Source organism: Apostichopus japonicus, chromosome 9, assembly GCF_037975245.1.
Source record: "Apostichopus japonicus isolate 1M-3 chromosome 9, ASM3797524v1, whole genome shotgun sequence".
Lineage (NCBI taxonomy): Eukaryota > Metazoa > Echinodermata > Holothuroidea > Aspidochirotida > Stichopodidae > Apostichopus > Apostichopus japonicus.
In genome coordinates, this window is record NC_092569.1 from 24,676,283 (window position 1) to 24,964,640 (window position 288,358).

The window sequence follows — 288,358 nt, forward strand, 5'->3', positions numbered from 1 at the left end:
AATATTAATGCTCATGGGATATTTATATAGCGGGTCTTGTAAAATTAGGCTGAAATTCCTGTATATTACTGTTATTTTGTATTTTTCCTTGAACATATCATATACTAGTTGTGTCTCAGGAGGGGTCAAGTCGTAATAGTTTTTTCTGTTAGCGATCTTGTGTTTTTTTTTTAAATCAATATCCGGCAGGTAATTTCTTTTTTTTTATCCTTTTTCTCAAAGGACAGACCGATGTTTCCATCAGTCAAGCGATTAAGAACTGCTTGGAACGGCACCGATACCTCCAGGGGTCATTTTCATCACCTTTTATCGAGGAGAGCAACTGGAAACAAAATTATGTGGATCAATGTAGCATGTTAGAACTCTTGAGTATTGTTGAATTTCGCAGAACTAGTCCATTTTCAACGACTACACATGCATTGCACGACCATTAGTAGCATTCTAACGTCAAATTGACTTGCAATCTGAATCTTGTTCTCGGGCTGTCAAAACCAAACATGAAAACAAAAAAACTCTCTTGATTTTCGCTTTACTGTATTATTATCATTATCCAGCATTAAGATAATGCTTTGTCTACAAAATTAGAATAGGTGTATTATTTTGTGAAACCGACGGGCCAGAAGCTTTTCAACTTGATATGTATTAATCAAATAGTTCATTATACGTGTATAATGCCCTCAGTATAATGGGATATATACGTAACGTGCTTTAATAAATATAGCATTAGCTTTGGAATGACCAACTGTCAACGTAAATTATTGGAAGTATTCGGCCTATGCTCTGTAGCACTCCCTTGAGAAGACATCATCAACTAAATGCATCATGTGTTCACCATCTTATATTTCGCTCATTATTGTTACCCTCGTCAATTGGTCCATCTTCCAAGTTCAAATTTCTTATTACAGTGGAAAAGTTTCATCCCAAGCGATTAACTATTTTATTAGCTCAAATTTAATTTGACTTTTAGTGTTCTCTGTTCATATCTCAGTCTTCGAATAAAAGCTCATTGACCTGTTTGTATAAGGACCAGAGTGTAACCATCCTGCGCTAGATTAGAAGAGGCAGCGAGATAAAGATTAATAGGTTTAAAGACAGTAACATATATATCATTCAAATAGGATGACGACTTGGTCAAGTCTAAACAAGACATCGCATCCTTCCCTGGAATCGGTAGGTGCAGTCGTGTCCTGCAAAAAATAATTAATCCATTGACTTGTTATATGCAGAGCTTCTCAACCGGGGGTCCATGTAGACCCCCAGGGAACGTCTTGTGGGTGAATCGAGAAGAAGGGGGGAGGATTGGGGGATGGCTTAAGAATAGGATAATCCTCTCTGAGGAGCAGACTCTTCAATAGTACTAGCAAGACCTGTACATTATGTACCGCCGGGCCGTGCTCCTATACACACTATGTTAGACAACAGCCTATATTATTTAGAGTACAGCCAACAACGTAAATAAATCTAGAGAACAATGTTGCCGAATTAGAATAGTAGACTACCCATTCGTTCCCTTTTGGCGTTCCATATGTATGAGCCACGAGAGTTGACGGAGTTACAGTAAAAGAAATCCGAACTGTCGAACAAATATATATTTGACAAATTCGCAAGACATTCGTCCCTATTCTTTCAACTGTTCAATCTCAATACAGCTTAGAAGACGGTCATTGACTAAGAAGTGACCAAAGTAATGTCTAGATCTGTAGAGTGAATCGTAACAGATAAATAACATGACCATTGATCGAATCGTAATGTTCGTCGTTACAGTATAAGAGAGAAAGTGATTGGAAAATATATGGTACGTTTTATTTTTATGCAGAAATATTTATGGAGGGGGAATGAGGAAACAATTTTGTTTTCACCCAGGTGGGGAATCTGAGAATAATGGTTAATAAGCTAGGATACTCAATTTGTAATCTTTCCAAGGTCACAATTGCATAGATAGACATTTTCAATCTCATCTACCTGCAGCTCTTGTTGCATGCGGAAACTTTCTGTTTCAACCGGGAATTAAATCACCTTCAATCTTCCCGAATTATAGTTTATTTCATCCTTTTCAACATTCAAACAAAATGATGGCTGAGAAGATGCCAAAGTAGACTGAATCACTTTAGCAGGTCTGGTTTAGGCCTGTTTTCGACAATGTGTCGGCGGATCACAAAAAGCCACTCTCACTTTATAAAGACACACCAAATTTATTGTCCCATATCACCATTCCACCTCCCCCCTCCCCCATGCCTCGACTCCCCGCTACCACAGCTGACAAACGTCAGCACGTAGCATGCCACCTGCGGCCGGACAATATATACTGACGTTCTTCTCCTCTGAAATTCCCTTTAAGGGGACACAGATAATTTGTTACAAGATCAGACATTCACTGCCACCAACTTAGAAATAAACTTGGAAAAGCTTTAGGGCACCCCCACCCCATGTGTCATCCCACGGGACATTAGGGTAGCAATGATGTCAATAATAGGGTGAATGGATGTCACACAGGGTGACACGTTTGTAAGAGAGGTAATAACATGTTGCAATTTATCTTTTCATCGTGTTTCTCGAACACGTTCTCTCTCAATGTTTTAGTTTCAGGCTGTTTTCTGAAACATTCAATATTACAGAACGTCTTAAATGACAAGATAAAACTTGATTTATTCCAATTTTGAAGGAATTCAAATGATCTGATTTCAAGTTTTGAACCAGTCTTTTTTTTTCTCTTTTTTTGTGTGGTATGCTCATCAATATCAGTCTCCTGTTGTCATTCGTTCCACGAAGAAAAGATTACATAGAACAGGCATCAAATCCGTGCATCGATGGAAAACTATGTCACGAAAAATCGGCTCTTCGATTAAACGGTTCCCCCCTCCCACTGACGCGTGCCCTGTGCCTAGAACAGTCAGCAATCTTAATAACTGACATATGGTGATTAATGTATTAAGGTTTTCGGTTGAGAGGAAGAAAGTGACCAAAGTCATTTCGGGACAACAATGTCTAGTTCAAAATAAATATTTACAGAATGGTGCCATAAGTGAGGTGAAGCATCTGATCCTGTTATGTCATTAGGTAATTAGGTAACAGCCAAATTGGAACTAAGTATACCCAAGAAGCTGATACGTTTGTGTTACCACGAATGTTGTAAGGCATCACACATATGGGGCCCTGGGTACATCCAGGGAGCTGATGCAACATGGGATCTTAGTACACACATGTATATGATACGTTTGAGGGAACCACGCATGCTACCTTCCGGTAACAGCCGAATAGAATATTGGTACACATAAGTAAGTGATACATTTGGGGTACCACGCATGTTACCTTCCGGTGAGAGCCAAATGGGGTCTTAGTACACACGGGTAGCTGATACGTTGGGGTACCACGCATACTACCTTCCGGTAACGGTCTAATGGGATCTTGGTACACACAGGTAGCTGATATGTTTGGGGTAACACGCATGCTAAATGGGATCTTGGTTCACTTAGAGAACTGATACGTTTGGGGTACCACGCATGCTATGTTGATATTTTTACGACTTCCTTAACTGATTTTTACCCCAAAAGGACACATTCAGGTGCCACTTTGAGGTTTATCAAAAACCTTGGGGGAGGGGGGTGCACGTGCCTCCCGCATCTTCCGTCAGCCCGACTCTATCCTCTCTAAGTTAGCGGGCCCACAATGCTTCAGCACCATGTTGGCCTACCCGTCATCCAGGCACGTAGCCCCGGGGGAGGATACGTGACCTACCCCCCCCAAAAAAAAAAAAATTCTAGGTCAATAAAAAATGTAAGGTTGTATACAAATAGAAAATGGAATACATATGTAGGAAAAAAGATGGACAAGTTTTTGGCATCTAAGCCCCCTGAGATAAGTTAAATTTCTCAAATGGTTCAGGGATACCCTCTCCCACCAGCCAGACCCCTCCGCAAGACCGGGATCCTCCTGCGTTGACCCCCCCCCCCCCCACCTGTTACTATGGCTACGGGCCTGCCGTTACTCCCTCTCCAATCAATGTTCTCTTTGAACCAAGCTTGCCGACAAATTAACTGAATGTGAGCTACTCTCAAGCAGCGATAGTTGTCCGTATACCTCTCGTGTTATCATCCAGAATAGCCTAAAATTGTTCTTTAAAAATTGAGGCCTTCGGTTTACGTTCCAGGATGATAAATGAAATATAAGCAAGTTTAATATGTTTTCATCCGATCCTCATTGAATAATAAACTGTTCTAGAAATAGTTCATCACAAATAATTGATTCCTTTAAGTTTTACAAGGCGATGAAGATGATTAATCTTTGACGATTGTACTTAAAACTATAAAGCATATTCATCCAGGAGAGATTTACAACATTATTTATAACGTCTCGATAACTTCTGCCAAAGATAAGAAACGATGTAATCAATAAGAAATACACCACATACCCAAACACTTGGTAAGCAGTACTGTCTGGTTATGGGGGGGGGGGGGTTCATGTATTAAACTTACCAAAGTCCCAGTCGTTCGTATAATCAAAGAACATAAACACACAATTTTACTTAAAGGGGTTACAAAGTACAGACAGGCAGTTTGTAGAACGCCATATAAAATTTAAACCAACATTTACATCTGATTAAAATTTACTGTATTGCATTGATGAGTTTGGGAATAGATATTGGAGTGATAGACATATGTTCCTTAATTTGGTGCCAATTTTTTTTATTGACCAGTTGCCGTGGTGACAGAAACTGACCAATGACAATGCTGACGTTTTTATACCATTATGTGATGTATTTACTAGCCTTTATCTGTTAATCTCTTCATTTAGGGGTGGGGGAGGGGTGTTTGGGGGGTGTTTGGGGTGTATGAAGTTGTAGAAGGGATCGTCACGGATTTATCGTCTATGGGTGACTAATAATAATGATTGGTGTGATACAACCCAAACAAAGGTTGCGCATGTGAAAGGCAATTAGAATATGGCCAAACTGCTAAGACTCCATTGTATAGGCAAACAAACTTGGATTGAAACTCAACAATCTAATGTCTTGAATTGCTTGCAGAGTCATACAATAAATCCGTTATGTACACGATGCGGCTATAATAAAAACAACCAAGTGGCTCAGGCTTATTTCACTGGCGTATAACTCCCGCGTAGTAGAACTTACAACTACCGACACACACATATACTTATATGGGTATGTGGTAAGTGCCACTTGACACCATGCCAGTTTTCAATATGGGTATAGGTCTGACATATGAACCATTGTCTGTAACTGTTACAATATGACGTCTAAATTACCGATTATTCTTACCATGCCTTTCTAACACATTGCTTATAAATCCGCCACGTTCCCCTCTTCTACCTCCCCATTCCTACTGGTTCTCCAGCTTCCATTTGCGACAGAGATTGGAATCATTTTGGGACGGAAGGACGGATAGGAAAGAGACATAAGCCGCAACCCCACCCTCAACCCCACCCCCACCCCTCATAAATAGATCACAGAAAAGTAGGATTTTACAAGGCCCCCACGCACTTCGAGGGAGGGGGCCTTATCCAATAATGATCTCCCCGCAGGTGTAGTGCCTCCACAAGAGTCAATTTAAACGCCTGACTCTGCCCCCCCCCCCCAACGCCCCCATCCTCATACTAAACCTGTCTCGGGTTGGCTGATTGGTTGAGTAAACGTCACGCACGGTTCTGACAGGAAGGTAGCTATAAGCATATCTGGATTGTGCATTACACTACTGTTGAAAGAGCAGAATTCTGCTTGAATTGTATTATTAGCGTAACTTTATACGTCATTCTTGAAAATGCACGCGCGTAAATAGCAAACATGTTGAGTTATGTCATATACAAACACCGATGCATAACATATCTTTAACTAAGCGAGTCTCTGCTATTTAGACTCGTTAAGAAATATCCATCATGTTTGCACTATTGCATGTAAAACAATTTTATAATTATAGGTTACCCACAAGTTTAACATCAATGCCATTTCTCATTATTTTTACAGGTTTACGATCGAACCTATCACAAACGACTAAACGTAATTGCATTCCTTTCACAGGGAAGCATGATATATATTCGTGACGTCAAAATGAATACACCAATCAAAAACTCATTGACCTTAGCAAAACTTTTAGATGGGCACCCTTTAGTCGGCAATGTAACTATTATAGCCGGAAATCGGCTATACTTATAGCAGATGTTCTAGTCTAAACGCGGTCATTGAGTTTATCTGGATTAAACTGACATATGCTTGGAAATTTCCAAAGAGGAGAGATTTTCTGACAGTGGAAGAAGTATCGGAAAATGTTGTAAGCTGTAATCGAAATGGTTAACGCAGTTTACACGATCGCAACACCGTTTGCCCTATAACACTAGGATTCTGCGCTGTATTGTAATTCAATTTAATTATGGTCAACAAGATCGTTTTATACGCAATTCGTTATGCAAATTTACCAGTAAACATATGAATATTTATATCTGCACAGTGGATATCTATGTCGTTTCTCTGCCGTTCGGCTAAGTTCATGTGATCACATGTAATCCATAGGACTGATAATTTGGCATAACATCTTCATGAGCATACGGTTACATTCTCGGTGTATAAAGGGACCAAGGTTGAGAGTGGGTCAAGTTGTTTACTCTTTGTGTAAATGTTCTATCTAATCGGCTGACTTTTCAACAACAACAACAAGAAAGTAACTTTGTCGCATACCCTGCAAACGAACGGACAAATTAACGTTACTAACCACATAGAGCTATGAGTATGAAAATATACGACTGTCATGGACGTCAATCCCAATTGAAAAAAGTGGGGTGGGGGGGGGGGTGGGAGGACATAAATGACTAAACATGGAGAAATCTGAAGGGGTGTGCGCGGAGCGAACACCGCAAGCGCCACGGCGCAAAACCTTTATCGGGTGGGTCCAGGGGCCGCCTTAGGGCCCCTGATAGGGTCCAGTGAACTCACATCTAGAAATCATTTCTTCTGTATATGGTCCTTGAATTGATATGTCAGTCATAATTATATTTTAACAATTGTCATATCTGACAAGTGATTAGATATATCTATTTAACATCCGGTTGTAACTTTTTCATTCAAACTTGAAACTTAAGCAAATACGGAAACATTCTTAAACTTTGCACACATAAATGATTGACGCCTCTGACATCTGTGCATTATATACGTCACTTGTTTATCACATATGTCAATAATGCCAGTACAACGTACATGTTGTCCTGCAGTCAATAAGGGCCATATTTTAATTAAGTCATCACGTTGAAGTGGAATGAAATACAGTTTTTTTTTTCGTTGGTGATTTTCTTTTTACCATTCGTTACTTGTTTTCCATGCATAAGTGAACACATAAAAGGTCCTATGTGCTGGGCCTATCGTGATTAAGGACATGGAAAGTTTCCGTGCAGGCTATATGTGACTAAAAGTAATATCATTAATTTCTAACTTTTCAAAACAAAAAGATACACAAAAAGAACACATAGATATTATATATTACTGAGCAACTAGCTTACATTTGGAGGGGAGACAGTTATAATAGTGTGTCTTATAGTCACGCAAGGTTATCTTATTTTGAGGAGAATCTAATGAGATTTGGTGAATTTGAAGAAATTGACAAATAGGTTAGTCAAACTAAATGGAGGTTTCTATAAGCGAGAGGGGAAGGAGAACAATTCGAGAAGAAAGTCTTACCTATACCCCCGACCCTCTCCCAACCCCCAGTAGCCTTCGTCAATCTTCTAGGACAAGTTTACAACTGTGGAGCTTGTAAGGAAGACTTTCTCTGCCGAATAGCACTTCTAGTAAAGTGGTCTATAGACCACTCTACTAGAAGTTATTGGTGTCATCATCTCATCCAAGTGTTTGTTGATCCTCATGAAGAATATGCAAATATGCGATGAACTTTATTAACATCAAACACAGTAAGTAAGTAGCCTATACCCTTTTAAGATTTAGATAAACTTCTGTTGGACAGTAGAAATGGTCGGTTTGATCAAATAGCTTTTGTTTGTATCGTCGTCGTATTTGCCTTAGCCTAATAAACACAAAGCATGTAACGGATAGACCTTACTGTATTATTTCTCTCAAGCAAAGAGAGAGAGAGAGGTGGAGGAAGATAAATGGACGGAGTAGAGGAGTAGCGTAAAGGACACCTCTTGTAAGGTACTACAGAGGACTGGCTAAAATAGGTAATTAAGAAACTAGACGTGTTACGTAATAAGTGTGTGTGTGTGGGGGGGGGGGTAGTAGGGGAGTAGAGGACCGAAATATTCTTTATGATTGTGATGGACGGGGGGGGGGGGGCAGTGGATTTCTACCATTCATCTAGATTTTAGTTAATATTCCCTGGATCCACGTCGAATGTGGTTCCATTATGCCTGGGAGCACTTCCATTTGCTTGTTTGTTTGTTTTATTCGCACTCAGATTGTTCAAAATACAAAAATATTACAAAGACATAATAGACAAAGGACGGAAATGAAAAGAACAAAAAGAGTAACAGGAGCTAAACCCATTAGGCTGACAGAGCGTCGGCCCATTTACATTATGGTATAAGAGGACTTATTAGTGTCTATATAGCCTTGGTTGCCACTTTACACGCCGCCACCATGAGCTTTATAGTGTAAAATAGCTTACCACCCCCCCCCCCCACCCTCTCTCTCTCCCTCTCTCTTTAAAAGAACCTCTGTACTTTTAATATCATTTGACAAGCTGATCGCGCTCTTTCAAGAGCTTAGCATATCGATAGTAATCGGTTCTGGTCAGGTTATATTCTTCGTTCTGGTGTGTGTTTTGAGGCCACTATAACCTATTCTTCATTCTATAGTACGATCGCAGCTAGTATTATTGAAAGCTCGCAAAGGGATTGAATAAAATATTTGTATACCAAATAGGATCTACGTATGAGACTATTGTTTGGAACTAACTTTTCAAACTTTGGACATAAACTCACTCAAGTCAGGCGATTGCGAAGGTAAGTGTTTCCTGTTTAACGTTTAGCGAATAGTTTTTACGTTGCACCTACAACCGGTCTCGTATAACCGAGGTACGTACTTTCCTAACACCATGACGTATGGAAACGTAGCTACGTCGTTAGTGTCAACGTCATGACAACGTATAGTGATAACGCTTAGACATATATAGGGTGCAATTTCTAACACGTAAATTGTTTCAACGCATTTGTTTTTCTATAGTACGTACCATGAGCAAGAAGTGTTAAATTGAAGGATTTTCTACCCAAACCGTCATAAATGTTAGCTGTAAATGCCAACACGTAGGCCTACTGTACGTGACAGAAATATGCATTATTCGTTGCACATTTTACAGCCCCCCTGTATATGTATAGGGCTCAAGTAACCTAGTGTCTACACCTTATATGTAATATATAAGGCATTTATATAATGTCATAACTAAAACGATATTCTATGGCGCTTTACAATGAAAAAATAAAACATACAAAAGAACAAAAAACAGCAACAAGACAGAAAAGAGAAAAAGAGGATTACTTAAAGGCCTCATTAAAGAGAACTGTCTTCAGAGCTTTTTTGAAAGAGAGAAATGTGGATTGATTAGCAACCGAAGACGGAGTCATTCCGCAGCCTGGCCCCAGTTACAGAAAATACACGGTTGCCAAACTGTTTTGTGCGGGTGGTGGGAACGTTTAAAGTAGTAGCAGATATACTTCTTATACGGTATGACGTAACACGCTTAGTAAACATCTTACACAAATTATCGGGGACCTGTTTATTAATACATTTATAAATCAGCTTAGCCAGTTTGATCCACCCTAAACTCTTCTAGTACTAAGGGTATTTTCTGGTTTGGATAATCTCACATCGTCCTCCAAAGAAACACACAAATAAATAAAAACAAGCACATACAAACAACGGAGATTAATACCTTAGTAGTTGGGACCTGCAAATGTCTGTCAGGGGCGCATTTATTTCCGAGAACACAACTTTGTCGTTAAAAACAAAAACTAACACAAACAAAACAAAACAAAAAACAAAACAAGGAAAAACATTGCCTGCTATAGTTTGAGGCACTTGGCACATAATTAAACCGACTTCATGAAACGGTATTTACTGTCAATCGGGAAATGGATAATTCGATTTCCGTCAATCTTTGAAAATTCCAGAGGTCTTGATAGATCGTTGACGGTTATGGTTAGTTAGAGCTTCCGTTATGATTTATACTTTACAAGTAACTTCCACGGTAACTTGTACTTGGTCCGTTTTTCCCAAAGTACTGATATTTACTACTGTGGATTATTGAACAGGGGAACAGAAGTACAAAGAAGTGCCAAACGATTACATTGTGAGGTGGAATGGGTGTGACGTCAGATATAGTTCGAAAACTAGTCCCCAAGTAGGGGTAGGTATGGGGTGCGAGGTAGATGGACAATTAACTAAATTTGGGAGACGAAAGTGAGGGAAATGTTGGCGAAGGGGCTTTAGCTTTTGATAAGGGAGGTTAAATTAAGGAATAATAAAATATTCAAGTGAAAGGAAACTAATCATATTAATCACATTAACTAACCATATATCCAGTAAAATACTTGTATAAGTTTAGATATGAGTGATCATTACGTGGCTGTATATCTAATATATTTTCCGAGCAACAGATCTACTGATAATCTTTATAAATAATCAATATCGTGTATAACTAAACTATACAGCCAAGCACAAATCAGACATTTACTGGATCCGGACCGATGTATATACGGTCCTTTATGTTGTTTTGTACATTATATAAAGTGTGTAGGCCTAACGTCTGCTTTAAACGTCTGCTATAGTTTATCAGTTTTTTGTGTGTTTTTTGCCTTAGCAACCAACATATACCGCGCACTATAATTCTCTACGTATTTTGCATCTAAAACTCTATTATATAAACAGCCACGAACACATCAACTTAACGTTAGACAGCACAGTGTTCTAATCGACATGCTGCATAAATACTTGATCACTGATGATCACTAAGCCGGACGACAACATGTGCAAAAGTTTTTCCCTGTCAGGAAATTGCTAGATAATTTGTGGCAAAAATCGTATACGACTTTAATAAGAGCGCCAAACTTTTGACCCCTTCTGCAGACGATCACTTCCAATAGTTTGATTGTCTTTTTAGACTTTTTTGCGCAGCAGGGCACGACGCAATTAGATCAAGCGGCAGCTCTTCAAAAAAAAAGGTTGTCTGGTTTTGATGGGTCAAATATCAATCTTATCAGAATGACTGAAATGATGAGTCTATACGACAGATGTACTATAGGGCCCATGCATATAGGGGCTGGTGTACTAACGGTACATAGCAATTTAAACCAACACGTCATCAATATTTCGACACCAATTACTGTTTTAGCTTGCTAGCACTCTGTTTTCAACAGGTTCTTTTCCGATAGGTTCTAATTCTCATAATCTTATCCAGACGGTTGGGGGAGTGTTTAAATGAGACCGCGAATGAGACTTATTCATGAGGAACAATTCAGCACATGAGCCAATAGCAGTAAAATACTTTTTTGGAGTTTCAAAATGAGTAACCATAACCTGATCATACTAGCATATTTGAGTTTAATACCAGTGACCTTTAAAGATTCTGAGGTAACATTTACCCACTATATAACCTCCATGTGCAGAAAAAACGGTAGATAACTCTCTTTTTGTTTTCTACGAATATACTGCCCGCCCTACGAACATTTATGTGATAATGTAGGCAAATACTGTATGCAGGCTTGTAGGCCCTATAGTTAGTATCTACGTTGCCCCTACTATGTGCAGGCTTTTATAGTTTGTACATACGGTACCCCTATTCTAGCATATAGTTTCCTGTTGTTTGTATACTCATGCATGGGCCTCATGAATTTCTATACTTGTTCGTATCCGTATTCACGATTTTCGCTTTTTGACACATTATATATATCCTCGTACTCCCATATACATACTACGGGTCTGTTCCTATGTATGAGTTCAAACATTTACCATATATCTGGACCATTTCCAGGAAACACAAGAACGGATCAGACAATTGAATCATGGGGGGGGGGGGGGTTAATTATCCTTTTGGCAACCTGAGGACCAGACGTCTCCCTATGACATCCATATCGTTGTTATATCTCTCCTTACATGTGTCAAAAGAGAAATAATATCATCAGTGAGTGAAAGCAGTCGAGATGAAACAAACTCCCAAATGTAATTGGCTTTGGAATTTATTACAACATTATACTAGATATTGTCTTCAGTTATTGATTGCTTTTTCTATTTTCTTATTTGCTACCAGCACACGATTTGACAAACGTCTGAACCCCTAGTGTACTCACTGAGATCGAGTTGGGAAATGGGGGGGGGGGTGGCAGGGACGTGTGTGGCAAGGTTAGTTTTCTTACTGAATTTGGAGTGTATACCTGTCACATTGAATCTTTACAGAGTTACTTTTAAACTCAGTAAACGTAAAGAACAGGATTGTAATGTCGCAGACTTGTAATAGGGCCGCGAGTATACTAGAATACGTATAGTGTCGTGTGATCAATACAAACCCGCGATACAAGCGAGTACACAAGTATAACTATACTAGAACAAGAGTATACCGCGGAGACACGTCTGTAATCTTGTCACGGTAATACCCTCCAGCAGATCATTGCGGAGAGTTCAACTTAAGGTAGGCCTACCCGTTTTACTAAGTACACGAATTATGGTTGTGCTGTTTACGAAATCTACAGAAACAATACGACCACATGGGCAACGTTATATGTTTACGGTTAAGGGGACGCTTTGTTACTCTTTAGCCGTGAAAGCAAGGAAGGGAGGGAAAGGGGGACGGTCGGTCTAATTTCCTTCCAGTTTCAAGCCAGCCTGCCCCCTCCCTCTCCTCCTATGAACTTCACAACAATGTTGTCAGTGAGAAAAAAATAAAACTCACAAACTCGCCCTTTAAGCGCTTTCACTCCACCCCACTCCGGGAAATAATTATATTATTTAACTCACATGAAATCAGTCTACTCGGTAACTATGTCATACGTTATTCATGCCGTGAATACAACCCCCCCCCCCCCGCCACCTCGCGCCCGACAACTGGGGGAGTCACTGCCTGGAGCACAGCGTAAATGATATGTGTGGTTGACTTGTTAGCACTGCTGAGTCTGTTCGGACCAAATCGTGTTGGACTTTCCCTTATGGACGTGGCATTATTCTACACCGCCCTCCTCCCTCACATTCTCTCGACTGTACAAATCCACCCCCCCCCCCCACTTACACTCTCTAACACATAGCGACGCATTGGGTATGTTTATACTTCTCTTCTTGCATGTACGCATGTAGATGCAACATAATTAACAAACTTGGACATTTCAGTCTATAGTAATACAGTTATATCAATTCCCGAAAAGCATGTACGTTCCGCGTTCCATAAAAATATCCGTTCACAATTAGCACGCAAACTAAACTGAACTGAACTGCCTGTATCATATATTAATAGCCCTCGATCTTACTTCTGTTCTATTTCACTTCTTGTGTATATTTTTTACGCTTCGATGAAACTTGTGCTTAAGTAGCCAAATATAATAGTTGTTTGTATCATTTGGATTATAGCTGCATGTCTGTCTCAGAAATTATAATAGACAAACCATTTGCCTGAACCCTTCCCTATTGTGAACTTCGACATGCGGTGCAACGCAATCGTATCGTCGTCAACATAAACAGGTTTGCAACAAGCACTTTAGTTATTATACGAATACAAAATAGTCATAATATTTAGCACCTCCTTGAAAAAAGCAATATACCTCAGTGTAGTTATCAGGTGTGTGTGCTTTATGGTTATGCAGACAGTCGATATATGGGGTACGTCGCTCTGGTTCATGGTATAATACAAAATCATATAAAAGATAATATTATTTGAAACTTATACAAACGGTTGTGGAAATTTAATGTCTCTTCCTGTGCTCGGTGGTTTTGTTGATAGATATGCCATGGCGGAAAGGGACGGGTGGTGGGGTATGGGGTGGGGCAGGGGGTGGTGGATGGGGAGGTAGTTTCAAGGGTCGAAATTCCGTAACATTATAGCATAGGTCAGATCGACTGTACATGCTGATAGGTAAAACTGCCCAACATTTCATTTCACCACTATTACCATACACATGCAGCAAAGACGTTATATCTAGCCGTAGGTCTACTTTACATATACATATTTGAGCAGTGGTAATTATGGTCAATAACTGGTGTGATTTAAATATACCACCTGATCACACTCGTTGTTCGGTTGATGTCAGAAGTAAACGGTACTCTTTAGCATGATTGTACCAGCTTACGATGTCAATCGCATGAGTACGGAGTATAACGAGGACTCGTTGAGAATTCCATATAGTGTGAGTACTATAACATACGTATACAATGTTCTGTATATAACCACGCGTCTAAGTACTTGGTCTTGTATAATATAGCTTCCATATACTTGATGTACAATATTTACCCGAGTACATATACAAACTCGTACAAGCGCCGGGTACGAGTACATGCTGCTATATATGCTAGAATAGGAACATAAGAAGAGATCCACGGGAGGACCACTCTCATAGAGTAAGTATACGTACTGGTCACTTGAATGAACTCAATGGAATTGTAGTTTGGTTATCGTATGTATGCCATTTTATAGAAATATGAAATGCAGTAATGCTGAGGACTAGATTTGTTGAACCAGGTAAATATTGTATGAATTATGGGTATGGGAAGAATCTGTAAATGTAATCATTCTGTACTGCTCTACGTGCAGATGTACAGCTTCAACACGGAACTACAGCTTCAATTCATTCACACACGCTCGTCAGCAGTATCGCAAATGTGGATCGATCGAGCGGGAGGGGGAGGGGTGTTTGGGGAACGGGAAAGGGTAAGGAATGACGTTATGAAAAGATACTAACTTACAGGAATATTTGACTTCAAATACGGCAAAGTTAACTTGGGCGTCGAGCCGGTATTAAACGTGTGCCTGGGGTGCTTACGTATATGCACCGTTGCAAAGCTTTCGATTATTGTAAGAAAAGAACTAAATATTAGATAGGAACGATAGCAAAGTTCTGGTGAATGCTTGATAATTGTAATAGGATTAAACATATAGAGCCTACAGTATTTATTCACTGTTTATAATCATTTCAAATAAAGAGGCTTATACTGCACCCACTCGTTGAAACTGAAACAGACTAACCCTTATGTTTTTTTCTTATTCATCTTGAGTTTTTAAAGTCACTCAACTTAACAAAGAGAAAAGTTCGTTTTGTGCTTTACTACTAAATTTATTTAACTATAGAACTCCCCCCACACCCACCATTCTACCCCCAGGCCCCAGCAGCAATCAGCAAAACTGACACTTGAACATTTAAATGTGAGTCGACCATGGTTTTATATTTCTAGTTTTTCTCTAGGCATAAGCTATAATATCATGAATAGTTTCAAATAACAGTCGTTTCTTTTCTTTATAACATGAAAACCGTTATTTATCCATTGCGATGGCGGAATTATATAAACATTGTCGCATTTGTTAGAATTTGTTAGATTCTTGAGTACAGGTGAATAGAAACACTGAAAAAAATTGGTTGGGTGCGGGCGGGCGGGGGTGGGGTAGGGGTCAGAGTAGGGGTTGAGATGGGTGGGCCGATGTTTAACGATTTTCTAAGGGTATGATCATTATTCGTACCAGTCAGAGAGTATTATTACTTGCTTACGAGTACTCGCGGGTTCGGGTATAACTCTACAACATTATTGTGAGTCTGGTTATTCTGGTAAATTCTAAAATGTAAGTCAGTACTTGTTATGGATATACTACAGCATATACAACTGGTGATTAACTGCATGTCGATTCCATTTAGATAAGCTTACGTGTCACCCACATAATCCACCCAAATAAATCCGATAGATTGGAACTTATATGCTTTAAGTATATACAAGTCTTTGGACCCCACCCCATTTTTTTCTCTGGAATCATGGTCTCGTCACCAAATGGCGTCCCAAACTTCACTGCTCAGAACCATAGAGAAACTTAAAATCGGGTCACACACGATCCAATTCGTGTGTAGGCATTCCTCTCTGAGATCAGTTAAATAGTTATCTCAATATAGACTGAATTTACGATGGAACCAAAAATAGTTATATGAATGGTAGAGAAATATAAGGGTTCAAAGTTCAACAGTCTAGTGTATATAATAGTGAACATGGTTGAGTGTTTTCGTTGTTAGACTTTAACCCCTCATTTCAGTTAACCAAAAAAAAAAAGATAGAAAAGAAAAAAGAAAAATATGGAACCTATGATATTCATCTTACTTTGCAAGCTGGTCTACTTAAAGGTTATCCATTGTTTGTTCCACCTTATTAACTTTTTTTTTTGTATCTGTTGTCTGTTAATGGACATCAATCATTATTGTACGAGTCGCTTAGGAACGGTCGATTACAGAATGCAAGTTGGTTATCACATTTCAGTTTGAATGCCAAAGATAGTAAGGCTATCTCTACCGAGCTTTATTGTATATATTTGGATATACATATCGTAAATAATCAATTCACCGGTGCTGTGGCCGAGTGGATGAAGGCGGTGGCATTTGATGCAACGAGGCTTAGCAATCGGGAGATTCCGGTTTCGATAACCGGCCGGGTCATAGTAAGGTGGGTTTTTCATGCACGAGCAATATACGGTTCTCCCATCTGAAATGACTTTCTAAATTGAAAACATTCCAAATTTGAGTCAAAAAATAGTGAATTGGAAGCCACCCGACGTGCAAGTTGTAATCCATAAGCCCTTGCGGGTTTCTCTCACACTTGTGGACAAGTAAGCATCGTAAAAATAACTGCTGATTATTAGTATTAGTAGTATTAAGTGCAGGCATTGTTTCTTACAACAACGTACTGTTTCGGATTGCTGTTTTGCGCTAGCTTGGAGCCTTCAAGTAATTTGAATGCGGTTTAGACGTAACATGTGACGGATGTCTATAGCTAAATCAAGTTATTCCTGCTTGGTATGTATATATCTGTTTCTAACAACTTACTTGAAAGCGCTAATTGAAATAACCTCAACCTTTAATTAGCATGTTCCAGTCTATCTGCTCCATGCACACACAAAAAAACTTGTTTAAGATGTCCCGGCGGCCAAATGTGAATTTTAAACGGTCAACTGTATATTTCGCTTACTCAAATATGCTAGGAAGACAGAAAAGTGGACACCATTAATCGAACCACTTTTTATTGGGGGTGGGGGCGTCTTTTATAACTACCATTCAAACAACACTTTTCACTAAAACTTTGACGTTTAATCATCAAGTATATATGTTGACCACTCACTCTCAGATTATGGGAATGAATGAGAGTTATAAGTACTTGCATAAACTTCTGTAGCAATTTATTGCATGATAAAACGTTTGACCGCCGGGACAAGACATGTGACCTTTACATGGGAATATTTCTGTATAATTTACAAGGCATATGCTATACAAAGATATCATGCACAACAGATGCGGTGATGTTCTTAGTATATATGCAATATGGTGAATTCAAATTTCAATTAAGTAACTGTTCTCAGAGTTAAAATGCTTATATATGTCTTCAGACAAGACCGCCCTATCATCCCCCCCCCCTACCCCCTTCCTCTGCCCGGTTCGCTTAAAATGCTAGTTCTTGACAGGAACAGATATGTATGTATTTATTTATTTATTTATTTATTTATTTATTTATTTATTTATTTATTTATTTATTTATTTATTTATTTATTTATTTATTTATTTATTTATTTATTTATTTATTTATTTATTTATTTATTTATTTATTTATTTATTTATTTATTTATTTATTTATTTATTTATTTATTTATTTATTTATTTATTTATTTATTTATTTATTTATTTATTTATTTATTTATTTATTTATTTATTTATTTATTTATTTATTTATTTATTTATTTATTTATTTATTTATTTATTTATTTATTTATTTATTTATTTATTTATGTATTTATTTATTTATTTATTTATTTATTTATTTATTTATGTATTTATTTATTTATTTATTTATTTATTTATGTATGCATGTATGCATGTATGTATTTATTTATTTATTTATTTATTTATTTATTTATTTATTTATTTATTTATTTATTTATTTATTTATTTATTTATTTATTTATTTATTTATTTATTTATTTATTTATTTATTTATTTATTTATTTATTTATTTATTTATTTATTTATTTATTTATTTATTTATTTATTTATTTATTTATTTATTTATTTATTTATTTATTTATTTATTTATTTATTTATTTATTTATTTATTTATTTATGTATGTATTTATTTATTTATTTATTTATTTATTTATTTATTTATTTATTTATTTATTTATTTATTTATTTATTTATTTATTTATTTATTTATTTATTTATTTATTTATTTATTTATTTATTTATTTATTTATTTATTTATTTATTTATTTATTTATTTATGTATTTATTTATTTATTTATTTATTTATTTATTTATTTATTTATTTATTTATTTATTTATTTATTTATTTATTTATTTATTTATTTATTTATTTATTTATTTATTTATTTATTTATTTATTTATGTATGTATTTATTTATTTATTTATTTATTTATTTATTTATTTATTTATTTATTTATTTATTTATTTATTTATTTATTTATTTATTTATTTATTTATTTATTTATTTATTTATTTATTTATTTATTTATTTATTTATTTATTTATTTATTTATTTATTTATTTATTTATTTATTTATTTATTTATTTATTTATTTATTTATTTATTTATTTATTTATTTATTTATTTATTTATTTATTTATTTATTTATTTATTTTTTCCTCCATTTATTGATAACTTCAGTCAAATTAACAGACTTCATATTTTCATACTTTACATGCTTCAGATTAAATAAACGTCATAACAAAATAACAGTTGTTCTAATAAACAGCACAATTGATCGAACGAGATTAATGGAAAAGAGAATCACATGTCCTAAAGGCTTGTTTAAGCTGCAAAAAGTTAACCTTACTTTTACTACGATATCGATGTTGTGTGTACTTTTTTACACTTATTGTAAACTTAAATTTATAGAAGAAATCCTCTACAACAGGAGTACATTTATTCAATTTACATTGAAAGATGAAATGCTTCATATATAAAATAAGAAAATTGTATGGGTGAGCTACATCAACACCGAAACCAAGAAGGATATCCTTCTTGGAGAAGAAGAATTGCTTATTTAGTAACATAGCCTCAACCCCTAAAATAAAGGTGGATGTCACACTACACTCCCAGAACAGATGTTCTATACTTTCAATATGCGTATCGCAAAAGGTACAGTTTGGAGAGTCGGATTTCCGATGGTATGAAGAAGTATATTGGTCCCAATTATTCTATGTAGAACTCTAAACTGAAAATATTGGATTTTTGATTCGGAAACTGTTGCCCAAGGAATACTGTAGAATCTATTCCAATCTTCAGTCGTCAAGTTGTTGAACACATTAGCCCATTTACGGCTGGCGGTAGGTATCTGAGCGACTTTATCTAAATATCGGGAATAAACACACTGGGAAGTAGAGTTGGAATGTAAGACCTTATCCAGCCAAATCTCATTACAATTGGGGAAATTACAATTCTGAACATAAACTCGACGCCACTCCAAAGGAATCGCATTAATTAAACCGGTATAGATAGTGAAAGGAAACATTGGAAGGTTAAATTTAGTACGAAAGAAGTGAAAGGTTAAGGGTCTCCCGTTTTCGCCGTAAAGATCTCTCACATACTTTGACATTAGCTTCATATAAAAACTTATAGAACACAATTTGGTTGTTGATACGAATGTAAGAATTATTCCACAAAAATTGATTACCGTAGTTATCAGTTGGATTATTAAAAGATATTTCACACCAAGCCTTAATTATCTGACTTACGAAATTATTTGGAATGCTTATATCTCCTTTGTTGCAGTTACACTGAAACAGAAACTGCTTGCTAGTTTGTAGAGCTCCAAATCAAAGAAAATTTTCCAGGGACCATGAATATCGTTACAGTAACGTTTGATCCATGTGCACTTAAGGCTATTGATGAAACTATTAATATGAATGACCTTTAGCCCCCCATCTGCTAAACGATTTATCAAAACGATCTCTTTACTTTATCAGAACTACCTCCCCAAATGAAATCGAAAATAATGCTCTCGAGCTCTTTAATAAATCCAATTGGAGGGTTTGGCAAAACTAAGAAAAGGAAAACCAGTTGAGAAAGAGCAAACGTTTTGACAATAATATTTCGACCAATCGGGGTCAGGTCTCTACCAGACCATACCCGGAGGCACTTTTTCAATCTAGACAATTTAGGTTGGTAGTTCAAACGAAAGAGATCGTCTCTATTTTGAGTAAAAGAAACACCCAACATAGTAACAGGACCAGTTGTGACATTCAAAGCTAGATCATTAATACAAGTAGGGAGATTATTAATAAACGAACCCAAAGGCATTATATTACACTTAGAAATTGTTTTTGTTCCTCAAATTAGTATACGTTACTTGATACTAGGTTAATAACATCAACCGAAAGGCCATTGACACTCGACTCGAGAATTTAAAAATTTCTCCCGTTTCAACTTGATCAAATGAATTAACAATTTGATACACGGTCTATAGCATTCCGTAACATGTGTAACGTACATTGATGTATGTTGTTTACGCTACATATATATGGAGGTCATATTCGTCAGCTCTTTGTTGGACTCGGGCTTTCATATCGGACCCGGATCGGACCCGAATACTATCGTTCATTTTCCAGGTTTTTTTTCTTAATAGCGATATGTCACTTTAAAGATCTCGAGATCTTTGGGGAGTAAAGTCTCAATCACCTTCACGGATGAGCAGTACCGGAGGACATTCTCTGAGGTCATCATTCGATGTAAATTACAAACCGTCTATTGATTACGGATGTCATGTATAACGTGTTTAAAAGCATCTGGTTAAATACATAAAAAGCATGCCATGAACAAATATGTTGGAACATAAGACCAGATTTACATGAAGGAAAAATGCCGGCTTCTCTAGGCTAAAATTGTCGGATGAGATGGATATTTGTGGCTTCTATCAGTGGTTTGCACTATATTCAAATGTTGAAGGGGGAGAGGGGAGGGGGGGGGGGGGGTTCTTACATTTCTTCGACCAATTTATGTAGGGGTATGGACCTCAATGGAAGGGCTACAGGTTGATCTAGGGGGATTGATAAAGGAGGTGATGGCCCTAATGGTAGGTAAGGGGGGGGGGGCCGTGCCATCCAGTCTGGACGATAAAAAATACAATTGATTTAATGTTTGGCAACTTCCAAAGCCGATTAAATGAGAATTCTCACAGCATAGAGAAGTTGTGCAATGGTTGTACCAATTAACTCCTACCAGTTCCCACAGGTTTTATAGTGGTTGTAGAAACCTTCAGGACCAATAATTCTGATTCTACACACCTAGTTAACAGTGATCGATTGCGGGTATTTCCCAAACGCGTACGTATGGCAAGCCATTTTGATATTTATTCTCTAAGATATCTGTAATTATTTAAACAGATCTTCATTAAGGTATGGATTAATTTCATTTTTTTTATTGTTATTAAAGATGTCTGCAATTCATGTTAAAGGACACTTAAACTTCAAAGCTATTTATCTTTAAGTAACATATGATAACTTTAAGATAATCTCAGAAAATCTTTACAAAAGAATGGACGGGCGGGGCGGGGGAGGGGAGTCTCGTTAGGTTGTAAGTAAGATATTCCAAGTGGTTTGTTATACTGGGCTATTCGTTTTGGTTTCTTCATAGCAACCACGCAACAGTCGCTTCACTGGTCTTAGACCACATAACAAACAAAATGGTCATAAATATTTATACTTCTAATGACAGTTGATCGCTTTTTGTCATGAGAAATGACATAGGGTTTGACGAAGGAATAACATGATGAAATGAGAAGCGTCAGTAAAAAGCATAAATTATTTTAGAAATCGAGATCAAGGGAGGTCCAACAAAACCAGGTGTCAACATTGTAACAATAAATGAGGGTTAAGGAATTTAAAGGCGGCTGGAACTAGGAAGTATGTTTTTTTTTTTTTTTTTTTTTTTGGGGGGGGGGGAGGTTCTAAGTCTGAGCTATTTCAATGTATAAGGTTTAGGCTGTGTTATTACGTACGCCCCCGGTTCAGTCGTAATGTTAACTTTTATTAAAGGGCTATACTGCCTCGAGTGTATATACACTGTTAGAAAACATGTATTTTTTTTTACGGTGGAATAGGGCCAGCCAGGACGCCTGCGCTAAGACGTAATTTAACTGTGTGTGCGTTTGTTTGGTTTTAACGATGCGACGTTTTAACGGGTTTACATTGAAGCCGCGAATTTACGTCGCTATTTTCGGTTAAATGAAACTCCTTTAATGCAAAGTTTCTTCTTTTATCAGGTTTTTTTCCCCCTATTGTTAAGACTTATTTTGCTTTAATCGGTTCCTCCACCATAGCCTTCACAGGTTAATGGATACATTTTGAGAAAAGTCTCTCATGAAAGAACCTGGGCACGAAAAGCCAATCAATGATCTGACAGGTTAAATGGATAGTTGTCGATCTGCAGGGAAAGGAAAATGATAACGTAGTCTATTCTGGTCCAACCATCGATCATTTTAATAATGGTCCATCCGAAAGGGATAGATACAAGTCCAACCAGATAAGAAGACACTCCAACAAATTATAGTCGGTACCTGATAAAGTTCAGATGTGCTTGGGTTCCTTATTTTAAATGAGAGAATACCAGTAAAGGTTTGCCCAACTTCCGACAATATATAGATAGCTTGTTCTGGTGGTGAGATATATTATGCTAACAAATACATTTCTTTGTTATTCTGACAAAGGTATCGTGTATAAGGCAACAATCTGTGTTGTCGTTATAATCGAGACTGAACTTTAGATTATATATAATGTCTGTTTCCAGTATGCAATGTATTCTGTTTAATTAATATTGTTAATTGATCATGAGATGTAATATCCGGAGTACATAAAGCAAACAATTAGGACAGTAATAATTGTACATGAAATGTAAAAATTCCATTTGATTTTAAGAATGGAAAGTGTTTTTTTTTTCCCTCAAGTATCCGACATTATACATTATTGTAAAATGCATTTTCCTTTCTATGTAAAGAATTGGACTTCAATTTCTTGTATCTTAAAAACATCAAAGAAAGGAGGAGAAGGTATGAAACTTGGATTTGAACCAATAAATAGTTCTGTGTTCTCCCTAAATTAAAAAAAAAAGATATCCATAACCACATTCTATATTCCATATGAGTTTCTTATTTATCTTTTCTCTATATGAGATTCTTATATGTAAAAGTTGGCCCATAGCAACAACTGATATATTAGCGAGGAGTAGGCCTAGGCTATGTTTTATGTTCTTTTGTTGTATGCTGGTTGCTGTTTTTTTCTTTAATCAATCAAACTTGTTTACGTTGCAAAATATCAATTGTAATTTGCTGTGCAAACAAGATATTTGAAACTGATCATGCGCATTTCAAGTAACTCCATGCAGCGTTAGTAGTGGTTAACTGTTAACTTTCACCAAAAACAGCCCTTTAACTCAATCTTTTTAGTACACAATTTATTCATTTTCTCACGGCTCCTGTACCAAACAGAGGAAGTTCTTTCAATGACACTTACAATAAATGCAGTTTACTGTCAAAATCTACTGATGTGCAAAAGGAGAGAACTTTGATGTCTGTCGGGATTGAATTAAACAATCAAACCAACCCTATATCGAGCCATTATAGCTCCAAATTGTGGAAATGTCAAGTGCAAGGTGGGAGGTTTGTTAGAGAGGGGGGGGGGGGGGTGGAGGAGGTGCAGGGCCGGACTAAGCGTGTGGGGGGGGTGGGCACGCAATTATGTGGGGGCCCTACAGTCTGTACTTTTTCCCGCAATTTCATGCTTGCAAATTCAGAGAGTATTTCATCGTGTTACAATGAATTTAAAATGTCACTTTCGATAGCGAGAATACTGAGTTTTACCAGTCTCTGTTGGCTCATCATCGTGGTTTTCATGTGATTTTTAATCAACTTAAGTTTTGACTGCCTTGATTCGAGTAGCATTCAGCGAAACAGGATGGGAAACGCATGACTTCAACGTTACATGCTAAGAATTTTGTGGATCACAATTACTACAGTTTTGTACATGATATATGAAACTCTAAATGTGGGGGCCCCAAAATATGGGGACCCGGAGCACGTGGCCCTGTTGTCCCGCCCTTGATCTGCTACGGAGGAGGTGGGCTTGAAGGGGTGAGGGAAGGGCCGGGGAGGATGAAATGAGGACGACTCCACTACAACTTAGTAGTATCAGACAGTCTTGGTATCTGACAATGCTTATAATATAGACCAAGAAAAGAGCAAATTAAAGCAAGAACAAAGTGATATATATTATTGAAGTTAAAGCAACATGTAGGAACCAGCATACATAGCTCTAAATATGTAACCTAACAGTTCACTTTTCTTTCCATTCCTGTATTCCTCCTTATTTTGATATCGTAATGACACAATCATATCTAAATCAAATTAACTTAAAACTTAAAACAAAGGACTATATGTGTTAGCCTATATAACCAATATTGTATTACAATTTGTCACATATATTGTACTGACCTATATAGCACTATGTGTACTTCTGGAAAGCCAGATGAATGTAGATAATGCTTCGTTTTCATAATAAACATAAAAAAGAAGACTGAATTAATCTTTGACTTCCATATCCACAGAATACCGAGTTTTGAATCCTAGAAGGTTGGAATATTTATCATAATGGGTAGGATACGTCATTACCTGGCCGCCATTTTGTTGGTGGGACTTACGTCATCCGTGGTAGGCCAGTGGTGTTCAAGGAGAGGATGCTGTCCTGGGCGAGATGACGATTGCAATTTGCCTTTCTATGATACTCTCTGTTACTGTGATGAGTTCTGTAAGCGAACAGATACGGATTGCTGTCCTGATTATTACAGCAATCTTTGCCATTTCCCATCAACAGCAATACCAAAACCAACTCCTACCGCTAGTGGAGGTAAGTTCGTGCACTTTGAGTGTCATATTTTGTTTGCAAATATGTCAACACCAACCCACAAGCCCAACACCAATTCATGTCCCACGGAGGAGGTTTATCACACTATAGCACGCATGCATAATTTGCATTATGTTAATTTACTACAACTTTACCAATGCCAACACAAATACCTAACAGGCTACTACTATACCGCCCGTAAATATATGCAGTCATCTGTCCCGGACACCAACATCTGCCCCTTTACCAGATTCATAGCCATGAATATATGCATATATATGCATAAATATGCATAAATATGCATAAATATGCATATATATGCATATATATGCATATATATGCAAATATATATGCATATATGAATATTCACCAAAACCAATAGCAATACGTACTCCGTACTCTGGAGGAGGCTCATCGTTCATGTACTCTGTGCATGATACATTGCTAACTCACCGGCAACAATACACCAACAGCATCACTAATATCTATATGCAGTTATACGTTCATCACCCACCAATGGAACATATGGTCACTCTGACAGATGTTGTTTACCTACTCATAACACTGATGTAGGTCCATCACCCACTCATAACACTAATATAGGTCCTTCACCCACTCATAACACTAATGTAGGTCCATCACCGACTCACAACACTAATGTTGGTCCATCACCGACTCATAACACTAATGTAGGTCCATCACCGACTCATAACACTAATGTTGGTCCATCACCGACTCATAACACTAATGTTGGTCCATCACCGACTCATAACACTAATGTAGGTCCATCACCGACTCATAACACTAATGTTGGTCCATCACCGACTCATAACACTAATGTAGGTCCATCACCGACTCATAACACTAATGTTGGTCCATCACCGACTCATAACACTAATGTAGGTCCATCACCGACTCATAACACTAATGTTGGTCCATCACCGGCTCATAACACTAATGTAGGTCCATCGTCGACTCATAACACTAATGTAGGTCCATCACCTGAGACCATCATAATGATATATCCGGTAGCATTTTGATACATAACTGTGCTAAACGAATACGCATATTTCTTTCAGGAGACACTGCACAAATTACAATATTGTTCGATGCATAATTGTAAGATGTAAAAGTGTTATACTATAAAAACCCACTATTCACAACACTTGTAAGAGTACGTTATCAGGATATTGAAAATATGAAATAATTAATCGAAAGCGATAAGCTTCACATATGATCAAAATGATTTCCATGAATGATACGTGATTAGGTAAGTGACGCCCTTGAAGTGACCTTGACTTACAATACGTAGAATGGAACGTACAACGAACACGTACAGTGACGTCATGAAAACCGTTGAGTGATACGATTTCCAGTGTAAATATATTATCGTTCCACTTGAAACAAGGAAAAATCAATATTTGACAGTCACTGTATTTCCTTCAGATGAAATTACTGACTTTAACATTTGTGGACGAGGTGAACAGTTGGATACCAAACTTCGTTTACTCCTGAAGTTGTATAAATTTATACTTTAAAGTTGGTTTGTCCCTTTGAATCGTTTCACGACTAAATGTAATGTGATGTGATATTTTATACAAAGTCGGATTCCTTAAATTCAACAATAGAGATCTTCGTGGCTATATAAACTTCTGGTTGGTGACTTCAGCAAGTTGTTAACCAAGGTCGGGCTGTCCAGTCGGCCAGTTAGGCAGCGCCTGGGAGCCCAGAGCCCTAATGGGCCCAGTAGCCTCCATATTAGTCTAATCAAATAAGATATTTAGCACGATTCGGTGTATAAGTGTTGTTCCAATTTAGCTTAACTACGTGTGTTGTTTGCATAGGCGTAGGAGGCGGGGAGGTGGTGCTGGTGGGCTGCATCCCCCCCCCCAACCAAATGTTTTTTTTTGAAAATTCGGTCAATATGCTGAAAATTTGTCGGGCACCTACTGAAGGAAAAATAAATTGCAATGTGTTTTCAATGGTTAAACTTATATTATTGTTATCATTATTATTATAACGCCTTCCCGAAAGATTATAACAAATATGGAAGGGTAACAACACGGCAAATGGTTGTATGTAGTTGGCACGCGATGTTATAACCGATACATGCCTATATGATATGTACATTAACAGTTTAAAATTTGGTTATGTTTTTCGGGCAAGACGTTACAGCCCCCCCCCCACCCCAAATCAAATTGAGCTCCTACGCCTATGGTTGTTTGTTAAGAGACCTACGTAAACAAATAAATAAAACTCTATACACATGAAAACATAACATACCCATGCTCAGTTACTTTCAAGCACGTACAGTATCGTAACCCACTTTAGTTACTAATTAATAAAGGGTAGGGGTTGAGGACTCCCTATTTTGTATGATTGGCTATGTTGGGCGTGGGGGGAGGGAAGGAGGGCAAGGCCTCATCCATCATTTGAAAAAGGAGTGGGTGTAGCCTAGAGCTCGTTTAAACCGACTCCCATTTAGAGTAATCTGAAAACATTTAGCTCTTGTATTCCGAGCGCCACATTTATCCTATAAATTAGGTTTATAGTTAGCTCTGCACGTATGTTTCTGCTACTAGCCACGTTTCGTGGGGGTTGGGTTGGAAAAGGGGGCCGATGTACAGCCACCCACTGGTTCCGCTTGACTGTTTTTTGCCCAGATCACCATCAGTCCGTCCCTGTCCTCTTCATAATGTTTACGTACCCCATTAGTATGCAATGATCAAGCCCGATGGTGATAAGGGTGCGGTGGTTGCAATGCCATGGACCGTTGTCAATATGGGATTAACGGCTGATAATTTATGTTCCTATTAATTACGTACAGGTCAACGTTGTCAAATTCAATGTAAAATGCTGGCTTTCGGCTTGTTTGGCTTGACATTATAGGATCGCGTCCTTTCTGGCATTAATTCATAATAAAGCATATTATTTATGTGTTATCAAACTGAAATGGCTATTGCGTTATAAACTGTTTATACTATAAAAAATACAACAACAAAAACAATTTCAAAGATAAGGTTTAGTTTTTTTATGACAAAAAATGAAGAGGTTTAAATATGCTTTCACATAGTTTGACGATGGATTGTACAAAACATGATAGATATTTCTATAAACAAACGATCGTCACTCCCCCCCCCCCCCATCATGACGTCATAATGATGGTTACCGCCCCATCCAGTTGGGATTCAAACCACTGTTAAGTGGTGTTTGACATTGCGACATGTGCCGGGTATCACACCCACGTGAAAATCACTGCTCTTCGTATTTGTATATTTTGTATATTTATTTGTTTCATCACAATTTACAGTGTGACGGGAAGTCTCCTATAAAGCCTGTAAGGCTTAACAAAGTAGGAGACTCCCCAAAAAGAAAAAGAAAGAAAAACTTAAGAATAGAAAAAGAAAAGTTAATAGTAGCATCTACAATGATGAAATAATCGAATTGACTCTACTTGAAATTAATAATGTTAATAAGCAATCCTAACAATCTTTATAATGATCTTAATCGCAAACACACACAAGAATAAATCCATCAATAGTGAGAAATAATTACAGTTTGGAGATTCCTTTTGAATACAGAGTAAGAAGGCTTATTCTTAACATTATCCTGGAGATTATTCCACGTTTTTATAGCACGAATACGAGGGTTAAAAGAACTTAAAGTACTTCGTTGGGATAAAACATGTGCGTTATTACAATGGCGTGTTTGATGGTTGTGGATTAGTCTATTACTATATATAAAATCTTTAAAAGCCTCGGGTAGCAATCCATTCCATGCTTTATATGCAAATGTTGCAAGGCTGGACTCTTATGATATCATTTAGTTTTAATAAATTTAATCTTTTGTATAATGGGGTAGTATGATCACGTGGTGCAGCATGTGATATATGGCGGATAGCTCTCTTCTGGAGGGCACATAGGTGATTAAGATTTGTAGAATAGGTTCCTGACCAAATAGTCGTGCAATAAGTTAATTGGGGTAAAATCAGAGTTATATAGAGTGTTCTGAGTATATTTGGAGGTAAATAATGTTTTAATTTGCATATAATACCAGTGTTTCTAGCCACTCTGTTACAGACTGCTGATATGTGATCACGCCACGAAAGTTTATTGTCTATGTGTACACCCAAGAACTTAGTAGTGTTAACCCGATTAATAATTTTATCATTCATGGTAATATTGTGATCCCATCTGAATGAGTGACTAGCATTAAACACCATATAATTAGTATATCTCTGCAGGATTAATACCACCCAAATGTCTGGGAAATACCATGAATTCCAAACAATAATTTTAATATATAGATATATATATATATATATGAGTGATTTTATCTACAGTTCTTGTTAGAGCCCCCTAAGGTTTCCCTTAATGTACTATTTATCTGTGTTGATATATTTATTTTCTATCTTATTTCCTATCTATGCACACCTGTTGCTGGACATTCCGGAATATTCGCATCATATTACAGATATCAGTTAAATTTATAGCTTTTGATTCACGATTTCTGTTTCTCATCCAAGTATACCGTTCCACTTTTACCAGTTTTAGAGGGCTACCTATATATGAACAATCATAGAATAAACTTGACCAGGGACGGGTTTACCTTTGGGTTAGGGGAGGGGTGGTAGTAGTGGAGGACACGGTGCCCGACATAAACGTGGTTGTCCCAACTGAATGTGACACAACCAAGACAGGTATTTGTGTTGATACTTTATAATCTAGGTAAGCAGTTATAATGCAGTTTTATGCTCAATGGGGTATAAAAATCTCATTAATGATTTCGATCGATGTTTAAAATTTGCTATCGTACCTCACAAATAATAACCTAAAATGAAAACGTAACAAAACTAGTCTATTTACAGAGAGTGTTTTTTTTTCTTCACGAAAAGGTCAGTTTTTCATTTTGTCGTTGTATCTTATTGATGTTGTCTATACCCTTATATTGTGGCCACGTAAATCGGGGCCCTGTGCCCTGGTCCATTTGGTCTAATGGTTAATCTGACTTTCACTTGACAAAAGAGAAGAACTGACTGATATACCTTTGAACCACTGTCTGGTTATCTCATAAACACATGTTATGTCCATATATTAATATACCATTCTTGAAGTATCTATCGTCGTGTACAGTGTGTTACCAATTATTATCGAAAGAAGACCAACTGTATTCCACAACACATTCCCAAGAGTGCTTTAAACAACCAACCTTGTAGGACCATGGAACTCAAACACGTACACGTATAATCGAGTACTCTTAGTACGGTACTTATTCCCGTATACTCGTGGTATTGTACTCACACCACAAGTATACCGAATCTCTCAAAAAATGTGTTAAGATTATTAATTCTACCACTAAAAGTGGTTTTAATAACCATGAGCGAAAACATCATGAATTACGGAAACGAGGCATAGAAATGATAAAAATCGGAAATAATAGGTGGCCATATTTGGGATTTACTAGCATATCATTAAAGGAGAACGTTTTGAACCATTTTAAGAAAAGCCAGGTAAGATATAGAGCCCGGGCACAAATACAAGCAAACTTTTACATGGTCTCTATCAGCCCCCGTTCCTTTACATCGACACGCTGACCGTTTGTCTGAGAGGAACACTGCTTGCAGTAATAGTCGTCGCTCCATGAATCAAGTGGATGGGAGATTCAACCCATGTAGTGACATTTACGCTTAAAATCCTTTATAATTACACTCCGACCAGAACAAAGCCAGGATGGTATATGCGAATACTCCACGGAATACATTAACATGTATGCATACATTGCAAATGCCGAGTGACGGAAATTCTAATGGGTTATACTACTGGGCATTTTCATTTTCTTACCATCCCGAAATCTCTGTATCATCAATTCTGACATTTTATCAAATCAATTTAAATATTTTTTTTTTGGTCATCACGAGATGTGTTTATCATTTACACAATATTGTCATGGTGTACGCTGAAATAATATTCAAATATTATTAATCAGGTATACAAAAGAGACATTATTGTAATTTCAAGCAAATCACAAATTCTGAAAAATATCCATAAATTGCTACGTCAGCGAAGACATGCTATTAGCGTTTTGTTGAGATACGTAAGGTATATAAGTAACGATAAATCTTGTGTAGTTTTGGCTGACATTTCATATGGATATTTTGAGTGTTTTAACTTGACCTTATAGAGAGTACAGCCTTCTTTCGTCGGTTCTTTCATATATATATATCTTCCTGATAATATCCCGGTGCTACATTGTGCAGGGGCCCAATATAAATTGGTATATGTATATTACTACAAGGTTTTGAGAAATATTCACCGCCAATGTGGAAACGTTTAAAGTCCCAATTGTCTCCTATCGTTGGGTCATCTTTTGAACTTTGTTTTACAAAATAGGACAGTCAGTTAAACCCACGAGGGTATCAAACCTTTATAGAAACGACAAAACAGTAAAGTACAGGCAAAGCAACCATTGATTAATGTCCATGTTTCATATCTTAAAGGGATATTTTGTTGTCTGACAAGAGAAACGTACTGTTGAACACCTGATACCTCAATATCCTGTTCCTAACTCTAAATATAGTTCAAAATAAAATAAAACTGTTAGCAAACTGCTTATACCCCCCCCCCCCCCCATCTTCTTGTCTTCAAAGGCTAACTGACAAGTGGCACTTGTCATTTAGCCTTTGAAGAAGATCCTGCTAGGATCGAAACGTCAGGCCAACTTACTTTAACACTTTCTAAATATAGTTGTTTGAATGTAAATCTATTTGGTGTAAGCCGAGCCCAGCCTGTTTCTACAAAAAGTGAATCGGAGCATAGGTGATCCGTCATTATAGCTGATCTTCAAATGCATTTTTTTCTTGTTGTAATTTTTCATGTTGATTTATCCTTTTTTAGAATCATGATGCAATTTGGACTATTTGTGTAGCTGCCAATGGTATATCACATGTATTAACTTCTTTGTATCAATTTCAGTTTCTTTACTGTGATTCAGAAGGAATTTAAACATGATCAAGAAAAACTAAAATTGTTTTCAGTACGTACTATATTCATGATGGAGCCATTTACTCCCCTGTGACCGCTATACATGCGGATTAATGACGAATTTGATTTTTGAAATTTGATTAAAAAGTATCACATATTCCCACATAAGATGCTACGAGGACGAGGCGTTTGCCTAAAGATGCAGAATATTTTCCGCTATTCTTTAACCACCGCAATATCCCTTTAAAGATCATGTGTTTTAACATGTTAGTCAAGGTGTAGCCTACACCTATAGAGAGCATATGTAGGAGATAATTTCTTCGTGCAACGGACAAGTGGGACTTCGTAGGTATTTGACCTTGACTGTTCTGGGAGATGGATGCTTCAGTTCAACTTTTAATCTCTTCTTGAATTTAACTTGAAATAATTACAACTCAGCTTGGGGTGACCAGGTGCGATGGAGAAAAATAACTTTCAAGTATTTGAACACTAACAAATCGAAATATATAACGCATTAGGGTCATTGGAAGTGGTAATACTAATATTGGCATTGTGACCACCAGTATATATCTGGTCTATACTATACATCCAAGTGCCATATGGACACACGCCCAGGATGTGGGTATAAGTTACTCAATAACAGTGTTGAAGGGTAACATTTCTCAGCATGTTTTACAATGATCATATATATATATATATATATGAGCACTTAAAATAATAAAAGAAGTCGAATCAAATTAACAGCAATTATCTTTATGCTATTTTGTCAAAATTGTAACGAACAGCTTCCCTAAAGAACAAACAATAAACGGTTCCTTTTGAGATAAATCAGATGTGACTAAACACATTATGGTTATATATGCCGTAAAGCCAAAAAAGCACTGTATAGGCCCCTACAGTGGAAGGAACCTTGTTTATAACTATATCTCTAATGTGTGCTGTTGCATTGTTTGGGTTTTGAAAATACAGAAATATATGTGTTTTAGATTGTGTTGAAGTTTATTCAAGCTACAATGAATTGAGGCTACCATGTTTGACCCCCCCCCCCTCACCCTCTTCATGGTTCCATGTGACTGTTATTTGCGGCGAGACTGCATGGTCCAATGAGTGTGTTACAATATAGTGACACTCAATGACGTAGTTAAACTCTTGAGTTCTGTTGCAGGCAGATTGGTAGAAGAGGTCAACGGTCAGATCTTCAAAAACTTGTTGATTGACATTCCTAAACGATATGAAACATATAACAACAGAGCGATTAGAGAGGATAGTTTATTGATGTTTTGGGTATATGCCCTACCATATGTTAAACATAAGATGGCGATTACCGTGGAACCCATGTGGTGGTCACTTGTCTCACGTCAACAGAAGGGTGCATGTTGATAGCGTGAGAGGAACACGCATACAGAATCAGCAAAATAAATACAAATATCTCAAGATGACCCTCAAATTGTTTCGTAACTGGAAAACTCTAAATTAAAGGCATTGAGGACTCGCCCCAAACCATGTGCAGGACTCTGCAAAAAGTTAAACTTCCGTTGCTTGCAAATGACGTTTTCTTCTTGTCGCTACAAAATGCAGACAGTAATGAAACGTGATACCTTGTTATCTTTTATCTAGACCTGAGATGTCCATCGCTGCTATGTACACTGTGTTGTGGGTATTGACCGTAGCTGTATATATCAGCTGTACACTAGTGTCTAATTACCGATGGTAACAAGCTGTGTGTGTATTTTCTGGGATCGATGGTGGTGTCTAACACTTCTGTTACATCTCATTCGAAACTAGGTCAGATTACCGGCATGAGACGTTTCTTTGTGCGCGAGTCTTCACACCCTTTAAGGAAAGAAATCTTGACTTCACTTTTGCCACCACCCCCCTTTGATAGAAAAATAAATAAATAAGAGAAATCGTGTCACTATTGTTGCACACATTATTGTTTGATATGACCTGGATATGCTTTGTAATTCCATATAATGGGCATGTTACTTTACACAACTGCATAGGCGTAGGAGGCGGACGGGGGGGGGGGGGCTGCAGCCCCCAATCAAATATTATTGTGAAAGTTCTGGCAATTTGCTGAGAATTTTTCGGGCACCTACTGAAAGAAAAATAAATTGCAATGTGTTTTTCAATGGTTAAACTGATATTATTATTATCGTTATTATTGTAACGACTTCCCCAAAAATGGTAATTAGACGGCAAATGATTGTATGTAATTGGCATGCGATGTAATAACCGATGCATGCCTATATGATATGTACATTAGGATGTTGAAAGCGCCCGGAGCGCGCGAAAATTTGTGGTTATATTTTTCGGGCAAGTCGTTACAGCCCCCCCCCCCCAAAAAAAATCAAGTTGTGCTCCTACGCCTATGCACAACTGTGCAATGTAAACGATCATCTCACGTAGTTATATGTCGTAACCGAAAACGCCGAAACTTACAACATAGTAAAATGGAATAATATGGAATGCATGTTGCCAATATACTTTCAATGTCAAAACGTTTGGTAAAATTGTAGACGTTTTAATTATTTCCGCTGACTTAAAGAAAAGGAAACAATTTAAGACGATTTGATTACTTCGCTGTCTGGTCCAACAATTGATTAATGAATACCCCTCCCACATGATGTCCTGTGTAATATCTGTGTGAGTAACCTTTGAAGCATTACCCTGCCATACTATCCATAGGTGTGCATTTAACGCCGGGGTCCCTGATTGAACCCGACACAGAAAAAGAACAATATATCACCGTTTAGGTTATGGAAATTATTGGTTTACTCTTTGTAGTGCAATAGAACAATGCCATTCGGCAAGGTGTAGTTATAAGTACATATATAGTTATGTGAATCTGCAGTACGAAACAGCCAATACAAGCTAAAACAGTTCGGCTTAAAAAGGATCGCGACACTAGTTTGAAATAAGATGAAATATGATGAGAGGTGAGATGGGGGGGGGGGGGGGGAGTAGTGCAGGAGCCACAATAACGTCCAATTGGTGATTGAATTTTCACCTGTGCAAATTGTTGCAGTAAATATTATAAGCCATGCCCTACCTGTGCACCCCCCCCCCCCCGACCCATCCCCGGATTGCCGGCACCCACCCTTCTCTCAGATGTCAGGGATCATAGCTTATTTTGTCTCCCTTGTATCAACCAAATATGAAATAAAGTAAACGGACATGTGACAAACTGAGACATGAGAAAGAGAGACACATTTTATTTCATCAAATCTAAACATCTTGATCGTTCTGATCGTGACACGATTAAATTTACTAGCGTACAATCAATGATCATTTCGATTATGAATATATATATATATATATATATATATATATATATATATATACAATCAGCGTCCATAGCCTAGTGGTTAGGGTGTCCGCGTACAGAGCGGGAGGCCCGTGGTTCGAATCCCGGTGGAGGCTGAAAGTTTTTTCACTGTTCTTGATTTTCCAACTCATTACGATTTTCATTTATATATATTGCCTTTGTCGTTTACCTCCATTGCATTAACATAAAGTCTGTTCAAAGTATCTCTTTCGAGATCCGGCTTTAGGAATCACAAATGATTTTCGAGTTGGTTAGCATCATGTTTGATCTCTAGAGTAAGGCAAAATATGTCACCAAAAACAGAACTAGTATTGTTCGATACAGGTGACAAACGCCTACAGTGGAATTACGACCTTCCTTACCGGTTTCGAACCTCTGGACATACAATCAGCGTCCATAGCCTAGTGGTTAGGGTGTCCGCGTACAGAGCGGGAGGCCCGTGGTTCGAATCCCGGTGGAGGCTGAAAGTTTTTTTCACTGTTCTTGATTTTCCAACTCATTACGATTTTCATATATATATATATATATATATATACATACAAATACAAACACACATAAATATATATATATATATATAAATATATTCGCATAGATATATATATATATATACATATATATTTATGTGTGTTTGTATTTTTATTTGTATGTATATATATAGAGTAGACATTTACGTTTCTCTTATTCTGCTGCCATTTCAGATGCTTGTATATTCGAAGGAAATTCTTACGGGCTTGGCGATACGGTCCAAGATAACTGCAACACGTGGTAAGTATTTTCGCCATTATTTGCCTTAATGTGGAGGAATTCTGAGGTTTTGTTCAGGTTCTAATAAACATTTTAATTCACTCTGTTAAGATGATTATTGAACGTTAGAACGTTAAGAAGACACGGGTCCGAGAAATGAGCATCACCAGCAACGAATTTGGCAAGATATCCGATCAAATTTACTCTTTTTGATTTGGGCATTTTATCAGATGAAACTATTCTAAAACCCGGGAAAATTTAGTATTTTCTACAAATAGGCCTATTTTTCATCAAACAATGATGATGTCATCATTCGACGCAGGGTGTAGTTCCATGTATCGTTTGTAATTGTCTGTCTGTGTGAATGGGACTGTGTGTGCGTTAATGGCATTTAGATTGACAGTTTTCTTAAATCAGCCAAATTTTGTTCTGATTCCCTTTTTTATATAATTTAGCCATCGATTTATTTACAAAATTTCCCTTCAAAACGGGCTGCCACACAAACAAAAATTTGGGAGGAAAGTGACTAGTCACCCCTCCTCCACCTTCTTCAAATCGATCATATGATGATGCTGTGCAAATAAGGGAATACTCTGTATACAGACTCCGTGGTTATACTAACGCATGCCTGAATGTGAGGCCAACAGAATCACGTCACTACACTATATAGGCAAATATAAATAATACCTACACTATTTAATGTCGTAGTCAAATTTGAAGGGAAAAAAACACTCTCCATAAACGATTGTACGTAAAGAAATTTCGATCACGGAACCGATCGAAGTGAATATTAATATAGACTTTCATCACGTTATGGAATGCAACGGAGGAACCATGTTTTTAAAAAAGGGAGGGGGGTTAAAGCCGACTTCCGTGTAGGAGGAGGGGGTCGGTGCCCCCCCCCCACACTCCCATGCAAAAAATAGATGTAAAATGATGCATTATTAGGCTATAAATTAAGTCTATAATTACGTGCAAGGTTGTGCTAAATAACTACCTTAAGCTTTCGTAGGTTTTTAAACCGGTGGGGATACAACCCACACACCCTGGAATTGGTGGGGGAGGGGGGGGGGGGTATATGGTATACACATATATAGTTTGCGTATGATCCGGAAGTTACATAACGTAGTCTAGTTAGTGATATGAAATATAAACTGTCGTTTTGCTACCCAAACTCTCACCCAGTTGAAACAATGTTTTCTTTACTGTGGTGTTATTTCCCGCATCCAGAGCACTCGTGTTGTCAGTACGAGCAGTATGAATATCTTGTTTCTATCAGATCAAGGTATGGAACTGATTGTACTGACAATACCAGTGCTTTGAGAGCATGGTACTGGTGTACAGTTTAGAGAGGTATTAGCATTAGGAAATTGTCCCAATTGGCTGGAACTCTTCCAACTGTTTTAAATATTCATTTACAGTATAGTCTTTCTAACTTAAAGTAATTTTATATATAATGCAATTGTATATTGAATGCATTGACGGGATTAAAACCTTATCATGCTATGATTGTATCAATTAATTTGTATGTTTTGCCAATTTACGGGGTGCCCATGCAGCAGTCCAGTCGCTGTTGGTTCAAACCACGTTTAACAAAGTAGTTACATCAGAGTGCAAACATACCAATCTTGCACAGTTGACTTGTCAGGGCTGAGACTCTCGGGGGTCTTCAGGTCAACTTTATAAGGGAGGTCATATTTGATAAAAAAGTGCATACCCCTTGGAACGCAGGATAAGAGGGTCTAAATTACGTTACCACAAACATGCGTCTTGCGAAATGTTGAATGAAGAATATATGCGCGAAGTTTCAATTTCAAGTTGAGTACAAAGGCATAATGTCACGTGCGCTTAGATTGGAAGCGCAAAAAAAAGAGAGTATTTTTGTTGTAACATTCAACCTCCATTTATACAAACAAAATGTTTATTTTTAGTCTCATGTGGTGAAATAATTTTACAACAACGCATCTTTGATCACTGTCATTGTCATAAAATTGAAAAATGTTTAAGGTTTTGGAATGAACTTATCGTGACGCCAGTCACATGAAACAATGTACTTTCAACGAGTTATTATCTTAGTTATTATCTTGAGTTATTTCAATAAATTGTTAATAATTGGAACAATACCGTTCGAGGGAAGTGACCCGAAAGCTTATCATATGAAATTATACGTCGATGCACTTTTTCTCTCATGGTCACAGAAAATGTTTTCTTTACAACCAAAATAAAACATACATTCCTGTAGCTTTTATTTGTGGCCTGACTCCTAACTCCACGGTTTGTTCTAACGGTGTTAGAATGTTTCGTGCAATGTGAGAAATAACAGAGCAATGATTTTGATTTATCGGCGATGCTCTTGCATCTAAACAAGTGCTCTTACATCTTACAAGTGCTCTTACAAGTGCATCTTACAAGTGCATCTTACAAGTGCATCTTACAATTGCTCTTACACGGCAACAGTGCTCTTACATCTTACAAGTGCTCTTACAAGTGCATCTTACAAGTGCATCTTACAAGTGCATCTTACAAGTGCTCTTACACGGCAACAGTGCTCTTACATCTTACAAGTGCTCTTACAAGTGCATCTTACAAGTGCATCTTACAAGTGCTCTTACACGGCAACAGTGCTCTTACATCTTACAAGTGTATACGTGACGGTGCTAGATGTTGGAGACTTGGTTTGGATAGTACAGTTTTATTTAATGGTCACACATTTAGCTATACCTGCCTGCGTATATAAGGATCCTATATAATATATTTCAAGTTATAGATTTTCAGTATGGGACTTGGTTTCTGTTAGAAAAGTTTAGTCTCTCAACGCTAAATTTCCATGCTCGGATACATAGGAGGGGTAGGTGTAGGGGGGATTGGTAGAGGTTGTAGAGGTGTCTAGCATGCTCCTTCACCCCCCCCCCCCCACCCACCTTAACCTCAAACAAAATTTAAAAGTAGAGTTCCAATGTGCATTCTACAACGCTTCCTTTATGATCTAAACTAAATATGCCCTATAATACCCCAGTTTACGTTCCACCCCCCCCCCCCATTAACCGCCCCACTCCTTTTTGAATCCATTGATTCACCTGTGATCAGCAGCCCAATCAATATGATAATACAGCAATATTGGTAGCATGAGTATCTTTGTTCCTTGGTATTTACGAACGCATCAGCAGAAATTTACTCAAGAAACCGCAGCCATCTTTATGTAATGAGGCCAATAATCTGTCTCTGTTTGAAGCTGACCTTAATGTCAAATTGTGAATTCACAAGGACTCTACAGTTACTTAGCAAGGTGATGGACAACGCGCCGTGCTTCCCACTTTTACAAAATGTTACCTCTCTGTTCAACTTAATTTAATATATAAGACCCTACCTACCTACCTATAAATTTGAAATGAGCAGAGAAATATTTGGCTAAAACGAGGTTCGAACCATTGGCTGCAGCTTTGCGAGATCTGTGCCCTATCAAACATTGAGTTATCCAACTCTGATAGCTAATGACGACTTTTAAACAGCCATTTACCTGTTAGAGATGGGTTTCGGGGAGAGACGGGGAGGGGGGGGGAGAGTGGGTTGCATATAGAATCCACATTACCTTGTTTACCGTGCTCCAGGTACCTCGCCCCATATTTCATACACCACACAATCTCGCAGTTGCATAACATTTAGCAACAGTAATCAGTATTTCCTCAATTATTTTACCATGCTCAAATTGCAAAGTTTGACAAAACTTATCTCTCTCTTATTATTATTCAAAGACGATGTTACAGGGTTGCGCGTGCGTGTGAGTGGGAGGGGGCATAATGAAAAATTGATAACCCTTAATTGTTAATGACAGCACATGACTCTATTACATGCCGAGCTGAAAGTACCGATAGCATTCACCACTGCATCAAAATACTCATCTCCAATGCAGCTTTAACACATGATGACAGAAGCAGCGAGTTACCCGGTTGCAGCCTAACCAAGGAGTTTGGCACAGGTTAACCAACGGTAGTATTTACCCTGGTTTAACCCTTCCACGGACACGTCTAGGACAAACTGAGAAGGTGCCGAGAATGTCGCGATCGAAAGATCACTAAACAGTGGCACAGAATGGTGCCACTTAAAGATGGAACAATTTCAAGCAAACAATCAACGTGGATCATGCTGGCGTGTGAGGTCAAAACTAATACCCCATATGAGCCACTATATAGACGCTACCGCGATGATAATTTACGGCTGCGGTGTCTTGGATTCGCCAACGACTGTCGAGTTCATTGTTTCACGGTAGTGAACTTGACAGCAAGCGCCAGAAAATTAATATGTTCTTATCGGTCTATTATTGCGATACAGGGTTACATTTGTGCGTATATCCGTATGCCGTTTTCTAATATTAGCATATAATAGGATATAATACCTATCATTCTCACCTACGAAGGTATCTATACATTACCATTTATAGAAGTCGGTGAAACATTCAACAACGTGCTCTGTTGAAGTATATTCTGTATTTCATGTTGTTCATGACCGGCCAGCCTGTTGAATTGTGGAATAACAGAAGTCATTTTGGAGACATTAATGAGCTCCATACAGCCTACTATGTACAATCTCAATTCGCTAACCAGGCGGATAACACACAATAACATATGTGTAACCAGCCATGCTATGAAATTACCATATCCTGAATGACTTCGCACGTATCCCTCTGTACAATCAATGAAGAACGTAATTACAATACACGATGCATAGTCAACATGTGTGTTGTACCTGACACAATTCTCTGATGGTTGTAGTATACTCTATACCTGATATGTTACCTCACTGGCGTTCCATAGACACATTATTGCAATGGATATTATGCACGTACATTATGTCGGTCCGACTTGTACCAGTGGAAGATAGTATCGACGTTAATGAGTGGACCGCTAGGATACCGCCGCTTTGCCCGGGAAGCGTGTAATGGAGTGTTTGTGTCAAGGAGTATTTGTATGTGATTGCCCGTCAGACTTAAGTTATGGACAAGAGTATACAAGGCCAGCTCAGCGGCCAACTCGTCGGCTTAACGAGGTTTACCTAAACATGCAGGACCCCTTCCTGCTTAATTTAGAGGGATAGATAGTAGATATGATGGGGTTGGAAGGGGCTATAGATATTAAATATGAAAAGGTTGGGAAATTGATAGATATTAATTTGAGGGGTAGAGAAGGCGATAGATTATACATATGAGAGGGTACTGAAGGGGATAGATAATAAATATGAGGGGATGAGAATGGGCTAGATATTAAATATGAGGGGGTAGAGAAGGGCTAGATGTTAAATATGAGGGGGTAGAGAAGGGGATAGATATTAAATATAAGAGGGTAGTGAAGGGGATAGATACTAAATATGAGGGGGTAGTGAAGGGGATAGATACTAAATATGAGGGGGTTGATAGGGGCTAGATATTAAATATGAGAGAGTAGTGAAGGGGATAGATACTAAATATATGAGGGGGTTGGGAAATGGAATATATATTAAATATGAGTGGGTTGGGAAAGGGATAGATAATAATATGAGGGGGTATGGAAGGTGATGCTGAGGTATGATGCATTACTGTGACGTAATAACTAACCACTGGTCATATAAACAAAGTAGCAAGCAAAGGCCCAGGTGGCTGGTAAATTGGTAAAGTAGGGGTGTAGTAAGTGGGACGAGTGAAGGGTGAAGTAGCTCGAAAGCAGGGAAATATCATGCCTTGGGACCATGGCGGAGCATGTGGATGTTTACCATCAGTAAGAAAAAATGATAACGAAAAAGGAACATAGGCACTTGTGGCTCAGTAAACTATATATTATGAACGTTATAACGTCTGTTATGTCATTTTCATACAATTTATAGCTGTATCCTCTTTTTCTCTTTTTCTTTTTCAGTGTTTGTGAAGTCGACGAATTGTTTGGTGGTTTAGAGTTCCGTTGTACCACAGATATATGCGCAATTCAAAACCCCGAAGAAACTAACAACCAAGGAAAAGGGTAATGTTAAACTTGACCAAGTCTACTAACAGAAGTTTAATTTTGCATTGAGTTCGTAACTTTTGGTCATTACTGTTTCAAGCTATGAAATATTCTTCATTGGTTCAAATAGTTTTGATAACCCCCGATCTTAACAATCAAGGGATCTTAGTCTGAGGTTACAACCATACTTCTAAATTTGAGAGAGTTACCAGCCGCCTAATTCCATCTAGAAAATATTATTATACAAAAATATTATTTGACACTGCATTTTTTTTTTTTTAATTTTACATAATTGGGACATCTTGGAAACTTGTGGTTAGTCAACTTGAGGATTTCTGACACGAATTTTTTTTCAATGGACTTTATAATGTTAAAGATGGTTTTTTTCTGGTAGGTCATCACATTACCTAGCATAATTCGTGTGGGTTACAATCATGACAACGGTTATGGAAAATGTAACTTTAAAAATCCTCGTTTTCGTGGGAGGCGGTTTGGGGTGGAGGGGGGTTAGAACATCAGTTTAAATTGACAAGAGCGCCCCATATCGGTGACTTCTCGCTGGCTTTTCGCTTCCCCTCTTTCTCATATATCCACCATGATAGACGAGGGGGGATCAAAATGCTTGAGAACAGATCGAGGTAGTTCGCGCAAAATAACAACATGACGCCAAGCAGGCTTTTTACCGTAGTCCGAGTTGGCATCTGTCGACGGCGCCTAACGAAAGGCTCTCTGAATAGAGGGCGCGCGAACAAAAATGCTTTACGGTAGAACCCGCAAGGCGCTCACGCCCTCTTTCCGGCGAACAGTTTGTGAATAGTCTGACTGAAGAAGAAAGCGCCCTAGCTCTTCTGTTTCAAAAAATATATCAGAAAATGAAGTTTATATTTCTGTTCCTGTTACCGTGTTTTATGAATTATAGTATTCCATTATGAACCAATCTAGTTTTATCTATCTTCATTCAATTTAGAAACAAGTTATTTACTAAACCATACGGTATGTTGACATATTTTGGATTCACAAAAGTTTTCCAATAATATAAGCTATCCAATGTTATCTATAGTTAAACGGAACTATTACGTCCACCATTAGTCATAAAATGTGTATTTTGTTATTAAATATAGGGAAAGTGATATAGCTATTCAGTGTCAATTATGACATTAATTTTGACGTTATCAAACAAAATACTTTGATGCGTAAGAAGCTTGTTCCACTTGAGGTTTAATAATCATAAACGCTATTTGCATACAAATAATTCGGAACGTAAATAAAACAAGCAAGGGAAGTGGATGGGTGTGTCGGACCGAACGAGGAACAAGCATGAGGGGGGAGGGGGGGACGAACCCAGCATTTTTTATCGAAAAGGGGGGTCAAATATCCTATTCTTCTCTAGCTCTTTTTACTACTTCTGTTTTTTTAGTAAAGTGATAAATTATTTCATTGATTGTTTAACTCGTTTGGTGTAAATTAGTTTGAACCTTTGTTTGTTCTTTTGTTAATGGTTAATTACTCGCTGTGTAAACCACGACAGGGGTGGGGTGGGGTGGGGATGGGGCATAGCGTGCAACGAGACGAGTCGGGGAAGGGGTGGGTATATGCTGTAGTGAACCTAGCCACAATTTGGGATCTTTCAATTACCCTACCTAGTGACCATGTAATATAGTGTGAACAAATATGATAGCAATATTTCGTCTGTCAAGGCCACACTGACGTTGAACCTTTTTGTTTGTACAAGGCTGAGCCTGATTATCGAAGGATTTTGACATATTTTCTGTATTCAACTAGATGGAAGGCTGGTAACTATACTAAATTCTGGGGTAAAACCATAAAGGAGGCACGGTTGTACCGAACCGGTACCTTACAGCCACCAGGCGGTGTCGCACAACAGAACGAAGTCGATATCGACAAAGCCGAGGACCTTCTTCCAATGTTTGACGTCAGAGATAAATGGGGAGATCTGATTGGTGGAATACAGGACCAGGGTGATTGTGGTAGCTCATGGGCCGCATCAACAATAGGTAGGATATTTCACCCTCTTGGTTAGGTATATTGAAGTTTCAATCTTACTCCGCAGTAGATCATTAATTGCAATTTTAGTGAACGATATTACAAATGAAGAAATAAAGGAAAGTTGAAAGTTAAAATTTCGAATATGACCATCGAGCTTTCCCAGTTCTATATTAACCTTCTTGTCGGAATTTGGGACGTATTCCAGGTAGCATTGATTTGTTACATATACTAATGGGTAACGTCTATGGCAGTTCCGAGCGTTCGACAAACTTTAAAGCCAAGTTCCCACTGGGTTGCAATTAAGTTGCACGAGAATGGGATTGCACATTTAAACGTCAACGAACGAGATAAGCCAAACACTCTCTCACGTCTTAGTAATATCATCGTAGAGTATATATGCTTATTTCACGAAGATATTTGATCTCCCATCTCTAGTGTTTTATTTAGTACTCGTTAAATTCCGTGCATTGAAAAAAAGTAACAGATAATATCTGCAAATCACTGCGTACAAATAAATTCATGATCATTTTTTTTTTGGCACTTATATGTAGCATTCACTATTGACTTCACCAAATCAGTTATAACATATACAGTATATGCGTTACGTCGATTTATCAATAAAAGTATTTTGCAACTTTTGTGCATGTCGTGTTATACACGTAATATATTTCTTATTATAAACGCACGCGAGCGCCTGCGCAGTAGCGTGACAACTTAAGTTTTTTTTTTCTCCATTCATGACGGTTCCACATACATTCACGTATTAAAGCAATTTGTGTTCGTGTAATATAAGACGACAACAGGCTTTATCTGAGTATAAAAACTGTATTTCGATATGATAAACGTGTTCTTTCGTCTCCTTAAGACCATTCCCCAATCTTATGGCTGTTGATAGAATGTTTATAGGAAACTGTCGAATGAGTGAAAGGTCTTTGCGAATGTGGGTCGATTTGAAAATGTCCAACCAGACAAAGAAACAGCCTAAAAACCGCCTTAAATATCCAGGGGGGGGGGTGGACAGGTGTGTGACGTAATAAAATAATATAGATTCAGCAACAACCAAAAAGGGGGCGGCACAAAATTGTGAAATCTGACAATATCCTTAGAATGTTCCTGTCATGTTTAGAAATGGAAAAGCTATAAGTTTAATGTTATGGGATAATCATACTATAGGACAACGCTTTCGGTGTCACGTGGTCGTGGCGGATAACAAGGTCAGCTTGGCAAGACCTCGAAAGTTTCCGTTTTGTTATAATCTGATTTGTATTTGTGTGACTCAAAGGAAAATCTTCTTTGAATATCAAGGACACAAAGGAAAATCTTCTTTGAATATCAAGGACACAAAGTCATCTTCACTTCTGAAAGTTATAACAAAGTACTATACATCAGATGTTATTGCTTGTTTTTCTTTCCATTTTCAAATCTTTTCAAATATCTCTCATAAATACATAAGCAGAACTACAACATTCAATAGCTTATAATGTTCGTTTATGTATACGTGACCTTGACTGTCACTTTAAGAAACTTACTAACGTTTGGTATAACAACTGTATCGAACAATCATGATTTTTGTGGTCTGAAAGAGAAAAGAATAACAATTTTTGTTTCTGTTAAAGTTTTAAAAAAATCTTTTATTTTGTTTACGTTTTGTCAATCCTTCTTTTCATTGAGTTTCGTAGTATTCTATAAACTGTTCAAGGTTACAATAATGGATTTAATAACCATGGTGACAGCAACTTCCAAAACTGTCAAATTCATATTTTAATCTGATTATTATTATTGCTTTTTCTGTTTCTTATTATGAGATGCGGAATTAAAGTCTCAGTACGTGTTAGCCAAAACATTAAACTTCGACCTTTCCAGCTTACTGCAATAAAAGTTCAGTGAAAGTGACACCGTTCTATGCCATTTTCATATCAATATTCATTATTTTTATTGAGTTTTCTGTCGTTAAAAAGTTTGAGCTGAATAAAATTCGCCAGATTTATTAACGAGTCTGTAGATTCTACAAACTTTAATCAAATTTTGCAAGCCCCGCCCAACAGATCATGCGCCAATCAAATCTCTCTTTCTTGCTAACAACCGTTAGGCCTAGACTTACTTTTACTTTCGTGGCTAGCCTGTCTTTAGGTGCCTGCTCTTGTATCATTATATCGGTCTTACCGATGTAACTTGGAAAATTGTGTCATTTCCTTCCATTGCAATGAATAAATAGGTGTTTTCAGACGTTTCCTCCGTGGAATTGTAATAAGTGGATGATGCGAGTCTACGACTGCGTTGCAATCTTGATCGGGCCGCATGTGTAGACTATTTGTTTACATTTGTGTAATGAACATGCTGACATGGGTGGTCGTAGTGATTTTACGGTAAATCGTTCGCGCCATAAGGGCAACAGAAAATAAATGATGGTGACGCATATGAAGGAAGGGGAAATGGGCACAGAAGTCTGCAAGGTGGAGGAGGAGGTGGAGGAGGAGGTGGAGGAGGATGTGGAGGAGGAGGTGGAGAAGGAGAAGGTGGAGGAGGAGGTGGAGGAGGTGGAGAAGGAGGTGGGTGAGATGGAGGAGGAGGAGGAGGAGGTGAAGGAGGTGGAGAAGGAGGTGGATGAGGTGGAGAAGGAGGAGGTGGATGAGGTGGAGGAGGAGAAGGTGAAGGAGGAGGTGCAGGAGGTGGCGAAGGAGGTGGAGGAGATGGTTGAGGAGGTGGTGTAGGAGGTGGAGAAGGAGGTGGAGGAGGAGGTGGAAGAGGTGGAAGAGGTTGATGAGAGACACGTTCGGCCTGGCTATGGGCCTGTCGAACTTCCTGAAATTATCTGCGTTCAAAGGTCATATGAATAAACCTATAGAATGAGATCCATAGATGGATATCCCACCGTGAAAAACCTATATACTTGTTTAACATCTAGAGTGACTACTAGTCAATTGTCTTCTTTCTACAGCTCTTGCTTCAGATAGGTTAGCAATTCAATCAAGAGGAACCATAACCCAACGGCTTTCCATGCAACATTTACTTTCTTGCAATAGTCGAAACCAACGAGGGTGCGATGGCGGCTATACGGACAGGGCGTACTGGTTTCTACGAAAGAGAGGGTAAGTCAACGATAGAGAATAAAGGGTCTCATTATGGTTAGAAAAGAGAACAGAGAAATAAAAACATTCTGGTTGATAACAAACACTGCCTCGTTTTCCACTAATATTGTCAAAAAAATGGACACGTTTGTTCTCTTAAATCTTAAAACAATTAAACCAAAGAATAAAAAAAGGCAAATATACAATTCAGTTTTGATTCGTACATATTTTTTTTCTTTTTGGTTGTGTGCGTTAATAGTGTCGTCTCAGATGAATGCTATCCACTGAAAAGTGGCCAATCAGAAGACACTTCTATGGATAAATTAACATGCGAACTAGGTTACTTACAGTCTTATCCGTGTCCCAACGGTGACGTCACATCCGAACTTCAGAGGTCATCTCCGCCTTACAGGATTGGTATGAATGTGAGTATAACGTTCATAATGTACGAGACAATACAATCTTATGTATCGTTATTATGGTCATATAATATACATGCACATTGACACCTGTAAATTCCATATCATAACGTCATATACATACATGCACATTGACACATGTTAATACCATATCATAATGGCATATACATACATGCACATTGACACCTGATAATACCATATCATAACGTCATATATATATACATGCACATTGACACCTGATAATACCATATCATAACGTCATAAACATACATGCACATTGACACATGTTAATACCATATCATAAAGTCATATACATACATGCACATTGACACCTGATAATACCATATCATAACGTCATAAACATACATGCACATTGACACATGTTAATACCATATCATAACGTCATAAACATACATGCACATTGACACATGTTAATACCATATCATAAAGTCATATACATACATGCACATTGACACCTGTTAATACCATATCATAAAGTAATATGCATACATGCACATTGACACATGTTAATGCCATATAAACATATAGAGTACGGTAAGAATGTTATCTAGGAGAGCTGAAAGAAAGGTTATGGCGTTTTCAGGCTATGTTCTCCCTATATCGATACGACAAAATGTACGCTAGTATCTTCAGTACATAACTTACTACTGCGCGCTCCCTCTCCCCTGTTGCTGTCCGATACTACATTAAAGGAGGGGTGGGTTGTGGTGGTGGGGTGGGTGGGGTGTGGAGAGGGGTCATTCTAATGACAGTGGCATGTGCTAGATGCATAGGAAGCCTTATACCCATTATCATTTTAAGAAACTGATGGATATAAATATCATGGAAACAAAATATTTCAACAATACAGTACTTTGTCTGTCGGTATGTTTGTCTGTCTGTTAATCTCTTTGTGCACACGGGACCGAGGTAATGTTTGGAGTTGCTATTAGCTACATTATCATTGTTGTAATATTACATTACGTGCATTTGGGAAGTCAAGTATAGTTATAGAAGCCAAATATTAGTATAGCTGAACAGATGTCTAGCCAATATATAATATTTTTTCTTTTTTTAATCCTTTTCTTTCCCTTTAGCAAGAAGAAATTATGCTTGAAATTATGCGAAATGGCCCGGTGCAAGGTAAGCTGCTACTTTGCTACATTTAAGAATTATTTGTATAACATGTATCGATCTTCTATAGTTGTTTTAATCTAGGAACGTCAAATATGTGAATATACGTCTAGTATCATTTAAAGACGGGTTCGCGTAGAAGAAATCGGCGGCGCTATCACATTTCTAAAAGTTCAAAGACATAACAGATTCTTGAGAAACCTTTTTATGTGCTTTCCATCTGATGAGACTGTTGACAATAATGGAAATGGGGAGGGGAGGGGATAGGGTAGTCTGGAGGGATGGGTTATAGAGGACGAGGACAGTGGACAGAGGGGAAGGGGAGAGGAGGTGAACGAACAATGCTCCGATGAGGCGGCAAGAAGCCTTTTTTATTCGTCACTTCATGCTGTAATCTTTACATCGTTTATCCCTTATGCTTATGGTCAAATGATACCAAGTGTAAACTCTGCGTTGCTTGCCAATGGTGAGTTTTCCTCTGCTTGTGCCGTCATTAAACTTTCAAGCGAGGGTTGAGGAGGGGTTGATGAGGGCTAGAAAGGCAAATTATCATATGTAGAAAGCTCCTCTCTGAATGCTACGGTATACCGTACTGAAAAAAAGACTAACTTCGTTTTGCTATACTCGGCCATTTATTGGGAAACATGGTTACTGTTTCACTAAAACTCTCTTTTGTTGAAATTAACAGCTACTTTCCAAGTTAAGGATGACTTCTTCTCTTACGTCACCGGAGTCTACCAATACTCTGGATCTGATGGGTCAGAGATCGAGGGATTTCATTCTGTCAGAATCTTGGGATGGGGAAAAGAAATCTCCGAGGATGGAACAGAACTTCCTTATTGGGTAAGCTTACTTTTTCTTAAGGAAAAGTCGCCCAGGAAAGAACCTGGGCACGAAAACCAAACTACCAAAACGACTGATCCGCTCTCAGCCCCAGTCCCCTTGCATCGGGACTGTGACTGTGTGATCATCGTCAGGTGTGCATCACCATTCCCCTCGAAAGGGAACAGATAACACACATGATCTTAGCCAAAAGGCCGAGAAGCGGGTAAGCTTACTGTATAGGAGATATATCCTCTCTCAATTCACCCGGTACACATAGAGAACACAGCTACTGCTGTAAATCTTACAGGTAGCATGTGCTATTAGGATTACAGTAAGAACTGAGGATATGTGTCATTCCAACAAATCCATGTTGTTTGGGAATTGTTGGCATTACAAATATCCTCAGTTCTTACTGTAGACTTGATAGCACATGCTACCGATTTATCGGATTTGTCAGCACGATCCAGTATTTACTGTGGTACAAAACGTTAAGATTTATAGTAGTTACTGTAATCTCTGTGTGAATCGCCTGCTCAAATGTATCGATTGACAACCCAGTCTGACTAACCAATCGGTAATCACTGTATAACCAGTTTGATTATCAAATCATCTAAGTTATACGAAAAAGACTATACGTCCAACGCAGTGTGGACTTTCCAATAGCTCTATGGACGAATGGCGTGCTATAGGGCCTATATACCTGAAGGAGATCACAATACAGTGTGCTAATACGATGTGTGTATATTCCTCACCAATGACTGTCTACCACTACGTCCCTCCTCTCACTACCCTATACTCAATAACCCTACTCACTATTCTTCTCCTTCCTGTCTCTTTCCTCCACCCCCCTCACCCCACCCACCCCACACACCCCTCACACCCTGCCTCTTGTTTCATCTAAATTATTACCCTAAATCGAAAACACTCATTAGATCGCGTGTCACACGACATATGTACAGAAGATGTTACAGTGCGCTAATAACAGACGTGTAGATTTTGATTTGTATTATATATATATATTTGTTGGTTGCAATCAATATTTTTACGTTGTCATGACAATGGTATGTATCATGCAATCGAAATATATAATGAAAAGTAGTCTTTATGTAACGGTTGCCCTTAGTTACTGTGCAAAAGCGAAAACGAGGAAAAGTATACACAACTGGAAGGAAACTAATATTCGAACTTGTGACGTTACAAGCTAATCAACAATGTTTGGAGACGAAAAAGAACTAACAATACCCTACCATTGTAATCGTGTTCGTTTTAATCTCAACAGAATAATGGTAGCACAGAAAGATTATAGGAATAAATGTACTTGGGGTGAATTATAGTCGATAGTTCGACTAATTTCTATATATTGGTTCAACCTTTGTTTTTGTTATCACGAAAAATTAGACTCACTTATTATATTATTTGTAATGTCCATGTTGCGTCACTGTCCGAGATAGATGTCTTACCACTAAACCTTTGAGTTACAAATAGTATTTTTAATGTTCCTCTTGCACCACTGTCCGAGACTGATGCCGCAAATTTCAGTTTCTTTCTTTCTTATAGTACACGACAAAATGTGGCATAATTCTGCCATTAAAGTGGCTCTTGTGGTGTTTCATTTAAGTTAAATTATACTTATCACATTAGACTCTTGCGCAGCCATCTGAGCAGAAAATCTCTTGAACAGGTGATACATTCCTTGGTTTTATCCCAACTGGACTGTACTGTTGTACTTTATTGTATGATTAACCTACAGGCGCGTAGCGAGGAATTTGCCAAGGGAGGGGCGAAACTGTAGGCAAACTATCAGAGCCGTAGATACGCCACTGCAAGCTATATAAGCGTAGCGCCACCATATGTTAGCGCGTACAGGGAAATTTTGGCTGGAAATGCCTCCCAGATCGCTGGAAGTGGCACTTCCCAGGCCTTGTAAGTTGCATCTTAGCATTTTCTCTTTTGAAATTACTAAGCGATATCATAAAAACATACAAAAAATATATGCTCAAGGGGGGGGGGGATCTGCTGCCCCCTTCGCCCCTCCCGCCTTGGCTACGCGCCTGTCAACCTAAATTCATCCCTCTGCAACTTTTCAGACTCTTATGCATGTCATATAAATGTGTCAATTGCCAAGCTTCCAAGTATTTGGCTAATTATATTATTAAAAAGGAAAGTGGGTACGGTATTCTCTTAGGTCTGGAACTGATTTCGTTGTTCCGAGAACTAGGATGAAGACCTTCGGTGATCCGGCTTTATCTGTGGCAGGTCCAAGGGAGTGGAACAGCTTACCCACTGAATTACAGTCGTGTTTTTCTTTCACGAGTTTCAGGAGCAAACTTAAAACACATTTGTTCCGGGTTGCATTTCACTAGTACTGCTTTATAGTGTGTGTGTGTTTTTTTTTCGTTAAGCGCCACTGCATATAGTTTTTTTTTTCATAGAAGTGAGCGCTATAGAAATGCCATTATTATTATTATTATTATTATTATTATTATTATTATTATTATTATTATTATTATTATTATTATTTAGATTCGAAAAGAATGGGTTTCGTTTATCCCCATTAACCATAGCGTCTTGATAATTTATCATATATCTTTCTTCGGTACAAAATGTAAGCTGAAAAGGAAATATGTTGGTAATAAGAAAATCCAATTACTTAAAAAAATAACTTTACTCTTTTGTTTCTCTTCCCATCAGCTTTGCGCCAATTCTTGGGGCACAGATTGGGGTGAGGATGGATACTTCCGTATTCTCAGAGGGAAGAACGAGTGTGACATTGAATCCTTCGTTGTGGGTGTTTGGGGACAAGTAGATGCTGGTATGCATGAACCATGAATAACACAGGAAATGTCAATAATATAAGTTAAAGCGTCGGACATTCAATGAGCTTTGGTGGAAATAAATGAACGCATATACGGGGTGGTGGAACGGTGAAAGGGGCTGCGAAGGGGGTGGGGGGTGGGCATGGGGCATGTAACCTCCCCCATCTGTTTTATTAAAAAAAACTCAAAATTTCCCTACAATCTTACGTCCAGATTTTTGTTTCCGACAAATACCCTTTTTCCATTTTTGGGAATGGAAATGTGTACTTTTGTCGTCTAAAAAGTGCCATTGTGTTATAACTGGTTTCTTGAAAATCATTCAAAGAATAGAATTTGTGGTACAGAATGTCCTGTAACGTCCCCCCCCCCCCCACAACTACCCACCCCATTCTCCCTCTGCCTTGGAATGAACTCTCTTCCACTTCGTGTGTGAATAATGAGGGCTAGGATCGATGCGTGACAGTTACAATGATTGAAGCCATGGAACTCACTCCAGAAATGAAACTCAAATATCAAACGTGATGGTGCTACGAAGAGAAAACATTTCACGCTAATGTTACAGAGACATAATTTACTTTTCTAATTAAATACAACGTTACCTACTTTCCCTTCTATATTGCGTACACTTCCTTTGCCAGATTCACACTGTTGCTTGTTGTGGATTTTTTTCTTGTTTTTTTCAGCATTCTATATTTTATATTCTTCTAAATGTCTACGTTAAGTTATATTAAACAAAATTACCTAAGGTTTCACCTTCCAATTTTTTCAAAACTACAGTAAGAAAACAAAAAGTCTTCCGCCCCAAATTCGGGAAACTTTACGGAAAGCGTCAACATATTGATGAATTAACAAGACTTGATATAAAAACTTTGCTCAGTGACGTCGCCCATATTAATGCTTTGGATCAGGAATATAATTTGAAAAATCATGTTTATAATTTCGCCCGATTTCACTGTCGTGGATGTTGTTTGGTGGATCAACAAACGTAATCTAAATTTTGATGGATTATGTCTTATGCAATGGATTATCAGTATTACTAAGTGGCTTACGAGTAGTTGTAGCAAGATTACATACATGTTTGTGCACGTTGATGCAAGTAAAGGTCGTTTCGAGTCCACTTTGAAAGATAAAGATGTTTTTTAAGGTAAAGTCGCCCAGGAAAGAACCTGGGCACGAAAACCAAACTACCGAACGACTGATCCGCTCTCAACCCCAGTCCCCCCTTGCATCGGGACTATGACTGTGTGATCATCGTCAGGTGTGCATCACCATTCCCCTAGAAAGGGAACAGGAACAGATAATACACATGCTCTTAGCCAAAAGGCCGAAAAGATAAAGATAAAGATGTAAACATGTTCTGCATTAGTCCCTAACCTCATAGCTAATTGTATTCGTAGTTTCATCATCTTTGCCCTTGGTACATAACGCGACAATCAGATAGAATATTCAAAAGTGAAATGTCTCCCTCTCTTTTGAAAAGTTTCTCCTTATCGTTGTACTGTGTGTTAAACTGTATAGTGAGGACTTGTAGCGATATAACTTGACCTTAAAATGAACTACATTGTACGCATGCGTAGTAGGAACCACGAACGCATTCGTTCGTATAGCAGACGTATAGGATGGAGTACAAGTAGAATTCTCCTTGGTTAGAGTACGAGTGTGTAAGGCTTTTAGTGAGACAGTATACGTGTACTCTATTATTATCATACACTATATATATACTAGAATGACCAAACTACACCGAGTACTCGCTAGTACGAGTACAAACCAACCGATACGATTACGAATACGGGCTCAATAGGAGTATGTTGGTTGTAATAAGCTTTATATGGGCTATAGACAGCTTACATAATAATCCAAGTACCTATAAATATTTACCGATATTCATGCAGTTTTCTGGTAAGTTTCCAACGGTTTCTATCATGTATATTGCTTACTATTTGGGTTTGATTTGTTTTATCGGAATATAACTAATTATTTATTTTAACTGTTATGCTGCATTTCGTTACAATTTTTATTTTATTTTATTTTATTACATTATTATTATTAAGGCCCGGTCACACTATACCGATATTTTATCGGAATACTATCCGATTTTCCCAGAGGAATCGAAACAGACAGTTTTTCGTTCGGGTCTTCTAGCCACAGTGATAAAGGACCTGATTGGCTATCTGTTGAGCCATTCCGATGTGGAATAGCCCTCTCCTAACTTTTGATATTGACTCCGTTTCCTTTTATCGGTTAGCTATCCGATTTCTCTTCCGATTTTTATCGTTTTTCGATGTGACGTCACTTCAGAATGTAGTCAGTTCTAGAACCCCTCAGATTTGAAGTAGGTATTCGAATATTCTACTGCATTCATTACATTCACTACCACAAACCTCACTCTTCGGCCTAAAATCGGAAAAATCGGACCGTATTTCGATAAAATATCGCTGTAGTGTGACCGGGCCTTTAGACTATATAGCCTATGAAGTGCTTGAATGAAATTTTTAACTCTTTTACACCCGCAAAACATGTAGCCTTATACTTCATACCTCACAATCACCCTTTTCCTTCAGTAAGTGAAATTATACAGGTGAGAAGAATGCTTAATTAATTAATTAAGTTAATTGGAAAATGAAACACTCATTACAAATTGAGGGCACATCGACTGTACCGATCCCTTCCAGCAAGGAGGGGAGAGGGTAAACCAATGAAATATCAGTTGAATAATAGCCCTATCAGATTTAATTAGTAATTTAATTGGAAAATAAAACACTCATTACCAACTGAGGGCCCATTGACTGTACCGATCCCTTCCAGCAAGGAGGGGAGAGGGTATACCAATGAAATATCAGTTGAATAATAGCTCTATCAGATTTAATTAGTAATTTGATTGGAACATGAAACACTCATTACCAACCGAGGGCCCATCGAAGGTACAGATCCCTTCCAGCAAGGAGGGGGAGAGGTTATACCAATGAAATATCAGTTGAATAATAGCCCTATCAGATTTAATTAGTAATTTAATTGGAAAATGAAACACTCATTACCAACCGAGGGCCCATCGACTGTACCGATCCCTTCCAGCAAGGAGGGCAGATTGTATACCAATGAAATATCAGTTGAATAATAGCTCTATCAGATTTAATTAGTAATTTAATTGGAAAAGGAAACACTCATTACCAACCGAGGGCCCATCGACTGTACCGATCCCTTCCAGCAAGGAGGGGAGAGTGTATACCAATGAAATATCAGTTGAATAATAGCTCTATCAGATTTAATTAGTAATTTGATTGGAAAATGAAACACTCATTACCAACCGAGGGCCCATCGACTGTACCGATCCCTTCCAGCAAGGAGGGGAGAGGGTATACCAATGAAATATCAGTTGATTAATAGCTCTATCAGATTTAATTAGTAATTTAATTGGAAAATGAAACACTTATGACCAACCGAGGGCTCACCGACTCTACCGATCCCTTCCAGGAAGGAGGGGGAACGTATACAAATGAAATATCAGTTGAATACTATCCCTATCAGATTTAATTAAGAATTTAATTGATTAATGCAGCAATCATTAACAACTGAGGGCACATTGACTGTACCGGTCCCTTCCAGCAAGGAGGGGAGAGTGTATACCAATGTAATATCAGTTGAATAATAGCCCTATCAAATATTCTGTGTGATGTCATCTGGTTTATTCCGATAACATTTTCTTTGCATGGTGTAGCCTTTTTTCCTTTTCCTTTTTCATTTTGGAAATTGTTGTTTGTTAAATAAAAATGGAAGAAATTATTACTTTAGTATTATTGCGAGTCCTATGTAAGATATGGGGCCTATGCCGGTCCTTGCATTGTATGTTTGAACGTATGCAACAAACAGCAAACCTGAAAATGCCGTAAAATACAAATGATGTCATGTCATAACTGATAATACAGTAAAATGTACCCTATGCCTTCTCCTATCATAGAGACGACAAGGTACTCTTCCTCTGAAGCTGTGTTCACAATATATTTGGAAGCAGTATGGGTTAGGGTGGGGGGGGGGTGAGGATCAGGGCAAGGGTAGGTGTGGGTTCGGTGGGGGTAGGTGGAAGTGAAGATGTATTGGGTGAAGTGTACATCAGCTATTCCTTAGGCTGCACCAATTAGACAAACGTTACGAAAGGTTTTTCCTAGTAGGATCTCTTCTGAGCCTCTCACCCAGCGCAATTTAAAGGACTGTTCTGTCTCGAACGATCTATTTTGTTTCGAACACGAAACGAAATATTCAACGTTGTAAATAGTAGCAGAGAGTTGCTGTACGCCAAAAAAAAACCCAGAGCTGCCCGCGTTACTTCGCTCAGATTACAAGTAGCGACATCAACATCACTTACAAGAAAGTGACCAGCACACGCTAAAAGTTATAACGACGGCAGTTTGTAAGACGCGTCATTAGCCTCATTTAAGACTGTTTTGATTTGCCTATTCAATGTGAGGTCAGGTAGAATCGATCTTTTTTTTTAAAACTATTTCCCCAGAAAAACGAGCATATTCTTTAAAGGAAGTATCACAACCCCTGAGAACTGAGGCGTCACAATGAACTTTTGTGACTCTTGAACTAAACAAACGAGGTCCCAAATTTTCATTCACAAGTCGTGAGCCCTTTTTGGCTGCAGTTCAGACAAACGTCTTTTTAACAATATACTTCGGCGATTGTACATGAACAGAGTATTAAATGGATCAAATCAAGAATGGCATCCTGTAACTGATAAGAGCAGTGTATACCATTCTCTAAACAATAAGAGTCAACGCAACAATAGAAAAGCTTTATTTTGTAGCTGTCACGCTAGAATTGTTGTTTATAAACTGTCTTCGAGGGTGGTTACTTGGCGGTGATATAGACTAAAGATAAAAAACGTTTTGTTATTGCTAGATATACAATTCAAACTATACTGTATAAAGAGACCAACCCTGGTGATGCGTTGGATAGGAATGTTTTTAAGTCTAATTAAAACATTGCTGATCCTCCCATCCACCTGACAAGCAGTGTGAAGGCGAGGTTTGAGGTTATAACTGAAGCAAAATATGTGTACTTGAAAAATATAACGAAATTAAAAACAAAAACTGTCAAAAAGTTGAGGGTTTGACTATTTAATAGATACCACATTTAGCCAATCAATAGACTTTCCCGATATAGAATAGCATCGATCTACCTTAAATTTTGTAACCCCATCTCCCTCCCTCCCCATCCCCCAACCCCCCCCCCACCCCCTGAGAAAAACGACCAAAAAAGCTGGACTATTGCGAATATATACTGACGAGGTTAACCGTGGTACCAAATTTAACCAATTAATTTTGAAAATTGTCAGCAGCCGCACCCTCCCCACTGCCACACCCCCTTCCCCTTCACCCTGCAAAACTACATATAATCTCCACCCAATAACTTGATCATATCTTCCCTGTATCAAAGATGTCAGCAAGTACAAATCATCTCAACAAAAGTCCAACGAGCAACACTGCTGCCCTCTATTTATTTTTCATCCCAAAATATCAACAGTTGTTCGCCGCGTTTTACGTTTATAGAATAAAATGCTTGTGCTAGTTTGGAAAATATCCATTGTATCACAGTATTTTCAAATGATATTTTCTTGGCATGGCCCCCGGTTAGAGCCAAAGAAGCTGGACCAAACTGAAAATTCTAAGTTAATTGACTCAATTCGTACAGTTTTCATTTTAGAGGAAAACGCCCTTTTTCTTCCCACGACCTTGTATTTTCTGGCTCGAAGAATGATTGCAATGCTGACCAAACAGAGGAGAAACTTCTTAAGAGGTTTATTTATTCGGGTCTCGACGACTACTACTTCCACAAATAAAAAATAAATAAAAAAAGAGTTATTTTTGGCCATCTTATTCATCTTGGAATTTGGATATATTTATCCTGCCGACCAATAAACACATCTTTGTTGAGGCAATTGAGTCCGAACTACTTCACCCCGAATTGAGCCATTTATCATAGTACCCATCTCTCCAGTAAACACGGGTTAAGTGGCTTTATCCTGCGAGCAAACCGTGTATACGGAATGATCGGTAACAAACAAAATGGATTGCATTAAACACCGTATTGTGATTCAAGATAGTCCTTATGCAAGAAATTCATGGCATAGCTTGCTGTCAATTCGAGATAAGAATCGCAACACTCGCAACACTCGCAATTTGATCCTGTTAAGATGGTCCATGTTTTTACAACGTTACGTTTTCTACTATTTTGCACATCAAGACTTGGATAACAAATAACAAAAGACATCTTGACCTGGGCCGATGTGACGATGTGGAATATCACCCCCCAGACCCCTATCCCCCTCTTATCCCAGTTTTGTATTTTATTATGCATATCCCAGTGTTTTATTTTTTATACAGATGTTCTTTAACTATTGTGGAAGTCTCCGAATGGAATTTCTACATCTAGTATAGCAAATCCCCTGTTTGGTTTGAGCGACTCAAATGCGAAGTCGTCCAGGGAACTGGTCTAAGAACGAAGAGAAATTTCGGTAAAATGGAAGGTGGTCTGATGTAATATGATACCATAGTTTGCAAGTTTGGAAGCGAAATTGAAGAATTTTCGACTCTTTAGGCTGTACGGCACATACATGATATATATCTATGTTCTGCACACTAGAAAGCTGATTTAATATTCTGTCTGCCAGAAGGGCGCAGTGCGGGGGGGGGGGGGGGGTGATCCCTTGACTTTTCTGAGTGGGGAGTTTTAAGCAAACGTGGATCAACCCATGTATATAGCTGTCTCATAACACATATCTACTTACAATAGTACCTATGCAATTGGATGTACCGACTGTTCCCCTACAACGCTATATTGCCCTTGTACAGTGTGTATTACGAAAAGCGGAGATGATGTGTGAACTTTGGTAGAGAGAATTTAAGTTTTTTTTTTCTTCAAAAATGATAACAATGGCATCTCCTCTGGTTAGACCTTGAAGCGTTTTTCAACGAGAAGGACATTTTAATCATGCACTTATGTGATACCAGAACCTCAAGTTCATATATATTAAAATCGATCAGACCACACTACGGATTTTAGTAAACTCGATAAACACATTACATCTCAGAATCGAGACCATAAAAACACAGCAGATTTGTTTCATTGAACGGTCTCTTGTCACGCACGCTAAATAAGCGGCCGACCTCAAGTTAATTTTTTGCTTTCGTTATAAAACAGGGTTTCCAACTGATCGCCACGCACAGCAAACATCAATTATAATTAATTTAGATATGATATTAAAATGTAACCGCTCTCTTGACGATTCTTTCTCGTACCGCGATAATATTAACCTACTAAGGACACGGTAATCGCTGACTCCATGTTCATCACAGGGCGCATGCTCATAACAGTGCGCATGCTCATCACAGGGCGCATGCTCATCACGGGGCGCTCCAGACCATTTACTCTATATGTCGACAACGTTGTTACGGTCAATAGGCATTTTGATTTGGCATTCCAAGTCATATATAAACTTGGCAGTTGTCCAGTTGACCAGAGAAGATGCCAAATTGGCCAAACACTTAGCCATTGACGAATTGAAGAAATATTTGGGTTACGGCATCGTCGAAGGTCGTAGCCTGAGAGACGTGCAAATCATTCCGTAATTTATTCACCAAAACATCCTTATTTACTTTTGACGTAAATGTTTTCGTTATTTCGGACTAGTATGGCATTGGTGTGTCATATTAGACGAGTAATTGCATTTTACCAAATCTTCCACAGTATTCTATATACTACAATATTATAAACATAACTGGGGGGAGCTAGGTATCAATATGTAAACCCTATAACCCTTACCAAAGATAATCCAACTTTCTTCATTAGTTTCACACTTCATCTACAAAACAGAAATTTGCACAGTTTAGTTTACGAAAACAATAAATTAAAAACACGCGCTGGTCATGATATAGCTAGTTAGGTCATTTGATCAGAAGCTGTCTTAGTAAGAATGTGTGAGGTGAAGAAGACAGTTATTTTGAGTGATTCCCAAAAGAAAAGAGAATTGAGGTTTGATTATACTACGGACCACCTTTGATATGAGCTTCTTTCGTTTGTTTAAAATCCGATTTGCCATGCATCCCTCTTCATTGATAAGTTTCTCTTCAATAAGTTTGTTTACAGAGTCCAAACTTTGTGGCAACCACAACACTATAGATAGAAAAATACCTGGTTGTTTGTACTTAACGTTACAGATGAACGATTTTACTGCTACTGGTTGTACGCTCTTGTTCCTCTGAATTAACTGTGCCCGTAGTCTGGTATCTTCACATGCATAAAAGCTACAACGCAGCGGTCAACTTTAAAGATTTATTTTGGGTTGAATTCTAGAGGGTCCCGCTTACAATTTTTTTTATTTTATTTTTTTATATTTAGGTTTACAGTCTTGTTCAGGGCCAAGGCCCTCTCACGCGACTTTACAACTTCACTCTGGTCATTGACCACAACGCCCTCACAATTCGAGAACGAGCATGGTGTTGTGGCCAGTGCTCGGGGTCCGATTTATAGAAATGAGGATTAGACAATGCGCCGTTCATTTGGACTTTGCGATAGATTATAGGTATGACGGATGATCGGATAAATTTGTGATGTAAAAACAGGTCGGAGTTCAACCGGATCTAGTTTCATTTTGAATATAAATATCTATACTGTATAACATCCTTATCAGTAAAATGATTGGCTGATGCCCACTACGGAGTGCTACAAATTATAGCTGGAAATATCTAATCTTTTCATGGTTAAAATTGAATTATTGGACAAATTTAACTCACTTGCTTTATACATTAGTCAGATAATTATGTAGAATTTTGTAATACAATTGTATGACAAGGAATCACAAAGCCTACTGACTTTTTTGTTTATTTGTGGCTCGCGTGATTCGATACAATTCGTTTCACATACAATTACCATTAAAAAAGTTTTAAAAGATTGTTCCCAACATTAGTAATTTTCGGGGTGGAAGAAAGGGGACTATAAAAGTTGTATTGAAGTAAATGCAAAGGCATTAATTTATGGATTAACTGAATAATGTTACCGTTCAGTCTTATTTCGTGTATTTTTGTTCGTGTCTGTTGTCTTAGCAAGAGGTTGGCTCTTATCAAGCCATCCAGAGATTTTTAGTTAACTGCCTTCTCAATGTGGTTTAGATCCTATTATGGATCGTTGATCCTATACCTCCTTGTTTAGATTTCAGCATATATACGCGTAAATATGTGCGAATGTGTTGTTCAAAAAAGAAGAAAAAAACGGAAGATTGTATACATCTAGACGAATATCTTAAAGCACTATACCAGTAATTGTTTATTTAATGGAAGGGTGAATTTTTCACCTTGATTTCTGAACACTGCATCTGAAGACATGAACCTTATTTTAGGTCAACATGTTCATACTTATGTTTTGTTAAGTGTAACAATCGCCTTATATGTCAAAATTAAACACGGTAGCAATTTTGGCGTATTATGAGTTTGGGACGTTATCACGCCCTTATAAGATGATACAAATACAGACCTTTTTTGCTTTATATATGTGTGTTCTAAATAAAAGCAACATATTTAGGGCTGTACTAAAACAATTCAGTGATTAGGAAGTACAATCGAAGGGTCTCGCTGTCTCAGAACTGAACTCTAATTTATGAAATACTATAGGTCAAATGTCATTGTAACTTGACTATGTTCTTAAAGGGTCGATATATATATATATATAACATCAAAACAAATGACACGATCAATCTAGGTAGGAATTATAGCACACTTGCGTGATACAGGACTGGAATTTCACGCGAGAATGCATGTGACGTAATGAGGTCACCGGATATCCCGGGTCACTGAAGTTGATGCGGGAGTGTTTACATTGCAAAATTGATCTCGACGTCCGGATCAGATCCTGGTCTCAGCCAGCGTCATAATAGGAGGATCAGATCGGGATCTGAACTGCATTTACACAACAGCCGTGATCTCAACGTCAGTATCAGATTCTGACGTCGACATATGATCCGGATCTAGTGTAAAAGCGGTGACATCCCTATGTTCCGACGTCTCTACGTTCCGACGTCTCTATGTTCCGATCGACGTCTCTATGTTCCGACAATTTTTTGGGACTCTTATGTTTTTTGACCAACATTTTTTTCGGACCCAATTTGTTGGGACCCAATTTTTTTGGGGGACTCAGTTGTTTTGGACCAAAAATGTTTTGGGACCCCATATTTCTTTTGGGGGGGACTCAATTTTTTTGGTCCCAAAAATTTTTGGTCCGAACATATTTGGTCCGAAATCATGTTGGTGCAAAATATTTTGGTCAAAAAAAAGTTTGTCCGAAAAATTTTGGTCATAAAAATATTTTGGTCCAAAAAAATTTTGGTCCGAAAAAATTTTGGTCCGAAAACATGTTGGTCAAAAAGATGTTGAGTCCAAAAAAATTGTCGGAACACAGAGACGTCGGAACATAGAGACGTCGGAACATAGAGATGTAACCGTAAAAGCACCCGATGTAACACGAATTATATCGTAGAAAAGAATGCGGTTTCCGTTTCTCGGTTTTGATATCAGTATTATCGAGACCATATCACCGTCATTCTAGGACTATGCACCGACCTGTTCGGCTGTATCATAACAGTATAGGCCCCTCTATATATATTGCATATTCATGATTCCCATTCTTACTCACTTCCCACGAAGTTCGCAACTCTCCCCTTTGATCATTGTATAATGTTGTAATTAACAGCTTAAATATATCATTGTGGCTAAAACACTTTCAATAAAATTTACGAGCCTAAAACTTTGAACCTATTATACGACGCACGATGTATTTTAATATCTTTAGTATAGAGATCTTTACATTCCTGCGGTGGTCTCCTTGCCATTTAAGGTTGTAAAATATCAACCACAAAGAACATTAAAACATACGAATTCATACCATCACGTAACTAATATAGGGGATCGTGTAAACCATATTGCCACTAAACTGTTTGTCGGAAGATATTACTTAACATTTTTATACCAAGAGGATGGAACATTAAAAAACAATGTATATAGATAAAAAACAATGATTGAATGTAAACAATAATCTTCACCTATGATTTCATGTTTCTAAACATTTATGACATGATGATAACTATACCGTAGCTTGGTTATCAAAGAATGTTCATATAGCCCATCGTGATTGACGGAAAGCAAAATAATCGTTGGCTTTATACATGTATAGGTTGAACTAGAAATCGACTTTCTGTACATATTTGATATGTTTTAAATGATAGCATATATGGTTAGGCTTATAGTCGTTCCTCCTTGTGTGTGTGTGTGTGTAAGTTGATGGGGGACGGGGTGGGGTGGGGGGGGGGGCTTTGGAGGGCGAGATGGAACTGACCAGCAAGAAAGTCGTACTCAAATTGTGTATGGTTAGCAGGTAGAGTTTTGGGGGGCTTTTTTGTGAGGGGAGGGGTGGAGGGGGTAGAGAGAGGTTGGGGAATATGTGAACATGCATGCTAGTACTGATATTACTGGAATTACTGGATGAATGTTTGTATAAAATTAATGTTGATATGTTGTAAAGGCTTTTAATGACACACTGCTACCACTCCAAGTTGCATGTTATAAGACTTAAACAGCCGAGGTTCATTGATGAAAGTGACTGGATTGTACAGTCTAATAGACATGCAATTAGATCAGTTCCTCAGGTGCAACACAAAACATCAATAGGAAAACGTAAGACTTTTTTGGCCTCAAATGAAATGTTAATAATGCATGTGTTACAAATCTGGCAAGGACATATTGTGTTGAATGTTATCCTAGGATGCCCTGTTGTTAATAGAAAGAAAAAAAGACCCTTTAAAAAATTATTAGCCTATTATTATTATTTTTTTTTTTTTTTGGGGGGGGTGGTTAGTTATTTGGATTAAAACAAATAAAACAATGGATTAACATAGTACTACAAGGCGACGTCATCAATAACTTAGCCTTAAAGGAGCACTCCAGAGATTAGCATGTTCGAATGTGAATATCTTGAAAACCGAAATAGGCTAAAGAAACATTATACTAGTACTCAAAGTGTCCATTGTCTTGGAATATGACGTATACAAGATGAACAGTTGTCTCCCTTTAAAAGGGGGGGGGGTATTTCTCAAAAATTAAAATTGGTATGCATATGCAACCTGAACTGATATCAGTGTGTTTTAACGGTCATTAGCATACCAAACTTAATTTCGTGTCGATCAAGTCATTAAATGTACTTTCAAGATTCTGTATCGACCAAACAGGTGCAATGTAAACACGTTACATCATTTGACAAGTGATGTTATACATATAGCCCGTAGCACTATATAAACGTTCTGTAATTATAGATTTGAATAATACACTGCTGTTCATATAATAATCTCTAGTTCTTTTCTACGAAAAGTCAATGCACTTGTTCCCAATTAAATGATTTGCTTTTTGTTTACTGTACTAAATTTGCACATTTGAAATTCTCCGTCAATTAATAAATTGATTACAGCCCGTATAGGTATTCCATTTGTTGTTCGGTATCATTCACGATTACGTAATAGTGACATTGAGGTATTCATGCCATTGCTCAAGCGATCAATACACAGTCTACAGAATACACAACCACTTACAGGTAAATTGCTGCCACCTTCTATTTGAAATTAGCGAGCAACATGTATACCTCCGCTTACTCTTTAAGTATATATATTGTAACCACGTACGTAAGTAATAACAGTAGGCATGTATAGGCTGCACACATGGTGAGCTTCACATGTTCATTTCAATTAACCATGTGTATATACATCGTTTATCTATCGACTATACAGCTTAGAGGTTGTAATTTGAGAACAGAATTATATTTAATCATTCAAAACTTCGTTTATGTTCAAGAGCATTCTGCATGGATAATTATTCAATCGGAACTGTTAATTGAGGAGGAATTTCGAATTAATTCATAAAGGACTGCTAGACTGGACCATGTTTATCAGAGCCTTTGAAGAAAGCGCGCATTACATAGGTGAGTACTAAGTACGCTATCAAACTTAAGCCGTTTTTTCATTTTATTTTATTTTTTATTTCACGTCAACTAACAAGTTTACATTAACATTCGGCCAATAGTTCAAGTCCAAATTATTGGAAAGCTTATAGATGCCCGTTGAAAATGATAATGCACTTGTAATTTGTATGGCACAGCATCACGTGACAGGATACAGCATGGGCGAAGTGGATAAAAGCACAGATAATTAGTTAAACTCGGCATAAAAGAGTTGATACCTGTTGTCCAATTCATCAATATCTTGGATACTGTATTTTAGTATAGTAGGCTATAGTACGGGGATCTGTAGGATACTATATACTATATACAGATATAACACTGTCATGATAGCCTGGTCCCCGTTCCAACAAATGTAGAGAAAGGGTGGTATAGTGACTGGATGACAATGGTGTTGCGACAAAATTTAACAGGAAATGTTAAGTTACCTTGTATTCAAAATGAATGTCAACATGTTTCGGGGAGCACAAGGAACTTTTGCTTTAAGTCTACTGCGTTTCTGAATAATGAAATACCGTGGGTTTTAGTATAAGCCAATACCTATACGAAACATATGGATGGACAAAAAAGAAGTGAAAATGGTATTCTGGTATACGTTCCTCGTAGAAGGATGCGTATAGCTATGAACGTAGGCGTAAGAGGCGGGGCTGGGGGACTGCAGCCCCCAACCAAATATTCTTGTGAAAATTCGGGTTAATATGCTGAGAATTTTTCGGGCACCTACTGAAAGAAAACTAAATTGCAATGTGTTTTTCAATGGTTAAACTTATGTTATTATTATTATTATCATTATTATTGTAACGACTACCCCCAAAATTATAACCAATATGGAAGGGTAATAACACGGCAAATGATTATATGTACACTAAGTTATTGAACGTGCGCGGAAACGCGCGAAAAAGTTTGGTTATAGTTTTCGGGCAAGTCTTTACGCCCCCCCCCTCCCCCTAATCAAATAAGGCTCCTACGCCTATGGCTATGAACATGTTATTTTGATAGGTATTTCAATTTGCAAAGTACAGGGGGAAAAAACCTTGATCTATATGTTTGTATTTCACATTCATGTCTCACTGGAGTATTCTCCCATACTGCTTTATTAGAAAGTTGATAACTCTTTTTGAATAAACACTGGTAAGTGAATATCACCAGTGCACGACACATGAAATGTCAATAGTGTAACCTTGTAAACGACTTTCACCGGTTCATCCAAATATCGCAATGATGGAATACAGCTGGATCTCCTTGTAAGACACTGGAGCATAAAATGTGATACGGTACAAACAGTAACTGTACCGCATGAGTTGTGACATGACCTATCGAAACTAAAGCGCACATTAAAGTGTTTTGAACTCATGGAGAATTAAAGTACACATGTAATTCCTTGACCTTCTTGTTAAATGAACCCTGAAAAAAAGTTACATTCATTTGGTATGTACGTCAATAGCGTGAGTCGATTTATACTCTCAGTCAAGATTGCAACATAGGCCTACTCTGCACATATTTTTCTATTGATATATACTATATGAAGTCTCGTTGATCTAGTAGTCACTAAAAGACAATTTGAAGCAAAGAATTCCGTTCATATTCTGTCTATTTCAGTTGAACCACGTTGTAGTATGATGTGACGCCAGCTAGCCCTACTTTTGATGCTTGAAGAAGGTACGGAATTAAAAATACAAAAAAATATTAAAAAATCGTACACTCAATTTTTGGTTCAGGTCTGCCAGTCCAAAGCCAGGTGCTTCATCGTCTAAAACTAAACTAAAAATATACTGTAATGCATACCTGTGGTCATAGGACCGGCGCAAAAGATTTCGAATGCACAATCAACACATAGCCTACTTCAAAATGACCATCACCCAGTCCATTACTTTCCGTATAGACAATCGGAGGTGTACCTTTACGCAGGCAGTAAATATTATTGTGGCGCACGATTCGTTAAAAATGACGGAACCGTCATAAATCTTTTGTTTGAGATTGACGGACATCGACAACGATTTACGAATTGACCAATTGACCGTCACTGATCACATCCGTTTCAAATAAATCATCGTTTATGAAGTACCAAGTCTGGGAGGGGTGCGATCGTATTTTTACACCTCTATGACGTATGTCACTCTTCACCATTACCGAGATATCATATAACGAAACATTCTGGTCGACACCTCGTTAAAGTCCATGTCAATCAACGTACTGTTTTAAGTAGGATAGTTCTGACCGAATCCGTGAATAATCGGTGCAAACTGCAGTATTGCAGGTTCGCGTTTTCTTCCAGACAACTGACATGGGTAAACGTTGCCTGCTGATGCGATTGTGAAAGCGGAGGTGAGGTGGGTGGGGTGGGGGTAAATGTTTAAGTGTTGTTAGAGTAATAATATAGTAGCTATGGAAATAACTGGGGACATGGTGAAAGCACTACTTGGTAGAGTATGATATTTCTCAATTCAAACACATTTCCGTCTTTGCCTTAATTTGATCAAATTTCCATCTTGTTTTGAGTGATTACTCTGTACAGAGTTTGGAAATAAATTTGCAGACCAAAGTTTTTTGTTGAAAAAAAAAACTGCTTTAAGCTGTCAAGTATGGTATCAAGAGATTGTAGCTACTTCTATGTACACAAAATGCAGCTTAAAAGTTCCGAAGGACATAACTCACTTCGATAACATAACACTTCGAGATAAACTTATCCGATTTGTCCACACATACATACAGACAGATTCGTCACGTAAACATTGCACTATAGCCTAAATAGTTACGGCAGTATTTATCTGCTAGTATACCTACTGTATATAGCTATCAATGTGTTATGACTTGTAAAAGCGTAACGACCAAACCTGATAACTCTTCTACTTTGATTCATAAGGAAAATTCATATCAACGCTTATTAAAGTTGATGTACACAGTATCGAATGGTGTGTAACAATCTTGCAGTGAATCCGTATTAATGGGCTTAGAAACCTTTTCTGATGTGGGGGGGGGGGCACATGGGAAGCAGAATGACGTCATAATATATATAGAGAGGCCTGACAAAAGTGTTTTTTTTGGGGGGCGGGGGCGGGGGTATTTTGTGTTGTTTCCCACAGCTCAAAAAGTAGGGGACAGGTCCCCCACAGGTTCTACGCCCATGCCGTACGTGTACTCGGTAGTATAGGCGCAAATACAAAATGTGGTACTCTTGCTTTAAGCCTTGTACTCCTCCTCATATACCAAGGGAAACTCTACTTTCTCGGGTGTACTTGTGTTGGTTTCTTCGTACTACAAGTCTCGAATGTTGTATCTTACCAGCTAGCATTTGTAACTTTCTGTTCTAAGCATAGACAGTTTCAAGTTCTTCATTGGACATTACGAAATCCTCTAATGGGGGGGGGGGGTGGAAAACCCGAGATCTGAACACATCTGTGTGACGAATTTTCAGGGTGAATCAAAGGTTATCATTCCTTTCAATAGTAATTATAAACAACCTTGTTTGATTTCTTGGCATGACTTGCCTCCATGACCTTACTTATCGAGAAAACAAAAAACAAAAAACCAACCGATGGACAAATAAGAATTATTTCGGGGGAAGAAACATCAGTGGTAAATAAAATAGAAGAAGGAAAAAGAAGTTGATTAGTCAGAACATTTTACGAGGGAGCAGATTTATTGCGTGGGGTGCATTGGGGGTGGGTGTACTGCTAGTCCGTGCCCAATTCCTTTCAGCAAGTTCACCAAAAACTTTTTTTTTCAATTTTGATTAGGTATATAGGCCTATCTAAATGAAATGACTTGCCGGGGTCTCTTAGGACAAGTAAGTTCAAATATTTGTTTACAATCTTCCTGGAATTTGTTTTTCCTGGTTTTTATCAACTATGGGATCAAAGTACTTTAAACTTTGACAATTCTGTTGACAGATGTCAATGCTCTCTCAAAGGCCCTCGAGGAATATCGAGGTTGGTATTTAAACGTTTCAACAATTATGTTGATTCCTTCCATACGTATAGCCTATATACAAAATCGAACCAGATTTGAGATCTGTCAGCGGTGAATGTATATATTTGCCGCCCTCACTTCGACTGACGTTCATTGACACTAGATTGAGTAATGTTTTGATTATTTTCGAAGACCTCCTCCCCCCCCCCCTCAACGCCCCCCTCAGTACTGACCTACATAACATAGTCATCTGGAAGACTGTACAAAGGAAAACAACGAAAAAAAAACACATTTTTGTGTTTGAATCTGAAGATATATTGTGTCGTTGGATTATCTTATTACCAAAATATTTCCTTTTCAACTGAGTCGCTTACATATTGTATAGACGAAAGATATATATGATATATATTATCAAGACGCTATGGTTAATGGGGATAAACGAAACCCATTATTTTCGAATCTAAAACAAAAACAAAATTATACAAATTTTAAATAATGTCCTCGCTTATCTGTCAATAGGTCCAAAAATAGACTCTAATAGCTCACAATGTTGCAATATACTGTACATGATTCTAACACACCTTTTTTAAGCGCTTTAAAGCAAATTGGTTCGAATATGTACAGTACCGCAAACTTTACTCGACGGCTTTTCCATCATTGTTACTGGTTCCATGAAATATAGGCCCATTAAATGAAGTAATGTAAGGTTGCAGCCACTATACAGGCCTATACTCCCGCCCGTAATGCAAACTTGCAATTATTTACTTAACGATAACATTACTATAGTTTAATTGTTACATGGTGTTATCCTATCCGTATTGTTATTCGTGCTTATTTCTTTGTTTTTTATCAGGTTCTTTAAACCTTTATGCTTCTTTTTTTAGAAAGGTGTATAGCGTTGTTTCTTTCAGCCCTTCTACACCTCCTTGGATGTATGAATATGTTTGTAATCTTGTAATATTTAGCAGTTTATAGTGTGGAGATTATTCAGCTTAAAGGACATCAATATATTGGCCGAAATGCTATAGAAAGTTAAGTAATGGCCATCCACGCTACAAAGTTGACAAACATTTTACCTACCACCAACGAATTATATCTTACTCATTAAGACCTTCAATTGCCTATATACATATTTAACTATTCCGCAATATCTTGAAGTAAAATTGGAAATTCAAGACCCAACAGGAAAAGTAATATTCAAAACTTTTAAAAAATTGTTTTTGAAAATTTGGGCGCCAATACTAACTCATGACATTAAAAGTCAGCTAAATAAGTTCAACAACACAGCTCTTCCTGATAAGGATTTTATCATATAGTTTAGTACAACTCCATACATACTGTATGGATACTCTATGTGGTAGGTTTTACACTGTGTCACCGATATGAAGTTCATTTCAAATAATAGACTGCAAAAAAATTCAAGTTGTTTGTCATTAGAACGATGTTTCTTCGACCTTGGTATAAGTGTATTAGCTACACTAATGGTATGGGTAACCATAACAACCAGACGACAGAAACCTCTGTGACAATCTCATTACATCGTTAATGATTCGTTAATTAGTTATCTTCGAATGCAAACAAACTTGGAGGAGACCTTATAAAACATGTATGCATATTTTGAAGCGAATAAACAGAATTCGCTGAAGTTGTAGTATAAAATACTTGCAAATTGGCGATCACAAGCGAAAAGAAAGCTGTTTCAACCACCCTAACGTTAACATGAGCAGTCATTCAGATATAAATATGACCAGGGCTTGTTTTTGTATACTTTTCTTTTCACCATTTACATTCAGTTCATTGTTGTGTAAGAAAAGACAATGGTCGATTCTCCACATGCATCGACTGATGGGTTCAAGGCTGTCCCGATTCACTGCACTTAGCAGCAATGATTATTATATGCCAATCTCTGCAGGGACACCTGGGATGAGTGTGGCAGTGCTGAATCTCCCCCTGAGTATTTTGTCAAAGGACTCTCATATATAGTCTATATAGCCTATATAAAGCCTAAATAGCCTATATATAGCCTATAAATAGCATATATATAGGCTATATATATAGGCTATATATAAAGGCTATATATATATATATATATCAATTGAGTATATTGCACAAATCACTGTCTGAGTTACATGCGCCAAATGACTGGGGGCGGGGCGGGGGTGGGTGCAGCGCCCAATTCCCGTATGGCAGTCGGCTTCGACGACCCCATGACCACACTCATCATTTTTAAATCCATGAATCCACTTTTGTTCCTTCTTCACAAACCGCTGGAACCACTTGGAACTGGGTCTTCCATTTAGAGTCATCCCCTTCACTAAATCGATCATGGAGATATAGATCCCTTCCTCGCCCCACCCCTCCACTTCTACCTTTTAAATCCTGTGCACACATATTCTTAGGGCTGATATACGTGTTGAACTCATCAGTCACTTTACGGAGTATGAGATAGTCAAATCCAAGTATTGCGACACTAGTGAATTTGCTCTACAATATAATGTAACTTCAGGGAGATATTCCACACTGATTTGTAATATGTAGTACGGTAGTATCTAGAAGGGTTTTAATAATAGCTTAGAATATCCCTAGACACAATAATCAGGAGACATCTTACACTGTTGCACCGATACCAAATGCAGTATATGATTAGTGAAATACAATTGAGAATGACAGCTTCCTGATGACGTAACTAAAAGCTAGGAGACCATGGCAGGGTTCACCATTTCGTTCATGTGAAAACATCTGTTTATTAATCATCAATATCACCCACTTAATCTGCTAGAAAATCAAATAATGGTCACCCATGCATGTTCAACTGCCACCTTCAAAGGTTTTTCTTGACTGGGACATTAAGTGGTATGTTTGAACTTTTCATCGCAACCACTGATTTAAAATATTAGGTCTAGGCCAAACAGGAAAGTAATTTGAAAAACTCATATACCACCCACAGTAGATTATTTTCGTTGAAAGGAGAGGGGCGATGGAAGTGAGGAGAGTGGGAAAGGAGGCGAGGGAAGAGGAAAGGAGGTGAGGAGGAGTGTTAGAGATTGGGAGCCGGAGGGGACGTGGACGCGACATGATCATTCTTGACCGACATTTTGTCGACAATCAACTCATGTACAAGATTGTCGTTATTTTCTTTGGTTTGAATGATGCTTTAGAGAGAGAGCAAATTTTGTAAGTCTATGTTGACTTTATGCTATACTGTACTCCTATTGTGACATCACGGTCTACATTACAGAGAGCATCCCTCGTGGGATTATCCGTTATCAACTTGAACAAGACGTCCATAATCCGTAGTCTCATGATTAGGGTAAGATGATTTGACATAAATTGCGGGCTTTCGAAATTTCTCCTTGAAGTAGATTCTCCTAATCTCATGCATTTCACGTAATACCCCCTCTCTCCCCCCAAAGAAAATGTATCAATTTAAGATAATTACTTTCGTTCAAGTCGAAAAGTTCAATTCTGTGACAGACTTGTTGGACCGTGTCTCCTGTTTCCGTTTTGTTCACCATTCTATACAAAGTTTGTGCACTCACTACAGTTTCACCGCATATAGTTCAGCATATATATATATATATAGTTCAGCAGTCCACGATACAGCGACGGCGCTAACAAAAACACAGCTGCAGATTCAGTAATTTTATCTGATGATATTCTGATCTTGTCAAAAAATGAGTTTTGAATTTCTCGTGATAGATTTTAATGTCAGTGGGAGTACCCCCGCTGATAGGTCATGGGGGGTTCGTTGTTGTATTAGCCTTCCAACATCAGTCCAGTTACCCTGGTGAAAAATCAACATCTTGTTATAATTAGGAAATAAATTCCAAGTAGGTTATTGTCATATGTCTTAACGAAAAAGTTACACCTGCATATATAAGCCTTATAAATGGGTAAAGTTAAATACACGTCCGCAAAGAGATATACTGAGAGCCACGGCGCATGCGTGAATTCGTAAAGCAAACGGGACGCATGCATGCATTATAACGCTTACAAAAGTTAGATATCCAATCCCATTCCTAGAAGAAGACAATCCCCCATGTTAGACTAACCGAAGATGAATGTTAGGGACAACGTATAAAGGTTTTCGAATCCTCTTTTCCATCTTACCGTTTTTAGATAACGTATTCTCCACCCTGCACTCGCTTCTGAGCAGCAGCGTATAGCGTCAGTCAGTCCTGGGCTAGTGAACAAATATGTCACGGGTCTCTTTTGAAAGTATTCGTTTTTTTCCTTCATCAGTATATCATGAAAGGAGAAAAGGAGAAAAGGAGACATACTCTTCATCTCATATATCTACGTGCCCCCCTAATTGACGTTGACCGTGGGGATGTATCCCCCCACTCTCACTCAGACGACCATGTCTCTGGAAAGTGCGCCTGCGCGAAGCCAACCGAGTTTACGGCAAGAGAATATATCATAGCTTAAATAATCTAGATGCGTATGCATGCATCGAGTGTGGGTAATATTGATATACGTACTTGTACACCAGAACATGACCAGAAGAATAAAAAGGTTTGATCTTACAACTCCAAAACATTCATTACTTTCAGACGCGGATTCAGGGGATGGGGGGGGGTGTTCATGGAAGTCGACACCCCTCCCATACTTTCAACCACACAAATATTAAAAGTATTTATTAACACAACCTTGTTTCTAGACCTAATCCTAGACCTAACTTCAGACCTAAATATACCTTAGAATGCACAAATATCACGTATAATATTTTTTCCTTATGGGGGCACGCCCTCCTACTTAAAATCCGCTCCTGAGATTAAAAAACTTCGTATTTGACGGTTTATTTGCATGCTTTGGCACTTCAACGTACGATCCATTCCAATAATTCAAACGATTCTGTTGACATCTGCTTACTGTATGTAATGAGGAAATGTAGTGCATGGTAACTGAATCAAAACTCAAACGTTGTATGATTAGTGCGTAGTTTATTTCACTGACATAACAAAATATTATAAATCTAAGAAACATAAATATAAAAAAAAAATTAGATGCATTTCTCTTCTTCGTTTGGCTTAAGTATAATATGGATGCTTTTAAGAGATTTATAGACGAAATATATCTAAAGATATAGAACTAAGATTTCGACCCTGAGATGTAACCAGCCTAACGGAAAGGACAAGTATAGGTATATAAGTATATAGGGATAGTATATTCTCATCGCAACAATTTATTCTCTAAAGTGTATAGTTACGTTTGTGAACTCTACAGAAAGGAAAAAAGGAGAGCAATGAACCTGTTTCCATACCGTATATTAGTTTGATAAATTACGCTGGTTGGCTCCGCTTCGCCTTTAGCGGTTTACTATATCAGAAATATCATATGACGATATATACTTCTGCTGCATCATGCCATGAACTTCTTGCCTCGCCGTGCACTGCTATCACCTACTACCTAAGAGGACTCTCACTGTGCGCTAATTCAAACACACTGATTTTAACCGAATGAAAATGTGGTGAAAGGGTTTCGGTTTTGTTACCTCCTTTGAGGGGTAATTGTAATAGTAATTTTTCGCATCCTCAATGAACTTGAAGCTTAAATGGAGGACGGGTATGGGTCGATGAATATTGTAAGCAGTTCAATATTTCAGTTTTAAGGTTATGTAAGTACATTACTCACGCCAGCTGTTATTTTGGTTTTGTTTTTAGAGAAACTCACTTGTTATTCCGATTCGCCGGGATGAATTTGAGCAAACGTCGTCGTCATAGTCTATTTTCATATTCTTTTCCCTAGTACCCCCCCCCCCCCCTATAGCCCCATCCATCCACATACATATACACCATCACTCTATGCCTTCGATAGAACTCCCAAAAGAGCTATAGTAAATAAATGTGATGAAGCGTGTCTGTATTCTACATCGATACATGTTCTGTTGAGGCGATATTAAACTTTTAAGTTTTGTTTTTTAACAAACTATTCAAAGTACTATGAATTTTACTCTTATTGGTACTCGATTCGTGTTTATATATATATAATATGTGCTATAGTACATGACTGAGTACTCATGCACCTTCGTGTTCTAGTCTGGTTCTCGTATGTATATATATACTCGTACTCAAAATACTTGTGCGTGTACTCATGCATGGTTTTAAACTACTGCTATAAAGACTAATGAAATTAATGTTCCTAATGACTAGGACATTTGAGGTATACATTATATTGATATTATAAGCTCTGAGTCGATATGGATGACTTTTCACTAGTTAAGTCCATCTGCACTATTAATTTAGTACTAGGCGCGGATCAAAACCTCACCCCAACCCCACAAAATAAAATTAAATCATTATTAATACAACCTTGCGTGTTGACCAAACTATAAAACAAATTTAAACCTAAACGTGCCTCAGAATCCAATATTTCACGTCGAAATTTGTATTTTATTTTTCTGCCCCCACCCTGCATGGCCGACCCCAGGTCCGCACGCTCCTTAGTTTTGTTTTTTAAATCCCCGACCAGCTCCTGGGTACATCTACTGTATATAAGCCACACATATATAAGAAAATTTCGAGAAATCATTTATATGATGTATACACATTAACGTGGACACAGACTTGCTTCACACAGAAATATGAATCCTTTTGAACCCCTCCAAAACAAGACATTTTTAAATCTGGAAACTTCTCTCGATAGTCTGGAAACTGAAACTCACAGTCTCGCGTTGCGATAATTTTGTTCAAGATTATAACTTTGCAAATCATTTATCTCAAGTTAGGATCCGAACAGCAAGAAATGATGCAATAGCAGCTAAGTCACACCCAACCCACCCACTCACTCACCGACCCACCCACTCAATTACGTAGTACTCAAATTTTGACCAAAAAAGGTAATAAACAAGATTTAAGTTTCTCAGCCAAATCTTTGCAACCTGTTCAAGAAAATGGTAGCCCTTGGGTGATCATATACCTACATATAGTGGTATATGGTGACCTGTATAGACCTTTCACAGTAGGACGCCATCTTTACCCGATAAAGTCTTACATGCTGGCCAATTTGATTCTCCCCTGAATCGGTTTCGAACTCATTTGTAAAATCAAGATCATGGAGTCAGATTTCCACCAAGTTTTGTATGTCATCTCTCGAAATTGAAGATTTTTTGCATCTTGCAGACTGCCTCTAGAAATGGACTTGACGTCATGGAAAATTTCCCTTCTTAATCTACAATGTTATGCTTTTGTTTGCGGTAACATAACATGATTGTCATGCTGTCATGATATTATATTTTGTTTATGAGTTCTTTACTTCTTACGCAATCCTTATGAATCCTTATTAATGCTATATTTTGAAGGATCCAAACAAAACAGGGTAATAGACAAGTACAACAAAGGGTCATGCACATGCTAATCACACATGGAACATTAATTATTCAGTCAACAGCAAATGAAATCGAAACTCATTAAAGGGTCCCTGTTATAAGAGAGAATTGACACTGTACGAACCCTCGCTATTTGACGATGAACTCGTCCATGCATCCTAAACAAAAGCCGTGTATGTCACCCACCCTCCTCCTCCTCCACCAACCGACCAATTTACCCCTCCCCTTTCACGCCTCCAACCATTTATTAGTTAGAGAATAGTTTTACAGTTCGCCCAACCTAATGAACCCGCATGGAAAATCCAGTAAATTTTGAACCTGCTAATTAAATATTCCCCAAACTAATGTTTCCCCAAAAGAAACAGGAACCCACTGGTCCAAGATTGGATATGACATAGCTCAAGAAGTCTTTTCATCTTTTTTTTTTCTGCGGGGCCCCTGGCACAGGTCTGAGATTACATGGGTGTGGGAGGGGGGGGGCAGGAGTCATCCACGAGTTCACCGGTGTGATTATGTCATTATGCCAGGTGAAAAGCACTGCTGTGAAAATGATTTTGGGCATTCCCCCATCCCCTCCCACCAACCCTGGTGTAAGGGTCCTGCTCTGCTGTTTTAGCCAATACCACGGCACGCTACCTAACTCCCATGGTCACAGCGTATATTTGGTCACCCAAACTCCAACTGGCTATACGAAAATATCTATTCCCTCAAGAAACATATTCTCGACGTTTTTCTTCCAAATATGTGAGACTTGTTGGACTTATAGTGAATGGTAGTGTGCGTATCCTGTCCTGTGCTCTCTGGACTTGTCTTGTCTCATGTCGCCTTTCTCTCGCACCTTTGATTTGGACTGCGAACAAGACTGAAGACAAGTCGAGGTCTAATTGCATCAATTGTCAATTTCAATCCTCCACTGAGTATATGGCCATAGAACTATTACCCTGGGCACGACTGTTAGCTACGATAATTGTGTTGGCGACGGAATGGTATAGCTTACAGTACACTTGAATGTGAGACATTAAACTCTTCCTGCTTCAAAACAAAGCAAGGGATAAAAGATGGTGTTATTTTTTACCTCTCATATCATATTGCCACAAATCTCATTATCGCCATGACATCATAAGGTTATCTGTAACTGTATGGAATTCTAAGGGTCGCCTTTCTAACTTGCAAGGTTCGAGAGGCTTCCACTAACAAGCAGCACGCCGTCATCAACTACTGGGATGATATTTTCAATGATTGAGAATCGGATGCCAAGGGTCTTAGTCACAAATATCCCATGGTTTGCTCTCTGCTTGGCGCCTTCAGATAAACGTACTTTCCTCATACGGCATGGAAAATACAGAGTTTAACGAAAAGAACTTCAGTGTACTGCAAAAGGGGTTATGATGTTACAATTGGAAACTTCACTCATACACCCCCACCCCACCAATAACCACCACCAAGCAAGTTGTGATAAAATAATCCCTTCCCACAGGTTGTTCGCAACTTGTCTTCTCTATACAACCATATGAACTCGCTACTATTTGCTTGGCCTAGTCGAGGTTGGCATTTTCAAACTCATCGCAAGACGTTGATAATCATTATTTCAAGGACATGCACTTGAAGCAAAGAAACTGCTAAGACTATATTCGTTCCACACTTCAAGGCTATCCATCTGATCGCAACGACTGAACTGTAACGCCATCACATATCGGGAAGTAACAATACTGCCATGGTCGTAGACAGGCATCGTGGAATTGCTACTACTAGTAATAATGTATTGGTTCATTTCACCTTGCCTACCGTAAAAATACCTGCTAGGTTCTTATCTCGCAATCTCTTACCATAAGTGAGATACGATGGCGCGAGACATGCCTGGCCGCAGGCGTTAGGGCACATTCCTCCGCGAAACCCGAAACCCAATGGAGAGAGGGGAGATGTACGACCTGATGGGGACAATGCCCAAGGTTTTGACCAGTGAGCCGCTATACGACCCAAGTAGCCTAGGTCAAGACATCTCTCCTGGCTCTAGATTCCCTGTCCTTCTGTCTTTGGCAAAGGTATCGGGTGTTTGTTCTTCCTTTGAGGGCTGTAACATGATGGCCGAGTTGAAGGCTGTGATATAACGCCACCAACATTTGCATGTAATCTAGATTAAATGCGAATGGATACTAAAAAGATAGGACAAATACAATTAATTTTTGACTGAAGAAAGAGCAACATATTCTAAGCTTCCTAATGAAATTTGCATTCAATTTCTCATTCCCATTTCGAGATAACCACATTTAAACTTGACTCGTTTTTCTACCAAAAGTGAACATAAATCATACAGGTGTCAAAACAGAAATTTGGTGTTAGTGTGCAGCTATGACATCATATATCTCTTCTCTTGAAGTTTACTCTTTAGTACAAACTATATGACAATTTCAGTTTTCGATATCTCGAAAATACTTCCTCTTTTTCTTGGGAGAGGGGGGGGGGGGGTGTATCATCCATACTGTTTTTACCTTAGAATATGGTACTATTTCGTCAGTTAAAAGTAAATTTCAGCTGGATTATCGTGCATCTCCACTGTGTGATACACAATATACCAATATCACGTGATATCTAGTTGCAATTGCAATGTGGGGAGAGCCATTACTTAACATCATCCACGTACCCAAAATGATTAGCCGATGGCAACACAGTCTACAGACATGTACTCCGAGAGTCTGTAATATGTAGCTGTAATATAAATTGTATACTCAGACAGAGAAGTCTGCAGGCTTCAAAAATGATCTAGATTTCGGCAAATTGGTAGAAAATTCTAAGTGGAGTATACATATTTGGGATCCAGGCTGTCTTATAGGTATAGGTCAAGGTGCTCCGTTTGAAGCGTATCAAATAAGATATCAAGTTGAGTCAAGCTATTCGAATGAGACTGGACAGACCTTGCGGGGTTAAAGTGAAATAAATCTTCCTTAACACTATAGTGTAACACTAAACAGTGTATTTAAATATAGCTAAATGTTCAAATGCTCGGCGCCTTCTCAATGTCAGTGTAATAATGAACAGCGAAGGACGCTGAAAGACTATACGGTTTGACGTGAATTTAATTAATGCTGTTCTAGTTCGGTATATGTTAATTTGATATTAACTTAATATTCATTCAGATTGTCATCTCAGTTACGTCGAAGAGTACTTACAATATTATTCAGAGAGAGAAAGAGAGCAAAACAGTTATAGTGATTAACCAACTGAACCTAATATTCAGGTGCGTATCCAGGGGGGGGGGGGGCGTTGGGGGCGCGCGCCCCCCGGGTAAGAAAAAGAGGAGAGAAAAAAAAGAGAAGAAAAAAGGAAAAAAGAGGGGAAAAAGAGGAGAAGGAGAGGAAGGAAGGGAAAAGAAAAAGAAGAAAGAGAGAAGAAGGAGAAAAAGAGGGAGTAAAAGAAAAACGCGAAGACACCGGGAAGAGAAAGAGGAACAGTGACATCATTACAGCGCTGAAGGGTAGCCAGTGACGGATCAATGATTTCGTAAAAGTGTGCCTCACCCTACCCCTTACACCGACAACTCCATTTTTTGACGTTTCCATTTTCCTCTCTCACTAATGATCTATATATATACTATATATGGTCTATCATAACGCGTGTGTAGAATTGTGCTATGAAACCAACTGTGGCTGATCTCGAACTCTACCGTGTCGTCGGGGAACATGACGCATTTTGGGATGGGGGCGACCGCCCCCCCCCCCATTCCGCTTTTTTTTAAATGATATCGCTAAGTAATTTCAAAATAGAAAGTGCTTGGATGCAACTTACAAGGCCTGGGAAGTGTCATTTCCAGCGATCTGGGAGACATTTTCGGCCAAAATTTGCTTGTACGCTTCGCGCTAACAAATGGTCCTGGGTAGTGTCATTTCCAGCGATCTGGGAGGCATTTTCGGCCAAAATTTTCTTGTACGCTTCGCGCCAACCTATGGTCGCGCTACGCTTAGATAATTTGCCTACAGGCTTCGCCCCTCCCTTGGCAAATTCCTCGCTACGCGCCTGTTCGAATTTGTAACGCAAACAGCAGATATCACATCATATCAGTGAGCATGAAAATGGCGTTCCAGGATGAAAATCCTCAAAACTGTCCGACTTGCCTGAAAAAATAACCAAAAATTTTCGCCCGCGAAGCGCGCGTTCAACGTCTCAATGTCAATATCATATAAGCAAGCATCGGTTATTACATCGCATGCCATCATGTACCGTACGGTCCGTTCAAATTGCGCAGTATACCGCGGGATGCTAATGTAAACAACGACATGTCTCATGTAGATGTATAAAAAGCATGGAGGTCCAATTATGTCAAAACTCTCTTTTACATTAGTAATGGCAATTAGGGCTGCAGGGATGCACCCCGTCGCGCAGTGCTGGAGCGTCCATACGGTCAGGGGGCGGATGCCCTCCCCCCCCCCCCTGACGGACTCAAATGGACTGCTGGCGCCTTTTTCAGCTCTTTACCACTTTTTACTTATTCTAGATTATTGACTTTTTTATTGCGCTCTCATCTACTTATTGACATTTGTCACATTTTGTTGGTGTAATTTGGCGATGACACCCTATTCTTCGTTTATCTGCAAATTAGCCAGGCCCTGAAAGGGTCATTTCCGGCGATCTAGGGAGTATCTTTACTCAAAAATTTTCTGTGCGCTACGCGCCAACCAGTGGTGGCGCTCCGCTTAGATAGTGTCGAAAGCGCCCCTACAGACCATTCTCGCCCCTCCTGACCAATACCCCTAGCTCCGCCACTGCCGCCGCGCCTCCTACGCCTATGTGTGTAGTGTTCGCTTTCGGAAATATCTGCTATTTTTTCATTTCCTTCAACCAAGTTTTATAATAGCCGTTATAACAGGTTTAATATTTCTACACCAATAAATTAACTGTGTCCGAATTTTCGAAAATTTCTGACCAACATTCTGCATCACACTTCCCTCTACTCGTGCAATTTTGACCTGTCTGTTAGGGGTTGAAGGAAGTTTTTCTATATTGGTTGTCCATAGATGAAATTTTGTACGACATTATGGGTATGTTTTGAAGTGAGTTTATTCACGAGAAATGTGAATTTTCAAATTCTGAACAAATTTGGGGCTTAAAACCTTGAAAAGTGGGGCTGACGGGTATTGTGGGCCGCGACGTAGAATCACCTACAAAAGCTAAGACCCACAGGAGATGCGATCAGGTCGAACATGACGTGTGCTGGGTTGACAATCTTCAAAAAGGTTATGGATGGGAAAAAAAACTATTAGGAAATACTTGGTTCTCAGGCCAAAAGTGTACATCTGGTTGGTCATTTCAAGCCCGAGAAGTGCCGTTTCCGGTGATCTGGGGGGTATCAAAACCAAAAATTTTCTTGTACGCTGCGCGCCAACCGATGGTGGCGCTCCGCTTAGATAGTAATTCGCGCCCCCCGGGTTAGAAAATCCTGGATACGCGCCTGATATTAGTAATCAACTTTTGGTTTTGATCAAAAAGTATGATAGGATTGGTTCATTTGTCATATACATGTTTATGTTATATGAAAGAGGACAATAAAGGAAACACAATGGTGAATAAAACTGTTCAAATATCTTTTTCGGTTAAAGAGATATTCAAGTGTAAAGTTTTATCAGATTGTGTAGAAACTGCTGAAATCTGACTAGCTGTGATGTCACATCCTCACATTCCTGAAAAGTCTTTGTTTTTTTTCTCTAAATAATTTGTGAGACTTTCAACCAAAAGATATGTCAGGGGATCTCATATTTGTCAAAGGAAGTATTTGAGATAAAACATCTGAAGAATTTTTGATTATATTATTTTCAAATGTGTTCAAAAATGTAAATAATTTTTAAAGAAATATATTCACAAATGTTAAGGAAGTGAGGATGTGACGTCACACCCTCACAGTAAATCTTTCTACACCAGTCGTTTTCAAAAAAAAGTTTGATATCTTCAAAGTGTCATATCTCCTTAACAGAGCATGCTATCATGATAGTTTCTTCACTGTTCTTTTTGTCTTTTTGTGCTCTTTCATACAAAATAGACATGTCAAACACATGAACCAATCCTTTAAGCCAAATTAATTTGGCTGGCGTATCATATCCTGATTGCGTTCAGTCTGTATTCAAACTCATACCAGGGAGCATGCGCATTAAGTATCGCCCACGTTTAATTCATTCAAGCTAAATAGTGCTAAGGAAACAATGTACAAATATCGATGAGTGATGGCATATAACCAGCACCAAAGAGCGCAACCTGCAGTATTTTTGTACTGACGGGAGCTTGCAATGTACTATTCTAAGATGTAACATTGTCCAGGGAAAGGGACGTAAGCGGACGGGGACCTGGGAGAAATGTTGGTAAAATGGGGGGCAGTGCCTAGATGCAAGCTGGTGCTATATTTTAGAACTTTTGAAAGGAATTTGAAGAATTTTCAACAGTTAAGGTTGCACCGCAAATCCATATCATGTATATTCAATGTGTTATACACTAGGAATGTTTTGTAAGTACTGTATGCCGAGGGGAGATGTGTGGGGGGGGGACCTTTATATTATGATGATATGCGTGGTTGCGCCCTGAACCCGACTGGGGTTGAAAATGATGTTCTTTTACCCCGAGATCATTCGATCATTCGTGAAACAAGTTACATTTGTAATATTTGTTGCCTGCATATTACCCCCATCCCCCCTCAAACTCACCCCCAAAAATACGTTTTACTGTCAAATGACGTCATCATAATAAAACCATAATTTCAGTTGTTGGGGTGGGGTTGGAATGGGGAAGGGGGGGGGGGTAACTGCATAAGTACAAAGCAATGTAATTCAAAATATAAATACAACGTGCGGATTTGCACAGAGGCTTACTGACCCGGGTACGACAGGTTAATGTGTCGTAAGCTCTGGTTTCCTTTTGGTTGCGAAAGGTGCTATATATATATAGTATCGTCCGAGACACCAAATGCGCTGCCTACACCGGTTGGAACACAGTGCATTGTGTGACGTCACAATTTGTTGCAATTTACTTATTCAACTATGAACTTGACATATTTTAATATCGTGTATTTCAGCAATGGACTCAGTCTACGACAGCAGTTGTACCGATTATCTTTCTTTGAACTGATCTGCATTACATATTTTCTTTAAATCTTAGATTTCGTTTTTACCCTTTACGATAAAGTGTTTGTTAATGCATACACCAGTAACTAAACACCTAGCATTTGTAGCGAGTAATTGGGTCTATGTTCTGGTTGCTATGTGTGTCACGGCAAGAGAGGTATGCTACACTAATCTAGTCTCAGTGTATGCTTCAAACAGTATGCATATAACATGATTGGAACTTCTATACAGAAATGTATGACGGTGCTTTTATAACCCAACAATAATAATTGGTAAAATACCTCGACGTGAAAAGATTTAACGAAGCATGGTAATGTAACCTTGTATCAATTTCAGTAACGTATTATTATACTCCCAATCAATATTTCATAGTGAGGAGATGTGTGGGTAGGCTCTTGAAGTAACTGTGGCCAGTTGGCCGAACATTCAGACAATGTTCATGAATGCTCGAAGGTAACATTCAATATAGCAATAATTTCTGCTTAATTAGCCCGAAAGGAGATAAATTACTAAAAATTAACAGAGAAATACGTGACAGTTAAGACTATGTGTCTATATACTGTACTTGAGAGAAAACAAAAAACTCGACGTTATTCTTGTGGGAAAATCATGTAGGCCTATATGCAAATACATCGAAGAAGAAATACACAGGTTCAAAGTTGCTATATACAGTTGAAGAGGCTAAAAAACACATCATGTTAGGTGTCAAATGGTTCACTCCGAGACATACTTTGACTATAAATTAAGTCTATAATATCGATCTAACACGGATAGGGTCTCAAATAAGCTACTGTTTCCGACCATTGGGTCTCTAAACTAAACAAAACTAAACTATATAACTTCTAAACATAAAGTTGTGCTAATAAGTAAATGAATACTTTTTTAATTTTGGACAAAATCCCCTGACAGAACCCCCCCCCCCCGACTGACGATGGAGGTTGGGGTGGCCCCAACCCCTTCCCTTTTCGCATGCCACTGGTACTGTACACAGGTTTTCAATATGTCCGAGAGTCCGTCTTAGTCCGTCTTCGCTAACGGACTAAGCTCGTTACGACAAACCCACACCCACCCTAATTTAACGGTCACCTGCATGTGTTCAGCTTGTGTCTCATTTAATAATCCCTCTTTGGGTCCACAAATCTTTGTTATCTTACAAATCCAATTCCTGATTTGGAGCTTCCTTGCAAGGTCGTTGTGCCTTGTTATGGATACATTGGTAGTACTTACAGGGGGGTTTAACGCCGCCTTATATTACTGACATACCAAACACAGCTGTGTCAATTATCCGAGAACCAATCGGGCCATCAGCGCATGAATTGTGAACTTAGATAATTTAGGAATTTTAAGCTTTAGACGTGAAACGTTTAACAACTTGACATAACCCTTATCACCAAACTGAACCATTTGTCAGGTGTCACTCATTGGCGTAGTTACGTCGGTCATTTTGATCAGTTTCGAACGGTAGCCAACTGTTTACGGGGGCCTAAAGTTACATTTCTTTGGGGGTGGGGAGGGGTGGGGTGGGGATAGGGGTAAGGAAAGGGATCCAGGATCTATCACTAACGAATTGCTGTGGTCGTTAGTCGTTTGTTTGGGGTGGGTTTGCCCGACCAGTACTAATTAATTAAATAAATTAATAAATAAATAAACAGCTAGTCCTAAAAAAAAATCCCAGAGAACATATTTCGTCATTCTACGTTTTTTCGTAACGTATACTCACCACACACAGTGAATGGCATGGATAATGTGTCAGTCACCGATGCAACCTAAAACTAGATGCAAATAGAACAGCGGCACTTGACGGACTACCTAGAAAACATACCCTGGGCTACCCTGGGCTACCCTGGTCAACGACTTGGTATTACCCCCTAACTTATGACATAATCAGGTCACTGTCTGACTGCTGCACTATATTTTTTTCTTCTCTTTCTTCACTCCAAGCGAAATTTAGCAGAAGAATGATATTATTTGTCTATATTATTTAAAAAGAAAATAACAAATGCTGCATATACAGAGTTTATCACCTACAGGTGCAGATAGTTTCATTTATTGTGTAACAAGGGCAGTTCTTGTTATGTGAGGTATCTGTGCCCCTGAGCAGTGTATTTATCAGTAAATAGGCTGCACTAGATAAATTACAGAGTCATAAGGCAACTAAGTAGTTGTTACAATAACGATGATTCTCTGTGGTCTTTTTGAGAAACATGGTGGAACGTGGAACTAGGCGGAGTGTATAGCCTAGTGGTTAACGCCGGCCAGTCCCAGTCCCCGGTTCGATTCCCCGCCGACAGCAATATGTGTCGTCTGGCAAGGGTGTTGTTCAATAACAACTTCCCGACATGGACGTTAAATGGATGTGTGCCGAGAGATTGGCTTCGGTCAGCTTGCGAGTCTACAAGCCTCCATGGCTTCTTTCGCGAGTTCCTGCTTGCGGGAAGATCACATATACATACGTTGGAACAAGACTGAATGTTAACCACCAAACATGGCTACTTGTATATGCGATGTAAAACATTTCCGAAAACCATTAATGTGAATTGATATCTCGCATTTCTGGGAATTTGCTGGTGCGTTTCTCCCATCTTGAGATAAAATAACCAATTCCACAGAGCCATTCTGCGTCTCGGAAATATAATGTGTTTCTCAAATTTGCATGGTGATCACATCTGGCAACAACAGAGGGCATTAAAGTCAGCATACCAATTTAGCGACAAAATACTTAGGTCTTTTTATATATTAAAATCCGTATAAAATTCCGTAGGTTACATTCTATCAACCAAATATATATCGATTTAGGGATAACATAATGAGATGACATTTTCATATAACAAAATATGTGAGATATTTTCACTGCATATGCGCTGGTGTTGGATTGTCTGCTATCGGAATATCCCTTTAAAGGCATTGAAGACTCGCCCCAATTCGAGTGCCGCCCTCTGAAAAGTTAACTCTCCGTTGCTTGCAAGTGAAGTTTTTTTTCTTGTCGCTACAAAATACAGAAAGTAATGAAACGTGATACCTTAATTGTTCTTTCATCTGGACCCTAGATGTCCATCGCTGCTATGCACACTGTGTTGTGGGTATTGACCGTAGCTGCATGTACTGACTGTGCACTAGTGTCTAATTACCGACGGTAGCAAGCTGTGTATTTTCTGGGATCGATGGTGGTGTACAACGCTTCTGCTACACCTCATTCGAAACTAGGTCAGATTACCGGTATCAGACGTTTCTTTGTGCGCGAGTCTTCACTCCCTTTAATCTTTCAAGTTGGAGGCAAACAAACTCCGCGCCAGTTGCTGCATTCATGCAACCTAAGACCTGAATATTACTGGACTTAATTGTGGAAGTATAGGGACAGAACAGATTTTGCTGCTTCCCCCCCCCCCCCCCCCCTCAGTTATCGGAAAATTATCGAAGTTTTTCCACTGTGTCTACAATCATAATAAACATTCAATTAAGCAAATAACGAACCGCTTATAGACTTGAATCAGATTGCCTTCCTTCTGAAAGAAATTTAAAAACAAGGATCAAACTTACATTCTACTTATCCCATCGATTTTGAATGAGACATGACTGTATATATAACAACTATTTTCTTTTGAAATCGTTTACCATTCTGTAGAAATTAATGAGGCTACTTTCAGTCGCCAGAGAGATTGTATTTCAGTTATACAAATTACTATACTCTCCATCTCAATTTACAGCGGGATCTTCATCAACTTGCAATTGGACTATTCATAGGGCTCCTACAAAACACTCTTATTATTGAGTCCACTCCTTCGTAGGGGTAACTTCCACCCTCCATTGTGTTGAGTAACAATAGGGAAGTCAATTAACCCGAGGAGTATAAATAACCTCTCCATAAAGACCCGAAAATATCGATACTCGAACATCAATAGCACAGTAATCCATCAAGTGACAGTTATGGACTTTAGCATACAGGTGTAAATCGGATTTTGTTGCAACCTCCAACGGCAAGTGAGAAAGAGGGTTGGGGGGGGGGGGGGAGGGCCAAGGAGGATTTTGGAGTTTATTTTCCCCTTTTCTTTTCTTTCTTTAACCCATTAACTGTCTTCATTAGTTTAAGAGTAGCTTGTAGCGCTTTACCCGGTTATAACAAGCAAAAGTAAATTGGGACAGTTTAGTTTCGCTTCGTTTGTGAAAGAGATTAAGTTTCAACTCACTGTACACAAAACTTCAAGGGAAAAATCAACCTAAAAGGAGGTTTGTTTGCAAGGTTGCTCGCAGGTCACGCTTCATCACGGTTTCTTCTTGGGGAAAACACTGTACTACTTGGTAATATATAAAGAAAAAGGCAAAAGAGATTTTGTGTATCTCCCAGGTCCTTCGCTTTGCGTTATTTTTTCCTCTTTCGCTCTTCATAGGCTAAATATATGAATATTCTTTTAATTTGTATTATATCCATCCAAGCTGAAAAACATTCACCGTTAGCTTGAGATGCCGAAGGCGATGGTGTTCTCCAGGGTACGAAAACTGAAGCTATATGATCTACATTAGCCAAATTCACCGCTATTTCAAGGTCCGAGAGCCCCCAGCGTCCCCATCGCCACTGGTTGGACCCATGCGCCTGAGTACGACTTATTGCCCAAATCGTATGGCCCTAAGATATACATAGGTCAAAATGAAGAAAAGAAAAGACAATTAGAAACAAGAAGGAAGGATTAGAAAATATGAAGAAAAATAGGGTCGTGATAACTTCTGTTTTTTTTTTGTCGCAATCGTATAGCGACATCTTTACATGTACACTAATGTTTAATAACCCTTATGCAATACCTGTCATGAACAATAATAAGAGGTCTTTTGCACAAACTAAATTTGCTTTTATTTCATTGCATATTATGAAATAAATATGGATATTATGAAGAAGGAAATAATATGTATCTGATCTACAAACAGAGCATTAAAACATAGTGATACACCTTAAATTAAAAAATAATTTAATAAAATTAAAAATCATAACAAATGAACAAACAACTTAATGTGTGGAAACAACTAATCTAAACACGGCTATGTATCTCGTAAAGGTATATGCCCTATATGCCTACGTATACATATGCCGTTCAACAAGGCAGATCAATAGATGACAAAGTCGACAAATATTCGACTATTTGTGTTTAAAAAGTTTCCTTAATTTCAAAATATATAGGCTAAGGATTTGGGCGTTTCAAATTCGACGCACTTTGTTGACAATGTAGGTTATACTGTTTACGCCCATTCGTGATCAAGACAAACAAAAACAATGGACATTTCTAACATTTATCATATAAAACTGGTCAGATTAAACACCTGTTGCATGGTTCGATTCTTTGATCCCGGCAATCATACCCCTTGGCTCATGTATTGCGCAATAGGTCAAATGTCACCGAGCAAAATCCCCCACTTGCATGACGTCCAAAGGGGTGTGTATTTGTGACATTCCTTAGAATGTCAGCCAACGATGATAACAAAAGTCGTTTATAGTTTATTAGATGCATGATAGCTCAAGTGGGATTAAACAGTTTTAGAGGAAGATCTTGACCAAATCGGCTTGACTTTCTGTTTGCCGTTTTTTTTTCTGTCCATAACTTTAATATATTTTGTTTTTATTGGACATTTGCAACCGATTGCTCCTTTGAGGTCGCTGGAATTTGAAGAATGTCTGATGTTTTAGTCGAGACAAATTTCGGAACGAATTTAAAACAAACACATCTTAACCCGATCGAATTTTAAACGTCATAAATATTACTTGTAAATAGTTTATTAGAAGATTGCCTTGATATCATCGCAAGTTATTTCTTCAATGGAAAATTTTAAATGCAATTTTTATTTGTTTTTGTACCAAACTAATTCCCTTTTGACGTTAAACTCCGGCGCAAAGTTGAAAGAGAAAACGTGATTACAAACACATTAGATATTGTGAAGCGCTCCCGGAGGTGTAACTGCGCGGTCAAGGTTTAATTGATATGCAATGGCCATTGCGAATTAAGTCTAGTTAGCTCTCTGATGAGGTATAAAGTTCAAAGCTCGTTTACTGTAACAAAGGTCACTTTTGAGAATTAAAGGTAGATGGGGAGTGCCTTGCAAAGTATTTTGCTTGTCAATTAGGTGGTGACCAGTTGTCACAAGCATATCAGTGACTGAAGATATACAGTTTAACATAATTATTATTTAAAAAAAACTTGCTATGAATGTTTATAAAGTTGCTGTAAAAGAAGCTGCAACTAAACTGAAAGTATTCTGAAAAGAAACCATCAAATTATTTCCACCAAAGCTTAATGTTTATTAAGTCAATAAACATTCATGTTTCCATACCAGGGTATTGCACGGTAACTGGTAGCTTAATCTATACGTCACATCCATTGTTTCAAGTGGCACCAGGCTGTATTTCAGAACAGGTTTGAAATACTCTCCCCCCCCCTCACAATCAACACAAGGTTTGAAATACTTTTCCCTACACAATCAATACAACATTTACGTTTTCGTACAGTGTAGCATCTCACTTACTGGGATGTATAATGTATTTGACGTGTTGGGTACAATGTTTAGTCGAGGAATGCATTTGGAGACGCGTTCCGTCTTTGATTATTAACAAAATGTCGACTCTTACTCCCTACACAACCCATTGGTGAAGCAGTTCCTGTCACGTGATCCACGTTACTTTTTACGAGCTATATATAACTGCGGCACGCATTCCGTTCGTGTGCTGGCCCAGCCAATGCTGATATTACCATTATATCTTTTTTATTTGGACCGACGACAGCAAGCAGTCTATTATAACATAGCCTGGACTACTTTTGTTAAGAAATGTCGCCCAGGGAAGAACCTGGGCACGAAAACCAACATACCGAACGACTGATCCGCTCTCAACCCCAGTCTCCTTGCATCGGGACTGTGACTGTGTGATCATCATCGGGTGTGCATCACCACCCCCCCCCCCCGAAAGGGAACAGATGATACACACATGATCTTAGCCAAAAGGCCGTAGCTTATGGGTATTGCATGGGAACATGGTTCTCACATTGTGCTGGTTGGTACAACTCTTGATTAATTATATGTACAAACAAACACCCACGATGAACACTACAAGACAAAACTACCATAGTTTTAATGGAATAATTCCGACCAGGGAAAGGTTACGGCATGTTGACCCTATTATAGGCATAAAATCTCAAAATATTGACATATCTGTCTATAAACATTGATGTTCGTATTATTACTAGGTAAAGGTTATTAGTTAAGTATCGTGAGAACAACTGGAATTGAGGAAAGCAAACATTCACTTTTCCCAAGCGTTTCATGTCAGATCAACACATGAGAGTTTGTAACAAGGCTATGTGGTATGTTGAACATAACTGTTGAGTCAGATACACACACACATGTGTGCGGGTGTACATGTAAATGAATTCTGCGTTTCACTCCTGAACAAGGAAAGCAAGACGAAAGAGGAAATAGATAGGTGGTCTCATGCGTTCCAAAAGTAGTACTTAGTTAAAGTTATGGAAGTCATAGGTAATCAGTGTTGCGCCCTAATATGTTAGAAATATTTAGTTGTTAGGTTCTGAACTTCCAGCGGATTATATTTCTACAAACCTATATATGTCAATTTGAGCTAAATTTGTGGGCTTTAAGATGCTCTCTGTTTAAAAAAGAAACAGCTCTTTGAGTCGGTTTTGATAAATCTTCAGTGCTATGCTGACATATCTATATAACTATTCAAAGAGGCTAGCCTTTATTGGTTACCACTATATGGCGTCATATAGTCACGTCCTTAAACGTGTTTTTGTTTTCTTGTAACAATAGTTTTCCTTATTTCTTTACAGACATTCAAATAGGTTCAATTAAACAACTGTAAATGTCTCTTTTAGGGGAAAACAGCTCTATTAAGAAAATGAGCGTGGTTGTTGTGGGGTAGATTTGGGGTGGGGGGGGGGGTGTTATGCTTGTTGAATTATGATCAGGAGCGACCATAATTTGACAGTTAGACATATGCGGAGCCGATAATAACAGCCTTTAAGGAATATTTCAAGAAGTTCTTAATATACTGCTGACCAGTTCCCGATATAGACTATATTCCTTTTTTTCTGGAAACTTTAAACTGTAATGTAATGATTTGCATATTTGGCAATTACATTTTACAGTCTCTATGATCATCCACAATGTAAATGGTTTAAAAATAAATAGGACGAATTCAGGCTAAAACTTTTGGCCAAGTCCTCCACGTACGTATAAGGCTTGTGACAAAAACGGGACATTATGACGCTTTGCAAAGAAAATAATAGGTTGAGGTCATGACCTATTCATCCTATTCAGTGGACGCTTCCGCCGAAGGGAGGAGAAGATAAAGAAAAAAGGAAATATAATAAAAACAATTTAAGGACAAAAGGAATGCCTATGAAACGGATACTTAATGAAGGTGATCTTTTAGACCCAGGGCGACTATCTCTCTTTTAGTTTTTGGTATAATTATATTTCGCCCTTGATTATATTTCGTCTTATACCGTCCTATTTGGGGTCATTTCTCGATGTACGGCATGCAAGGCTCTAGTGGGGTATTATTTTTCACTAATTTTAACCTCGTTGCCTCATACCTGTCAGGCTTGAATATAAAAATAACAACCAAAGAATCGGAGGTCAGTCCAAAATTACGTTCGATAAGAGTCCATATATATTGTCGATTGTTTATAGTGAAGGAGTTGCTCTGTGTAGGCCTGTATACTCTACTACTCCAAATATCTGTAGGTGTAAATGAGTAATAACCACTGTATACTCTGCTTGTACGAGTACAACAATATGAGTACCAACTGAGTAATAGTGTAAGTATAGGGAAACTTAATCCTGTATAAGTATTTCTTTACTAGACCACCAAGATGCCCCGATTATGACTATGCTATACACGTGACGAGTACATCTTCTATATATGATTGTGTATTTGAATACATTTAACTGAATGCTATATGAGTACGAGTATACGGACCCACTATCAGTGGCGGAGCTTGGGGTATTGGTCAGGGGGGAGGGGGGCGAGAATGGTCTGTAGGGGCGCTTTCGACACTATCTAAGCGGAGCGCCACCACAGGTTGGTGCGGAGCGTACATAATTATTTTGAGTAAAGATACTCCCTAGATCGCCGGAAATGACCCTTCCCGGGCCTTGCTAATTTGTGACAAATGTCAATGGGTAGATGAGAGCGCGATTAAAAAGTCAATAATCGCGAATAAGTCAAAAGTGGTAAAAAGCTGAAAAGGGCGCCAGCTGACTGTATGGACGCTCCACCACTGCCCACTACGATCGAGTTCGCATTGTGTAGCGTCATCGTGTTGATGAAAAAATAAACGAACCGTGTTACAGTTAGCCGAATGACGTTTGACGTCACTCAAGAGTTTCTTTCACGAATATATGGCGTCATTACGTCACCATTCATAAAGTAGGAATCACTATGAACAAATCAGTAACACCCACCCCCCACCCCCTCAAGCCACTCCACTCTATCTGTATGGCTCCTACGGTTAAAGGCGGGTAAGCCGGGAGTTGATCAGAGTACAGCATGTAAAAGCTTGTATCTGCGATCACGGATATGATAAATGCTAATGTAGCACTTAGCTTTTGGACTAAATATGTGCTGGTTACGCAACCACAAGATACATAAGATCAAGGGAAGCGGGGTTCAAATCTGTGATGAGTCGCCTGCCTTTGAGAAGATATAATGACACAGTATATTAAAATGAGGACAAACGCAATAATCTATCGTAATCCGCAGGGTAAATATGTATTCACCATACGATAAAAGAGAAATTACGATATGCAAAATGAAAATATATAAAATACAAAATAAAGTTAAAACATGATTAAAACATGACATTCAACATGGCCTAACACTCTAATGGCCTACTAAACTAATAACTCGGGAGTCGCTCATCTCGTCTAGTATGTATTACTGCATAATGGTTGGCCCCTCAATCTTGTCTAGTATATTATAGTCTAATGGTTGGTCCCTCAGTCCACGAATAACGTCTATTAGTGGGGGTGCATCATGCGTCCTTGGTTACCCGGACCAGGAGTGGGGGTTCCGGCGTCTAAAATAGTCGTCTACAAGGACATCTATAAGTACGTACGGTCCCTCGATATAGGTGCAAACTACACATCAAAAATATCTCAGTATATATTCTGTGTAGAAATTAATGAAATTAATTTCTAATGAAACTGGAACAGTTTGGTACAGCCAGGTGCATAGCAGCTTGGAGTGTCTTGGTGAATGGTCACCATGCATTGCCAACACAATAAAAATAAACTAAACAAAGGGCAAGGGGATTAACGGTCTCCCACAGTAAACAAACAATTACTAAGCAATTAAAATAAGTATGAAAATATGCGATAATATACAACAAAGATAATCAGTAAGGGTGACACAACAATAATGAAATAGTATAAGCAAATGTCAACCTGATCACCTAATAAAGAGTGAAATATATGATGCACTCATCATGCCTGGTCGGCATGACAACAAGTAAACTGTAAAGTATTAAAATAAAGTGAACCTTCCGAGACCTAGACACTAATACACAACTGGTTGCTAAGCATACAACTACTTGTCTATGTTACTCATACAGCAATAACACAGTGCTCCATAAATAAGTGAAACTGTCTATCCCTATATGGCATAGCAGTAAAAACTAGGAATGTCGTAGGTTAACAAATATATATAACTAGAAGCTGGTTGCTCTAATTCCACTACGAACAATATCCAAGTAGAGGCGAGTGATTAACTCTAAAATCATTACAACCTCTATGACTTACGTGAAGTCTGCAAGTATAAATAATGTACTACTGGGGAAATCCCTCAGCTAGTAATAATAGCAACAACAGTAGCATACTAACTATGTACTTCAACCCATGCACCTCTTACTAACTTAGACCACAGGTTGCCATGGCAACTGACACCTTTGTTAGGCTGCAGGTACCTAAGCGTCCCCTGGGACTAAGAGCAGGCTATAAAACGGAGACTATGTCACCTAGCTTATCTGCTGTAAATATCTGGTCAGATGGAGTCTGTACCAGTGAAGGGTGACTCACAGGGCTAAATACATGCTAATACTCTAATATTCTAATAAACAACAACAAAACTACAATAGTGTCTCGGTTCACAAAATAGTCAATATGCCTACTAACATATTGATACAACGATTGATTCAATATAACGGTTAACAGAAGTTCAACTATTCCTATCACCATGGCAACTAGTAAAAGTGTAACATTGCATCATGGGATCCAAACATAGCTCGAATAGCGGAAACTAAGTACAACTAGATACGAATATGAGTACATTACAGTAACGGGTAATGCTAGACGTATCGCAAGAGTACATAATAAACTAAATAAATATCCAAATGTGGGTTCTCGCTAGACCAAATAACCTAAGTACTTTCAATACTCTTACATTAACTAAATGTAGGTTAGATCATAACAATACACAAGATGGCAAAGGTTGAGGGCATTATAAGTGCCATAAACAACCTTATAAACATACTATAAAGCAACGGATAACAATAATAATGATCTCACCTGTAGACTCTCTACAGCCATTACAGGTACAAACGTTTAATTATTAACTTAAGTCTGTGTGCATGTAGCCATCACAGGAACAACATAATAAATACAGTCTGTGTGCATGTAGCCATCACAGGATAAATGTAGTAAATAGTAAATACAACACAATTACACTTAATGAGGGCTGCTACTATATTCTGTGTGCACATTGCCAGCACAGAACTAACATGAATACATTTGCAAGTAAAATACACTATGTATGCACAATGAAAATGAACAAGCTACTGAGGGGTCTAGGGCAAAGTCAAAAGATGAACTCTTACCTGTGTAGAAATTAATGAAATTAATTTCTAATGAAACTGGAACAGTTTGGTACAGCCAGGTGCATAGCAGCTTGGAGTGTCTTGGTGAATGGTAGAGTTGCTTGCAAACTTAGCTGTTTTAAGCCATTTTTTGAACAAAGGGAAGGTTGTTATCCCACCCTACCAGACAAGATTTTACTTAGACTGGCTACCAATACTCCAGGAAGTAGACAAACTGTCTTCCCACATCTTTAACTTACTCCACCAGAGATTCCAGAGAGTGTGAACATACTTACTACACTTAAGGGAGAAATAAGGCAAGGCCTGGTCTTTTAATGTAGGGAATGACAGATAAGTGGTCACTAGCCTTAGCGTAACCTCGGAGTAACCTTAATGTGGAACCAGACCACACAGAGACTTAATGGTCCTTCTGGCAGGAATGAGTGTTACCAGAAAATACCACAAATAGATAAAAGGAAATTGGAAAAATAAAAGTGAAGGGGAAGGGTATATTATACAGGGGGACAAAACTATAGACACTACTATTGGGAAATATTAGGGGTGCTACACTAAGTTGTGGTTGATGATTCGTTTTAAATGATGTTGACATTTCTTGGAAGTGATAGGTAATGGCACATTGGTGTTTATATATGGGTAACTTGGCATGTTTACAACATGTAGCCTATCATGGATGAAATTTGCTTATTTAACAGTCCGAGATTTAATATTCGATTGGAACTTTATGACCTTGTTGTCAAGCAAAAAAATGATAGTATATATCAAACGAAATTTATCGCAAATATTGATCTTGTAGATGTGAGGGATTCGTGTTCCATTATAAATGTCAAGGCCATGTCGAAATACTGGCTAGGACGAAGGGAATAGCCTTACTGACAAACTATAGTTAAAAAACACTTACTGGGCCATCTTTTGTGTTCGTCTGTATAACGCTCGACAAATGTTGAAAATGTCTGTATAGCCATGCAAGTAAAGGAAAGGAACAAAGCTAGGCATGTTCCCGACTTCCGAACCAAAGGCCATGTGACAGGGGATGGCATTGCAAATTACATACATCGTGTGCACATCCGTGGCATGACTCCGGTAGGGGGAAGGTGTGGGAAGGGGCTCAGAAGTGAGACATGTTCATCGGTGCGGCAATTGCCACATGGAGTGGCTCGAGGGCCCGTGAGAGAATTCACTGGGTGAAAATAATTGGTCTTGTTATGTACTGCAATAATTTTCGAATCCCAGCCAGTTCAACTTTATTATATAAGCTTCACATTTTATGATTGAAATATCCGAATTCGACCAGCATCAAGTATACTCTTTACACAAATAATGTATTTGATTTGTGTTTTCCTTGATACCCGGAGTTGCGGGTTCGAAGCTGAACAACTGGGAAAATTATATGCTACCAAAATTTAAATCGAAAGCAACAAGAAAATAGAAAAGCCTGGATCTTCTAATTCTGATGCATTATATTGTAATAATTATTGTTGGGACTTAAATTGCTTTTAGCTCCTTGCGATCGCACTGCACTGCAAGAAAGCTTGGCATAAGGCAAAGACAAACTCATACGGTACTTAACCGCTCATCATCCGAATGATACCGTGGAGATTATGTGCCATTTTAAGGTCGAAGAAACCGTATGTACGCAAAATGTCCATTTGCATTGAAATTGATTGGTTGGTCTGGTTTTGTTCGGAATCGGATAGTTGTTGTAGCAGAAAGTGTCTTCAAGAAGATGTTGCTGTATAGGGTAAAGGGATAGGAGGGAGATGTTATTATTTTTTATTTTTGGGGGGAGGGGGGGGGGGGCGTCAGCGACATTGCCCTGTCCTCGCGTTCTGATATGTCGGGTATATAGGCCTTATCCTATATTTGATTTATACATCCTAGTGAATCAAAAGAAAATCTGTTTTCATATAAAATTGGTGTTCATATCATTCATTTCTGGACCAATGAGCTTTAAAACTGTATGAAATTAGTTTCCCTTTTCGCTTACCGGTACAGGAATGTACATATACAGGTACGATAAGCTTAATACCGGTAATGATCGAAAATGGACCGCTAATACCTCCGTACGGCTAAGGACCCTTGTATTCATGCAGTGACGAGTATAAAAGCTTTGTCAATATTGAATGACTTACCTATTCTGGAACATTCATCCAAGTTAAACGCAAATAGTCTAGGGAAGAACTAACAGTTGAAACCAAGGTTCTGAGAAAAGAACGAAACTTTTATCGAGGGAAATGTTATTCTAATGGAATTGTTGATATATCTTAATTGCTTACCTTGGCTACGTGTTTAAATAACTTGTCAAGTTTTAGTTTATTTGTAGTAGTGAACGAAGTGCTGTTGTTGTTGTTTTGGATATTATGTGGATAGCCGAAGACGCGCTTTCTCACTCTGCGGAAGGAATAGCAGCAGCAGTAGTAATTAAACAATAAAAGTTGTCTTAATAAAGACATGTTGACCTACAGAAGATAAGGGTCATAGCTGACACGCCTTTTCTATACTATATATATACATGTGTTATCCTGTATTTCACAAAAAGGTGACGGTAAGTTTTCTTATTTCTTGCTCTCTGTAGAACATATTCAAGGTCAAAAGTTATAGGAAGGAATATATAGGTTTTATCTGCTTTCATTGTCAGCGTAGCGAGTTATTGCATATATAGGGTGGTGGTATATATATATAGAGGTGATAAATTCGTAAATAAGTGATCCCTTTCATGTTATTTTACTACTCGCTGATATTACATGACGCAATATCTACTGGTAGACTGATATTTTCTGTTCTGAATCTGTGTGCAAGCGCATTAACCAAATGTGTCCATATATATTTCGAAATACTGACGTAGGATATTATAGCAGGGAATTGTTATGGAACTCCCTGGTGATATCCCAGTTTCAACTAGGTCATATATCTCTAAAGGGAAACGAACCGTATTTTTATTTGGAGTTGGTTGGTTGAGTGGCTGGGTATGCTGGATGGCTGGTTGTCTGCGTCGGGATGGGGTGGGAGATTAGGGGTGGGGGGAGATTAGGGGTGGAGGGGACAAGGTGATCGAGGTTCGTGCAATTTATATCACACTGTAAATTTTAATTAGTCATATACACATGCCAAAATGGTCAAATGACTAATTTTGCATTAGTCAGAATTTTTGACTAATTTCATCAGTCATATGACTAATTAAAATGGCTAAAGACCAATGAAAGTTAGTCATTGTCCAAAATAGTGACGAAGCATAATTAGTCAATGGGAATCACGAAATTTGATTTCAAAGCTTTATTTGTTATTTTTGGTCTTCAAGGTTTTTTGTTATTTACTTACAAACAACTTCCGCGCCACAATATGGATGAATATTAAAAAATTGTTTATAAAATCACCAATAATTAAAAACCCAAGGAATAATGGATATGCTATATAACAATTTTCGGTTAAGTGTAAACTCTAAGACGTCATAGGAAAAATTTCCACAAATTTTTTGGTGAAATTGATAATTACTTATAGCAAAAACTTAATTAGGTTAAGGCGATATTCCAGCACCGGTAATAAAACGTCTTCGTCATTTGACTAATTTAGAATTCACAAATGACGTCAGATATACGTAGCCGCGCGTGCGCACTCTGCAGGCGCCAGGCCTCTAGCTCTCGATGATTCCGACGCCATATTTGATACTGCAGTAAGAAATTCTGGAGCCGAGAAAACGTCTGCAGTCGCAAGGTGGGTGTATCTTATAACTTTACTAAATTGTGATTTAATTGGAAGTTATTCTTTATTTAGTATTTTTAGAATAGATAGTTAAATTGATGACAAGTAAATTACCAGTTTTAGTTCTGCTTAGCAACAACGAACGTTCGTCGTTCTAGCCTAACGTTATGCCATATGCATGATACGTGCAGGATACCTCATACTCATAGGCCTAACGTGATTCAATAGGCTATGATGTGCACACAAAGTTATCTTTGTTTATTTTTAAATGTTAACCTGAGTAGGGCTAAGCTTATTTACTGTTCAAATCGATGAAATTGTCAGACTGAAAGTAACGGTGAACAGCATTATAACTACGGTGGTCGGCACTGGGCGGGCCCGACTAGCACGGAGGATTTTCGCCCACCACTCCGGATGAAAAACACTGCTTCCGACCGGCACTAATTTCACATAAAAAACTGCTTAAAACGTAACTATTTGTGAATAAAAGTGTTACTTGCATTAATATTTCCGTCCTTAATCGTGTTTTATTTGCAATTGTACAAGAATCATGTTTTGCAAGGACAATTTTCCTGAATGTTTGAGATTTAAAAATCTAAAAAAACTGAAACCAAATCACAATCTAACTTCTTGTACACGTGCACATTAGCGTGAACCAGAGCCTAAACATACAGGAAGGCTATAATCCTACTTATGGAGAACAGGACCTAAACTTCCTAGCTAGGTGGAAAAAAATCGGTTTGCTGTAGGGCAATTTTCGCACTCCAGCGGATCTGTACTTTTTTTTAGCCAGCTAGATGGTGAACATCCCTTTTCATATCATGTATCACTGGATTGGGGGTTTACAGCATTTGGTCAAGTTTTCTCGAAAGGGTGTATTACAATAACGTTTCTGGAAAAGTTTGTCCAGTACACGTGTCATGATCATACCGGGGCTGAGCTATACAGCAGCTTGAAGGTCGTCTGCCTCATACACTGCAATACGATGTGGTGAATTGAACTGAAACTGATTCGCAAATAAGCTTACATAAAATTTTCACCGAATAGTCACTTAAATCTCTAACCCTATGGCAGCCTAACAACACACTAAGTCAATGGGGGAAATCAAGCCTAACCATATGTTTATTCGCTGAACCTGTGACGCAGTAGGCTGGCACTAAAATTATCCATAGTTTAGAGGGCTGTACTACTATTATGCAGATATTAACGTTACGGTCAATGGTCTTTGTAGTTAGCATATATGTGTGGCGTAGCTTAATTGTTTTGTTTGACTTTTGGAATGTCAACATGGGTTTTCTGTAGTTCTTGGGGGCATATTTTTAATGCAAATGGCTAATTCCCATTTTCAATTGTAGTTGCGTACCACTCGTTGAACAAGGCTAACAATGTACAAGGCGCAGGTAAAGGCTATACTTATGTGCTGTTTTTATCAGACTTTCGAGTAGCCCATTGTCACAATCATTGATAAGTGACTAAGAAATTTTATTTATTTCCAACAGGTATGCAAAGAAGAGGGCATCCATGATTTGTTTATAGCTCCATGGTTGTAGGAAGGTCTCATGAAGTATAGCAAATCTGTACTACTTAAGGTGCGCCAGTTGATGAAGAGAAAGGATGAGGTCTTTTCCTGGGCAGTTGATGAGATGCAAGGGCAACGAGATGAGCAGAGTAAGAAGGGTACATTCTATTATTTGGTTATTTATTAATATTCAGTGAGGAAGTGTTGAATGACTTATCTGTTTGATTTAATAGAGCCCAAGTCGGGAATGGTTTAAAGATTCAGGTAACATGGAATTAGAGGAGGGACTTAACCTTAGATGTAATGTTGCACAGTAAACCAGTATTTGAAAAAAATATTTGTAATTACCAGTTCAAGCAAGGTATGATACCACAAAAATGAAAGGACCGAAGTACCATCAGTGGCTATACTTATGAAATAGTGTAACTGGTGATAGCATGTATTACACATACCCTATATCACATAGTTCTGAAGACAAAGTAAAGTATGTTGCTTATTTATCTTTTTTTGGGAACCCAAGTATTTCTGTGAAAACACTGTATTATCGGGTGCCATTTTTGTCAGTACAACTAGTACTTGTTTTCAACAGTACCATGCAATTTCACTCAGATGGGTTCATCAGCACGAAAGCAAGCATCAAATAGTGGATCCTAAATAATTGAAGCAAACATTTTGCCTGTCATGTTTATGACACACATGTGTATGATTGCTTGTGTGGTGCTTCCCGGGTCAGTACTAAAAAGGAATCCTGATCAATGAAGGGAGACTATTTTGCTGTCATTTTGTACAGGTTATATCAGCAGAGCTCTGACAAGGTTTATAATAGTTACATTGTTATGAATTGCAATAAAGTCCTGGTGAGAAGGAGCCATGTTATGAATTCGTATGAAGTCCACGAAGCAGCTATCCTGAGGTTTGTCCGATTTAACAAGAACACAAGGTGCTGCAGAACAATAAAGACGAAGCGTTATTCAGAAACATTAAAATTTCAATGTATAAGAGAAGTAACCGACTTTATATGGGTATCATTGTCATTGTACACATCTAATTATAATTCTTATTTATTTTGTCAACAGATGCCACTGCTGTTGCTGCTGTGCTTGGTATTCCATTGTTGTTGAAGGAGAAAATAAAAAGCTTCCTGATATTTGCTGATGAAAGTGTAAGGACATATTAACCCTTCAAGTCTCATGGGATCTTGTCATAATTGATTTGCAAGTGCACTTTTCAAAAAATTAAAACTAGACGTTACCATTTCGCTACGTTACAGGACTGTTGGTGTCATTCGAAAGAGCTAATCTTTTTTCAGAAAATGACACTTTTTTATTGGGGGGGGGGGGATATTGAATACTGCCCTCCACCACACAAGGGCAGTCCGGACAAAGGGGAAAAAGTTCCCCTTTACAGTGTTGGATATATATATATATATATATATATATATATATATATATATATATATATATATATATATATATATATATATATATATATATATATATATTTCACTTGGGAACAATGGCAGTTTTTTGACAAAATATGAATGAAAATTAGACAAAATTGGCATAAACTCCAACTCGAAATTTTGAAAAACAAGTCTCTAGGATCAAGGGCATGTAGTGTGGGGGAAACTTCTGCCAGCCATGTTAAGTCCGCCATTCAGTGGGGTGGGGTGCTGGGGAACTGTATGAGGTTCTTGTTGTATTCGCCATTGTGTGCCCTTTTTCAACACAAAGTGCCCCTTTTGTGGGGATTTGTCCCCTGCCCTATTCCCATGTAGGCGTCCCTGTTTGTACAATCTTTTACCAAAATAATATATGTGGATGCCTTTATGATCTGTAGTTAGCTCCTAATGTTTTTATTAGTGATATATATGGTCAATTCCATTTAAACTTAGCATGGTGGTGTTGGTATAACATTTGCCATTTTAATTTGTTCAGATTAATTTTCATGAGTGGACAGGGACAGCAATGAATTTCCTACAAAACGCTTGTAAATCTCATGAGAAATAATGTGATGGGTGTTAAACCAAAATTAATAGCCAGTTTGAATTTCATCTTGAAAGCAAATGTTTTTTCATGGTATTTGGAAACAACAGTTGGCACTCACTGAAGGTGAAGAGTTGGTCTCTGAAAATGTAGGCCATGTGACCATACCTTTGACGCATAAGGAACAGCTGTGCAAAAATATGACCTGTAAAACTGTTCATAATCTAAGCACATTAGTATTATAAATTTCTTATCAATATATGTGTGGAGTGAATGGTTTTGGCAGATTGTTTTGTGATTTTATTGTTACTTTTGAATTGTCCAGGGTTAGTGTTAGAACTAATTTTTAACAGAGAAAACAAATTTTCCAAACTTAAATGCAGCTTGATTGGTTGGGATTTATTTTACTTGTCGTGAAACTGCATGCAGCTAGACAACAGCCATTTTGCTTAAAATCACACTTGAATGGGAATTTAAAAAAGTGGTGTAGAAAGCCAAATTATTTCAGGTTCAAGTAGGGTGACTAAAAGCCACATTGATACCAATCATCACCTGTACCATACCATGTAAAATTTTATGGTGTATTTTCTTGCTTATAGAATGAAGACCCCCAAGCCTCTACATCAGGGGAAATGGTGCCACTTATGGAGAATCAACCTGCTTTACAATATTTGTTGATGGGGAAGAAGTTGGATCTTGCAGTCTGCTGATTTCGGATTTGTCTTCATACATTGCATCGTTTTACGTTTTCGACTTAGCTTACCCCACTATTTGAAAGAAGACCATGGTATTCATTCAGAAAATCATCTTAAGCATTAATGACAATTTTAAGTTAGACCTTTCCATTTTAAGTGTGTTGGAGAGGGTTAATCAAAACCTCTAGGTGTAAAAACAAGAATAGACCTCTGACCGTTGTCGTTTGTCTGCTGTTAAAACGAAATTATCATACTTTTAAACTAGTTGATACTTAAAATGTAATTCATAATAAGATTTAAATATTTATCCCTCTACATCAAGGGAAATGGTCCCACTTGTGCAGAATAAACCCACTTTACAATATTTGATGGGGAAGAAGTTGGCTCTAGCAGTTGGTTGATTTCAGCTCTGTCAGCATACATAGCATACATAGCATCATACTATGTTTTCAACTTGGCTTATCCCACTGTTTGTAAGAAGACCATGGTCTTCATCCAGAAAATCATTCAGTATTTTCTGGTCAACTTCACACTTGTTGTGTAGCAGTACACTTTAAAGCAAGGATTTGAGTCATGACATGACATGTTTTTAATAGAACTTTGACTTTTCAGTTCTTATTAAACTGTATTTGTCCATTATGTATGAGTGGACATACTGCTGTGTAATTTTTATATCAATATATTGTATTTTCAATCCTCTCACACAATTTGGTGATTGGGACAGCCATTTGGGACCAACTTGTTTATAATATTTGCATCCCTTGAAACAGTTCTCTGAAAATATTGGCTTAATCTGACAAAGTTTTTTTTAATGATTGAAGCATGGGAGAAATATCACCCCATTCTAGCTGTAACACTCCTATTGAGGCTTTTCATGTATGCTTTTCAAGATATCTTATAGCAATAAATGAGTCTGGTAAAATAAAGCCATGATTTCTGTATTTTTTATTCAAACATACCTTTTCAACCTTGCAATAGGATTTCCTTCATTTACCCCACAAGATTGCCCAATTTGTTTTTTTTTCTGGGAGGGGGGGGGGGGGTCGGATTGTATTAGCAAGAGCCAGCAGGAACCCTGAGTGAAACTCACAGATTTTATGCACACGAAGATCTCCACACAAACTGGAGGCCCAAAACATCCGCTAAAGTGAAATCAAAATCGTGATGGATGGCGCATTAGTCTGATGACTATTGAATAACAGGTCAAGTGCTGTGCAGGACTAATTTTGGAAGTCACCAGACTAAATGAATGGTCATATGACTATGATATATTAGTCACTTGACTAGTTTAGCTAATTAGTCATACGACTAATCTTTGCTGGTTAGTCATTTGACTAATTTTAATTAGGCGTACGAAGCACTGTGCAGGACTAATTTTAATTAGTCAATTTGACTAACTTAGATTAACAGTGCACGAACGATTGTTAATATACTTAATTTAATTCTGAAAGTGACGACAAACCAAACTCTAGAGCAGGCATTTCTCGTCCTCCATCACTTTGGTTATATGCCACTGCCTTTCTCATCTTGCTAATATAATGAGTGTTCTAATGATCTCTTGACACCAGTGTACATAAACACATAGGTACGCAGGTCTGCCTATGTATAACTATCCATTCACTATAAAAGGGGGCGTGGCGATGGGTTTGTTACTACTAGCAAACTAACCAATAGGCGTGATTATTGATGTTAGGCCTTGCTATACTTCTTCGCTTATAACACATTAGTATATGTATCATCATTATAGGTGCTTTAGGATTATATGTTATATATATATATATGTATATGCCTATATATGTTATATATATATGCCTATATATATAGGCCTATATGCCTATATATAGGCCTATATATAGGCCTATATATATATATATAGCTTCGGCTTTAGGAATCACAAATGACTTCGAGTTAGTTAGAATCATGTTTGATCTCTAGAGTAAGGCAAATATGTCACCAAACAGAACTAGTATTGTTCGATACAGGTGACAAACGCCTACAGTGGAATTACGACCTTCCTTACCGGTTTCGAACCTCCGGAAATACAATCAGCGTCCATAGCCTAGTGGTTAGGGTGTCCGCATATAAAGCGGGAGGCCCGGGTTCGGGCGTGGGTATAGTGGAGGGCATGGGATGAAGGAGGAGGAATGACGGTGTGGCTAATGATGGGGTGGGGACTGGAGGAGATTGTTGTGGAATTTGAAGAGTTTGGGTAAAGAAGAGGTCGGGTGGTGAAGGGGTCGGGACTGATGGGACGGGGAGTGAGGGGGCGGGGAGTGAGGGGGATAGGAGTGAGGAAGCGAGGAGTGAAAGGGCGGGGAGGAGAGTAGATCGCATCCGCAAAACAGACGTTGCGTTTAGAGTGGAACTTTAAGCCACACAAATAAATGAAACCGTCAGAAAATATGAAAGCCTAATTCGTGTCGAAATCTGGGTAGAAGTTGTTCTTGCCATCGCAAAAATATTACACGTTTAAATTGATTGTGCAATTTTTGGACTCGCGTTCGATAAAGTTCTTGTTTTCAACTAATTTGACTGACACATGTACTTTGTAGAGATGAAAGCTGATGTCAAAAGGTGATAATTTTGTTGATCATTCCTTTCAGAATGATCCAACTCGAGCAAGTGCTTTTACGATCGATTAAAATATCAAGCAAGACGTAATGTTTTGATCTTAATTCGATAAAACGGCGGTTGCCGACAGATTGTTTCGTCAAGAAAACTGTCTAATCAGGACGAAAGTACCACGCAGTAACGATGGCTAGGCCCTATAGCCCAAGGCAGTATTTTCAAGCCGTAGGTGAGAGCCTATAGTCAAGTCTTCAGAATCTGTCAAAGATGGAATAATCCTGACACCAATATCTTGTTTATCGATAGATAATATGAGGGGAAGAGTTGCTTGTGTTCATCGCTCTCCTCAAGCAGGGAGCTGTTTATAAAACATTCTCGCTGCTTTCAACCTTGTCCCCTTGTGAGGTCGCGCTACAGCTTGGTTTGGTCTTCTTCAATTACACATTGTTATCGTTATATGAGCCAGGTCTATTGTTATTGTTTTGGTGGTTGATCTAAAATGCGGATAGCATAGTCACCCTCCGCGCCACTTTTAAGATGTGGCATTTATTACATCATTATACGAGGTGTGCAATGTTAGGCAACACACGGAGTAATTCTTTCATGTGAAAGTTTTTTTTCACCAGCATGCATGCTCATGTCAATTCTTTAGCAGCAATGGGCCCACAGCAATTTGAATGTACATTAACGTAAGCAATGTAATTTTATTGGTGACTATGTTATACAAAAGTATAGCAATGTATATTATTATGTACATTATTCAACTAACATAATTTATCAGGAAGGTATAGGGCACTGCAGAATATATCTTGCATTCATTATAAGTCACATGTACCTGCCGCCAGCTGGCGGCGGAGCAGGGGGTGGGGGGGGGCAGCCCACCGTCCCTCAGTGTTGTGGAAAGCCGTTAAAAAGAGTCCCTTTTCATAAATTAGAGGTGCCACATTTTTTTAAATACGTTTCTTTGGCAAGTTAAAATGTGCCCTTGCGTTATGAAACATCGATCCATTTTGCTTAAACATAAAAAATAAATTATAATTGAAAGAATTGCCCTCTTGTTGAAAAACAAAATAGAACTTTGTTCTTACGAAATGCACCAACAGTGGATCCATTTTGGCTTAAAAACATTTGGTTTTGATCTTAAAAATGAAATTCAAATATCTATTTGGCTTGGCTCCGAATTTGTGATGTTACTCCTCCCACCACTCCCCCTCCCCCTTCCCAGGTTGAACCCACTCTATCACCCTGCTTGTTGCTTCAGTAATGGACCATCCTTCATCATTCGTGCCTGTGTTAGCCTATCTGTAAGATATTGAATGTTCTAGCCATGTATAAATTGGCCAACGTGGGGTAACTATTCAAATGCAACTAAACATACCTGGGCAACATTTTCTGAATCTCCGCAAAACAGTCCCCTGCAGATCATGCAAAAAAAAAAGCCATTAGTTTGTAAATGAAATTCATGTTTTATTCTGTCGTACAAGTTGATTTTACTTTATGCAATAACATTTTCCCTCCTACACGTAATATTTGATTCTGCCATGGTAACGTGGTTTTTTAAACGCTTAAGGCATGCTTGCATATTTTCTTTTTGTCATCTTTTAATGTACGGCTCGAGGCGGTCTTAACCTTTCTTTAAAATCAAACAATACCAACCCATCAATCAGAGGTTTAGTGGGAAACGAATTATTGTTATGATTCTCATATTTCTGGGCATATTTGTTTCTATCTAAAAAAAATAACAACGGATTCATTTTCCAAAAATGGAGAAGAAAATGACGTGTTAATTGATTAGCGAGGAATGGAGAGAAAGAAGAGTAGAGAAATAGGTGGAAATAGAGAGAGAGAAGGTGGAGAAAGAGAGAGGGAGGTGGGCGGAGAGAGGGAGGGAGGGAGGGAGGGGTGGCAGTGGCGCAACGATGAGCCTGGGGCCCCGGCTCATGGCCCAAAGGGGCCCCTATCAGGAGGTCCAAGCAAGCGCGTCCGCAGAAATGTTGACAAGTGGGGGGGGGGGGGGATCATTGGGTCATGTAGGTGTATCACACTATACTTGATACTATCTAAGCGGAGCGCCACAATCGGTTGGCACAGAGCGTAGCACGACTTTTATTGCCAAAAAATACTCCAAGATCGTCGGAAAAGACACTTCCCGGGCATTTCAAGTTGCATTTACACACATCGGTTATTTGAGATCTCATGTCTTAAGATTTTGACTTCAATAATTTCAGTAATGCATCAGAATAGCGGAGGGGGGGGGGGGGCCTTTTGGTCGGGATCCCCTGCTCAGCACGGTTCAAGCCAATAGGAGTTACGCTACTGGGGGTGGGTGGCGAGAGAGGGAGGGGGGGGTGTTAGGAGAGATTTCCTCCTACTACTTTCTAGAGCAGTTGTAAAGATGCTCGTTTGAGTCTTAAATGGGCCTTGTTCGTAAATCAGTAAGTCGTACATTACCTGATACCAATAGAGACATATTCTAGAATGTTGTTGCTATGCAAGTTTAGATGTCTGAAGGTTTTCTGAAAGTCAAAATCTTCACTCAGCGTCCTGAGGGCGAACACTTTACTGTTTTTTTGGTGTGGAAAATTGCATAGTCTGTATGTTTATGTTGCCAAGTCATTGTAAAAGTTGAAGATCAAGACGACTGATTTGGTTAGTCGAGATGTGAAAAAGAGGGGTGTTTTGGACCATACAAATGTACTTTTCTTTTCATCAAGTGCATAAAGAGACAATAATAAAAACGTGAACTTTTTCTGATAAGGTCTACTGGAGTTCATTGCAGGTTGTATCCTGTGAAAAGCTGTGATATATAAAGTTGACTTTTGACACACGTAGGCCTACGTGTCGTCTATATATGCTGAGTGCACCTTCAACTGAATAGACTGCACGGCACGATTCTCCTGAGCAGGATTTCAAAAGTTAACAAAGTTAACACTCTTGATGATCTCAACCCCCCAGAAGCCCCTGGCACCCCCCCTTTGAGAATATGACTTAATTTATTGGTTCTGGAATTTTAAATGAAACAAAATTTATTTTTACCTCTCAGTGTTGAAGGTCCTCTAAGTTAATACACATAAGATTGTTCGCTGTTAACACTGAATTGTTATAAAATCTCGCTAAACTAAACTAAATGCATATCACGTGATAATTGTCTGTGAGCTAACGCATGTCAGCTCACGTGTTATGTTTGATAAGAACAACAACTGGGAGTACTTCAAATATTAATGTCCCTCAAAGGATTGGCAAAACTTGGAATGCAGTTTCAAAAATAGAAGTTTTAATTCTAATTTGGAGAAAAAATATTTAATCTTTATACAAGGCCGTCGAGAAGGCCGTCGAGAACTCGGGAACAGGTCAGTTGTCACTCTAATTATGCCTCTTTTATAAACTTTTAAACCAACAAGATTCCAATGGATGTAAATCACACACTAGAAAACAGTTGTAAGCCTTGAGAATGGTAGATTTGGAAGGCAGATGTAGTAGGTGTTATGTGGGGGCGCAGTGCTTAAATGTTACCAACTGTTGTAGACTAGGTAGAATTAGTGCAGAAGTAGAATGGAGGCAGGTAATCTATCGTCGTTCGTAAACCCCCAAACCAGTAAGTTTTGTGGATTATGCCTCTTTCATAGATTCATAGTACATTTTTTAGGCGTATAGGAAGAAATTTTCCTGAAAATGAGAATGTAGAATTTACGGCCTGTTCCCTCACCTCTTCGCCATTGCCCCACCCCACCCCCTCCCTCCCATAACCTCTCGCCAGACCTGCCTCTGTGGCTTACTGGAATGCTGATCAGTTCACCAAATTATGTGGGAATTTCCCATTTCTGAGAGGTTTAATTACTGCATAGTAGTTTGTTATGGTTTGTCTATACAATAAGCAACATTAAAGAAAACCATTAAACTTGAACGGTCACTGCAATCCAAATTGTCTGTTTAGATTTTAAATTCGCTTTCATTACACTTGATGAGTTTATATATTGAATCCAAACGGTGAAAGGAACTATGCATAATCGACGAAGGTGGGTTTTGGAATAGATAAACGAAAGTAAAAATAATTTATCCGGTAATAAAAGGAGAAAAACTTATTAAAAAAATAAAGTGACAGGCAATAAACGTCATCTTTCCGGTTTCATCGATTTAATCTATACTCTTTTATTTTGAACATGAAGACTATCAAAAGAACGAGTTTATAAGAAAACAAATATATATGCTATTCACGGAAGAAATAGAAGGAACATCGCAGTGTGATGACTAAAAACACATTGCACCCAACATAACCTTTCTGAGGAGATGTCAAAAAAAAAAAGGTGCAAGACAGTGTAAACTGGAAAATTACCTGTGGTAGATTAACTAAACGACTGCATTTAGTCTATACGTCATCCGTTCATATTATTCATCGATATATTTATGTAATTTGATAAGATATATAACCTATACTGTACTCCTAGGTTACCCATACATATCAGAGTTATTTCAAATATTGAATACAACGGGCCTTTACTCTCTTACTCACGCGTTTTGAATGTGTAATTTATCTGGTCTCCTCCCTCCTGTACTGAAACAGGAATACGACATTACCATTTTCCACACTTAGTATTAAATAGTAGTAAGTTTGGAAAATTGAACATTTTCACGATAAGTTTTACACGGTTATAAGCCTAGTGCATATTGTCAAAACGTGCATTTACAATGATTGTTTTACGATGATTTCGCAATTTGTTCATTGTATAATCAATGTGATGTCTCTCTTACGCTTCCGTAGTTGTATGGCATGTACGTATTGCGTCAACTCGCATGAGAACATTTTCAACTTTGATTTTGGTTCGATTTGTTTGATTTTTGTGATTTCTTGCCAAACGTAACATGGATGTATGCAAAATTCTTGTGTGACAACTTGGCTGATAAACAATTTAACTCGAGAAACAATGTGGTTGCACTTGATAGTTCGCATGTATATCCACATTAATATAATGAGTACAAGCAAGGTATGAGACGTCAAAGTCAGAAAATCTTGTAAACATGATAACTTGACAAATACAATAGCGTGGATAAACTTCGGAATTGTCATATAAATTCACCTTAGTAAGGACATGAACAATTTTGTTAGTCTTAGAGGTACAAAAGTCACTTGAAATCAAACAGGAGGGCAAAGTCTTTTAAACAGGACAACACCACAGTAAATAATGGATGAACTGCACACATGTAATGTATACCTTTGTTGGGTGAGGTAATTGTTGTATGGAGCTAACAATGGGTCAAAATGTCTCACAGACATCGCTCTAGCTATACGTCCCTCGATTATCCCAAACCTCTGGTCTTACCTTGCTTCGGGCTTTCCTCAAGTTCTTGTACTATTCAGTTCCCTGTGGACACTTTGATTTCCTCACTTCTGCTCCAGATATCTTTTCTCACCAACTTTACTGCTTTATTATTTGAAAACAGGAAGGCGTTTCTCAGTGTGACGAATCTTTACACAACTTGAGTTATTTTTACACTCTTTTTAACAAAGTTGACCATAGATTAAACTATACATGCACTCGGAAATCATTTACTTGAGTTGAGGAAGTTAAATCCCCACATTATACACAAACCATAACAATGACAAGCCTTTTATCATTTTATTTTTATTAGGGACTTCTACTTGACCTACGAGAAAAGGACTTTACTTCCCCTGCATGAGCCTGCAGGAAAGATTTTTTTGCCCCCCCCCCCTCGTTCTTCAGCAATACTTGGCAGTGGATATAAAATTAAGCATTTTCAAAGCGGGTCGATAGAATAGAAAAGAAACCTTTCACATACAGGGGCTAGAGAAGAAACAATGAACTTGCAAGACAATGTGCATTTATTAAGATGTAGATAAATCTTCCGCCATGTAACATGACGTCACCTTCCTAAACCAATAGGAAGCTTGGTATTGTCTTTCAGTGATTGTATTGGGCAATTGTCAATTATCATAATTTATGTTTCTTGCATGTGTTTTAAAGAGCACTCAGATATGGTTTGCTTGAATGTAAAGGGTCCGGCTTCAGTATGTAGGTATGCGGTTGGTAAGAGAGATATAGAGATGGGAGGGTGGGGGGGGGGGGGGTAAAATAACAACACCTGGACCATTGAAAATTTATAAATTGATAAATCTGAAGAATATTAAGAGCGATCGTGAGTCTCAAGTCGTTACATTTTGAGTTAAGTTTGAGACTAGAATCATGATAAACCTGAAATATTGTGTATTTATTAACGCTTTATTTATTTTAGGTCGTGGTAGTTAATATTATGATCAGGTTACCCTTGCCTTCACATGCTTATTCCTTTCCAAGTTTATGCACACTTCGTTCAAAGACCACATGGTCGCTTATCAACCGTGATATTAGTTTCGGAAATTAAAAAATATGACGGTGTGTACCGACAATGTTAAACTTGATGAACTCTACCCCTAATTTTCCTTCAAGCCCCGCAGCGCCATCTTGGTCCAGTAATTGGAATGCGGTTTGACCCTGTGACTTTACCCCTGGGGGAGATGGGATCCACATGATGAATTTTAATTCTATATTTTTTATTTTGGACTGGTGTTGCAAAAAAAAAATGTGTTGTGGGAGTTTTTTGGGACCGACAGACTGTAACGTTACTATGTGTGTATTATAAGGATACTACCTGTAGATTGTATTTGGGTATAACGTCATCAATGTTACCTTATGATACAGCATGCACGTATATTGAGAAACCTGGGTTCACCGGACATATTCGGGACCGGGCGTTGTACGGAAAAACAAATAAAACACCAGGATAATACAGAGTCTATTTATGGCATTCTGTAAACCGTGTGTATATGTATGTATGTGTGTTTGTGTGTGCATCAGTGTTACACCCTATATCCTCGGAATATGTTATCAGGGGAAGGGTATGTTGACAAATGTCAAACTTGGTATACGTGGCTTACACGTAATAAGTGTAATGGTAACCTGGGTGACATTTGTGTATGACTTGTAACAAGACGACATGTTTTGGTTAAGGTCAAAGGTCATGTAAGGTCAATGTAGGTCATAATCAGATGACCTTGGAAACCAAGAAGACGATCCTTCATAAATGATATAGGCCTACTTGGAAAACTTGGCATTAATGGACACAAAGTCGCTCATGTTTTGGTTTGGGGTGGGGGGTGGGGTTGGGGAGAGGGGTTTTTAAAAAGTGAAAACCTTAAAAGCATTGTCTCGGAAACCATACATTGAAGCAGGGACCTTTTCTCCCAATGATTGGAGAAACGGATCTTAAATGTTCTAGCCTATGGGTTGGCCTTATGAAGAGGTGAAAGGTCATTTGAGGTCAATACGGGACGAACCTGAAATCCATGTAAACTCGTTATCCAAAAGGGGAGCACTGGCAAAGATAATGCCATGGCGTGCGATTTTCATTTAAAGTATCAATGTGTGTTTGCCATATTTTAACTTCGACCTTTCCAGCTTACTGCCCTTAAAAGCTCAGTGACAATAACACTGTTCTATGCAATTTTCATATTAATAATCATTATCATTATTGACCGTTCTATGCAATTTTCATATTAATAATCATAATTATTATTGAGTTATTTGTCTTTAAACATATTGAGCTGAATAAAATTCGCCAGATCTGTTAACGAGTCCGTAGGATTTACGAACTTCACTCAAAATTTGCGAAACCCGTCCAACAGATCATGCGCCAATCAAATCTATCTGTTTTTTACGACCGTTAAGCAAAGGACTTACGAGTGGACAATACGAGTATAAATAGGTTACATTTTGTGTAATGAACATGCTGATATGGGCGGGTGCAGTGGTTTTACGGTAAATCGTTCGCACCATAAGGGCAACAGAAAATCAATTTCTTTCTTTCGATTGCGACAGCTTTTCTCCGTTAAACCCACCTGGTCAGAGTGCATTTAGAGAATAAGAAACATTGAATCTTCTTCGGAATTTTGTTTCCGAAATTCATCAGCAAACACGTATTGAGACTCTAACAACTATCAGATCGCAAATTGTTATTAGCCTAGTGAGTCGCATTTCATCTGACGTCAGCAGAGGTCAAATTGTGAAACCTTATAGCGCTACTTGTCGGAATATTGTCGTGGACAAAGTTTCCATTTGCAAGGTGAAGTGCATTTAACTGGTTTTTAACGTTTCCACACTTAGCTACAAGTATACCAAATGTTTATAAATGGTGTTAAGGTATTAAGCTGTTCTAGTACGGCGAAAACCAATGGGAGGGTAGTCCGTTAAGTGTTACGGAGGGTAAGGGGTGGGGTAGGGGAGAAGGAGGTGGGAGGGCAATACCCAGATACCTCCCAGCAAAGTAGGTTCTCAGCTAAGCAAGGTTTCCAAAGACTCAAAATTCGCAGAATAGACTAAAATGTTTTCAAAGGAATTTTTGGAGTTATTATTTGACAACCCTGATTGTCTGTTTAATATCGATATAGTCTGGAAACGGATAACGGTCCAAGGATTGGAGAAAAATGTCACGTTTTCTGGACATTTGGAAAATTGAAACAAACATAAGTTCTCCATGACTAGGTATGTATATACCCAAGGGCGTTGACCCATAGTCGTGCAAACCGCCCGACTGAAATTCAATTACATTCTAATCGTCAGTAGATCAGTTCGAAAAACGAAAAGATGTACACGGTGGCGTGAACAAAATGACGGAATGTCATAGAATACCATCATAAACTCAACTCTCAATTCTTGAATTTCTTGTTGAAGTTCTTACAAAAGTTGTGATTTCAAATAAATTTGATCGCTAGGTTCAAATAATTGGAGAAACTTTACGCTCTTTTACAGGACATATAAGGCCATGTTTGATATGAATATTGTCCTAAAGAGTAATCCAAAGAGGTTCTGACGTCATCATCTAGGGGAGAAGTGATTCCATAAACGTACGATACTCAGTGATGTGAACAGGATTTCTACTAATTAGGAGATGGGGAGGGGGGGGGGGGAGGGGGAGGGCGTCTTGGTAGTAGGTAATGGCTAGTGAACATATACAGTAATTGAGTATCTTCAATCAACGTACACAAATATTAATTGTCTAAGCTACAATGGAGGAATAGACAGATACATATACATTGCGATGTCGGTGTCTGTATCATTTGCCTAGTTATACATTGATAATGTCCATTAGCCTATACGTTATACATGTACTGTATTACGTTAACATGCATGTATCACTTGCAATGTGTGTTCGTGATTACGTTGCTTCAAACTTCAGTCTGAATGATATTGACGGAATTATGAAACGATTATGGTAATGAAATAAATAAACATTTGCAATCTCTGTGCAAATAAATTAATATGTTGTAAAAATAATAATGAGGTCTAAACTTCAAATATTTATAGCCTATATATATTTATATATATGTGTGTGTATTATTAAGTCTACATATATAGTCATATAATGACAAAGAGCAGAACATAAAATTCTAGTTTTCCTATGTCTGGAAAACTCCAACGACCCACCGAAAATGTTTCACGACCGACCTTTTGGGATTGGGCCCCATAGTTCTTGGACCATAATTCTAAGCGATACGTCCATGTTGATGAGAATATTGTTAACTGATATGCGGCTTATGTAAGCATATTAGTTACTGTTGTAACATGGCACAAAATTCATTCAAGTTCATTAAAATGTATCAGTGTACACAATTTGATACATTTTGATAATAGCATCATTGTATTTGGTGAGCCCTTGACGTGCCGTATACAGGACATATTAAATTTCATCAAACAATGATGAATGTTCCGTCAGATATATATACATGTTGAACATGAATATGTTAAAACCGATGATCGTATTACTATAGCATCAGCAACATATATGGTTACAGTATACAGGTTGATATCCGTTTATATTATGGACATATCCTTTAGGACAAAATCATGGACATATCCTTCACGACATAATTGGAATGAGTCTTTGTGTGTTTCATAATGTATGTATTTGTACGTATTTCAGATCCTCCTGCAAGCAGGAGCTCGCGAAAAAGCCTCATTGGCTTATCAAAGCCGCAAGCTGACCGAAGTCAGTCTCTTAGATTCATATTTAACGTCCGTGATTATGAATTGTCAATTGTCAACAACTCTGTAACTGGACGACATACATTAATCTTGGAGTGACTCGAACCGGGGACCTTATGATTGGAAGGCACCGGCGTTAACCACTGAAGTAACACTCCACTAAATGAGATGGTATAATAACACTCTACTATAATAGAGATGGGATTGTCAAATTTTTCTGCAGTAATTTGGACTACTGTGCAAGTCTTGACTTTCTCGACTTGGCAGCCGCCATGACTCATAAGTACCCAAGTTACAAGCCATAACATGTGTCGTCTACATATACACACAGAGCCATGCTTATACATTCGCCGTGTTTATAAAGCAAACTTGGGTATATTGTGGTGTCAACCCTGCTTTATCGAACATTATCACATAACCATATTCTTGTTTGCATTTGCTCAAAGATTAACGTTCTTATCACATCGATGTCAACAAATCTGACAGTGTATAGTGTGTTGTTTAAATTTTCTCGTGCAGGTTTCATCATTCATTTACAAAAAAATCCTTGACTTTCTGAAGTTCAGGTTGACAGAGACAAACTTCAAGATCGTTTTTATGCACACACAACAAAACAAAGAGATTAAAGAGAGAGATGAACGACCTCTATATAAACACTTGTTATCCTACAATATAATATTCTTAAATAAACTTGTGTTTGAACGACTGTTCAAGAAGGTTATAAACTGTCAGCGCTTAACAGTTTATTGATTAATAACATACATAGTTAGAGGGGTTATTACCATTCACGTGAAGTATGAAATATCAACAAAGAATGCATGAGAAGTTGAAAGGAACATTCGTAGTTTCATTTTAGTTTCAAGAACAAGAGTGTGAGGTATTTATAATAGATATTATCTGTAGTGAAGAGAAGAATCCCCCCCCCCCCACCAATCCCTTCCACACACTCTCTAGTCACTATCAATGTTGTGCATGCACATTAATAATATGAAACGGTTACCGAAAAGAAAAGATATTCTAAAACAGTAAAACCCTTTTAAAGCAACGTTCAGTGCTTCATTTGAATTCAGTAATAACACTATATGACAGAGACTATAATCAAACTATAACTTAGTGTAAGCTCATTTAAAATTGTTTATAATTAGCTGCGCATCTATATACACTAGTACACATTCGGGAATGGTTGTAAATCAACTAAACTCAGGCCTGACAAGAGGAGAGGGGGGGGGGGGTGTAAACAGGGTGATACAGCACCTGGGACAGGAAGTTACGTATTTGAAACAATATAAACTGTAACGGTATATACACACTTGAAGTAATGGAACGTTACCAAAATGTCTCTTTGTAAACACAGCTTATTTCCAACGACCTAGATATTTTCTATAAGTTAGTATAATAGCGATGCTGGTTTATTAAATTTAAAAAAAAATCATGTTTTTGTTAATATTTTGGTAGGGTTTCATGTATATAAGTAAGATACGTTCGCTTGCGATGAATTTCCTCAGCTTGTTTTATTTCAAAATTAATATTGTTATTTTAATTTCATTTTTAAGTTTTAAGTTTATTTATTGTGAATAACCACAGAATTCGTTAGTCATTGATTCTACGCATATATCAATTGGTTTCTTTCTTTCTTTTTGCAGGTTTGAGAAAGTAAAGACGAAAGAGACCAGAGTGTTTAAAAGACATCAGTTTTGTTACCTTGGCAACGTGGAAAAACCAATTTCTCCACAAGATGTACAGCTGATGCATGTTGTTGCTTCTGTGATTTATTAAAGAGAGCTCACTATATTGGAAAACCCCGATGAAACGTCTAAGAAAGAGAAAAAGAAAATAGAGAAATACTTCCATGGCAATTTAGTCTGGATCAGATTATTGAAATTAACTTCAACCTCTCCTACGGGCCTCCACTCAGCCGAGAGTTAAATTACTGAAACTCCAACAAAAAACAACAGACCAGAGAAAGATAAAACATCTTTCGTCAACATGGAAAAATTAACCATAAATATAATCAAAGTTTTGCTTGGAACTTTAACATTTTGTGTCCTCTTCGTGTTGCCTCCTGTTTATGGAAAGTACTGTGCGAGCAAAGGCTGCTGTCTAGGCAGAGACGATGACTGTAGCTCCATATTTCCAATCCAAGGACCAGAAACTCTTTGCTACTGTGATTCATTTTGTAATCGAACCAACACGGACTGTTGTCCGGATTTCTTCGAGTTTTGTCTTGGAATTAAACCACCTCCGTTACCTCATAGGCATGATGGTAAGTATACATTCATTGCTATTCTTGATCAAATGTATTATTCTTGTTCTCTCCACCCGTCAGCCCCAAACTCTACCTCCCCGAGCCCTAACTAACATTGCTATCAGGCTTGACAAACTTGGAGAGGCTGGTCAGGTGCGGTCAATAATCAACCCAGGGGGACGTGGAGGGGTCCGGGAACATATGGGATGAAGAATAACGTAGTATATTGTCAGTTTCTTAAACATGGACAGTTCAAAATACTATAACGGCATTCTTGTAGTGAACTATTGTTAGATCACAGAAAGCGGTTTCTGACCGAAAATTGAAAATCTACAGATGTATACTCTTCCTCCCTCCTTCACTCCCTCATCCCTCCCTTCCTCACCCCCCCCCCCCCCCTCATCCCTCCCTCATCCCTCAGTCATCACTCCCTCATCCCTCTGAGGAAAATCACCACTAACGCTCTCACCACAATAACCATATGGACCATGAATTGGTCATGGTACAAATGGCTATATATACACGCCGCAAGAGTTACTCTGTGATGTTTCTATATATTTATATAGCGTTGTGCGGATGCACGACATTCCTGCCCTGTCGAATCTATTCGGGATGAATTAAAGTTGAGGCTCGCAGCGGAGTGATACCCTTTAGGTGGTCAGTTGAGAACGTACACGCATATCACAGCATACAGTCATTATCAGAAATGCCAGTTTCAAGTATACAACTGTCAAAATGTATTTTAGGCAAATACTTGATTTAATTGCAGATAAAATTCCAAGCGTATTTTCGTCAATATGAAATACTCTTTGGAACGTGACTGGTCATCTTTGATGACGTCAGCGAATGATGTAGTATTGGGTCTTTTCCAATGGCTCAGCATATCTCTGGAAATGAGAAACGACATCGTGCAAAAAGGCATTACACAAAAACCAATTTGATAAATTATCAAAAAAAAAAATTGTATTACAATTGTATAGCGACTAATATTTCTATCGGCGGCATATTTCTAGGCGTCTATGAAATTATATTTGATACGGCACAAAGTTGTATAGTGCTTTATTTTGTTTAGTACTAATCACAGATCTTCTATTGATATTGGGACACAGTTATGCATGTAGTCATCGCATGATGAAGTAAAATATGTCATCTGACTTTTTCAATGAACTTCATATAGGCCTTCATGTGCTTACAGATGACAATAAAAATACCTATAAGTCATAACGGTTTTGCATGCAAGATTCATATCTGCCCGCAATGCTTATTATAAACGTGTTCCGATAAAACAAGTTTTTCATTAGTTTGTCGCAGACAAAAGGAATCCATGTGGTCGCGATTGTTTGTATATATGTGTATGTGTGCGTTTGTGTAGATTTGCAGGGGTGTCGAGAGCCAGCTTGAGCCCATTTACAACTAAATCACCGGGCCACTTCTTTAAAGTCAGCATAACTAAATCGTACATTCATGAGTGTAAGAAGACAGCATTCTGAAGGACCCGTGATCTGATCCATCGCTACACATACCCCGGGCCACAAAATGGACCCTGGGATCCATAATTGACTCGAAACGAAACAGTCAAAACGTTGTAATATCGAAATGTCTCTCTACAGCAACGGTAGTAATCGGTATTGTACGAAGCGCTCCGGATCCCGGCCCAGCGCGCGAGTTGTTAAAGGCGCTGTGTGTAAACCTCGAAATCTCGAACCGAAGAAGTCGAAAACTCGAAACGAAAAATTCGAAATCTCGAGACCTATAAGTCGAAACATAGAAATCTCGAAAACAAAAAAGTAGATATCTCGAACCAAAAAAGTAGATATCTCGAACCAAAAAGTCGAAACATCGAAACGAAAAAGTCAAAATCTCAAAACGAAAAAGTCGCTATAAACACATTATATTAGGGAATATTGTTCAGCTTGGTTTAAGTTTATACTTACTCTAAAAAGTCTAAAGGAACCCCTTCGAAGAACAGATATAAAAACATTAGTTTAGGGATCATTGTTCAGCTTGGTTAAATTTTATACTTACTGCAAAGGAACTCCTCCGAAGTATTGATCTTAACACATAGTTAAGGGATCATTGTTCGTCCAATTCATCATACAAATTGTTTTTCTATATTATTTCACTGACTCCATATACCACAATAGTGTTAATTGCACGTTAGACTCGGTACGAACTGTCACCCCCCATCGATAGAAGACATAAAGGAATTCATAAAAAAAAAAAATTCCATTAAATATTTTTTCTTCTCCCTTTTCTGGTTCATCATAACAAATTCCTAGAGTTCAATATTAATGTTTACCATATGGGTCATGGAAAATTCTCAAAACACCATAATAATATCATACATAATATATACATACGTTCCAAAGGTCAAAATCATTTGGTCTAATATCAATTTGATTTCCCTGAGGTTTCCATCAAGCCTTGGGCGATATCTTGAAGTTCGAAGATTTCCATCTCATTGATAATTAAACTAACCTTCGAAATCAAATAACGAGCACGCCGAAGTTCATCCATAAACCACCACATCACCGCGCCAAGTTAGAATGGGAATAACATCCAGGCTGCCTGGTTTGAAGTCCAACCTCGTATTCTAGCATAGCTGTCTTAAAGCAAAATGGAGGTTATAAGAGCCTTAACGTTGTCGGAAGTAATTTCCGAGCTATAGGTCTACCTGCAGGCGTAAGAAATCACAGATCTTTGCTATAACCAAGACACATCAATGAACTCTCTCATATCCTCAAACTTAAGAAATAATTCTTGTTTTTAATGAAATGTCATTATGGGAAGCCATTTCAAAAGTTCTCTCCCTCAATACATACAAACTTCCTACTATATACCGCACCCGGCAGGTTCAAAACAGTATTTTGCTTCTATCTGCCAAGTGATTTGATTGGCAGGTTCACGACAATTGAGGAGTGAGTGATTAGCACGATAATTTATCTTTCATCACACGGGGTTCGACGTACTTTTTAAAGGGACAAGACAAATTCAATACGTAATGTCGAAACGAGACTTGAAAAAAAAAAATCATATCGAAATGCTTTTTAAAGTGAAAATATATTTCATAATGGAACCGGATACCTTTCAAAACACCACCATATGGTGGTCTGCCTATTGCTGCATTGTAAATTTACACAGTATTTGTAATGTTATCTACCTAACGTGAAAAATACCATTCAGGATGTCTTTTTTTTTTAGATTTATATTCATGTTATCATTTTGATCAAAGGTGACCTTTAACCTTTGACCCTCAATACTACACCATCACTCTTGTTTCCATTAAAGATGGCTGCTATACTATCAACACTGTCGTCGCAGTGTTTACATGCGATGTGTAATCATGCTAAACATTGGGATGGATGTTGCCAAATAATAGAAAGAATCATTTATAATATAAATAGACTATATTTCAGGAATATTATATTATCATTATTATGGATTGTCCCATGGAAGCACCCAACCTTGTATTTAATGGATACGTACGTTTATTGACCTTTTGACCTTCCCTCGTAAATCGACAACAAACATTGTACATGTGGCTGCTGTGATGAGCTGGGTCACGGTTGATTTCAACTACTACCATACAAGAATCCATGAGGGTGAATTCGTGTACAACATCACGAACACTTGCTAAACAAAACAAACAACAATAATAACAACAACATAATCGCTAAATATAGATCTATAACAGGTGGAACCTACGTGCTCTATGAAATGATACACGCAAACGCCAGGGGATTTGTGCACATGTACATGTGTGTGGGTGTCTGTGTGGGTGTGAATGGGGGTGAATGGGGTAGAGGTGAATAGTGTAAGGGTTGGTGTGTGCAATCGTGTGTACGAGGAGAAGTGGGATGGTCATATTCGGATAAACTGACGATCGGGTACCGCCACAGAAAATTATCCAGAAATGAAATTCGAACTGACATATCGTTATGGCGAACACCTGTCTTGAGGGATGGAACCGGGGGTGTACAGTAGGGGACAAAAAGAAGTGGAAATATGGGGAACCACATGACGTATATGATGCCAGTTCTAAAAACAGGCGTAAATCTTCTGTGTTATTAAGACAACTCATTCCAGGATTTCGTAGTCAAATAAATCATGGTATATGAAGGATAAGATAAAATAACATTGGCCCGAACTTGAGTCGATTCCCGAATAGCATGTCTACGATTGAACAAGAAGTGTGTTAAGTAAAACATATTTCTTGGCCCCCCAAAATATATCAATTCATATTTGTTTGAGTTACCTGAACAAAAAGTGTAACCTGTAGGAAGGATTATAATGATATAGGCCTAGCGGGACAGGGACAGGTGGGGTGGGGAGGGGGGATGGTATGTTGATATACCTTCTGCAAGAGAACTACCACGTTAGTCTGCATATATATATATTTATATAAAGCTGTAATCACTTTGGTAAATTTCAGATGAAACCAACTTCCTGTAGACCTGTATATCTTTCCACCGTGCATCCCTAGCTAGGCCAACGAGGAATTACTCATACCTCCCTGGCACACAGCCAGTAATAACATCATACACACATACAAACAGATTTGATATGTTTTCCCTTGAATCCAATGTTTGTAATGAAAATCTGATTTAATTTATTGATATCACAAAATATTTTATCATAGCAAGACTATCGCGGAAGTGATTTTTCCCTCTCACTGGTTACTTCCATGTGTGAAGTACATTAAACTATATATATTGATTCACGTTTTCCAAACTCATTGTTATCGACACCCACGCACTATGATTCATACTTCGAGTAACCGGTGGGCGGTACTTGCACGTTTGACCTTAGCTGTACGATTATCGGCATCGTCACTCTGAGTTTGATTCAGTTTCGGTTTTATTATTTTTATATCTTCATAGAGATGTTATGAGACTAGTGACTCTGACAACTGATACAAAAAAAAAACAGAATTGATGATGGTATTGTTATACAACTTAGTAATGAAAAATAAGAACAAAAGAGGAGAAAATTAATTAAACTAGCAAAATAGAGAAGGGCGTCGTCGATATACCCCTCCCTCAAAGCAATAATTAACAGTCAATTACGAAAGTTTTCCTTTTATATTTACAGTAAAACCATTTTAGTCTTAAAAATTACAAAGTACAATTTTTGATCTATTTCGTAAAAAAGCCAAGACAGGTGGTCATAAACAGTTTGATCGCTTGTGATCATATTATAATACAGATACTGAGTATATATTATGTGTATAGTTAACACTGCTGTAGACTAGCGACCAAGGTTTTAAGGAATAATACTGTTGCTTTGATGGAAGCTAGTCAATGTCATATCCGCTACCGAATGTGCTTGAAAATGAAATAATGGTTACTTATGTTCAATCTATGTGTTTTTTAATACACCTTCAGTGCATGTTGCTTCTTCATTGAGGAATTTGCATTAATATTACTCGACCAGGTCCCCAACTCCTCCGCCACACCACTCACTCCGTATCCCCTCCCGTTCTCTCCCCCTTCTCTTCTCCCTCATTCCGTCTCCCTTTCCATTCCCCTTGACTTTACTTGCCCTCTTCCCCATCTCGTCCCTCCTCATCCCCCTCATACCGTCCCCTTCCATCCATCTTCCTATCACTTACTCTTTCTTTTCGTCGACCACTTCTCCACACCACTCATTCCCGTTCCTCGTAATCCCCTTTCTCTGCCCCTCCTCCCCCATCCGTCCCCTTCCATCCATTCCCTTCTCTTTGCCTCACTTTACGTTACTCATCCCCTCCCCCCTCACCTCCGCTACCCTCCCCCTCCCCATATCTTCCACAGAGGCTTCCAGGAGGCTGCTTTGGACAACAATTTCGCACTTTTCTTTTATGATCTGACACTAACATTTGAAAAGGCAAAACTAGATTACCTTGAGCTATACGCTCTACGTCCTGGATGCGAGGACCGCTCTAAGTTTCTCCCCTAGCCCCACCCCTCACCCTTCACTCTTAAGAACTTGAGAATACTTATCTAACCAGTACTGATAAGCCTCCTTTTATTGCTTCCTTTGTTACAGCGAAATGTTGTCATGATGACGTAGACTATGACGTAGGTACTACGCTACGCGTTAATTGCAATACTTGGTAAGTTATATTTTATTAATTTCTATTATTTTTGGGGGGTGATTTTGTTCTTTTACACGTTTCAGTTATACACAAACAGAGATTTATAACTTCTTCAAAACGAATTACAAGAAAGTGCATTGCTGATATTACTGCAACACTTGGTAATTTCCATCACAATTAGACAATGCAAACGGAGCATTGTGAATGCGTGTCAAGGTACAGAGTCACAATTGTCCCTATTAAGTATAAACCCTTACAACTCTAGTGTGGCAACCAGGTCCACTTTGCCCCCATGTTCCTATATTTTTGGTACAACTATTCTGGTCCTCCAGCTAGTGAGACAAATTGACCCACTCCTCTTCCCCCCTCCCCTCCCTCCCTCCCACCCACCCACACTCTCCATCTCCTTGTGAAAATTATCTTGAAACGTAATTTGAAAACCATTATTTATCAATCTTCCGTGGATTGTTTTACTGTTTCACCCTAATGGTTGTAAGTCTGTTCCCATGATCTAACATACACTATTAATTAACTACACGAACTATACCGCTATGTGGCTTGTGTTATTAAGTTTATGCACACATTATATATTAATTACCTCGTTAAAGTTTTCCTCTCCTTTGCATACGGTGAGCATACATCGCACATAATTATATTAGACCACTGCAATTTGTTTGCGCATTAGTCGTTTTATCGATTGACAAGTTTATATATCCATTGGAACAGCTCTAGAGCAAACTTTTGCCTAAAGAGGGCGCCATGCTATATTTGTTGTCAGACAACACAGAGAGGCACTTTGGTTTTTGTTAGCCAAATTTTGAATGATTTTAACCAACTCAATCCAAGCATTTCTCCCCAACATTAGACTCGAAATTGATATAATTTAAAGCAGTTTTTCTTTCATTATTCATATACAATGCCCTCTATTTAGAGGATAAGTAACTAGTTTGCTCGATTAGGGGTGGGGGAGGGGGGCACCTTTGTCACCCAGACAAATGTTTCTAAGCTACTGCAAATGAACGTGCAAAGAGAAGAAAACAGGAAATCAATGTCAAGTTTTCTGCATTAATTGAATGAAAGTTGCCTACAGTCAAGCTAATCAAAAGCAATTTGATACGATGTTATAGTATCGCATAATATCTAGCCAAAGTAGCGAACGTCAACAGATGCAAAAGAGAACAGTTTTTTTTCCAGCATCATAATACAGTTAAAATGTATTCCTTTCTCCCAACAAAATGTAACGGTACAAACTAATTTTCTTTTCAAATGATTTGTTTCTACCTCCTTTTCAGTACTTGCAGAGAAGTTCTCTATGGTTTTGCAACATTTCATTGCACTCAGACAAGATGTCTGGTCAGGGAGGAAATAATTGAAAGAATCAACGATGATCCAGAAATTGGGTATGTATAACTATCGGCTTTTGCTTACTTCGTTTCGTTTAGTTTCGTTTAGTTTCGTTTAGTTTCGATTGATTATTTTGAATATATTGTTTTTATTTATGTGACCGTCTGTCGTTTACATACTTCATTTCTTTATATATTAAATACAATTGTTTCGTTTAGTTTGATTATTTTTAATGTATTGTTTTTGTTGATGTGACCGTCTGTCGTTTACATAGGCTACTTCATTTCTTTATTTATTAAATACAATTGTTTCGTTTAGTTTGATTATTTTGAATATTTTGTTTTGTTTTTATTTATGTGACCGTCTGTCGTTTACATACTTAATCTTTTTATTTATTAAATACGATTCAATGGAATCTGGCCGTATTTTTTTGTATTAAATATTGTCTTTGTATGTGACCGGGTGTCATTACATGTATACATATTTCGATGAACGGAATCGTATCATTTTTTAACCATATATTTTTTTAAATCAATACAGTTATAAAAGGACACTTTCTTAGACTTGATAAATTAGAAAGTTTTGCAACGATTTCATAAATGACTTAAAATGAGAAATAAACCCAACAATAACTTGAGACTGTGTGATAGAGAAACATATATGGAGCTCAATTTCCTCAATTATAGACAAGACAGTGCATGGCATATATCTATAGGATATTTGCACAGTTTACCGCTCTTTCCCACACAACTTGGAGACCTTAGCTATGGTCGAGATACTAAATAGTCGAGCCACACGAAAACCATTGATGTGAGAATGATTGCAAGAGGCGGGAGGGGGTTATCATGTCCCCCCCCCCCCCCCCACCTTCCTTTGTCGGTTATGCTGTATAGTCTTTTGATCTTTACGTTAGGTTGACACGCCTTTACCCATTATTTGCCACATTTGAATACTTTTCAGGGGTGGATGCAGGGTTTTGTGTAGGAGGGGAGGGAGTCATGTAGTGGGTAATGGGTAATAAAATATACTTCATAACCAAAATTATGGAGTTGAAGAGGGTTTGTCATTCCTCCCACCTCTTGGATCTGCGCCTGTATATAACCACTTTTCAAATCTTTTGGTTATTCAAATTTCAAAGCGCGTACTCCCTCACCTCATATAACCTATGCATTACCGTAATTACCTCGCTCTAGCATCTGGCAATTCTTTATGTGCGTGTATGGCCATCTGCCTTCAGTAATTGCCATTCTCTGGTACATACAGCATCGCTCTTCTATCGCGCTTGATGATTCTACGCACTATAGATACACAAACAATAAAGTTACCACAAGCTATTTTAACGTCAGCTAAGATATGTAACTGATAAATAAAAAAGGCAACATTCTTTATGCTTAGTGTTCCAAATATCCCGTCTTTTCCTCCCTCAAGTTGGAAAGCGGATGAAGGAAGTATGTTCATTGGAATGCCTCGATCAAAAGGATTCAATCAACGTCTGGGCACTATGAAGCCACGCCCCGAAGTAATGGCGATGAGCGAAATATCATCAGATGCAGCCACTATGGATATACCAAAACATTTCGACGCTCGGGAACATTGGCCAGGGCTAGTAGGGGATATACAGGACCAAGGCGATTGTGCAAGTTCCTGGGCGGTCACTACCTCAGGTATGAAGTTAACTCAATGATGTTTCAGTTTGTACAATACTTCAGAAATCAAACTGCCTTTGATGCTCAATTTTCCCCGACAGAAATACCACTTTTTGCTGCACCATACTTGGGACCTCAAGGCTAATCTAAATCGACTTATACTTGATGTCAAACATCAACACAGCTGTGAATGTTAGATGTAGGATACAGGAGAGCGTACATTGTCATTAATGATATACCCTGATATACGCGTGGTTGTAATATCATTTTTAATACCACTTTTGTTGCGCCACTTGGACCCCAAAGCTAATCTAAATCGGCTTATTTACTTGATGTCAAACATCAACAGATCTATGAATGTTATATCCGTCGTTGTATCATCATTTTTAAGTGAGATTTATATGTGTAATTATGAAAGTAATAACATACGAACGCACGTATGACTCAAAGAGTTACCGTTTAATCTTTTAATTGTTAGCGTTATCGGATCCATGGTTTCTTATAGAAGAAGGGGCCCGGGAGACAAGTTCTGGTAGATCACGAAACTATGCTACCAAAATAGTGATGTATAAGAAAATATCAGTAAAAAAAAATATTTAGGACATGCCAGCGAGCGAATCGTGCGGACATTTCCAACTATGTGCCTTGTTTTGAACCAAAAAAAAAAGGTTTGCATGTAACTTTTAGTTAAAACCAAGATAGATTCCCCCCCCCCCCACCACTGGTCCCCTCCTTGGATTCTACCCTGTTCACGTTTCAGTGACAACATCTTTATACTGATATCAATGTGTTTAATATACTCTGCCCTCACTAATCGAAATGTGTTTCAAGTCTGTAACGATATAAGTTGTCTCTTTTCAGCCGTTGCATCAGACAGATTTTCGATCCAGTCAAATGGTACCATGAACATGACACTTTCTATGCAACACCTGGTATCATGTAATCAGAAAGGTCAACAGGGGTGTTACGGGGGCCATCTGGATAGAGCCTGGTGGTTCTTGAGGAAAAGAGGGTAAGAAAAGAAAAATTTCATTATAATATCGAAAAAACACCAGGACGAGGTGGGTCTTGATGTATGTTAACAATATATCTTCAGAATATTTAAGCAGGACGTTACATTTAAATTGTCATTAAACTATGGTACAAGGGGACGATTTCATCTCAGAAATTACTTAAACAGAATTTCTGGTGACAAACAATTTGAAACTTATAAATTGAACAATATGAAAGATATTCCACACTCCTGTGGATAAAGTCACTGACAAATTATCAACAAACCCCCCCCCCCCCCAAAATCCACTGAAGTGCCTTGATGACATCATTCATTCGACTGTTGCCAGATGCATTTTATAACATATCACAGATATTAAAAAAAAAAATCGTATCTACGCGATACAAAGTGCTACAAGGATGTGGTTATCGTCTACAGAATTGGAAATTTTCAGCAATTTTGCTAAGCGATCAATGCCAGCTACCAGAGATCCACTTTAACCGTTCGGCTCTCAATGAGTTGTTTCGTATTCTGAACGGTGTTGGGTATTTCCGAGCGTCACTCTGCAGCGGAACATTTTCTAATAAATCCAGACAAGATTTTGATTGATTTATTTATTTTGTTTCATCACGTTAATATATACAATGTGATAGGAAGTCCTCTCAAAAACCTTCATATGGCTTAACAAAGTAGAGGTCTCCCTGTAAAGAAAAGGAAAAAGAAAACAAAATGTATAAGAAAATAGGAACATGTTCGATTAATAAGACGCAATAATTTTTTGAATAAAGTTTCTTCTGAATGATTTTGCAGAGGGTTTATTTGTAATATCGTCTGATAGAGAATTCTATGTTTTGATTGTACGTGCCCTTAGTGATAACATCCCCATTGTAGAATTATACCTGTTATAATGTGCATTGCCTGAAAATCTGGTATTGTAATGATGAATATCACTGTTACTTATCAAGTAGTCATTAAAAGCATTTGGTAACAATCCATTCCATGCCTTATAAGCAAATGTAGCAAGATTAACCCTAATAATGTCATCAGTTTTTAGCAACCTAGAACGCTTAAAAAGAGGTTTTGTGTGGTCCCGTGGTTTGGCATGTGTTATATGGCGGACTACTCTCTTCTGTGTAATACAAATGGGATTCCGATTGGTATATCTAGTACCAGACCATATGTTACAACAATACGTAATATGTAATATTTTGATGTAGTATACGGTCAAGTGTTGGTAATACATTCCTTTTTAATGCCAAAATTATATTTTACAGAAGAAAACAATAATTCAGGTCGTTTAAAAATCATTTTAATGTTCAATTAAGAAACAAGAGTAATATTCTATATGTTACAGGGTCGTAACAGGACAATGTTACCCGTACAAGAGTGGAATGTCCCTAGACATGAGTATGAAGAAAGGTAGTTGCTACGTACCCGGGAAGTTTGCACCGGCCATTTGCCCTGACCCAGTTACGTACAGCGAAAGATACAAGACCTCACCACCCTACAGAATCGCAGAATACGTAAGTATTCCATTCGAAAATATATGTAGGAGGTAGAGTTTATCAGGTACAAAGCAAGGCTGCTAAAGATGTCCAACTGATACGCGAAAGGGAACAAAAATCAGGTTTGCGGGGGGTTGGTGGGGGGGGGGGGTGGGGTGGGGGCGAGTCATCCCTGACGCGTGGGGCTCATAATGAAGTCACACCACATATCACACATAAAGGTTCAAATGAGAAAGCTATTGCAACCTTGAGCTTCTCATGTTTTGCATACATGAAGGTGTTTCATATAACCTGTTGGTTTTCTATTTTCTTACAGCCAAGAGAAATTCAAGCTGAAATAATGAAGAACGGTCCTGTACAAGGTAATATGTGATCTTAATGAATTTATCCTTATGGTGGATTGACTTTTGAAGGATATCATCATTATCACTACTTTATTTTTATACGTTTTACTAACCTTATAATTTATAATGATCTGCCGGTTTATACTAGTTACGTCCACCCTCGTACCGTACTTGTTATAGGCGGTGGGAGAAGGGGAGGCGGTGGGATTAGGGGAAGGCGGTGGGAGAAGGGGAGGAGGTGGGAGTTGGGGGCGGTAAGAGAAGGGGAGGCGATGGGAGAAAGGGGGCGGTGGGAGAAGGGGAGGCGGTGGGAGAAGGGGAGGCGGTGGGAGAAGGGAGGCGGTGGGAGAAGGGAGGCGGTGGGAGGAGGTGAGATGTAAAGCTTGATATTGAATACACATCCTCCATTATTTTATTTTTCATTTTTTTATTCTCACCAGCGGCCATGCATGTAAAGAGTGATTTCTTTTTATACAAATCTGGTGTTTACAAGTACACCGGACTCACCAATGATACTGATAATGTAGCCGGGGACGCTGTAGGATGGCATTCTTTGAGGATTCTTGGTTGGGGAGTCGACAAATCGAATCCTTCAAATCACCGCAAGTATTGGGTAAGTCTCGTACAGTATATGTCGTGTATGAACATTTACTTGTCTAAGGAATAAGTTTAGAGCTCACACTATATTTATTGTAGTGCGCTTGCGCGCTACAATATTGGCATAACTTGCCAAGTGAAAGATACCTTTATATGACAGGACGTTGAAACTCCAAGTTTGATATAGTCTCTGTATATTTGCAGTTCAGAGGCAACCTGCGTAGCCAACTTATTCTTAGCCTTTCACGGTACTCACAAGCGCCCTCACTGTGTAGGTACCTACAACATGACTATACTCCCTGGTGGGTTGTCCGCCCAAAAAGTAACAACAATGACAACCAAAAAGTTCTTTCTAATACTGCAAGCACTCCATCCACGCGCACTACAATACTGCGTACTTATACAGGCAAATGCAGTTCGAGTTGGCATTTGCGTTCAGCTGTGCAGAGGTAAATCTGATGCCTTCTCTATATTTTATATGTAAAATAAGACAACACAAAAATAAACAACAACAACAACAGAGACACACCTATTACTATAGTCATTTCATGGCATTGCTTTGAGGTGTATGGGTGTGTTTAAGACGGCGCGGTTCTATTTTGTATTCCAGAGTTTGGGTTGAAAAACAGACAAATGATTCTGTCATGTTTAAGGTTCTATAGAAAGGAACTAAAAAACTCTAACAAGAGGGCAATCCACGGAGTTGCATACCTCATCACAAGCACACACTGATTTCAAATTAACAAATTTACCTGTGAAGGATGGTTCCATGTCAGTTCAATGTTTCCTCTAAGAGTTATACCACCAAGTTTGAAGAAAATCGGCCAAGCCGTTAGCAGTAGTTTTTGACACAAAGTTGGACACACCCCACCCCCCTTACACCCCCCACACACACGGACACGTTTGAACCCTCCCTCAGTCATAGACTTCCGGTCAGCCTGGGGTACCCCACCATGGGTGACCCACGAGAATAGCTACTCAGGAAAATTAACCATTACCATGGCAATTGTCGCTATGGCAACTGACATAGCTGTATATGGCCCAACTGACAAAGGAACTATACAATATCTCGCCCTCCCTTTGGCGATTAGTTCGGTTGTTAACTACAATGAAAGGTTATCTTCGTTTCAAACATCATATACTAAGGCTACCAACCTTGATTATTATTTTATTTTTATCTTGTCACTAGTTATGCGCCAACTCCTGGGGTAAACACTGGGGTGAAGACGGCCTTGTGAGGATATCGAGAGGGGACAACGAGTGTGAGATAGAATCGTTTGTGGTAGGCGTCTGGGCCATGGTTGACGCTGGTATGATGAACGGTAATGGTAACACCATTGGTAAACGAAGACGACGAAGAAAGCGGTGACGTCACTGAAAGGAATGGTCTCGTATTGTGGAACCTTCATAACAAACGGTCTTTTCTAGCGAGATATAGTTAGTCCTGTTGCAAAGCTGCCGAAAGATATTAGTTAACAACACATTTCAGTTGTAGGATTATAGCAAAAGCAGAGGTCTGTTTGTTCAAGTAAGATAAACTGATATAAAGCTAATTTTTGTCCTGAGATGTGCATGTTATATTATTATTTTTGTTTACAGGATAGCAAGTATATTATGTTTAGCATCAATACTATAGACGAGGAAAATGTGATCACTGTTTGCGCATGCGCAGAGCGAGAGGAAGCGTTCTGATTCGCTTATGGCGCGGCTGGATTGATGACGTCATAATGGCTCTAGACAGTGACCGAAAGATCCTGCGACAGAATATGTATGGGAACGAAAAGGACGGGGGCCTCATTGTTCCATGAAAATCCCCAATAATATGCAATTTATACCAACACGAGTTATTGTCGTTTATAGATATTTTTAAGTAGAAGAGGCTCAGCTGTACTCATGGCATTTCAAGGTAAATTTGTCTGGGATTGTAATTTATTTCAAAGTGTTCTCTTTTACGATCTATAGTTAGTGGTTTGCTGCTTTTAACGTGCAACGGTGCATGCTGAACATTCGCTTATATTTGCAGTATCAATGAGTTACAATAATAATTAATTGAGATAACTAAAAGAATAGTGCCTTAATGGGGAAAGGCAGGAATTTGTCTCCCTGACATGATGTGACTCACTCTGTGGTTGTCAAATCAATTAAAGAAATGAGTATTCTGACTATCTTTACACCTAAATATGTTGTTCAGGTGTAGTTTAACCTAACGATGCAAACAATAAAAAGGTATGACTTCATTTCGCCACATGGACATTGGCATACTACAACTCGTTTAGTCGTTAGGCTACAGGACGTCAGGTTATCCATACAAATGAAAGTTCGCAGATCTTAAAGACGAATGATAGTAGTCCTTACGATGTTATGTGTAAAGCAATGTATCGGTTTCATACCGTTATAGTATTAAAGTACGCTTTGCCACACGTACTGTTTTGTATTGCTTCTACAAATGATGATGTCACTACAACGTTTTCAACACAAACTTTGCTTAGGCAAAACAAAATATTCCCACCAGTTTCCGATAAACCGTCACACAACGGTTGACATTTACCTGAAAGCGCCTTCCATTCACTATTATACTGGTGAATGTATTACAATGTTTCATCCTGAATAAGAATGACACATTTATCTGACGTCATATGTGACGTAATAATTATTTTCTTGAAGTGAATTGATTAATCAATGTACCTAATAATGTAAGGTAGAACTGGTGATGCACATAACAACACTGAGAGAATTATTTAATTTAGAGAATGTTTGCTACTCCCTAATATATATAAGGAAATTGAACCTTTACTATACACTAGCTCAAAATTACTGGTTCTTCTGAAAGATAAATTACCTAAGTAATTAACTAATTCCAAAAATAAAAATGAAAAAAAAAAATAACAAATACAGAGCAATACCACATATAAAAAATTTGAATGCACAGAAATTAATCCCAGTTTAATTCTGAAAATGTGATAAAGCGCAATAAAACATATAGAGGAACTGAACAAAAAATAATGGACAGTAATTTACAAAAAGACAAAAACAGACAACAATAATGGACAGTAATTTACAAAAAGACAAAAACAGACAAAAAAACAAAGGCTAATTAAATAAGTTGAATTTGTGATAGCAATTATCATTAACAAAGTTTTAATGGAAAGAAAAGAATAATCTTCCACGTTCAAAGAACATAGAAATCGATTGTCAGTTCAGATACAATATCTATTTTATGCTACTTTCTCTAATACGTGTAATTTATGCACAATTCTCCTATCTATGTTATCATTAACTGACTGTAGGAAGTATTAAACTTTGACTTATTATGTTTATCAATGAAGTTTCGTATTTTATTATCGAGACATGACGGTTGAGTAATATATAAAAATATATTTGAAAGTGGGAAAGGTTATTTTCTTGGTCTACACAGATGTGTGGATTGGGGGAAGGAGGGATGTAGGGAGGGGAGAGGGGGAGAGGTGGGGAAGGGGAGGGGGTCGATCACATAGTGTCTTTGTTTTTTTTTATGGCGAACTTTTGTTTTCCAATAATTTCTACCGGGTATGCATATTTCTTGTTTCTAATAAAGGGGTTTGTTTTTAAGTTTCAACAAACTGCGATTCTATAGCCAACAAACAAGTAAGCACAATTCCGCTGTTTCATTATACCTTACTTTCAGCAAAAAAAGAGCATTTTTGTATATTTATACATCTCAATTGCACGAAAGCGAATTACTTTATTTTCGAATTTGCTCTGCTGTATTATTTTTTTATTTTGATTCAAAATATCTGACGTGATTCAATGTTTTCTGTTGATATCTTTCTTAGGTAAGTTTCGTAATATATATTTAGTTAATATGATTTTTAATTATTGTCATGCGGCTTTTGCGTGACAAAAAAATATCCGTTGTTAATTTGAGAAGACTAATAATGACTATATACACGCACACACATAACACACACGCGCACATACACAAAACGTTAACGTTAATCTTCATCCATACAGATACGTCCCATTAGAGGTTAAATTTGCAATTATTGCCCATTCAATTATTTCATATTTCAGTTGATTGTGGTAAATGTTTCGATGATTCAAAGGTCCCAGAACAATGTAGTTTCAGCTGACCCATGCAGTCTAATTTTATTACTTGAAATTTTGACAAAAAAATGATAATTTCCGAAATTTTCAAGTTGTTACTTTTGGACAAGTGCTTAATACTTAGTAAGGAACATTTTCTCCGCGAAGCAATTTTGAGAATAAATTATATTATTTCTACTAACCTTCATGTGGTAAAGCCATCTTAGTGTGTGTGTGTGACGCCCCCCCCCCCCAAAAAAAAAGGTCCTTCAACAATTAGTCAGGTAATAAGGCAATACAGTAAATTTTGTAACTGATGCAGTGCGAACGCACAGAGCCTCACAACTTTTAGTAAATAATGACCCATTTATTCGAGCAATGCAGATTCAATTCAATACCTTTAATCGGACCAGACGGGTGAGAAAGGGTACGGCTGGGGGAGGGTGTTAACTTCACAATAGTGTCGTGTTGATCCTATAGCCCGGGATCTGACCTCTCTTTCGACACCTTTGGTTGTCATTCATTGTACAGGTAATTGGGGGCGCTATGTACAAAACCTTTACACAGCTCTTTAAACTGCCGAGTCCATTTGGTATTGTGTAAAATTCCATCACTTGCAAAGAAAACTGCGAGAAAATGATTTCATATGAAAGTCGACAATATGTCCCTACTGGTGTTCGCTAGCTCGATAAATATTCAATTTTGATTTTGCTACAAGTATGACGTCACTTTCTTTATAAATTTTACAAGTTAGAAAAGCTAACACCACTAACGAACTGTAGTATGTAATCACTGCCTACGTAAAGTGTACTATAACAAACATGTTGGTTCTTTTCTTATACTGTTTATCAAACTTCATTTGATATATTAATATTATGGAAGGAGACATTTATAATTGTGTCAATGTAGTTTTTTGCTTCATGTGTCATTTAAATAGGAGGGGGTTAATGCATTCTGATTTTGGAAGAAGTAGGGTGACCGACTACTGAACGATTATCTGAAGGAGGATAAGTTAACCTTGAGGAGCTGTTGAAGTTGGGGGTGGGGGAAGGAACATGAAAATTAATACCTCATTTGAAGTTCCATGTGGCATGCACTGTCAAATAATTCCAACTGTAAAAGCCAAATAATTAATGCTTTCCGGTTACTATACCTCAAGTAAAACGGATGTTTTTCAATTTTAATATTCTGCAAATTCATCCGGACGAAAGAAGTGGACAGGTCCGAGGGGGGGGGGGTCCAAATTGTTACTAACCCTGTTAGACACTTTAAGTGGATGAAACTTCCAATAACTAAAAATAGAATGTCATGTTTGTTTTACCTGCAGAATTATGTGCGCTATTTCAACTGTGACAGGATCTGCTTTGGATTAAGAATAGCTAACAATTCAATTGAATATGGCACATAACCTTTGACCCGCCCCTCCCCCCCCCCTCCAGGTAACCGCCGGAATAAAGTATGGACTTGGTCGGATAAACTATACTTAAAGCGTAGTTTCAGGACATGAAGTGCTTCCATTAGTCTACAACTGTACATCTTGATTTCCTGGTAAACAGTGAAATACTTCATAAGCCGAGAGGGAGGTTGGCATGACAAGTTAGGTACATCTGGGTAAATGCGGGTAACACAGGGTCAAAGTATTACACCCAACACCCCCCCCCCTCCTCCCGAATACAGGTTCCTGCCCCCTTCTGTATTTTCCAGAAAAATATGGTCAGCCTATGCTTAGTTTATAGCTACTCATAACTTTTCAATTTACTCCTTAATTTCAAAACGGATTCTTTCTTTTTTATTACCAAAAAGTTTACTTTTGGCATGGTGATAAGAGATTTTCCATATCAAATATTAAGACTTCATCCACATAATGGTTAAATCCATCCAGTAAGGAAAACAAAGAATTTGAATATTGACTTCTCAAAACTTTCATGAGTCTGTATTTACTCAATCCACACATAGCAAAATAGCAACAGATACAAAAGAACATTTTCTCTTCTTCAGATTAATCCAATATAAAATACACTCTATCATTCAAGGTGAATAAAATAATATTTCTTCAAAACTATATAAAATATGTAGTACAGCCCCCTCCTGGGTAGCACACTCATGGATGGAATACACTTGGAATGTTATGAACTCAAAAACTGGGCTCCTCAAAATAAAATGCAAGGAGGGTTTGCTCTATTTCATTATACACTAAAAGCATGGTCATACTTAAAACACAAAGATCTATTGCAATATTTCAGCAAATTTGCTATTAAACTGGCCAAAATCTGGTTATAAAAAACTTGAAGGTTCAAGGAAAAACGATTTCACTTGAAAGTATTTATCCATATCTGTCAGTTTGTGGAAATTACCCAAGAAATATGAAATAAGGCACACGTGTATGTATGTATGTACATGGAAATATTAAACAATTACATTAAGTTTGTGGGACACAAAAGTTGAATGTGAACTTGCCAGTTAACAGCAGGCAAAGGGTAGTAACTATGTTGGCTAGAGGCCTTAGAGAGAGAGGTTACTTTTGTGTAAATATCATATGATTTATTCAATTTTCCATGTCATAACAGAATTTAAAACCCTCAGGAAAATTTTACTTCAAAGTTGTAACAATTACAGCTATTTCTTGCTAATTCACAGAGTTCAGTTTGAATGTGCCACTGAACATTTATCCTCTTACTCACCGACCAACCAATGTCCTCCTAACCCCCTCCCCTCAAGGAGCAACACTCACTGCTGACCTTCCACACTATCACAGCATATGTAAGAAGCCTAGCCTAATGTGCATATAAGAATCAAGGTTGAACATTGTCATTATTAAGGTAACTAGTTACCATATAATAACTTGAGAGAGTTTTTCAATCAAATGTTGCATTTTGCAGGTAAAGGTAAAATGAGGTAATTCTCTGGAGACAAGTCATGCAGGGTTAATTGAAACGTAACTAAGCTTCTTGCAAAACAACAAATTTGATTCTTGTACCCAAAACGATGACCTAAAGGAAAAATATTATCTTTTGAAAATACAGCAGGGCTGCTCAACAGGCGGTCCCACAGACAAAATCCAACATGCTTTGTATATTTGTATATTTATTTGTTTCATCACAATTTACAGTGTGACGGGAAGTCTCCTATAAAGCCTGTAAGGCTTAACAAAGTAGGAGACTCCCCAAAAAGAAAAAAAAGAAAGAAAAACTTAAGAATAGAAAAAGAAAAGTTAATAGTAGCATCTACAATGATGAAATAATCGAATTGACTCTACTTGAAATTAATAATGCTAATAAGCAATCCTAACAATCTTTATAATGATCTTAATCGCAAACACACACAAGAATAAATCCATCAATAGTGAGAAATAATTACAGTTTGGAGATTCCTTTTGAATACAGAGTAAGAAGGCTTATTCTTAACATTATCCTGGAGATTATTCCACGTTTTTATAGCACGAATACGAGGGTTAAAAGAACTTAAAGTACTTCGTTGGGATAAAACATGGGCGTTATTACAATGGTGTGTTTGATGGTTGTGGATTAGTCTATTACTATATATAAAATCTTTAAAAGCCTCGGGTAGCAATCCATTCCATGCTTTATATGCAAATGTTGCAAGCTGGACTCTTATAATATCATTTAGTTTTAATAAATTTAATCTTTTGTATAATGGGCTAGTATGATCACGCTTTAAACTGTAGAAAACTTCAACACATTCTAATAAAACTATGTTACACTGCACTCTCCTATCCATAAAAATGATCACTTTCCTTCACAAAAAAAAAAAAAATCTAGAAAACTAAATATAATATTTGATAGTCAATACTTTTGAAATCTTATTTTTAAGCCTTCCACACACTGCCCAACTGATAACTACTATACCCTATTCCACGCGACTGTCGTTACGTGGAAAATCGCGGACAGTCAGCAGTGTGTGTGTTTATGACTACGAGTCATCAAGAGTCTGCCACTTTAAACTCGCATCGGCTTCAGTCGGGAAAACAGAACACGTAGCGTTTTCCCCACCCGCAGTCCACCGTGTGCGGTGGGTGCTTCACATTTAAACCTGTACGGTTTTCTGACAAATCTAACCAATCACATAGTAATAAATTCACAGCTTCTTTACATTGACGGCAAACAGTCGTTGTGTGGGCTGATTGTTTCGGGCAGTGTGTGGGCAGGCTTTCAGAATTTCTAGGATACTCCGTTACATTGTATATATGTGTAAAAGTAAGTTGGCCTGCCGTTTCGATCCTAGCAGGATCTTCTTCAAAGGCTAAAAATGACACTTTTAAAAAAGTAACATTTTTAGCCTTTGAAGAAGATCCTGCTAGGATGGAAACGTCAGGCCAACTTACTTTTACACATTCTCTTACACAGGCTCTCTAGTGGATAAGCAGTTTGCTAACAGTGTTATATTGACGTTGTATATTTTGAATTAGATATGTCTATGTAAGAATGGAATGCCTGTCAAGATACATGACAGGAGATCAGCCGACCACATGACAGGAGATCAGCCGACCACATGACAGGAGATCAGCCGACCAGATTACAGGAGATCAGCCGACCACATGACAGGAGATCAGCCGACCAGATTACAGGAGATCAGCCGACCACATGACAGGAGATCAGCCGACCACGACACGGATTGGATACATCTTCTCCAAGAGTTCTTCGTTGGGCTCAATCTTGGATACGATGATCAACTTGAAGCCCGAGATGATGTGCTCATTAAATTGATTCTTCTTATATTCAGGACCATCTGATTCCTTCATAAGGCAGGAGTACCTGCAAAGTTGAGAAAATATGCAAGGTTAGGCCTAGTTGAAAGGGTATTAACTGAAGAGAATTTATGCATTTCCATGTCCAAGAGGGTTCATAAACCTTCACAAAAATGAACATTAATGTGAGCAGTGATGTGGACAGTTTGTTGTCGCCACTGAGAAGCTTATTTGCATATGAATGCACTGAGATACTCATTTGCATATGAATGCAGTAAAACCATGAGCCCACATTCAAATCCCTGATAGGCACAAATTTAAGAGTATAGAGAAAATAAATGGCATTTTCATTCATAAAAGCCAACATTTCTTTTTGTATATATATTTGTTCAAGTGAAAAAGCTTTTGCTATATTATGGATATTTGCAGACCTATGCAGATGTGCATAATTTGGATGTTATTAAATTATCATATGAAAAAATATTCATTAGGTTTCCCAACAAATTAGGATTTGGAACATAACTTCATCTACAGCTTGTGGACGATACCAAGTGTATACATGTGCACAAAACTTTCTCTTTGAACACTAATTTGATTGAAACAGGTGGTCCATCAAAGAAAAGGTACGTGCCCAGGAGAACTTCATTAACTGACTATCATTTGCACAATAACGTCTACATAATATTCATTTAATTCCAATGAACATAAATAAAAGACTAAAATCCTTCACTCACGGATAGCAGTACCAAAAAATATTTAGGCATTCTGTCATGTTCTATACAGCAACCTTAATAATTATGAACTCTTAGAAGTGCAAACATGTGATGTATAAAGGGGAAAAGTAAATGCTACACAATTTCAGGCAATTGTCCCATAAAATGCCTCCTTCAGAATTGTCTTGCCAATAAATATAGCAAGCTAATCATATAGGAGCTGGGGGATGAAGGGGGGGGGGAAGGGAGCTTTAAATGCATTTCTCACTTTTCTTCTTTTAATATTTCTTTGGTCAGAATTAAGTTCAAAAGCCCTTCATGAATTTCATCAAACCGTCTAATGGATGCATCGTACATGTCCACATTCATCATGTCAAGAACCAGTGGCTTGCCATATCTGAAATGAATACAAGAAGAATAAGACAAAGGAAGATAAAGAAGCACAAAATTGTCGTCTCCAGAAGCACTCTTGTGAAATGTTAAATGTTTAAAGGCATGTTGTTAACCTACTAAAGCTCTCCATTTTGCTCAATATAACGAAGTTGCTTTAAAGGGTGTGAAGACTTGCGCACAAAGAAACGTCTCATGCCGGTTATCTGACCTACTTTCGAATGAGGTGTAACAGAAGTGATAGACACCACCATCGATCCCAGAAAATACACACACAGCTTGCTACCGTCGGTAATTCGACACTAGTGTACAGTCAATACATACAGATACGGTCAATACCCACAACACAGTGTACATAGCAGCTATGGACACCTCAGGTCTAGAAAAAGATAACAAGGTATCACGTTTCATAACTGTCTGCATTTAGAAGCGACAAGAAGAAAACGTCACTTGCAAGCAACAGAAAGTTAACTATTTCAGAGCTCGGCACGCGGTTTGGGGCGAGTCTTCAATGCCTTTAATCATTAACTGTTTAAAGTTAAACACTGCCCACTGTGTGGAGGTAATGAAGAGTTTCTGACTATGCAGACTAGAAACAAGGGAAAAATACTTTTTAAAACCCTTTATTAGAATATTTACATGCTGAAATTTGGAACCGATATTGTTAACCTGTAAACAGGGAAGAATTTATCCAGTCATCGCATTGCTGCACAAAATAGGCAAATTGCCACACAAATGAAAATATGTATAAATATTGTAAATAAAGCATTTTATGCACACTTGAAGCAGACTATTTTCAGTATCTTATGAGAAATAAAAGTCATAAAACCGAACAATGCTATACCAAATGAGAACACTAAATTATTTATTGTGTAAATTGTTGGGAGTCAGAGACCTTGGATTACCCACCTAGACCCACATGACATTCAATTGTAAACCTACAGTATTCACTTTACGACTGATTCTCTGCCATCCCAGACAGTCTTTTATGTGACATCTGCTCATACACACAGAGTTATAGCTCAATTATAAGGACACCATAGCTTAACCTACACAGACACTAAACAATAGTTCTGTCACATGTCGCAAGTTAAATATTTCATCTTCAGCCACCTCCTGTTAAATTTGGAGGCAGAAATTATTGTATTCATCTTAAGATAATATTATATACTCCACACAAAATAATCAACCAGCTAGTTGTTCCGAGATGTTTCTCACATATCACCGAAAACTTTATCCACTCCAACCCTCTAACATTAGACACCTACAGAATAAACTGCTGCCCTCCCACCACTTCCTCAGATGAAAATATAGTCCCCAGAAAATCTTCAAGCTCCCTAAACACTAGATGACAGCCACTGTACAGTACACTACTGATTTTCACTTTTTGCATTTAATGGAAATTCAACATACTCAGCTGAGTGAGTGTATATATTGCTGTCACGGTAACATATTATAATACTGTACTTATCAGCACCTTATGGAGCCTAGTACTGCCAATCGGATCTTTTCTGGTTCCATTGAGCTCGGATGAAGTGCGTTGATGAGGTTGGTGTCTCGGTACTGTAAGAACATTGCAGCTCTCCCTGATGAGTCGATCAGTAATGGCCATCTATATCAAAACAAAGAGATCCAAACAAATGCAGGTAAAACTACAGTAGTCTAGTCTAAGCACTTTACAAAAACAAAGTGGCTATTCTTACGACTATTCGTAAGAATAATTTCCGAATACGCATGCGCAGTTGCTATTTTTATGACAGGCGTACTATTTTTACAACCAGGAGTAACAATAATTTATCGGTTAGGGTTAGTCTTAGGGTTAGGATTGGGATTTAGGGTTAAAGTTAGGGTTACCCCTACTACATGTGCAGTTGCTTTATTTACTTTACTGCGCTTGAATTCGCCTCTGTCGTAAGAATAGTTTATAATTAATTGTTACGACTAGTCGTAAGAATAGCCACGGCCTTACAAAAAAGGTTTGTATTTCTTAGTCCATAGTGGCCAGTTATAAGCATATTTAATCTCAGCTTTCAACTGTAGTTGCTGGTTGCCTTTCCAAACCATTCTTCACTTTATATCAGATTTATCCGAGTTACTTCAGCAATATTCTCTATAAAGTTTAAAGTTACATTAATAAAGGAACAATTAGTCTCAAAGTTCACAGCTTCAGAACCAAGTATAATAAATAAGTAAAGGAGGCTGGGATAGGTACTCCTCCTATACAAGAGTGTTAACTGGTCTATGCTAAAGCTTAGATATAATTATTTTGAAAAGCAGTATTATCTCACAAGGTTTTCTTCATTTGTTGTGACATGAATATTACAAAATAACAAAACAGTTATTGTTCAAACATTATTAAATGGTTCAAGTAACTAAAGGGGATATAAACCCTAGAGTTTTCTGCTTAGAGAGTACCGTTTTGCAGTACTCTCTTTTCCACAGGAGCAACGCTAATGCTTGAAAACATTTCTTTCAACCTTAAAAATCGATCTCATTGTCACTCATTGCATTCTCTATTTTGTTTGAATTCCGACAGCTTCCCGCTTGTTTCCTGACGTAAAAGAGCCACATATCCCATTTCAAAACACATACTTTTCCTATGTGCCGTTCACACTAACTAAGGCAATATCTAGTCAAATTTTTCTTCCGAAACACTTTCCGGGCTTGGGAATTTTTGAAAATAGAGAACATGGATGCATCTGGACCTGATTGCTTCCAAATCGAGCCTGTATAAGCAGTGGATGAACTGAGACAACAAGACCCAGAGCTTGGTAAAAAAAAATCGTTTCTGTGGCCGACACTGGCAGTTACTATATGATGCTAGTACTTCCAACACTAGTAACGGTGTTGCAACACTGCTACGGATACTTTTACGCCTTTTGTACGTTCTCTTTTCTCTGGACACCTTTTCCCATCAGGCATAACATAATATCATTTCCCTTCCCTGCTTCATCTACCCTCTCCTGTTTGCACAACCAAATGCTTGGTACTCCAGCATTTTGCACCAATTTCTGATCAATCTCCGAGAGCAAGTGTAAAGTTCATATGCAGTCAGGAGTACTGTTAACTTGTGATTTGGCTCGCTGACAACATTTTTGAAGGGCCCTCATTATATAATGGCCACCAGCACAGTAGGTTTGATAAAATTATTAGAAAATTTTTGGAAATTCGGGGAAAGGTATTTTTGACTAGTTATTTCACAGAGGGTGTAAGAATATTAGTCTCTACTAAGAGGTCACTGAAATACCCCAGGGTTTATTTCTCCTTTAAGCTGAAATGCTTTCATGATCTTGGAGCAAAAATAAAGGCCAGTGTCAAGTTAATGTTTGTACCTTCCATCGTTCTTGATTTTATCTCCAACGTCCCTCATAAGGACGTCATCCAACTCCTTGAAATTGCATTTCACACCAACCAGGTCCTCTTCCTCTGCTCCTGCCTTTTCCTGTTCCCTCTTCATCAGTTTGATCTCTGCGAGTTTCTCGCGAGATTTCTCTGCCTCTAATTTGATGAGTTCCAACTCTCTTTCTGCTTCATGGACAGCCTGACAAAATAAAATAAAAAGCAAAGCTTGCAAAGGGAATACAGCAACCCCATGCCATAGAAATATGGTAACCCTATAGGCTATATGTGACCCCATGCAGTTGTAATACAGTATGTTAACTTAGCCTATCTTTTTTCCCCAAATGAATGATACACTTAAGTAGTACTAGCATATATTCAAATTTTGGGGCCCATGAAAAAATGCACCATCTTTAACCTCAGTGGTAAATGAATGTTGCCAAAGACGTAGGCCTAAGCTAGCTCAATTCTTGTAGTTAGTACGTCGATCATGGTGCCAAGTCAATTTACAAACTCATCAATGGTTGAAACATACTGTGAATATAGGTTTGTTGATAACATAAATTATGATGGTAATAATGGTAAATTCTCAATTGTAAGGGCTTTAATGTTCTTGCTGATTTTGCTCAGTGGATTAGTTCCTTCACCGTACACCACCATACTACACAGCCTAGCCTAGGTCTAACTGATGGCCTAGGAAGTGTTGCTCATTAAATGCTAGAATACAATTTGAAGAAGCCTTTAATTGGCCTAGGCTACGGAAAGAAAAAAAAAAATCAATTTTTAAGTACAGTAACCCAGGCCTAAATTCAAATTTTAAGTTACTGTAGCCTAGGCCAAACGTTTGGGTACTAAAACAAGTTAGGTTATGGCCTAGCATAGTTTCAAGAAAATTCAATGAACTTACTCGTCTTAGTTAGGTCCAAGTACAGTATGCACAAAATAATGGTGTGCGTGAGCCTAGTCTTACAAAGGCCTAGGCCCATAGCCAAAGGTACAGTATACTATAGGTTATCCTAACCTTTAGTTAGCGTAAGACCTAACCTAATTGAGGCCTGGCCTACAGGCCAAAGGTAGGCTAGGCCCTGGGTTTAAAGAAATTCCTGCAGAACGTTAAGGAAAAACCTACACATAAACCCCACAGAAAACAATTCAATGTACATCAAAGAACAACAACGCAACTCAGAAAAATTATTAGCCTACTGTGTGTATTATGGGTACTTATTGCGTACTGCACGTACACTAAGTAAGGGTTTAGGCCAGAAGCAGATGACTTTAGTGACGGTTGCATGCTACCATGGTGATTGACGTTGAGTGTTTGATGAGTTACGTAATATCTATTAGTTTAGTAGAAAAAAGGATCAGGAGGGACACTCAAGTCCCCATCAACGACCATAAAGGAAATAAGAAGAAAACACTGAAGACACAAACACTCAGACCCGATTACAATGCTTAAAGTGCTTAAAAGGTTTTTGAAGTAACTTCCAGATAATTTCATCGCATCCCTAAATTGTCAGTACAAACTGAAGAAGGAAGCATTTCACTATCAGTACAGGAGTAAGGACTGTGCAGCTAAAAACCAAACATCAAACTGATTTTCACATCAGTACTCACATTGCTACAGGTAACAACCTCACTCACACAGTTTCCTTAAATGACCTTTATTTTAAACAGGCTAACTTGGTTAACCGTAGGCAATCTTCCCCAGATCCATTAAAATATCAACTGACATGGAACCAATTTTTAATGGAAATCAATGAAAAGACCTGGAAACAGATAATATGTACAAACAATAAAACTGAGGTGAAGTGAAACAGCGAAAAGAAACATAAGTTAAGGTGACCAAACATCCCTGAACCCCAGGTACAGTTACCGGATCTCATGTGCAGTCCCAGGATTAAAAGTTTCCTTGGAAATGTCCCCAGATTGTTTGTACTATCCCTGGAATATCCCTGAATTTGTAAAAAGGCCCTGAATAATTCCAAATTTACTTGTTTGGCCTTCTGTTCATAGACACAGCTAAAAACCCAAGCTGTAATGGTTTGTGCAGTTTCAATTATACAGCTCATTCATGACTCAGAGATAATCGTAACCCAGATCATTGGATATTTTCACCAGCTGGTAATTCACATGAAAGGTATCATGTTGTACTTTGTGATGAATGATAGGCTTCCACTTGCCTTTCTATTTCAAATTGGATCTTTATCATGGACTTAATACTAGTTTCTGAATGTGGTGTTCTAAACTTGAAATATATCCTTTAACATTAAAGTGATAGAACACCCAAAACAACGGCACCCTTGCCATCCTTTAATGTACAGTGCATATTTTAACAGTGACTCAGATGCCAGCATGTCCAGTGGGGGGGGGGGGAGGGCAGCATCAGTATCATATCCCTGGACTTCATGGCAAAACTATTGCCACCTTTACATACATCAACAACAAAAAAACAGAATTTAAATCTCATTTAGAGTCTTCAAGATCAGGCAAGTGTAAAGGCCTCAAAAGTTTTTATTTTTTTTACTAACTACATGAGTGGATTTTGTTGTTCACCAGGGAAGGAAAACAAAACAATATACTGGCAAATTTATACCAGTAGATATTAAAAACTTAAAGACTTGGATAATATTCAGCAGTCAGAGAATCAGCTTGATTCCTGAGCTAACATAAGCCCAATTAATTAAGAATTACTTCTTAGTATCAGCAAATATTATTGGGCTGGTCTTTATAGCATTTACAGTAAGTGATGCATGTGGTAGTTCAGGAAAATGCCAGTAAGACCTTGATTTAGTGGATAAAATTGTGAACTTCTAGGCCTGAAAGAGAGACCCCTCTTCGCTTGTCAAAAAACTTGACTGCTCCAAGGACTGATGTTTAAATGTTGATAGCTGGGTTGTTCCTTATTGCATAGGCAGCAACTGTTAATGTGTCTGAACAGGGCAGTCTCAACAGGCCTGAAGCCAGGAATTCTGAGTTCAGAGGGGTGAACCAACAATTTATGGAGTGGCACAATATTGGTGTCCAGTAGCTTGCCAAGCTTTTGTACACATGGTTGTGGTTCAATTGAGGGGCATCATAGTCTCCATGGGGCATTAGGGAGGACACATCATTACACCCCCCCCCCCCCCCCCCCTTTACTGAGTTCTGGCTGACCTACCATATACATTATTTTCAGATATATGTCCAAATATAAATTAATAATAAGTATAATAAGTAAAATAAATAATAAGTATTGACAGCAAACTTGTAGCCTTGTTCTTCCATTCACTTATGCATGCATGAAATTGTTTCGGGAATCCTGAACTAACAATATGTGAGCAATTTCGCAGGTAGTTACCACTTCAACATTATCTAGCCTGCCTAGCACACAGTACATGCTGTGACAAGCATTCTGCATGTTGTCATGTATTGCATGCTTTTCTGTGTCAACTTATCATGCCATCATTATTTCGTTTCATAACATTTTGCCATTTCACTGCATTTTTTCCTTACACAGCACTTTGTCATTTCGTTAGGAAATGTAGATATGAGGCACCAAACAAACACCAGCCGGTTTACAGGCCCGATACTGTTTTCTTCATTCATTTGTTGTTATTCCATTGCTTCTACATCCACGGCGGGTGAAACCAACTTCCTACTTGAAATCAACTTGGTATTGGTTTGTGACTGAGTACAGATGCTCCCTCCCAGATACAGCTACTGTATGACTCGCCAACCATGACTGTTGACCATTACATCAACCAGCATATCATACAGAGTAGCCTATATCTGTCACTTGGACCATGGCCTTATACTGGATTTTAGATAAAAATGTATTCATCCCCTCAAAATTATTAGAGCAAATGACTTAGTCCTAAGCTGAAACCTGTCAATGTCTTTTTTAGTTTGCTCTACATAGTCTGTGTAATTTGAATTAAATCACCTGATCAGCTACCGTATGCAGGCCTTTAATTTTATATCAGCCTGGAAGGCAGCTATTTTACAACACTGAGCAGCCACATGTGTATGTGGTAGATGCTTGTGACTGGCTCATTACTTACACTTCACGTCAGGTGGCTATCAAATTTACAGTTGTAGCCCACTTCATTTTAAAGTTTGGAATTCCATTTCAGATTAATAGTTGTAGTCCACTTCATTTTAAAGTATGGAATGCCATTTACCTTTAAAAAATTACAAAACCATGGGTTTCTCCTGGATGAAAAACCCACCTTACTTTGACTGCCCAGGGATCAAGCCCACAACCTGCTAGGTTTCATTGCTTGTAATACTACCTCCTTTATCCACTCAACCATAGAATGGTATGTAACCTGCACAGCCACTAGTCATCATGCACCCATTGCTTTGATTGGCTGACAGGTACACCACCCATATTATCATCTCTGCATACTGCGACAAAATTAGTTATAATGATAATGACCATGATAATAATAACCAGCAGTCATTTTAGAGAGCTTAACCAACCAGACATTTGGGAGAAACCTGCAAGGGCTTATGGATTACACGTGATGGATTACACTTCAGGTGGCTTCCAATTCAATTCATTTTAGCTCTAATTTGGAATCTTTTTCAATTTAGTAAGTCATTTCAGATGGGAAAACCGTAGATTGCTCTTGGATGAAGAACCCACGTTACTATGACCCAGTCAGGTATCAAAAAAGCTGTTAATCAACAAAATGACCTACGATTGATAGCATAATAAGTTGGTACAAAAGCATGCCATAGACGTGGCATAATGCTGTGAGACAACATATCACTGCGAAAGGACAAGATGATATGAAACAGCATAATGATTTACGATGGCAAACTGCTGTGGAATAGTAATGGCTTAGGATGGCATAATAAGTTGGCACAAACGGCATGCAATAGTCATGCGTTTTTTTCCACACATTACCTCTAATGTTATCTCTGTCTTGTATCAAGTCATCATGCATTTGTTATGCTGCTCTATTCTCTTGTTTAAGACACAAACGGCATGCAATAGTCATGCATTTGTTTCGCACATTACCTGTAATGTTATCTCTGTCTTGTATCCAGTCAACATGCATTTGTCATGCTCCTCTATTCTCTTGTTTAATTCCCCATACGCCTTCTGAAGCTGCTTCTGTCGTCCATTGTAATCCTTTTCAGCCTCCTTGAGTTGGTTTTCCAGTCTGGAAGAGAAAAAAAGAAAGAAAAATAAATTGTATAAAATCTGTGACAACTAGCCTACAGACAATATTTTGAGATCATTAATATACATAAGTAGGAAATACATAAGACTATGACCTTCCTTTAATTTTATGACTAGCACACTTCAAAAACAACAGATATTTAATGAAGTCTTAATTCATTCTACTGGTCGCATTACTTACACAAAGTTCAATGCTTTCTTTTGCTATTCATTAATGGCCTGAAATATCTGCCTAAGTAAATAAATAATATATGATAGAGAGAGAATACTTTGCCATCTCCTCCTCTCTTCTTCTCCGATCTTCCTCCAATCTTTGCTGCCTGGTCTCTTCTATAATTGTTAACATTGATTCTGTTGCTTCTATATCCCAGGATACAAGAACTTGCTTCACAGTGTCAACAGATGCCACCTGCTCTGGAGTAGCTCCGTCCGACGCGTAAAGTCTTGGATCAGCGCCGCTTTGCAAAAGCAATTGGACAGCCTCTAAATGACCAGCAAATGCAGCCCTGTGGAAGCATGAAGGAATTAACAGTAGCATTTCATTCACAGACTAGACAAATGCAGTTACTTGAAGGTAACATATATGGATGCCTACAGTCCCAATAGGATACAGTGTATACTTATATGCAATATACATTTACTGTACTTGAAAGTAACATGTATGGATGCTTACAGTTCAATAGCAGTTCATTCATGGAATATACTTACATCCAATATCCACTTACTTGAAAGTAATATGTATGGATGCTTACAGTCCAAATATGCTTGCATTCACACTAGTTTTGATACAATGTGCACTTACTGTACTTGAAAATAACATGCATGGATGCCTACAGTCCTGATAGCATTCCATTCACGGAATGTACTGTAGATCCAATATGCAGTTACTTGAAAGTAATATATATAAATGCTTACAGTCCAATAGCATTTTATTCACAGAATGTAAATAGACATCTACTTGAAAGTAAAACTGAAGGATGCCTACAGTCCCAATAGGACTCATTCCCAGAATATATCCAAATGGACACCTAACATACACAGTTAGTGTTTCTTTTATACGACAATCAAATCAGAGATTTAATACAGAAAAGTTTGTACAGAAGAGAACATTCATCCTTTGAGCTTAAACAGTGTTTTAGAAAACAACTTCCTAACTCAATTTGATTATCGATATTTCCACATGATACTGAAAAGTCTAAGCCATTTCTTTAGGAACCTTCAAATCGGTTCATAAATTTCCTGGCTATGCAACCAGATATATTTTCTCACAATGACGCTTTCCCTCCAGTTGCTTGACATTCACTTTATATGAAGTTACACCTGCTTATTGTTCTTGTAATAGGACATGGTTTCATTTAGATGGGAGTTCGTTACCCACGAATGTGAAACACATTTTTCTAACCTATGAGTTCCACACTGGAATATTCCTTGAATGACCATGTGAATACAGTCTACCACACACGGTATGACTATTCCTGACCCGACTCAACCATCCTTACTTTAATCTGTAACCGTTAAGACTGATAGTCCTACGACCAAATCCTGCACACTGACCAATTGATCAGTGCACACAATGACTGTTTGTTGTTAATGACCGGAGCTTGTTGAGGTCACATGCAAATTGATTAACCAGTGATTGGATATTTTTGTTGAAACACCAGTCGTGTTTCAGTAGTGAATCCCCGCACACTGTACGACGCCAGTGGGAAAACATTACATATTCAGTTTCTGAATGTGGCCAATGTGATTTACAACTGGCAATATCATGATCATTCGTAGTCTTAAACCCACGATCACTGTCGGACTGTCCACGTAACCAGAGTAGAGTTGCATCGAGTCACAATCAGTCACGTAGCGTGTGACTGGCTGAAGACTGAAGGTAAGTAACTTATGTACTCTCACCTGTACAATGGTGTTCTCTTAAACTGGCCCTGAGAGTTCACATCAGCTCCCCTTTCAAGGAGGAGTTGTAACGTTGTCGCGCTCCCACCACTGGCGGCTTCAGATAAGGGTGTATTACCGTTAGGATCCTCGCAGTTAATTATTGCTAATTGATGTTTGGCTCGCAAGACCATACCATTCTCTGTGTGGGGGATACCATCCTTTGTGTCCTGTGCATCCACCTTTTTGTGAATGAAACAACAATAGAAACTTTAGATTTATATAGTCCTTACATCACAATGGAGATGTCATTTGCCAAAAAACTGAAATTTTAGGACAACATTAACAGGAGTAAGGGCTTTCCAAGACTGTTGTTCTGTTTGATTTATCATTTGACAGACATGAGGGTGAAAGGTCAAATTTATATTGATAAGGGAGCCTGTATATAGGTCAATTCCATGATTCTGATATATTCTTTTGTCACGAATAATGAAATTGAAAACTCTACTCATAAAATCTCAAAGGAAAAAAAAGACAATTAATTTAATACTGTCCATTTACATTAAAGGATAACTTTACTAGTCATTCAAGACAAAAACAAGGTATAACATAATTGATAAGTAATCCTTCTTTCTGCTCGATCCCATTGTATTTACAGAATGTTTAGTTTCATAAAGCCCTGATATAAATTCATACATCACATACACTACGCTGAACTACCAAGGACTCAAATTTATTAGGAAATTGAAGTATTACTTTGGTACCAGAAGTCGACTATGCAAAAAAAAAGTGTAGACTAAGCAGATCAAGGTACAACAGCTTAAATCTGCATTTTTATAAACTTTAAGTTTTGAAATACTGTACATCTAGGAATACAACTTCCTTAATGCCAAGAGAATTCAACTTTAACACTAACATGGATCAAACTCTTTGGGGTAGAGGGATGGTATGGGAGTTTGGGATGGGGGGATAGGGGGGGTGGTGTGGTGACCAACATATGGTGAACACTCCATTTCTTTTATCGTAAACATGAAAAAATGTTTAGCATCATTCCTGTTAGAACCTCTGTGGAGTTTTTCCTTCTACATTTCAAAAACTTTGAAAGATTAAAGTGGCCTTCACAAACCTCTTTCAAAACAGCTCTGATTTCATCATCTTCACCATCAAATGCTGCTTCTAAAATTCTCTTCTGTCTCTTCAAGTTCTCCTTCTTTTTCCGTCTCTCCTCCTGTTCTTTTAGTCTTTCTTTTTCCAAGGCTTCTTGTTCCCTTTTGACGACAGCCAGGAAAGCCTGATGATAAAAATTCATACAGGTCAAATTTCTGGTTAATGTTTGCCAAATATACACTGCTAAATGTCATCTCTTCTCATTAATCATGACAGAAATGGAATGCTTTACAAAAACAAATGTTTTTTTACAAGTAAGAGACCTATAAGTTAGCTGTGGAGTGTTAGCTCAGTGGTTAACGCCGGTGCCTTTCAATCATAAGGTCCCAAGTTTGAGTCACTCCAAGATTAATGTATGTCGTCCAGTTACAGAGTTATTGACAATTGACAATTCATAATCATGGTCGTTAAATATGAAGCTAAGAGACTGACTTCGGTCAGCTTGCGGCTTTGATAAGCCAATGATGGCTTCTTCGCGAGTTCCTGCTTGCAGGAGGATCTAAAATATATACATACATACATACATATGTTCTACCATGTAGTAACGAAGTACGGAGAATTCAATACGGAGTGGAGGTTGCGCGTACGTGGGGACTCCCATCGCTGTCGGGTGACCCATGGAGGTAACCATGGTTGACCGCAGGGCCTTCAAGAAAACTGCTAAAATTTTGTCTCTTTGAACAATTGAATATTGTAATTTGTCTCATGTAACTGTCTTTTAGTGCCTTTGAACAACTGTTGTTGATATTGGCGCTGTATAATTGTGGAGTGTTAGCTCAGTGGTTAACGCCTGTGCCTTCCAATCGTAATGTCCCCGGATCAAGTCCCTCCAAGATTAATGTACGTCATCCAGCTACAGAGTTGTTGACAGTTGTCAGTTCATAATCACGGACGTTAAATATGAATGTCAGAGACTGACTTCGTTCAGCTTGAGGCTTTGATAAGCCAATGATGGCTTCTTCGCGAGTTCCTGCTTGCAGGAGGATCTAAAATACATACATACATACATACATACATACATACACGCACGCACACATACATACATACACCCATACATACATACATACATACATACATACATACATGTTCTACCATGTAGTAACTCAGTAGATCAGCTAAAATAGGTACATGGCCAGTAATGAATGACAGAGTATTGCAAACTATATTTTTGCACGCTTTTTGCATACTTTTACTGTAGTATGGTAAAGTCCATTTTAGCTAATGCATATTAATAAATAATTTGCATATATACAGCAATTTCAGTATACATGTCTTTACATACACTACCATCAATATTTATTTAGTAACTGTTCTGTTCATTAAGAATTAATCTTGAGTTTACTCTTCAAGATCTTTATCTAGGTCATCCAATGTTCCAAAAGAATTATAACAGTAAAAGTTCCATGGAAAAAGGACAGGGAAATTATAAACTAATTGGATAACAGCAAAGAAATGTCTGGCTAAACCAGATTTGAACCAGGGACCGTTGGGTTACAGGCCCTGCCTTCAAACAACTGAGCTATCCAGTCCTTAATTGGTGGCAATCCCTACAGCCACTCTATGCTGGAGATGTTTGCCGGTGATATACAAGTAAATGAACAACCAAATATTGAAGGCAAAAAGACAAAAGAAAGTCTAGCCCAAACAGGATTCAAATTTACCCCACAATTTTATAAGTTCTGTTTCATTAAATACAGCCATATACAGTAAGTTCTTTGTCTTTTCTCTGACTCTTTGCTTTACTAAGTGATATATTTTGCAAAGGTCTTATGTTATATGCCTTTGTTGTTCAGTGTATATAATTTCTTTGTACATGGGATGATGGGAATGAGCACAACATGCAACAGCACTTTCTTGGTTTCTTCTTTATTATTTTGTTACTTCATCCTTCTTTTCCCTGCACTTTATAATCAAAACTACACTTTGAAATGTTTCAAGAAGGTGATCAGGGTGGTATTGAAGAACTTAGCATGCATAGACTCCAATGTGTGACCTGATTAATTCACTTTAGTTTCGCCTTTGCTGCCGTGTTGGACAAATCGAAACGTCATAGTAATTACTGATTTTGCGATCCACAAATAGTCATTGCCGACTTTGCGATCCTCGGTCCCCCTATGAATTTTACAAGGTAGGTAAGAGTGACTCCATAGTTTTCCCTCTCGGAGGAACAAATTTAAATGATTGATATTCATGGGAAATTTTCTTGAACTGAATGCTAGCATCTTGACCATGTAAGGTAATTATATTATAACAATGTATAACAATGTTGAAATACCATACTGCATGATATTTAAATTGATTATTAATAAAGCACAAGTCCATTTTGTCATATGTAACTTAAGCTATGGTAATCACATGAACTACTTGGTGTCCATATTCTGGGTAGCAGTTTCTGAGTTTTTTTGGGGGTGTTTTGGCATAAACTAGTGATATTTTATACACACACAAAAAATATACCATACATACAGTACATAATTGCTAATATTTACAGGAAGTTTTCATTGTACAATTTTGCGATTTAATATTCCATGCAAAATATTCCCTGCCGCTTTAGTCTGAGGCATACCACACAATGTGCTGTGCAAGTTTCTTCCCATGTTGCTCATATTTGGCATCATTGACAAAATTTTCATTGCACCAAACCGTTTTAGTTAGTTAAATCATCTTAAAAAAACTTACCAAATATAATTCACAAATTTGAGGGTAAGTCAAATGGAGTTATAGTCAGTTGGGGTAAAAAAAAACAAGGGGGTAGTTGGGGTAAAAAAAAACAACCCCTTTTTATAGAAGGGGAATATTTAGCCAAAGTTCCAATTTATTTTGGGTGATAGTCCTATATGTCTAGTTTATTATTATATAATTTCTGGAACTCTATGTCACTTCGCTGCCAATCACCGCTTCATCGAATCAAGCGAATGCTAAACTAGCAAAATTTGAAGTTTGTACCACATATCCGAAACTTTCTCCTGCATACCCAGCTTATATGATGTGGAGATTATTCCAGCAGTTACAGCATAGCAGTTAGTGATATTACACTCCCCCATGGTAGAATTACTCCAACTTCATTCACGCTTCATGGGGGGGCCTTGTTTTTTTTTACCCCCAAAAAATGATGCGAATGGGGTAAAGAAAAACAAGTACTTTCCGGCTCCAATGTACTCCCTATTTTGCCCGAATGAATAAATTTTTCCATAATGTTGATTTTAGAGGTTACGCAAATAGTTTTCATGTCTGTCATGTGTCAAAAATGTTAAATAATTGGGCAGAAGTAACTGAAATTGGCTCAACTCTAATGTTTCTACTATATTACACCACATTTGTGTAGCATCATATACACACTGTACAGTATGAATATGGCTGAGCATGACATATGACACGAGCCATCCATAATTATGAATTAAGACAATTTCACAATTTTTTTCCTTTTTCATGTAAAGGTAGTAGCTCATACTTAGATGTAATTACATGCAAACATGATTTTAAGATACATTCATGAAGAAAATAGCTGTTTTCTAGCATTGTTTTTTTTTACCCCGGCATTGTTTTTTTTACCCCGAATTAAGCAAATTTTGGGGGTAAAAAAAAACAATATTTTTCGCAAAAAACGACACTTTCCATTAACAAAAAAGTTATTTTTGTTAGATTCTCTTTAAGAGAATCCCACTCCACACACTTGAACATTGGAACCAAAACAATACCTCTTACTCATCAATTTTTAGAGCAAACTTTAGGTAAATTGTTTTTTTTTACCCCACTTGACTATACCTCTCTTTCCAATTTTTCCATCATTTCTTCATAGTCTGCTTTTTCTTTTCTCATTCTCTTCAGCTTCCTCTGTCCCAGAAATCTTCTGATCCATTTTTGAATGACAACTGCAGCCAAATCCTCTTTCGTAGGTTCTTTTGGTTTCTTTATCTCAGCAGTTTTCTTGTTTGATTCATTGGTTTTCGCTCCTTTTCCCACAGCAGCCTTGCCAGTGATGTTAAGTGTCTTACTCTTCCCAGATTGTCCAGGCTTTCTGATGGGACCTGCAATTATGGACCATGATAGAGAGCATCTTTATGTTAGGTATGGAATATATATGATATGTTTTTTGGAATGACCATACAAATTGACCATACAAAATCTTATATTGTTTTTTAACAGTAGCTATAGCTGGGGGAGAACATATCAGCTGTCACCCTAATTAAATCAAATGATCAAGTTTTGGGTGCATATTATTATTAAACAAGAAAGGCTTCTTTATTTTACTTTTTTAATTTGAATTCATCTGTAAATTAGGTAAAAGGTTAACACACAGAGTATACTGAGAATATTCATGTTACATCATGTATATGTAAGTTTCATAATCTATCTATTTAGGCTTGTTATTTTGGCTATTTCTGATTATATATTTTTTAGTTTGCCACGGTAGTAGTACTAGGTCTAGTAGTAGTAGGATGGTGACTTCGAAGTTCGCCCACTTAAGACTTAAAACACCCCAAAACTAAATCTTCTGGTATAAATCACCAGAAAATATACTTCATATGGTGGGAGAATTGTGTTTTAGTACGATACACCGCCAAACTTTCTTTCCTGCAAACTGTTTTCACGTTGTTTTCCAAGAAAATTCTTCGTGATTGTGGAACTGGTATTTCTTGCTAGAGTATTGCGAATTTCGGCCACGCAACCTACAGTGTGGCGCTGGTAAAAATTGGTGGCGCTGTTGCTTTTTCAGTAATTATAACAGACTTCATAGATCTTTCGTCATTTTATTGACAAATATGTAAGTAATTTCTTGCACACGGGTCATTTTGGAGAGAAAATAACTGTAGCTTCGTAATTTTTCGTGAAATTGGCTGTTGCTATAGGTTGTCATGGTGAAATCGTGTGTTTCTTAAGGGTGGTCGATTTTCGCAGTATGGCGAACTTCGCAATACTGACTATACCATTTACCTTCTCATGTTAGGCCTGCATAACTTAGCCTTTCGACTGAGTGACAGCAGTGTGGCAAATGCTACTGTAGTTCTAGACCTACACAAGGCTACCAATGTGCAATAAGAAGTAGTCTACATATGGTAATTGATATATAATAAGTTTTGTTTACAGATGTAAAATTGTTCGGCCTACACCCAGTGACCCACTGTTGTACTTTCATGTTTCAGTAATGTACTTCAATGTACACTAAGCATTCAACAGATCCAGATGCACGAAACAAGTTCACTCAACTTGCCTTTCGTTACCCCGGGCCTAGGTTTAACGTTATTCGATGGTGATTTTGTGGTAGTTGTATGCTTTTTAAGTGGTTTCTTTGGAGGCATATTGCTAAATATTCTCAAATCGACGTTAATTTCTTCTTTACGCTATTTGGTACTTCCTTTCGTATTTCGTGAGCTGCTTCATCAGTTGCTGCGATACGACCAACCTGAAGCTATCACAGGATTCATCCCAGGATTCATCACAGGATTCATCCCAGGATTCATCACAGGATTCAGATTCATCACAGGATTCATCACAGGATTCATCACAGGATTCAGACTCATCCCAGGATTCAGATCTATACCAGGATTCATCACAGGATTCATCCCAGGATTCAGATTCATCCCAGGATTCATCACAGGATTCAGATTCATCCCAGGATTCATCACAGGATTCATCCCAGGATTCAGACTCATCCCAGGATTCAGATTCATCACAGGATTCATCCCAGGATTAAGATTTATGATTATCACCAGATTCATTCACCGGACTTATCCTGGCAGCGGGATGTACAGTACGTTGAAAAGTCGAAAAGAAAACGCATACAGTTGAGTGATTTGGACTTTCGTTGATAGACATTATTAATCATATCATTAAGTGCTGTTATATATCAGTATCACGCCATCTATTTTGGTAAAGTTGTTGTGACCTGCATGTGACCTGGATGAAAATAAACAGTTCAATATGGCCGCATGTGCTGTAAACACTTAGCATTTGTCTTCTTGTTATATCGCTAGGAATCAGGATAATCCTCCATTAATCCAGGGTATAACAAACTGGCGACGAACTAAGGAAGAACCTATAATATAACCCAGAATATTTCTGTATTGTAAACATGGCAGTTTACGGGAATATCGGGCCGTTTGACAACACAGTCGAAAGCTTCGAAGATTACGCAGATCGCTGCGATGCCTTTATAGTGGCAAACGGTATTGCCGAGGCGAGACAGGCTAATTTTTTTCTCGCTATGGTGGGCGCTGAGACTTTCAAGCTCTTGAAAACGGTATGTAGCCCAGACAAGCCGTGTACACAGACGTACGCGCATCTGAAAACCATCCTGAAAGGACATTTTTCACCGAAACCGATCGTGATCGCTGAACGTTTTAAATTTTGGGCTGCTTCACAGTCTGAAACCGAGTCAGTTGCATACTTTATTGTTCGCTTGAAGAACTTAGCAACCCATTGCGATTTCAACGCATTTCTACTGGAGGCACTGCGAGACAGACTGGTCTCGGGACTGCACACAAGATTTGTGAAAACTCAAACGCAGCTACTCTCAACCGCTGATCTGACGTTTGACAAAGCTAAAACCAAGTGTCTTGCAGACGAAATGGCTGGCATAGCAACAAGGGAACATATCGATGCTGGAAGTTCTGTGAGTACAAACAGATTGAATTGGTGGAGCCCTCAAGGTCAAGGACGAAGGGGTCAGGGGACTAATAGAAACAACGACAAGCACAATAGGCCTAATCAGCAACCCTGGCAAGCTAACAGTGCACAATCATGCTATCGCTGCGGGGGAAGCAACCACAAGCCCGATGATTGCAGGTTTCGTGAGGTAAACTGTCATTCGTGCGGGAAGAAGGGTCATATTCAAAGAGCTTGCCGATCTGGGGCTAAGGGACCTCAAAGCCAGAAAAGTTCGCAGAATCAGACAAGGACAGGGGGTCACCGCAACCACTCCGTCTCAACTAGCTATAGGCCTATGGAGGATGGTGAGCCTAACGTTAGTTCTAGTAATAAGGACACTAATGAACAGTATGTAGATAGTGTTAATACTGATGAAAGTGATTTACATTATGGTTTATATCATACATTATCAGGTGTAAAGACCAATAAGCCGTATTTGATTACGTTAGTGGTAGGGGACACTAATGTTCCAATAACCATGGAAATTGACACCGGTGCGGCTCGTTCCACCATTTCGGAGCATGTGTACAAGTCCAGTTTGGCCCATTACCCCATAAAGGATACCAATATAACCCTACGTGGCTATTCAGGTGAAAAGGTGCCTGTGATAGGGAGTATTGTAGTCACGGCAAAGTATGGAGGTACTAGTTGTAGGATGGATTTATTGGTTGTCAAGGGAAGCCGTCCATCCCTTTTCGGCAGAGACCACTTGAGTAAAATCAAACTGGACTGGGAGAATATTTTTGTGGTATCTGAGCCAAAACCAGCAAAGGTTGGAATCCAAAATTTGGGGAATCCTGTGTCACCAACCTTGGAAAATTTGTTGAGTCAAAATCAGAAAATATTCTCATCAAGTGAAATGGGTATTAAGGGATTCTCTGCTAGGTTGAGGGTGAAAGCAAAAAGTAGACCCAAATACCAAAAGAGTAGGCCAGTGCCTTACTCATTGTTGTCAAAGGTGGAAAATGAATATGAGAAACTTATCAAGAATGATATAGTTACCCAAGTCAACTATAGTGAATGGGCCTCACCAGTTGTGCATGTACAGAAGGGAAACGGTGAAATAAGGGTATGTGGAGACTACAAAGCTTTGAATGATTGTATTGAAGATGAGGGATACAAATTACCAAATACTAATGATTTATTTGCAAAACTGGCACAGGGAGGTACACACCCTAAGGTATTTTCAGTGCTTGATTTATCTGGTGCTTTCAATCAGCTGTTTCTTGATGACGAATCAGCTAGGCTCCTAGTAATGAATACACATAAGGGGTTACTGTCACCAAAACGTTTGTGTTATGGGGTGAAAACTGCACCAGCTATCTTCCAGGAAACGATGGACAAAATATTATCTGGATTAGACAATGTATTTTGTTACATAGATGATATCTTGATTGCAACTGAGAATGAGAATAGTCACCTTAAGGCCCTCGATGCAGTGTTTGCGAGGTTAAACATGCACAATGTTCGGCTGAATGGCACAAAATGTCAATTCATGAAATCAAAGATCAGGTATCTTGGTCATGAGCTCACCAGTGAAGGTGTGAGCCCTTTGCAGGACAAAATCGAGGCCATACAAAAGGCACCTCGACCAACCAATGTATCTGAATTGAAGTCCTTTCTGGGCATGGTGAACTATTATGGCAAATTTGTAAGGAATCTCTCTTCTCAGATGCAACCATTGTATGCCCTACTGCAACACAACATTAATTGGGTTTGGAGTGATGACTGTGAGCAAGCTTTTGTTAATGCAAAGAATGCTTTAGCTAGTAATCAGGTGCTCACCCATTTTGATCCAAATAAACCTCTAGTGTTGAGTGTGGATGCTAGTCCATGTGGACTTGGAGCTGTTTTGGGCCATCGATATCCAGATGGTTCAGATCGCCCCATAGCATATGCCTCTAGGACATTGAGTCAGACCGAGAAGAATTATGCCCAAATCGAAAAAGAGGCTCTTGCCATTATTTTTGGGATCAAGAAATTCCACTTGTATTTGTATGGCACTAATTTCACACTTATCACAGATCACCAACCGTTGACTAAGATCTTCGGACCAAAACATGGTATCCCGGCTTTGGCGGCAGCTCGGATGCAGAGATGGGCAGTGTTATTGTCCGCATATCAGTACAATATTGAGTACCGCTCTTCTGCAAAGAATGCAAATGCAGATTTGCTCAGCAGACTCCCAGTTGGGGAAGCCTCTAGTGGTGACCCAGAGGAGTATTTTGTTTTTGAGACAGTCCTAATGGAAACCCCTATTACTGCGACTGAAATTTCAAAACATACAGACAAGGACCCAGTTTTAGCCAAAGTTTTAGAGTTTACTCTATCTGGCTGGCCAAATCATTGTGTGGACCCTGCCATACAACCATACTTCACACGCAGAGATGAGCTATCCCTGGAGGATGGATGCCTTCTTTGGGGGCGTAGAGTAATTATTCCATCCAAATTGCATGAGCTTATCCTGAGTGAACTTCATGAATGTCATCCGGGCATGAGTCGGATGAAGGCACTTGCTAGGTGTTATGTGTGGTGGCCAGGTTTAGACAAGGATATTGAGGATAAAGTTAGGCTGTGCACGCAATGTATACAAGTGCAGAAGGCGCCTAACCCTGAACCATTGCTGTTATGGCCATGGGCCACACAGCCGTGGCAGCGGGTTCACATAGACTATGCAGAGGTCAAAGGTCAGAATTTCTTGCTAGTGGTGGATAGCCATTCAAAGTGGTTGGAGGTATTACCAATGAATACCACAACAAGTACTGCCACGATTAATGTTTTGAGAACACTTTTTGCACGTTATGGGTTACCCATTCAGCTAGTAAGTGATAATGGTCCTCAGTTTAGATCTGAGGAATTTCAGAACTTTCTGAAGTCCAATGGTGTGGACCATACTCTCACTCCTCCATACCATCCAGCTACGAATGGGCTTGCAGAACGCAATGTTCAAACTTTCAAGAATGCTTTTGCTAAGTCAAGTGGGGAGACATTGGGTCACAAGGTAGCTAATGTTTTATTTACTCTTAGAAATACCCCGAACACAACTACCGGGAAAACTCCATCAGAGTTATTTCTTAAGAGATCCCCTAGGACTAGGCTCTCTTTAGTGAAACCTAGCCTGCAGAGGAAGGTGGAAAAGAGACAGGATGCTGCAAAACAGCAAAGGGACCGCAGTTCATCAGTGCGGCAGTTCGACCTTTATCAACCAGTGAGGGTGCGAAATGTTAGAGGGGGGAAGGATCAATGGATTCCTGGTACCATAGTGAAAGTCAAGGGGCCTCGTACATATATTGTTAGGATCCCTGGCAACAATCGTAGGTTTGTACACTCAGATCATCTTATCCCTGACGATACTGGTGCAAATGCTATGGCTGGAAAACCAAACATCAACTCTCCTATGGATGATGATGTTGTGTCAGTTCCAGTTAATGTACCTCAGACAACTAGGGAATTAGGGCAGAGCTCTAACTTGGATCAGCCAGGACCTTCCACCACATCCCCAGTAGTATCTGGTAGTCCTGTCCACACAGGTCAAACCCCAGTTGTGGTAGCAGAGTCACCTGCACCATCAGCTACAGTAACCAGGTCAGGCAGAGTTGTCAGACCACCCAAGAGGTTAGAGATTTAACTATACCCTCAAGTTGTTAGTTTTGTCTGTTTGATTTGATAAAAGATTGATTGATTTAATAACAGTTGAGTTGTTTAATGAAGAAAAATATTTGATTGTTTCATCATCTGGTAGGAAGGAGTGTTATATATCAGTATCACGCCATCTATTTTGGTAAAGTTGTTGTGACCTGCATGTGACCTGGATGAAAATAAACAGTTCAATATGGCCGCATGTGCTGTAAACACTTAGCATTTGTCTTCTTGTTATATCGCTAGGAATCAGGATAATCCTCCATTAATCCAGGGTATAACAAGTGCGTCAATTATGAGCCCTCCATGCTACTACTTCTGGGCAGAGTGATAACATTTGTCTCAATTAACAAGTTTGCCCAAGCTTAAAAGTAAATATTTTATTGTTCATCTTGTTAGAGACCTACAGTACTGTATTAGCCCCAATTTTAATATGCTCTTTCTCTTTGTGAATGTAAATGCAAAACTCCATAATGGATGTAGAATGGCATCTTGAGCAGGAACTGCTCCTTGTGTAAATATCTTGGTTTAACTTTATTAGTTATGTGGCCTTAAGGAAGTAAGCAGACTAAGAAAAAACAATAAATGTTGTTTCTTGGCTGAATAGGAACATAATTCATGAGTGATTGAGCACAAAGTATTTGCAGTGTTAAGCATCTTGCATTTGGGGCCAATCATTTTTTTTGTAATAGTTGCAGTACGATTTTGAGCATGAGTTATATATCAACATTAGTCTGTAGGTTCTCCAAATCTCTTGATTATCTCAAGAAGACATGAATTAACCAGTCAATAGTGGGGGGTCATCACTGCCAAGCAACTCTTTGTTGCCTACTTTAGTTGATGTAATTGATGATTATTATCCTAGATATAAGTTTTAAGTTGTGGTTTGGAGAGGGAATGGTCTCAGGGTTCATTATTCTTCCTCAAGATCTTCATCCTCTAGTTCATCATCAGACAGGGTTTGTCCATATGTTTTGTAACAGTTCCTTCATTCCTACTTGCAAATCAGTACAGGGAGTTGTTTTTTTGTAGACAGGTGCAAGTTTTAGAATCACTGCAATTTTTCTGTCCCTTTTTTGCAGGTGTTGGAGCAGTTGACCAGCCCTGTGATACAATCTGGTGCAGGAGGAAGATCCATGCAGTTGACTAGTAGTGTCTCATCTTCAGTTTTCCATCCATGTCCAACTTGGAGAGAGTACATTAGGAGTTGGTTGAAGACTTCTCTTATACAAAGCTGAAAAGATTAATTGCATATAAAATATGAACATTGTTGTTTGCTGGAAAAAATGCAGTACTGTAGATCTGTACTTCAGAAATTGCATATTCATCCTTAGTGTTTTCTGAGTCTGTGTTGATAAGTCACCCTTTAAGTGTATCCTGCACAAGTCTTCTGTACTTATACCATAAACAAAGATAATGTCACTCTGTGATCGTAACTTTGGTGTTAAGAAAAAAAGCTAAGGGAAGGCTCTTCTCAGTCGTACCTTCAGATTTGATGTCTGCAGCCACTCAAATCAAACCAAATAGTTGCTTTCATATCTTTGATAAAGATATCCCAAAGTGTATTAAGGTGTCAAATTTCTTGACCTGTTATAATCTGTCTCCACAAAGTCACACAACCTAGTGGAGGCTTCAGAAAATTTTGGGTCCAGCTCTTCATTGTGCCTTTTCTTTGGGTGCAAATACCTTGTGTTATTTGTGTAGCAGTGATATTTGACTTTAATAGCCACGCTGTCCTTGTTTTCTATCTTCAAGAGATTACCAGTGTCTTTTTTTACTTTATCTGCTTGTTGAACTTTTGCTGCTCATATGGTAAAACTCATCACTACAGTACATTGTCCAGTTTTCTTGGATGTGTAATCAACAGTGTCTCTGCTTCTCTCTCTTATTTCAGAAAAATTGTTTCAATTCTTTTATGTACTAATTTTACTGTGGGCTAATGTGTGACTTAAAAGTCCTTTGCTCTTTTTTATTTTTTTTTTTAGAGCTAGCAGTCTCATCAAGTTTTATCAGATTTAGTAATGCAACTATGAATAAAGGGAAAAAAATATATTAAGTCTTTACTTTTTTAATAAAAGAAAAAGGGAAAAACGTAGAAAATGTTTGCTATGTGCCAATGCTTTGCTTTCTTGTAAAAAATGTTTAAGATTCTTTCAAATTTTTCACATCTCGTTTATTACATTTAAAGTAGGCTAGCCAATTAGACAATTGGCAGTTACAGTAGTCATTGTTTTAGTTATTGTAAAAAGTGACTTTGGATACAAATGAGGCAACATTGTAAGGCTTTTTTGCAAGAAGAACAAGTTTTTCAGATCTACAACAGGTGTTTTCTGAACCTAGAACTACAGTTTGCCTTACAAATTAACATCCTGTTCTACACCACATTATGGTGACATGTTTATGTCTTTGAATTCCTTCTTGAAACAGTATGGCTGAGTCATATCTGTTGGTGGACTTGAACCACCTGCAAAAAAAATTCTGCATCACCTGAACAGATATGTGAAATTGCCAAAAAGTTACCAAACAAGAAATCAAAAGCAATAGAACATAAACTGGAGATGTTTAAATCATACCAAAGTGTTAAAACCATTTTGTGAACACAAGTGACTTCAATTATCACTTACAGTAACCACATACCTCACAACTTCTGACAGAGAAAACCTAAGCTAGTGCCAGTATCCTACAAATGCTATAAAAGTGACCCTTACAGAACTGAACACTATTGAATTCCTGCCACAATTCTGGTTTTCAGCAGAAAGTTGATACTGGAGTTCACACTTCCAGCTGTAAAGATGGGTGCTTATTACTCTTGTGTACACAAATTGCATGGCCAGGCAAGACCACTGTTTATTACACTTGGATAACTTCAGAGTTGGCTTCTTTGCAGAGTGCTTAAAAATATGTTACTGTTCCAAAGAAAGATAATCTTCCTAGACAGATAAGACTCATAGCCAGGAAATCAGAGACAGTGGATTTGTTGACTCAAATGATTATCATTGGATGCAAGGCTGCATAATTTGTGTCACTTTCTGTAAGGCGTATTTCGTGTCATGTCTGCCTAATTTTGTGCAACCCCCAGTTTCTTGTGCCCTATTGCATTCCCAGTGTACCATTACAAGTAACAAACACATTAGCTTGCAGTGCTTCCTTTTCACAATTGTTCGTAACAATTAGTGATAGAAATTATTTAGCCTAGGCTGGCCTATGTCGTATGATTATATTTTGAAGTTGATCAACCAGACAACCACTTAACTAACATCATTATATGCTATTCAATAGTATATATTAGGTAAAAACAGTGTGAAATTAGAATAACATTGCAACTCTTGGCAACAAATAGGTTGCTATTTGATGTTGCTCACCGCTCAAGGAGTGCCATTTTACGACGAAATCCAGAAATCTCTACCATGTGCTAAAACACTAAACTTGCGAATTTGCTCTTCGGTTTGAGATGAAATGCACAAGTAGAATTTCAAAGCGTTTTCATCTCCCATAGGAGCTGACTTGCTGGTAGTTGGTGCGAACGTCATATCAATTCATAAGGGGTTACAACTTTGCACGTTGCATTTAATGATAGTAACATTAGTAGTAGTTTCGCCGAAACTGAAAATATACAGATACTATATGAAACCATGGGCGGCGATCATGGGGGAGGGGGGGGGGGGGCATTTCCCTGAATATTTTAGGTTGGGGAATATCCCCCTATAATTGGTGGCATAGTCTTTTATTTGTCGCTATAAATAGAAAATTGTGCGTGGGATTATTTATCCAAATCATATTTGGCGGTGGCTACACCTTCATCCAACATATGCTGTATGAGGTAAATGACACTTCGTGGTCGTTTCTGTGACCTGTGACCGTACAGCAAGTTGTCACTCATGATTATTAACATAATGTCTGAACATCTCATATTTTAAGACTTGAGATTTCACTTGAGTTACCTGTTGACATCTGTTGAAACGAATTCAAAATTGTTGTTGTTACGAAATAATAATTTTAAGTCTTACTTACGGAATAATAATTTGTTATTGCGAAATACAAATTCATATAATTAAGAACAAAGCAGAACATGTTTCGTGCGGCACAGATAGGCTTGCGTTAGAAACTTGAGTATGTTCTTCACTTCTAATATACAGCGGTAATATGGCGCTATACAGATTCTACAGACAAACGCGTGCAGTGACCGTTTCAATCCGGTGATGAATCTGGTGATAAATCTGAATCCTGGGATGAATCCTGTGATGAATCCTGTGATGAATCCTGGGATAGATCTGAATCCTGTGATGAATCCTGGGATGAATCTGAATCCTGGGATGAATCCTGTGATGAATCCTGGGACAGATCTGAATCCTGTGATGAATCCTGGGATAAATCTGAATCCTGGGATGAATCCTGTGATGGATCCTGGGATGAATCTGAATCCTGTGATGAATCCTGTGATGAATCCTGGGATGAATCCTGGGATGAATCTGAATCCTGTGATGAATCCTGGGATAGCTTCAGGTTGGTCAGAACAGCTGCATAGCAGCGGGTGCTCAGTTATACTACGGGCACTATAACGCTTCTAGTTGATGCAAGGAGTTGTTATGTTCCATAACAACTCCCTGGTTGATGTAAACCTTACGTCAAGAAATAACCAATGATCGCAGGCGCCCAATCAGGAGGGAGGGGACCCTCTCTTTCCAACCCTGCACAAAAAGTAATTATTAGCACAACCGCAGACGGCCTACATGGGAGACGGATTCGACGACCTCAGGGCTAAATCTCTCCTTTCTTAAAATCCCGCCCCTGGATGTTGAAGTTCAATTCAATCAGTAACCGTAGATTTTTCCCAAGGTGAGAACTTGCGAAGAAAAGCCAGCTTTGCTCACAAGATCAGTGATCGATTTAGAGTAAATATAAAGAGAGCAAATTTTGGATTCCAGAGAAAGAGAAAAGTTGCTGATGGAACAGTCAGGAAGCTAGGAGATTGCTCCTGGTAGGCTATGTAGTTAGTGTCTAAACAATACACTATATTGTCCAAACAGCTGTTGCAACGACTACCAAGTCACTCTTGGGTCAAGGCTCAAGTCAAGTCAACTGTGGTCGAGTCACACGTCAAATCATTTACTAGGTCAAGAGGTAGACCCTTGTCTGGGAATCCAAGAGTCAAAGCCTGCACATGAACTTACAAACAAGATGCCCCTTGAAACAACTTTTTTTTCGGTGCAATCCATTGGTGGTCCCTTTACTAACAATGTGTTGTTTTCTGTTAATTTTTACGGACACAATATATGACAATTAAGGTACACCACAGTGGGTGACAGCCCGATATTCATAAGGTTATATATTCATAAGGTTCATTGTTCATAAGGGCCATCATCAATAAGGTTCATTGTTCATAAGGTTCGCTATTCATCATCAGCAAAAAGGTTCCTTGTTCATAAGGTTTGTTATTCATAATGATAAAAAAAGGTTCGTTGTTCATAATTGGTAAAAGGGTTCGATATTCAAAATGGTGAAAAGGCTCGTTATTCATAATAGGACGAAGGGTTCGATATTCATAGTAGAGCAAAGGGTTCGTAATCAATAATAGACCAAAAGGCTCGTTATTCATAATAGGAGGAAAGGTTCGATATTCATAATGGAACAAAGGGTCCGTTATTCATAATAGGCCTAGCCAAAAAAGTTCGGTATCATTCACAATGAGGAAAGGGACCCCCTTTAGGAAACGTACAAGGTTATGCCGTTCCGCACAAGTCGGTTGAAATCGTACAAATTTGCATACGAAGCGTACAAAAATGCATTTGCATATTTTTTCATAATAGCATGCATATTAATCAGGCCGAATTTGCAATCGAGCCAAACAAAATTGTGTCGAAAAAACCGAAAAGAAGATATATCTTGTAGAACTCGACGGGACAAATCGAACGGTGCAGAAATCATCAAAATTGGACATCGGGAAGGTCAAAATGGTTAGTGTCATGTGCGGTCCGCTGTGTGGTTAAGGAGCGTACAAGTTTGTATATTTTTTGGCCCTTTTAGAGCCGGGCCCTGGTTGGGGCGTCGGGTTGGTGTTTTTGTGGAATCAGGCCCTACCCTAGACCACCCCACCACCAATCCCCACCCGTCCCTCCCTTCCTTTTAAGAAAAGACCATTGTGACCCTTAAGAAAATCTGATCATATTTCATTTTCGGTTGGCTGAGGAATATGACTTTTCCTATATGTTGAGCTTTGACTCCAAAATTTGTTGTGGTAATAGATACCTGAGAGGCTACTAACTTATTCAAAGTACAACCCCACAATCGAAAGTTATGACCGCCCAAAGTGCCAAACTGGCGGATTTTCCCAAAAACATTAAAACGTTGTAGGAGTGGCCAAAAATCATGAAACTATTCGGGCATTGCCATTGGGTAAAGCTATTTCGCCACCGGGTCACGTGGTAAAAATGACCGAAAAATACCAAATCGTAAAAAGTTGCAAATTTCACCGCAAATAGACATAATACACGCCCCATTATGGGTAACGGTTTTTTTTGGTCACGTGACCCTGAAAAACAAAATGGTGGCCGTCCCCAAGTAGCCCTAGGTTTACCTTAGGATTAACAAGGTTTCGTTTCATTTCTACATGAACTTGGCTATGTGCCTGTATCTCGCTCGGATGATAGCGGCTGGTAAGGCGCTTCGATCTACACCAACCAAGATGGCGTTGGTTGCCCACTTCCGGAGTGAGGGCGCTAAAACCGGGTTTGCCGCTTTTTCGCTTCTACCGGAAGTGACATCATTCAAAGATGGCAACCCAAGTACGGGCGAACGCAATACTTCAGCAACCTGTATCTTATATTTCACTTGCATAATGACAGGTACTAGGTCTCCACCAATAGGCGACCATAGCGTGATGTCATACAAAAAAAATGCTAAAAAATCATAAAAAAACGTATGAGTGACCCTTTAAAGTGCCCGCCAAAAAATCTCAATTTAACACTCTATAATATATGTGAAATCGGTTCATTCGGGGGTACTTGGAAGTTTGGGGTAATTATGACGTCAAAACCCAAAATGGCGCCAAAATTTGAATTTTCGCCAAATACGAACAAACTATATGGTCAAATAAAACTCAACGCGGCGAATCGAATGGTGTATTCCACAGCTCGATCGGAGTATGCGATATGCAGTTATGGGGGAAAACGGGGCGAACATTGTGGGGAAAATGCCCTACTTTGGGGCGCTCTACGCCAAAAGAATGCCCTATACATCCAAAGTGCGCACCACTCGTGAAATTCCCTAAAGGGAGCTTTCCAACTGTGGTAGACTACCCGTCTGGTACCTCTCTATCTCGAGGAATGGGCTCCCCAAAATAGGCCTACACACAAAAAAAAAAATCAAACTTAAAACCATTTACTACTGTGAAGTGTACAGAAAATAACACTTTAAATAACGATATTTGCAAAACGGAAAATGAAAATTCTACCTTGAAACAAAACTTTGCATGTGTGTTGCGTGACTGGAACCCAAATTCCCACAACCTTCCCCCACCCCTCTGGATTATGATAAAAATTTCAGCATCGATAGGTCGACCAAAATAACTTGTCGGGTACTTTTTGCGAGCCAGCTCAATGGTGACTTTCCCAGGTCGATTGGAGCAACGGTTCGGGAGATAGGCGCCCTCAAATTCGAAAAAGGGCGGCATCTAGCGCGAATGCAACTTTCACCTATAGGGTAAATGAACTTTCCCGGCGTCGGATGGAGCAACGATTATTTGTGCGAATAGGGCAACTTGTCTTCTATTCGCCAAAAATATTACCTTCCCGGATGTGGTCCCTATCAAAAGTTGAAGGGGAGGGGGGTAACCGCACGCGACGTTTCAGATATGAAATCAGCGTCGAATTCTGAGTCGGATAGGCGTAGTTCCGACCGATTTTATTTTGCGACCAAATTCGATGAATGTTTTCAAGGGGGCATATAAGGGATAATTTTTGACAACGTTTAGACCGACCTGAATTACACCAAAGTGACCTAGTTTGGCATGGCAAATAGGGGTGTAACAACGGGGGGTGTAGGGTGTGTCACACCCCCTGGCGAAAAGATCAGTCGGCAAATCAGCGAGCAGTGGGCAAATTTTTACTTTTATCATATGTATGTACCTTTCTATTTTCCATTATATACCAATTTCGTATAGATTTACCAATTTTTTTTTTGCGCGTTCCGCGCGCTTCTCTTTTTTTCATGTGACGCATATTTTCTGCCACCCTCCCCCCTCCAAAAAAACCCCCTCCACCAGTGGTGATAGGACTGGACCATGCACTCTACGTTGTAAGAAGTCGCGCTTCGCGCTCTGTTCGCGCTCCGCTCATTGACTAATATGTCGGCACACAGCTCAAGTTTATACCCTACACCCCCCTAAGAAAAACACAATGGTGCAATCCGTTTCTCCGTATCTCGTTCCGTTTTGAGATATTATTAATTTTTAAAGTTTTGATTTATAACATATTTCTGCTGGCCATAACTTTATAACGCAATATGCTACGAAGTCGGGACATGGCGCAATCTATCCGACGCGGAGAGTTCTAGCATATATGTCACAACCAATTCAGTTCCTAGAAGAAAATCCCAAAACTGCGTTTTATGCCTTCCCGAGCCTCAAATCGTCCGAAAAGTAGCAATAGTGCGGACTTATTAACTGCAAATTCAGGCGTAAAATGTAACATGTACGCGTCTTGGTGTTCAATTTATATTTTGAACGCTAGTGTTAAGATTCTGAACAGTTTTCATTTTTTAAACGCCCGGACGCTTATTCGAACACTAAGTTATTGCTTCATATTGGAACGCCTGGACGCTTATTTGAACACCTTACCGTATTTCAACGCCTTCAACTTCGGACGCCTATAGTGGTCAATTTCTGAACGCCAAGTGTTCAAATTCTGAACGCATAATGTTCTATTTTGGAACATCCCGTGTTTTATTCTCAGAAATAGAACATTAGACGTTTGGATATTATACACCAACGTTCAGAAGTTGAGAACTAGCGTTCGGGAGTTGAACACAGTGGCGTCGCCAAGAGGGGGCCGGGGAGACATGTGCCCCCTGGAAAACATTGTGCCCCCCGTGTGCCCCCCAACTGAGATTTGGGATTTTCAAAAAATAATAAATAAAACAAAATAAAAAATATGAAAAATACAGAAAGGAGAGCGTACTGCAGCAACACAGGGGGCCAAGAGGGGACCAGGGAGACATGTGCCCCCTGGAAAACATGTGCCCCCGTGTGCCCCCCAACTGAGATTTGGGATTTTTAAAAAATAATAAATAAAATCAAAAATACGAAATAAGGAAAGGAGAGTGTACTGCAGCAACACAGGGGGCCACCTGTCCACAGCGTGCTAAGGTACACCACTGTGTACTGCGGCAACACAGGGGGCCACCTGTCCACAGCGTGCTAAGGTACACCACTGTGTACTGCGGCAACACAGGGGGCCACCTGTCCACAGCGTGCTAAGGTACACCACAGTGTACTGCAGCATACAGGGGGCCACCTGTCCACAGCGTGCTAAGGTACACCACTGTGTACTGCGGCAACACAGGTTGTTTGTGATTTGCTTTCTCCATTTCTTTGCCCGTCAAAATTCCAGCCTTGTGACGCAGATCTAAGGCATTCCATATTTAAGAATGAAAGCTTGAAAGCTTTGAAAGTTGAAACCTATATATTTTATTGATGAAAGTGATAGCTAAGTACTGTAAAATATATACAACAGGCATCCATGGAAGTGCATGTTTCCACCTGATATGTTTCCACCTGTTTGATATGTTTCCACCATGTTTCCACCTGCATGTTTCCACCTGCATGTTTCCACCTGCATGTTTCCACCTGCATGTTTCCACCTGCATGTTTCCACCTGCATGTTTCCACCTGCATGTTTCCACCTGATGAAGAAGCCTCCATGGCTTCTTTTGCGAGTTCCTGCTTGTGGGAAGATCACATATACATACATGCATGCATGCATGCATGCATGCATCCATCCATCCATGCATCCATGCATCCATCCATCCATCCATGCATCCATGCATCCATGCATCCATCCATGCATCCATGCATCCATCCATCCATCCATCCATCCATCCATCCATCCATCCATCCATCCATCCATCCATCCATCCATCCATCCATCCATCCATCCATCCATCCATCCATCCATCCATCCATCCATCCATCCATCCATCCATGCATCCATCCATCCATCCATCCATCCATCCATCCATCCATCCATCCATCCATCCATCCATCCATCCATCCATGCATGCATGCATGCATGCATGCATGCATGCATCCATCCATCCATCCATCCATCCATCCATCCATCCATCCATCCATCCATCCATCCATCCATCCATCCATCCATCCATCCATCCATCCATCCATCCATCCATCCATCCATCCATCCATCCATCCATCCATCCATCCATCCATCCATCCATCCATGCATCCATGCATCCATGCATGCATGCATGCATGCATGCATGCATGCATGCATCCATCCATCCATCCATCCATCCATCCATCCATCCATCCATGCATGCATCCATGCATCCATCCATGCATCCATGCATGCATCCATCCATGCATCCATCCATGCATCCATCCATGCATCCATCCATGCATGCATGCATCCATCCATCCATCCATCCATCCATCCATGCATCCATGCATCCATGCATCCATCCATGCATCCATGCATCCATGCATCCATGCATCCATGCATCCATCCATCCGTCCATCCATCCGTCCATCATCCGTCCATCATCCGTCCGTCCGTCCGTCCGTCCGTCCGTCCGTCCGTACATACATACATACATACATACATACATACATACATACATACATACATACATACATACATACACACATACATACATACATACATACATACATACATACATACATATGCTACTGTACCACAAGCTATATTCTAAGTGATTGGGCCATGGACTACATACATGCACATCAGGCAAAGAATTTCACAATTTTAGCTGCTTGCTTAAACTTGTCAGTGCATGATAAATTTACAGGCTTAAAACAAAATTCAACTTCCATTTTTCTTGAATTGTTGCAAGAGGGAAAGGATAATTTTGAAATTTTTGAAGAAAAATGACAGGGCATCATTTCTCTTCTGGCAAACAGCAAAATCTATTTGTTTTTAGCCAGTAAATATCCCAGATTGTGAAGCCTGCATGTACTGCACTCTAGTCCTAAAATAATATTGTTGGCTGTTAATATGTTATAATCAAATGTGATGTCAGATTATAAAGTTGCTACTCATTAGGGACAGTGTGGCAGAAAAGAACTGTCTAGACGGTTACAGAATTTTTAACAAACATAAAGGAAAGATGGCAAAAGAAAGAAATAATTGTACACTATAATACTTACCACAGGTTTATGTAACCTTTTAACCCTTCTGGCTGCTGATAATAGTGACTGCAACATGTCTTACTTTGTTCTCAGTTGATTCATAAACATCTTCTGAAAGCTATTTGAACAAAATCTTTTTGTACAGCAGGGTAGAAATTCTATTACTTGTTACCGTCCACCCTGTGATGTTTATTGATCTGTGCACTTCCATGAATGAATTGATTTTAGAAAAATCTTGTAACCTACTGAATAAGCGAAGAGATACTTCTTTCCCCTTCAAATTCATGCTCAAATTTGATGGCCACAATAAAAGACACATCTCTGACCATTCTGTATCTGGTACGGATAGCCTGTATGACGCTATGAGTATACCAGTATGACTTAATGTTAACATGTTTAGTAAGCCTGGACTAAACTAATAAAACTGTATCATATATGGATAGGTTTTGCAAAACATACCTTTCACAACTTAACAGTTGGGGTGACAAAAGCATTGAGGCTAATTATTTTTGCGTGGACCAGTTCCGCGAACAACATGTATTTATATTCTTTCTCACTTCTCAAGTATTTTTACATCCAATAGCCTATATCGTGTTTACAAATTTATGCTTTTATATGCCATGAAATTGGACACCACTGAAGCTCATAAAACTTCCAACGAACCCCTAGTGGTAATAACACAATATGAATAATAAAAATAAATATTTACCAGTTACAGGGTCACAGGTAGCTGAGGTTAGTTCCAAGGTGTTTCGACAACACAGCTAGTTGACCTCTAACGTCACTTCCGTTTCAGATTCGCTGATCGTATTGTGGAGTTTTGGGATGTGTTGGGGATAGAGATGAAGATGCTAGTTACTTTTAGAGCATTTTTAAAACGAAATGCATAAAATCAAGTCAACAAATGATGGAAAACGAAACATTCAGTGTGCGGTCCTAACTGTTTGCATCACTAAGGTAAGCGAAACCCTCAGATCTAGGCCCTAGGTAAAGATGGTACACGAAACACTCAGTGCGCTGTACCAGGTGTCTGAATCACTGTGCCTGTGATTTGGTGTCGAAACACCCTGCATGGAATTCCAAGTGTTTGAATCACTGTGTCCTGGTGAAACCCTCAGAATGCAATACCAAGTTTTGTTGTCGAAACACCCTGAAACTAGCCTCAACTCGCTGTGTTGTCGAAATACCTTGACAATAACCTCAGTGAAACCCCTCAGAATGCAATGCCAAGTTTTGTTGTCAAAACACCTTCAAACTAGCCTCAACTAGCTGCGTTGTCGAAACACCTTGACACTAATCTCTTTGTTGTCGAAACACCTTGAACCTAGTCTCAACTAGCTGCGTTGTCGAAACACCTTGACACCAATCTCAGTGAAACCCTCAGAATGCATTACCAAGTTTTTTTTTCGAAACACCTTGAACCTAGTCTCAACTAGCTGCGTTATCGAAACACCTTGACCAACTAGCTGCGTTGTCGAAACACCCTGAAACTAGCTGCGTTGTCGAAACACCCTGAAACTAGCTGCGTTGTCGAAACACCTTGACACTAATCTCTTTGTTGTCGGAACACCCTAAAACTAGCCTTAACTAGCTGCGTTGTCGAAACACCTTGACACTAATCTCTTTGTTGTCGGAACACCCTAAAACTAGCCTTAACTAGCTGCGTTGTCGAAACACCTTGACACTAATCTCTTTGTTGTCGGAACACCCTAAAACTAGCCTTAACTAGCTGCGTTGTCGAAACACCTTGACACTAATCTCAGTGAAACCCTCAGAATGCAATACAAAGTTTTGTTGTCGAAACACCTTGAAACTAGCCTCAACAAGCTGTGTTGTCGAAACACCTTGACACTAACCTCAGTGAAACCCTCAGAATGCAATACAAAGTTTTGTCGAAACACCTTGACACTCAGCCTCAACTAGCTGTGTTGTCGAAACACCTTGACACTTATCTCAGTGGAACCCTCAGAATGCAATACCAAGTCATCATTCATTCACTTCCCATGCTCCATTAATCCAATGCTTTATTCCTCACTGTGCCCCATTAATCTACCATACCCAATTCATCTAACACACCATTCACATACCTCCATTCATTCACCTACTAACCCCACCCACCTTTTGCCATCCACTGATCTACCAAATATATTTCTAACCATTTAGTCAGTCCAACCTTAATTACAACCTTTACTCACTCTATTGCAATTCAACACACCTAGCCTTTAGTTTAGTCTGACATAAGTTTCTAAAAGAAACATGCTCAACTTTTTTCCCATAGACACCAAATAGGGCTTACCTATTCACCAAATCAAATGTTATTAAAGTCTATTACATTTCCACTCTATTCTATTGACACTATTGTTTTTCTTTACTTCTTTTCCAGACGCTTTGTGGAGGTTGATCTGACAGATTTACATACAGAAGGATGGCTAACGTGTGAACATACAGAGAGACAAATGGACCAACAGACAAATAAACAGATGAACAGTAACAGTGTTATGTCCCCTCTTCACCAACTTTGTCGGCAAAGAGATAATAAGTGCTTTGCATAAGGACATAACACAGGTGCATTGACCAGGAATCAAACTAGGAACCTCTTGCTGTGCGGCTTTGCAAAAAACTTTTAAAAAGAAAAGTACTAATAACTTTGTGTAGGGTTGAGTTAACTTACTTTCCTTGCTCCAATGCAACCATGCCTGTTCCATTTGAAAGGCATTTAAAAACTTCTGTGTACCTGGAAACACTGCATGCAGTGCTTGGTATTCTTGTTCGGAATAGTCAAGCATGAAGAACTTGGGGTTCCATTCAAGGTTCCATCTTTGATGATGTCAAGGGCCTTTGTTATCGCAACGGTCGTTTCATTCTCTGTGATGAATTCAGCCACAGGACTATAACCAACCTTGGTCCTCACAAATACCAAGAACAGGCAGAGCATATTTTGTGGTCTTGTAGGTGGCATCAATGAGTACCATGTCTCCATAACGCTTTAAAAGCAGTTGTTGCTGGCTGGTCTGATGGATGAACAGGAAAGTAGTGCTTTCTCTGGTGTCATAGCTGTCATCTTCCATGTCATCCCTATCATCTGTGTCTTGGACAATACCTTGTGTTTTGGGCTTTCTATGTGTAAATGAGCGATTGTAACAATAGGCGTATTCTTGTGTGGGCGTACATGTATATAGTGTAGTGTTAGGCTATGGTGCGCTTGTAAGCGACGCATCGCTGTTTAATTACGTAACAGAGGTTTCAAACGTATCAGGCGCGGCGCGCTGTTTGTGGTGCGTGCGTGCATCTGGTGTGAGTGTGTGCGTGTGGTGTGATAGAACTTTCTTGTGTATGAAAAGATTTGGCAGAGCTTATGAATGAGGCGGTGAGTACGGATGGTTGACCGGCCAAGACTTGTGAGCGAGTGAGTACGTTTGATTCATATGTAGTGAGCTTGCGACTTGTAAGTAAATTGTGCTTTATATTTTATATTTAGTTTGCTCCAGTTGAGTTGTTAATTTATTCAAGTAAACCGTTGCTTCAGTTGAGTTATTAAATTATCCAAGTAAACTGTTAATCTTTTGTTTCTGCATTATCATTGCAACTTCTCTCCCCTGAGTCATCATACTTTTGGAAGTGCACGCCAGTATGGAAAACCACTAAATTTACATATGGATCCGCACATCTGAGATAGCTGTTTGTTTTGGCTTGTCTGAGCACTTGCGAAGAAAAAAACAATCTTGGTTGTCTTCACTTTGCCATGCCTTCACTTTTTCTTCTAGATTGAGTTGATCAAATTGTGAAAACCTGCCTTTACATAGTGCCAGCTGTATGTAGTTTCTTATTGTTCTGTTTGTGGGAAAATATCACCTGTCATGTTTCAGAGGATTGGAGTCAGGACAAAGCTCATTATAGACAAAATGCTCAAGTGTCTTTCCATAATTCCTTTTATAATCTTGTTCCTAACTTCACGATGAATATAGCAAAAACTGCAATTTTTTTTACAAATGCCCCAATGTGACTTGATCCTATACAACACTTCTACCAGCCTAGATCAGCTTCTTGAATATGTGGCCTGATACTTGTTCATCTGGGCTATTTATACAGAGCCTCTTCTTCCTTCACAATTCGATATTATGCAGCTCTACAAGTGAAAGCATGATGTTGGGTCTGAAGTGGGTACCAGGGAGAATAAAATAAGGAAGGTGCCTCTGTCTATTAGAGAAAATTGTGGTTTTATTAAGCCCCTATACGTAATATGGTGAAGCTTTAGTAAGCCTATTTCCAAGTAATGGTTTTTGAGGAAAAACCTGGGAGAGGGAACAAGGGCGTCCCCCCCCCCCTCACCCATCCCCTTTGGGAAATTTGTATTTCTAGTTGTGTATTTGAAAATTTGCTCAAGGTCTGGGAAACCTTATAGAGTGCACCTGCCCCCACCCCCAGATTCCTGTCAGTGGGTTTGTTTGTACCTCTTGTGTACCAGATAAAAACTTCACATTGTTAAGTATGTTATGATTCTTGCATTGTATGTGTAACAAAGAAATATAAAATAAATAAGTTTTATATGCTTGTTAGAAGTTCCTACACTCTTTGTCCTTCCTGAAGCAGGCAATGTTTTTGATCCTTCCAAGTTTGCTGGACTGAGCTGCTGCAATTTTCTTTAGACCTAACGTACACACTCCGCCAAGGTTTTATTGCCAATCACAAGCAGCTGGTAGTGAGCTTTAACAACATCAGCTCCCAGTTTTCTTGTTTAAAAAGGCGGGCACTGTCTTATGTGTTGTTGAAGAATTTTACACAATTTTTTTTACATTGTTGTATCAAGTTAACTGTAAATTAAGAGACCTTTTTGTACTGGAATTGCACTTCCAAGTGTATGGTGACCCAAGATGAACAAAAAAAATTATATCACACATTCACAGACAAAACTCCTCTGTAAGAAATGTCAGAATATTCATTGATTGATTTGCCAAATTGCCAAACAAAATTTCTATCATGGGATTAGCCTTTTTTTCTATAGCAATTAAGTCACATGCACAAATGATCAAATTCTTCTTGGAAACTGAGTGGCTTTTTCTTATCTGTTGGTGGACTTGAACCACCTGCTGAATAAATTCTGCATCACCTGAACAGACTTTTATTATGGCCAAACAAATTACCAAGAAGAAATAAGTTACTTAGATTGACAGTTCACTGGCACCTTGAAAACTTTCTCAGGCAAACCGCTGTAAGTTTTCACAAAACCGTGCAAGCTTACCCACCAATTCCATTACGACATATCCCTCCTGTCCTGACAATACACAACATACCCCGTCCAGGGGAATTCCACAAGATCGAAGGTCTGCGAGACCGAATTTCCGAGAACCGATGGTCCGTGAGACCGATGGTCTATGGAGCATGCCCCCTACTGTAAATTCTTCACTGGTGGACGTCCCTGCCCCCCCCCCCCCTTAAAATCTGAAGAGGTAAGGGAAAACGGGCGATTTAATCCAGTTTAAAACACTTTTTTACATTGTCACATTACAAAAATATTATTTGAAATTCGAGTAGTCTAAAGAATTTTGACTCCTTACAGTAGTAGAACCGAAAACCGCAACATGTTCCCTTGTTATAGCGGATACTGTCATTATTATCCCACTTTACTGTGAAATCAGGATTAATTAGGGGTCAACTTTTAACCTCTAGCCCGTAGCAGTTGACACAATTTCCTCATAATAAACCAAACGTCTAATTTACTTCCTAAAATTTGTACATTTTGTAGCACAAACACACAGCAGGGGGGTTAGACATTTGAGAGCGGGGGCTTTTGCCCCCTGCAACCCCCTCTGGTTACGCCACTGGTGGAGGCCTAGTATCAATGCAAGCTGCCCCAGCCCCCTTGCGCAACTCACTGGTATCCATTATGAAAAGAAATGGCTGTAAATTCTTTTAAATAACACTCTTTATCAAGGTAATATTACCAGTAGTAAGATTTGTCTTACCAAGTGCTATTATAGGCCTAGTAGTTTAGGTCTCGCGGGGGCCTAGTATTTAGTAATAGTTTCGGTCTCACGGACCTCGGTCTCAAAGATCTTCGGTGTGGCGGACCTTTTTACTTTCGGTCTCGCGGACCTCGCAGATCCTCAAGAAGAACAGTAAATTCAGCAAAAATTTTACAAATACTTCTAGCATTGGTAAAGACAATCTTCAGCTTATCCCTGTAGTGTAACTTGTGTAACTAGGCCTAGGCTAGGTGTACCTTAGCATGCCTCCTGATATTATTAGAAATGACTTTCCTTCCTTTCAAAACACCTATAACTTATAAGCACCTCCACTAGAAATATAATCCTTATCAAAATTTATGCCTGCCCCCATCGACCCCCAATTTCGTTTAAACATAGCTGTTCAACAGAGTAATTAATCAACCATTAGGCTAACGGTTATGCCGTTAGGCCTACAGTACCTTAGGCTACGTCTTGGGGCCTAAGCTGTGGCAGCTACAACCTGCAACAAAGCCTGGTTCATATAATTTTCTCAAACGTTAAAAGTTCAAGTCAAGAGAATACATTTACGTCTAATCTTTACGTCCAGGCTTCAAACCCATGCTGCCCAGTTGCCGTCATCTTCAGGTTAATCTTCAGCCTGAGTAGCCGTCATCAACAACTTGTACAAGTAATTTACATTTTCCATTTCGCGCCATTGCAATAGGAATACTAGAGAGGGCTCTTGAAAACGGAAGTACGTCACAGGTCAACTTCTCTGTTGTCGAAACACCTTGGAACTAACCTCAGCCGGTAGCCTATACTGCACTCTGTAGCTTCAGGTGGCATACTCCTATTAGCGTCTATATCAATCCGCGGCAAATGTTCTCCTTCAGGAAAAGTGCCAATTAGGAGCAGGAGAACAACTTTTTTTGCTATGTTATCAATTAAGATGTGCTTTTTTGTGGCTTTGATGTTAAAGAACATGAATGGAAGCACATGTGGTTAGAAAATTGGGTCAATTGAGGCAATTTTAGATCCCGTTAGGCCTCCAAGGAGCAGCGTAGGAAATTTGTTTACCGCTGAGGGCAGAGGTTTGTTTACAAGTGACGAAAAGTTCCGGCTCTCGTAGCAAAAAATCTACATGGTCATGTTACGGAAAATTGATGGTGCCATGAAAGGCCAACTTGTCAGCTAGCTATCCAGTGATGGGTAGCGTTTAGCAAGTGAAAACTTCTATCTAATCAAATCAAATCAAATCAAATCAAATTAAATCAGATATTAGGCCGATTAACTAATACTTACAGCTCCCTATGCAGGCACCCGCTGTAAAAGATCGGCAAAAGACGTCACCACCGGGGTTCGAACCGGCGATGCAAAAGAGAGCCTCGCTCATCAGCTCTTACAGTGCGCCAAGCCATCGCGCCACTGTATGGACTGAGATATTAGGCCGATTAACTAATACTTACAGCTCCCTATGCAGGCACCCGCTGTAAAAGATCGGCAAAAGACGTCACCACCGGGGTTCGAACCGGCGATGCAAAAGAGAGCCTCGCTCATCAGCTCTTACAGTGCGCCAAGCCATCGCGCCACTGTATGGACTGAGATATTAGGCCGATTAACTAATACTTACAGCTCCCTATGCAGGCACCCGCTGTAAAAGATCGGCAAAAGACGTCACCACCGGGGTTCGAACCGGCGATGCAAAAGAGAGCCTCGCTCATCAGCTCTTACAGTGCGCCAAGCCATCGCGCCACTGTATGGACTGAGATATTAGGCCGATTAACTAATACTTACAGCTCCCTATGCAGGCACCCGCTGTAAAAGATCGGCAAAAGACGCCACCACCGGGGTTCGAACCGGCGATGCAAAAGAGAGTCTCGCTCATCAGCTCTTACAGTGCGCCAAGCCATCGCGCCACTGTATGGACTGAGATATTAGGCCGATTAACTAATACTTACAGCTCCCTATGCAGGCACCCGCTGTAAAAGATCGGCAAAAGACGTCACCACCGGGGTTCGAACCGGCGATGCAAAAGAGAGCCTCGCTCATCAGCTCTTACAGTGCGCCAAGCCATCGCGCCACTGTATGGACTGAGATATTAGGCCGATTAACTAATACTTACAGCTCCCTATGCAGGCACCCGCTGTAAAAGATCGGCAAAAGACGTCACCACCGGGGTTCGAACCGGCGATGCAAAAGAGAGCCTCGCTCATCAGCTCTTACAGTGCGCCAAGCCATCGCGCCACTGTATGGACTGAGATATTAGGCCGATTAACTAATACTTACAGCTCCCTATGCAGGCACCCGCTGTAAAAGATCGGCAAAAGACGCCACCACCGGGGTTCGAACCGGCGATGCAAAAGAGAGTCTCGCTCATCAGCTCTTACAGTGCGCCAAGCCATCGCGCCACTGTATGGACTGAGATATTAGGCCGATTAACTAATACTTACAGCTCCCTATGCAGGCACCCGCTGTAAAAGATCGGCAAAAGACGTCACCACCGGGGTTCGAACCGGCGATGCAAAAGAGAGCCTCGCTCATCAGCTCTTACAGTGCGCCAAGCCATCGCGCCACTGTATGGACTGAGATATTAGGCCGATTAACTAATACTTACAGCTCCCTATGCAGGCACCCGCTGTAAAAGATCGGCAAAAGACGTCACCACCGGGGTTCGAACCGGCGATGCAAAAGAGAGCCTCGCTCATCAGCTCTTACAGTGCGCCAAGCCATCGCGCCACTGTATGGACTGAGATATTAGGCCGATTAACTAATACTTACAGCTCCCTATGCAGGCACCCGCTGTAAAAGATCGGCAAAAGACGTCACCACCGGGGTTCGAACCGGCGATGCAAAAGAGAGCCTCGCTCATCAGCTCTTACAGTGCGCCAAGCCATCGCGCCACTGTATGGACTGAGATATTAGGCCGATTAACTAATACTTACAGCTCCCTATGCAGGCACCCGCTGTAAAAGATCGGCAAAAGACGCCACCACCGGGGTTCGAACCGGCGATGCAAAAGAGAGTCTCGCTCATCAGCTCTTACAGTGCGCCAAGCCATCGCGCCACTGTATGGACTGAGATATTAGGCCGATTAACTAATACTTACAGCTCCCTATGCAGGCACCCGCTGTAAAAGATCGGCAAAAGACGTCACCACCGGGGTTCGAACCGGCGATGCAAAAGAGAGCCTCGCTCATCAGCTCTTACAGTGCGCCAAGCCATCGCGCCACTGTATGGACTGAGATATTAGGCCGATTAACTAATACTTACAGCTCCCTATGCAGGCACCCGCTGTAAAAGATCGGCAAAAGACGTCACCACCGGGGTTCGAACCGGCGATGCAAAAGAGAGCCTCGCTCATCAGCTCTTACAGTGCGCCAAGCCATCGCGCCACTGTATGGACTGAGATATTAGGCCGATTAACTAATACTTACAGCTCCCTATGCAGGCACCCGCTGTAAAAGATCGGCAAAAGACGCCACCACCGGGGTTCGAACCGGCGATGCAAAAGAGAGTCTCGCTCATCAGCTCTTACAGTGCGCCAAGCCATCGCGCCACTGTATGGACTGAGATATTAGGCCGATTAACTAATACTTACAGCTCCCTATGCAGGCACCCGCTGTAAAAGATCGGCAAAAGACGCCACCACCGGGGTTCGAACCGGCGATGCAAAAGAGAGTCTCGCTCATCAGCTCTTACAGTGCGCCAAGCCATCGCGCCACTGTATGGACTGAGATATTAGGCCGATTAACTAATACTTACAGCTCCCTATGCAGGCACCCGCTGTAAAAGATCGGCAAAAGACGTCACCACCGGGGTTCGAACCGGCGATGCAAAAGAGAGCCTCGCTCATCAGCTCTTACAGTGCGCCAAGCCATCGCGCCACAGTATGGACTGAGATATTAGGCCGATTAACTAATACTTACAGCTCCCTATGCAGGCACCCGCTGTAAAAGATCGGCAAAAGACGTCACCACCGGGGTTCGAACCGGCGATGCAAAAGAGAGCCTCGCTCATCAGCTCTTACAGTGCGCCAAGCCATCGCGCCACTGTATGGACTGAGATATTAGGCCGATTAACTAATACTTACAGCTCCCTATGCAGGCACCCGCTGTAAAAGATCGGCAAAAGACGCCACCACCGGGGTTCGAACCGGCGATGCAAAAGAGAGTCTCGCTCATCAGCTCTTACAGTGCGCCAAGCCATCGCGCCACTGTATGGACTGAGATATTAGGCCGATTAACTAATACTTACAGCTCCCTATGCAGGCACCCGCTGTAAAAGATCGGCAAAAGACGCCACCACCGGGGTTCGAACCGGCGATGCAAAAGAGAGCCTCGCTCATCAGCTCTTACAGTGCGCCAAGCCATCGCGCCACTGTATGGACTGAGATATTAGGCCGATTAACTAATACTTACAGCTCCCTATGCAGGCACCCGCTGTAAAAGATCGGCAAAAGACGTCACCACCGGGGTTCGAACCGGCGATGCAAAAGAGAGCCTCGCTCATCAGCTCTTACAGTGCGCCAAGCCATCGCGCCACTGTATGGACTGAGATATTAGGCCGATTAACTAATACTTACAGCTCCCTATGCAGGCACCCGCTGTAAAAGATCGGCAAAAGACGCCACCACCGGGGTTCGAACCGGCGATGCAAAAGAGAGTCTCGCTCATCAGCTCTTACAGTGCGCCAAGCCATCGCGCCACTGTATGGACTGAGATATTAGGCCGATTAACTAATACTTACAGCTCCCTATGCAGGCACCCGCTGTAAAAGATCGGCAAAAGACGCCACCACCGGGGTTCGAACCGGCGATGCAAAAGAGAGTCTCGCTCATCAGCTCTTACAGTGCGCCAAGCCATCGCGCCACTGTATGGACTGAGATATTAGGCCGATTAACTAATACTTACAGCTCCCTATGCAGGCACCCGCTGTAAAAGATCGGCAAAAGACGTCACCACCGGGGTTCGAACCGGCGATGCAAAAGAGAGCCTCGCTCATCAGCTCTTACAGTGCGCCAAGCCATCGCGCCACTGTATGGACTGAGATATTAGGCCGATTAACTAATACTTACAGCTCCCTATGCAGGCACCCGCTGTAAAAGATCGGCAAAAGACGTCACCACCGGGGTTCGAACCGGCGATGCAAAAGAGAGCCTCGCTCATCAGCTCTTACAGTGCGCCAAGCCATCGCGCCACTGTATGGACTGAGATATTAGGCCGATTAACTAATACTTACAGCTCCCTATGCAGGCACCCGCTGTAAAAGATCGGCAAAAGACGCCACCACCGGGGTTCGAACCGGCGATGCAAAAGAGAGTCTCGCTCATCAGCTCTTACAGTGCGCCAAGCCATCGCGCCACTGTATGGACTGAGATATTAGGCCGATTAACTAATACTTACAGCTCCCTATGCAGGCACCCGCTGTAAAAGATCGGCAAAAGACGTCACCACCGGGGTTCGAACCGGCGATGCAAAAGAGAGCCTCGCTCATCAGCTCTTACAGTGCGCCAAGCCATCGCGCCACTGTATGGACTGAGATATTAGGCCGATTAACTAATACTTACAGCTCCCTATGCAGGCACCCGCTGTAAAAGATCGGCAAAAGACGTCACCACCGGGGTTCGAACCGGCGATGCAAAAGAGAGCCTCGCTCATCAGCTCTTACAGTGCGCCAAGCCATCGCGCCACTGTATGGACTGAGATATTAGGCCGATTAACTAATACTTACAGCTCCCTATGCAGGCACCCGCTGTAAAAGATCGGCAAAAGACGCCACCACCGGGGTTCGAACCGGCGATGCAAAAGAGAGTCTCGCTCATCAGCTCTTACAGTGCGCCAAGCCATCGCGCCACTGTATGGACTGAGATATTAGGCCGATTAACTAATACTTACAGCTCCCTATGCAGGCACCCGCTGTAAAAGATCGGCAAAAGACGCCACCACCGGGGTTCGAACCGGCGATGCAAAAGAGAGTCTCGCTCATCAGCTCTTACAGTGCGCCAAGCCATCGCGCCACTGTATGGACTGAGATATTAGGCCGATTAACTAATACTTACAGCTCCCTATGCAGGCACCCGCTGTAAAAGATCGGCAAAAGACGTCACCACCGGGGTTCGAACCGGCGATGCAAAAGAGAGCCTCGCTCATCAGCTCTTACAGTGCGCCAAGCCATCGCGCCACAGTATGGACTGAGATATTAGGCCGATTAACTAATACTTACAGCTCCCTATGCAGGCACCCGCTGTAAAAGATCGGCAAAAGACGTCACCACCGGGGTTCGAACCGGCGATGCAAAAGAGAGCCTCGCTCATCAGCTCTTACAGTGCGCCAAGCCATCGCGCCACTGTATGGACTGAGATATTAGGCCGATTAACTAATACTTACAGCTCCCTATGCAGGCACCCGCTGTAAAAGATCGGCAAAAGACGTCACCACCGGGGTTCGAACCGGCGATGCAAAAGAGAGCCTCGCTCATCAGCTCTTACAGTGCGCCAAGCCATCGCGCCACTGTATGGACTGAGATATTAGGCCGATTAACTAATACTTACAGCTCCCTATGCAGGCACCCGCTGTAAAAGATCGGCAAAAGACGCCACCACCGGGGTTCGAACCGGCGATGCAAAAGAGAGTCTCGCTCATCAGCTCTTACAGTGCGCCAAGCCATCGCGCCACTGTATGGACTGAGATATTAGGCCGATTAACTAATACTTACAGCTCCCTATGCAGGCACCCGCTGTAAAAGATCGGCAAAAGACGTCACCACCGGGGTTCGAACCGGCGATGCAAAAGAGAGCCTCGCTCATCAGCTCTTACAGTGCGCCAAGCCATCGCGCCACTGTATGGACTGAGATATTAGGCCGATTAACTAATACTTACAGCTCCCTATGCAGGCACCCGCTGTAAAAGATCGGCAAAAGACGTCACCACCGGGGTTCGAACCGGCGATGCAAAAGAGAGCCTCGCTCATCAGCTCTTACAGTGCGCCAAGCCATCGCGCCACTGTATGGACTGAGATATTAGGCCGATTAACTAATACTTACAGCTCCCTATGCAGGCACCCGCTGTAAAAGATCGGCAAAAGACGCCACCACCGGGGTTCGAACCGGCGATGCAAAAGAGAGTCTCGCTCATCAGCTCTTACAGTGCGCCAAGCCATCGCGCCACTGTATGGACTGAGATATTAGGCCGATTAACTAATACTTACAGCTCCCTATGCAGGCACCCGCTGTAAAAGATCGGCAAAAGACGTCACCACCGGGGTTCGAACCGGCGATGCAAAAGAGAGCCTCGCTCATCAGCTCTTACAGTGCGCCAAGCCATCGCGCCACTGTATGGACTGAGATATTAGGCCGATTAACTAATACTTACAGCTCCCTATGCAGGCACCCGCTGTAAAAGATCGGCAAAAGACGTCACCACCGGGGTTCGAACCGGCGATGCAAAAGAGAGCCTCGCTCATCAGCTCTTACAGTGCGCCAAGCCATCGCGCCACTGTATGGACTGAGATATTAGGCCGATTAACTAATACTTACAGCTCCCTATGCAGGCACCCGCTGTAAAAGATCGGCAAAAGACGTCACCACCGGGGTTCGAACCGGCGATGCAAAAGAGAGCCTCGCTCATCAGCTCTTACAGTGCGCCAAGCCATCGCGCCACTGTATGGACTGAGATATTAGGCCGATTAACTAATACTTACAGCTCCCTATGCAGGCACCCGCTGTAAAAGATCGGCAAAAGACGCCACCACCGGGGTTCGAACCGGCGATGCAAAAGAGAGTCTCGCTCATCAGCTCTTACAGTGCGCCAAGCCATCGCGCCACTGTATGGACTGAGATATTAGGCCGATTAACTAATACTTACAGCTCCCTATGCAGGCACCCGCTGTAAAAGATCGGCAAAAGACGTCACCACCGGGGTTCGAACCGGCGATGCAAAAGAGAGCCTCGCTCATCAGCTCTTACAGTGCGCCAAGCCATCGCGCCACTGTATGGACTGAGATATTAGGCCGATTAACTAATACTTACAGCTCCCTATGCAGGCACCCGCTGTAAAAGATCGGCAAAAGACGTCACCACCGGGGTTCGAACCGGCGATGCAAAAGAGAGCCTCGCTCATCAGCTCTTACAGTGCGCCAAGCCATCGCGCCACTGTATGGACTGAGATATTAGGCCGATTAACTAATACTTACAGCTCCCTATGCAGGCACCCGCTGTAAAAGATCGGCAAAAGACGCCACCACCGGGGTTCGAACCGGCGATGCAAAAGAGAGTCTCGCTCATCAGCTCTTACAGTGCGCCAAGCCATCGCGCCACTGTATGGACTGAGATATTAGGCCGATTAACTAATACTTACAGCTCCCTATGCAGGCACCCGCTGTAAAAGATCGGCAAAAGACGTCACCACCGGGGTTCGAACCGGCGATGCAAAAGAGAGCCTCGCTCATCAGCTCTTACAGTGCGCCAAGCCATCGCGCCACTGTATGGACTGAGATATTAGGCCGATTAACTAATACTTACAGCTCCCTATGCAGGCACCCGCTGTAAAAGATCGGCAAAAGACGTCACCACCGGGGTTCGAACCGGCGATGCAAAAGAGAGCCTCGCTCATCAGCTCTTACAGTGCGCCAAGCCATCGCGCCACTGTATGGACTGAGATATTAGGCCGATTAACTAATACTTACAGCTCCCTATGCAGGCACCCGCTGTAAAAGATCGGCAAAAGACGTCACCACCGGGGTTCGAACCGGCGATGCAAAAGAGAGCCTCGCTCATCAGCTCTTACAGTGCGCCAAGCCATCGCGCCACTGTATGGACTGAGATATTAGGCCGATTAACTAATACTTACAGCTCCCTATGCAGGCACCCGCTGTAAAAGATCGGCAAAAGACGCCACCACCGGGGTTCGAACCGGCGATGCAAAAGAGAGTCTCGCTCATCAGCTCTTACAGTGCGCCAAGCCATCGCGCCACTGTATGGACTGAGATATTAGGCCGATTAACTAATACTTACAGCTCCCTATGCAGGCACCCGCTGTAAAAGATCGGCAAAAGACGTCACCACCGGGGTTCGAACCGGCGATGCAAAAGAGAGCCTCGCTCATCAGCTCTTACAGTGCGCCAAGCCATCGCGCCACTGTATGGACTGAGATATTAGGCCGATTAACTAATACTTACAGCTCCCTATGCAGGCACCCGCTGTAAAAGATCGGCAAAAGACGTCACCACCGGGGTTCGAACCGGCGATGCAAAAGAGAGCCTCGCTCATCAGCTCTTACAGTGCGCCAAGCCATCGCGCCACTGTATGGACTGAGATATTAGGCCGATTAACTAATACTTACAGCTCCCTATGCAGGCACCCGCTGTAAAAGATCGGCAAAAGACGCCACCACCGGGGTTCGAACCGGCGATGCAAAAGAGAGTCTCGCTCATCAGCTCTTACAGTGCGCCAAGCCATCGCGCCACTGTATGGACTGAGATATTAGGCCGATTAACTAATACTTACAGCTCCCTATGCAGGCACCCGCTGTAAAAGATCGGCAAAAGACGCCACCACCGGGGTTCGAACCGGCGATGCAAAAGAGAGTCTCGCTCATCAGCTCTTACAGTGCGCCAAGCCATCGCGCCACTGTATGGACTGAGATATTAGGCCGATTAACTAATACTTACAGCTCCCTATGCAGGCACCCGCTGTAAAAGATCGGCAAAAGACGTCACCACCGGGGTTCGAACCGGCGATGCAAAAGAGAGCCTCGCTCATCAGCTCTTACAGTGCGCCAAGCCATCGCGCCACAGTATGGACTGAGATATTAGGCCGATTAACTAATACTTACAGCTCCCTATGCAGGCACCCGCTGTAAAAGATCGGCAAAAGACGTCACCACCGGGGTTCGAACCGGCGATGCAAAAGAGAGCCTCGCTCATCAGCTCTTACAGTGCGCCAAGCCATCGCGCCACTGTATGGACTGAGATATTAGGCCGATTAACTAATACTTACAGCTCCCTATGCAGGCACCCGCTGTAAAAGATCGGCAAAAGACGCCACCACCGGGGTTCGAACCGGCGATGCAAAAGAGAGTCTCGCTCATCAGCTCTTACAGTGCGCCAAGCCATCGCGCCACTGTATGGACTGAGATATTAGGCCGATTAACTAATACTTACAGCTCCCTATGCAGGCACCCGCTGTAAAAGATCGGCAAAAGACGCCACCACCGGGGTTCGAACCGGCGATGCAAAAGAGAGCCTCGCTCATCAGCTCTTACAGTGCGCCAAGCCATCGCGCCACTGTATGGACTGAGATATTAGGCCGATTAACTAATACTTACAGCTCCCTATGCAGGCACCCGCTGTAAAAGATCGGCAAAAGACGTCACCACCGGGGTTCGAACCGGCGATGCAAAAGAGAGCCTCGCTCATCAGCTCTTACAGTGCGCCAAGCCATCGCGCCACTGTATGGACTGAGATATTAGGCCGATTAACTAATACTTACAGCTCCCTATGCAGGCACCCGCTGTAAAAGATCGGCAAAAGACGCCACCACCGGGGTTCGAACCGGCGATGCAAAAGAGAGTCTCGCTCATCAGCTCTTACAGTGCGCCAAGCCATCGCGCCACTGTATGGACTGAGATATTAGGCCGATTAACTAATACTTACAGCTCCCTATGCAGGCACCCGCTGTAAAAGATCGGCAAAAGACGCCACCACCGGGGTTCGAACCGGCGATGCAAAAGAGAGTCTCGCTCATCAGCTCTTACAGTGCGCCAAGCCATCGCGCCACTGTATGGACTGAGATATTAGGCCGATTAACTAATACTTACAGCTCCCTATGCAGGCACCCGCTGTAAAAGATCGGCAAAAGACGTCACCACCGGGGTTCGAACCGGCGATGCAAAAGAGAGCCTCGCTCATCAGCTCTTACAGTGCGCCAAGCCATCGCGCCACTGTATGGACTGAGATATTAGGCCGATTAACTAATACTTACAGCTCCCTATGCAGGCACCCGCTGTAAAAGATCGGCAAAAGACGTCACCACCGGGGTTCGAACCGGCGATGCAAAAGAGAGCCTCGCTCATCAGCTCTTACAGTGCGCCAAGCCATCGCGCCACTGTATGGACTGAGATATTAGGCCGATTAACTAATACTTACAGCTCCCTATGCAGGCACCCGCTGTAAAAGATCGGCAAAAGACGCCACCACCGGGGTTCGAACCGGCGATGCAAAAGAGAGTCTCGCTCATCAGCTCTTACAGTGCGCCAAGCCATCGCGCCACTGTATGGACTGAGATATTAGGCCGATTAACTAATACTTACAGCTCCCTATGCAGGCACCCGCTGTAAAAGATCGGCAAAAGACGTCACCACCGGGGTTCGAACCGGCGATGCAAAAGAGAGCCTCGCTCATCAGCTCTTACAGTGCGCCAAGCCATCGCGCCACTGTATGGACTGAGATATTAGGCCGATTAACTAATACTTACAGCTCCCTATGCAGGCACCCGCTGTAAAAGATCGGCAAAAGACGTCACCACCGGGGTTCGAACCGGCGATGCAAAAGAGAGCCTCGCTCATCAGCTCTTACAGTGCGCCAAGCCATCGCGCCACTGTATGGACTGAGATATTAGGCCGATTAACTAATACTTACAGCTCCCTATGCAGGCACCCGCTGTAAAAGATCGGCAAAAGACGCCACCACCGGGGTTCGAACCGGCGATGCAAAAGAGAGTCTCGCTCATCAGCTCTTACAGTGCGCCAAGCCATCGCGCCACTGTATGGACTGAGATATTAGGCCGATTAACTAATACTTACAGCTCCCTATGCAGGCACCCGCTGTAAAAGATCGGCAAAAGACGCCACCACCGGGGTTCGAACCGGCGATGCAAAAGAGAGTCTCGCTCATCAGCTCTTACAGTGCGCCAAGCCATCGCGCCACTGTATGGACTGAGATATTAGGCCGATTAACTAATACTTACAGCTCCCTATGCAGGCACCCGCTGTAAAAGATCGGCAAAAGACGTCACCACCGGGGTTCGAACCGGCGATGCAAAAGAGAGCCTCGCTCATCAGCTCTTACAGTGCGCCAAGCCATCGCGCCACAGTATGGACTGAGATATTAGGCCGATTAACTAATACTTACAGCTCCCTATGCAGGCACCCGCTGTAAAAGATCGGCAAAAGACGTCACCACCGGGGTTCGAACCGGCGATGCAAAAGAGAGCCTCGCTCATCAGCTCTTACAGTGCGCCAAGCCATCGCGCCACTGTATGGACTGAGATATTAGGCCGATTAACTAATACTTACAGCTCCCTATGCAGGCACCCGCTGTAAAAGATCGGCAAAAGACGTCACCACCGGGGTTCGAACCGGCGATGCAAAAGAGAGCCTCGCTCATCAGCTCTTACAGTGCGCCAAGCCATCGCGCCACTGTATGGACTGAGATATTAGGCCGATTAACTAATACTTACAGCTCCCTATGCAGGCACCCGCTGTAAAAGATCGGCAAAAGACGCCACCACCGGGGTTCGAACCGGCGATGCAAAAGAGAGTCTCGCTCATCAGCTCTTACAGTGCGCCAAGCCATCGCGCCACTGTATGGACTGAGATATTAGGCCGATTAACTAATACTTACAGCTCCCTATGCAGGCACCCGCTGTAAAAGATCGGCAAAAGACGTCACCACCGGGGTTCGAACCGGCGATGCAAAAGAGAGCCTCGCTCATCAGCTCTTACAGTGCGCCAAGCCATCGCGCCACTGTATGGACTGAGATATTAGGCCGATTAACTAATACTTACAGCTCCCTATGCAGGCACCCGCTGTAAAAGATCGGCAAAAGACGTCACCACCGGGGTTCGAACCGGCGATGCAAAAGAGAGCCTCGCTCATCAGCTCTTACAGTGCGCCAAGCCATCGCGCCACTGTATGGACTGAGATATTAGGCCGATTAACTAATACTTACAGCTCCCTATGCAGGCACCCGCTGTAAAAGATCGGCAAAAGACGCCACCACCGGGGTTCGAACCGGCGATGCAAAAGAGAGTCTCGCTCATCAGCTCTTACAGTGCGCCAAGCCATCGCGCCACTGTATGGACTGAGATATTAGGCCGATTAACTAATACTTACAGCTCCCTATGCAGGCACCCGCTGTAAAAGATCGGCAAAAGACGCCACCACCGGGGTTCGAACCGGCGATGCAAAAGAGAGTCTCGCTCATCAGCTCTTACAGTGCGCCAAGCCATCGCGCCACTGTATGGACTGAGATATTAGGCCGATTAACTAATACTTACAGCTCCCTATGCAGGCACCCGCTGTAAAAGATCGGCAAAAGACGTCACCACCGGGGTTCGAACCGGCGATGCAAAAGAGAGCCTCGCTCATCAGCTCTTACAGTGCGCCAAGCCATCGCGCCACTGTATGGACTGAGATATTAGGCCGATTAACTAATACTTACAGCTCCCTATGCAGGCACCCGCTGTAAAAGATCGGCAAAAGACGTCACCACCGGGGTTCGAACCGGCGATGCAAAAGAGAGCCTCGCTCATCAGCTCTTACAGTGCGCCAAGCCATCGCGCCACTGTATGGACTGAGATATTAGGCCGATTAACTAATACTTACAGCTCCCTATGCAGGCACCCGCTGTAAAAGATCGGCAAAAGACGCCACCACCGGGGTTCGAACCGGCGATGCAAAAGAGAGTCTCGCTCATCAGCTCTTACAGTGCGCCAAGCCATCGCGCCACTGTATGGACTGAGATATTAGGCCGATTAACTAATACTTACAGCTCCCTATGCAGGCACCCGCTGTAAAAGATCGGCAAAAGACGCCACCACCGGGGTTCGAACCGGCGATGCAAAAGAGAGTCTCGCTCATCAGCTCTTACAGTGCGCCAAGCCATCGCGCCACTGTATGGACTGAGATATTAGGCCGATTAACTAATACTTACAGCTCCCTATGCAGGCACCCGCTGTAAAAGATCGGCAAAAGACGCCACCACCGGGGTTCGAACCGGCGATGCAAAAGAGAGTCTCGCTCATCAGCTCTTACAGTGCGCCAAGCCATCGCGCCACTGTATGGACTGAGATATTAGGCCGATTAACTAATACTTACAGCTCCCTATGCAGGCACCCGCTGTAAAAGATCGGCAAAAGACGCCACCACCGGGGTTCGAACCGGCGATGCAAAAGAGAGCCTCGCTCATCAGCTCTTACAGTGCGCCAAGCCATCGCGCCACTGTATGGACTGAGATATTAGGCCGATTAACTAATACTTACAGCTCCCTATGCAGGCACCCGCTGTAAAAGATCGGCAAAAGACGTCACCACCGGGGTTCGAACCGGCGATGCAAAAGAGAGCCTCGCTCATCAGCTCTTACAGTGCGCCAAGCCATCGCGCCACTGTATGGACTGAGATATTAGGCCGATTAACTAATACTTACAGCTCCCTATGCAGGCACCCGCTGTAAAAGATCGGCAAAAGACGCCACCACCGGGGTTCGAACCGGCGATGCAAAAGAGAGTCTCGCTCATCAGCTCTTACAGTGCGCCAAGCCATCGCGCCACTGTATGGACTGAGATATTAGGCCGATTAACTAATACTTACAGCTCCCTATGCAGGCACCCGCTGTAAAAGATCGGCAAAAGACGCCACCACCGGGGTTCGAACCGGCGATGCAAAAGAGAGTCTCGCTCATCAGCTCTTACAGTGCGCCAAGCCATCGCGCCACTGTATGGACTGAGATATTAGGCCGATTAACTAATACTTACAGCTCCCTATGCAGGCACCCGCTGTAAAAGATCGGCAAAAGACGTCACCACCGGGGTTCGAACCGGCGATGCAAAAGAGAGCCTCGCTCATCAGCTCTTACAGTGCGCCAAGCCATCGCGCCACTGTATGGACTGAGATATTAGGCCGATTAACTAATACTTACAGCTCCCTATGCAGGCACCCGCTGTAAAAGATCGGCAAAAGACGTCACCACCGGGGTTCGAACCGGCGATGCAAAAGAGAGCCTCGCTCATCAGCTCTTACAGTGCGCCAAGCCATCGCGCCACTGTATGGACTGAGATATTAGGCCGATTAACTAATACTTACAGCTCCCTATGCAGGCACCCGCTGTAAAAGATCGGCAAAAGACGACACCACCGGGGTTCGAACCGGCGATGCAAAAGAGAGTCTCGCTCATCAGCTCTTACAGTGCGCCAAGCCATCGCGCCACTGTATGGACTGAGATATTAGGCCGATTAACTAATACTTACAGCTCCCTATGCAGGCACCCGCTGTAAAAGATCGGCAAAAGACGTCACCACCGGGGTTCGAACCGGCGATGCAAAAGAGAGCCTCGCTCATCAGCTCTTACAGTGCGCCAAGCCATCGCGCCACTGTATGGACTGAGATATTAGGCCGATTAACTAATACTTACAGCTCCCTATGCAGGCACCCGCTGTAAAAGATCGGCAAAAGACGTCACCACCGGGGTTCGAACCGGCGATGCAAAAGAGAGCCTCGCTCATCAGCTCTTACAGTGCGCCAAGCCATCGCGCCACTGTATGGACTGAGATATTAGGCCGATTAACTAATACTTACAGCTCCCTATGCAGGCACCCGCTGTAAAAGATCGGCAAAAGACGCCACCACCGGGGTTCGAACCGGCGATGCAAAAGAGAGTCTCGCTCATCAGCTCTTACAGTGCGCCAAGCCATCGCGCCACTGTATGGACTGAGATATTAGGCAGATTAACTAATACTTACAGCTCCCTATGCAGGCACCCGCTGTAAAAGATCGGCAAAAGACGCCACCACCGGGGTTCGAACCGGCGATGCAAAAGAGAGTCTCGCTCATCAGCTCTTACAGTGCGCCAAGCCATCGCGCCACTGTATGGACTGAGATATTAGGCCGATTAACTAATACTTACAGCTCCCTATGCAGGCACCCGCTGTAAAAGATCGGCAAAAGACGTCACCACCGGGGTTCGAACCGGCGATGCAAAAGAGAGCCTCGCTCATCAGCTCTTACAGTGCGCCAAGCCATCGCGCCACAGTATGGACTGAGATATTAGGCCGATTAACTAATACTTACAGCTCCCTATGCAGGCACCCGCTGTAAAAGATCGGCAAAAGACGTCACCACCGGGGTTCGAACCGGCGATGCAAAAGAGAGCCTCGCTCATCAGCTCTTACAGTGCGCCAAGCCATCGCGCCACTGTATGGACTGAGATATTAGGCCGATTAACTAATACTTACAGCTCCCTATGCAGGCACCCGCTGTAAAAGATCGGCAAAAGACGCCACCACCGGGGTTCGAACCGGCGATGCAAAAGAGAGTCTCGCTCATCAGCTCTTACAGTGCGCCAAGCCATCGCGCCACTGTATGGACTGAGATATTAGGCCGATTAACTAATACTTACAGCTCCCTATGCAGGCACCCGCTGTAAAAGATCGGCAAAAGACGCCACCACCGGGGTTCGAACCGGCGATGCAAAAGAGAGCCTCGCTCATCAGCTCTTACAGTGCGCCAAGCCATCGCGCCACTGTATGGACTGAGATATTAGGCCGATTAACTAATACTTACAGCTCCCTATGCAGGCACCCGCTGTAAAAGATCGGCAAAAGACGTCACCACCGGGGTTCGAACCGGCGATGCAAAAGAGAGCCTCGCTCATCAGCTCTTACAGTGCGCCAAGCCATCGCGCCACTGTATGGACTGAGATATTAGGCCGATTAACTAATACTTACAGCTCCCTATGCAGGCACCCGCTGTAAAAGATCGGCAAAAGACGCCACCACCGGGGTTCGAACCGGCGATGCAAAAGAGAGTCTCGCTCATCAGCTCTTACAGTGCGCCAAGCCATCGCGCCACTGTATGGACTGAGATATTAGGCCGATTAACTAATACTTACAGCTCCCTATGCAGGCACCCGCTGTAAAAGATCGGCAAAAGACGCCACCACCGGGGTTCGAACCGGCGATGCAAAAGAGAGTCTCGCTCATCAGCTCTTACAGTGCGCCAAGCCATCGCGCCACTGTATGGACTGAGATATTAGGCCGATTAACTAATACTTACAGCTCCCTATGCAGGCACCCGCTGTAAAAGATCGGCAAAAGACGTCACCACCGGGGTTCGAACCGGCGATGCAAAAGAGAGCCTCGCTCATCAGCTCTTACAGTGCGCCAAGCCATCGCGCCACTGTATGGACTGAGATATTAGGCCGATTAACTAATACTTACAGCTCCCTATGCAGGCACCCGCTGTAAAAGATCGGCAAAAGACGTCACCACCGGGGTTCGAACCGGCGATGCAAAAGAGAGCCTCGCTCATCAGCTCTTACAGTGCGCCAAGCCATCGCGCCACTGTATGGACTGAGATATTAGGCCGATTAACTAATACTTACAGCTCCCTATGCAGGCACCCGCTGTAAAAGATCGGCAAAAGACGCCACCACCGGGGTTCGAACCGGCGATGCAAAAGAGAGTCTCGCTCATCAGCTCTTACAGTGCGCCAAGCCATCGCGCCACTGTATGGACTGAGATATTAGGCCGATTAACTAATACTTACAGCTCCCTATGCAGGCACCCGCTGTAAAAGATCGGCAAAAGACGTCACCACCCGGGTTCGAACCGGCGATGCAAAAGAGAGCCTCGCTCATCAGCTCTTACAGTGCGCCAAGCCATCGCGCCACTGTATGGACTGAGATATTAGGCCGATTAACTAATACTTACAGCTCCCTATGCAGGCACCCGCTGTAAAAGATCGGCAAAAGACGTCACCACCGGGGTTCGAACCGGCGATGCAAAAGAGAGCCTCGCTCATCAGCTCTTACAGTGCGCCAAGCCATCGCGCCACTGTATGGACTGAGATATTAGGCCGATTAACTAATACTTACAGCTCCCTATGCAGGCACCCGCTGTAAAAGATCGGCAAAAGACGCCACCACCGGGGTTCGAACCGGCGATGCAAAAGAGAGTCTCGCTCATCAGCTCTTACAGTGCGCCAAGCCATCGCGCCACTGTATGGACTGAGATATTAGGCCGATTAACTAATACTTACAGCTCCCTATGCAGGCACCCGCTGTAAAAGATCGGCAAAAGACGCCACCACCGGGGTTCGAACCGGCGATGCAAAAGAGAGTCTCGCTCATCAGCTCTTACAGTGCGCCAAGCCATCGCGCCACTGTATGGACTGAGATATTAGGCCGATTAACTAATACTTACAGCTCCCTATGCAGGCACCCGCTGTAAAAGATCGGCAAAAGACGTCACCACCGGGGTTCGAACCGGCGATGCAAAAGAGAGCCTCGCTCATCAGCTCTTACAGTGCGCCAAGCCATCGCGCCACAGTATGGACTGAGATATTAGGCCGATTAACTAATACTTACAGCTCCCTATGCAGGCACCCGCTGTAAAAGATCGGCAAAAGACGTCACCACCGGGGTTCGAACCGGCGATGCAAAAGAGAGCCTCGCTCATCAGCTCTTACAGTGCGCCAAGCCATCGCGCCACTGTATGGACTGAGATATTAGGCCGATTAACTAATACTTACAGCTCCCTATGCAGGCACCCGCTGTAAAAGATCGGCAAAAGACGCCACCACCGGGGTTCGAACCGGCGATGCAAAAGAGAGTCTCGCTCATCAGCTCTTACAGTGCGCCAAGCCATCGCGCCACTGTATGGACTGAGATATTAGGCCGATTAACTAATACTTACAGCTCCCTATGCAGGCACCCGCTGTAAAAGATCGGCAAAAGACGCCACCACCGGGGTTCGAACCGGCGATGCAAAAGAGAGCCTCGCTCATCAGCTCTTACAGTGCGCCAAGCCATCGCGCCACTGTATGGACTGAGATATTAGGCCGATTAACTAATACTTACAGCTCCCTATGCAGGCACCCGCTGTAAAAGATCGGCAAAAGACGTCACCACCGGGGTTCGAACCGGCGATGCAAAAGAGAGCCTCGCTCATCAGCTCTTACAGTGCGCCAAGCCATCGCGCCACTGTATGGACTGAGATATTAGGCCGATTAACTAATACTTACAGCTCCCTATGCAGGCACCCGCTGTAAAAGATCGGCAAAAGACGCCACCACCGGGGTTCGAACCGGCGATGCAAAAGAGAGTCTCGCTCATCAGCTCTTACAGTGCGCCAAGCCATCGCGCCACTGTATGGACTGAGATATTAGGCCGATTAACTAATACTTACAGCTCCCTATGCAGGCACCCGCTGTAAAAGATCGGCAAAAGACGCCACCACCGGGGTTCGAACCGGCGATGCAAAAGAGAGTCTCGCTCATCAGCTCTTACAGTGCGCCAAGCCATCGCGCCACTGTATGGACTGAGATATTAGGCCGATTAACTAATACTTACAGCTCCCTATGCAGGCACCCGCTGTAAAAGATCGGCAAAAGACGTCACCACCGGGGTTCGAACCGGCGATGCAAAAGAGAGCCTCGCTCATCAGCTCTTACAGTGCGCCAAGCCATCGCGCCACAGTATGGACTGAGATATTAGGCCGATTAACTAATACTTACAGCTCCCTATGCAGGCACCCGCTGTAAAAGATCGGCAAAAGACGTCACCACCGGGGTTCGAACCGGCGATGCAAAAGAGAGCCTCGCTCATCAGCTCTTACAGTGCGCCAAGCCATCGCGCCACTGTATGGACTGAGATATTAGGCCGATTAACTAATACTTACAGCTCCCTATGCAGGCACCCGCTGTAAAAGATCGGCAAAAGACGTCACCACCGGGGTTCGAACCGGCGATGCAAAAGAGAGCCTCGCTCATCAGCTCTTACAGTGCGCCAAGCCATCGCGCCACTGTATGGACTGAGATATTAGGCCGATTAACTAATACTTACAGCTCCCTATGCAGGCACCCGCTGTAAAAGATCGGCAAAAGACGCCACCACCGGGGTTCGAACCGGCGATGCAAAAGAGAGTCTCGCTCATCAGCTCTTACAGTGCGCCAAGCCATCGCGCCACTGTATGGACTGAGATATTAGGCCGATTAACTAATACTTACAGCTCCCTATGCAGGCACCCGCTGTAAAAGATCGGCAAAAGACGTCACCACCGGGGTTCGAACCGGCGATGCAAAAGAGAGCCTCGCTCATCAGCTCTTACAGTGCGCCAAGCCATCGCGCCACTGTATGGACTGAGATATTAGGCCGATTAACTAATACTTACAGCTCCCTATGCAGGCACCCGCTGTAAAAGATCGGCAAAAGACGTCACCACCGGGGTTCGAACCGGCGATGCAAAAGAGAGCCTCGCTCATCAGCTCTTACAGTGCGCCAAGCCATCGCGCCACTGTATGGACTGAGATATTAGGCCGATTAACTAATACTTACAGCTCCCTATGCAGGCACCCGCTGTAAAAGATCGGCAAAAGACGCCACCACCGGGGTTCGAACCGGCGATGCAAAAGAGAGTCTCGCTCATCAGCTCTTACAGTGCGCCAAGCCATCGCGCCACTGTATGGACTGAGATATTAGGCCGATTAACTAATACTTACAGCTCCCTATGCAGGCACCCGCTGTAAAAGATCGGCAAAAGACGCCACCACCGGGGTTCGAACCGGCGATGCAAAAGAGAGTCTCGCTCATCAGCTCTTACAGTGCGCCAAGCCATCGCGCCACTGTATGGACTGAGATATTAGGCCGATTAACTAATACTTACAGCTCCCTATGCAGGCACCCGCTGTAAAAGATCGGCAAAAGACGTCACCACCGGGGTTCGAACCGGCGATGCAAAAGAGAGCCTCGCTCATCAGCTCTTACAGTGCGCCAAGCCATCGCGCCACAGTATGGACTGAGATATTAGGCCGATTAACTAATACTTACAGCTCCCTATGCAGGCACCCGCTGTAAAAGATCGGCAAAAGACGTCACCACCGGGGTTCGAACCGGCGATGCAAAAGAGAGCCTCGCTCATCAGCTCTTACAGTGCGCCAAGCCATCGCGCCACTGTATGGACTGAGATATTAGGCCGATTAACTAATACTTACAGCTCCCTATGCAGGCACCCGCTGTAAAAGATCGGCAAAAGACGTCACCACCGGGGTTCGAACCGGCGATGCAAAAGAGAGCCTCGCTCATCAGCTCTTACAGTGCGCCAAGCCATCGCGCCACTGTATGGACTGAGATATTAGGCCGATTAACTAATACTTACAGCTCCCTATGCAGGCACCCGCTGTAAAAGATCGGCAAAAGACGCCACCACCGGGGTTCGAACCGGCGATGCAAAAGAGAGTCTCGCTCATCAGCTCTTACAGTGCGCCAAGCCATCGCGCCACTGTATGGACTGAGATATTAGGCCGATTAACTAATACTTACAGCTCCCTATGCAGGCACCCGCTGTAAAAGATCGGCAAAAGACGTCACCACCGGGGTTCGAACCGGCGATGCAAAAGAGAGCCTCGCTCATCAGCTCTTACAGTGCGCCAAGCCATCGCGCCACTGTATGGACTGAGATATTAGGCCGATTAACTAATACTTACAGCTCCCTATGCAGGCACCCGCTGTAAAAGATCGGCAAAAGACGCCACCACCGGGGTTCGAACCGGCGATGCAAAAGAGAGTCTCGCTCATCAGCTCTTACAGTGCGCCAAGCCATCGCGCCACTGTATGGACTGAGATATTAGGCCGATTAACTAATACTTACAGCTCCCTATGCAGGCACCCGCTGTAAAAGATCGGCAAAAGACGTCACCACCGGGGTTCGAACCGGCGATGCAAAAGAGAGCCTCGCTCATCAGCTCTTACAGTGCGCCAAGCCATCGCGCCACTGTATGGACTGAGATATTAGGCCGATTAACTAATACTTACAGCTCCCTATGCAGGCACCCGCTGTAAAAGATCGGCAAAAGACGTCACCACCGGGGTTCGAACCGGCGATGCAAAAGAGAGCCTCGCTCATCAGCTCTTACAGTGCGCCAAGCCATCGCGCCACTGTATGGACTGAGATATTAGGCCGATTAACTAATACTTACAGCTCCCTATGCAGGCACCCGCTGTAAAAGATCGGCAAAAGACGTCACCACCGGGGTTCGAACCGGCGATGCAAAAGAGAGCCTCGCTCATCAGCTCTTACAGTGCGCCAAGCCATCGCGCCACTGTATGGACTGAGATATTAGGCCGATTAACTAATACTTACAGCTCCCTATGCAGGCACCCGCTGTAAAAGATCGGCAAAAGACGTCACCACCGTGGTTCGAACCGGCGATGCAAAAGAGAGCCTCGCTCATCAGCTCTTACAGTGCGCCAAGCCATCGCGCCACTGTATGGACTGAGATATTAGGCCGATTAACTAATACTTACAGCTCCCTATGCAGGCACCCGCTGTAAAAGATCGGCAAAAGACGCCACCACCGGGGTTCGAACCGGCGATGCAAAAGAGAGTCTCGCTCATCAGCTCTTACAGTGCGCCAAGCCATCGCGCCACTGTATGGACTGAGATATTAGGCCGATTAACTAATACTTACAGCTCCCTATGCAGGCACCCGCTGTAAAAGATAGGCAAAAGACGTCACCACCGGGGTTCGAACCGGCGATGCAAAAGAGAGCCTCGCTCATCAGCTCTTACAGTGCGCCAAGCCATCGCGCCACTGTATGGACTGAGATATTAGGCCGATTAACTAATACTTACAGCTCCCTATGCAGGCACCCGCTGTAAAAGATCGGCAAAAGACGTCACCACCGGGGTTCGAACCGGCGATGCAAAAGAGAGCCTCGCTCATCAGCTCTTACAGTGCGCCAAGCCATCGCGCCACTGTATTGACTGAGATATTAGGCCGATTAACTAATACTTACAGCTCCCTATGCAGGCACCCGCTGTAAAAGATCGGCAAAAGACGTCACCACCGGGGTTCGAACCGGCGATGCAAAAGAGAGCCTCGCTCATCAGCTCTTACAGTGCGCCAAGCCATCGCGCCACTGTATGGACTGAGATATTAGGCCGATTAACTAATACTTACAGCTCCCTATGCAGGCACCCGCTGTAAAAGATCGGCAAAAGACGTCACCACCGGGGTTCGAACCGGCGATGCAAAAGAGAGCCTCGCTCATCAGCTCTTACAGTGCGCCAAGCCATCGCGCCACTGTATGGACTGAGATATTAGGCCGATTAACTAATACTTACAGCTCCCTATGCAGGCACCCGCTGTAAAAGATCGGCAAAAGACGCCACCACCGGGGTTCGAACCGGCGATGCAAAAGAGAGTCTCGCTCATCAGCTCTTACAGTGCGCCAAGCCATCGCGCCACTGTATGGACTGAGATATTAGGCCGATTAACTAATACTTACAGCTCCCTATGCAGGCACCCGCTGTAAAAGATCGGCAAAAGACGTCACCACCGGGGTTCGAACCGGCGATGCAAAAGAGAGCCTCGCTCATCAGCTCTTACAGTGCGCCAAGCCATCGCGCCACTGTATGGACTGAGATATTAGGCCGATTAACTAATACTTACAGCTCCCTATGCAGGCACCCGCTGTAAAAGATCGGCAAAAGACGTCACCACCGGGGTTCGAACCGGCGATGCAAAAGAGAGCCTCGCTCATCAGCTCTTACAGTGCGCCAAGCCATCGCGCCACTGTATGGACTGAGATATTAGGCCGATTAACTAATACTTACAGCTCCCTATGCAGGCACCCGCTGTAAAAGATCGGCAAAAGACGTCACCACCGGGGTTCGAACCGGCGATGCAAAAGAGAGCCTCGCTCATCAGCTCTTACAGTGCGCCAAGCCATCGCGCCACTGTATGGACTGAGATATTAGGCCGATTAACTAATACTTACAGCTCCCTATGCAGGCACCCGCTGTAAAAGATCGGCAAAAGACGTCACCACCGGGGTTCGAACCGGCGATGCAAAAGAGAGCCTCGCTCATCAGCTCTTACAGTGCGCCAAGCCATCGCGCCACTGTATGGACTGAGATATTAGGCCGATTAACTAATACTTACAGCTCCCTATGCAGGCACCCGCTGTAAAAGATCGGCAAAAGACGCCACCACCGGGGTTCGAACCGGCGATGCAAAAGAGAGTCTCGCTCATCAGCTCTTACAGTGCGCCAAGCCATCGCGCCACTGTATGGACTGAGATATTAGGCCGATTAACTAATACTTACAGCTCCCTATGCAGGCACCCGCTGTAAAAGATCGGCAAAAGACGTCACCACCGGGGTTCGAACCGGCGATGCAAAAGAGAGCCTCGCTCATCAGCTCTTACAGTGCGCCAAGCCATCGCGCCACTGTATGGACTGAGATATTAGGCCGATTAACTAATACTTACAGCTCCCTATGCAGGCACCCGCTGTAAAAGATCGGCAAAAGACGTCACCACCGGGGTTCGAACCGGCGATGCAAAAGAGAGCCTCGCTCATCAGCTCTTACAGTGCGCCAAGCCATCGCGCCACTGTATGGACTGAGATATTAGGCCGATTAACTAATACTTACAGCTCCCTATGCAGGCACCCGCTGTAAAAGATCGGCAAAAGACGTCACCACCGGGGTTCGAACCGGCGATGCAAAAGAGAGCCTCGCTCATCAGCTCTTACAGTGCGCCAAGCCATCGCGCCACTGTATGGACTGAGATATTAGGCCGATTAACTAATACTTACAGCTCCCTATGCAGGCACCCGCTGTAAAAGATCGGCAAAAGACGTCACCACCGGGGTTCGAACCGGCGATGCAAAAGAGAGCCTCGCTCATCAGCTCTTACAGTGCGCCAAGCCATCGCGCCACTGTATGGACTGAGATATTAGGCCGATTAACTAATACTTACAGCTCCCTATGCAGGCACCCGCTGTAAAAGATCGGCAAAAGACGCCACCACCGGGGTTCGAACCGGCGATGCAAAAGAGAGTCTCGCTCATCAGCTCTTACAGTGCGCCAAGCCATCGCGCCACTGTATGGACTGAGATATTAGGCCGATTAACTAATACTTACAGCTCCCTATGCAGGCACCCGCTGTAAAAGATCGGCAAAAGACGCCACCACCGGGGTTCGAACCGGCGATGCAAAAGAGAGTCTCGCTCATCAGCTCTTACAGTGCGCCAAGCCATCGCGCCACTGTATGGACTGAGATATTAGGCCGATTAACTAATACTTACAGCTCCCTATGCAGGCACCCGCTGTAAAAGATCGGCAAAAGACGTCACCACCGGGGTTCGAACCGGCGATGCAAAAGAGAGCCTCGCTCATCAGCTCTTACAGTGCGCCAAGCCATCGCGCCACTGTATGGACTGAGATATTAGGCCGATTAACTAATACTTACAGCTCCCTATGCAGGCACCCGCTGTAAAAGATCGGCAAAAGACGTCACCACCGGGGTTCGAACCGGCGATGCAAAAGAGAGCCTCGCTCATCAGCTCTTACAGTGCGCCAAGCCATCGCGCCACTGTATGGACTGAGATATTAGGCCGATTAACTAATACTTACAGCTCCCTATGCAGGCACCCGCTGTAAAAGATCGGCAAAAGACGTCACCACCGGGGTTCGAACCGGCGATGCAAAAGAGAGCCTCGCTCATCAGCTCTTACAGTGCGCCAAGCCATCGCGCCACTGTATGGACTGAGATATTAGGCCGATTAACTAATACTTACAGCTCCCTATGCAGGCACCCGCTGTAAAAGATCGGCAAAAGACGCCACCACCGGGGTTCGAACCGGCGATGCAAAAGAGAGTCTCGCTCATCAGCTCTTACAGTGCGCCAAGCCATCGCGCCACTGTATGGACTGAGATATTAGGCCGATTAACTAATACTTACAGCTCCCTATGCAGGCACCCGCTGTAAAAGATCGGCAAAAGACGTCACCACCGGGGTTCGAACCGGCGATGCAAAAGAGAGCCTCGCTCATCAGCTCTTACAGTGCGCCAAGCCATCGCGCCACTGTATGGACTGAGATATTAGGCCGATTAACTAATACTTACAGCTCCCTATGCAGGCACCCGCTGTAAAAGATCGGCAAAAGACGTCACCACCGGGGTTCGAACCGGCGATGCAAAAGAGAGCCTCGCTCATCAGCTCTTACAGTGCGCCAAGCCATCGCGCCACTGTATGGACTGAGATATTAGGCCGATTAACTAATACTTACAGCTCCCTATGCAGGCACCCGCTGTAAAAGATCGGCAAAAGACGTCACCACCGGGGTTCGAACCGGCGATGCAAAAGAGAGCCTCGCTCATCAGCTCTTACAGTGCGCCAAGCCATCGCGCCACTGTATGGACTGAGATATTAGGCCGATTAACTAATACTTACAGCTCCCTATGCAGGCACCCGCTGTAAAAGATCGGCAAAAGACGTCACCACCGGGGTTCGAACCGGCGATGCAAAAGAGAGCCTCGCTCATCAGCTCTTACAGTGCGCCAAGCCATCGCGCCACTGTATGGACTGAGATATTAGGCCGATTAACTAATACTTACAGCTCCCTATGCAGGCACCCGCTGTAAAAGATCGGCAAAAGACGCCACCACCGGGGTTCGAACCGGCGATGCAAAAGAGAGTCTCGCTCATCAGCTCTTACAGTGCGCCAAGCCATCGCGCCACTGTATGGACTGAGATATTAGGCCGATTAACTAATACTTACAGCTCCCTATGCAGGCACCCGCTGTAAAAGATCGGCAAAAGACGTCACCACCGGGGTTCGAACCGGCGATGCAAAAGAGAGCCTCGCTCATCAGCTCTTACAGTGCGCCAAGCCATCGCGCCACTGTATGGACTGAGATATTAGGCCGATTAACTAATACTTACAGCTCCCTATGCAGGCACCCGCTGTAAAAGATCGGCAAAAGACGCCACCACCGGGGTTCGAACCGGCGATGCAAAAGAGAGTCTCGCTCATCAGCTCTTACAGTGCGCCAAGCCATCGCGCCACTGTATGGACTGAGATATTAGGCCGATTAACTAATACTTACAGCTCCCTATGCAGGCACCCGCTGTAAAAGATCGGCAAAAGACGTCACCACCGGGGTTCGAACCGGCGATGCAAAAGAGAGCCTCGCTCATCAGCTCTTACAGTGCGCCAAGCCATCGCGCCACTGTATGGACTGAGATATTAGGCCGATTAACTAATACTTACAGCTCCCTATGCAGGCACCCGCTGTAAAAGATCGGCAAAAGACGTCACCACCGGGGTTCGAACCGGCGATGCAAAAGAGAGCCTCGCTCATCAGCTCTTACAGTGCGCCAAGCCATCGCGCCACTGTATGGACTGAGATATTAGGCCGATTAACTAATACTTACAGCTCCCTATGCAGGCACCCGCTGTAAAAGATCGGCAAAAGACGTCACCACCGGGGTTCGAACCGGCGATGCAAAAGAGAGCCTCGCTCATCAGCTCTTACAGTGCGCCAAGCCATCGCGCCACTGTATGGACTGAGATATTAGGCCGATTAACTAATACTTACAGCTCCCTATGCAGGCACCCGCTGTAAAAGATCGGCAAAAGACGTCACCACCGGGGTTCGAACCGGCGATGCAAAAGAGAGCCTCGCTCATCAGCTCTTACAGTGCGCCAAGCCATCGCGCCACTGTATGGACTGAGATATTAGGCCGATTAACTAATACTTACAGCTCCCTATGCAGGCACCCGCTGTAAAAGATCGGCAAAAGACGCCACCACCGGGGTTCGAACCGGCGATGCAAAAGAGAGTCTCGCTCATCAGCTCTTACAGTGCGCCAAGCCATCGCGCCACTGTATGGACTGAGATATTAGGCCGATTAACTAATACTTACAGCTCCCTATGCAGGCACCCGCTGTAAAAGATCGGCAAAAGACGTCACCACCGGGGTTCGAACCGGCGATGCAAAAGAGAGCCTCGCTCATCAGCTCTTACAGTGCGCCAAGCCATCGCGCCACTGTATGGACTGAGATATTAGGCCGATTAACTAATACTTACAGCTCCCTATGCAGGCACCCGCTGTAAAAGATCGGCAAAAGACGTCACCACCGGGGTTCGAACCGGCGATGCAAAAGAGAGCCTCGCTCATCAGCTCTTACAGTGCGCCAAGCCATCGCGCCACTGTATGGACTGAGATATTAGGCCGATTAACTAATACTTACAGCTCCCTATGCAGGCACCCGCTGTAAAAGATCGGCAAAAGACGTCACCACCGGGGTTCGAACCGGCGATGCAAAAGAGAGCCTCGCTCATCAGCTCTTACAGTGCGCCAAGCCATCGCGCCACTGTATGGACTGAGATATTAGGCCGATTAACTAATACTTACAGCTCCCTATGCAGGCACCCGCTGTAAAAGATCGGCAAAAGACGTCACCACCGGGGTTCGAACCGGCGATGCAAAAGAGAGCCTCGCTCATCAGCTCTTACAGTGCGCCAAGCCATCGCGCCACTGTATGGACTGAGATATTAGGCCGATTAACTAATACTTACAGCTCCCTATGCAGGCACCCGCTGTAAAAGATCGGCAAAAGACGCCACCACCGGGGTTCGAACCGGCGATGCAAAAGAGAGTCTCGCTCATCAGCTCTTACAGTGCGCCAAGCCATCGCGCCACTGTATGGACTGAGATATTAGGCCGATTAACTAATACTTACAGCTCCCTATGCAGGCACCCGCTGTAAAAGATCGGCAAAAGACGCCACCACCGGGGTTCGATCCGGCGATGCAAAAGAGAGTCTCGCTCATCAGCTCTTACAGTGCGCCAAGCCATCGCGCCACTGTATGGACTGAGATATTAGGCCGATTAACTAATACTTACAGCTCCCTATGCAGGCACCCGCTGTAAAAGATCGGCAAAAGACGTCACCACCGGGGTTCGAACCGGCGATGCAAAAGAGAGCCTCGCTCATCAGCTCTTACAGTGCGCCAAGCCATCGCGCCACTGTATGGACTGAGATATTAGGCCGATTAACTAATACTTACAGCTCCCTATGCAGGCACCCGCTGTAAAAGATCGGCAAAAGACGTCACCACCGGGGTTCGAACCGGCGATGCAAAAGAGAGCCTCGCTCATCAGCTCTTACAGTGCGCCAAGCCATCGCGCCACTGTATGGACTGAGATATTAGGCCGATTAACTAATACTTACAGCTCCCTATGCAGGCACCCGCTGTAAAAGATCGGCAAAAGACGTCACCACCGGGGTTCGAACCGGCGATGCAAAAGAGAGCCTCGCTCATCAGCTCTTACAGTGCGCCAAGCCATCGCGCCACTGTATGGACTGAGATATTAGGCCGATTAACTAATACTTACAGCTCCCTATGCAGGCACCCGCTGTAAAAGATCGGCAAAAGACGCCACCACCGGGGTTCGAACCGGCGATGCAAAAGAGAGTCTCGCTCATCAGCTCTTACAGTGCGCCAAGCCATCGCGCCACTGTATGGACTGAGATATTAGGCCGATTAACTAATACTTACAGCTCCCTATGCAGGCACCCGCTGTAAAAGATCGGCAAAAGACGCCACCACCGGGGTTCGAACCGGCGATGCAAAAGAGAGTCTCGCTCATCAGCTCTTACAGTGCGCCAAGCCATCGCGCCACTGTATGGACTGAGATATTAGGCCGATTAACTAATACTTACAGCTCCCTATGCAGGCACCCGCTGTAAAAGATCGGCAAAAGACGTCACCACCGGGGTTCGAACCGGCGATGCAAAAGAGAGCCTCGCTCATCAGCTCTTACAGTGCGCCAAGCCATCGCGCCACTGTATGGACTGAGATATTAGGCCGATTAACTAATACTTACAGCTCCCTATGCAGGCACCCGCTGTAAAAGATCGGCAAAAGACGCCACCACCGGGGTTCGAACCGGCGATGCAAAAGAGAGCCTCGCTCATCAGCTCTTACAGTGCGCCAAGCCATCGCGCCACTGTATGGACTGAGATATTAGGCCGATTAACTAATACTTACAGCTCCCTATGCAGGCACCCGCTGTAAAAGATCGGCAAAAGACGTCACCACCGGGGTTCGAACCGGCGATGCAAAAGAGAGCCTCGCTCATCAGCTCTTACAGTGCGCCAAGCCATCGCGCCACTGTATGGACTGAGATATTAGGCCGATTAACTAATACTTACAGCTCCCTATGCAGGCACCCGCTGTAAAAGATCGGCAAAAGACGTCACCACCGGGGTTCGAACCGGCGATGCAAAAGAGAGCCTCGCTCATCAGCTCTTACAGTGCGCCAAGCCATCGCGCCACTGTATGGACTGAGATATTAGGCCGATTAACTAATACTTACAGCTCCCTATGCAGGCACCCGCTGTAAAAGATCGGCAAAAGACGCCACCACCGGGGTTCGAACCGGCGATGCAAAAGAGAGCCTCGCTCATCAGCTCTTACAGTGCGCCAAGCCATCGCGCCACTGTATGGACTGAGATATTAGGCCGATTAACTAATACTTACAGCTCCCTATGCAGGCACCCGCTGTAAAAGATCGGCAAAAGACGCCACCACCGGGGTTCGAACCGGCGATGCAAAAGAGAGTCTCGCTCATCAGCTCTTACAGTGCGCCAAGCCATCGCGCCACTGTATGGACTGAGATATTAGGCCGATTAACTAATACTTACAGCTCCCTATGCAGGCACCCGCTGTAAAAGATCGGCAAAAGACGCCACCACCGGGGTTCGAACCGGCGATGCAAAAGAGAGTCTCGCTCATCAGCTCTTACAGTGCGCCAAGCCATCGCGCCACTGTATGGACTGAGATATTAGGCCGATTAACTAATACTTACAGCTCCCTATGCAGGCACCCGCTGTAAAAGATCGGCAAAAGACGTCACCACCGGGGTTCGAACCGGCGATGCAAAAGAGAGCCTCGCTCATCAGCTCTTACAGTGCGCCAAGCCATCGCGCCACTGTATGGACTGAGATATTAGGCCGATTAACTAATACTTACAGCTCCCTATGCAGGCACCCGCTGTAAAAGATCGGCAAAAGACGCCACCACCGGGGTTCGAACCGGCGATGCAAAAGAGAGCCTCGCTCATCAGCTCTTACAGTGCGCCAAGCCATCGCGCCACTGTATGGACTGAGATATTAGGCCGATTAACTAATACTTACAGCTCCCTATGCAGGCACCCGCTGTAAAAGATCGGCAAAAGACGTCACCACCGGGGTTCGAACCGGCGATGCAAAAGAGAGCCTCGCTCATCAGCTCTTACAGTGCGCCAAGCCATCGCGCCACTGTATGGACTGAGATATTAGGCCGATTAACTAATACTTACAGCTCCCTATGCAGGCACCCGCTGTAAAAGATCGGCAAAAGACGTCACCACCGGGGTTCGAACCGGCGATGCAAAAGAGAGCCTCGCTCATCAGCTCTTACAGTGCGCCAAGCCATCGCGCCACTGTATGGACTGAGATATTAGGCCGATTAACTAATACTTACAGCTCCCTATGCAGGCACCCGCTGTAAAAGATCGGCAAAAGACGCCACCACCGGGGTTCGAACCGGCGATGCAAAAGAGAGCCTCGCTCATCAGCTCTTACAGTGCGCCAAGCCATCGCGCCACTGTATGGACTGAGATATTAGGCCGATTAACTAATACTTACAGCTCCCTATGCAGGCACCCGCTGTAAAAGATCGGCAAAAGACGCCACCACCGGGGTTCGAACCGGCGATGCAAAAGAGAGTCTCGCTCATCAGCTCTTACAGTGCGCCAAGCCATCGCGCCACTGTATGGACTGAGATATTAGGCCGATTAACTAATACTTACAGCTCCCTATGCAGGCACCCGCTGTAAAAGATCGGCAAAAGACGTCACCACCGGGGTTCGAACCGGCGATGCAAAAGAGAGCCTCGCTCATCAGCTCTTACAGTGCGCCAAGCCATCGCGCCACTGTATGGACTGAGATATTAGGCCGATTAACTAATACTTACAGCTCCCTATGCAGGCACCCGCTGTAAAAGATCGGCAAAAGACGCCACCACCGGGGTTCGAACCGGCGATGCAAAAGAGAGTCTCGCTCATCAGCTCTTACAGTGCGCCAAGCCATCGCGCCACTGTATGGACTGAGATATTAGGCCGATTAACTAATACTTACAGCTCCCTATGCAGGCACCCGCTGTAAAAGATCGGCAAAAGACGTCACCACCGGGGTTCGAACCGGCGATGCAAAAGAGAGCCTCGCTCATCAGCTCTTACAGTGCGCCAAGCCATCGCGCCACTGTATGGACTGAGATATTAGGCCGATTAACTAATACTTACAGCTCCCTATGCAGGCACCCGCTGTAAAAGATCGGCAAAAGACGTCACCACCGGGGTTCGAACCGGCGATGCAAAAGAGAGCCTCGCTCATCAGCTCTTACAGTGCGCCAAGCCATCGCGCCACTGTATGGACTGAGATATTAGGCCGATTAACTAATACTTACAGCTCCCTATGCAGGCACCCGCTGTAAAAGATCGGCAAAAGACGCCACCACCGGGGTTCGAACCGGCGATGCAAAAGAGAGTCTCGCTCATCAGCTCTTACAGTGCGCCAAGCCATCGCGCCACTGTATGGACTGAGATATTAGGCCGATTAACTAATACTTACAGCTCCCTATGCAGGCACCCGCTGTAAAAGATCGGCAAAAGACGTCACCACCGGGGTTCGAACCGGCGATGCAAAAGAGAGCCTCGCTCATCAGCTCTTACAGTGCGCCAAGCCATCGCGCCACTGTATGGACTGAGATATTAGGCCGATTAACTAATACTTACAGCTCCCTATGCAGGAACCCGCTGTAAAAGATCGGCAAAAGACGTCACCACCGGGGTTCGAACCGGCGATGCAAAAGAGAGCCTCGCTCATCAGCTCTTACAGTGCGCCAAGCCATCGCGCCACTGTATGGACTGAGATATTAGGCCGATTAACTAATACTTACAGCTCCCTATGCAGGCACCCGCTGTAAAAGATCGGCAAAAGACGCCACCACCGGGGTTCGAACCGGCGATGCAAAAGAGAGTCTCGCTCATCAGCTCTTACAGTGCGCCAAGCCATCGCGCCACTGTATGGACTGAGATATTAGGCCGATTAACTAATACTTACAGCTCCCTATGCAGGCACCCGCTGTAAAAGATCGGCAAAAGACGTCACCACCGGGGTTCGAACCGGCGATGCAAAAGAGAGCCTCGCTCATCAGCTCTTACAGTGCGCCAAGCCATCGCGCCACTGTATGGACTGAGATATTAGGCCGATTAACTAATACTTACAGCTCCCTATGCAGGCACCCGCTGTAAAAGATCGGCAAAAGACGCCACCACCGGGGTTCGAACCGGCGATGCAAAAGAGAGTCTCGCTCATCAGCTCTTACAGTGCGCCAAGCCATCGCGCCACTGTATGGACTGAGATATTAGGCCGATTAACTAATACTTACAGCTCCCTATGCAGGCACCCGCTGTAAAAGATCGGCAAAAGACGTCACCACCGGGGTTCGAACCGGCGATGCAAAAGAGAGCCTCGCTCATCAGCTCTTACAGTGCGCCAAGCCATCGCGCCACTGTATGGACTGAGATATTAGGCCGATTAACTAATACTTACAGCTCCCTATGCAGGCACCCGCTGTAAAAGATCGGCAAAAGACGTCACCACCGGGGTTCGAACCGGCGATGCAAAAGAGAGCCTCGCTCATCAGCTCTTACAGTGCGCCAAGCCATCGCGCCACTGTATGGACTGAGATATTAGGCCGATTAACTAATACTTACAGCTCCCTATGCAGGCACCCGCTGTAAAAGATCGGCAAAAGACGCCACCACCGGGGTTCGAACCGGCGATGCAAAAGAGAGTCTCGCTCATCAGCTCTTACAGTGCGCCAAGCCATCGCGCCACTGTATGGACTGAGATATTAGGCCGATTAACTAATACTTACAGCTCCCTATGCAGGCACCCGCTGTAAAAGATCGGCAAAAGACGTCACCACCGGGGTTCGAACCGGCGATGCAAAAGAGAGCCTCGCTCATCAGCTCTTACAGTGCGCCAAGCCATCGCGCCACTGTATGGACTGAGATATTAGGCCGATTAACTAATACTTACAGCTCCCTATGCAGGCACCCGCTGTAAAAGATCGGCAAAAGACGTCACCACCGGGGTTCGAACCGGCGATGCAAAAGAGAGCCTCGCTCATCAGCTCTTACAGTGCGCCAAGCCATCGCGCCACTGTATGGACTGAGATATTAGGCCGATTAACTAATACTTACAGCTCCCTATGCAGGCACCCGCTGTAAAAGATCGGCAAAAGACGTCACCACCGGGGTTCGAACCGGCGATGCAAAAGAGAGCCTCGCTCATCAGCTCTTACAGTGCGCCAAGCCATCGCGCCACTGTATGGACTGAGATATTAGGCCGATTAACTAATACTTACAGCTCCCTATGCAGGCACCCGCTGTAAAAGATCGGCAAAAGACGCCACCACCGGGGTTCGAACCGGCGATGCAAAAGAGAGTCTCGCTCATCAGCTCTTACAGTGCGCCAAGCCATCGCGCCACTGTATGGACTGAGATATTAGGCCGATTAACTAATACTTACAGCTCCCTATGCAGGCACCCGCTGTAAAAGATCGGCAAAAGACGTCACCACCGGGGTTCGAACCGGCGATGCAAAAGAGAGCCTCGCTCATCAGCTCTTACAGTGCGCCAAGCCATCGCGCCACTGTATGGACTGAGATATTAGGCCGATTAACTAATACTTACAGCTCCCTATGCAGGCACCCGCTGTAAAAGATCGGCAAAAGACGTCACCACCGGGGTTCGAACCGGCGATGCAAAAGAGAGCCTCGCTCATCAGCTCTTACAGTGCGCCAAGCCATCGCGCCACTGTATGGACTGAGATATTAGGCCGATTAACTAATACTTACAGCTCCCTATGCAGGCACCCGCTGTAAAAGATCGGCAAAAGACGCCACCACCGGGGTTCGAACCGGCGATGCAAAAGAGAGTCTCGCTCATCAGCTCTTACAGTGCGCCAAGCCATCGCGCCACTGTATGGACTGAGATATTAGGCCGATTAACTAATACTTACAGCTCCCTATGCAGGCACCCGCTGTAAAAGATCGGCAAAAGACGTCACCACCGGGGTTCGAACCGGCGATGCAAAAGAGAGCCTCGCTCATCAGCTCTTACAGTGCGCCAAGCCATCGCGCCACTGTATGGACTGAGATATTAGGCCGATTAACTAATACTTACAGCTCCCTATGCAGGCACCCGCTGTAAAAGATCGGCAAAAGACGCCACCACCGGGGTTCGAACCGGCGATGCAAAAGAGAGTCTCGCTCATCAGCTCTTACAGTGCGCCAAGCCATCGCGCCACTGTATGGACTGAGATATTAGGCCGATTAACTAATACTTACAGCTCCCTATGCAGGCACCCGCTGTAAAAGATCGGCAAAAGACGCCACCACCGGGGTTCGAACCGGCGATGCAAAAGAGAGTCTCGCTCATCAGCTCTTACAGTGCGCCAAGCCATCGCGCCACTGTATGGACTGAGATATTAGGCCGATTAACTAATACTTACAGCTCCCTATGCAGGCACCCGCTGTAAAAGATCGGCAAAAGACGCCACCACCGGGGTTCGAACCGGCGATGCAAAAGAGAGTCTCGCTCATCAGCTCTTACAGTGCGCCAAGCCATCGCGCCACAGTATGGACTGAGATATTAGGCCGATTAACTAATACTTACAGCTCCCTATGCAGGCACCCGCTGTAAAAGATCGGCAAAAGACGTCACCACCGGGGTTCGAACCGGCGATGCAAAAGAGAGCCTCGCTCATCAGCTCTTACAGTGCGCCAAGCCATCGCGCCACTGTATGGACTGAGATATTAGGCCGATTAACTAATACTTACAGCTCCCTATGCAGGCACCCGCTGTAAAAGATCGGCAAAAGACGTCACCACCGGGGTTCGAACCGGCGATGCAAAAGAGAGCCTCGCTCATCAGCTCTTACAGTGCGCCAAGCCATCGCGCCACTGTATGGACTGAGATATTAGGCCGATTAACTAATACTTACAGCTCCCTATGCAGGCACCCGCTGTAAAAGATCGGCAAAAGACGCCACCACCGGGGTTCGAACCGGCGATGCAAAAGAGAGTCTCGCTCATCAGCTCTTACAGTGCGCCAAGCCATCGCGCCACTGTATGGACTGAGATATTAGGCCGATTAACTAATACTTACAGCTCCCTATGCAGGCACCCGCTGTAAAAGATCGGCAAAAGACGTCACCACCGGGGTTCGAACCGGCGATGCAAAAGAGAGCCTCGCTCATCAGCTCTTACAGTGCGCCAAGCCATCGCGCCACTGTATGGACTGAGATATTAGGCCGATTAACTAATACTTACAGCTCCCTATGCAGGCACCCGCTGTAAAAGATCGGCAAAAGACGTCACCACCGGGGTTCGAACCGGCGATGCAAAAGAGAGCCTCGCTCATCAGCTCTTACAGTGCGCCAAGCCATCGCGCCACTGTATGGACTGAGATATTAGGCCGATTAACTAATACTTACAGCTCCCTATGCAGGCACCCGCTGTAAAAGATCGGCAAAAGACGCCACCACCGGGGTTCGAACCGGCGATGCAAAAGAGAGTCTCGCTCATCAGCTCTTACAGTGCGCCAAGCCATCGCGCCACTGTATGGACTGAGATATTAGGCCGATTAACTAATACTTACAGCTCCCTATGCAGGCACCCGCTGTAAAAGATCGGCAAAAGACGTCACCACCGGGGTTCGAACCGGCGATGCAAAAGAGAGCCTCGCTCATCAGCTCTTACAGTGCGCCAAGCCATCGCGCCACTGTATGGACTGAGATATTAGGCCGATTAACTAATACTTACAGCTCCCTATGCAGGCACCCGCTGTAAAAGATCGGCAAAAGACGCCACCACCGGGGTTCGAACCGGCGATGCAAAAGAGAGTCTCGCTCATCAGCTCTTACAGTGCGCCAAGCCATCGCGCCACTGTATGGACTGAGATATTAGGCCGATTAACTAATACTTACAGCTCCCTATGCAGGCACCCGCTGTAAAAGATCGGCAAAAGACGTCACCACCGGGGTTCGAACCGGCGATGCAAAAGAGAGCCTCGCTCATCAGCTCTTACAGTGCGCCAAGCCATCGCGCCACTGTATGGACTGAGATATTAGGCCGATTAACTAATACTTACAGCTCCCTATGCAGGCACCCGCTGTAAAAGATCGGCAAAAGACGTCACCACCGGGGTTCGAACCGGCGATGCAAAAGAGAGCCTCGCTCATCAGCTCTTACAGTGCGCCAAGCCATCGCGCCACTGTATGGACTGAGATATTAGGCCGATTAACTAATACTTACAGCTCCCTATGCAGGCACCCGCTGTAAAAGATCGGCAAAAGACGCCACCACCGGGGTTCGAACCGGCGATGCAAAAGAGAGTCTCGCTCATCAGCTCTTACAGTGCGCCAAGCCATCGCGCCACTGTATGGACTGAGATATTAGGCCGATTAACTAATACTTACAGCTCCCTATGCAGGCACCCGCTGTAAAAGATCGGCAAAAGACGTCACCACCGGGGTTCGAACCGGCGATGCAAAAGAGAGCCTCGCTCATCAGCTCTTACAGTGCGCCAAGCCATCGCGCCACTGTATGGACTGAGATATTAGGCCGATTAACTAATACTTACAGCTCCCTATGCAGGCACCCGCTGTAAAAGATCGGCAAAAGACGCCACCACCGGGGTTCGAACCGGCGATGCAAAAGAGAGTCTCGCTCATCAGCTCTTACAGTGCGCCAAGCCATCGCGCCACTGTATGGACTGAGATATTAGGCCGATTAACTAATACTTACAGCTCCCTATGCAGGCACCCGCTGTAAAAGATCGGCAAAAGACGTCACCACCGGGGTTCGAACCGGCGATGCAAAAGAGAGCCTCGCTCATCAGCTCTTACAGTGCGCCAAGCCATCGCGCCACTGTATGGACTGAGATATTAGGCCGATTAACTAATACTTACAGCTCCCTATGCAGGCACCCGCTGTAAAAGATCGGCAAAAGACGTCACCACCGGGGTTCGAACCGGCGATGCAAAAGAGAGCCTCGCTCATCAGCTCTTACAGTGCGCCAAGCCATCGCGCCACTGTATGGACTGAGATATTAGGCCGATTAACTAATACTTACAGCTCCCTATGCAGGCACCCGCTGTAAAAGATCGGCAAAAGACGCCACCACCGGGGTTCGAACCGGCGATGCAAAAGAGAGTCTCGCTCATCAGCTCTTACAGTGCGCCAAGCCATCGCGCCACTGTATGGACTGAGATATTAGGCCGATTAACTAATACTTACAGCTCCCTATGCAGGCACCCGCTGTAAAAGATCGGCAAAAGACGTCACCACCGGGGTTCGAACCGGCGATGCAAAAGAGAGCCTCGCTCATCAGCTCTTACAGTGCGCCAAGCCATCGCGCCACTGTATGGACTGAGATATTAGGCCGATTAACTAATACTTACAGCTCCCTATGCAGGCACCCGCTGTAAAAGATCGGCAAAAGACGCCACCACCGGGGTTCGAACCGGCGATGCAAAAGAGAGTCTCGCTCATCAGCTCTTACAGTGCGCCAAGCCATCGCGCCACTGTATGGACTGAGATATTAGGCCGATTAACTAATACTTACAGCTCCCTATGCAGGCACCCGCTGTAAAAGATCGGCAAAAGACGTCACCACCGGGGTTCGAACCGGCGATGCAAAAGAGAGCCTCGCTCATCAGCTCTTACAGTGCGCCAAGCCATCGCGCCACTGTATGGACTGAGATATTAGGCCGATTAACTAATACTTACAGCTCCCTATGCAGGCACCCGCTGTAAAAGATCGGCAAAAGACGCCACCACCGGGGTTCGAACCGGCGATGCAAAAGAGAGTCTCGCTCATCAGCTCTTACAGTGCGCCAAGCCATCGCGCCACTGTATGGACTGAGATATTAGGCCGATTAACTAATACTTACAGCTCCCTATGCAGGCACCCGCTGTAAAAGATCGGCAAAAGACGTCACCACCGGGGTTCGAACCGGCGATGCAAAAGAGAGCCTCGCTCATCAGCTCTTACAGTGCGCCAAGCCATCGCGCCACTGTATGGACTGAGATATTAGGCCGATTAACTAATACTTACAGCTCCCTATGCAGGCACCCGCTGTAAAAGATCGGCAAAAGACGCCACCACCGGGGTTCGAACCGGCGATGCAAAAGAGAGTCTCGCTCATCAGCTCTTACAGTGCGCCAAGCCATCGCGCCACTGTATGGACTGAGATATTAGGCCGATTAACTAATACTTACAGCTCCCTATGCAGGCACCCGCTGTAAAAGATCGGCAAAAGACGTCACCACCGGGGTTCGAACCGGCGATGCAAAAGAGAGCCTCGCTCATCAGCTCTTACAGTGCGCCAAGCCATCGCGCCACTGTATGGACTGAGATATTAGGCCGATTAACTAATACTTACAGCTCCCTATGCAGGCACCCGCTGTAAAAGATCGGCAAAAGACGTCACCACCGGGGTTCGAACCGGCGATGCAAAAGAGAGCCTCGCTCATCAGCTCTTACAGTGCGCCAAGCCATCGCGCCACTGTATGGACTGAGATATTAGGCCGATTAACTAATACTTACAGCTCCCTATGCAGGCACCCGCTGTAAAAGATCGGCAAAAGACGTCACCACCGGGGTTCGAACCGGCGATGCAAAAGAGAGCCTCGCTCATCAGCTCTTACAGTGCGCCAAGCCATCGCGCCACTGTATGGACTGAGATATTAGGCCGATTAACTAATACTTACAGCTCCCTATGCAGGCACCCGCTGTAAAAGATCGGCAAAAGACGCCACCACCGGGGTTCGAACCGGCGATGCAAAAGAGAGTCTCGCTCATCAGCTCTTACAGTGCGCCAAGCCATCGCGCCACTGTATGGACTGAGATATTAGGCCGATTAACTAATACTTACAGCTCCCTATGCAGGCACCCGCTGTAAAAGATCGGCAAAAGACGTCACCACCGGGGTTCGAACCGGCGATGCAAAAGAGAGCCTCGCTCATCAGCTCTTACAGTGCGCCAAGCCATCGCGCCACTGTATGGACTGAGATATTAGGCCGATTAACTAATACTTACAGCTCCCTATGCAGGCACCCGCTGTAAAAGATCGGCAAAAGACGTCACCACCGGGGTTCGAACCGGCGATGCAAAAGAGAGCCTCGCTCATCAGCTCTTACAGTGCGCCAAGCCATCGCGCCACTGTATGGACTGAGATATTAGGCCGATTAACTAATACTTACAGCTCCCTATGCAGGCACCCGCTGTAAAAGATCGGCAAAAGACGCCACCACCGGGGTTCGAACCGGCGATGCAAAAGAGAGTCTCGCTCATCAGCTCTTACAGTGCGCCAAGCCATCGCGCCACTGTATGGACTGAGATATTAGACCGATTAACTAATACTTACAGCTCCCTATGCAGGCACCCGCTGTAAAAGATCGGCAAAAGACGTCACCACCGGGGTTCGAACCGGCGATGCAAAAGAGAGCCTCGCTCATCAGCTCTTACAGTGCGCCAAGCCATCGCGCCACTGTATGGACTGAGATATTAGGCCGATTAACTAATACTTACAGCTCCCTATGCAGGCACCCGCTGTAAAAGATCGGCAAAAGACGCCACCACCGGGGTTCGAACCGGCGATGCAAAAGAGAGCCTCGCTCATCAGCTCTTACAGTGCGCCAAGCCATCGCGCCACTGTATGGACTGAGATATTAGGCCGATTAACTAATACTTACAGCTCCCTATGCAGGCACCCGCTGTAAAAGATCGGCAAAAGACGCCACCACCGGGGTTCGAACCGGCGATGCAAAAGAGAGTCTCGCTCATCAGCTCTTACAGTGCGCCAAGCCATCGCGCCACTGTATGGACTGAGATATTAGGCCGATTAACTAATACTTACAGCTCCCTATGCAGGCACCCGCTGTAAAAGATCGGCAAAAGACGTCACCACCGGGGTTCGAACCGGCGATGCAAAAGAGAGCCTCGCTCATCAGCTCTTACAGTGCGCCAAGCCATCGCGCCACTGTATGGACTGAGATATTAGGCCGATTAACTAATACTTACAGCTCCCTATGCAGGCACCCGCTGTAAAAGATCGGCAAAAGACGCCACCACCGGGGTTCGAACCGGCGATGCAAAAGAGAGTCTCGCTCATCAGCTCTTACAGTGCGCCAAGCCATCGCGCCACTGTATGGACTGAGATATTAGGCCGATTAACTAATACTTACAGCTCCCTATGCAGGCACCCGCTGTAAAAGATCGGCAAAAGACGTCACCACCGGGGTTCGAACCGGCGATGCAAAAGAGAGCCTCGCTCATCAGCTCTTACAGTGCGCCAAGCCATCGCGCCACTGTATGGACTGAGATATTAGGCCGATTAACTAATACTTACAGCTCCCTATGCAGGCACCCGCTGTAAAAGATCGGCAAAAGACGCCACCACCGGGGTTCGAACCGGCGATGCAAAAGAGAGTCTCGCTCATCAGCTCTTACAGTGCGCCAAGCCATCGCGCCACTGTATGGACTGAGATATTAGGCCGATTAACTAATACTTACAGCTCCCTATGCAGGCACCCGCTGTAAAAGATCGGCAAAAGACGTCACCACCGGGGTTCGAACCGGCGATGCAAAAGAGAGCCTCGCTCATCAGCTCTTACAGTGCGCCAAGCCATCGCGCCACTGTATGGACTGAGATATTAGGCCGATTAACTAATACTTACAGCTCCCTATGCAGGCACCCGCTGTAAAAGATCGGCAAAAGACGCCACCACCGGGGTTCGAACCGGCGATGCAAAAGAGAGTCTCGCTCATCAGCTCTTACAGTGCGCCAAGCCATCGCGCCACTGTATGGACTGAGATATTAGGCCGATTAACTAATACTTACAGCTCCCTATGCAGGCACCCGCTGTAAAAGATCGGCAAAAGACGTCACCACCGGGGTTCGAACCGGCGATGCAAAAGAGAGCCTCGCTCATCAGCTCTTACAGTGCGCCAAGCCATCGCGCCACTGTATGGACTGAGATATTAGGCCGATTAACTAATACTTACAGCTCCCTATGCAGGCACCCGCTGTAAAAGATCGGCAAAAGACGTCACCACCGGGGTTCGAACCGGCGATGCAAAAGAGAGCCTCGCTCATCAGCTCTTACAGTGCGCCAAGCCATCGCGCCACTGTATGGACTGAGATATTAGGCCGATTAACTAATACTTACAGCTCCCTATGCAGGCACCCGCTGTAAAAGATCGGCAAAAGACGCCACCACCGGGGTTCGAACCGGCGATGCAAAAGAGAGTCTCGCTCATCAGCTCTTACAGTGCGCCAAGCCATCGCGCCACTGTATGGACTGAGATATTAAGCCGATTAACTAATACTTACAGCTCCCTATGCAGGCACCCGCTGTAAAAGATCGGCAAAAGACGTCACCACCGGGGTTCGAACCGGCGATGCAAAAGAGAGCCTCGCTCATCAGCTCTTACAGTGCGCCAAGCCATCGCGCCACTGTATGGACTGAGATATTAGGCCGATTAACTAATACTTACAGCTCCCTATGCAGGCACCCGCTGTAAAAGATCGGCAAAAGACGCCACCACCGGGGTTCGAACCGGCGATGCAAAAGAGAGTCTCGCTCATCAGCTCTTACAGTGCGCCAAGCCATCGCGCCACTGTATGGACTGAGATATTAGGCCGATTAACTAATACTTACAGCTCCCTATGCAGGCACCCGCTGTAAAAGATCGGCAAAAGACGTCACCACCGGGGTTCGAACCGGCGATGCAAAAGAGAGCCTCGCTCATCAGCTCTTACAGTGCGCCAAGCCATCGCGCCACTGTATGGACTGAGATATTAGGCCGATTAACTAATACTTACAGCTCCCTATGCAGGCACCCGCTGTAAAAGATCGGCAAAAGACGTCACCACCGGGGTTCGAACCGGCGATGCAAAAGAGAGTCTCGCTCATCAGCTCTTACAGTGCGCCAAGCCATCGCGCCACTGTATGGACTGAGATATTAGGCCGATTAACTAATACTTACAGCTCCCTATGCAGGCACCCGCTGTAAAAGATCGGCAAAAGACGCCACCACCGGGGTTCGAACCGGCGATGCAAAAGAGAGTCTCGCTCATCAGCTCTTACAGTGCGCCAAGCCATCGCGCCACTGTATGGACTGAGATATTAGGCCGATTAACTAATACTTACAGCTCCCTATGCAGGCACCCGCTGTAAAAGATCGGCAAAAGACGCCACCACCGGGGTTCGAACCGGCGATGCAAAAGAGAGTCTCGCTCATCAGCTCTTACAGTGCGCCAAGCCATCGCGCCACTGTATGGACTGAGATATTAGGCCGATTAACTAATACTTACAGCTCCCTATGCAGGCACCCGCTGTAAAAGATCGGCAAAAGACGTCACCACCGGGGTTCGAACCGGCGATGCAAAAGAGAGCCTCGCTCATCAGCTCTTACAGTGCGCCAAGCCATCGCGCCACTGTATGGACTGAGATATTAGGCCGATTAACTAATACTTACAGCTCCCTATGCAGGCACCCGCTGTAAAAGATCGGCAAAAGACGCCACCACCGGGGTTCGAACCGGCGATGCAAAAGAGAGCCTCGCTCATCAGCTCTTACAGTGCGCCAAGCCATCGCGCCACTGTATGGACTGAGATATTAGGCCGATTAACTAATACTTACAGCTCCCTATGCAGGCACCCGCTGTAAAAGATCGGCAAAAGACGCCACCACCGGGGTTCGAACCGGCGATGCAAAAGAGAGTCTCGCTCATCAGCTCTTACAGTGCGCCAAGCCATCGCGCCACTGTATGGACTGAGATATTAGGCCGATTAACTAATACTTACAGCTCCCTATGCAGGCACCCGCTGTAAAAGATCGGCAAAAGACGTCACCACCGGGGTTCGAACCGGCGATGCAAAAGAGAGCCTCGCTCATCAGCTCTTACAGTGCGCCAAGCCATCGCGCCACTGTATGGACTGAGATATTAGGCCGATTAACTAATACTTACAGCTCCCTATGCAGGCACCCGCTGTAAAAGATCGGCAAAAGACGTCACCACCGGGGTTCGAACCGGCGATGCAAAAGAGAGTCTCGCTCATCAGCTCTTACAGTGCGCCAAGCCATCGCGCCACTGTATGGACTGAGATATTAGGCCGATTAACTAATACTTACAGCTCCCTATGCAGGCACCCGCTGTAAAAGATCGGCAAAAGACGCCACCACCGGGGTTCGAACCGGCGATGCAAAAGAGAGCCTCGCTCATCAGCTCTTACAGTGCGCCAAGCCATCGCGCCACTGTATGGACTGAGATATTAGGCCGATTGACTAATACTTACAGCTCCCTATGCAGGCACCCGCTGTAAAAGATCGGCAAAAGACGCCACCACCGGGGTTCGAACCGGCGATGCAAAAGAGAGCCTCGCTCATCAGCTCTTACAGTGCGCCAAGCCATCGCGCCACTGTATGGACTGAGATATTAGGCCGATTAACTAATACTTACAGCTCCCTATGCAGGCACCCGCTGTAAAAGATCGGCAAAAGACGTCACCACCGGGGTTCGAACCGGCGATGCAAAAGAGAGCCTCGCTCATCAGCTCTTACAGTGCGCCAAGCCATCGCGCCACTGTATGGACTGAGATATTAGGCCGATTAACTAATACTTACAGCTCCCTATGCAGGCACCCGCTGTAAAAGATCGGCAAAAGACGTCACCACCGGGGTTCGAACCGGCGATGCAAAAGAGAGCCTCGCTCATCAGCTCTTACAGTGCGCCAAGCCATCGCGCCACTGTATGGACTGAGATATTAGGCCGATTAACTAATACTTACAGCTCCCTATGCAGGCACCCGCTGTAAAAGATCGGCAAAAGACGCCACCACCGGGGTTCGAACCGGCGATGCAAAAGAGAGTCTCGCTCATCAGCTCTTACAGTGCGCCAAGCCATCGCGCCACTGTATGGACTGAGATATTAGGCCGATTAACTAATACTTACAGCTCCCTATGCAGGCACCCGCTGTAAAAGATCGGCAAAAGACGCCACCACCGGGGTTCGAACCGGCGATGCAAAAGAGAGCCTCGCTCATCAGCTCTTACAGTGCGCCAAGCCATCGCGCCACTGTATGGACTGAGATATTAGGCCGATTAACTAATACTTACAGCTCCCTATGCAGGCACCCGCTGTAAAAGATCGGCAAAAGACGTCACCACCGGGGTTCGAACCGGCGATGCAAAAGAGAGCCTCGCTCATCAGCTCTTACAGGGCGCCAAGCCATCGCGCCACTGTATGGACTGAGATATTAGGCCGATTAACTAATACTTACAGCTCCCTATGCAGGCACCCGCTGTAAAAGATCGGCAAAAGACGTCACCACCGGGGTTCGAACCGGCGATGCAAAAGAGAGTCTCGCTCATCAGCTCTTACAGTGCGCCAAGCCATCGCGCCACTGTATGGACTGAGATATTAGGCCGATTAACTAATACTTACAGCTCCCTATGCAGGCACCCGCTGTAAAAGATCGGCAAAAGACGCCACCACCGGGGTTCGAACCGGCGATGCAAAAGAGAGCCTTGCTCATCAGCTCTTACAGTGCGCCAAGCCATCGCGCCACTGTATGGACTGAGATATTAGGCCGATTGACTAATACTTACAGCTCCCTATGCAGGCACCCGCTGTAAAAGATCGGCAAAAGACGCCACCACCGGGGTTCGAACCGGCGATGCAAAAGAGAGCCTCGCTCATCAGCTCTTACAGTGCGCCAAGCCATCGCGCCACTGTATGGACTGAGATATTAGGCCGATTAACTAATACTTACAGCTCCCTATGCAGGCACCCGCTGTAAAAGATCGGCAAAAGACGTCACCACCGGGGTTCGAACCGGCGATGCAAAAGAGAGCCTCGCTCATCAGCTCTTACAGTGCGCCAAGCCATCGCGCCACTGTATGGACTGAGATATTAGGCCGATTAACTAATACTTACAGCTCCCTATGCAGGCACCCGCTGTAAAAGATCGGCAAAAGACGCCACCACCGGGGTTCGAACCGGCGATGCAAAAGAGAGTCTCGCTCATCAGCTCTTACAGTGCGCCAAGCCATCGCGCCACTGTATGGACTGAGATATTAGGCCGATTAACTAATACTTACAGCTCCCTATGCAGGCACCCGCTGTAAAAGATCGGCAAAAGACGCCACCACCGGGGTTCGAACCGGCGATGCAAAAGAGAGCCTCGCTCATCAGCTCTTACAGTGCGCCAAGCCATCGCGCCACTGTATGGACTGAGATATTAGGCCGATTAACTAATACTTACAGCTCCCTATGCAGGCACCCGCTGTAAAAGATCGGCAAAAGACGTCACCACCGGGGTTCGAACCGGCGATGCAAAAGAGAGCCTCGCTCATCAGCTCTTACAGTGCGCCAAGCCATCGCGCCACTGTATGGACTGAGATATTAGGCCGATTAACTAATACTTACAGCTCCCTATGCAGGCACCCGCTGTAAAAGATCGGCAAAAGACGTCACCACCGGGGTTCGAACCGGCGATGCAAAAGAGAGCCTCGCTCATCAGCTCTTACAGTGCGCCAAGCCATCGCGCCACTGTATGGACTGAGATATTAGGCCGATTAACTAATACTTACAGCTCCCTATGCAGGCACCCGCTGTAAAAGATCGGCAAAAGACGCCACCACCGGGGTTCGAACCGGCGATGCAAAAGAGAGTCTCGCTCATCAGCTCTTACAGTGCGCCAAGCCATCGCGCCACTGTATGGACTGAGATATTAGGCCGATTAACTAATACTTACAGCTCCCTATGCAGGCACCCGCTGTAAAAGATCGGCAAAAGACGTCACCACCGGGGTTCGAACCGGCGATGCAAAAGAGAGCCTCGCTCATCAGCTCTTACAGTGCGCCAAGCCATCGCGCCACTGTATGGACTGAGATATTAGGCCGATTAACTAATACTTACAGCTCCCTATGCAGGCACCCGCTGTAAAAGATCGGCAAAAGACGCCACCACCGGGGTTCGAACCGGCGATGCAAAAGAGAGTCTCGCTCATCAGCTCTTACAGTGCGCCAAGCCATCGCGCCACTGTATGGACTGAGATATTAGGCCGATTAACTAATACTTACAGCTCCCTATGCAGGCACCCGCTGTAAAAGATCGGCAAAAGACGTCACCACCGGGGTTCGAACCGGCGATGCAAAAGAGAGCCTCGCTCATCAGCTCTTACAGTGCGCCAAGCCATCGCGCCACTGTATGGACTGAGATATTAGGCCGATTAACTAATACTTACAGCTCCCTATGCAGGCACCCGCTGTAAAAGATCGGCAAAAGACGCCACCACCGGGGTTCGAACCGGCGATGCAAAAGAGAGTCTCGCTCATCAGCTCTTACAGTGCGCCAAGCCATCGCGCCACTGTATGGACTGAGATATTAGGCCGATTAACTAATACTTACAGCTCCCTATGCAGGCACCCGCTGTAAAAGATCGGCAAAAGACGTCACCACCGGGGTTCGAACCGGCGATGCAAAAGAGAGCCTCGCTCATCAGCTCTTACAGTGCGCCAAGCCATCGCGCCACTGTATGGACTGAGATATTAGGCCGATTAACTAATACTTACAGCTCCCTATGCAGGCACCCGCTGTAAAAGATCGGCAAAAGACGTCACCACCGGGGTTCGAACCGGCGATGCAAAAGAGAGCCTCGCTCATCAGCTCTTACAGTGCGCCAAGCCATCGCGCCACTGTATGGACTGAGATATTAGGCCGATTAACTAATACTTACAGCTCCCTATGCAGGCACCCGCTGTAAAAGATCGGCAAAAGACGTCACCACCGGGGTTCGAACCGGCGATGCAAAAGAGAGCCTCGCTCATCAGCTCTTACAGTGCGCCAAGCCATCGCGCCACTGTATGGACTGAGATATTAGGCCGATTAACTAATACTTACAGCTCCCTATGCAGGCACCCGCTGTAAAAGATCGGCAAAAGACGCCACCACCGGGGTTCGAACCGGCGATGCAAAAGAGAGTCTCGCTCATCAGCTCTTACAGTGCGCCAAGCCATCGCGCCACTGTATGGACTGAGATATTAGGCCGATTAACTAATACTTACAGCTCCCTATGCAGGCACCCGCTGTAAAAGATCGGCAAAAGACGTCACCACCGGGGTTCGAACCGGCGATGCAAAAGAGAGCCTCGCTCATCAGCTCTTACAGTGCGCCAAGCCATCGCGCCACTGTATGGACTGAGATATTAGGCCGATTAACTAATACTTACAGCTCCCTATGCAGGCACCCGCTGTAAAAGATCGGCAAAAGACGTCACCACCGGGGTTCGAACCGGCGATGCAAAAGAGAGCCTCGCTCATCAGCTCTTACAGTGCGCCAAGCCATCGCGCCACTGTATGGACTGAGATATTAGGCCGATTAACTAATACTTACAGCTCCCTATGCAGGCACCCGCTGTAAAAGATCGGCAAAAGACGCCACCACCGGGGTTCGAACCGGCGATGCAAAAGAGAGTCTCGCTCATCAGCTCTTACAGTGCGCCAAGCCATCGCGCCACTGTATGGACTGAGATATTAAGCCGATTAACTAATACTTACAGCTCCCTATGCAGGCACCCGCTGTAAAAGATCGGCAAAAGACGTCACCACCGGGGTTCGAACCGGCGATGCAAAAGAGAGCCTCGCTCATCAGCTCTTACAGTGCGCCAAGCCATCGCGCCACTGTATGGACTGAGATATTAGGCCGATTAACTAATACTTACAGCTCCCTATGCAGGCACCCGCTGTAAAAGATCGGCAAAAGACGCCACCACCGGGGTTCGAACCGGCGATGCAAAAGAGAGTCTCGCTCATCAGCTCTTACAGTGCGCCAAGCCATCGCGCCACTGTATGGACTGAGATATTAGGCCGATTAACTAATACTTACAGCTCCCTATGCAGGCACCCGCTGTAAAAGATCGGCAAAAGACGTCACCACCGGGGTTCGAACCGGCGATGCAAAAGAGAGTCTTGCTCATCAGCTCTTACAGTGCGCCAAGCCATCGCGCCACTGTATGGACTGAGATATTAGGCCGATTAACTAATACTTACAGCTCCCTATGCAGGCACCCGCTGTAAAAGATCGGCAAAAGACGTCACCACCGGGGTTCGAACCGGCGATGCAAAAGAGAGCCTCGCTCATCAGCTCTTACAGTGCGCCAAGCCATCGCGCCACTGTATGGACTGAGATATTAGGCCGATTAACTAATACTTACAGCTCCCTATGCAGGCACCCGCTGTAAAAGATCGGCAAAAGACGCCACCACCGGGGTTCGAACCGGCGATGCAAAAGAGAGTCTCGCTCATCAGCTCTTACAGTGCGCCAAGCCATCGCGCCACTGTATGGACTGAGATATTAGGCCGATTAACTAATACTTACAGCTCCCTATGCAGGCACCCGCTGTAAAAGATCGGCAAAAGACGTCACCACCGGGGTTCGAACCGGCGATGCAAAAGAGAGCCTCGCTCATCAGCTCTTACAGTGCGCCAAGCCATCGCGCCACTGTATGGACTGAGATATTAGGCCGATTAACTAATACTTACAGCTCCCTATGCAGGCACCCGCTGTAAAAGATCGGCAAAAGACGTCACCACCGGGGTTCGAACCGGCGATGCAAAAGAGAGCCTCGCTCATCAGCTCTTACAGTGCGCCAAGCCATCGCGCCACTGTATGGACTGAGATATTAGGCCGATTAACTAATACTTACAGCTCCCTATGCAGGCACCCGCTGTAAAAGATCGGCAAAAGACGTCACCACCGGGGTTCGAACCGGCGATGCAAAAGAGAGCCTCGCTCATCAGCTCTTACAGTGCGCCAAGCCATCGCGCCACTGTATGGACTGAGATATTAGGCCGATTAACTAATACTTACAGCTCCCTATGCAGGCACCCGCTGTAAAAGATCGGCAAAAGACGCCACCACCGGGGTTCGAACCGGCGATGCAAAAGAGAGTCTCGCTCATCAGCTCTTACAGTGCGCCAAGCCATCGCGCCACTGTATGGACTGAGATATTAGGCCGATTAACTAATACTTACAGCTCCCTATGCAGGCACCCGCTGTAAAAGATCGGCAAAAGACGTCACCACCGGGGTTCGAACCGGCGATGCAAAAGAGAGCCTCGCTCATCAGCTCTTACAGTGCGCCAAGCCATCGCGCCACTGTATGGACTGAGATATTAGGCCGATTAACTAATACTTACAGCTCCCTATGCAGGCACCCGCTGTAAAAGATCGGCAAAAGACGCCACCACCGGGGTTCGAACCGGCGATGCAAAAGAGAGTCTCGCTCATCAGCTCTTACAGTGCGCCAAGCCATCGCGCCACTGTATGGACTGAGATATTAGGCCGATTAACTAATACTTACAGCTCCCTATGCAGGCACCCGCTGTAAAAGATCGGCAAAAGACGTCACCACCGGGGTTCGAACCGGCGATGCAAAAGAGAGCCTCGCTCATCAGCTCTTACAGTGCGCCAAGCCATCGCGCCACTGTATGGACTGAGATATTAGGCCGATTAACTAATACTTACAGCTCCCTATGCAGGCACCCGCTGTAAAAGATCGGCAAAAGACGCCACCACCGGGGTTCGAACCGGCGATGCAAAAGAGAGTCTCGCTCATCAGCTCTTACAGTGCGCCAAGCCATCGCGCCACTGTATGGACTGAGATATTAGGCCGATTAACTAATACTTACAGCTCCCTATGCAGGCACCCGCTGTAAAAGATCGGCAAAAGACGTCACCACCGGGGTTCGAACCGGCGATGCAAAAGAGAGCCTCGCTCATCAGCACTTACAGTGCGCCAAGCCATCGCGCCACTGTATGGACTGAGATATTAGGCCGATTAACTAATACTTACAGCTCCCTATGCAGGCACCCGCTGTAAAAGATCGGCAAAAGACGTCACCACCGGGGTTCGAACCGGCGATGCAAAAGAGAGCCTCGCTCATCAGCTCTTACAGTGCGCCAAGCCATCGCGCCACTGTATGGACTGAGATATTAGGCCGATTAACTAATACTTACAGCTCCCTATGCAGGCACCCGCTGTAAAAGATCGGCAAAAGACGCCACCACCGGGGTTCGAACCGGCGATGCAAAAGAGAGTCTCGCTCATCAGCTCTTACAGTGCGCCAAGCCATCGCGCCACTGTATGGACTGAGATATTAGGCCGATTAACTAATACTTACAGCTCCCTATGCAGGCACCCGCTGTAAAAGATCGGCAAAAGACGTCACCACCGGGGTTCGAACCGGCGATGCAAAAGAGAGCCTCGCTCATCAGCTCTTACAGTGCGCCAAGCCATCGCGCCACTGTATGGACTGAGATATTAGGCCGATTAACTAATACTTACAGCTCCCTATGCAGGCACCCGCTGTAAAAGATCGGCAAAAGACGTCACCACCGGGGTTCGAACCGGCGATGCAAAAGAGAGCCTCGCTCATCAGCTCTTACAGTGCGCCAAGCCATCGCGCCACTGTATGGACTGAGATATTAGGCCGATTAACTAATACTTACAGCTCCCTATGCAGGCACCCGCTGTAAAAGATCGGCAAAAGACGCCACCACCGGGGTTCGAACCGGCGATGCAAAAGAGAGTCTCGCTCATCAGCTCTTACAGTGCGCCAAGCCATCGCGCCACTGTATGGACTGAGATATTAGGCCGATTAACTAATACTTACAGCTCCCTATGCAGGCACCCGCTGTAAAAGATCGGCAAAAGACGTCACCACCGGGGTTCGAACCGGCGATGCAAAAGAGAGCCTCGCTCATCAGCTCTTACAGTGCGCCAAGCCATCGCGCCACTGTATGGACTGAGATATTAGGCCGATTAACTAATACTTACAGCTCCCTATGCAGGCACCCGCTGTAAAAGATCGGCAAAAGACGCCACCACCGGGGTTCGAACCGGCGATGCAAAAGAGAGTCTCGCTCATCAGCTCTTACAGTGCGCCAAGCCATCGCGCCACTGTATGGACTGAGATATTAGGCCGATTAACTAATACTTACAGCTCCCTATGCAGGCACCCGCTGTAAAAGATCGGCAAAAGACGTCACCACCGGGGTTCGAACCGGCGATGCAAAAGAGAGCCTCGCTCATCAGCTCTTACAGTGCGCCAAGCCATCGCGCCACTGTATGGACTGAGATATTAGGCCGATTAACTAATACTTACAGCTCCCTATGCAGGCACCCGCTGTAAAAGATCGGCAAAAGACGTCACCACCGGGGTTCGAACCGGCGATGCAAAAGAGAGCCTCGCTCATCAGCTCTTACAGTGCGCCAAGCCATCGCGCCACTGTATGGACTGAGATATTAGGCCGATTAACTAATACTTACAGCTCCCTATGCAGGCACCCGCTGTAAAAGATCGGCAAAAGACGCCACCACCGGGGTTCGAACCGGCGATGCAAAAGAGAGTCTCGCTCATCAGCTCTTACAGTGCGCCAAGCCATCGCGCCACTGTATGGACTGAGATATTAGGCCGATTAACTAATACTTACAGCTCCCTATGCAGGCACCCGCTGTAAAAGATCGGCAAAAGACGTCACCACCGGGGTTCGAACCGGCGATGCAAAAGAGAGCCTCGCTCATCAGCTCTTACAGTGCGCCAAGCCATCGCGCCACTGTATGGACTGAGATATTAGGCCGATTAACTAATACTTACAGCTCCCTATGCAGGCACCCGCTGTAAAAGATCGGCAAAAGACGTCACCACCGGGGTTCGAACCGGCGATGCAAAAGAGAGCCTCGCTCATCAGCTCTTACAGTGCGCCAAGCCATCGCGCCACTGTATGGACTGAGATATTAGGCCGATTAACTAATACTTACAGCTCCCTATGCAGGCACCCGCTGTAAAAGATCGGCAAAAGACGCCACCACCGGGGTTCGAACCGGCGATGCAAAAGAGAGTCTCGCTCATCAGCTCTTACAGTGCGCCAAGCCATCGCGCCACTGTATGGACTGAGATATTAGGCCGATTAACTAATACTTACAGCTCCCTATGCAGGCACCCGCTGTAAAAGATCGGCAAAAGACGTCACCACCGGGGTTCGAACCGGCGATGCAAAAGAGAGCCTCGCTCATCAGCTCTTACAGTGCGCCAAGCCATCGCGCCACTGTATGGACTGAGATATTAGGCCGATTAACTAATACTTACAGCTCCCTATGCAGGCACCCGCTGTAAAAGATCGGCAAAAGACGTCACCACCGGGGTTCGAACCGGCGATGCAAAAGAGAGCCTCGCTCATCAGCTCTTACAGTGCGCCAAGCCATCGCGCCACTGTATGGACTGAGATATTAGGCCGATTAACTAATACTTACAGCTCCCTATGCAGGCACCCGCTGTAAAAGATCGGCAAAAGACGCCACCACCGGGGTTCGAACCGGCGATGCAAAAGAGAGTCTCGCTCATCAGCTCTTACAGTGCGCCAAGCCATCGCGCCACTGTATGGACTGAGATATTAGGCCGATTAACTAATACTTACAGCTCCCTATGCAGGCACCCGCTGTAAAAGATCGGCAAAAGACGTCACCACCGGGGTTCGAACCGGCGATGCAAAAGAGAGCCTCGCTCATCAGCTCTTACAGTGCGCCAAGCCATCGCGCCACTGTATGGACTGAGATATTAGGCCGATTAACTAATACTTACAGCTCCCTATGCAGGCACCCGCTGTAAAAGATCGGCAAAAGACGCCACCACCGGGGTTCGAACCGGCGATGCAAAAGAGAGTCTCGCTCATCAGCTCTTACAGTGCGCCAAGCCATCGCGCCACTGTATGGACTGAGATATTAGGCCGATTAACTAATACTTACAGCTCCCTATGCAGGCACCCGCTGTAAAAGATCGGCAAAAGACGTCACCACCGGGGTTCGAACCGGCGATGCAAAAGAGAGCCTCGCTCATCAGCTCTTACAGTGCGCCAAGCCATCGCGCCACTGTATGGACTGAGATATTAGGCCGATTAACTAATACTTACAGCTCCCTATGCAGGCACCCGCTGTAAAAGATCGGCAAAAGACGTCACCACCGGGGTTCGAACCGGCGATGCAAAAGAGAGCCTCGCTCATCAGCTCTTACAGTGCGCCAAGCCATCGCGCCACTGTATGGACTGAGATATTAGGCCGATTAACTAATACTTACAGCTCCCTATGCAGGCACCCGCTGTAAAAGATCGGCAAAAGACGCCACCACCGGGGTTCGAACCGGCGATGCAAAAGAGAGTCTCGCTCATCAGCTCTTACAGTGCGCCAAGCCATCGCGCCACTGTATGGACTGAGATATTAGGCCGATTAACTAATACTTACAGCTCCCTATGCAGGCACCCGCTGTAAAAGATCGGCAAAAGACGTCACCACCGGGGTTCGAACCGGCGATGCAAAAGAGAGCCTCGCTCATCAGCTCTTACAGTGCGCCAAGCCATCGCGCCACTGTATGGACTGAGATATTAGGCCGATTAACTAATACTTACAGCTCCCTATGCAGGCACCCGCTGTTAAAGATCGGCAAAAGACGCCACCACCGGGGTTCGAACCGGCGATGCAAAAGAGAGTCTCGCTCATCAGCTCTTACAGTGCGCCAAGCCATCGCGCCACTGTATGGACTGAGATATTAGGCCGATTAACTAATACTTACAGCTCCCTATGCAGGCACCCGCTGTAAAAGATCGGCAAAAGACGCCACCACCGGGGTTCGAACCGGCGATGCAAAAGAGAGCCTCGCTCATCAGCTCTTACAGTGCGCCAAGCCATCGCGCCACTGTATGGACTGAGATATTAGGCCGATTAACTAATACTTACAGCTCCCTATGCAGGCACCCGCTGTAAAAGATCGGCAAAAGACGTCACCACCGGGGTTCGAACCGGCGATGCAAAAGAGAGTCTCGCTCATCAGCTCTTACAGTGCGCCAAGCCATCGCGCCACTGTATGGACTGAGATATTAGGCCGATTAACTAATACTTACAGCTCCCTATGCAGGCACCCGCTGTAAAAGATCGGCAAAAGACGCCACCACCGGGGTTCGAACCGGCGATGCAAAAGAGAGTCTCGCTCATCAGCTCTTACAGTGCGCCAAGCCATCGCGCCACTGTATGGACTGAGATATTAGGCCGATTAACTAATACTTACAGCTCCCTATGCAGGCACCCGCTGTAAAAGATCGGCAAAAGACGCCACCACCGGGGTTCGAACCGGCGATGCAAAAGAGAGCCTCGCTCATCAGCTCTTACAGTGCGCCAAGCCATCGCGCCACTGTATGGACTGAGATATTAGGCCGATTAACTAATACTTACAGCTCCCTATGCAGGCACCCGCTGTAAAAGATCGGCAAAAGACGTCACCACCGGGGTTCGAACCGGCGATGCAAAAGAGAGCCTCGCTCATCAGCTCTTACAGTGCGCCAAGCCATCGCGCCACTGTATGGACTGAGATATTAGGCCGATTAACTAATACTTACAGCTCCCTATGCAGGCACCCGCTGTAAAAGATCGGCAAAAGACGCCACCACCGGGGTTCGAACCGGCGATGCAAAAGAGAGTCTCGCTCATCAGCTCTTACAGTGCGCCAAGCCATCGCGCCACTGTATGGACTGAGATATTAGGCCGATTAACTAATACTTACAGCTCCCTATGCAGGCACCCGCTGTAAAAGATCGGCAAAAGACGTCACCACCGGGGTTCGAACCGGCGATGCAAAAGAGAGCCTCGCTCATCAGCTCTTACAGTGCGCCAAGCCATCGCGCCACTGTATGGACTGAGATATTAGGCCGATTAACTAATACTTACAGCTCCCTATGCAGGCACCCGCTGTACAAGATCGGCAAAAGACGTCACCACCGGGGTTCGAACCGGCGATGCAAAAGAGAGCCTCGCTCATCAGCTCTTACAGTGCGCCAAGCCATCGCGCCACTGTATGGACTGAGATATTAGGCCGATTAACTAATACTTACAGCTCCCTATGCAGGCACCCGCTGTAAAAGATCGGCAAAAGACGTCACCACCGGGGTTCGAACCGGCGATGCAAAAGAGAGCCTCGCTCATCAGCTCTTACAGTGCGCCAAGCCATCGCGCCACTGTATGGACTGAGATATTAGGCCGATTAACTAATACTTACAGCTCCCTATGCAGGCACCCGCTGTAAAAGATCGGCAAAAGACGCCACCACCGGGGTTCGAACCGGCGATGCAAAAGAGAGTCTCGCTCATCAGCTCTTACAGTGCGCCAAGCCATCGCGCCACTGTATGGACTGAGATATTAGGCCGATTAACTAATACTTACAGCTCCCTATGCAGGCACCCGCTGTAAAAGATCGGCAAAAGACGTCACCACCGGGGTTCGAACCGGCGATGCAAAAGAGAGCCTCGCTCATCAGCTCTTACAGTGCGCCAAGCCATCGCGCCACTGTATGGACTGAGATATTAGGCCGATTAACTAATACTTACAGCTCCCTATGCAGGCACCCGCTGTAAAAGATCGGCAAAAGACGCCACCACCGGGGTTCGAACCGGCGATGCAAAAGAGAGTCTCGCTCATCAGCTCTTACAGTGCGCCAAGCCATCGCGCCACTGTATGGACTGAGATATTAGGCCGATTAACTAATACTTACAGCTCCCTATGCAGGCACCCGCTGTAAAAGATCGGCAAAAGACGTCACCACCGGGGTTCGAACCGGCGATGCAAAAGAGAGTCTCGCTCATCAGCTCTTACAGTGCGCCAAGCCATCGCGCCACTGTATGGACTGAGATATTAGGCCGATTAACTAATACTTACAGCTCCCTATGCAGGCACCCGCTGTAAAAGATCGGCAAAAGACGTCACCACCGGGGTTCGAACCGGCGATGCAAAAGAGAGCCTCGCTCATCAGCTCTTACAGTGCGCCAAGCCATCGCGCCACTGTATGGACTGAGATATTAGGCCGATTAACTAATACTTACAGCTCCCTATGCAGGCACCCGCTGTAAAAGATCGGCAAAAGACGCCACCACCGGGGTTCGAACCGGCGATGCAAAAGAGAGTCTCGCTCATCAGCTCTTACAGTGCGCCAAGCCATCGCGCCACTGTATGGACTGAGATATTAGGCCGATTAACTAATACTTACAGCTCCCTATGCAGGCACCCGCTGTAAAAGATCGGCAAAAGACGTCACCACCGGGGTTCGAACCGGCGATGCAAAAGAGAGCCTCGCTCATCAGCTCTTACAGTGCGCCAAGCCATCGCGCCACTGTATGGACTGAGATATTAGGCCGATTAACTAATACTTACAGCTCCCTATGCAGGCACCCGCTGTAAAAGATCGGCAAAAGACGTCACCACCGGGGTTCGAACCGGCGATGCAAAAGAGAGCCTCGCTCATCAGCTCTTACAGTGCGCCAAGCCATCGCGCCACTGTATGGACTGAGATATTAGGCCGATTAACTAATACTTACAGCTCCCTATGCAGGCACCCGCTGTAAAAGATCGGCAAAAGACGTCACCACCGGGGTTCGAACCGGCGATGCAAAAGAGAGCCTCGCTCATCAGCTCTTACAGTGCGCCAAGCCATCGCGCCACTGTATGGACTGAGATATTAGGCCGATTAACTAATACTTACAGCTCCCTATGCAGGCACCCGCTGTAAAAGATCGGCAAAAGACGCCACCACCGGGGTTCGAACCGGCGATGCAAAAGAGAGTCTCGCTCATCAGCTCTTACAGTGCGCCAAGCCATCGCGCCACTGTATGGACTGAGATATTAGGCCGATTAACTAATACTTACAGCTCCCTATGCAGGCACCCGCTGTAAAAGATCGGCAAAAGACGTCACCACCGGGGTTCGAACCGGCGATGCAAAAGAGAGCCTCGCTCATCAGCTCTTACAGTGCGCCAAGCCATCGCGCCACTGTATGGACTGAGATATTAGGCCGATTAACTAATACTTACAGCTCCCTATGCAGGCACCCGCTGTAAAAGATCGGCAAAAGACGTCACCACCGGGGTTCGAACCGGCGATGCAAAAGAGAGCCTCGCTCATCAGCTCTTACAGTGCGCCAAGCCATCGCGCCACTGTATGGACTGAGATATTAGGCCGATTAACTAATACTTACAGCTCCTTATGCAGGCACCCGCTGTAAAAGATCGGCAAAAGACGCCACCACCGGGGTTCGAACCGGCGATGCAAAAGAGAGTCTCGCTCATCAGCTCTTACAGTGCGCCAAGCCATCGCGCCACTGTATGGACTGAGATATTAGGCCGATTAACTAATACTTACAGCTCCCTATGCAGGCACCCGCTGTAAAAGATCGGCAAAAGACGTCACCACCGGGGTTCGAACCGGCGATGCAAAAGAGAGCCTCGCTCATCAGCTCTTACAGTGCGCCAAGCCATCGCGCCACTGTATGGACTGAGATATTAGGCCGATTAACTAATACTTACAGCTCCCTATGCAGGCACCCGCTGTAAAAGATCGGCAAAAGACGTCACCACCGGGGTTCGAACCGGCGATGCAAAAGAGAGCCTCGCTCATCAGCTCTTACAGTGCGCCAAGCCATCGCGCCACTGTATGGACTGAGATATTAGGCCGATTAACTAATACTTACAGCTCCCTATGCAGGCACCCGCTGTAAAAGATCGGCAAAAGACGCCACCACCGGGGTTCGAACCGGCGATGCAAAAGAGAGTCTCGCTCATCAGCTCTTACAGTGCGCCAAGCCATCGCGCCACTGTATGGACTGAGATATTAGGCCGATTAACTAATACTTACAGCTCCCTATGCAGGCACCCGCTGTAAAAGATCGGCAAAAGACGTCACCACCGGGGTTCGAACCGGCGATGCAAAAGAGAGCCTCGCTCATCAGCTCTTACAGTGCGCCAAGCCATCGCGCCACTGTATGGACTGAGATATTAGGCCGATTAACTAATACTTACAGCTCCCTATGCAGGCACCCGCTGTAAAAGATCGGCAAAAGACGCCACCACCGGGGTTCGAACCGGCGATGCAAAAGAGAGCCTCGCTCATCAGCTCTTACAGTGCGCCAAGCCATCGCGCCACTGTATGGACTGAGATATTAGGCCGATTAACTAATACTTACAGCTCCCTATGCAGGCACCCGCTGTAAAAGATCGGCAAAAGACGCCACCACCGGGGTTCGAACCGGCGATGCAAAAGAGAGTCTCGCTCATCAGCTCTTACAGTGCGCCAAGCCATCGCGCCACTGTATGGACTGAGATATTGGGCCGATTAACTAATACTTACAGCTCCCTATGCAGGCACCCGCTGTAAAAGATCGGCAAAAGACGTCACCACCGGGGTTCGAACCGGCGATGCAAAAGAGAGCCTCGCTCATCAGCTCTTACAGTGCGCCAAGCCATCGCGCCACTGTATGGACTGAGATATTAGGCCGATTAACTAATACTTACAGCTCCCTATGCAGGCACCCGCTGTAAAAGATCGGCAAAAGACGTCACCACCGGGGTTCGAACCGGCGATGCAAAAGAGAGCCTCGCTCATCAGCTCTTACAGTGCGCCAAGCCATCGCGCCACTGTATGGACTGAGATATTAGGCCGATTAACTAATACTTACAGCTCCCTATGCAGGCACCCGCTGTAAAAGATCGGCAAAAGACGCCACCACCGGGGTTCGAACCGGCGATGCAAAAGAGAGTCTCGCTCATCAGCTCTTACAGTGCGCCAAGCCATCGCGCCACTGTATGGACTGAGATATTAGGCCGATTAACTAATACTTACAGCTCCCTATGCAGGCACCCGCTGTAAAAGATCGGCAAAAGACGTCACCACCGGGGTTCGAACCGGCGATGCAAAATAGAGCCTCGCTCATCAGCTCTTACAGTGCGCCAAGCCATCGCGCCACTGTATGGACTGAGATATTAGGCCGATTAACTAATACTTACAGCTCCCTATGCAGGCACCCGCTGTAAAAGATCGGCAAAAGACGCCACCACCGGGGTTCGAACCGGCGATGCAAAAGAGAGTCTCGCTCATCAGCTCTTACAGTGCGCCAAGCCATCGCGCCACTGTATGGACTGAGATATTAGGCCGATTAACTAATACTTACAGCTCCCTATGCAGGCACCCGCTGTAAAAGATCGGCAAAAGACGTCACCACCGGGGTTCGAACCGGCGATGCAAAAGAGAGCCTCGCTCATCAGCTCTTACAGTGCGCCAAGCCATCGCGCCACTGTATGGACTGAGATATTAGGCCGATTAACTAATACTTACAGCTCCCTATGCAGGCACCCGCTGTAAAAGATCGGCAAAAGACGCCACCACCGGGGTTCGAACCGGCGATGCAAAAGAGAGTCTCGCTCATCAGCTCTTACAGTGCGCCAAGCCATCGCGCCACTGTATGGACTGAGATATTAGGCCGATTAACTAATACTTACAGCTACCTATGCAGGCACCCGCTGTAAAAGATCGGCAAAAGACGTCACCACCGGGGTTCGAACCGGCGATGCAAAAGAGAGCCTCGCTCATCAGCTCTTACAGTGCGCCAAGCCATCGCGCCACTGTATGGACTGAGATATTAGGCCGATTAACTAATACTTACAGCTCCCTATGCAGGCACCCGCTGTAAAAGATCGGCAAAAGACGTCACCACCGGGGTTCGAACCGGCGATGCAAAAGAGAGCCTCGCTCATCAGCTCTTACAGTGCGCCAAGCCATCGCGCCACTGTATGGACTGAGATATTAGGCCGATTAACTAATACTTACAGCTCCCTATGCAGGCACCCGCTGTAAAAGATCGGCAAAAGACGCCACCACCGGGGTTCGAACCGGCGATGCAAAAGAGAGTCTCGCTCATCAGCTCTTACAGTGCGCCAAGCCATCGCGCCACTGTATGGACTGAGATATTAGGCCGATTAACTAATACTTACAGCTCCCTATGCAGGCACCCGCTGTAAAAGATCGGCAAAAGACGTCACCACCGGGGTTCGAACCGGCGATGCAAAAGAGAGCCTCGCTCATCAGCTCTTACAGTGCGCCAAGCCATCGCGCCACTGTATGGACTGAGATATTAGGCCGATTAACTAATACTTACAGCTCCCTATGCAGGCACCCGCTGTAAAAGATCGGCAAAAGACGCCACCACCGGGGTTCGAACCGGCGATGCAAAAGAGAGTCTCGCTCATCAGCTCTTACAGTGCGCCAAGCCATCGCGCCACTGTATGGACTGAGATATTAGGCCGATTAACTAATACTTACAGCTCCCTATGCAGGCACCCGCTGTAAAAGATCGGCAAAAGACGTCACCACCGGGGTTCGAACCGGCGATGCAAAAGAGAGCCTCGCTCATCAGCTCTTACAGTGCGCCAAGCCATCGCGCCACTGTATGGACTGAGATATTAGGCCGAATAACTAATACTTACAGCTCCCTATGCAGGCACCCGCTGTAAAAGATCGGCAAAAGACGCCACCACCGGGGTTCGAACCGGCGATGCAAAAGAGAGTCTCGCTCATCAGCTCTTACAGTGCGCCAAGCCATCGCGCCACTGTATGGACTGAGATATTAGGCCGATTAACTAATACTTACAGCTCCCTATGCAGGCACCCGCTGTAAAAGATCGGCAAAAGACGTCACCACCGGGGTTCGAACCGGCGATGCAAAAGAGAGCCTCGCTCATCAGCTCTTACAGTGCGCCAAGCCATCGCGCCACTGTATGGACTGAGATATTAGGCCGATTAACTAATACTTACAGCTCCCTATGCAGGCACCCGCTGTAAAAGATCGGCAAAAGACGCCACCACCGGGGTTCGAACCGGCGATGCAAAAGAGAGTCTCGCTCATCAGCTCTTACAGTGCGCCAAGCCATCGCGCCACTGTATGGACTGAGATATTAGGCCGATTAACTAATACTTACAGCTCCCTATGCAGGCACCCGCTGTAAAAGATCGGCAAAAGACGTCACCACCGGGGTTCGAACCGGCGATGCAAAAGAGAGCCTCGCTCATCAGCTCTTACAGTGCGCCAAGCCATCGCGCCACTGTATGGACTGAGATATTAGGCCGATTAACTAATACTTACAGCTCCCTATGCAGGCACCCGCTGTAAAAGATCGGCAAAAGACGCCACCACCGGGGTTCGAACCGGCGATGCAAAAGAGAGTCTCGCTCATCAGCTCTTACAGTGCGCCAAGCCATCGCGCCACTGTATGGACTGAGATATTAGGCCGATTAACTAATACTTACAGCTCCCTATGCAGGCACCCGCTGTAAAAGATCGGCAAAAGACGTCACCACCGGGGTTCGAACCGGCGATGCAAAAGAGAGCCTCGCTCATCAGCTCTTACAGTGCGCCAAGCCATCGCGCCACTGTATGGACTGAGATATTAGGCCGATTAACTAATACTTACAGCTCCCTATGCAGGCACCCGCTGTAAAAGATCGGCAAAAGACGTCACCACCGGGGTTCGAACCGGCGATGCAAAAGAGAGCCTCGCTCATCAGCTCTTACAGTGCGCCAAGCCATCGCGCCACTGTATGGACTGAGATATTAGGCCGATTAACTAATACTTACAGCTCCCTATGCAGGCACCCGCTGTAAAAGATCGGCAAAAGACGTCACCACCGGGGTTCGAACCGGCGATGCAAAAGAGAGTCTCGCTCATCAGCTCTTACAGTGCGCCAAGCCATCGCGCCACTGTATGGACTGAGATATTAGGCCGATTAACTAATACTTACAGCTCCCTATGCAGGCACCCGCTGTAAAAGATCGGCAAAAGACGTCACCACCGGGGTTCGAACCGGCGATGCAAAAGAGAGCCTCGCTCATCAGCTCTTACAGTGCGCCAAGCCATCGCGCCACTGTATGGACTGAGATATTAGGCCGATTAACTAATACTTACAGCTCCCTATGCAGGCACCCGCTGTAAAAGATCGGCAAAAGACGCCACCACCGGGGTTCGAACCGGCGATGCAAAAGAGAGTCTCGCTCATCAGCTCTTACAGTGCGCCAAGCCATCGCGCCACTGTATGGACTGAGATATTAGGCCGATTAACTAATACTTACAGCTCCCTATGCAGGCACCCGCTGTAAAAGATCGGCAAAAGACGTCACCACCGGGGTTCGAACCGGCGATGCAAAAGAGAGCCTCGCTCATCAGCTCTTACAGTGCGCCAAGCCATCGCGCCACTGTATGGACTGAGATATTAGGCCGATTAACTAATACTTACAGCTCCCTATGCAGGCACCCGCTGTAAAAGATCGGCAAAAGACGTCACCACCGGGGTTCGAACCGGCGATGCAAAAGAGAGCCTCGCTCATCAGCTCTTACAGTGCGCCAAGCCATCGCGCCACTGTATGGACTGAGATATTAGGCCGATTAACTAATACTTACAGCTCCCTATGCAGGCACCCGCTGTAAAAGATCGGCAAAAGACGTCACCACCGGGGTTCGAACCGGCGATGCAAAAGAGAGCCTCGCTCATCAGCTCTTACAGTGCGCCAAGCCATCGCGCCACTGTATGGACTGAGATATTAGGCCGATTAACTAATACTTACAGCTCCCTATGCAGGCACCCGCTGTAAAAGATCGGCAAAAGACGCCACCACCGGGGTTCGAACCGGCGATGCAAAAGAGAGCCTCGCTCATCAGCGCCCATCAGCTCTTACAGTGCGCCAAGCCATCGCGCCACTGTATGGACTGAGATATTAGGCCGATTAACTAATACTTACAGCTCCCTATGCAGGCACCCGCTGTAAAAGATCGGCAAAAGACGTCACCACCGGGGTTCGAACCGGCGATGCAAAAGAGAGCCTCGCTCATCAGCTCTTACAGTGCGCCAAGCCATCGCGCCACTGTATGGACTGAGATATTAGGCCGATTAACTAATACTTACAGCTCCCTATGCAGGCACCCGCTGTAAAAGATCGGCAAAAGACGTCACCACCGGGGTTCGAACCGGCGATGCAAAAGAGAGCCTCGCTCATCAGCTCTTACAGTGCGCCAAGCCATCGCGCCACTGTATGGACTGAGATATTAGGCCGATTAACTAATACTTACAGCTCCCTATGCAGGCACCCGCTGTAAAAGATCGGCAAAAGACGCCACCACCGGGGTTCGAACCGGCGATGCAAAAGAGAGTCTCGCTCATCAGCTCTTACAGTGCGCCAAGCCATCGCGCCACTGTATGGACTGAGATATTAGGCCGATTAACTAATACTTACAGCTCCCTATGCAGGCACCCGCTGTAAAAGATCGGCAAAAGACGTCACCACCGGGGTTCGAACCGGCGATGCAAAAGAGAGCCTCGCTCATCAGCTCTTACAGTGCGCCAAGCCATCGCGCCACTGTATGGACTGAGATATTAGGCCGATTAACTAATACTTACAGCTCCCTATGCAGGCACCCGCTGTAAAAGATCGGCAAAAGACGTCACCACCGGGGTTCGAACCGGCGATGCAAAAGAGAGCCTCGCTCATCAGCTCTTACAGTGCGCCAAGCCATCGCGCCACTGTATGGACTGAGATATTAGGCCGATTAACTAATACTTACAGCTCCCTATGCAGGCACCCGCTGTAAAAGATCGGCAAAAGACGCCACCACCGGGGTTCGAACCGGCGATGCAAAAGAGAGTCTCGCTCATCAGCTCTTACAGTGCGCCAAGCCATCGCGCCACTGTATGGACTGAGATATTAGGCCGATTAACTAATACTTACAGCTCCCTATGCAGGCACCCGCTGTAAAAGATCGGCAAAAGACGTCACCACCGGGGTTCGAACCGGCGATGCAAAAGAGAGCCTCGCTCATCAGCTCTTACAGTGCGCCAAGCCATCGCGCCACTGTATGGACTGAGATATTAGGCCGATTAACTAATACTTACAGCTCCCTATGCAGGCACCCGCTGTAAAAGATCGGCAAAAGACGCCACCACCGGGGTTCGAACCGGCGATGCAAAAGAGAGTCTCGCTCATCAGCTCTTACAGTGCGCCAAGCCATCGCGCCACTGTATGGACTGAGATATTAGGCCGATTAACTAATACTTACAGCTCCCTATGCAGGCACCCGCTGTAAAAGATCGGCAAAAGACGTCACCACCGGGGTTCGAACCGGCGATGCAAAAGAGAGTCTCGCTCATCAGCTCTTACAGTGCGCCAAGCCATCGCGCCACTGTATGGACTGAGATATTAGGCCGATTAACTAATACTTACAGCTCCCTATGCAGGCACCCGCTGTAAAAGATCGGCAAAAGACGTCACCACCGGGGTTCGAACCGGCGATGCAAAAGAGAGCCTCGCTCATCAGCTCTTACAGTGCGCCAAGCCATCGCGCCACTGTATGGACTGAGATATTAGGCCGATTAACTAATACTTACAGCTCCCTATGCAGGCACCCGCTGTAAAAGATCGGCAAAAGACGCCACCACCGGGGTTCGAACCGGCGATGCAAAAGAGAGTCTCGCTCATCAGCTCTTACAGTGCGCCAAGCCATCGCGCCACTGTATGGACTGAGATATTAGGCCGATTAACTAATACTTACAGCTCCCTATGCAGGCACCCGCTGTAAAAGATCGGCAAAAGACGTCACCACCGGGGTTCGAACCGGCGATGCAAAAGAGAGCCTCGCTCATCAGCTCTTACAGTGCGCCAAGCCATCGCGCCACTGTATGGACTGAGATATTAGGCCGATTAACTAATACTTACAGCTCCCTATGCAGGCACCCGCTGTAAAAGATCGGCAAAAGACGTCACCACCGGGGTTCGAACCGGCGATGCAAAAGAGAGCCTCGCTCATCAGCTCTTACAGTGCGCCAAGCCATCGCGCCACTGTATGGACTGAGATATTAGGCCGATTAACTAATACTTACAGCTCCCTATGCAGGCACCCGCTGTAAAAGATCGGCAAAAGACGTCACCACCGGGGTTCGAACCGGCGATGCAAAAGAGAGCCTCGCTCATCAGCTCTTACAGTGCGCCAAGCCATCGCGCCACTGTATGGACTGAGATATTAGGCCGATTAACTAATACTTACAGCTCCCTATGCAGGCACCCGCTGTAAAAGATCGGCAAAAGACGTCACCACCGGGGTTCGAACCGGCGATGCAAAAGAGAGCCTCGCTCATCAGCTCTTACAGTGCGCCAAGCCATCGCGCCACTGTATGGACTGAGATATTAGGCCGATTAACTAATACTTACAGCTCCCTATGCAGGCACCCGCTGTAAAAGATCGGCAAAAGACGTCACCACCGGGGTTCGAACCGGCGATGCAAAAGAGAGCCTCGCTCATCAGCTCTTACAGTGCGCCAAGCCATCGCGCCACTGTATGGACTGAGATATTAGGCCGATTAACTAATACTTACAGCTCCCTATGCAGGCACCCGCTGTAAAAGATCGGCAAAAGACGTCACCACCGGGGTTCGAACCGGCGATGCAAAAGAGAGCCTCGCTCATCAGCTCTTACAGTGCGCCAAGCCATCGCGCCACTGTATGGACTGAGATATTAGGCCGATTAACTAATACTTACAGCTCCCTATGCAGGCACCCGCTGTAAAAGATCGGCAAAAGACGTCACCACCGGGGTTCGAACCGGCGATGCAAAAGAGAGCCTCGCTCATCAGCTCTTACAGTGCGCCAAGCCATCGCGCCACTGTATGGACTGAGATATTAGGCCGATTAACTAATACTTACAGCTCCCTATGCAGGCACCCGCTGTAAAAGATCGGCAAAAGACGTCACCACCGGGGTTCGAACCGGCGATGCAAAAGAGAGCCTCGCTCATCAGCTCTTACAGTGCGCCAAGCCATCGCGCCACTGTATGGACTGAGATATTAGGCCGATTAACTAATACTTACAGCTCCCTATGCAGGCACCCGCTGTAAAAGATCGGCAAAAGACGTCACCACCGGGGTTCGAACCGGCGATGCAAAAGAGAGCCTCGCTCATCAGCTCTTACAGTGCGCCAAGCCATCGCGCCACTGTATGGACTGAGATATTAGGCCGATTAACTAATACTTACAGCTCCCTATGCAGGCACCCGCTGTAAAAGATCGGCAAAAGACCCCACCACCGGGGTTCGAACCGGCGATGCAAAAGAGAGCCTCGCTCATCAGCTCTTACAGTGCGCCAAGCCATCGCGCCACTGTATGGACTGAGATATTAGGCCGATTAACTAATACTTACAGCTCCCTATGCAGGCACCCGCTGTAAAAGATCGGCAAAAGACGCCACCACCGGGGTTCGAACCGGCGATGCAAAAGAGAGCCTCGCTCATCAGCTCTTACAGTGCGCCAAGCCATCGCGCCACTGTATGGACTGAGATATTAGGCCGATTAACTAATACTTACAGCTCCCTATGCAGGCACCCGCTGTAAAAGATCGGCAAAAGACGTCACCACCGGGGTTCGAACCGGCGATGCAAAAGAGAGCCTCGCTCATCAGCTCTTACAGTGCGCCAAGCCATCGCGCCACTGTATGGACTGAGATATTAGGCCGATTAACTAATACTTACAGCTCCCTATGCAGGCACCCGCTGTAAAAGATCGGCAAAAGACGTCACCACCGGGGTTCGAACCGGCGATGCAAAAGAGAGCCTCGCTCATCAGCTCTTACAGTGCGCCAAGCCATCGCGCCACTGTATGGACTGAGATATTAGGCCGATTAACTAATACTTACAGCTCCCTATGCAGGCACCCGCTGTAAAAGATCGGCAAAAGACGTCACCACCGGGGTTCGAACCGGCGATGCAAAAGAGAGCCTCGCTCATCAGCTCTTACAGTGCGCCAAGCCATCGCGCCACTGTATGGACTGAGATATTAGGCCGATTAACTAATACTTACAGCTCCCTATGCAGGCACCCGCTGTAAAAGATCGGCAAAAGACGCCACCACCGGGGTTCGAACCGGCGATGCAAAAGAGAGTCTCGCTCATCAGCTCTTACAGTGCGCCAAGCCATCGCGCCACTGTATGGACTGAGATATTAGGCCGATTAACTAATACTTACAGCTCCCTATGCAGGCACCCGCTGTAAAAGATCGGCAAAAGACGCCACCACCGGGGTTCGAACCGGCGATGCAAAAGAGAGCCTCGCTCATCAGCTCTTACAGTGCGCCAAGCCATCGCGCCACTGTATGGACTGAGATATTAGGCCGATTAACTAATACTTACAGCTCCCTATGCAGGCACCCGCTGTAAAAGATCGGCAAAAGACGCCACCACCGGGGTTCGAACCGGCGATGCAAAAGAGAGCCTCGCTCATCAGCTCTTACAGTGCGCCAAGCCATCGCGCCACTGTATGGACTGAGATATTAGGCCGATTAACTAATACTTACAGCTCCCTATGCAGGCACCCGCTGTAAAAGATCGGCAAAAGACGTCACCACCGGGGTTCGAACCGGCGATGCAAAAGAGAGTCTCGCTCATCAGCTCTTACAGTGCGCCAAGCCATCGCGCCACTGTATGGACTGAGATATTAGGCCGATTAACTAATACTTACAGCTCCCTATGCAGGCACCCGCTGTAAAAGATCGGCAAAAGACGTCACCACCGGGGTTCGAACCGGCGATGCAAAAGAGAGCCTCGCTCATCAGCTCTTACAGTGCGCCAAGCCATCGCGCCACTGTATGGACTGAGATATTAGGCCGATTAACTAATACTTACAGCTCCCTATGCAGGCACCCGCTGTAAAAGATCGGCAAAAGACGCCACCACCGGGGTTCGAACCGGCGATGCAAAAGAGAGTCTCGCTCATCAGCTCTTACAGTGCGCCAAGCCATCGCGCCACTGTATGGACTGAGATATTAGGCCGATTAACTAATACTTACAGCTCCCTATGCAGGCACCCGCTGTAAAAGATCGGCAAAAGACGTCACCACCGGGGTTCGAACCGGCGATGCAAAAGAGAGCCTCGCTCATCAGCTCTTACAGTGCGCCAAGCCATCGCGCCACTGTATGGACTGAGATATTAGGCCGATTAACTAATACTTACAGCTCCCTATGCAGGCACCCGCTGTAAAAGATCGGCAAAAGACGTCACCACCGGGGTTCGAACCGGCGATGCAAAAGAGAGCCTCGCTCATCAGCTCTTACAGTGCGCCAAGCCATCGCGCCACTGTATGGACTGAGATATTAGGCCGATTAACTAATACTTACAGCTCCCTATGCAGGCACCCGCTGTAAAAGATCGGCAAAAGACGCCACCACCGGGGTTCGAACCGGCGATGCAAAAGAGAGCCTCGCTCATCAGCTCTTACAGTGCGCCAAGCCATCGCGCCACTGTATGGACTGAGATATTAGGCCGATTAACTAATACTTACAGCTCCCTATGCAGGCACCCGCTGTAAAAGATCGGCAAAAGACGCCACCACCGGGGTTCGAACCGGCGATGCAAAAGAGAGCCTCGCTCATCAGCTCTTACAGTGCGCCAAGCCATCGCGCCACTGTATGGACTGAGATATTAGGCCGATTAACTAATACTTACAGCTCCCTATGCAGGCACCCGCTGTAAAAGATCGGCAAAAGACGCCACCACCGGGGTTCGAACCGGCGATGCAAAAGAGAGTCTCGCTCATCAGCTCTTACAGTGCGCCAAGCCATCGCGCCACTGTATGGACTGAGATATTAGGCCGATTAACTAATACTTACAGCTCCCTATGCAGGCACCCGCTGTAAAAGATCGGCAAAAGACGTCACCACCGGGGTTCGAACCGGCGATGCAAAAGAGAGCCTCGCTCATCAGCTCTTACAGTGCGCCAAGCCATCGCGCCACTGTATGGACTGAGATATTAGGCCGATTAACTAATACTTACAGCTCCCTATGCAGGCACCCGCTGTAAAAGATCGGCAAAAGACGTCACCACCGGGGTTCGAACCGGCGATGCAAAAGAGAGCCTCGCTCATCAGCTCTTACAGTGCGCCAAGCCATCGCGCCACTGTATGGACTGAGATATTAGGCCGATTAACTAATACTTACAGCTCCCTATGCAGGCACCCGCTGTAAAAGATCGGCAAAAGACGCCACCACCGGGGTTCGAACCGGCGATGCAAAAGAGAGTCTCGCTCATCAGCGCCCATCAGCTCTTACAGTGCGCCAAGCCATCGCGCCACTGTATGGACTGAGATATTAGGCCGATTAACTAATACTTACAGCTCCCTATGCAGGCACCCGCTGTAAAAGATCGGCAAAAGACGCCACCACCGGGGTTCGAACCGGCGATGCAAAAGAGAGTCTCGCTCATCAGCTCTTACAGTGCGCCAAGCCATCGCGCCACTGTATGGACTGAGATATTAGGCCGATTAACTAATACTTACAGCTCCCTATGCAGGCACCCGCTGTAAAAGATCGGCAAAAGACGTCACCACCGGGGTTCGAACCGGCGATGCAAAAGAGAGCCTCGCTCATCAGCTCTTACAGTGCGCCAAGCCATCGCGCCACTGTATGGACTGAGATATTAGGCCGATTAACTAATACTTACAGCTCCCTATGCAGGCACCCGCTGTAAAAGATCGGCAAAAGACGTCACCACCGGGGTTCGAACCGGCGATGCAAAAGAGAGCCTCGCTCATCAGCTCTTACAGTGCGCCAAGCCATCGCGCCACTGTATGGACTGAGATATTAGGCCGATTAACTAATACTTACAGCTCCCTATGCAGGCACCCGCTGTAAAAGATCGGCAAAAGACGCCACCACCGGGGTTCGAACCGGCGATGCAAAAGAGAGTCTCGCTCATCAGCTCTTACAGTGCGCCAAGCCATCGCGCCACTGTATGGACTGAGATATTAGGCCGATTAACTAATACTTACAGCTCCCTATGCAGGCACCCGCTGTAAAAGATCGGCAAAAGACGCCACCACCGGGGTTCGAACCGGCGATGCAAAAGAGAGCCTCGCTCATCAGCTCTTACAGTGCGCCAAGCCATCGCGCCACTGTATGGACTGAGATATTAGGCCGATTAACTAATACTTACAGCTCCCTATGCAGGCACCCGCTGTAAAAGATCGGCAAAAGACGTCACCACCGGGGTTCGAACCGGCGATGCAAAAGAGAGCCTCGCTCATCAGCTCTTACAGTGCGCCAAGCCATCGCGCCACTGTATGGACTGAGATATTAGGCCGATTAACTAATACTTACAGCTCCCTATGCAGGCGCCCGCTGTAAAAGATCGGCAAAAGACGCCACCACCGGGGTTCGAACCGGCGATGCAAAAGAGAGTCTCGCTCATCAGCTCTTACAGTGCGCCAAGCCATCGCGCCACTGTATGGACTGAGATATTAGGCCGATTAACTAATACTTACAGCTCCCTATGCAGGCGCCCGCTGTAAAAGATCGGCAAAAGACGTCACCACCGGGGTTCGAACCGGCGATGCAAAAGAGAGCCTCGCTCATCAGCTCTTACAGTGCGCCAAGCCATCGCGCCACTGTATGGACTGAGATATTAGGCCGATTAACTAATACTTACAGCTCCCTATGCAGGCACCCGCTGTAAAAGATCGGCAAAAGACGTCACCACCGGGGTTCGAACCGGCGATGCAAAAGAGAGCCTCGCTCATCAGCTCTTACAGTGCGCCAAGCCATCGCGCCACTGTATGGACTGAGATATTAGGCCGATTAACTAATACTTACAGCTCCCTATGCAGGCACCCGCTGTAAAAGATCGGCAAAAGACGTCACCACCGGGGTTCGAACCGGCGATGCAAAAGAGAGCCTCGCTCATCAGCTCTTACAGTGCGCCAAGCCATCGCGCCACTGTATGGACTGAGATATTAGGCCGATTAACTAATACTTACAGCTCCCTATGCAGGCACCCGCTGTAAAAGATCGGCAAAAGACGCCACCACCGGGGTTCGAACCGGCGATGCAAAAGAGAGTCTCGCTCATCAGCTCTTACAGTGCGCCAAGCCATCGCGCCACTGTATGGACTGAGATATTAGGCCGATTAACTAATACTTACAGCTCCCTATGCAGGCACCCGCTGTAAAAGATCGGCAAAAGACGTCACCACCGGGGTTCGAACCGGCGATGCAAAAGAGAGCCTCGCTCATCAGCTCTTACAGTGCGCCAAGCCATCGCGCCACTGTATGGACTGAGATATTAGGCCGATTAACTAATACTTACAGCTCCCTATGCAGGCACCCGCTGTAAAAGATCGGCAAAAGACGTCACCACCGGGGTTCGAACCGGCGATGCAAAAGAGAGCCTCGCTCATCAGCTCTTACAGTGCGCCAAGCCATCGCGCCACTGTATGGACTGAGATATTAGGCCGATTAACTAATACTTACAGCTCCCTATGCAGGCACCCGCTGTAAAAGATCGGCAAAAGACGTCACCACCGGGGTTCGAACCGGCGATGCAAAAGAGAGCCTCGCTCATCAGCTCTTACAGTGCGCCAAGCCATCGCGCCACTGTATGGACTGAGATATTAGGCCGATTAACTAATACTTACAGCTCCCTATGCAGGCACCCGCTGTAAAAGATCGGCAAAAGACGTCACCACCGGGGTTCGAACCGGCGATGCAAAAGAGAGCCTCGCTCATCAGCTCTTACAGTGCGCCAAGCCATCGCGCCACTGTATGGACTGAGATATTAGGCCGATTAACTAATACTTACAGCTCCCTATGCAGGCACCCGCTGTAAAAGATCGGCAAAAGACGTCACCACCGGGGTTCGAACCGGCGATGCAAAAGAGAGTCTCGCTCATCAGCTCTTACAGTGCGCCAAGCCATCGCGCCACTGTATGGACTGAGATATTAGGCCGATTAACTAATACTTACAGCTCCCTATGCAGGCACCCGCTGTAAAAGATCGGCAAAAGACGTCACCACCGGGGTTCGAACCGGCGATGCAAAAGAGAGCCTCGCTCATCAGCTCTTACAGTTCGCCAAGCCATCGCGCCACTGTATGGACTGAGATATTAGGCCGATTAACTAATACTTACAGCTCCCTATGCAGGCACCCGCTGTAAAAGATCGGCAAAAGACGTCACCACCGGGGTTCGAACCGGCGATGCAAAAGAGAGCCTCGCTCATCAGCTCTTACAGTGCGCCAAGCCATCGCGCCACTGTATGGACTGAGATATTAGGCCGATTAACTAATACTTACAGCTCCCTATGCAGGCACCCGCTGTAAAAGATCGGCAAAAGACGCCACCACCGGGGTTCGAACCGGCGATGCAAAAGAGAGCCTCGCTCATCAGCTCTTACAGTGCGCCAAGCCATCGCGCCACTGTATGGACTGAGATATTAGGCCGATTAACTAATACTTACAGCTCCCTATGCAGGCACCCGCTGTAAAAGATCGGCAAAAGACGCCACCACCGGGGTTCGAACCGGCGATGCAAAAGAGAGCCTCGCTCATCAGCTCTTACAGTGCGCCAAGCCATCGCGCCACTGTATGGACTGAGATATTAGGCCGATTAACTAATACTTACAGCTCCCTATGCAGGCACCCGCTGTAAAAGATCGGCAAAAGACGTCACCACCGGGGTTCGAACCGGCGATGCAAAAGAGAGCCTCGCTCATCAGCTCTTACAGTGCGCCAAGCCATCGCACCACTGTATGGACTGAGATATTAGGCCGATTAACTAATACTTACAGCTCCCTATGCAGGCACCCGCTGTAAAAGATCGGCAAAAGACGTCACCACCGGGGTTCGAACCGGCGATGCAAAAGAGAGCCTCGCTCATCAGCTCTTACAGTGCGCCAAGCCATCGCGCCACTGTATGGACTGAGATATTAGGCCGATTAACTAATACTTACAGCTCCCTATGCAGGCACCCGCTGTAAAAGATCGGCAAAAGACCCCACCACCGGGGTTCGAACCGGCGATGCAAAAGAGAGCCTCGCTCATCAGCTCTTACAGTGCGCCAAGCCATCGCGCCACTGTATGGACTGAGATATTAGGCCGATTAACTAATACTTACAGCTCCCTATGCAGGCACCCGCTGTAAAAGATCGGCAAAAGACGCCACCACCGGGGTTCGAACCGGCGATGCAAAAGAGAGCCTCGCTCATCAGCTCTTACAGTGCGCCAAGCCATCGCGCCACTGTATGGACTGAGATATTAGGCCGATTAACTAATACTTACAGCTCCCTATGCAGGCACCCGCTGTAAAAGATCGGCAAAAGACGCCACCACCGGGGTTCGAACCGGCGATGCAAAAGAGAGTCTCGCTCATCAGCTCTTACAGTGCGCCAAGCCATCGCGCCACTGTATGGACTGAGATATTAGGCCGATTAACTAATACTTACAGCTCCCTATGCAGGCACCCGCTGTAAAAGATCGGCAAAAGACGCCACCACCGGGGTTCGAACCGGCGATGCAAAAGAGAGCCTCGCTCATCAGCTCTTACAGTGCGCCAAGCCATCGCGCCACTGTATGGACTGAGATATTAGGCCGATTAACTAATACTTACAGCTCCCTATGCAGGCACCCGCTGTAAAAGATCGGCAAAAGACGTCACCACCGGGGTTCGAACCGGCGATGCAAAAGAGAGCCTCGCTCATCAGCTCTTACAGTGCGCCAAGCCATCGCGCCACTGTATGGACTGAGATATTAGGCCGATTAACTAATACTTACAGCTCCCTATGCAGGCACCCGCTGTAAAAGATCGGCAAAAGACGTCACCACCGGGGTTCGAACCGGCGATGCAAAAGAGAGCCTCGCTCATCAGCTCTTACAGTGCGCCAAGCCATCGCGCCACTGTATGGACTGAGATATTAGGCCGATTAACTAATACTTACAGCTCCCTATGCAGGCACCCGCTGTAAAAGATCGGCAAAAGACGCCACCACCGGGGTTCGAACCGGCGATGCAAAAGAGAGTCTCGCTCATCAGCTCTTACAGTGCGCCAAGCCATCGCGCCACTGTATGGACTGAGATATTAGGCCGATTAACTAATACTTACAGCTCCCTATGCAGGCACCCGCTGTAAAAGATCGGCAAAAGACGTCACCACCGGGGTTCGAACCGGCGATGCAAAAGAGAGCCTCGCTCATCAGCTCTTACAGTGCGCCAAGCCATCGCGCCACTGTATGGACTGAGATATTAGGCCGATTAACTAATACTTACAGCTCCCTATGCAGGCACCCGCTGTAAAAGATCGGCAAAAGACGTCACCACCGGGGTTCGAACCGGCGATGCAAAAGAGAGCCTCGCTCATCAGCTCTTACAGTGCGCCAAGCCATCGCGCCACTGTATGGACTGAGATATTAGGCCGATTAACTAATACTTACAGCTCCCTATGCAGGCACCCGCTGTAAAAGATCGGCAAAAGACGTCACCACCGGGGTTCGAACCGGCGATGCAAAAGAGAGCCTCGCTCATCAGCTCTTACAGTGCGCCAAGCCATCGCGCCACTGTATGGACTGAGATATTAGGCCGATTAACTAATACTTACAGCTCCCTATGCAGGCACCCGCTGTAAAAGATCGGCAAAAGACCCCACCACCGGGGTTCGAACCGGCGATGCAAAAGAGAGCCTCGCTCATCAGCTCTTACAGTGCGCCAAGCCATCGCGCCACTGTATGGACTGAGATATTAGGCCGATTAACTAATACTTACAGCTCCCTATGCAGGCACCCGCTGTAAAAGATCGGCAAAAGACGCCACCACCGGGGTTCGAACCGGCGATGCAAAAGAGAGCCTCGCTCATCAGCTCTTACAGTGCGCCAAGCCATCGCGCCACTGTATGGACTGAGATATTAGGCCGATTAACTAATACTTACAGCTCCCTATGCAGGCACCCGCTGTAAAAGATCGGCAAAAGACGTCACCACCGGGGTTCGAACCGGCGATGCAAAAGAGAGCCTCGCTCATCAGCTCTTACAGTGCGCCAAGCCATCGCGCCACTGTATGGACTGAGATATTAGGCCGATTAACTAATACTTACAGCTCCCTATGCAGGCACCCGCTGTAAAAGATCGGCAAAAGACCCCACCACCGGGGTTCGAACCGGCGATGCAAAAGAGAGCCTCGCTCATCAGCTCTTACAGTGCGCCAAGCCATCGCGCCACTGTATGGACTGAGATATTAGGCCGATTAACTAATACTTACAGCTCCCTATGCAGGCACCCGCTGTAAAAGATCGGCAAAAGACGCCACCACCGGGGTTCGAACCGGCGATGCAAAAGAGAGCCTCGCTCATCAGCTCTTACAGTGCGCCAAGCCATCGCGCCACTGTATGGACTGAGATATTAGGCCGATTAACTAATACTTACAGCTCCCTATGCAGGCACCCGCTGTAAAAGATCGGCAAAAGACGCCACCACCGGGGTTCGAACCGGCGATGCAAAAGAGAGCCTCGCTCATCAGCTCTTACAGTGCGCCAAGCCATCGCGCCACTGTATGGACTGAGATATTAGGCCGATTAACTAATACTTACAGCTCCCTATGCAGGCACCCGCTGTAAAAGATCGGCAAAAGACGCCACCACCGGGGTTCGAACCGGCGATGCAAAAGAGAGTCTCGCTCATCAGCTCTTACAGTGCGCCAAGCCATCGCGCCACTGTATGGACTGAGATATTAGGCCGATTAACTAATACTTACAGCTCCCTATGCAGGCACCCGCTGTAAAAGATCGGCAAAAGACGTCACCACCGGGGTTCGAACCGGCGATGCAAAAGAGAGCCTCGCTCATCAGCTCTTACAGTGCGCCAAGCCATCGCGCCACTGTATGGACTGAGATATTAGGCCGATTAACTAATACTTACAGCTCCCTATGCAGGCACCCGCTGTAAAAGATCGGCAAAAGACGTCACCACCGGGGTTCGAACCGGCGATGCAAAAGAGAGCCTCGCTCATCAGCTCTTACAGTGCGCCAAGCCATCGCGCCACTGTATGGACTGAGATATTAGGCCGATTAACTAATACTTACAGCTCCCTATGCAGGCACCCGCTGTAAAAGATCGGCAAAAGACGTCACCACCGGGGTTCGAACCGGCGATGCAAAAGAGAGCCTCGCTCATCAGCTCTTACAGTGCGCCAAGCCATCGCGCCACTGTATGGACTGAGATATTAGGCCGATTAACTAATACTTACAGCTCCCTATGCAGGCACCCGCTGTAAAAGATCGGCAAAAGACGTCACCACCGGGGTTCGAACCGGCGATGCAAAAGAGAGCCTCGCTCATCAGCTCTTACAGTGCGCCAAGCCATCGCGCCACTGTATGGACTGAGATATTAGGCCGATTAACTAATACTTACAGCTCCCTATGCAGGCACCCGCTGTAAAAGATCGGCAAAAGACGTCACCACCGGGGTTCGAACCGGCGATGCAAAAGAGAGCCTCGCTCATCAGCTCTTACAGTGCGCCAAGCCATCGCGCCACTGTATGGACTGAGATATTAGGCCGATTAACTAATACTTACAGCTCCCTATGCAGGCACCCGCTGTAAAAGATCGGCAAAAGACGTCACCACCGGGGTTCGAACCGGCGATGCAAAAGAGAGTCTCGCTCATCAGCTCTTACAGTGCGCCAAGCCATCGCGCCACTGTATGGACTGAGATATTAGGCCGATTAACTAATACTTACAGCTCCCTATGCAGGCACCCGCTGTAAAAGATCGGCAAAAGACGTCACCACCGGGGTTCGAACCGGCGATGCAAAAGAGAGTCTCGCTCATCAGCTCTTACAGTGCGCCAAGCCATCGCGCCACTGTATGGACTGAGATATTAGGCCGATTAACTAATACTTACAGCTCCCTATGCAGGCACCCGCTGTAAAAGATCGGCAAAAGACGTCACCACCGGGGTTCGAACCGGCGATGCAAAAGAGAGCCTCGCTCATCAGCTCTTACAGTGCGCCAAGCCATCGCGCCACTGTATGGACTGAGATATTAGGCCGATTAACTAATACTTACAGCTCCCTATGCAGGCACCCGCTGTAAAAGATCGGCAAAAGACGTCACCACCGGGGTTCGAACCGGCGATGCAAAAGAGAGCCTCGCTCATCAGCTCTTACAGTGCGCCAAGCCATCGCGCCACTGTATGGACTGAGATATTAGGCCGATTAACTAATACTTACAGCTCCCTATGCAGGCACCCGCTGTAAAAGATCGGCAAAAGACGTCACCACCGGGGTTCGAACCGGCGATGCAAAAGAGAGCCTCGCTCATCAGCTCTTACAGTGCGCCAAGCCATCGCGCCACTGTATGGACTGAGATATTAGGCCGATTAACTAATACTTACAGCTCCCTATGCAGGCACCCGCTGTAAAAGATCGGCAAAAGACGTCACCACCGGGGTTCGAACCGGCGATGCAAAAGAGAGCCTCGCTCATCAGCTCTTACAGTGCGCCAAGCCATCGCGCCACTGTATGGACTGAGATATTAGGCCGATTAACTAATACTTACAGCTCCCTATGCAGGCACCCGCTGTAAAAGATCGGCAAAAGACGTCACCACCGGGGTTCGAACCGGCGATGCAAAAGAGAGCCTCGCTCATCAGCTCTTACAGTGCGCCAAGCCATCGCGCCACTGTATGGACTGAGATATTAGGCCGATTAACTAATACTTACAGCTCCCTATGCAGGCACCCGCTGTAAAAGATCGGCAAAAGACGTCACCACCGGGGTTCGAACCGGCGATGCAAAAGAGAGCCTCGCTCATCAGCTCTTACAGTGCGCCAAGCCATCGCGCCACTGTATGGACTGAGATATTAGGCCGATTAACTAATACTTACAGCTCCCTATGCAGGCACCCGCTGTAAAAGATCGGCAAAAGACGTCACCACCGGGGTTCGAACCGGCGATGCAAAAGAGAGCCTCGCTCATCAGCTCTTACAGTGCGCCAAGCCATCGCGCCACTGTATGGACTGAGATATTAGGCCGATTAACTAATACTTACAGCTCCCTATGCAGGCACCCGCTGTAAAAGATCTGCAAAAGACGCCACCACCGGGGTTCGAACCGGCGATGCAAAAGAGAGCCTCGCTCATCAGCTCTTACAGTGCGCCAAGCCATCGCGCCACTGTATGGACTGAGATATTAGGCCGATTAACTAATACTTACAGCTCCCTATGCAGGCACCCGCTGTAAAAGATCGGCAAAAGACGCCACCACCGGGGTTCGAACCGGCGATGCAAAAGAGAGCCTCGCTCATCAGCTCTTACAGTGCGCCAAGCCATCGCGCCGCTGTATGGACTGAGATATTAGGCCGATTAACTAATACTTACAGCTCCCTATGCAGGCACCCGCTGTAAAAGATCGGCAAAAGACGTCACCACCGGGGTTCGAACCGGCGATGCAAAAGAGAGCCTCGCTCATCAGCTCTTACAGTGCGCCAAGCCATCGCGCCACTGTATGGACTGAGATATTAGGCCGATTAACTAATACTTACAGCTCCCTATGCAGGCACCCGCTGTAAAAGATCGGCAAAAGACGTCACCACCGGGGTTCGAACCGGCGATGCAAAAGAGAGCCTCGCTCATCAGCTCTTACAGTGCGCCAAGCCATCGCGCCACTGTATGGACTGAGATATTAGGCCGATTAACTAATACTTACAGCTCCCTATGCAGGCACCCGCTGTAAAAGATCGGCAAAAGACGCCACCACCGGGGTTCGAACCGGCGATGCAAAAGAGAGCCTCGCTCATCAGCTCTTACAGTGCGCCAAGCCATCGCGCCACTGTATGGACTGAGATATTAGGCCGATTAACTAATACTTACAGCTCCCTATGCAGGCACCCGCTGTAAAAGATCGGCAAAAGACGTCACCACCGGGGTTCGAACCGGCGATGCAAAAGAGAGCCTCGCTCATCAGCTCTTACAGTGCGCCAAGCCATCGCGCCACTGTATGGACTGAGATATTAGGCCGATTAACTAATACTTACAGCTCCCTATGCAGGCACCCGCTGTAAAAGATCGGCAAAAGACGTCACCACCGGGGTTCGAACCGGCGATGCAAAAGAGAGCCTCGCTCATCAGCTCTTACAGTGCGCCAAGCCATCGCGCCACTGTATGGACTGAGATATTAGGCCGATTAACTAATACTTACAGCTCCCTATGCAGGCACCCGCTGTAAAAGATCGGCAAAAGACGTCACCACCGGGGTTCGAACCGGCGATGCAAAAGAGAGCCTCGCTCATCAGCTCTTACAGTGCGCCAAGCCATCGCGCCACTGTATGGACTGAGATATTAGGCCGATTAACTAATACTTACAGCTCCCTATGCAGGCACCCGCTGTAAAAGATCTGCAAAAGACGCCACCACCGGGGTTCGAACCGGCGATGCAAAAGAGAGCCTCGCTCATCAGCTCTTACAGTGCGCCAAGCCATCGCGCCACTGTATGGACTGAGATATTAGGCCGATTAACTAATACTTACAGCTCCCTATGCAGGCACCCGCTGTAAAAGATCGGCAAAAGACGCCACCACCGGGGTTCGAACCGGCGATGCAAAAGAGAGCCTCGCTCATCAGCTCTTACAGTGCGCCAAGCCATCGCGCCGCTGTATGGACTGAGATATTAGGCCGATTAACTAATACTTACAGCTCCCTATGCAGGCACCCGCTGTAAAAGATCGGCAAAAGACGTCACCACCGGGGTTCGAACCGGCGATGCAAAAGAGAGCCTCGCTCATCAGCTCTTACAGTGCGCCAAGCCATCGCGCCACTGTATGGACTGAGATATTAGGCCGATTAACTAATACTTACAGCTCCCTATGCAGGCACCCGCTGTAAAAGATCGGCAAAAGACGTCACCACCGGGGTTCGAACCGGCGATGCAAAAGAGAGCCTCGCTCATCAGCTCTTACAGTGCGCCAAGCCATCGCGCCACTGTATGGACTGAGATATTAGGCCGATTAACTAATACTTACAGCTCCCTATGCAGGCACCCGCTGTAAAAGATCGGCAAAAGACGCCACCACCGGGGTTCGAACCGGCGATGCAAAAGAGAGCCTCGCTCATCAGCTCTTACAGTGCGCCAAGCCATCGCGCCACTGTATGGACTGAGATATTAGGCCGATTAACTAATACTTACAGCTCCCTATGCAGGCACCCGCTGTAAAAGATCGGCAAAAGACGTCACCACCGGGGTTCGAACCGGCGATGCAAAAGAGAGCCTCGCTCATCAGCTCTTACAGTGCGCCAAGCCATCGCGCCACTGTATGGACTGAGATATTAGGCCGATTAACTAATACTTACAGCTCCCTATGCAGGCACCCGCTGTAAAAGATCGGCAAAAGACGTCACCACCGGGGTTCGAACCGGCGATGCAAAAGAGAGCCTCGCTCATCAGCTCTTACAGTGCGCCAAGCCATCGCGCCACTGTATGGACTGAGATATTAGGCCGATTAACTAATACTTACAGCTCCCTATGCAGGCACCCGCTGTAAAAGATCTGCAAAAGACGCCACCACCGGGGTTCGAACCGGCGATGCAAAAGAGAGCCTCGCTCATCAGCTCTTACAGTGCGCCAAGCCATCGCGCCACTGTATGGACTGAGATATTAGGCCGATTAACTAATACTTACAGCTCCCTATGCAGGCACCCGCTGTAAAAGATCGGCAAAAGACGCCACCACCGGGGTTCGAACCGGCGATGCAAAAGAGAGCCTCGCTCATCAGCTCTTACAGTGCGCCAAGCCATCGCGCCGCTGTATGGACTGAGATATTAGGCCGATTAACTAATACTTACAGCTCCCTATGCAGGCACCCGCTGTAAAAGATCGGCAAAAGACGTCACCACCGGGGTTCGAACCGGCGATGCAAAAGAGAGCCTCGCTCATCAGCTCTTACAGTGCGCCAAGCCATCGCGCCACTGTATGGACTGAGATATTAGGCCGATTAACTAATACTTACAGCTCCCTATGCAGGCACCCGCTGTAAAAGATCGGCAAAAGACGTCACCACCGGGGTTCGAACCGGCGATGCAAAAGAGAGCCTCGCTCATCAGCTCTTACAGTGCGCCAAGCCATCGCGCCACTGTATGGACTGAGATATTAGGCCGATTAACTAATACTTACAGCTCCCTATGCAGGCACCCGCTGTAAAAGATCGGCAAAAGACGCCACCACCGGGGTTCGAACCGGCGATGCAAAAGAGAGCCTCGCTCATCAGCTCTTACAGTGCGCCAAGCCATCGCGCCACTGTATGGACTGAGATATTAGGCCGATTAACTAATACTTACAGCTCCCTATGCAGGCACCCGCTGTAAAAGATCGGCAAAAGACGCCACCACCGGGGTTCGAACCGGCGATGCAAAAGAGAGTCTCGCTCATCAGCTCTTACAGTGCGCCAAGCCATCGCGCCACTGTATGGACTGAGATATTAGGCCGATTAACTAATACTTACAGCTCCCTATGCAGGCACCCGCTGTAAAAGATCGGCAAAAGACGCCACCACCGGGGTTCGAACCGGCGATGCAAAAGAGAGTCTCGCTCATCAGCTCTTACAGTGCGCCAAGCCATCGCGCCACTGTATGGACTGAGATATTAGGCCGATTAACTAATACTTACAGCTCCCTATGCAGGCACCCGCTGTAAAAGATCGGCAAAAGACGTCACCACCGGGGTTCGAACCGGCGATGCAAAAGAGAGCCTCGCTCATCAGCTCTTACAGTGCGCCAAGCCATCGCGCCACTGTATGGACTGAGATATTAGGCCGATTAACTAATACTTACAGCTCCCTATGCAGGCACCCGCTGTAAAAGATCGGCAAAAGACGCCACCACCGGGGTTCGAACCGGCGATGCAAAAGAGAGTCTCGCTCATCAGCTCTTACAGTGCGCCAAGCCATCGCGCCACTGTATGGACTGAGATATTAGGCCGATTAACTAATACTTACAGCTCCCTATGCAGGCACCCGCTGTAAAAGATCGGCAAAAGACGTCACCACCGGGGTTCGAACCGGCGATGCAAAAGAGAGCCTCGCTCATCAGCTCTTACAGTGCGCCAAGCCATCGCGCCACTGTATGGACTGAGATATTAGGCCGATTAACTAATACTTACAGCTCCCTATGCAGGCACCCGCTGTAAAAGATCGGCAAAAGACGTCACCACCGGGGTTCGAACCGGCGATGCAAAAGAGAGCCTCGCTCATCAGCTCTTACAGTGCGCCAAGCCATCGCGCCACTGTATGGACTGAGATATTAGGCCGATTAACTAATACTTACAGCTCCCTATGCAGGCACCCGCTGTAAAAGATCGGCAAAAGACGTCACCACCGGGGTTCGAACCGGCGATGCAAAAGAGAGCCTCGCTCATCAGCTCTTACAGTGCGCCAAGCCATCGCGCCACTGTATGGACTGAGATATTAGGCCGATTAACTAATACTTACAGCTCCCTATGCAGGCACCCGCTGTAAAAGATCGGCAAAAGACGTCACCACCGGGGTTCGAACCGGCGATGCAAAAGAGAGCCTCGCTCATCAGCTCTTACAGTGCGCCAAGCCATCGCGCCACTGTATGGACTGAGATATTAGGCCGATTAACTAATACTTACAGCTCCCTATGCAGGCACCCGCTGTAAAAGATCGGCAAAAGACCCCACCACCGGGGTTCGAACCGGCGATGCAAAAGAGAGCCTCGCTCATCAGCTCTTACAGTGCGCCAGGCCATCGCGCCACTGTATGGACTGAGATATTAGGCCGATTAACTAATACTTACAGCTCCCTATGCAGGCACCCGCTGTAAAAGATCGGCAAAAGACGCCACCACCGGGGTTCGAACCGGCGATGCAAAAGAGAGCCTCGCTCATCAGCTCTTACAGTGCGCCAAGCCATCGCGCCACTGTATGGACTGAGATATTAGGCCGATTAACTAATACTTACAGCTCCCTATGCAGGCACCCGCTGTAAAAGATCGGCAAAAGACGTCACCACCGGGGTTCGAACCGGCGATGCAAAAGAGAGCCTCGCTCATCAGCTCTTACAGTGCGCCAAGCCATCGCGCCACTGTATGGACTGAGATATTAGGCCGATTAACTAATACTTACAGCTCCCTATGCAGGCACCCGCTGTAAAAGATCGGCAAAAGACGCCACCACCGGGGTTCGAACCGGCGATGCAAAAGAGAGTCTCGCTCATCAGCTCTTACAGTGCGCCAAGCCATCGCGCCACTGTATGGACTGAGATATTAGGCCGATTAACTAATACTTACAGCTCCCTATGCAGGCACCCGCTGTAAAAGATCGGCAAAAGACGCCACCACCGGGGTTCGAACCGGCGATGCAAAAGAGAGTCTCGCTCATCAGCTCTTACAGTGCGCCAAGCCATCGCGCCACTGTATGGACTGAGATATTAGGCCGATTAACTAATACTTACAGCTCCCTATGCAGGCACCCGCTGTAAAAGATCGGCAAAAGACGCCACCACCGGGGTTCGAACCGGCGATGCAAAAGAGAGCCTCGCTCATCAGCTCTTACAGTGCGCCAAGCCATCGCGCCACTGTATGGACTGAGATATTAGGCCGATTAACTAATACTTACAGCTCCCTATGCAGGCACCCGCTGTAAAAGATCGGCAAAAGACGCCACCACCGGGGTTCGAACCGGCGATGCAAAAGAGAGCCTCGCTCATCAGCTCTTACAGTGCGCCAAGCCATCGCGCCACTGTATGGACTGAGATATTAGGCCGATTAACTAATACTTACAGCTCCCTATGCAGGCACCCGCTGTAAAAGATCGGCAAAAGACGCCACCACCGGGGTTCGAACCGGCGATGCAAAAGAGAGCCTCGCTCATCAGCTCTTACAGTGCGCCAAGCCATCGCGCCACTGTATGGACTGAGATATTAGGCCGATTAACTAATACTTACAGCTCCCTATGCAGGCACCCGCTGTAAAAGATCGGCAAAAGACGCCACCACCGGGGTTCGAACCGGCGATGCAAAAGAGAGCCTCGCTCATCAGCTCTTACAGTGCGCCAAGCCATCGCGCCACTGTATGGACTGAGATATTAGGCCGATTAACTAATACTTACAGCTCCCTATGCAGGCACCCGCTGTAAAAGATCGGCAAAAGACGCCACCACCGGGGTTCGAACCGGCGATGCAAAAGAGAGCCTCGCTCATCAGCTCTTACAGTGCGCCAAGCCATCGCGCCACTGTATGGACTGAGATATTAGGCCGATTAACTAATACTTACAGCTCCCTATGCAGGCACCCGCTGTAAAAGATCGGCAAAAGACGCCACCACCGGGGTTCGAACCGGCGATGCAAAAGAGAGCCTCGCTCATCAGCTCTTACAGTGCGCCAAGCCATCGCGCCACTGTATGGACTGAGATATTAGGCCGATTAACTAATACTTACAGCTCCCTATGCAGGCACCCGCTGTAAAAGATCGGCAAAAGACGCCACCACCGGGGTTCGAACCGGCGATGCAAAAGAGAGCCTCGCTCATCAGCTCTTACAGTGCGCCAAGCCATCGCGCCACTGTATGGACTGAGATATTAGGCCGATTAACTAATACTTACAGCTCCCTATGCAGGCACCCGCTGTAAAAGATCGGCAAAAGACGCCACCACCGGGGTTCGAACCGGCGATGCAAAAGAGAGCCTCGCTCATCAGCTCTTACAGTGCGCCAAGCCATCGCGCCACTGTATGGACTGAGATATTAGGCCGATTAACTAATACTTACAGCTCCCTATGCAGGCACCCGCTGTAAAAGATCGGCAAAAGACGCCACCACCGGGGTTCGAACCGGCGATGCAAAAGAGAGCCTCGCTCATCAGCTCTTACAGTGCGCCAAGCCATCGCGCCACTGTATGGACTGAGATATTAGGCCGATTAACTAATACTTACAGCTCCCTATGCAGGCACCCGCTGTAAAAGATCGGCAAAAGACGCCACCACCGGGGTTCGAACCGGCGATGCAAAAGAGAGCCTCGCTCATCAGCTCTTACAGTGCGCCAAGCCATCGCGCCACTGTATGGACTGAGATATTAGGCCGATTAACTAATACTTACAGCTCCCTATGCAGGCACCCGCTGTAAAAGATCGGCAAAAGACGCCACCACCGGGGTTCGAACCGGCGATGCAAAAGAGAGCCTCGCTCATCAGCTCTTACAGTGCGCCAAGCCATCGCGCCACTGTATGGACTGAGATATTAGGCCGATTAACTAATACTTACAGCTCCCTATGCAGGCACCCGCTGTAAAAGATCGGCAAAAGACGCCACCACCGGGGTTCGAACCGGCGATGCAAAAGAGAGCCTCGCTCATCAGCTCTTACAGTGCGCCAAGCCATCGCGCCACTGTATGGACTGAGATATTAGGCCGATTAACTAATACTTACAGCTCCCTATGCAGGCACCCGCTGTAAAAGATCGGCAAAAGACGCCACCACCGGGGTTCGAACCGGCGATGCAAAAGAGAGCCTCGCTCATCAGCTCTTACAGTGCGCCAAGCCATCGCGCCACTGTATGGACTGAGATATTAGGCCGATTAACTAATACTTACAGCTCCCTATGCAGGCACCCGCTGTAAAAGATCGGCAAAAGACGCCACCACCGGGGTTCGAACCGGCGATGCAAAAGAGAGTCTCGCTCATCAGCTCTTACAGTGCGCCAAGCCATCGCGCCACTGTATGGACTGAGATATTAGGCCGATTAACTAATACTTACAGCTCCCTATGCAGGCACCCGCTGTAAAAGATCGGCAAAAGACGCCACCACCGGGGTTCGAACCGGCGATGCAAAAGAGAGCCTCGCTCATCAGCTCTTACAGTGCGCCAAGCCATCGCGCCACTGTATGGACTGAGATATTAGGCCGATTAACTAATACTTACAGCTCCCTATGCAGGCACCCGCTGTAAAAGATCGGCAAAAGACGCCACCACCGGGGTTCGAACCGGCGATGCAAAAGAGAGTCTCGCTCATCAGCTCTTACAGTGCGCCAAGCCATCGCGCCACTGTATGGACTGAGATATTAGGCCGATTAACTAATACTTACAGCTCCCTATGCAGGCACCCGCTGTAAAAGATCGGCAAAAGACGCCACCACCGGGGTTCGAACCGGCGATGCAAAAGAGAGCCTCGCTCATCAGCTCTTACAGTGCGCCAAGCCATCGCGCCACTGTATGGACTGAGATATTAGGCCGATTAACTAATACTTACAGCTCCCTATGCAGGCACCCGCTGTAAAAGATCGGCAAAAGACGCCACCACCGGGGTTCGAACCGGCGATGCAAAAGAGAGTCTCGCTCATCAGCTCTTACAGTGCGCCAAGCCATCGCGCCACTGTATGGACTGAGATATTAGGCCGATTAACTAATACTTACAGCTCCCTATGCAGGCACCCGCTGTAAAAGATCGGCAAAAGACGCCACCACCGGGGTTCGAACCGGCGATGCAAAAGAGAGCCTCGCTCATCAGCTCTTACAGTGCGCCAAGCCATCGCGCCACTGTATGGACTGAGATATTAGGCCGATTAACTAATACTTACAGCTCCCTATGCAGGCACCCGCTGTAAAAGATCGGCAAAAGACGCCACCACCGGGGTTCGAACCGGCGATGCAAAAGAGAGCCTCGCTCATCAGCTCTTACAGTGCGCCAAGCCATCGCGCCACTGTATGGACTGAGATATTAGGCCGATTAACTAATACTTACAGCTCCCTATGCAGGCACCCGCTGTAAAAGATCGGCAAAAGACGCCACCACCGGGGTTCGAACCGGCGATGCAAAAGAGAGTCTCGCTCATCAGCTCTTACAGTGCGCCAAGCCATCGCGCCACTGTATGGACTGAGATATTAGGCCGATTAACTAATACTTACAGCTCCCTATGCAGGCACCCGCTGTAAAAGATCGGCAAAAGACGCCACCACCGGGGTTCGAACCGGCGATGCAAAAGAGAGTCTCGCTCATCAGCTCTTACAGTGCGCCAAGCCATCGCGCCACTGTATGGACTGAGATATTAGGCCGATTAACTAATACTTACAGCTCCCTATGCAGGCACCCGCTGTAAAAGATCGGCAAAAGACGCCACCACCGGGGTTCGAACCGGCGATGCAAAAGAGAGTCTCGCTCATCAGCTCTTACAGTGCGCCAAGCCATCGCGCCACTGTATGGACTGAGATATTAGGCCGATTAACTAATACTTACAGCTCCCTATGCAGGCACCCGCTGTAAAAGATCGGCAAAAGACGCCACCACCGGGGTTCGAACCGGCGATGCAAAAGAGAGCCTCGCTCATCAGCTCTTACAGTGCGCCAAGCCATCGCGCCACTGTATGGACTGAGATATTAGGCCGATTAACTAATACTTACAGCTCCCTATGCAGGCACCCGCTGTAAAAGATCGGCAAAAGACGCCACCGCCGGGGTTCGAACCGGCGATGCAAAAGAGAGTCTCGCTCATCAGCTCTTACAGTGCGCCAAGCCATCGCGCCACTGTATGGACTGAGATATTAGGCCGATTAACTAATACTTACAGCTCCCTATGCAGGCACCCGCTGTAAAAGATCGGCAAAAGACGCCACCGCCGGGGTTCGAACCGGCGATGCAAAAGAGAGCCTCGCTCATCAGCTCTTACAGTGCGCCAAGCCATCGCGCCACTGTATGGACTGAGATATTAGGCCGATTAACTAATACTTACAGCTCCCTATGCAGGCACCCGCTGTAAAAGATCGGCAAAAGACGCCACCACCGGGGTTCGAACCGGCGATGCAAAAGAGAGTCTCGCTCATCAGCTCTTACAGTGCGCCAAGCCATCGCGCCACTGTATGGACTGAGATATTAGGCCGATTAACTAATACTTACAGCTCCCTATGCAGGCACCCGCTGTAAAAGATCGGCAAAAGACGCCACCACCGGGGTTCGAACCGGCGATGCAAAAGAGAGTCTCGCTCATCAGCTCTTACAGTGCGCCAAGCCATCGCGCCACTGTATGGACTGAGATATTAGGCCGATTAACTAATACTTACAGCTCCCTATGCAGGCACCCGCTGTAAAAGATCGGCAAAAGACGCCACCACCGGGGTTCGAACCGGCGATGCAAAAGAGAGCCTCGCTCATCAGCTCTTACAGTGCGCCAAGCCATCGCGCCACTGTATGGACTGAGATATTAGGCCGATTAACTAATACTTACAGCTCCCTATGCAGGCACCCGCTGTAAAAGATCGGCAAAAGACGCCACCACCGGGGTTCGAACCGGCGATGCAAAAGAGAGCCTCGCTCATCAGCTCTTACAGTGCGCCAAGCCATCGCGCCACTGTATGGACTGAGATATTAGGCCGATTAACTAATACTTACAGCTCCCTATGCAGGCACCCGCTGTAAAAGATCGGCAAAAGACGCCACCACCGGGGTTCGAACCGGCGATGCAAAAGAGAGCCTCGCTCATCAGCTCTTACAGTGCGCCAAGCCATCGCGCCACTGTATGGACTGAGATATTAGGCCGATTAACTAATACTTACAGCTCCCTATGCAGGCACCCGCTGTAAAAGATCGGCAAAAGACGCCACCACCGGGGTTCGAACCGGCGATGCAAAAGAGAGCCTCGCTCATCAGCTCTTACAGTGCGCCAAGCCATCGCGCCACTGTATGGACTGAGATATTAGGCCGATTAACTAATACTTACAGCTCCCTATGCAGGCACCCGCTGTAAAAGATCGGCAAAAGACGCCACCACCGGGGTTCGAACCGGCGATGCAAAAGAGAGTCTCGCTCATCAGCTCTTACAGTGCGCCAAGCCATCGCGCCACTGTATGGACTGAGATATTAGGCCGATTAACTAATACTTACAGCTCCCTATGCAGGCACCCGCTGTAAAAGATCGGCAAAAGACGCCACCACCGGGGTTCGAACCGGCGATGCAAAAGAGAGTCTCGCTCATCAGCTCTTACAGTGCGCCAAGCCATCGCGCCACTGTATGGACTGAGATATTAGGCCGATTAACTAATACTTACAGCTCCCTATGCAGGCACCCGCTGTAAAAGATCGGCAAAAGACGCCACCACCGGGGTTCGAACCGGCGATGCAAAAGAGAGTCTCGCTCATCAGCTCTTACAGTGCGCCAAGCCATCGCGCCACTGTATGGACTGAGATATTAGGCCGATTAACTAATACTTACAGCTCCCTATGCAGGCACCCGCTGTAAAAGATCGGCAAAAGACGCCACCACCGGGGTTCGAACCGGCGATGCAAAAGAGAGTCTCGCTCATCAGCTCTTACAGTGCGCCAAGCCATCGCGCCACTGTATGGACTGAGATATTAGGCCGATTAACTAATACTTACAGCTCCCTATGCAGGCACCCGCTGTAAAAGATCGGCAAAAGACGCCACCACCGGGGTTCGAACCGGCGATGCAAAAGAGAGTCTCGCTCATCAGCTCTTACAGTGCGCCAAGCCATCGCGCCACTGTATGGACTGAGATATTAGGCCGATTAACTAATACTTACAGCTCCCTATGCAGGCACCCGCTGTAAAAGATCGGCAAAAGACGTCACCACCGGGGTTCGAACCGGCGATGCAAAAGAGAGCCTCGCTCAACAGCTCTTACAGTGCGCCAAGCCATCGCGCCACTGTATGGACTGAGATATTAGGCCGATTAACTAATACTTACAGCTCCCTATGCAGGCACCCGCTGTAAAAGATCGGCAAAAGACGCCACCGCCGGGGTTCGAACCGGCGATGCAAAAGAGAGCCTCGCTCATCAGCTCTTACAGTGCGCCAAGCCATCGCGCCACTGTATGGACTGAGATATTAGGCCGATTAACTAATACTTACAGCTCCCTATGCAGGCACCCGCTGTAAAAGATCGGCAAAAGACGCCACCGCCGGGGTTCGAACCGGCGATGCAAAAGAGAGCCTCGCTCATCAGCTCTTACAGTGCGCCAAGCCATCGCGCCACTGTATGGACTGAGATATTAGGCCGATTAACTAATACTTACAGCTCCCTATGCAGGCACCCGCTGTAAAAGATCGGCAAAAGACGCCACCACCGGGGTTCGAACCGGCGATGCAAAAGAGAGCCTCGCTCATCAGCTCTTTTTTTTTTTTTAAAGTTTCACTTTATTCAACCAAAATCAAAATGTACAGATAAAACAAGTGCACTTAGTGCACTTTTTGACAAGTACTAAACCGAATTTAGTAAAATAATAATCCAAACAGTTAATGCAGAACAAAGGAAGTATATATTAAGACTTTAGAAAAGAAAAACAAAACCTTAAGAGACATTTGTCTTGAGATTAATATGAAGTTTGTCTTTTTTAATTTTAACAAAAGACGTTCCGGACGTCCAAAGTTTACTGAACTGATGTTTTGTAAGACGACTGAAGTCTGCTTCTACTCGGGTTTTAATTTCCTTTGCAATAATCGAGAGAAGAGCGGTCCCAGTTTGGGCTTGGTCTTCAAAAATATGAAGGCACCTTGACTTCCAAATAGCAAATTTCGTAATACAAAAGATAAACCAAATTCTGTTGAAAACTATCTGTGGAAAGTCGACACAAGGGAATCCAAACAAATACAGTTTCATGTTAAATGAGCTGTTATCACCAGCTAATCTGTGAAAAATTTTCTCTACCCAAATCAAAACTGTCTTGGCTTTTGGGCATTCCCAGAAAATGTGAGAAATGGTCTCAATTTCGTTACACTGCTCGCAAGGACAAATACCCTCACCCATTCCCCAGTCCTTTATCCTTTTACCGGTGTACAAAATGTGATGTGCTAGACGCCATTGAAAATCCATTAATTTGTTGCCTAGCCTGTTACTAAAGGCCAGCTTCCAGATGGTCTCCCAAGGGAAAGCTGGGTAATCTCTAACAGCAATTAAGTTGGCACCACTGGGTTGAAGGGATTTAGTAATAAGTTTGATACTCTTACTGGACTGAAAGAAAAGGCTGTCCATGGAATGTAACCTCCTAATGATATCACTTGCGTAAAGTAACGAGGGTGGACAAACGGCAGAATTTGGCCGCGTATTGGACCATAACTGAGGGAAGACTCTACGTAGTGGCATGGCCAGAAAGAAACGAGCTATAATAAAATGGATAGGCGGGTCTTGCATGCGAGTCAGCAAGGTAAATAACGGTCTAATTAACAATGCATCCATCTTATTTCTAAAACTATCTAAACCTAAGCCGCCTTGTAGTCTGTCTAAGATGATGACTTTCCTAGACACAAGGTCGGGTTTGTTTTCACCCCAAATAAAGGAGAAAACGGCTTTGTTTACTTCCTTGACCACACTATCAGGCACACGAAAAACGGGGGCCACAAAGTAAAACAGTGGATAAATAACAGTATTAGTAACCAGTACTTTGCCCAGGAGAGTCAAATGTCTGCTGCTCCAAGATTTAGCAAGAAGAGTGGCAGATTTAACCTTTGTAGCCCAATTACAATGGACAGCCTCCTTTGAACCAAAAGTCACACCTGTGATTTTGATTGAAGAGGTACTCCAATGAATGTTGGTGGGTAACTGACGAGAGGCAAACGTACCCAACTTTAAGCCACAAGTCTTGCTCATGTTTACAGAAGCACCGGTAGCTTTTTGAAAAAGTTTAAACACATTAAAATACTGTGCGATATCACCAATATTGGTTGCAACACATGTGGCGTCATCCGCGTATTGAAGAAATTTAACACGTCTGCCACTCCCACCAGGGATGGGAAAGCCCCGGATGCTATTGCAACTATTAATATATCTAGAAATTGGCTCAATAAATAACACATACAGAACCGGTGAAAGGGGGCAGCCCTGCCTCACCCCTCGAGCAATGGGTATGATATCAGAGAGATTTCCGTTGATAAGAATACGACTGTAAATATTGTTGTACAAAATAGTCACCCATTTTCGAAAATTGCTACCAAACCGTAACTTCTCGAGAACTCTCATAAGAAATGACCAAGAAACTTTATCGAAAGCTTTGTGTTGGTCGATTGAGATGAGGGCACAATCAATTTTCTTCATGGCAGAATAATCAATTATATCTCTAATTATGAACATATTATCGTGAATAGATCTGCCAGGGACAGAACACGTTTGATGCTCGTTTACAATAGTGGGCAATACTTTAGACATTCTGATTTGTAGAACCTTCGAGATCAGTTTATAGTCTGTGTTAAGCAGACTGATTGGACGCCAATTGGTTGGGTCAGTCTTATCACCTTTCTTTGGGAGAAGTGTAACGATGCCTGTACGCTGAGACATTGACATAGTGCCAGTTTTGAAAATGTTGTTATAAACGCCGAGGAGGTCTTCGCCCAACATATCTAGGAAGGAGGAATAGAATTCATATGGAAGACCATCAATACCCGGAGATTTGTTATTGGAAGCAAGCGACAGACCTATCTTTATCTCATCTAGAGTGATAGGTTTTTCAAGACTTTCAATGTCCTCATCATTTAACATGTTGTGCAAACTATTAATGAAAACATCTTGAGAACTCTCGTCAAACCCTTCGTGGTTGGAATAGAGATCCCTAAAGAATTTGTGGAAAACCTCTATAATTTCCTTATTATTGCAGGTAATATTACCGTCCGGTTTGCGGACTTGATGAACAACTTTCTGATCGGCTTGACGTTTTTCTTTTCTAAAGAAAAAGGCAGATGGTTTTTCCCCTTCTTCAAGAAATTTAGCTCTGGAACGAATGTAAGCACCTCTTAACTCAGTGTTAATAATATCATCGATTTCCTGAGAATTTGAAGTCGCACAAAGCGTTTGAAGCTCTTTAAGCCGATTTCTCTTCTGACGAGCAATGCGGGAGCTGTGCCGAACCGCAAGCGTTTTAATTCTAGACTTAACGTTCTCCCACCAATCAGATAAAGCATTAAAACCTGGCTTCAGAGTAGACCAAAGTTTATAATAAACACGTAATTCTTTGCAGAATTCCTTATCATTGTTAAGAGACACATTGTACTTCCAATAACCTTTCCCCCGAGTAGCAGTGTGAGGAATTTTGATGTTGACCTGAATAGGCTTATGGTCAGAATAAGGGATCGGCGACGTGGTCGCTTTGTTGACAAAAAAATCTCTCGAAGAGTAGATTCGATCAATTCGCTCATCAGCTCTTACAGTGCGCCAAGCCATCGCGCCACTGTATGGACTGAGATATTAGGCCGATTAACTAATACTTACAGCTCCCTATGCAGGCACCCGCTGTAAAAGATCGGCAAAAGACGCCACCACCGGGGTTCGAACCGGCGATGCAAAAGAGAGTCTCGCTCATCAACTCTTACAGTGCGCCAAACCATCGCGCCACTGTATGGACTGAGATATTAGGCCGATTAACTAATACTTACAGCTCCCTATGCAGGCACCCGCTGTAAAAGATCGGCAAAAGACGCCACCACCGGGGTTCGAACCGGCGATGCAAAAGAGAGCCTCGCTCATCAGCTCTTACAGTGCGCCAAGCCATCGCGCCACTGTATGGACTGAGATATTAGGCCGATTAACTAATACTTACAGCTCCCTATGCAGGCACCCGCTGTAAAAGATCGGCAAAAGACGCCACCACCGGGGTTCGAACCGGCGATGCAAAAGAGAGTCTCGCTCATCAGCTCTTACAGTGCGCCAAGCCATCGCGCCACTGTATGGACTGAGATATTAGGCCGATTAACTAATACTTACAGCTCCCTATGCAGGCACCCGCTGTAAAAGATCGGCAAAAGACGCCACCACCGGGGTTCGAACCGGCGATGCAAAAGAGAGTCTCGCTCATCAGCTCTTACAGTGCGCCAAGCCATCGCGCCACTGTATGGACTGAGATATTAGGCCGATTAACTAATACTTACAGCTCCCTATGCAGGCACCCGCTGTAAAAGATCGGCAAAAGACGTCACCACCGGGGTTCGAACCGGCGATGCAAAAGAGAGCCTCGCTCAACAGCTCTTACAGTGCGCCAAGCCATCGCGCCACTGTATGGACTGAGATATTAGGCCGATTAACTAATACTTACAGCTCCCTATGCAGGCACCCGCTGTAAAAGATCGGCAAAAGACGCCACCACCGGGGTTCGAACCGGCGATGCAAAAGAGAGCCTCGCTCATCAGCTCTTACAGTGCGCCAAGCCATCGCGCCACTGTATGGACTGAGATATTAGGCCGATTAACTAATACTTACAGCTCCCTATGCAGGCACCCGCTGTAAAAGATCGGCAAAAGACGCCACCACCGGGGTTCGAACCGGCGATGCAAAAGAGAGCCTCGCTCATCAGCTCTTACAGTGCGCCAAGCCATCGCGCCACTGTATGGACTGAGATATTAGGCCGATTAACTAATACTTACAGCTCCCTATGCAGGCACCCGCTGTAAAAGATCGGCAAAAGACGCCACCACCGGGGTTCGAACCGGCGATGCAAAAGAGAGTCTCGCTCATCAGCTCTTACAGTGCGCCAAGCCATCGCGCCACTGTATGGACTGAGATATTAGGCCGATTAACTAATACTTACAGCTCCCTATGCAGGCACCCGCTGTAAAAGATCGGCAAAAGACGCCACCACCGGGGTTCGAACCGGCGATGCAAAAGAGAGCCTCGCTCATCAGCTCTTACAGTGCGCCAAGCCATCGCGCCACTGTATGGACTGAGATATTAGGCCGATTAACTAATACTTACAGCTCCATATGCAGGCACCCGCTGTAAAAGATCGGCAAAAGACGCCACCACCGGGGTTCGAACCGGCGATGCAAAAGAGAGTCTCGCTCATCAGCTCTTACAGTGCGCCAAACCATCGCGCCACTGTATGGACTGAGATATTAGGCCGATTAACTAATACTTACAGCTCCCTATGCAGGCACCCGCTGTAAAAGATCGGCAAAAGACGCCACCACCGGGGTTCGAACCGGCGATGCAAAAGAGAGTCTCGCTCATCAGCTCTTACAGTGCGCCAAGCCATCGCGCCACTGTATGGACTGAGATATTAGGCCGATTAACTAATACTTACAGCTCCCTATGCAGGCACCCGCTGTAAAAGATCGGCAAAAGACGCCACCACCGGGGTTCGAACCGGCGATGCAAAAGAGAGCCTCGCTCATCAGCTCTTACAGTGCGCCAAGCCATCGCGCCACTGTATGGACTGAGATATTAGGCCGATTAACTAATACTTACAGCTCCCTATGCAGGCACCCGCTGTAAAAGATCGGCAAAAGACGCCACCACCGGGGTTCGAACCGGCGATGCAAAAGAGAGTCTCGCTCATCAGCTCTTACAGTGCGCCAAGCCATCGCGCCACTGTATGGACTGAGATATTAGGCCGATTAACTAATACTTACAGCTCCCTATGCAGGCACCCGCTGTAAAAGATCGGCAAAAGACGCCACCACCGGGGTTCGAACCGGCGATGCAAAAGAGAGCCTCGCTCATCAGCTCTTACAGTGCGCCAAGCCATCGCGCCACTGTATGGACTGAGATATTAGGCCGATTAACTAATACTTACAGCTCCCTATGCAGGCACCCGCTGTAAAAGATCGGCAAAAGACGCCACCACCGGGGTTCGAACCGGCGATGCAAAAGAGAGCCTCGCTCATCAGCTCTTACAGTGCGCCAAGCCATCGCGCCACTGTATGGACTGAGATATTAGGCCGATTAACTAATACTTACAGCTCCCTATGCAGGCACCCGCTCTAAAAGATCGGCAAAAGACGCCACCACCGGGGTTCGAACCGGCGATGCAAAAGAGAGTCTCGCTCATCAGCTCTTACAGTGCGCCAAGCCATCGCGCCACTGTATGGACTGAGATATTAGGCCGATTAACTAATACTTACAGCTCCCTATGCAGGCACCCGCTGTAAAAGATCGGCAAAAGACGCCACCACCGGGGTTCGAACCGGCGATGCAAAAGAGAGCCTCGCTCATCAGCTCTTACAGTGCGCCAAGCCATCGCGCCACTGTATGGACTGAGATATTAGGCCGATTAACTAATACTTACAGCTCCCTATGCAGGCACCCGCTGTAAAAGATCGGCAAAAGACGCCACCACCGGGGTTCGAACCGGCGATGCAAAAGAGAGTCTCGCTCATCAGCTCGCCAAGCCATCGCGCCACTGTATGGACTGAGATATTAGGCCGATTAACTAATACTTACAGCTCCCTATGCAGGCACCCGCTGTAAAAGATCGGCAAAAGACGCCACCACCGGGGTTCGAACCGGCGATGCAAAAGAGAGCCTCGCTCATCAGCTCTTACAGTGCGCCAAGCCATCGCGCCACTGTATGGACTGAGATATTAGGCCGATTAACTAATACTTACAGCTCCCTATGCAGGCACCCGCTGTAAAAGATCGGCAAAAGACGCCACCACCGGGGTTCGAACCGGCGATGCAAAAGAGAGTCTCGCTCATCAGTTCTTACAGTGCGCCAAGCCATCGCGCCACTGTATGGACTGAGATATTAGGCCGATTAACTAATACTTACAGCTCCCTATGCAGGCACCCGCTGTAAAAGATCGGCAAAAGACGCCACCACCGGGGTTCGAACCGGCGATGCAAAAGAGAGCCTCGCTCATCAGCTCTTACAGTGCGCCAAGCCATCGCGCCACTGTATGGACTGAGATATTAGGCCGATTAACTAATACTTACAGCTCCCTATGCAGGCACCCGCTCTAAAAGATCGGCAAAAGACGCCACCACCGGGGTTCGAACCGGCGATGCAAAAGAGAGTCTCGCTCATCAGCTCTTACAGTGCGCCAAGCCATCGCGCCACTGTATGGACTGAGATATTAGGCCGATTAACTAATACTTACAGCTCCCTATGCAGGCACCCGCTCTAAAAGATCGGCAAAAGACGCCACCACCGGGGTTCGAACCGGCGATGCAAAAGAGAGCCTCGCTCATCAGCTCTTACAGTGCGCCAAGCCATCGCGCCACTGTATGGACTGAGATATTAGGCCGATTAACTAATACTTACAGCTCCCTATGCAGGCACCCGCTCTAAAAGATCGGCAAAAGACGCCACCACCGGGGTTCGAACCGGCGATGCAAAAGAGAGCCTCGCTCATCAGCTCTTACAGTGCGCCAAGCCATCGCGCCACTGTATGGACTGAGATATTAGGCCGATTAACTAATACTTACAGCTCCCTATGCAGGCACCCGCTCTAAAAGATCGGCAAAAGACGCCACCACCGGGGTTCGAACCGGCGATGCAAAAGAGAGCCTCGCTCATCAGCTCTTACAGTGCGCCAAGCCATCGCGCCACTGTATGGACTGAGATATTAGGCCGATTAACTAATACTTACAGCTCCCTATGCAGGCACCCGCTCTAAAAGATCGGCAAAAGACGCCACCACCGGGGTTCGAACCGGCGATGCAAAAGAGAGCCTCGCTCATCAGCTCTTACAGTGCGCCAAGCCATCGCGCCACTGTATGGACTGAGATATTAGGCCGATTAACTAATACTTACAGCTCCCTATGCAGGCACCCGCTCTAAAAGATCGGCAAAAGACGCCACCACCGGGGTTCGAACCGGCGATGCAAAAGAGAGCCTCGCTCATCAGCTCTTACAGTGCGCCAAGCCATCGCGCCACTGTATGGACTGAGATATTAGGCCGATTAACTAATACTTACAGCTCCCTATGCAGGCACCCGCTCTAAAAGATCGGCAAAAGACGCCACCACCGGGGTTCGAACCGGCGATGCAAAAGAGAGCCTCGCTCATCAGCTCTTACAGTGCGCCAAGCCATCGCGCCACTGTATGGACTGAGATATTAGGCCGATTAACTAATACTTACAGCTCCCTATGCAGGCACCCGCTCTAAAAGATCGGCAAAAGACGCCACCACCGGGGTTCGAACCGGCGATGCAAAAGAGAGTCTCGCTCATCAGCTCTTACAGTGCGCCAAGCCATCGCGCCACTGTATGGACTGAGATATTAGGCCGATTAACTAATACTTACAGCTCCCTATGCAGGCACCCGCTGTAAAAGATCGGCAAAAGACGCCACCACCGGGGTTCGAACCGGCGATGCAAAAGAGAGCCTCGCTCATCAGCTCTTACAGTGCGCCAAGCCATCGCGCCACTGTATGGACTGAGATATTAGGCCGATTAACTAATACTTACAGCTCCCTATGCAGGCACCCGCTGTAAAAGATCGGCAAAAGACGCCACCACCGGGGTTCGAACCGGCGATGCAAAAGAGAGCCTCGCTCATCAGCTCTTACAGTGCGCCAAGCCATCGCGCCACTGTATGGACTGAGATATTAGGCCGATTAACTAATACTTACAGCTCCCTATGCAGGCACCCGCTGTAAAAGATCGGCAAAAGACGCCACCACCGGGGTTCGAACCGGCGATGCAAAAGAGAGCCTCGCTCATCAGCTCTTACAGTGCGCCAAGCCATCGCGCCACTGCATGGACTGAGATATTAGGCCGATTAACTAATACTTACAGCTCCCTATGCAGGCACCCGCTGTAAAAGATCGGCAAAAGACGCCACCACCGGGGTTCGAACCGGCGATGCAAAAGAGAGCCTCGCTCATCAGCTCTTACAGTGCGCCAAGCCATCGCGCCACTGCATGGACTGAGATATTAGGCCGATTAACTAATACTTACAGCTCCCTATGCAGGCACCCGCTGTAAAAGATCGGCAAAAGACGCCACCACCGGGGTTCGAACCGGCGATGCAAAAGAGAGCCTCGCTCATCAGCTCTTACAGTGCGCCAAGCCATCGCGCCACTGTATGGACTGAGATATTAGGCCGATTAACTAATACTTACAGCTCCCTATGCAGGCACCCGCTGTAAAAGATCGGCAAAAGACGCCACCACCGGGGTTCGAACCGGCGATGCAAAAGAGAGCCTCGCTCATCAGCTCTTACAGTGCGCCAAGCCATCGCGCCACTGTATGGACTGAGATATTAGGCCGATTAACTAATACTTACAGCTCCCTATGCAGGCACCCGCTCTAAAAGATCGGCAAAAGACGCCACCACCGGGGTTCGAACCGGCGATGCAAAAGAGAGTCTCGCTCATCAGCTCTTACAGTGCGCCAAGCCATCGCGCCACTGTATGGACTGAGATATTAGGCCGATTAACTAATACTTACAGCTCCCTATGCAGGCACCCGCTCTAAAAGATCGGCAAAAGACGCCACCACCGGGGTTCGAACCGGCGATGCAAAAGAGAGCCTCGCTCATCAGCTCTTACAGTGCGCCAAGCCATCGCGCCACTGTATGGACTGAGATATTAGGCCGATGAACTAATACTTACAGCTCCCTATGCAGGCACCCGCTGTAAAAGATCGGCAAAAGACGCCACCACCGGGGTTCGAACCGGCGATGCAAAAGAGAGCCTCGCTCATCAGCTCTTACAGTGCGCCAAGCCATCGCGCCACTGTATGGACTGAGATATTAGGCCGATTAACTAATACTTACAGCTCCCTATGCAGGCACCCGCTCTAAAAGATCGGCAAAAGACGCCACCACCGGGGTTCGAACCGGCGATGCAAAAGAGAGTCTCGCTCATCAGCTCTTACAGTGCGCCAAGCCATCGCGCCACTGTATGGACTGAGATATTAGGCCGATTAACTAATACTTACAGCTCCCTATGCAGGCACCCGCTGTAAAAGATCGGCAAAAGACGCCACCACCGGGGTTCGAACCGGCGATGCAAAAGAGAGCCTCGCTCATCAGCTCTTACAGTGCGCCAAGCCATCGCGCCACTGTATGGACTGAGATATTAGGCCGATTAACTAATACTTACAGCTCCCTATGCAGGCACCCGCTGTAAAAGATCGGCAAAAGACGCCACCACCGGGGTTCGAACCGGCGATGCAAAAGAGAGTCTCGCTCATCAGCTCTTACAGTGCGCCAAGCCATCGCGCCACTGTATGGACTGAGATATTAGGCCGATTAACTAATACTTACAGCTCCCTATGCAGGCACCCGCTGTAAAAGATCGGCAAAAGACGCCACCACCGGGGTTCGAACCGGCGATGCAAAAGAGAGCCTCGCTCATCAGCTCTTACAGTGCGCCAAGCCATCGCGCCACTGTATGGACTGAGATATTAGGCCGATTAACTAATACTTACAGCTCCCTATGCAGGCACCCGCTGTAAAAGATCGGCAAAAGACGCCACCACCGGGGTTCGAACCGGCGATGCAAAAGAGAGCCTCGCTCATCAGCTCTTACAGTGCGCCAAGCCATCGCGCCACTGCATGGACTGAGATATTAGGCCGATTAACTAATACTTACAGCTCCCTATGCAGGCACCCGCTGTAAAAGATCGGCAAAAGACGCCACCACCGGGGTTCGAACCGGCGATGCAAAAGAGAGCCTCGCTCATCAGCTCTTACAGTGCGCCAAGCCATCGCGCCACTGTATGGACTGAGATATTAGGCCGATTAACTAATACTTACAGCTCCCTATGCAGGCACCCGCTGTAAAAGATCGGCAAAAGACGCCACCACCGGGGTTCGAACCGGCGATGCAAAAGAGAGCCTCGCTCATCAGCTCTTACAGTGCGCCAAGCCATCGCGCCACTGTATGGACTGAGATATTAGGCCGATTAACTAATACTTACAGCTCCCTATGCAGGCACCCGCTGTAAAAGATCGGCAAAAGACGCCACCACCGGGGTTCGAACCGGCGATGCAAAAGAGAGCCTCGCTCATCAGCTCTTACAGTGCGCCAAGCCATCGCGCCACTGTATGGACTGAGATATTAGGCCGATTAACTAATACTTACAGCTCCCTATGCAGGCACCCGCTGTAAAAGATCGGCAAAAGACGCCACCACCGGGGTTCGAACCGGCGATGCAAAAGAGAGTCTCGCTCATCAGCTCTTACAGTGCGCCAAGCCATCGCGCCACTGTATGGACTGAGATATTAGGCCGATTAACTAATACTTACAGCTCCCTATGCAGGCACCCGCTGTAAAAGATCGGCAAAAGACGCCACCACCGGGGTTCGAACCGGCGATGCAAAAGAGAGTCTCGCTCATCAGCTCTTACAGTGCGCCAAGCCATCGCGCCACTGTATGGACTGAGATATTAGGCCGATTAACTAATACTTACAGCTCCCTATGCAGGCACCCGCTGTAAAAGATCGGCAAAAGACGCCACCACCGGGGTTCGAACCGGCGATGCAAAAGAGAGTCTCGCTCATCAGCTCTTACAGTGCGCCAAGCCATCGCGCCACTGTATGGACTGAGATATTAGGCCGATTAACTAATACTTACAGCTCCCTATGCAGGCACCCGCTGTAAAAGATCGGCAAAAGACGCCACCACCGGGGTTCGAACCGGCGATGCAAAAGAGAGCCTCGCTCATCAGCTCTTACAGTGCGCCAAGCCATCGCGCCACTGTATGGACTGAGATATTAGGCCGATGAACTAATACTTACAGCTCCCTATGCAGGCACCCGCTGTAAAAGATCGGCAAAAGACGCCACCACCGGGGTTCGAACCGGCGATGCAAAAGAGAGCCTCGCTCATCAGCTCTTACAGTGCGCCAAGCCATCGCGCCACTGTATGGACTGAGATATTAGGCCGATTAACTAATACTTACAGCTCCCTATGCAGGCACCCGCTGTAAAAGATCGGCAAAAGACGCCACCACCGGGGTTCGAACCGGCGATGCAAAAGAGAGCCTCGCTCATCAGCTCTTACAGTGCGCCAAGCCATCGCGCCACTGCATGGACTGAGATATTAGGCCGATTAACTAATACTTACAGCTCCCTATGCAGGCACCCGCTGTAAAAGATCGGCAAAAGACGCCACCACCGGGGTTCGAACCGGCGATGCAAAAGAGAGCCTCGCTCATCAGCTCTTACAGTGCGCCAAGCCATCGCGCCACTGCATGGACTGAGATATTAGGCCGATTAACTAATACTTACAGCTCCCTATGCAGGCACCCGCTGTAAAAGATCGGCAAAAGACGCCACCACCGGGGTTCGAACCGGCGATGCAAAAGAGAGCCTCGCTCATCAGCTCTTACAGTGCGCCAAGCCATCGCGCCACTGTATGGACTGAGATATTAGGCCGATTAACTAATACTTACAGCTCCCTATGCAGGCACCCGCTGTAAAAGATCGGCAAAAGACGCCACCACCGGGGTTCGAACCGGCGATGCAAAAGAGAGCCTCGCTCATCAGCTCTTACAGTGCGCCAAGCCATCGCGCCACTGTATGGACTGAGATATTAAGCCGATTAACTAATACTTACAGCTCCCTATGCAGGCACCCGCTGTAAAAGATCGGCAAAAGACGCCACCACCGGGGTTCGAACCGGCGATGCAAAAGAGAGCCTCGCTCCTCAGCTCTTACAGTGCGCCAAGCCATCGCGCCACTGTATGGACTGAGATATTAAGCCGATTAACTAATACTTACAGCTCCCTATGCAGGCACCCGCTGTAAAAGATCGGCAAAAGACGCCACCACCGGGGTTCGAACCGGCGATGCAAAAGAGGGTCTCGCTCATCAGCTCTTACAGTGCGCCAAGCCATCGCGCCACTGTATGGACTGAGATATTAGGCCGATTAACTAATACTTACAGCTCCCTATGCAGGCACCCGCTGTAAAAGATCGGCAAAAGACGCCACCACCGGGGTTCGAACCGGCGATGCAAAAGAGAGCCTCGCTCATCAGCTCTTACAGTGCGCCAAGCCATCGCGCCACTGTATGGACTGAGATATTAGGCCGATTAACTAATACTTACAGCTCCCTATGCAGGCACCCGCTGTAAAAGATCGGCAAAAGACGCCACCACCGGGGTTCGAACCGGCGATGCAAAAGAGAGTCTCGCTCATCAGCTCTTACAGTGCGCCAAGCCATCGCGCCACTGTATGGACTGAGATATTAGGCCGATTAACTAATACTTACAGCTCCCTATGCAGGCACCCGCTGTAAAAGATCGGCAAAAGACGCCACCACCGGGGTTCGAACCGGCGATGCAAAAGAGAGCCTCGCTCATCAGCTCTTACAGTGCGCCAAGCCATCGCGCCACTGTATGGACTGAGATATTAGGCCGATTAACTAATACTTACAGCTCCCTATGCAGGCACCCGCTGTAAAAGATCGGCAAAAGACGCCACCACCGGGGTTCGAACCGGCGATGCAAAAGAGAGTCTCGCTCATCAGCTCTTACAGTGCGCCAAGCCATCGCGCCACTGTATGGACTGAGATATTAGGCCGATTAACTAATACTTACAGCTCCCTATGCAGGCACCCGCTGTAAAAGATCGGCAAAAGACGCCACCACCGGGGTTCGAACCGGCGATGCAAAAGAGAGCCTCGCTCATCAGCTCTTACAGTGCGCCAAGCCATCGCGCCACTGTATGGACTGAGATATTAGGCCGATTAACTAATACTTACAGCTCCCTATGCAGGCACCCGCTGTAAAAGTTCGGCAAAAGACGCCACCACCGGGGTTCGAACCGGCGATGCAAAAGAGAGCCTCGCTCATCAGCTCTTACAGTGCGCCAAGCCATCGCGCCACTGTATGGACTGAGATATTAGGCCGATTAACTAATACTTACAGCTCCCTATGCAGGCACCCGCTGTAAAAGATCGGCAAAAGACGCCACCACCGGGGTTCGAACCGGCGATGCAAAAGAGAGCCTCGCTCATCAGCTCTTACAGTGCGCCAAGCCATCGCGCCACTGTATGGACTGAGATATTAGGCCGATTAACTAATACTTACAGCTCCCTATGCAGGCACCCGCTGTAAAAGATCGGCAAAAGACGCCACCACCGGGGTTCGAACCGGCGATGCAAAAGAGAGCCTCGCTCATCAGCTCTTACAGTGCGCCAAGCCATCGCGCCACTGTATGGACTGAGATATTAGGCCGATTAACTAATACTTACAGCTCCCTATGCAGGCACCCGCTGTAAAAGATCGGCAAAAGACGCCACCACCGGGGTTCGAACCGGCGATGCAAAAGAGAGCCTCGCTCATCAGCTCTTACAGTGCGCCAAGCCATCGCGCCACTGTATGGACTGAGATATTAGGCCGATTAACTAATACTTACAGCTCCCTATGCAGGCACCCGCTGTAAAAGATCGGCAAAAGACGCCACCACCGGGGTTCGAACCGGCGATGCAAAAGAGAGCCTCGCTCATCAGCTCTTACAGTGCGCCAAGCCATCGCGCCACTGTATGGACTGAGATATTAGGCCGATTAACTAATACTTACAGCTCCCTATGCAGGCACCCGCTGTAAAAGATCGGCAAAAGACGCCACCACCGGGGTTCGAACCGGCGATGCAAAAGAGAGTCTCGCTCATCAGCTCTTACAGTGCGCCAAGCCATCGCGCCACTGTATGGACTGAGATATTAGGCCGATTAACTAATACTTACAGCTCCCTATGCAGGCACCCGCTGTAAAAGATCGGCAAAAGACGCCACCACCGGGGTTCGAACCGGCGATGCAAAAGAGAGTCTCGCTCATCAGCTCTTACAGTGCGCCAAGCCATCGCGCCACTGTATGGACTGAGATATTAGGCCGATTAACTAATACTTACAGCTCCCTATGCAGGCACCCGCTGTAAAAGATCGGCAAAAGACGCCACCACCGGGGTTCGAACCGGCGATGCAAAAGAGAGCCTCGCTCATCAGCTCTTACAGTGCGCCAAGCCATCGCGCCACTGTATGGACTGAGATATTAGGCCGATGAACTAATACTTACAGCTCCCTATGCAGGCACCCGCTGTAAAAGATCGGCAAAAGACGCCACCACCGGGGTTCGAACCGGCGATGCAAAAGAGAGTCTCGCTCATCAGCTCTTACAGTGCGCCAAGCCATCGCGCCACTGTATGGACTGAGATATTAGGCCGATTAACTAATACTTACAGCTCCCTATGCAGGCACCCGCTGTAAAAGATCGGCAAAAGACGCCACCACCGGGGTTCGAACCGGCGATGCAAAAGAGAGCCTCGCTCATCAGCTCTTACAGTGCGCCAAGACATCGCGCCACTGTATGGACTGAGATATTAGGCCGATTAACTAATACTTACAGCTCCCTATGCAGGCACCCGCTGTAAAAGATCGGCAAAAGACGCCACCACCGGGGTTCGAACCGGCGATGCAAAAGAGAGTCTCGCTCATCAGCTCTTACAGTGCGCCAAGCCATCGCGCCACTGTATGGACTGAGATATTAGGCCGATTAACTAATACTTACAGCTCCCTATGCAGGCACCCGCTGTAAAAGATCGGCAAAAGACGCCACCACCGGGGTTCGAACCGGCGATGCAAAAGAGAGCCTCGCTCATCAGCTCTTACAGTGCGCCAAGCCATCGCGCCACTGTATGGACTGAGATATTAGGCCGATTAACTAATACTTACAGCTCCCTAGGCAAAAGACGCCACCACCGGGGTTCGAACCGGCGATGCAAAAGAGAGCCTCGCTCATCAGCTCTTACAGTGCGCCAAGCCATCGCGCCACTGTATGGACTGAGATATTAGGCCGATTAACTAATACTTACAGCTCCCTATGCAGGCACCCGCTGTAAAAGATCGGCAAAAGACGCCACCACCGGGGTTCGAACCGGCGATGCAAAAGAGAGCCTCGCTCATCAGCTCTTACAGTGCGCCAAGCCATCGCGCCACTGTATAGACTGAGATATTAGGCCGATTAACTAATACTTACAGCTCCCTATGCAGGCACCCGCTGTAAAAGATCGGCAAAAGACGCCACCACCGGGGTTCGAACCGGCGATGCAAAAGAGAGCCTCGCTCATCAGCTCTTACAGTGCGCCAAGCCATCGCGCCACTGTATGGACTGAGATATTAGGCCGATTAACTAATACTTACAGCTCCCTATGCAGGCACCCGCTGTAAAAGATCGGCAAAAGACGCCACCACCGGGGTTCGAACCGGCGATGCAAAAGAGAGTCTCGCTCATCAGCTCTTACAGTGCGCCAAGCCATCGCGCCACTGTATGGACTGAGATATTAGGCCGATTAACTAATACTTACAGCTCCCTATGCAGGCACCCGCTGTAAAAGATCGGCAAAAGACGCCACCACCGGGGTTCGAACCGGCGATGCAAAAGAGAGCCTCGCTCATCAGCTCTTACAGTGCGCCAAGCCATCGCGCCACTGTATGGACTGAGATATTAGGCCGATTAACTAATACTTACAGCTCCCTAGGCAAAAGACGCCACCACCGGGGTTCGAACCGGCGATGCAAAAGAGAGCCTCGCTCATCAGCTCTTACAGTGCGCCAAGCCATCGCGCCACTGTATGGACTGAGATATTAGGCCGATTAACTAATACTTACAGCTCCCTATGCAGGCACCCGCTGTAAAAGATCGGCAAAAGACGCCACCACCGGGGTTCGAACCGGCGATGCAAAAGAGAGCCTCGCTCATCAGCTCTTACAGTGCGCCAAGCCATCGCGCCACTGTATGGACTGAGATATTAGGCCGATTAACTAGTACTTACAGCTCCCTATGCAGGCACCCGCTGTAAAAGATCGGCAAAAGACGCCACCACCGGGGTTCGAACCGGCGATGCAAAAGAGAGCCTCGCTCATCAGCTCTTACAGTGCGCCAAGCCATCGCGCCACTGTATGGACTGAGATATTAGGCCGATTAACTACTACTTACAGCTCCCTATGCAGGCACCCGCTGTAAAAGATCGGCAAAAGACGCCACCACCGGGGTTCGAACCGGCGATGCAAAAGAGAGTCTCGCTCATCAGCTCTTACAGTGCGCCAAGCCATCGCGCCACTGTATGGACTGAGATATTAGGCCGATTAACTAATACTTACAGCTCCCTATGCAGGCACCCGCTGTAAAAGATCGGCAAAAGACGCCACCACCGGGGTTCGAACCGGCGATGCAAAAGAGAGCCTCGCTCATCAGCTCTTACAGTGCGCCAAGCCATCGCGCCACTGTATGGACTGAGATATTAGGCCGATTAACTAATACTTACAGCTCCCTATGCAGGCACCCGCTGTAAAAGATCGGCAAAAGACGCCACCACCGGGGTTCGAACCGGCGATGCAAAAGAGAGCCTCGCTCATCAGCTCTTACAGTGCGCCAAGCCATCGCGCCACTGTATGGACTGAGATATTAGGCCGATTAACTAATACTTACAGCTCCCTATGCAGGCACCCGCTGTAAAAGATCGGCAAAAGACGCCACCACCGGGGTTCGAACCGGCGATGCAAAAGAGAGTCTCGCTCATCAGCTCTTACAGTGCGCCAAGCCATCGCGCCACTGTATGGACTGAGATATTAGGCCGATTAACTAATACTTACAGCTCCCTATGCAGGCACCCGCTGTAAAAGTTCGGCAAAAGACGCCACCACCGGGGTTCGAACCGGCGATGCAAAAGAGAGCCTCGCTCATCAGCTCTTACAGTGCGCCAAGCCATCGCGCCACTGTATGGACTGAGATATTAGGCCGATTAACTAATACTTACAGCTCCCTATGCAGGCACCCGCTGTAAAAGATCGGCAAAAGACGCCACCACCGGGGTTCGAACCGGCGATGCAAAAGAGAGTCTCGCTCATCAGCTCTTACAGTGCGCCAAGCCATCGCGCCACTGTATGGACTGAGATATTAGGCCGATTAACTAATACTTACAGCTCCCTATGCAGGCACCCGCTGTAAAAGATCGGCAAAAGACGCCACCACCGGGGTTCGAACCGGCGATGCAAAAGAGAGCCTCGCTCATCAGCTCTTACAGTGCGCCAAGCCATCGCGCCACTGTATGGACTGAGATATTAGGCCGATTAACTAATACTTACAGCTCCCTATGCAGGCACCCGCTGTAA

The 288,358-nt window shown here is 43.7% G+C and overlaps 4 protein-coding genes and 1 long non-coding RNA gene across 11 annotated transcripts; 4 read left to right on the top strand and 1 right to left on the bottom strand.

Annotated features, from left to right (window-relative positions):
- Positions 1–8,798: 8,798 nt before the first annotated feature.
- Positions 8,799–56,154, top strand: LOC139973491 (uncharacterized peptidase C1-like protein F26E4.3). Of its 2 annotated transcripts, none has more exons than XM_071980221.1 (10): positions 8,799–8,958; positions 24,786–25,084; positions 36,088–36,154; positions 42,019–42,120; positions 43,885–44,117; positions 47,048–47,198; positions 47,437–47,602; positions 48,694–48,739; positions 49,419–49,573; positions 52,247–56,154. In XM_071980221.1, exons 2-10 carry the CDS (start codon positions 24,829–24,831, stop codon positions 52,382–52,384), a joined length of 1,314 nt encoding a protein of 437 aa, XP_071836322.1. In that variant the 5' UTR covers positions 8,799–8,958; positions 24,786–24,828; the 3' UTR covers positions 52,385–56,154. The 2 variants fall into 2 exon arrangements, with proteins under 2 accessions (XP_071836322.1, XP_071836323.1); XM_071980222.1 differs by lacking the exon at positions 8,799–8,958 and adding an exon at positions 14,204–14,337.
- Positions 56,155–65,031: 8,877 nt separating this feature from the next.
- On the top strand, positions 65,032–135,115 carry LOC139973213 (uncharacterized peptidase C1-like protein F26E4.3). 3 transcript variants are annotated; one of them, XM_071979740.1, is made up of 10 exons: positions 65,032–65,385; positions 117,765–118,384; positions 124,394–124,460; positions 125,735–125,842; positions 127,215–127,450; positions 128,294–128,444; positions 129,778–129,946; positions 130,245–130,290; positions 130,713–130,885; positions 132,059–135,115. In XM_071979740.1, the coding sequence occupies exons 2-10, from the start codon at positions 118,108–118,110 to the stop codon at positions 132,236–132,238; spliced, it is 1,407 nt and encodes a 468-aa protein (XP_071835841.1). In that variant the 5' UTR covers positions 65,032–65,385; positions 117,765–118,107; the 3' UTR covers positions 132,239–135,115. The 3 variants fall into 3 exon arrangements, with proteins under 3 accessions (XP_071835841.1, XP_071835840.1, XP_071835842.1); XM_071979739.1 differs by lacking the exon at positions 65,032–65,385 and adding an exon at positions 97,783–98,166; XM_071979741.1 differs by lacking the exon at positions 65,032–65,385 and adding an exon at positions 97,783–98,160.
- Positions 98,690–104,445, top strand: LOC139974108 (uncharacterized). Of its 4 annotated transcripts, none has more exons than XM_071981027.1 (4): positions 98,690–99,332; positions 100,820–100,997; positions 101,916–102,001; positions 103,424–104,445. In XM_071981027.1, exons 2-4 carry the CDS (start codon positions 100,880–100,882, stop codon positions 103,532–103,534), a joined length of 315 nt encoding a protein of 104 aa, XP_071837128.1. In that variant the 5' UTR covers positions 98,690–99,332; positions 100,820–100,879; the 3' UTR covers positions 103,535–104,445. The 4 variants fall into 4 exon arrangements, with proteins under 4 accessions (XP_071837128.1, XP_071837131.1, XP_071837129.1 ...); XM_071981030.1 differs by having other exon boundaries at positions 100,820–100,988; XM_071981028.1 differs by lacking the exon at positions 98,690–99,332 and adding an exon at positions 99,362–100,310.
- Positions 135,116–136,837: 1,722 nt separating the features above from the next.
- On the bottom strand, positions 136,838–157,716 carry LOC139973215 (IQ motif and ankyrin repeat domain-containing protein 1-like). Its single transcript, XM_071979742.1, has 10 exons — positions 157,509–157,716; positions 156,062–156,324; positions 152,256–152,420; positions 151,151–151,371; positions 149,518–149,754; positions 149,084–149,228; positions 144,072–144,280; positions 142,217–142,351; positions 140,618–140,746; positions 136,838–139,703 (listed from the first exon to the last, which is right to left on the bottom strand). The coding sequence occupies exons 1-10, from the start codon at positions 157,594–157,596 to the stop codon at positions 139,544–139,546; spliced, it is 1,752 nt and encodes a 583-aa protein (XP_071835843.1). The 5' UTR covers positions 157,597–157,716; the 3' UTR covers positions 136,838–139,543.
- Positions 157,717–174,752: 17,036 nt separating this feature from the next.
- On the top strand, positions 174,753–177,522 carry LOC139973216 (uncharacterized). Its single transcript, XR_011795162.1, has 2 exons — positions 174,753–174,920; positions 176,347–177,522. It is a non-coding gene; the product is annotated as an uncharacterized lncRNA (long non-coding RNA).
- Positions 177,523–288,358: the final 110,836 nt, after the last annotated feature.

Excerpts from the sequence above, each read along its gene's own strand:
- LOC139973491 (XM_071980221.1), top strand. The coding sequence starts at position 24,829 with ATGGGTAGGATACGTCATTACCTGGCCGCCATTTTGTTGGTGGGACTT. Across the intron at positions 47,199-47,436 it reads TGGTTTCTACGAAAGAGAGG|TGTCGTCTCAGATGAATGCT; the intron begins GTAAGTCAACGA and ends GTGCGTTAATAG. Across the intron at positions 49,574-52,246 it reads GAACAGAACTTCCTTATTGG|CTTTGCGCCAATTCTTGGGG; the intron begins GTAAGCTTACTT and ends TCTTCCCATCAG.
- LOC139974108 (XM_071981027.1), top strand. The coding sequence starts at position 100,880 with ATGAAGTATAGCAAATCTGTACTACTTAAGGTGCGCCAGTTGATGAAG. Across the intron at positions 100,998-101,915 it reads AGATGAGCAGAGTAAGAAGG|ATGCCACTGCTGTTGCTGCT; the intron begins GTACATTCTATT and ends TTTTGTCAACAG. Across the intron at positions 102,002-103,423 it reads TGATATTTGCTGATGAAAGT|AATGAAGACCCCCAAGCCTC; the intron begins GTAAGGACATAT and ends TCTTGCTTATAG.
- LOC139973213 (XM_071979740.1), top strand. The coding sequence starts at position 118,108 with ATGGAAAAATTAACCATAAATATAATCAAAGTTTTGCTTGGAACTTTA. Across the intron at positions 127,451-128,293 it reads CTGGGCGGTCACTACCTCAG|CCGTTGCATCAGACAGATTT; the intron begins GTATGAAGTTAA and ends GTCTCTTTTCAG. Across the intron at positions 130,886-132,058 it reads CAAATCACCGCAAGTATTGG|TTATGCGCCAACTCCTGGGG; the intron begins GTAAGTCTCGTA and ends TCTTGTCACTAG.
- LOC139973215 (XM_071979742.1), bottom strand. The coding sequence starts at position 157,596 with ATGCCTCCAAAGAAACCACTTAAAAAGCATACAACTACCACAAAATCA. Across the intron at positions 156,325-157,508 it reads TAGGCCCGGGGTAACGAAAG|GTCCCATCAGAAAGCCTGGA; the intron begins GCAAGTTGAGTG and ends CCATAATTGCAG. Across the intron at positions 140,747-142,216 it reads GCAGTACTAGGCTCCATAAG|ATATGGCAAGCCACTGGTTC; the intron begins GTGCTGATAAGT and ends TATTCATTTCAG.